The sequence below is a fragment of the Poecilia reticulata genome, chromosome 14 (assembly GCF_904066995.2).
Source record: "Poecilia reticulata chromosome 14, P_reticulata-male-v2, whole genome shotgun sequence".
Taxonomy (NCBI): domain Eukaryota; kingdom Metazoa; phylum Chordata; class Actinopteri; order Cyprinodontiformes; family Poeciliidae; genus Poecilia; species Poecilia reticulata.
Genome location: NC_088843.1, coordinates 16,912,395 through 17,144,231, shown reverse-complemented (window position 1 = coordinate 17,144,231; position 231,837 = coordinate 16,912,395). Strand labels below are relative to the sequence as shown.

General features: G+C 40.5%; 11 protein-coding genes and 2 long non-coding RNA genes across 20 annotated transcripts; 7 read left to right on the top strand and 6 right to left on the bottom strand.

Annotated features, from left to right (window-relative positions):
* Nucleotides 1-297: 297 nt before the first annotated feature.
* Nucleotides 298-20,326, bottom strand: LOC145554953 (uncharacterized). Its single transcript, XR_014091010.1, has 4 exons — nucleotides 20,208-20,326; nucleotides 17,268-18,376; nucleotides 16,902-17,183; nucleotides 298-6,167 (listed from the first exon to the last, which is right to left on the bottom strand). It is a non-coding gene; the product is annotated as an uncharacterized LOC145554953 (long non-coding RNA).
* rnft1 (ring finger protein, transmembrane 1) lies at nucleotides 19,738-24,366 on the top strand. The gene is made up of 9 exons (XM_008428195.3): nucleotides 19,738-19,942; nucleotides 20,270-20,742; nucleotides 20,822-20,898; nucleotides 20,995-21,095; nucleotides 22,057-22,210; nucleotides 22,292-22,450; nucleotides 22,559-22,624; nucleotides 22,721-22,822; nucleotides 23,590-24,366. Exons 1-9 carry the CDS (start codon nucleotides 19,917-19,919, stop codon nucleotides 23,722-23,724), a joined length of 1,293 nt encoding a protein of 430 aa, XP_008426417.2. The 5' UTR covers nucleotides 19,738-19,916; the 3' UTR covers nucleotides 23,725-24,366.
* Nucleotides 24,367-24,619: 253 nt separating this feature from the next.
* Nucleotides 24,620-39,281, bottom strand: rps6kb1a (ribosomal protein S6 kinase b, polypeptide 1a). The gene is made up of 15 exons (XM_008428193.3): nucleotides 39,022-39,281; nucleotides 38,101-38,144; nucleotides 35,495-35,615; nucleotides 32,599-32,667; nucleotides 32,312-32,459; nucleotides 32,135-32,192; nucleotides 31,757-31,857; nucleotides 30,746-30,836; nucleotides 30,540-30,630; nucleotides 30,350-30,457; nucleotides 29,607-29,669; nucleotides 29,447-29,524; nucleotides 29,107-29,214; nucleotides 27,153-27,265; nucleotides 24,620-26,549 (listed from the first exon to the last, which is right to left on the bottom strand). The coding sequence occupies exons 1-15, from the start codon at nucleotides 39,091-39,093 to the stop codon at nucleotides 26,285-26,287; spliced, it is 1,530 nt and encodes a 509-aa protein (XP_008426415.1). The 5' UTR covers nucleotides 39,094-39,281; the 3' UTR covers nucleotides 24,620-26,284.
* A 15,926-nt stretch (nucleotides 39,282-55,207) lies between these two features.
* LOC103476097 (vacuole membrane protein 1) lies at nucleotides 55,208-131,955 on the bottom strand. 5 transcript variants are annotated; one of them, XM_017308616.2, is made up of 12 exons: nucleotides 131,818-131,945; nucleotides 126,196-126,303; nucleotides 125,344-125,482; nucleotides 119,604-119,694; nucleotides 118,347-118,457; nucleotides 101,416-101,640; nucleotides 95,253-95,384; nucleotides 85,286-85,366; nucleotides 84,982-85,098; nucleotides 80,430-80,491; nucleotides 58,474-58,576; nucleotides 55,208-57,270 (listed from the first exon to the last, which is right to left on the bottom strand). In XM_017308616.2, exons 2-12 carry the CDS (start codon nucleotides 126,275-126,277, stop codon nucleotides 57,127-57,129), a joined length of 1,287 nt encoding a protein of 428 aa, XP_017164105.2. In that variant the 5' UTR covers nucleotides 126,278-126,303; nucleotides 131,818-131,945; the 3' UTR covers nucleotides 55,208-57,126. The 5 variants fall into 5 exon arrangements, with proteins under 5 accessions (XP_017164105.2, XP_017164104.2, XP_081472066.1 ...); XM_017308615.2 differs by having other exon boundaries at nucleotides 126,196-126,300; XM_008428189.3 differs by lacking the exons at nucleotides 55,208-57,270; nucleotides 58,474-58,576 and adding an exon at nucleotides 60,477-73,750 and having other exon boundaries at nucleotides 126,196-126,300; nucleotides 131,818-131,955.
* Nucleotides 131,956-135,775: 3,820 nt separating this feature from the next.
* Nucleotides 135,776-140,442, top strand: LOC103476098 (uncharacterized). Its single transcript, XM_008428192.3, has 11 exons — nucleotides 135,776-136,282; nucleotides 136,378-136,536; nucleotides 136,682-136,784; nucleotides 136,878-136,928; nucleotides 138,519-138,572; nucleotides 138,666-138,719; nucleotides 138,829-138,888; nucleotides 138,979-139,043; nucleotides 139,155-139,200; nucleotides 140,013-140,062; nucleotides 140,158-140,442. Exons 1-11 carry the CDS (start codon nucleotides 136,236-136,238, stop codon nucleotides 140,372-140,374), a joined length of 906 nt encoding a protein of 301 aa, XP_008426414.2. The 5' UTR covers nucleotides 135,776-136,235; the 3' UTR covers nucleotides 140,375-140,442.
* On the bottom strand, nucleotides 140,126-146,138 carry LOC108166851 (uncharacterized). Its single transcript, XR_001777249.2, has 5 exons — nucleotides 146,057-146,138; nucleotides 143,761-143,824; nucleotides 142,483-142,657; nucleotides 140,614-140,719; nucleotides 140,126-140,363 (listed from the first exon to the last, which is right to left on the bottom strand). It is a non-coding gene; the product is annotated as an uncharacterized LOC108166851 (long non-coding RNA).
* On the top strand, nucleotides 145,859-148,195 carry ptrh2 (peptidyl-tRNA hydrolase 2). The gene is made up of 2 exons (XM_008428180.3): nucleotides 145,859-146,019; nucleotides 147,396-148,195. Exon 2 carries the CDS (start codon nucleotides 147,403-147,405, stop codon nucleotides 147,913-147,915), a length of 513 nt encoding a protein of 170 aa, XP_008426402.2. The 5' UTR covers nucleotides 145,859-146,019; nucleotides 147,396-147,402; the 3' UTR covers nucleotides 147,916-148,195.
* Nucleotides 148,196-150,021: 1,826 nt separating this feature from the next.
* On the bottom strand, nucleotides 150,022-178,920 carry cltca (clathrin, heavy chain a (Hc)). 2 transcript variants are annotated; one of them, XM_008428177.3, is made up of 31 exons: nucleotides 178,585-178,920; nucleotides 168,938-169,145; nucleotides 165,175-165,443; nucleotides 164,097-164,258; nucleotides 163,885-163,998; nucleotides 163,574-163,747; nucleotides 161,757-161,954; nucleotides 161,442-161,642; nucleotides 160,969-161,121; nucleotides 160,738-160,860; nucleotides 159,683-159,820; nucleotides 159,419-159,583; nucleotides 159,144-159,324; nucleotides 158,679-158,842; nucleotides 157,952-158,077; nucleotides 157,731-157,873; nucleotides 157,246-157,480; nucleotides 157,027-157,149; nucleotides 156,798-156,943; nucleotides 156,102-156,285; nucleotides 155,824-156,016; nucleotides 155,523-155,680; nucleotides 155,165-155,437; nucleotides 154,718-155,035; nucleotides 154,501-154,632; nucleotides 154,307-154,417; nucleotides 154,059-154,229; nucleotides 153,359-153,580; nucleotides 152,967-152,987; nucleotides 151,715-151,790; nucleotides 150,022-151,284 (listed from the first exon to the last, which is right to left on the bottom strand). In XM_008428177.3, the coding sequence occupies exons 1-31, from the start codon at nucleotides 178,624-178,626 to the stop codon at nucleotides 151,151-151,153; spliced, it is 5,058 nt and encodes a 1,685-aa protein (XP_008426399.2). In that variant the 5' UTR covers nucleotides 178,627-178,920; the 3' UTR covers nucleotides 150,022-151,150. The 2 variants fall into 2 exon arrangements, with proteins under 2 accessions (XP_008426399.2, XP_008426401.2); XM_008428179.3 differs by lacking the exon at nucleotides 152,967-152,987 and having other exon boundaries at nucleotides 178,585-178,919.
* Nucleotides 178,921-183,727: 4,807 nt separating this feature from the next.
* Nucleotides 183,728-193,822, top strand: nherf4b (NHERF family PDZ scaffold protein 4b). The gene is made up of 11 exons (XM_008428174.2): nucleotides 183,728-184,609; nucleotides 188,100-188,115; nucleotides 189,882-189,946; nucleotides 190,039-190,250; nucleotides 190,324-190,528; nucleotides 190,624-190,760; nucleotides 190,847-191,051; nucleotides 191,135-191,331; nucleotides 192,512-192,706; nucleotides 192,796-193,011; nucleotides 193,094-193,822. Exons 1-11 carry the CDS (start codon nucleotides 184,594-184,596, stop codon nucleotides 193,124-193,126), a joined length of 1,497 nt encoding a protein of 498 aa, XP_008426396.2. The 5' UTR covers nucleotides 183,728-184,593; the 3' UTR covers nucleotides 193,127-193,822.
* Nucleotides 193,823-194,445: 623 nt separating this feature from the next.
* atp5l (ATP synthase, H+ transporting, mitochondrial F0 complex, subunit g) lies at nucleotides 194,446-196,264 on the top strand. The gene is made up of 3 exons (XM_008428173.3): nucleotides 194,446-194,602; nucleotides 194,969-195,120; nucleotides 195,955-196,264. Exons 1-3 carry the CDS (start codon nucleotides 194,551-194,553, stop codon nucleotides 196,051-196,053), a joined length of 303 nt encoding a protein of 100 aa, XP_008426395.1. The 5' UTR covers nucleotides 194,446-194,550; the 3' UTR covers nucleotides 196,054-196,264.
* Nucleotides 196,265-197,160: 896 nt separating this feature from the next.
* ftr82 (finTRIM family, member 82) lies at nucleotides 197,161-214,396 on the bottom strand. 2 transcript variants are annotated; one of them, XM_017308705.2, is made up of 8 exons: nucleotides 214,379-214,396; nucleotides 202,238-202,856; nucleotides 200,795-200,890; nucleotides 200,473-200,706; nucleotides 200,206-200,365; nucleotides 200,069-200,125; nucleotides 198,544-198,609; nucleotides 197,161-198,450 (listed from the first exon to the last, which is right to left on the bottom strand). In XM_017308705.2, exons 2-8 carry the CDS (start codon nucleotides 202,826-202,828, stop codon nucleotides 197,927-197,929), a joined length of 1,728 nt encoding a protein of 575 aa, XP_017164194.1. In that variant the 5' UTR covers nucleotides 202,829-202,856; nucleotides 214,379-214,396; the 3' UTR covers nucleotides 197,161-197,926. The 2 variants fall into 2 exon arrangements, with proteins under 2 accessions (XP_017164194.1, XP_008426391.1); XM_008428169.3 differs by lacking the exon at nucleotides 214,379-214,396 and adding an exon at nucleotides 204,175-204,297.
* On the top strand, nucleotides 208,654-212,584 carry ftr83 (finTRIM family, member 83). The gene is made up of 7 exons (XM_008428170.3): nucleotides 208,654-209,321; nucleotides 209,681-209,776; nucleotides 209,969-210,202; nucleotides 210,287-210,446; nucleotides 210,539-210,595; nucleotides 210,903-210,971; nucleotides 211,772-212,584. Exons 1-7 carry the CDS (start codon nucleotides 208,746-208,748, stop codon nucleotides 212,296-212,298), a joined length of 1,719 nt encoding a protein of 572 aa, XP_008426392.1. The 5' UTR covers nucleotides 208,654-208,745; the 3' UTR covers nucleotides 212,299-212,584.
* A 77-nt stretch (nucleotides 214,397-214,473) lies between the features above and the next one.
* On the top strand, nucleotides 214,474-219,959 carry ruvbl2 (RuvB-like AAA ATPase 2). 2 transcript variants are annotated; one of them, XM_008428171.3, is made up of 14 exons: nucleotides 214,474-214,581; nucleotides 215,724-215,778; nucleotides 215,870-215,925; nucleotides 216,620-216,761; nucleotides 216,896-217,025; nucleotides 217,107-217,173; nucleotides 217,581-217,687; nucleotides 217,794-217,887; nucleotides 218,322-218,540; nucleotides 218,617-218,735; nucleotides 218,834-218,953; nucleotides 219,041-219,170; nucleotides 219,259-219,373; nucleotides 219,640-219,959. In XM_008428171.3, exons 2-14 carry the CDS (start codon nucleotides 215,724-215,726, stop codon nucleotides 219,663-219,665), a joined length of 1,380 nt encoding a protein of 459 aa, XP_008426393.1. In that variant the 5' UTR covers nucleotides 214,474-214,581; the 3' UTR covers nucleotides 219,666-219,959. The 2 variants fall into 2 exon arrangements, with proteins under 2 accessions (XP_008426393.1, XP_008426394.1); XM_008428172.3 differs by lacking the exon at nucleotides 214,474-214,581 and adding an exon at nucleotides 215,014-215,126.
* Nucleotides 219,960-231,837: the final 11,878 nt, after the last annotated feature.

Below are 231,837 nucleotides of genomic sequence, written 5' to 3'. Positions count from 1 at the left end.
TTCAAATTGTTAGATAAATCTCAGAAATCATATATATATATATATATATATATATATATATATATATATATATATATATATATATATATATATATATATATATATGATATATATGACTAAAAATTTGCTCCCAGAAATTTTTAGATTAATCTCAGGGCAATATAAATAATTTCTTGGAAGAACACGGAAATTTTCAAGTTTCAAAATTGGAAATTCTGAAATTTCCTTTTTTTCTCTCTCTCCTTGGTTTCTTCTGTTTTCTTTTTTTTTTTTTTTTAAAAAATTTTTTCCTTTTTTTTTTTGCAAAAAAAAAAAAATCGCTCCTTCTGTTTTTTCTGTCTACAACGGCCCTGATACGTTTTCTCATCTCTCTTTTACCTCCGACTATTCATCAACATAGTTAAGCAGGAGAGTTTCGAAAGGATGATGAAAGGAAAAGTCAAACACTTTTTGACTGGATCTCAGACAGTTGAGACAAACTGGGGGTTAGAAACCGGACTAATATGGGTGAGGAAGGGCCAGGGTGGGTGGGGGTGATTGCATAGGCAGCAACACGAGCCCTTCCGGAGTGTTGGTTCTGCCAGATTATTTAACAGAAGCAAGTGGCAGTAGTTGACATGGTTTCACAGGCTGTGTGCTGTGCACACTCCTCAATTATAGATGGGAAAAGTGACACTGTGACAGCTGTAGCTCTCAGAGGGTTGGTGAGGGAGGCAAAGTGAGAGAAGAAGTATGCAAGGAGTAACTCCATCCTCCTCAAGCAGGAAGAAATTAGACTGTCTTCTACATATGTGTGACATGCACAAAAAGTATCACACACACACACACACACAGAAAAATGTTCTCCTTGTTCATGTTAAATGAAATATGGGGTGGAGGTAATGAGGAAATTATTCAAAATCCTTGACATGCTTTAAATCAGATTATGCTCTCCCCCTGCCACACCGGACTCAGTTTTAAGACACAGATTAAAGCATTTCTTGCTTAAGGCACACACACACACACACACACACACACACACACACGCACGCACACACGCAGACACATGAAGTGAGATATATAGGAAGCTCTTCTGCATCCATCTCAGTTAGAGACAGAGCAGAGAGGAGAGGCAAATTATCCACGGCTTTCCCTTCTGTCTGGATTCAAAGCAGGAAGTGGGATTAGATCTGCTGCCATCTTGGAGAATCGCTACATTCAGTCCTGAAAGAAACCATGGTGGGGATTGGAGGGGGGCGGGGGCGGGGGGTGAACCCAATCAGCATGGCTGTCTAATAATGGCTGTATTAACTAGTGATAGAAGGACAACGAGAAAGACATCACTGGCCTCATCCATCCCACTCCTCTTTTTTCGTGCCCTTACATACCTCCAGTGAGGGAACAGAGGGCCCATTGTTTAGCATTAGGGCTCTTAGTCTCACAGAGACGTCCTCGCTGGTGCACCCTGCAATTATGTGATAATAAGGCCCGTGCATTTCACATGTCATACCGTTAGCAGGATTTTGTCAACACACACAGTCAAATCTGAGTCGTTAAGGAAATGGGTGGTGAACGCTACAATGGATGTTGCGCCGCCATATCATACATGTTATCTTAATATGAGGAAATGCATCAAGCCGTGACCTTGTTGGCAGCCTTAACATGCGTGATCTATGGTAATGTATGTAAATTTTGGGAGCTTATTGCATAAATAAGAGCTTGATGTTAGAGATATGTGTGTGTGTGTGTGTGTGTGTGTGTGCGTGCGTGCGTGCGTGCGTGCGTGCGTGCGGGTGGGTGGGTGTGTGCGTGCGTGTGTGTGTGGGTGTGTGTGGATTTGACGCGGTGGGTCACACGTCTCACAGGAGCTTGTGGGTTAAAGCTCACAGCTGGAGGCGGCGGATAGGCCACGTCTCAGAGGCAACAACAGCAACAACAACAAAAAATCAGCTTACACAAACAAAATGAAAAAGTCAATCACACCCACAGAGGCTGTAGGTGGAGGCTGAAATGAGATGCACACACACACCCCTACACACACCCCCACACCCCTACACACACACACACACACACACACACACACACACACACGCACACACACACGCACACACACACATGTGTGGTTACTCATTTCGTGCTGCATATCAGTGTGTATGTTTGTCTCTTAATACACTTAATGCAGTTTGTATATGGTGTTAAACAAGTTAGCCACCTATTACAGAGATTGCATCCTGTATATTTTCAATGAATGTTGCCTTGTTGTAAACCACATGCCTATCAAGTTATCAGATCTGGAAACTGTTAGTCATTTTTGAATGGGTCTTCTACAAAAAAAATACGATCTTTTGATACAGTCCACTTCTACATTTGCAGCCACCTATTGTATGTTATGTCTTATATTGTTTCAAAAGTTTGATTGTAAATAGTGAGAGGAAGCCGGAGCACCCAGAGAGAACCCAGGAATGCAAACGCATTAAACCCAGGATCTCCTTGGTGAAAGGCAATTAGCCTAGCATTACAGCCTTTTTAAAGGGGCGGTATTATGTAAAATCTTTTTTTTTAAGCTTTATATCATGATATAATCAAAGCATACCTGGAGTGTTGCTTTGATTCTTTCATCCATGTTTACTTTAGTCTTCCACGGCAACCATTCAGCCTTGCAAAACGCTCGGGGGACTGAGCCCATCTGCCCGGACGAAGCTCCTCTTAAGAGCTGCAGTTTCCACCTCACAGAGGAGCCCTTTCCCAGGACTCCCCCACTCAGCTCCTTCAGACTAGCCAGCAGCAATTAGCAAGCACCTGGTGGAATTGCACATCTGCTGAGCTCTTCTTCTCACTGCAAAGCTGGTAAAAAAAAAAATTGTTAAACGGTTAATGGAGGAGCCATGTTGTGAGGATTTCCTGAAGGCGGAGTTTCAGAAAGAGCAGGAGTTTCTTAAAGAGACAGAGGCCTAATTTAAAGGCGTTAAATTACATAGTGAAATTTCTTTTAAGTCATATTTTATATATGCAGCATTTTTACAGTTTCAATGTTTTATGTCTTTATTATGCACCACATCAATCAAATGTGAATTACGTTTAATTACTTGCTTAAAGATTTACTTACTTTTCTTAACACTGAATCCTACTGTAGATGTTTAGGTCAATGTCCATGTGCTAGTATGGCTCAGTTAAAGTAAAGCTTTAAATGCAGTTGAGAACTTAAAGCCAAAGTTAAACATTTTCTATTCGGTTTGATTGAGGTTGAGCTATTTTGCAAAGACGAATTAGCAAAATTTCATTTTCATTATGGAGACAGATGGTTTTACTGCAATTACAGCTGTAATATACATTCACAGCATTTTTTTTTCCTTTAGGTTTTTATTGATGAAAGGTTTTGAAAATAAGAGTTTATGCGAACATCATTTCAGAAAGATGCTCGTAACACATGACTAAAATGGCAGCTCCAATCTAAAGTGTCCAATGTCTCGTTGGCTATGTTAGCAACAGATTGCAAAACATACCTACTGGCTGCTGATTATTACATCTTAAATTTGGAAATTGCCTCTGCAGCTCTGGCTTTTTATTTTATTCAGACATATTAACAAGCCAATTTCAACTTTAGCAAAGCATCAAGAAAATCTTTCCCAAAACCAACGCCTTAAATGACGTTTCTAAGTAAACACCTCTAGATATCCGGGACGATGCAAATAAAATGGCTCTTTTATGACAAGTTACGGAATTCATCACAAAACATATTCTGACCAATGAGCCTAATTTCAGTCGAAGCTGTTTAATGTCTACACCCACACCGAGGAATATGCAGATGCGGGGATTGTTTCACAGTATACAGCACACTGTATGTTTTAATAACCGGCATCTGCGAGGAAAACACCATTTTTCACCCGCAGCGTCCCTTTATCGAGTCATATTGTCGCGCTGCACCTGCACACACCACGAGCGGTTCGTTCATGATACCGACGCTGAAGTATTCCGTCTTTAACCTTCCGAGGAACGCAGGTCCTTCCCGAACCCGACTTATAAAAACGGAGGAAGGATGCAAGGTCAGCCGAGCCTGCGGCGTCGAGCAGCGGTAAATGAAATATATTTCCTATTTCTGTCGAACAAAGTCAGCAATATTCATGAGGATTATAAAGGAAGAGCGGAGAGGTGAACGGCTCCGCTAAAAGCTTGTCAGCTTTACCTGCACAGCTGTTTTATTGTATGCCGCACTGAAGATTCCAGCAGTGGCTAGTGTAATTAGCTTTTGGCAATCTCCATAAGATTATTTCCTTAATGACAGAGAAAAGCAAATGATATGCATCCTACTGGCAGAGGATCCTTAGAGCAATCAAGCACACAGCGTCATTAGGAGGCCTGCTTTGCGCTGGAAATTAGCATGAAAGAGCTCAAACATAATTAAGCTGAGGTGGAGGTTAGTCCTACTGGAGCCAGGAGATTTTGAACAAATAATTGGACTCTGTCATTAATGAGGCATAGACACTAACCATCACACATTTAAAATATTTTCCATATATTAAGACCCTTTAGTCATGCTAATCCTATCAAGGACGTCATTGGACAAAAGGAGTTAAGAGGCATAACTTTTACCCCTTGAAGGGACATTCAGGTTTCTAAACGTCTATCTAGTAATAAAATATCTCATTCGTTCATTCATTCATTCCTAGGGAATCATGAAAACTTTTAGACAAGGGAAAATTTTATGTAGCCGTTAAGAATGACACTTATATTCTTGTATTATTTTTGGTATCTGTCTCAAATGTATTAAGTCATTCTGAAGGAGGAGACTACTTTTCTTAATCTAATAAAGGACAACATTTAAAGTATAAAAACAGTTTCAATTCATACAGAATGGACTCGGCTTTCTAGAGTCCATTGTTGAAGTTTGCTGAAGTTTTAAATTATACCCAGTTGCCGGCGTTTGGCCGAACGAGGCGGCTGTCGACGTTGATTCAGAATTTGGAGCCGTAGCCAACATGAACTCAACAGCTTCGTCCACTTCCTCTGCTACCGTTGCTAAAACTACAATCAGCAGACTACAATCCTAAAACAGCGCAGAGAATCGACGTCGTCGTCGTTTGCAATTTCTTCTGTTTGCCGATTGGCCCGGTTGAAAATCTACCAGCGAAATCCACGTCAATGGGAGAAAGCCCAGATGGAGAACTGGAGGGAGATGAGAATCAAGCGGAAATGAGTAGGAAGGTAACAACTATGATGGCTCTACAGCAGACGCATCGCGGTGAAACAAAACAAAACTTGGTTTTACTCTAAAGATTAGACGGTGAGTAAAGGTGAATATGAACAATCACACAACCACATTTTAACCAAGTGGATGAGGATTAATAACTGCGTAGTTTGTGGCACCGTTACAAGGTTTACAAGTGAACCTGTTAATATTTCAACATGAGAGTTCAAGAACACTTAACAATCAGCGATGGAGTTTGGTTTTATCAAACATAGTGTAATAAAAGGATAAACAAAGGTATATGCAAAGAACATCTTTTGCTTGCTTTTAAAACAAAAGCAAGCAAAAGAAAAACAGTAGATAAGTATATTTACGTTCAAAGGAGTGGGTGGATGATAATTTTTAGCATGTTGAAATTCTTTCTGAATCATTATATCATAATGCAGTGCTAATTCACAAATTCACTGAATTATAACAATGGCATTGATAACAGTAATTATTTCTCATGTTGATATGGAACGATTTCAATATTTTCTGGTACGACAGCATAAACTGCGTTCAAGACGTGCAAACAGCATAAAGGGCAACGGAAACAATATAAAGGTTTCAGGAATCAATTCATTTCAAACGTTTACCAAGTTCGAACCTAGCAGAAAAACCTTAGAATATTGTGTGTTTCTGAGAGTCACGCAATCTGCTGATTTATTCCGTCTCGGTTGTGGAAGAAGATGTTCTGCACGGTCGTTGTCAAAATCACAAAGACCATCACATCGTTACACCAACTGAATTTTTTAATTTCTTCCCAGTACGGATGCAACGAAGCCAGTGTTCTCGGCGTGTCTGAAGGCAGAATTAGTGTCGGGCAATACTGAGAAAACTTTCCAGAGCGAACATTCATGAAGAACCGGGAGTGCAGAGCAAATCAACCTCTGCCCACCATCACGGCGTCCTGAGGGAGCTGCGGCCCGTTCCTGCCCTCCAAGGAGAGACACAAACACGATTCCTTTGAAAGATAAAGAGCACAGACGGATAGACAAATGAGAGACAGAGGGAGGATGGCTCTTGGTGTTTGTTATGCAGAGGACATGATCTCCTCAGATCCCCAGCTCTTATCCCAGGCAGTTTAGCATGTTGTTGTAATTTAGAGTTAGCGACTGTGGGAATTCCTCGTTGTTTGGGCGAGCGCTTCTGCTGCGCCAATCTACAAAGACAAGTAGCTCGTTTGAACAGTCAGAGTCGTCCTGGAAAGCAAGAAAACAAACACAGGTTTTATGAAATAATTATGTAGTGTTGACTTGCAAACAAAAAGACCTGGAAATACCAAGAAGCCTGTCATTTGTATCTTTTATTTGACCTTTGTTTATACCGGTTGTCTCATTGAGATTCAAGTGTTTTGGTGTGTGTCTCCACCGGCTTCTTACGTCAAGAGACTGAAATGGTTGCCTTCTCTTTTTTTAAGAGACCTTAGCCCGATCGGATAGAGAACACAATTTTTCAGCAAAATGGCTCATAAATATTGTCTAATCTGAAACAATCCATAGAACATCTTGTTGTATGTTCAGCGTCGCTGTCTTACTATGTGACTCACAGCCCCATCCTTAAGTCTTGGAGGCTGTCATGTTGGTATTAATCTTTCGAACCCACATGCAAGAACACGACCAGAAGAGACGAATAAAAGTACAATTATGGTTTATTGAAGTCAGGGGGAGAATGGAGAGAGGGAAGAATACTGGAGCGGAGGACCAGGTCGTCTTACTGCCGATGGGAGGCACAAGGTTAGAAACTGCGAGGAAATTTGTTGTCCAGAAATAATCAGAGAATGCTTACTTGAGAAGGAGGGAGTGATCGGCTTGGGTTTGTGTGAGTATGGCTCGTTTGAGAGCGGACAGTGATAATTAACGGCCGTAGGCTCCGGTTCTTGTAATCCCTTCTCTCCGGTGAGGTTCGGACATGGGTCTCCTGACCCGGAACGCTCCGAAGGGGAATCCACCGGAGAAGGATCCACGAAGAGGGGAAGACGAACACACGAGGGGTGGCGTCTGACCGGTAACACCGGTAGCGTCGGGGGAAGACACAGGAGGTAGGTGATCCACAGCGGGGAAATTGACTCACACAACACTCGGGATGAACTGGTCTCTTGGGAACAACGAGGAGACGGCTGGATAATCTGACGAGGGAGACAACAAGGAGTTAGAAACAGCGAAGATCACAGAGGGCCTTTCTCTGGAACGATCTGTTACCGAGGTAAGCAAACACTCAGGCGATGAGAAGGAGCGGAGCTGCTGCTTATATCCTGGATCCACGCCCTCTAAACGAGCTGCAGGTGTGCGCCCAGGTTGAACCCCGCCGCTTCCCAGGGGTAGCACATGGGTGACATCTCGTGGGTGTCCGAGGAATAGCGGCTCAGAGACCAGTGATAAAATAAAACTAAAACTAAAGAAAACAAACTAAGAAACAAAAAGGGGAAAAAACACAGACCCTGACAGTACCCCCCCTTAATGGACGCCACCTGGCGGCCTAGCAGAGGATGAGGGTTGAGAGTCCCAATAATCCCTAATGAGGGTGCTATCCACAATAAATAAAGAGTTCACTGTAGCGTACTGGTTTTATCTGGGACACATGGAAGGTCGGGTGGATGCGCAAGGACGGAGGGAGTCGTAATCGCACCGCTGCGGGGCCAGCGAGTGCCAGTATCTCGAATGGCCCGATGAACCTAGGAGACAACTTTCTGGACATAGACTTGAGGGGAACGTCGTGTGTGGACAGCCATACCTTCTGTCCCATGGAGTAAGTCGGTGCAGGAGTCCTTCGCCGGTCAGAGAGCCTTTTATTAGTAGCGGATGTGTTGTTGAGAGCGGTGATAGTATCCTTCCAGACCTTACGCACCTTGCGGATGTGATGTTGGACCGACGTGACCGAGGTGTCCGATTCGAGCAGTGGCGGCTGGTAGCCCAGGACTATTTCAAAAGGTGAGAAACCAGTGGCAGCGGAAATGTGACTGTTATGTGCGTACTCTGCCCAGTGAAGGTGTTGGTCCCAGTCATCGGGGTTGGAGGAGGTGAGACATCGCAGGGTGGTCTCAAGCTCCTGGATCATGCGTTCTGCCTGTCCATTGGTTTGGGGATGGTACCCGGAACTGAGGGCCACCTTAGCCCCCAAGGCGGAGCAGAACTGACGCCAGACCTGAGAAACAAACTGGGGCCCACGATCGGAAAGGATATCCTGTGGAATCCCATGGTGTTTGAAAACATGTTTAAAGAGAAGCTTAGCGGTCTGAGCAGCGGTGGGTAATTTTCTGAGTGGGATGAGATGACAAGCCTTGGAGAAACGGTCAATTATAGTGAAGATGGTGGTCATACCTTTAGAGATGGGGAGTCCAGTAACAAAATCAACTGCGACGTGGGACCACGGACGTTTGGGTATGGGTAAAGGCTGAAACAGGCCTCCAGGAGGTTGGTTAGATGACTTGTTACGTGCGCAGACAGACTCATTCTTTGACTTCCTTGTGGATGGACTCCCACCAGAATCTGCGATTTATCAGTCCTATAGTGCGACTGATGCCGGAATGAGCCGAGAACTTGGAGGCATGAATCCAATGTAGAAAGCAGGAGCGGACTGCGGAGGGAACATGCAATTTACCTGGTGGGCAGGACTCCGGAGGAGGTTCAGTACGCTGTGCTTGGCGGATTATATCCTCCATCTCCCAGGTGACCACGCCTATGGTGCAGCTGGGAGGAAGGATGGAAGCGGGGGCATCCTCCGAGTCGTCAGGGGAGTAGACTCGGGACAGCGTGTCAGGCTTGACATTCTTGGACCCTGGGCGATAGGAGATTGAGAGGTTAAACCTCGAGAAGAACAGGGACCAGCGTGACTGGCGCAGGTTGGATCTTTTGGCCGTCTGGAGGTAGGACAGGTTTTTGTGGTCGGTCCATACGATTATGGGGTGTTCTGCTCCCTCAAGCCAATGACGCCACTCCTCCAGCGCCAGCTTGATGGCGAGCAACTCTCTGTCCCCCACGTTATAGTTCTTCTCGGCGGGGGAAAGCCTGCGGGAGAAGAAGGCACAAGGATGCAGTTTATGGTCTTGGTCGGTCGTTTGGGATAGGACAGCACCAACCCCAGTATCAGAGGCATCAACCTCGACTACAAATTGCTTACTGGGGTCGGGCTGGATGAGAACAGGGGCTCTAGCGAACCAGGACTTGAGCTCCACAAAAGCTGCCTCGGCTTGTGGGGTCCAGCTAAAAACCCTTTTAGTGGAGGTAAGAGCTGTCAGGGGGGAAGCAGTCTGGCTGTAGTTCCGGATAAACCTTCGATAAAAGTTGGCGAAACCAAGGAAACGTTGGAGCTGTTTTCGGGTCTCAGGCTGGGGCCAGTCCAGAACTGCCTTAACCTTATCCTCCGCTGCTCTTACCTGCCCGCTCTCGAGGACATATCCCAGGAAGGTGACAGACGGAAGATGGAACTCGCACTTTTCTGCTTTAACATATAGTTTGTTCTCTAGTAGCCTTTGTAGCACCAGGCGGACATGCTTCTGGTGCTCAACGAGGGACTTGGAATAGATTAATATGTCGTCTAGATAGACGAACACAAAAACGTTGATGAAATCTCTGAGGACATCATTTACTAACGCTTGGAAAAAGGATGGTGAGTTGGATAACCCAAAGGGCATAACCAGATACTCGTAGTGGCCCATAGGAGTCTTAGACACGGTTTTCCATTCATCACCTTCTCTAATCCGGAGCAGATGATAAGCGTTCCTGAGGTCTAACTTAGAGAAAATGGTTGCTCCCTGGACGGGCTCGAAAGCTGAGGAGAGCAGAGGTAGCGGGTACTTATTTTTAATGGTGATCTGGTTGAGTCCTCTATAATCAATGCAAGGTCTTAGGGAACCGTCCTTCTTTCCAACGAAGAAGAAGCCGGCCCCCAGCGGGGAGGAAGAGGTGCATATGATGCCAGCAGCCAGAGACTGGTTGATGTAATCCTCCATAGTCTGTCGCTCGGCTCTGGAGATTTTATAAAGCCTACTGTTAGGTAGGGGAGCCCCAGGCAGGAGGTCGATGGCGCAGTCGTAGGGTCTGTGAGGTGGCAGAGAGAGAGCCTCGTCTTTACTGAAAATCATTATTAGGTCGTGGTACTCACTGGGTACGCCGGAGACATCTGGGGAATCTCCATCTGCAGGGGTTGGACTCGAGCTCTGCACAGGAACGGCGGAACGGAGACATGTGGAGTGGCACCTGGTGGACCAGGAACCAACCTTGCCCTCTACCCAATCAATTTGGGGGTTGTGAGTAAACAACCAGTCAAAGGCCTAAGACTATGGGTGAGCTGGATGTAGGGAAAACATAGAAAATTATCTCTTCAGTGTGATTACCAGAAATTAGAAGGCGCAGAGGTTTGGTCCGGTGGGTGACTTGGGGTAGGTTCCTCCCATCCAAGGCTGAGACTCGTAGAGGGAGAGGTAACAGTTCTACCTCGACAGAGAACTGATGAACTACGTCAGTGTTAATCAAATTCTGTTCACACCCAGAGTCAATGAGAGCCGATAAGGGCAGTGAGTCATGGTGGTGAAATAGGGTGACCGGTATGATGAGGCGGGGTGTAGTTGAAGTGGGTTCCGGCAGTTCCCCCGCTCTCACTGCCGGACCTGTGGGTTTAAACGAACGGGACAATTTGCGATAATGTGATTAGGTTCACCGCAGTAAAGGCAGAGCCTTGAGCGCATCCTCCTCTGGCGCTCCTCAGGTGTGAGTCTGGCGTTTCCCAGTTGCATGGGATCGGGCTCGTGAGCGGGAGGAGGAGGTAGCAACTGCTGGACGGTCGAGCGATTTCCGGCTCGGGAAACACGAGGAGGTGAGCCTTGGCGGATTCGTTCCCGTGCCCTGGCACTGATACGATTATCTAATCTTATGGCTAGGTTGATGAAATCGTTCAATAACTGTGGTTCGTCTAATGTGGCTAGCTCGTCCTTTATGTGCTCACTCAAACCGTGAAAAAAGGCACTTTTGAGTGCGGCGGCTTTGATCCTGAAATCTATAGCGAAGTCAGAAACACTTTTCCTACCCTGCTTGAGACCATGCAGTTCCCTGGAAGCTGTCGTCTTTACGGTTTCTTGACAGAAAACCTGCTTAAACTCTGCTAGGAACTCAGGGTATGTACATCCATAATTGGATGCCTCGGAGAATCGGGCTTCAGCCCACTCTAGGGCTCGGCACGTCAGCAGGGACAATAGATATGATATTTTAGCGTTATCGTGGGGAAAACTCTGTGGCGAATGGTTAAATACTATTGTGCATTGAAGAATAAATCCCTGAATCTTGCTTATGTCACCTGTAAACCTCTCGGGAGTTGCCGGGCGGATTTCTGAAAACCCGGAGTGGCCAGGTGGATCCGGAGTTGCTGGTGGAGCCGACGAGGAAGTGGAGGAATGATTAGAACCCTGTTGAGCTGAGTTCTGTAGAAAAGTAGAAAGTTCAGTTAATTGTCGGTTAGTTTCGGCTTGGCGGTTTCCCAGCTCTCTCAGAGCTGCGTCGTGGGACTGAATTAATGCATGTTGATCTGAAATCACCCTTCTGATTGTGGATTGTGTTCAAGGAGTTAGAAACAGTGAAGATAACAGAGGGCCTTTCTCTGGAACGATCTGTTACCGAGGTAAGCAAACACTCAGGCGATGAGAAGGAGCGGAGCTGCTGCTTATATCCAGGATCCACGCCCTCTAAACGAGCTTCAGGGGTGCGCCCAGGTTGAACCCCGCCGCTTCCCAGGGGTAGCACATGGGTGACATCTCGTGGGTGTCCGAGGAATAGCGGCTCAGAAACCAGTGATAAAATAAAACTAAAACTAAAGAAAACAAACTAAGAAACAAAAAGGGGAAAAAACACAGACCCTGACAGAGGCTTTCCTGTACCTATTGCATGATGCTGCCTTCACCGTGCTTTCCAGTGATAACGGTTTATTCCTGGTGATGCGCAGGGTTAGCCAAAATTCTCGCCTCATCTGAGAAAAACCGCGTCTTCCACATGTTTCCACTTACATAGCCTGTGGCGACCAGCAGATGGTTTGGTTTCAGCAATATACAGTAGCTTTCTCCTTGTTACGTTTTTATGAACACTGGATTTGTGGAGTGTGCAATTAATAGCTTTCCTGTCAATGGACGTCCGTGCCTTCGAAGGTTTACACTTGTATCACACTCTTTTCGGTGTCAGATGACGGATTGGACAGAACACTGAGCGATGTTCAAAGCTTGGTGTGTGGTTTTATCAACTTTCTCTCTGACCTGCCTGCTGTGTTCTTTGTTTCTTCATGATGCTGTTTGTCCACTAACGCTCTCTGACAAACAGCAGAGTCCTTCACAGAACAGTCGGATTTATACTTCACAGAATGGAATATGCCCTAAAGGAACCTGGTTGCGCTAGATTTTATTTCAGGGTGTTAGTATTAGTAATGGACAAGTGGAGTGCACGGATATTTTAGGGGGCGGGTGCTCAAGTATAAACGGACACTGTGTGTCACGTGGAATCACTGGCTGCCTTGGTAGTGAGAGATTCTTTTACAGGCTACACACTACACTGTAAAAATATATTTTTTTTTTAAATTGAGAAAGGCACTTTTTGTCCGAAGGAAAGAGTTCACATCTCTGTTAACGGGAACTTACTACAAATGAATTCCACGCTTTTGTGAATTCTATTTGAGAAATAAATTGAAAACCAAAAGTTAAAAAAAAAAAGTTCAGCTTCACTTTTATGCTCTCCTTTCCTTTAGTCTGTCATGTAACGTCTCCAAAATAGCACGCAGTTTGCGGTTTTAATGTGACACAAAGAGCGAGAAAGTTTAGGGGCCACAAATTCTCCTTTTAGCTGCGAGTCGCTTGTAAAGGGTTCGCCTCATAATTTCAAAGATTAATGGCATTAAAAGCTAAGGAAAACGTCAGATTCTTGCCCGTATTCAGGAAGGTACATTAAAGGTACATTAAGCCCTTCAGTGTGGGTGGAGGTGTCAGCGCTGGATCCTCCCATTCCTGCAGGTTCTTGCCGGGCCACACTGCATCCACCCACTGCAGTAATTAAGCTCAGCCCACATGAATACACCCTTACACACACACACACACACACGCAGACTTACACATGCACTCAGACGTACACATGCACTAATTGCAGGCAGGATGCCTCCTACTCATTACAGGCCAAATTAAAGCAATCAATTGAAACCAGAGACCAGGAGAGAGGGATTCATTCACGGGGGTCTGATCTCTGCTGTACAGAGTGCACCGGCTGTGTCAGCTGTATATCTCCACGTAACCCTGCTTATTGACCAGGGTCTCTCACCCATCAGCCTGTTAATGAGCCTCACAGTCAGCTAATGGGATGCACTTATAGGGATGGAAATAGATTTAAGGTGTCCCACACAGCGTAAGAAACCCTTAAAAGTCATTTATAAGACAGAACAGTTTCATAAGCAACAAAATCTCCTCGCTGACACAAGAGGCTACATTACTGCACACATCTGCAAGGCATTTCCTCTTTTCTTTTTTTTTTTCATCGTTTTGCTTTTTCCAACACAAACACACACACACACATACACACCAGAGGGGACAGAGCTGTCAAACATCATGGAAAAAAAAAAAATCCAGTGTGGCAGGTGGGGTAATGCTTTCTGATTGTCTCTGTGTTTAGCACAAGGCGCTGGAGAAAGCGAACACATCTGCCAAAATCAGCCTGTGAATCTTTTACACAAGCCCACTTAAGGGAGAGCAGGAGTCTGAGCGTGTCCAATTCCACCATTCCCGGTGTTTTTGCAAACGCATCACGCTCTTGTCGCTAAGGAATCCCCTCCTCTCCTCCGCTCCTCTCTTCTCCTCTCCTCTCCCATCGCCGCCAGCAAGGCCAACTGTTGCTCCAAACTCTGGGGCGGATTAAGGGAAGTGCTGGCTCCTGAAGAATGCAGGCTTGCTGCTGCCGCCGCCACTCTCAGCTGGGGATTTATTAGGACTGGCGTAGCAGCCCAGGCTTTTGGCCTCCAGCTACCAGAGGAGAGAGGAGGAGGAGGAGGACTTCTGCTGAGATATTACACGCCATCAATAGAAAGCATCATGCTGCTTCTTAAAGGAACGCAGAAGTTTTTTTTTTTTCTTCCTTCTTTTCCAAAGTAGTTTGAGGTCATTGTGATCGGTGCTTGAAGCTGCTGTCGTCTTTCGAAGCAGGGCCGGCCATTAATCGGATGAGGTCTTGGGCAGACGCTTATCGGGAAGCTTACGAGCTTTCATAGGACCACCTTTTTAAATTTTATTTTGCACATTATGTATATTAGAAATATACTTTTTAAACATTTATAATGCTTTTTGAGCATCTTAAATGCTTTTGATTTACAACAAATTTCTGATTCTTTTCAATGTTTTAAATGTATTTTATTTTTAAAATTAAACAAATAAGACATGTTTTTTTTACATTTGGAGTGAGTGTCAGCTTTGTTATTTCTGTGACGTCTTAATCGTTTGCTCTTGCCGTCACGTCCTGTGGGCCCACGTTTAACTACTTCTGTTCATGTTCAATGAGAGAAAACAAAACTATGTTGGTTACATTAAATTATAACTGATCACATCACTATAACGTTATGAAAATGTATCTTGTCTTCAACTGTTGGCATCTCCCCTCAGAGGTTTCCACCTGCTTCCAATCAGGTTGTCCTTAAAAAGTCTCACATTCCTGTATCTAAAATTAAGGCCTTAAAATGTCCTTAATCAATTTTGAAATAAATAAGTTGGCTACATATTCTATGTAACTGTTTTTCTTGCAGGACTTTTCTGTCAGGTAAAAGTTTGAGTCGTATCCAGACATCTTCACCGAGTTGTGACTCAAAGAAGTTGACACTACCGGAGACTGGCTGCTAACATAGCCTTGCTAGCTTGGGTAAGCTAGCCTTACCCAAGGCTAAGGGTAAGTGCAAATGCATTACCATTTGGCTTTGACAACATTCATACATTTTTGTGGAGACGCAGGTCTTAAATTCCATTCATAATGGTCTTAAAAAGGTCTTAATGTTCCCTAATGGATGTGATTTTCAATAAAATCTTAAAGCAGATCCTCTGGAACAGAATTTATACATTAAAACTTAAGACGACTTCCCTGCAAACTCCACGGACAAGTGTGTCTATTTCTAATCGGTCACTTTTGAAGGTACAACTTGAGAACATTTCACAACAGTTACACTCTGACACACGCGTGTCATTTCTTTAAAACTAAAATTACCACTGATGGCTTAAAACAGACTTCACCGATGTAAACTGTGTCACAGCCAAAAATTCACAGAAGATACAAGCTGCAGATGCGTTTCATTGGATAAAAATGATTTCTTAAAAATTTGTCAAGTCAAAATGCTTTCACTCTGACTTGTGAAATATCCACCTTATAGTTTAAGGTAAATGAAAAAGTGCTTCCTCCCTACATGGGTTCTTTTATTTGTTTTTGCTCATTTGTTTTTCTCTATTGGTTACAGCGGAAATAGATGGAGTTAAAAGATTCCTAAAAATCCGTCCTGCTACCTTTAAAGGGTTTCCTTCAATCAAGATGTGCCTTTAGTTTGCTTATGCTTTTGGCTCTGAGAGCCTTATTGAGTTACTGGAAGTTTAAAGGAGATGGGTTCCATAAAGCAGACATGCATACGTTAGAGTAGAAGTTAATGAACCATTTTAATAAGTTGGGTCATGTTGTTTATGGTCAGATGTTCCACAGTGTCCCTACTAGTCGTAGTGACACTAAACAAACCTACCAGGTCATGCACATTAAGCTGTCTGCGCAATGCGAACATTTAAATGGACTCGGTCTGAGCTGCAATAACAAAACAATTACACCGCAGAGGCAACAAGATGCGAGCAGTGATGTGTATCCACGGTGAGCGGTTAAGAGCCTCCACGACTAATGCAGTGGCCTAGATCCAGGCTGCACACATCGATCACACTGACAATTGAGGGACTGTGTCGCCGCCAATAAGTTCTTTTTTTCCCCATCCCTCACGGAGACGGAAGTAAAAGCCGCGTCTGAAGATGAAAGGGAAAAGCAGTGGCAGAAATTTGTGTCAGAGCGAGGATGATGGGATATGTTTTGAACAAGCAGCGATGCACAAAGGTCACCGCGGAATGATTTTCCTTCTTCTCCTTCGGTGTTCACCGGTTGTGCTGTGGGGACAGCAGTCGTCTGCTCTCTCTTGAGTTTATGGCTGCGTGTGTTTCAGCTGCATAGCAAGCTGTAAATCTCCATGTTTAGTGATGACTGGCTGCAGATACCTATAATTATATAAAAGGAAGCACCGGTGTTTGCATCCAGCATTTACAGCCTGTCATCTTAGGTCTAAATCACTCCAGTTATTGTTGAGTTTTAATTAGCTGAGTTAAATTATCTGCTGTAGTGCCTCTCTGCTGCCAAGGAACTGATTAGTAAGCACATTACTTATCAAACAGCACCACCTACTGGAAATTGAAGGAACAAGTAAATATGAGCAACAATGAGCCATCAGTTCAGTTCTGGTGCAGGAATATATATATATAACTTACTGAAGTTGGTGACTTCAGTAAGAGGTTTCTTCAGATTTTTTGCAACACTGACTGCTACTGGAGAGCCTTTCTGCCCACAACATCACCAACCACAGCAACCCTTGGAATATAGTTGGATGATATAAGCTGCAACATTTAACTTCCCTTGCATATAAATAATGTATTTTGAACTGAACTGAAATGAATTCTCACCCTCTGACATTTATGTGCTGACTGCACCTCCATGACTGTCTGGCAGGACCAGAACGGCAGAAGGAGGCAGCTGGCACCGTGAAGAAGGAGAGGAGCAGAGAAAGATGTTGCTGGGGATGCACAGAATCTGTCAGAAACGATGTCAGGTCACTGCTCTCCTCATCTGCTCTCTGGTGAGCTCCAATTCATCTTGGCAGATAGCAATTTCTGTGTCAGGTTAACCTCCCTCCGCAGACTCGCCTGAGATGTCTTGACTGGGTCAGCGCAGATCCACCGACAATCCTGTCGGGCAATAACACAATTACTGAGAGGAGAACAAAGCAGGGGAACGGCTCACACAGCCACAGTACATTAACCTCGTTTTACCTCCGTGATGGATATCCAGATCCGACTCTGTCCAGGTGAAGGAAAGGTAGAAGAAGAACAATCTCTGAAACTGAAAGTTGCCTTAAAGGGTCACGGTTATTCAGTGGAAGGTAAATCAGTTAATCTTGCTTATTGCCACAACAAATCGTTTGACTAAAACATAAAGTGTCATCTTAAAATATTATGGAGATTTACACAACGGTGGTGCAAGGGTAAAGTGCGTGACCCATGAACAGGTTTGAGTGCCGACCCGTTGACCTTTGCCCCTCTCTAACCTACTTTCCTGTTGACCGACTGTCAAATAAATGCCGCTAGAGTAAAAAAAAACTTTTAAAAATTATGGAGATTATTTGTGTTGCTCATTATCTAGCCAAATCATGCACCAGTCTTATTGTCTAGTCAACACAAATTACTTGATTGATGTCTAAAATAAAGAGGTAGCAAACACTTTTTCTGGCAATAATACATATAGCTGGAAGTGTTTGCAGTTAAATACTGCAGATAAACTGAAACTGTGCATATAATGCCTGTTTATCTTTATTTTAGCAGCTCAGTTTGGTCTTTATCGACTTATTTACTGCCCTTCTACCTGTCTGCGTGCTACTTTTGGATCCTTCCACCACAATCTACACCTAACCACAATAAGCGAGTTATGTCCAACTTACTGTACAATAAGGGGCCCCAAAGCTATGACATCACGCAGTGTCAGTACAATGTGTTCACAGCGGAAAATCTTTTTCTTATGTAAAGACTTCAAAGTAAGACCATTCAGAGACGGGCTGTCATTTTCTTCTAGCTGACGAACTTGGAATGTGAAATGATCGCTTTTAGGACAAGTTGGACAAATAATACGGTGTTTTATAGCAATGTTCTATTTGTGATTATGAGCTGAATGATTTTAAATCCTCGTGACATGATAGTTTTTGTTGATTACTGGTTGGTTGGCTCTTCCTCATGTGATATGGTCTTCCAAGAGAAGCAGATCTCATTGTGCCTGGCAAGAAAGACAAACATCATTTGTCAAGACGTCAACAGGACACGTGCCATCTGTTGAACTTGTAACCTGCAAGGTTGTGTGCCGGTCTTGACTGCTTTCCAATTTTGCCACCCTGAAGAGAAAGAGAGAGATTTTTCTGAGCTTTCCTCTCCTGATGTGAGATTTTTTTCCAAAAACAGTCACTCCTTTCACCGACAGCCGCAATAAACCAAATTAATCAAATGAAATGCAGGATTTTGGTTAATTTAATCACTGAATGAATTATTTCTGGGGTAATTATCTGAGTCAGAGAAATGCTGTATGGAGAGTCCAAGGAGCGGCACGTACTAGATTCAAAGGGAATCTGGTTCTCGCATCTAATTCACCGCAGAGGTTGGAATTAAACTTCTACTTTTGATATTTGGCAACTTTGGGCTACTTTTGACTCATTATAACAGCAAAACACATTTTTTTCCTTGCATAAGAGTTATACTTACAAATTCCAGTCACATAAATGTCTTTAACTTCTGTAAAATAATTATAATAATTCTGTATTCAGACAAGCCATGATAAAACAACATGCTTTTGATATAGACATTTCATAAACTCCTTAAGCCAAATGTTTAATACTTAACATAAAATGCAAAAAATAACTTCTACTGTGCCTTAATAATTCATACTCTTCAAACATTGCATCATATAACTTTGTGTTTTTCCCTTTAAGATAAATATATATATATATATTTTTTTAAGTACTGCACTCTCTGAGATACTTCTGGCATTAAATTGTTCCTTATATTTTTTGACATTTTCAAAGTGTTTCGCTCAAAAACATCTAGGTCTACTGGGGGAAAAGTTTGCGAAACCATGAACAATAAATCTGAGGCTGAGTGCTCAGGTACACCTGTTGTGTTATCAAAGGTGGTTGTGTGTAATAGCAGAACTCTGATCACTTATTTGGCTGTCAGCTGACAATTCCAACGTTGCCGTTTGTCTGTCGGACGATGTGGAATAGCAAAGATGAGTCTGTGTTGGGAAATGCAGAGGAGGCTGGAGCTCACTGACCAGTTCTGCTGAAGTAAAATTAGACTGGAATGTTGACGATTCATTTTTATCTTTTTAGATATGAGTTGAAGTTGTTTGCCTTGCGACGTGCCAGTGTGGCAGCATTTGTTGTGGACTGGTGCTACATAAACAGCCGAAGTGATTTGTTTTCAAGCAAGAACATCAAAACTAAAATGATGTCTAATCAAAAGAATTGACAGATAATCAGCGTTCGTTTGTTAAACATAACAGAGAATTATATTCTCCAGCAGAACCATGCAGTGGTTTCCAGTAGCGTCAGAAATGTATGGCTGTGGCGTAAAACAAATCTGTAATTCATAAAAGCAACGCCACTCTTAACTCGGTGGTAAGACTGATGCACTTCGGTTGTTACAAAGTTGGAGGTGTAGTTAGAAAACATTTCCGGTAGGTGGCGGTATGGCTACATTTCACACTCACGGAGACGGGAGAGAAAAGAAGTCAGTGACGCTTTCGACGTCAAAATGTCTTGCATGAACCACTTAGCTTAGAAGCTAGCAGCTCAGCGTTACTTTTCATTTTCGTTTAGTTTTGCGTTTCTTTCGCTTGGAAACCCGGGTTTTGTACTAAATGGCGGCCAGAAGGTTATCATGAAGCTGCGGGTTCAGAATGACAGGTGAGCTGGAGCTTTATGAACTGATAGGAAACAGCTGTTAGCTGCTAACAGCTAGCTGTGGTAAGGAAAGTGTTAGCTGTGTTATCTGTCGAGCTGCTAAAGTGAAGAGTATCTGAATTAGTTTCTAGCGTTAATAGAAATCACTCCTGAAAACATTATGTGGGCATTTGCAGGGTCAGTGTTTGTTAATTAGTCTTATTAAATATGGCGAAACAGTTGAGAAAATAAGTTAAATAAATAAATAAATAAATAAATACTGACGTACCTAATTTCCTGCTGCAGAATCATGAACATCACACACTGTCTGATGGTCTGTTTTCTTTCTAGGCGTGATTCCAAAAGAGCACTGAAACTGAGGGAGTCTCCTACTGTAATGCAGCCTAATCCAAGTGAACGGGGTGTTCATGCAGGGAATGGTTTATCCTTAAATCTGCAACCAGAGCTTCTCACTGGGACACCAGTTACTGCTGCTGCTGCTGCTGCTTCCTCCAACGCTGACAGCAGCGAGGTCAGGGTGTCCATGAACGGGGCTTCTGGAGACTCAAATGGAGGCGCATCGTCCAGGAGGTCCAGGGTCAACTCCCACACTCACTCCCACGCCCACTCTCACTCGCACGGACACAGTCGGGCGCAGCTCCACTCTAACTCAGAGCCTGAGCTCGACCCATCCGACCCCGATGGGGACTCTGGCGAGCCCTGCGCCTCGCTGACCGAGCTTCGCTGCTTGTTCCGTTGGATCCAAAAAAGTCTTCCCTTCCTCGTCATACTGTGCGCTAAGCTGGTCGTCCAGCATGTTCTGGGTGAGGATGAGTTATGATAACGGTATCAGTGTGAATTGTGAGCATGGGTCAACCGGTACGCTTTCTCTTCTTCTCCCAGGTTTAGCAGTTGGGGTGGGCCTCCTAACAACTTTTTTATATGTGAATACAAACATTCAAACTCAAGTCTTTCTTCAGGTAAGCTCCAGTGTTGCTTTCCAAGCTGCAGAAGGATGCATTCATCAATGTTGTCTTCAAAATCCCAGAACATTTTTCTCCTTTGCACACCTACAGGATCGTCACTCAAAGCTGCGCTGCATATGGCTGCTTGTCTTCCTCATCTCCTCCACGCTCCTGCTGTACTACACTTTTCTCTCAGAGACACTTTACTTCTCGTAAGGCTTACTCACTCACTACATGATTTCTTTTTTGTTTGTGGACGAGACACTTGGTTAAAACCTGAACAGCTGACTCAGTGGCTTGCAGAAGTATTCATATTCTTTGAACTTGGTTCTGTATTTTATTAACACTAAATTAGAAAATGATTTGCCTGCAGTGGCGCCCCCAAAGGGGGGATTAGGAGGGCATGGGCCCTTCTGGTTGTACCACTGACTTTGTGATAAACACAAAGTCAGTGGTACAACCAGAAAATCTTTGCAGACCAGGTCAGTGAAGATTTTAGGGAGGACAAAGTGAAAAAAAAATCTCTCTTTATACATAACGGCACTGAAACAAATCTGATTAATTGTGATTATTGAAATAGTTGTCAACTAATTTAGTAATTGTTAACTGGAGCATACAGACTCATAAAAGACCATTTGCTGAAAGAACATTCTCAGCACTAGCTAAGCTGAAAATGTGCTCCTCCTGTGTATATATTGCTATGCGGTTATTAATTAGTTAATCTGAAAAAAAATATACAGATCAGCCCTACACTGCATTAATGTAAAGTCAGGCAGAAAGAGCTTTTCACATATAGGAGTATTTTTTTTTTCTTCACTGCAGGCGAATCATTTTCTACAAATGATCCAAACTAAAGGAATCCTGTGTTTATATCCAATATTGTATAGAAAAAAGGCTTTAATGTAAAATTTGCAGAATGTGCAATTTTTGTTTTCATTTCATTAATCAGAATAACCGATAGATTAATTGATCGACTGGACAGTGGGCTGGCCAACATTTTTCAAGAAGGGCCCATACCCTCCTAATCCCCCCTTTGGGGGTGCCACTGCATAAAGTAACGCATAAATGTGAGGAAAAACGTAACAGGATTCTTGTTTGTACTTGTGCAAGCCTTTAGAAGTCTGAACTATAAGAGCGTTACGTTGTGCAACTCGAATATCAACTTCCTTCCAGCCTCATCTTCTTAAGTCCAACCATCGAGCCGCTGGGTTTCTGGGAGATCCTTTGGGCCGTCGGGATCACCAACTTCATTATAAAGTTCCTGTTTATGGGAATAAAGTGCCTTATCCTGCTGGTTCCCTCAGCACTCGTTACCTACAGAACCCAGGTATGACCAGGCAGGTTTAAGAGAAGGAAAAAGCTGATTCATGTTGAGCGGTTGTGTCTGAGGGGTTGTTTCCGTCTGCAGGGCCGGTGGCTGATGCTGACTGAGGAACTGGGTCAAGTGCACCAAGCTACAGCGCCTGTTCCACTGTGGTTCCGCTACCTGGTTAGCTACCAGGAGTCTGACGGGGTCTCTGGGCTCACAACTGGGGTCCTGTTGGCTTTATTCTACCTCATACTGAAGGTGGGGCTCTAGATTTATGCTGCATATAGTAACTATTTTCCTCTCTCTCTTTTTTTTTTAATTGAAGCAAAGTCTAGATTTCTGACATCAAACATTTCCCATTTTCAGCTTTTAGGATTGTACAACCAGCGGACGTCTTTACTGAAAACTGTGAGGATATTTCTAGCAGGCGAGGTCAGTGCTAAACGCCTTCTCTCTTCATCGAAGCGGTAACAACCAGGGCTTCCGAACAGATGTGAGTGTGTGTTTGTATTTTTAATGCTGCTCCAGCATACAGGCTCTGCAGCAACACGAGCTCAGTGCAGTGAGGCAGGAGACGTGTGTCCCATCTGCCAAGGAGAATACAGAGACCCTCGGGTTCTCATCTGCCAGGTAAAGGAAAACAACACAAGCTGGCTTAATGCAGACAGGATCAGCAGCTGTCAGGTCATTCAGACGTATAAAAACTAGAGATGCTCCAATTCGATATTTATATCTGGTCCTGATATCGGGAAACATTCTAGATCGGGTATTGGTAACGATGCATCCGATCCATAAGAGCAGATCTGTTTAGTCTAGTTCTGTGCTTTGTGCTCTGAGTGATGTCATGCTATATTTATTTTACATTAAATTTAGAATTCCTAATTGCACTTTCTGAAGAATTTGAAAGGTTTGTTCCAGTTTATTTTTACATGTTTTACCAGGCTTGTGAAGCTATTGGTGTATCTAAGTGTGTTGTACTGGTGCAGAGATAACAAATAAATTAATAACTCATTTACATCTGTGCTTAAAAAAAAGTTTTAAGTCAATTCAGTGATACTGAACCTCAGATATCGGTATCAGAAGTTAAAAAAGTGGATCGGTGCATCCCTAAGTAGAATTGGGTATTTGTTTCATTCTGCATCAGAAGAAAGTTTTTAAATGCTTTTTAAGACTTGGATCACTCAATATTGGTGTATTTAAATTATATCATGAAATAGCATTAGAACTAGATAGTTATTATTTATTTAGTTCTCAAAACTAAAACAATGCAAGAATCTGACAATTATTCAAAAACAAACCATCACACATTTAGTAGTTTTTAATGCGGCAAAACGCATGGGGCTGGAGTGCTGCAAATGTACAAGTTGCTAACCTGCTTTTCTTCTTCTCCTGCGCAGCACGTGTTCTGTGACAAGTGCATCGCTCTGTGGTTCACCCGGGAGAAGAGCTGCCCGCTCTGCCGCATTGTCATGACAGACAAGGTGTACAAGTGGAGGGATGGAGCGACTTCTCCTCACCTGCAGATTTATTGATTCACCAGACCAGTGTGTGTGCGTGCGGGACGGCAGTATTCGTTTTTCCGTAATCTGGGTTTTTCTGTCCTTTTCGAACCTCACCAGCGTTAGTTGTTGTACGCACGTTTTTCAGTAGTTCAGAATGACAGGTAGTAGGGCGAGGCTTCCTGAAGGTGGCGTGGTTTTCTACCCGTTCATCTCTTCTTCCAGAGAAATTTGACGTGTCCCCTAAAGTATTTTTTGTTTTTATATTTGTTTCCTTTTGAGCGGTGGTCACTTTTTTCACCTTGTATGGCAATATAAACCTTCCAGGTGTCAGAATTGATTCTGCTGGAATAGTTTGACATGGGATACTAAAAGAATCACATCAAGTATTTAAAACTTGGAACAAATACACAATTTTATTTTATTTTTTATCATCCAGCACTGGTGAACTGATGCATGTAAAACAAGGCAAACCTCTACTCTGGGCAAAAATCTTGGTGTGCTTTTTTCATGTCTGATTTAAACTAAAGCTTTGAGATTGATTTTCACATAAATTATTTTTCTATAGGGGTGACTTCACTGTCTTTTTGTAAAGACCAAAGATTGGGCTCTATTTTATGTATTAAAAAACTTCACTTTTATTCATCAATTATCTGAATAAAGATTTACATTTGATTTTTTTGACGTGTCAATTTGTTGGAAGATTTCCGCTGATCAACAGCTTTTGCTCCGTTTGCTTGAAAAATGTGACGTTCTGATGAAGAAAACGTAACCAACACATCCAACCACATTCAGTTTAGCTTATTTTCCCCCTCAAAAATGTTTTCTCAATTTGAACAAATTTCCACACTAAAAAAAAAAAAAGTGGAAAACTTTATTGCCGTCTCCCTCCGCCGTGCATGCCAAGCAATCCACCGCGCCGCCAGGATTTACAAACCATTGTTTTTATTATGATTCCGTTATGTACATGATGCACGTCATCATTCCTAGATTTGCCCCTTCTAGCGGGGGAGGGAATAATGAAACCGGAAAGAAAGTGGGACGAGATGTGGAAGGTGCTTTAGAGTCGTCCCGGTCAGAACGTCCCACACCGGTGTTGAAAAGCAAAGAAGTGCACAACTGTTGAAAGAGTGAAAGTTGGGGATCAATCCCAGCCTAATCCAGAAGCTAATCCCATTTACAGCTAACTGTACATCAATCGTGTACACTGCAACTTAAAGGCACAATGCCACTCCCATTGGTTTATATCTGCAATAAAACAGTCTTTAAAAAAATCTATTTTTCTTTAAATATCCCCTATGGATGTAATAATGTTTCACTAAATAAATACTGCCAATATTAAATAAAAACTAGCTCCATCAGAGGTTAAAAGATGAGTTGAGTGGAAAAAGAAAAATTACACTGTACATCATTACTGTGAGAAAAAGACCCCAACATTCTGTAGCTCTTAATACATTATAAATACATCATTTTGCATAGAGTGCATAATGCAGTGGAAGCAAAATGGCACTAGAAATAAATTAAAAATAAACTAAGAGGAGTGACTGATTGGAGTACAGGAATCATAAAAAAAAAAGTTCAGTCAAACACTAATCTATTGTTACAGCCTTGATCACTGCTTACAAAAACACCAATGATGCAAATAATAAAAAATAAGTACAACAGTGTCAGTATGATAAAAAATATACATATAAAATATGGACAGAAACATTCAATGTTGATAACTCGGTGATTCTTCGGTTGTTTTCCAAACGTTCCCAGAAACAACAGCAGCAGGCTAATTGGAACAGTGCGTTTAGTTTAGGAAATTCCCAAGTGTTTGGACTGCGAGAGACGGGGAATCTGCCACCCACCACGCGGTCAGTTTTATATAAGAAGGGGGTCAAATGGCTTAGCTCCACAGTTTGTACAACACAGCTTCCAAAAATAATAATAATAAAAAAAATAAAAATTAAATTCTCCCTTTAACACTGAAAACCTGTCTGCACAAAACGCCGCCGCCGCACTGGATTACAGTATCGGGAGTCATTACATGGAGGAGACACATTTCTGGATCACTTACATTCAAAACAAAGCCGCCTCTGCAGAGAAGCCCGGCGGCAGACATTCCAGCTACATGGCAAGAAGCAGCGCCAGCGTTTGGTCATGACTGGGAATGGAAATCTTCTTTATATAGATGCTTTTTCTCTTTACCGTCAGGCACCTACCTACCCACTCCGACCCAAAAACAACAGGGATTTGATGATTGGTCCATCTGATGGGTTTAACGACTAAATACGTGATCAAAAAGCATGTTTTTAAATCGCCTGAAAACGGCGTATTAAAGTAGCAATAAACTCTCTGTCCTAGAAAAAGAACACCGTAGGAAAAAAACAGCACAGACCCGCAGTTAAAAGAGCACCAGTGAAATCATATAATGCCGGCCGAGTTCGACCGAGACCACTGCCGGTGGAGAAGGCGCTGCTGGAAGAGCTGGTGATCCGCGTCAACGTGGTCAGTCAAAAAGTTTCAGAAACTATCTAAAATAAAATAACATAATAATAAAAAAATAAAAAAAAGCAAAGAGGAGAGGAGTTCACAGGTAAGCCGAGTGTCATAGGTTCATTCGCAGGTGCTCTGGCCGCCGGGAGTTCAAGGGGTACGCCTGCTTTTTGTAGGACCCCGCGTGGAAGCCGGAGGGATGCCTGATGGGAAGGGGAGCGGAGGTCTCTGTGATGAAGCCGCTGCTCGTGTCCATTTGCTCCGGCGTGGAGACCTCCATGGGTTGGTCCATAGCGCTGCTGAGGGAGAGCAGGGCCGGCGCGTCGGTCAGCGGGGGCCCGCGGGGCCAGCAGTCCCCTCTGGCAAACTTCACCGGACTGTGGAGCCACAGGAGAGGTGTCAAATGTGACTGTAAAAAAGTTACTGTGAAATGGTTATTTTTAAAAAGCAAATAAATTCTTAGTCCGGCCTTAATACTTTGTTGTGGAAACACATTGTTATTAGCATAATTAGCATGTAAACAATCTGAGGAGGACAGCAGATGCTTTCATTAACAGAACAAAAGCCTAAAATGAAGGAAACGCTGCGGGGTGTAAGCTCCGCCCCCTTTGGTTCTGCTATCTCAACAGTCTGCTCTGAAAGCAAACAGAAAGGGCAGTGATTCATATCGAGGGTTTTGCAGAGCTACGATTCGAATGGGGCAATCGACTGTTTACGTAATGAACGCAGTTCAGCAACAGAAACCAGAATCAGCTAATTGAGCAGCTTCAGAAAAGCCAATGATTGGAAATCGGAGTATCTACAGACTCAGAGCAGACGTACTACTGAACTATGCTCTGACCGCAGCTCCAGCGAGGCCCAGCGAGCTACATTTACAAGGTCAGCAAATGAGTCATCGACGAGGGGGAGACTTGTTTTGGAAAAACTTGTCAAAGACCGAGGCAATTCAACAAAACCCGAGACAAAAACAGCACGGTTACCTCACAGGTGTCTTTGGGCTTCCAGGGAACTTCCGCGGGGAGCGGACCTTTGGCTCGAAGGAGAATTTCTCCTTCAGGTTCTCGAGCACAGACGGGGCTACGTATGTGAAACCCTGCAGCCGAGGAGGAGAGGGACAAAACACAAGAGAGGCATCGGAGTCCCACCTCTTCAAAGACCAGATTTCCAAAAACAACCCACAGCTGATGATGAGCAATGAAACTGAGTAAACCATAACATGCAATGTGGTGGAAGAGGGCGAGAAGCTTCCAGGAAAACTGGGGAGGAAAGGTGGGGGTGTGTGTCTGTGTGTAAAACACATGGGAGGCATTAACTGGTTCTCGTAAGACAATGATCGGTGAAAAAGAAACAGAAGAAACATTACGGCCAGAGCTGCTCTCTTTTTTTTTTCTTTTCTAAGTTTACTTGCAGAATGCCTGCAAAAAAAAAAAAATCGCAGACAGTTTGGGATTTATACTGGAAATCAGGGACATTAAGTTCAAGATTTGGGAATGGAACAGGATTTTTTTAAAACGTGGGAGATTGGTCAACAGCATCCAGCAAATCTCCGTGTGTGACGGTGCCGTCAGGGAGCTGGAAGGGTCAGGAGGCGTCGTGTTGGGTTCGTTTCTTCTTCTGTAGTCTTCGCCAAAGACATCCCATCAATAAAGTATAAGCCATTTGGCATTTAACTGGCAATGTTTGTTTTGTTTTGCGAGAGATCCACCAAGGAGGTTACTGTTGACATGAGTCAGACAGTTTAAATCTTGATCTGTCCTGACAGGGGAACCGATCGGTCTCATTCCTACATGTTATAATAGCTGTGTGCTTTTCTTTGGAGGAAACCATTTCTCTGCCCAAGTGCAGTTTTCTGGCCATTCGATGATCTTTAAAAAGCTTGACCTACCAATTCAGATTATTTTTGTCTTAAAAGGTTGCTCAATGCGTAAGTTAATAAGCTGGCAACAGTGGGGTGACCAGTGTTTCTCTAAATCGAATTTAAGACGTTTTAAGACCAGTATGATTGGAATTTAAGACCTGTATCTCAACAGAAATGTACAAACATTGTCTATCTAGCCAACTCGTGATAAATTTGCACTAATCCGTGATAGATGCAAAAAGAAAAGAAAAGCTAGCTAGCTAGCAAGGGTATGTTAGCAAACGCAGCGAAGATGTCTGAGTGTGACTTAAACTTTTTAAACAGAAAGGTCCTGCGCAAAAAAACTAAATAAAACAGAATATTCGGTTTTAAAAAGCCATGCCAAGACAAAATTTAATACCTTTGATTAAGGCATTGAAGGTCGACCAATGTTTTAAAATTAATTTAAGACATTTCAAAGCCTTAACTTTTGCTACATAGATATAAGACCTTAAGGATGTGCAGGCACACAGGGCTATTGTTTTCTGCACACATCCAGAAGTGAGAGGTTGTGCTGGTCTGTCGGTTCTCTCTCACAGCAAAACAAAAGAGGAGAGTGGATAATTTTCAGACCTTGGCAGAGGTGGAGAAGATCAGTGAAGATCAGCTTCATACACAACAGAGATTGGCTGATCACCGTTCTCCCAAACTTAAGGAAGATTGGGGCCGACTTATTGGTGCTACTACAAGTTGTACCACAGAGGGGCCAGGCCGCAAAAAGTTTAGTTTAATTACCAGAATATAGTCATAATGACAGCAGAATAAATATGCAATTTTACCAGAAGAACATCTTAAAATGATGAAAAAGTCATTTTAGTGAGAAAAAAGATAAGATTGCCAAAAAATTACTCTGAGCTAAGAAATTTTAAAAAGAGAAAAAAATTCCTGATTTTCCAAAGATGAAATCTTCAAAAACCAAAAATCAGATTAACAAATGAGACCTATTCATCGCCCAGCACTTCTCTAACCGACGACGCACATCGTGATGTCAGTGTGAGGCTGACGGTGCGCCGCTCCGTCTGGCACTTCAAACTCACCAGGAAGACTTGATTAGCGCTTTCGCTGAGCGTGGAGTCGTCGGGGCTGTCCACTGGAGTCTGGCTGGTGAACTTGGAGTCAAACTGGCTGACGTCGTCAGCTGATTGCTGCCAAGAGAAGCCAAACTGTTAATCACCGCGCAGTTAAAAGGGGTCATCATTGACTTCTACGAAACAGCGAGTGAACGCTGGAGAGAAATGAAAGCCTGTGAGAGCCGGGGCGATCTTGCGGTGTCACAAAACGGGGATATTATTTGTAGAAATGTCTGTTAAAGCTTCCATTAGCAAAACTGTCATCAGTAAAATGGAGAGGAAATTTAAAAAAAAAAAAAAGTCTCACCAGAAACGGTTTGAAGGGAGGTTCTACTTTGCGAGCGAGGAGATCGTCCCAGTTTATAAACCGGAAGAACGAGTGAGCCTGGAAAGAAACATCATTTCTCCTTTCAGATACACCACAGGCCAAGTATGTCACCCTTCAGGGTGCAGATGGATGCGTTTACCTGGACCTCGGCGGAGTCGCCGGATCCACCGCCGAGTCGTGATGAGGCACTTCGTCTCAGCAGCTGGGGAGAAAACAGGTTGAAGAGGGAATTTTCCAACTTCGATTGACATTTTTTATGTCTTTATTTCCAGTTTCCCTACAATTAAACTTTTCCCCCTCCCCCCATATCATTGATACATTTGCCAGGTATGGATAATCAAATACAGTCTTTTCCAGACCTGTGGTGGAGTTTCATCCCCACCAGGGTGAAGCATTCTGGTTGGGATTAAACGATTAATCGTGATTAATCGTTTCATCCCAACCAGATTAATCGCGATAAATCTGATTAATTGTGATTAATCTGCTGTTGAAATAATTGTCAAGTAATTTAGTAATCAATTAGTCATTAACTGGAGTATACAGAGTCAAAAAAGACAATTCAAAACAGAAAACCAAAACTGTACAAAAATGAATATATTTTGCTTTTAAACATCTTTGTTTTGCCTCCACTCACATCAGATTTACTTAATGAATACTTTGTTATAGCATTTTAGGCAATGAATTATTCATTTTCTTATGTAGAAAATAGAATTCTTTATTTGCATCTTTTTATGTATTTCTAACATTGTATTAAAAAGGCTCCAGTGGTTAAATGAAAAATCTGTAGAATTTTTTTTTTATCCGATTAATCGACAGAATAATAAATAGATCAATCGATTGCTAAGATAATCGTTTGCTCTAGCGAGGCTTCGACCAGCTCACCTTTTTCAGGAGGTCCCTGGCTTCTTGTGTGAGGTAAGGTGGAAGGCTGAGTTTGCATTTCAGGATTTTGTCAATCGTCTTCTTCCTGTTTTCACCTGTAAACGGTGGCTGACGGAGAAAAGTTGGTCAGAAACGAATCCTTTCTTAAAAAAACAAACGCACACAAAAAAGGAGATCGGTACGGACTTACTGCTCCAGTCAGCATGTCGTACATGAGCGCTCCGAGACTCCACCAGTCCACCGCGCGGTTGTGCCCACTCCTCATGAGGATCTCCGGAGCCCTGAGGGAGGAAGGGAGGAAGAAAGGAAGGAAGGAAGGAAGGACATTGTTCACATGCCTTAACATCTGCAGCTCAAATGAATCCACAGGGACTGCAGGACAACAGACTGCCGTACATGTACTCGATGGTTCCACAGAAAGTGTGGGTGTACGTTCCGTCGTGGATGGACTCTTTGCACAGACCAAAGTCTGTCAGCTTCACATGTCCTGCAAAGCAGAAGAAGAACCGCTTCAGAAGCCACCTAGACGCCACGTGATCAATATATCGCTAAACTACGGAGGCCTCGGAGTTCAGTGCACTCACAGCGGTTTCAAATCAGGTTCCACACGTGATACAAATATCAACGTCAAAAGGTTTTTGGCAGAGGCGCAAATGCCGTGTTTTGCTAACTTGCGCCGTGAGCTTTTCTGGGGATAACGCACAATGTTTTCAATCTAATAGCAAACCGGACCAGATGTGTTTTGGAATCATTGTTTTCTTGTGTTAGGAATGGTTTTCCTCTGGAGAAACGCACGCACCAAATGTAAACGCCAAAAATTTAGGACACCAGGCTTCCATTTAGTCGTGAAGAGGACTTTGGGATCTTCTCTAAATGAGAGGGAATGCTGTTGCCGCCAGCGCAGAGCTTACCCAAAGCTGGCAGCAGGTGGAGATGAGCAATTCTGTTCCTGAACACTGGGAAAACATTCAATCTTACCATGTATTTTTGCCTGATTTCAAGTGCAAATATCTTAGTATCGTCAATGTCTTCCAGTAACATAATTAGCCAGGAATATTTTCACATTTCCTGTTTAACATTATATATATATATATATATATATATATATATATATATATATATATATAAAAACATGACCAGTGGGCTCAGCAGATTTTTCAGGCAAAACTCTGTATCGTAATAAAACCTTACGTCCATATCGCCCACGGCAACTGACACGGCATGGTTAAGTCACAATCAGTGACCCGAAGTCGGTATCCAACGGTATCCAACATTTTGAGGCACTTTGATAAATATTTCCACGCTTCTAATTTCAAACCCCGTAAAAAAGTCTTCAGGACAACGTAGAAATGTTTTAAAAGTGTGTGACCGTGACTGCACTCCTCAGTCCAGGGAAGCTGTCTGTACCGTTGTTGTTGAGCATAATGTTCTCAGGCTTCAGGTCTCTATAGATGATCCCTTTCTGGTGCAGGTGACCCAACGCCATGGAGATCTCTGCCAGATAGAAACTGTCAACGGCAAAAAAAAACACTTTAGCGACGGCGGAAACAGCTAATTTTAGCAACTGGTTACAAAAACAGAGACGGCGTAAATCAGCGGAGTACCAAAATCCCTTTGCCGATTTTCAACATCAAACATGAAAATGCCTTTCAAATGATTTCTCTTGGTCTGACTTTTTAAAAATGACAAAAACCAGGATTTTTAACAGGACTGCGGAGACCTTTGCATGTCCCCCCCCTCCTAATTAATGTGTTTTCAGTGTGTGTAGCCGGAGATTTTTCTCACCACGCCGTGTCTTCCATGAAGATCCCCTCTCTTTCTAGCTGCATAAAGAGCTCTCCACCTGCAGTCACCACAATCTGTTTCAAGATCTATTACACGAATAAACCTACGCAGCGTTTGAGACGCATGTCACGTCCTGTGTTTATAGAAACGATGGCTGAACATGAGCTATAATCGTACCGCTCAGATACTCCAGGATCAGGTAGAGCTTCCCTCCAGTCTGGAAGGCATAGATGAGGTCCACGATGAAGGGATGCTTCACCTCCTCCAAAATGTTCCTCTCTGCTTTGGTGTGTGCTGTGTCTTTTGCATTACGCACAATCATGGCCTGGGAAGGAAGAGAAACAAGAGTTCGACTGTGCGTAGAACAATCATCCACTGGTTGTTCCCCACCGAGTACATTTGCTTTGCACATGCAGATTAGAGGTTTTGCCTCTGATGTACGAGAGGAAATTAGATCCACTGACCTTCTTCAAAACTTTCATGGCGAAGATTTTCCCAGAGGCAGCGCCTGTCACTTTGCGAACCTGGAAGACCTGGAAAAAGGATTCAACGGCGATAAGAATCAGTCGGTCTGAAGCTGAAAACACACCGGCAATGCAGCACTATCAGCTCATCAGTGTGTGAAGCTTTAAAATGGTTTTCTATCCTGATATGCTGTTATAAAGGAGACTATCTACATGTAAAATCTCTTTAGCTTCAAATAAAAAGTGCAAAAAAACCCAGCATGTTTACACTAGGGACAGATAAAACCGAGACAACAATAATAATAACGATGATAATAAAATAAAAAGGTTAAAAAAAAACATAAAACAACCAACTAAAAAGACGTTGTAGAAAATAGAAAAACAAAACACATCATGTCAAAAGCCATTTATCAATAAACAATCATGTTGTCATTTTGAGACCATTTTCAAGCAAGACATCGATAATGGCATGATTATCCAAATTTGCACCTTTAAGTACCAATGAGCTTTCATTTAGTAAAAAACATTTAACCCTGAAACTGGAAGATATCATAAATATCCAAAACAACAACAAAAAACAATAAGTAGCGTCAGAAACCACACACAACTGAAACCGTGAATCGAATGAATTGTCTCTACAAACAAAATTTCCCTTGAAAAGAAAAATAAATATATATAAATCATAACAATGCTCACTTTAATCTATCGATTACTTTTGGCAACAGGCTTAACTTGAACATCAAAGACCTGCAGGAGCTGATCTATGTCAGCAGGTGGCAGAGTTGCACCACTTGGAACGACGACATGCTCGTCAAATGCAAACCAAAATTACTTGTCAAATTAAAATCACGCCATAAAAGAACAAAAAAGCATTAATATCAAACAGAGCTGCATAACTTCAGTCATACTGAAAGTTTAAACTTCGCTCTTCGGAGGAAACTGGAACTGCAGCGTCGCGCGTGGAGCGAGCAGGACTTAAAACACTGAAGGATTAAAGCACGTTCTGCTCCTTGGAGGAACACAATGGAGTGTCGCAGAGGTTACAGCTGCGGCGCGTGTTGTGCGGCGGCGTTTCGCCCTGGAGGCATCTGCACCAGATTCACCACAATTATTTAAAAACACAACCAGCAATCACATACCAGGTATTTCTAGGTCCTGCCAGCTGCAAAACAATGTTTCCTGCAGACGTAATAGCTGCGGCTGATGCGAGCTGCGGTCAATAATGAGCCACGTCCCTGTAATAAACTATGCAGTCATCGCAATGAGAACACGGGTAGTTTATTTAATGCATCTGGCTGGTATCTGCGCTCGCTGTTGGGGCCGCCGACAACAACAACAACAACAACAACAACAGCAGCAGCAGCAGCAACGCTTCCAGAAACAGCAATAACTTCAAGTTCATTTCCCAGAAGTAGACACGGCGATTAGATACTAATCCGAGGTTAGAGCGTAATCAGACATATTCCAGACAAACTGGGGGGGATTTCCACTTGAAATGACGTCGGAATCTGCCGTTAAACAGAACGATTCGTCGAAGTCAGCAACAAGTAACGGCTCTGACTTTCACGCTTTTTTTTCCCCACTTCCTGTGATGATTAAGACCCATCCCTGCCATTACAAAAACAAACCAATGAGGTCACGGCTCACCGCCTCCAGGACTGCCGTAGCAACAGGGCGCCGTCGCTACGCCAAAAGCTTTTACAGCAGCAGAGGAGCCTTCCAGTAACTTCCATGTGTATTCCTGCTACTTCGACTTTCTCACATGTTATGTTGCAACCGCAAGATATTTTGTGATGTTCAACAACAACAACAAAAAGAGAGCACATCAATGTGCAATGTAATTTGATTTATTTTTTTCACCACAAATATCTGAAATGTGTGGCAGCACTCGGGTTTCTGTGCCCCACATATCTGGAACAAACTGCCAGAAAACTGCTAGACTGCCGAAACATTGACGTTCTTTAAATCAAGTCTAAAAAAACCCAAAAAAACCACCGGTTTAGAGCTGTATTTGATTCATAATAACTGGATTTGCTGATGACATCTGACAAAATGTATTATTTACTGCTTGTTTCATAATCGGTTAATGTATGTTTTTAATGGAGTAAAACACTTTGAACTGCCTTGTTGCTGAAATATATTACACCAAAAAAAAAAAAAAAAAAGTTGAAATGTTCGCAGACTATTCTAAACAAATAGAAAAAAATACCTATGTTCTGGACTTTGACTGGTCCGTTCTATTTAAACCAATTAGCTGTAGCTCTAGTTGTACGTTTACGTTTATTAACGTGGTAGGAGGATATTCTCCGCTCCAATCTCAGGTCTTCTGCAGCCTCCATCACTTTTCTTCCAGTTGTCCTGTCTCTAGCTCAAACCATTTAATAGTACCCCCACAGCATGATGCTGCCGCCACCGTGCTTTTTGAAGTAGGGATGGTGTTTTTCATGGCGAGATGCGAGTAAAGGGGGCTAAAAAATTTCAATTCAGAATTAGCAAAAAACGAAACAAGTTTGTGGTTTTAACATGACAAAATGTGTAAAAATTCAGAAGCTATGAATACTTTTGCAAAGTAATGAGTATGAGATCTGACGGTTCAAGGTCCAAACATTTTGTTTTTTCTTTTAACCACAAACACAAATATTGACGTAGCGGAACTGCAGAGTTGATAAACAACAATGACAATGTAAAACTGTGCTGACATTTCCTGTAACAAACCCCTTTGGCGTAAAAATCCCCCACCGGCTCGGATCACTCTGGACTACTGTCGTAGCAAAAGCTTGAAAACGAGAGGAAAACAAGCGAACCTCACTGTGATCGACTCAAAAGTGTAAAATGAAAAGCAGCCCGTCAAAAGGAAAAGATGGGGGCACGAGAACAGAAAGACACGAAGCCTCACCTTTCCGTAGCCACCTTTTCCCAAAACCTTCAGCAGCTCAAAGCATTCCGGTCCGATCTGCTCCGTTCCCTTGTTTACGCTGTTCTCCGAGATCTCAAACTTTTCACACCCGTCCATGTTGCTGGAAAACAAAAATTGAAAACAAGTTACCAGGCAGTAGTTACAAAGAATTAAACATGAGCAAAATCTTTCTAATTTGCAAAAAAAAAAAAGAAGAAGAAGCTGACTAAATGAGGTGAGTGGGTAAGGCTAAAATTTTCACTCAAACATGTTGTTTTTTCTTTAATTTTTGTTTTGGAGTGAAAAACAACAAAATGACTTGTGTGTGCGTTTTCTTTTATATGCTTAACCAGAACCGTTGCTAGCCTACTGAACGGTCCGAAAAGCATTTCAAGACATGGAAACAATATTAAAGCATTAAGCTGTTGATCAGTCTGTTAAAGTAAGAGTGGTTAATGTTCCTCACTGCTTTATTCAGACATGTCCGTAAAAAGCATCAGAAAACCCCAAGAGGTGCAAAATTTTTTTTTTTTTTAAAGTTTTTTAAAATGCTTGACCTTATTAAACAGTTGGTGTTTAATTAGGATGTTTTAATAGTTGTGAAAGGAACAGTTTTACTGCTTTTAACTCATAAAAGCCAGCAACGTTTTCTTCTCTGAAGGATAATTTGTTTTAGCATTCCTGCTGCTTGATGAGATGAGGAGATTAAGCCCAGTGGAAAACGGAAAAGCTTCAACATGCGTTTCTAGAAAGCATATATCAGCACTAGGGATGCAAACAATTAATCGACTTACAATTAACTGTCAATAAATGGTTTACGAGATTAAAATTAGTTCCAATCAAACTAATAACTTCTGATTAGAATTTCTTTTAGTGTTGTAGTTTGGCCGCCATCCAGCAGAGGGCGCCGCTGGTCATCCTTGAGCGGAGCCAGAATTGGGTCTTACCAGAACCGTAAGGAGAAACGGCCCAAACAGAGTTCGGGGCGAGATAAAAAATACACTTTATCCGGTTCTGTTTTGAAATATTTTTTGTATATTTATTTCAAAACTCGACAAGTTCCTTAAGTTTCGCTTTAATGACGCTCATTCTGTCGTGCTGCATGGCGGAGCAGCATCAACTTCTTAATGTGCCTCGAAGACGATAAAGTCTGGGGTGTTTAGTGTTTCACATATTTCTTTTTTTTTCATATTCTATTTTTAGCTTCAGCAAACTTATGACTTCCTGTGTTATATTTTATAAATATGTATAAATTTCATCCAGTGAGAAAACCGCCATTTTTTTTGTTTATTCAGTCAGCGTTTGACACAAATCACATTAAAAAAAGGGTCAAATATGATTTCCCTTTTTTCTATTTAGTGTCATTAAATTTTCTTCCTTCATGCCAAAGAGAAGGACAATTGACCTTCTCGATTCAAGAGAAAGCCCAGGTTTTTGACCTAACAATTAATTGTTAGGTCAGTCAATTAGATTAATCAACTTTAGGTTAACTCTTTAATCGATAACTTGCCTCCATAGTACTGATATGTAATCAGTAATCATTTAACTTTTATTTATGCAGGCAAGTCTCACTGAGACACCGGGTTTCAATGTTCTGAGCTAGTAGGATATATGGAGAATTGAATATATCAGTATGTTTGTGGGTAATATTCCACTTAACAGCACATGATTTAGAGCAGTGCTTCTCAATTCCGGTCCTCAATCCCCCCTGCCCTGCATGTTTTAGGTGTTTCCCTTCTGCCACACTCCTGGATTGAATCTGTGGGTGATTAACAGGCTTCTGCAGTACTTGATGGCTGCGGAAGAGGTAATGCAGTCATTTGAATCAGCTGTTCTGGAACAGAGGCACGCCTAAAACATGCAGAGCAGGGGGGCGTGAGGACTGGAGTTGAGAAGCACTGATTTAGAGAGCCATCTTGAAAGTTTTGTATGGCTTTATGCTTTACAAAATAATTTTTAAAAAACTTGGCACCATTTTTTACTTTTTGCTCTATCGCATCCCACAATGCAACAGCCCATTCGCTGGGATCTTTCAGTTTGACAGTGAGAGACAGCAGAAAATTAAAGAGTTTTCTTCAAAGAGTTTTCTTATGACTGCATAAAAATTGCAGATGTTTGTAAAGTGCCTTGAGAGGACATCTGGAGTAATCCGCTGCAATATAAATAATCTGAATTGAATCCAACTGAATTTGATTCTATTAAATTGAAAGAGAACAGGAGCTTCAGCTGCAGCTAAGACAACTATATGATGCTTTCTATCAGGGTTGCGCACAGATCATTACAGAAAACCACAAAGCTGAAGTTTTCCTGTCCTGCTAGTTAATTATTCAATAACATGATCCAAGAAATTCTTCTGAACAGCAATGCGAAAGAACCCTCTGATGGTGTTTTAACCGTTAATGTTACTGCTGGAAATGTTCCAGTCTTTCTCAGCAGCATTTAGTGCCTTCAGCCATTGCATGAATTTACAAAATAAAGTCATTTGAGCTGATAATCATCAGTATGAAAAATCATATTAAAAAAACTGAGCTTAACTCAGTGTTAAAAGTGTAGCTATTACGTTCCAGGCAGCTGACCAAATCAGGAAGCAGAGAATCATTACTTACAATTCAAAGCTGCTGCATTGGTCCATGTATTCACCATGCTGGGTCTAAAAGCAAAAGCGACAACAGAACACAACAATGTAAACAAACATTAAAGCCAGTATACATGCTAACTTGAAGCTAATGTTTAACAATATGAATACAAAGTCATTTCCAAGCAAGTAAAAAAAAAAAAAACCGCGATTCGTATTCATAACAAATAAAATCGACACATAATTAGTTAAATTTAAAACCAAAACAAAAAAGGGGGTTTCTAACATGACGCTGAAGTAAAAAGTGGAAGGGAAACTAGCTAACACTGCAGAGATTTTGGACAGACTTGTTAGCATAACATACTGTTACTCAGTATAGTAATAATTAATTTCGTAAAATTATTTACAAAATAAACTATACTTCGAGGTAAATACGTCAAAGCATTTGAACTTTAACATGTTAATATACGTAGGTGTCAGACGCCAATATAAAGCGTCAAACCGCAGGTACCTCTATTGTCGGACAAGTATTCATGTTTTATGAGTAACACTCATGCTGATTTTCAATATCACGAACTTGAAATTCAGCTTATTTGATCTAGAATAAGCTCCTTATTAGCAATTTACTGAAAATTTGTGTACAACTTTACTGTACATTTTACTGAGCTAAACTAACCGTAGTGTTCGGCTCATATCTAGTACCTACATTCAATATCGATGAAAACTTTAACCTTTCAGACACAGGAAGCGGTTCGAATATGCGTGTAATTTTGTCACAGCAATATGTTATAAAAGTCTAAAATAATCATAACTTAAGAGTCAAAGGGCGGCATTATCGGTAATAAAATGTCCGATAATGGAAGCCGTGGAATTGAGATTAGCAATACAGGCCGCAAAGCTGCCAAGTGCTAGTTAGTTAGCTAGCAAACGGCGGGCTCAGCAATAAACTCACCCCATCCTCAAGTTCGTCGTCAGAGACATTCTCATCCGGTTGATCCAAGTCGATGTCGAAAACCCCGGCCATGTCAGCGACACTTGAGTCAATGTTTAATCAGAGAAAAAGCAGTCCCGCTCTCCCACCTCATGGGAGAGCCATCACCGCAACAACCGGCTACAGCGAAAAGCATGAAGCTAAGCGAAGCTAACCAAAACAACACAGAGCGGCGGCGCTACGCTACTGTGCTCCGCACTGATCAAAATTCATTCACTTCGCAAAATGAAATTGAGCTAATATTCTAACCTTAATATTCTAACCTCATGTCAAAAAGTAATTATTCTGTCATAAAACAAAATATGCATATATATCTTTAGATATCCAATTAGTTGTTTTCATTTCAAAGTCGTAAACAATTAAACGTTTCTTTTTTTTTATCAGTGCTTAACAATATTTATTTATTTATTTTTTTAAATTTTTTTTAAAAAACCATAAAGTGTATCATATCACATTGGTTCTACCAGGAGATGGCAGCAGCGAAAGATTTTCTTTTCTGTTGCTTTCATTATTTTTATGCGCAAAATGCCTGGACATGTCTACAGCACTTTTTTCTTGAGCCTCCTACATTACTGAGTAATCCAAATAACCCTTTTACATGCCAATTTGTCCCCGAACTTGCTAGAATTTCCAGAGAACCAATGTTGGTTGCTCCCTCTAGTGGTCAAGAACGTTATTGGAAATGTAAGAGTCCTCAAGAAACAGACAATCTTGAGATAAAGGAGATACAGTTCAACCAAGTCTTTTTTACAAATACAATACAATATTACAATTTTAGTTTAGCATTTAATTCTGTATTAGGCAACCAGATCAACGTGATTTAAATACATTGTTTAAAAAAAATGTGTTATTGTTACATGTTACATATTGCTTGAATAATCTCTATTTAAACAGCACCTGTTCTCTCACAGCTTAATAAACACAATGTAAAATGTCCCTTTATGTTTATAGCTTAGAAACTGGAATGTTTTGTTTTTTTGGAGGCTGAGAAAGAAGCCCACCTGCTACTTTTAAGATAAATCTTTCATCCTGATGTGTCAAAAGTCAAAGCTCAGTCCTAAATTGTGCTTCATGAGTCTCTGGAACCAAAGAGCCTCTTAGAGTAATAACTGAAGACACAAAAACAAAGGGAAACACTTGATTGATAGTTTTCCACATTCTAAAACTATACCACTAATTTACATTTTCTTTCCCCCTTCAGTTTCATGAAGAATTTTTTCGATTTAACCTAAAAAAAACCCAACTAAATACTTTCCAACGATGACAGAATTAACAGGATAACCAGTTAGGTGCATGTATGACTGAAGGCTCTAGCATCTGGCCTGCATCTGCTGCTTCTCTTCACTACACTTGATGTAATGTGGAGGCGGTAGAGAACGCTGACTGATAAGGATTTGTTTACAAAGCAACTTATTTACACTGCATCTGACCTGATATCACAGTGAAAAAAAATAAAACCATTTTCACATGAAATCCCCTCCTTGTCCACAGTTTTGAATCTGGAAGGCCAGTCCTCACCGCAGCTTCTTTTACTGTGGGTTTGTGTGGTTAGGTAGAGAGGTGGGGTTCACCTAAAGTTTTTTTTTTTTTTTTTTTTTCCTTCTGCCTGAGGAAAGCCCCCTACATCCCCTGCTGGGCAGCTTCACTTTGACCACTGGCTTCAATCCCATCCACAGGGTTTGTTTACTTCTGTTGCCTCGTGATGAAGACCAGCTCCGGTGGATGACAAAAATCTGTTTTCTGCGTGTGTTCTCGGTTCTGTTTATGCTGAGAAAAGCAGCAGACTAGACACCAGTAGACGGTGGAGGTTCCGTGTGATGACTTGAGGTCGGGTTTGTGTTTTCTTTCACCCTCCACCCCCCAATCATTCTGCCTATCAACAACACTGTTTTGTGTTCCTGTGCTCAGTACGAGGAGTCAGTCGCTTTGGGCTGATGACTGACGGAGTCGGCGATTTCAGTTTACTTTTGTTTCGTCTGAATGCACGTGTGGGCTGCAGGTCTGGGGTCTTTCTGCATAGAGTTTGAATGTTCTTCCTGTGCATGTGCAAGCGTGTGACTCTGTGTTGCCATGCACTGGACTGGCAACGTGTCCAGGAATTATCCCGCCACTATGTCGCGACAGATCGAGACAGAAAACCTGTGAAAGAAAATCGAGCTCCTCTACCTCCTCCCTGTGGTCCTACTGCCATCTGCAGAAATGCACCACTCACAGAAACAACCAATCAGAGCCAGGAGGAAGGTCTTAGCAAAGTCAATCATTCTCTTGTGCACCCTGCTCACGCTGTGCCCCTACACAGTGCGAGCAGGCTAATGGTTGAGAAACAACCTAACGTTACAAGACATCTGGCATGTTTTCTACCTCACACATTCACAGCAGGCTCCTCTGGAAGGCAAGGAGCTGTAGCAAAAGGGAGGGTGCAAGCAGCACCTATACAAGAGGGATTGACAGCACAAAAACCCTCCTCCTGGCTCTCACTGAATCTCAGCTTCTGACTGTATGGATTTCTGCAGATAGCAGTGGGACCACAGGAAGAAGGCATTAGAGCTTCTAATATTACTGTCACGACATAGCAGCGGTTTTAAAAAATATGTAAAAAATATATTTGCATATTTTTAAAAAGACACCTACTGCAGCTCGAATGCAAATCATGTTGCTGTGAGCACATCCTTGCAAATTAGATTTTAAACCCCAAGGCTCGCTGGGTCTTTTCTGGTTAAATACAGTAGTAATAAGTAAATAAATAAACGTGACTCCACACGGATTAGCGGTGAAACATGCGCGCCATATGCTGAGGCTTCCGTCTGTAATGCGGTTGTCCCTGGTTCGACTCCCAGCCACAGGTCATAAGCTGCATGTCCTCTCCAGCTATTAGCGAATAAAGTCAAAGCGTACGCTTTTTAAACACATGGTTAAATAGAGCCAAAAACATCCTCCGGGCGAAATAGACGCCAACTTTGAAAATCACATGACCAACTACATTTTGTAGCGCCCATCCATTAAGTTAGCAGCAGTTTACGCATTAAAAGCCCAGATTTCCCTCTTCCCAGCCCTACCAGCTCCTCTGGAGGAATCCCAAGGCGTTCCCAGGCCTGAGAGAAACAGTCCCTCCAGAGTGGGTCTTCCTCTGGGTGGGACGTGCCCGGAACACCTCACCAGGGAGGCGTCCAGGAGGCATCCTATAACCAGATGCCCGATTGTTTTTTTGTTTTCCTTTACATTTAGTCGTCTTTTATAATCTTCACGAAGCACTTCCATCTCCTTGTTGAAGAAAAATACGTGAAATTACACACAGGTGGAGTCCTTTTATTAAGCAGGTGAGGGTCTGGAGGCAATTTGTGGCGATGAATTTTATTTGGATGTATCAAAGTTGTGGCAACTGTTTTAATGCGTGGCCGACTTTTCAGAGTTTTATTTATTTAAAAAAATTAATTAATTAATTAAAAAAATACAAATTTTGCATCCCTTTCCATCCACATCAACGGTATCTGCTACTCGATACAGAAATATCACGTAAAATCCCACCTCCGCAAGGAGAAAAAAATTAATAAATGGATATCAGTTTGTGACTGTTTGGATTTGCTGGCCGGAGAGCCTCGATGTGCCGATGATAATGGATGCTGCTCGACATCAAAGCTGCAGTAAAGAACAGGGGGTATGAAGCACTGGGGAGGGTCAGGTGAGGTTGTTAAAGCAGTAAAAGTCCTCTGGTGAAGTAGCACTGCAGGAAAGCCTTTCCAGATGATCTGCATGGGAGCACAGCATGTTCGCTGTGGAGTCTGGTTTTGTTTGCTCTTTGTGGTTGTTTGCAGCATGTTGATGGGCACGTAGGATGCAAACAGACTGTGCACAGTAAACAAGTTTCATGCACAGTATGCGCAGAGCCCTGAAATTAAACCTGATGCCACAGAGGCTGAGAGCTTAAGGTGGTAAGAGTAATGTCATATGGGGCTTTGATGTGAGCGCACAAGGCACGGGAACACTTCTGACAGAATCCTGGCTGTAATTTGTTTGACATACAATAATAATAAAAAAAAACACAACAACACTGAGTTCAGAAGGTTGTTGTTTTTTTTCACATTGTTCAGCAAGGGTTTATGATCACTTCAACAAGTTGTCAGTTTTCTTTTGTCTCCGTTAGCACCGCAGTTGGGTGTTTCCAGCATCATCTCAATTTACTGAGTTCTTCATTGGCAAGCTCTGCTCTTTGGAGCCACAGTACACCCTGGTTTAACATAATAATCACAACAATGGGAGCCATGCTGTGTTAGCTTTCCACAAAAAGAACCCAGATCAGAGCTTCAGACACTGACACACACACACACACAGAAACAGAAAAAATTCACCCCTCGTGTCACGCTTCTACAGGGTTGGTCTTTAGGTGCACGACGAACATAGGGGACATCCTGTACTCAACCACGCTCTAGAACATTTTGTTCCTGCCTTGACAACAGATTCTGTGCACTACCCATAGTGTTCTGTGAGGAAGTATGTATGGGGCTCAAAGAAGAACATGTGCATGTCAGCAAATACAAGCATGTACATAGTTTGGTTCAACTAGTTTTACTTAAGTAATTCGGTTCCCTTCAACTCACACATTATGTAGATTTATCAGAGAGTGACATATTTCAAGTGTTGGTTTATGCTACTTTTGATGAATATGGTTTACAGCTGATGATCGGTGGCTGTTTCTGAAATGGGGTGGACATGGGCAACTGCCCAGGATGGCATCTTGTCAGGGACGGCACCTCTTTGCTTAGACTAGTAAAGCAAATTTTGAAAAAAAAAAATTAAAGAAAAAGAGATTTTCTTTTGTTTGTTTGTTTGTTTTGATAGTAGTAGCAGGTGTATAGTGGTTACTGAAGAAGGTACACATATCTCCTTGGAGGTGTGATTGTCTGGTTTTATGTAAGAGTAGAAACATTTTGGGAGCTGCAACCCATAATCAAAAAATTAACAGTAATAAACCGATAATATAATAGATTTTAAAATATTGGACCTTTTCATCCATTTACAGAGGGCACAACCTAAAGACTCTCCCATACTTCACCTGAAGCGCAGAAGTAGTCTCTCATTGACGTAGTCGTGTGACGAAGATTGCGTCATCTTGTTCTGAAGGAGGAATCCTCCTCCGCTTCTCGACTGCAGGCCCAGGTCATTTCGCACAGAGCTCTGTGCTATGTGCTGTCTGATAAGACAGGCGTCTGTGGGTGTGTTTTATCTGAAAATGTGCTCAGACTTCAGTGTTGTCTGCTGCCTCTATCCGGTTTTTGTATCTGCAGCCCACAGGAATCATTGTTTGCTTACTAGAAGCGATGAGGAATTACATACATGTGAACGATTCTTCACAAAATCCTTACAAAGATTGCCAATGGCTAAAAACTCCTGGATGGAAACTGCAAAGTCATTTTCCGTAGAGGAGGTTCTCTGCAGAAAGATGTGGGGCTCTGTCCTTGACCGTTTTCTTACGCCTATAGGATTAGGGCGTGATGTATACTGAAGCAGACGGGGTGTCCCCAGGTGGTCTGCGCCATGTGTGTGTGCAAATATGAACGTCTTGTAACGAGGGGACCGACTGTTGACTGTTCAGATGAAGTATGCCAGGCTTTCCTCTCATCAGTCACTTAGGGCAGCTCCTCAGGGAATCCCAAGGTGCTACCAAACCAATGTGAGAAACATGATCCATCCAGCTCTTGGGTCTTCCTCTGGATCTCCTCCCAAAGGAATGTGCAAGGAACACATTCCTTTTGGAGGACTAGGGAAGTATCCAAATGGCCGAGCCACCTCAACTGACTCCTCTCGACGTGGAGGAGCAGAGGCTAGTTGAACGAACCTCTCACCTAAGGAAGAGCCCATACACGAAGAGAAGAAAACTTATCTTGGCTCCTTGTATCCATGATCTCGTTCTTTCGGTCACTACCCAAATCTCGCGACCAGAGATAAGGGAAAGAACAGCTGTTTGTTTTGGATTTAAGGTGCTGCTTCATACTCCAGTGAAGGCTGTAAATTACGGTCTGACGTAGCTAGCAGAACCGCATCATCTGCAAAAAGCAGAGACCCTTATGCTGAGGCCACCAAAAAGAGAACCGAAAAAAACTTTGACATCGATCGTACAGGGAAATAAGACCCGTATCAAGGGACCTGGTAACCCATACTCCTTAAGTATCCACCACAGCTAGAGCATATAAAACTCATGCAAACTGGTTGTATGAACTCCCATAAACTTCCATGAATCATCTAAGGCCCCGTTTACACGAAAACGGATTCGGGGGAAAACGGAAGAGTTTTGTTGCGTTTGCAGTGTGCATTTACACGAAACCACCGAATGTTTTCTCTAACAACGGCACAGATTGAAAACGGGTTCCAGAGTGCGATGTTTCTGAAACGTACCGTTTTCCGTTGTCGTGTAAACCTAGAAAACGGATCTTTTCTTCCAGAGAATCCCCAGCTCATGCATAGTATGACGCAAAACATAGCTGCTTCCTACAATCCGCAGAAGAAGAAGAAACTACTCACAATGCTGGTGTTACTGTTTCCCCATCAGATTCGGTTCCCTCAGCGTCTCTTCACCGCTCCGCACCGCCCAGGTGGCAAAATACACGGCTGCTTGTTCAGCGCTGTTATCTAGAGAACTACGGACCAGCCCCAGCTCCAGTCGAGTTTAACAGGAGGGGCACCGACTTATTTTGGGGGACAAAATGAATCTACGTAGCTGAACATAGACAACATCAGTAGCATACAGGCTACTTGTTAACAAGCTTAACGTGCTGTATTGATATTAGCTAGTCATCTTTTAGCTATCATCCCCTGCATCCAACAGCTTTACTCAACTCAGTCGGTTAGTTCGGGGAAAAACTGTGCCAAGTTATTTACGTTTTGCTGGTTTGCTGCCATGATTCTAACACACACCTGCGCAGCAGCAGCAGGTCTCCTTCGCTGCCTCACAGGTGTAAACCCAGTGCGAGCGTCTCAGCGTTCATGTTGCGTTTGAAGGCGGCTCGGAAAAACAAGTTACGACTTGTTAGCAACGGATTAAACTGTTTTAACTGCTGAAAAAGGTAACAGAGGACACGGATATGGGACGTGCGGGAACTCCTATTTTATCAAATTGATATAAGAATAACAGACTGTTGGCCATTCCAAGGTAAAAACAATAAACAGCTTCCAGTCCGGGGCCGCTACAGACACCGTGAAAGCTCAAACAAGGTGTTTCAGCAAAGTTATCCCACTTTTTCCAACTGCATGCGCCCTAATCAGACGCACACAATGCGTGTTTTCTCACGCAAATCCACATGCCTTCAAGTACAACCTTTTTTTTTAAACACATGCGCACTTTCAAAGTTTCAAAGAACCTGGGACCAATTAGGCGCAGCAAGAGCATTACACGTGTTCGATGTGCACCGTTACTGTGTAAACACAGATCGTAATTAGAACGTTATCGTGTAAACGATCCAACAAAAACGGAACAAAAGTGCCGTTTTTGTTGGATCGTTATCGTGTAAACGCCCCCTAAGACTGTGAATGTGTACAAAGAAAACACTAGGTGGTGCTAGAGCACCTGTTCTTTTTCCTCTAGACAAAAAGTGCCCTTTTGAAATACATGTGTATATATATATTAGAGTGTAGTATGTGGCCTGTAATAAATCTCACCCTACTAAAGCAGCTAGCTGTTCCAACTGCCACATAAGGAGCCCCTTTTTTATACTTGAGCACCTGTCCCCCTCTTCAAAACTGTCCAAGACCCTGATGAAGATGTAGAGCTGGTAACGTGCCACACGGCTAGGTGGAAAAGCACACTGTTCCTTTTGAATCTGAGACTTGACTATCCGGTGGACAGGAACCCCAGAATAGACCGAATCCAGGAGCCTAATGTGACCTTTTCAATTATATTCTAATTTATTGAGATGTACTTGTGTCACCTGCCAGCATCCAGTTGCACAGATTTATTTTTGGTTTAATCGTGGGCCAATCTTTCAGGTTCCTTAGTGGAAGTAATCTAAAATATATACTTTAATAAATTCAGAATGGGTTTTAACATTTTGGCAATGGATTGGTACATGAGGAGAAAGTGTTGGCCTGAGATGAAACGGCAGCAAACAAAGGTGAGTTGATCTAAAGCCATAAAAAACTAACTTTTGAATTTGTATTTATTACATTTTACTGTAAGGTTCAAAATAACAAAAATACTTTTTTTTTTTTTACATCATGTTAAAAACACAGAAACAAAATATTTGTTAAAAGCAGCAAAGACATATCACAATTTGTTTTTCATTTGGTGAACAAGATTTAAACTTATTCAGAGGAAAATGTCCAGTTTAGTTTCACATCTAACGGAAAAGAAAAAGGTCTTCTCCACGTTGACATCCAGGCGCTAAAATGGAAGAATCTGGTTAGATGTGCAAAGTTTGAGTTTAATCATCTGCTCTTCCCTTCCAAAAAAGAGGGCGGTTGTTTAATCTTTTCACATTTAGTTTTACTTTGGTAGGCAGGGGACGTGTTGTGCTCACCTTTAAGTAATGTTCTATCCTGCTGCTGCAAGAAAATGTAGCTTTATGACTCTGTTAAATATCTGCCTGTTTGAGGTCAGTCACAGTTATTCTGGTTCAATCAGGGATCATAATCGGTCCTATTTCAGAGTCAAATGGCCCAAACCATGAATGGGAACCCACAACCAATTAAAATAGGGTATAGAATAATATTTTTAAAGCGGAAAAGACAATTAAGGTAACATGGACATAAAATAGTACTGCTTAAGAGTGTGAAATAGAAGGAAATGGAGGAAATAAAATTGAAATGCTTTGGTATGAAATGGAGGTATGACTTGGTGAAGGGTCTTATCAACTCAGAACTGCCCAAAAAAAGTTAGTACGAAACTTTTAAATTGCTACTAACTGGATTGTCATGAGAAAGAAAAAACTATTTTAGTTTTAAGGGGCAGTAATATGTCATTTTCCAGGCACACAGTGCCACTTTATAGTACAGTCAAGTAACTTTGTTACCTTCAGTTGTTATAAAAATGCAATATTTAACTTCCTAACTTAACACCTTGGAATTTGAAATAAAGGCCACTGTCTCTTTAAAAACTATTGCTCTTTCTGAAACTCCGCCTTCAGGAAGTCATCACAACATCCTGATGACATCACGCGAACTCAGCAGGTTCCACCAGGCATTGGCTAATTGCAGCTGGCTAGTTTGAAGGAGCTGAGCAGGAATCGGTGCTCTGTGAGGCGGAAGCTTGGAAAATGCTGTGCTGAGGAGGAGCTTTGTCCATAAAGGCGGCGCTTGGTTCCCCACAATCGTTTTGCACAGCTGAACGGTTGCCACGGGCGATTAAAAGATTTCTCAAACATGCATAAAAAAATCAAAGCAATGGCATTATAACATGATGTGTAGCTCGAAAAAGTTGATTTTACACAACAGTGCCCTTAAAATCAGACTTCCTGTTTTGCTTTTTGACCCTTCTTTGCAGACTGACGCTTGCCTTAACGTTGACAATTAACATAACGTTTCCCAAACCCGCCATAAATCAAGGTGCTTCTCATGTTCGCGATGCAGCTGCCGGCGGTTTTTCCACTTCCTTCCGGCGTTGCCTAATTTGCGTAGGAAAGCCGAGAAAGAACACACACTGCCATGGCCGGTATACTTGGAAGGTGGTGTGCTGCATTCCTGAGTAATATTTTGAAGATGGCATCATGTCATGACACAGAACCCCGAGATGGTGTGCAAAGCTGTGCGTAAGCAAAACCTGAGGAGAAGCTGCTGCAGAGGTGGATCGCTGCTGTCAGATAGCACGCATTCCACGGGCTTACTCAGAGCTTCTCACGTCCAAGAGCCGTGTTATTCCTAGGCAAATACCTACAATTTTACACCCACCCTGCTCCCAGGCGTGCTGTACCTTGTCGAGCTTGCTGAGCACCAGTCACGTTCCCTCTGAGTGTTTGACACACCCGAATGACATCAACACATAAAAGATAAGCTGGCAGTAAAAAGAAAAAAGAAAAAAAGAAAATGAAAGAAAAGAAGTAAATGACAAAGATTTACGCAAATTTTTTCACCACTCCTCTCAGCCTTGTTGTGACATGTCGGTTTACGAGCTCAGAAGCTTCTTTTTAATGACTTTTATCCATCGTTTTTAATGCCGCACAGAACCTGAGGGGGGTACTGTAAGTGCACACACCTTTGTAAAAAAAAAAAGAAAAAGAAAAAGAAGGTTGTCGTACCTCTCAGGTCTTCTGGTTCTGGTTCTGCTCTGCATCACCAGAACCAAACGCGAAGAAGCAGCATTCAGCTTCTACGCTCCTCAAAACTGCAAAACAGCTGAAACACTGAGCTCCTTTAAATCAAGGCTTAAAGCGCGCCTGTTTAGAGTTGCTATCGAACCTCAATAAATGTAACATTGATCAACGTATTTAATGTTTATTTTAACGATGGCATGTCTGTTACTGGTTTACACAGTTGTTGACTGTATGATGTGATCTTTTTATGTTTTCTTGGTGTAAAGCACTTTATATGGCGTTGTTATTGAAATGTGCTGTACAAATAAACGTGATTGGTTGAAATCTGTTATGAGTGGAAATGTAAAGAATAAAAAAAAAAAAAACTTCGATTAGTGAGAGTAAGTAAAACAAATACTTTCTGACTCGGTTCCAGCATTCAGCCTTCTTGAATTCAAAATCGGTTGTAGTAAAGCTGATTAAACTCAAACCCACATTTTGGTTCTAGCCATGGTTTGTAGAGAAGATTCAAAGGGTCAGAAGGAGCTCACAGTACAAATAAATCAGTGACGGTTTAATCAAAAAACTAAGTTTAACAGAAAATCTGTGGTTTCACATGAAGTCGGGGTTGTGGACAAGAGAAGTCATGAGGATCTGATGAGGAATGTTTGCTGGACAGATGAGGTGTATATTAGTGGGATGCTGACTCCAGCTAAACTGAACCAAAAGGTGCTTCAAACTAAGTGTTAGCTTCAGGGCGTGCAACCTGCAGGCCAATACATCTTTTTTAATTCTTCCTTTTCTCTGACAGATTGATTAATTTGTCGACTGAGTTGTATGGGATAACCTCCCTGCTATAAGTAGAAAGGGGGGGAAACAAAGAGAAAAAAGGTTGAAATGGTTTATTGTCGCCTCATTTATTTCCCATCAAAGAAAAAAACAGTCATTTTGCCTATTTTTATCTCTCGAAGTAATTATTACTGTCATGTTTCTTTAAATCTGCCCTGTGGTTCCATGGTTTTCTTTTTCTTTTTTTTTTTTTTCCAACGTCAGCTGCAACTGCAGTTGTTCTCAAGTTTTGAAAGACCTGCATAAAATACCCCAGCAGCGCCTCTTGGCACCAGGCATTAAATCGTCTGCCATACTGGTTTCGTGTGGACAGGAAGAGCAGAGGGTTCTGCCAAACTATGCTGTTAAAATACCCACACATCATGGGTTATTTCTGCTCAACACACGGACGGATGTGTTTTCATGTGTCCAACTAGATCCAACACACGGATCGTCATATCGCAGATATGCTTTGAATGGCTGCGTTTAGATAATTGTAAATCTTCAACAGGGGGGGTCAAAGTGGCTGCTGGTATGTTCAGTAGTCAAATCTATCACTGTGAGGAGGCCTTGTGATCTGATTAAAAGAAGCTCTCCTCTCCCAGATGAAGTGAATCACGATGGGTATGAAGCCGCTGATAAGCCTGTTTGATCTTGCCATGCCAAAGCCACAAGAAAGGAAGCAAAGGCCTTTGGAGCCTGGTCTCCGCGCTAACCACAGTTATGATGAACGAGTGCTTACAGGCATGTGTTTAACACAGGGGAACAGATAAGTCAGGCACTTCTTAATCCCAGCGATGAGACGCCTCATGGTTTAAGATGGGTGGTTTTTTTTACTGATTTTTTAAAAAATTTTTTTTAATAAACCCGATTCCCCATTTAAACACAAACGCGTGAAATGTTCCTCTGATACAAATACAGTGCATTTCAGACTCGTGCTGTTTAAAAATTGGGTCACATTTTGTTTAAGTAAGGGAGAGGGGGGAGTATTTGCGTTGTGTTTGTATTCAGTACCAACATATAAATTATGGATAATTACGAAGCGAGACAAAAAAAAAAAAAAAAAAGTTTCATTTTTGGTTTTTCTACAAATAAAAATCAAAACAGTCGGCGGCGTGCGTTGGTTTTCAGCTACCCTGACTAAATGCCTCTTAATGCTATTACAGCTGCAAGTCGTTGGTGTCTCTCCACCAGCTTTGCATACCTGGAGATGAAAATGTTCGCTCATTCTTCTTCAGTAAATATCTCGATCTCAGTCGGGTGGATGGAGAACATCTGGTGACACCAGCTTTCGTTCGGGTTTGGACCGACCGGGGCCTCGATCTAACGCCTGGACGTGTCTCGGTCTAAACCAGCGGCGTCGAACTCATTTTCATTTTGGGCCGTATCGAAAATCTGAATGTTCTCAAAGGGCCGGTTGTTCAAGAATATATTGATAAAAACCATTAAATTGTTAAAATATTAATAAATAGATGTTTCATCCAATAAGTGTTTCTTAAAGTGAAATTATATTGATAATTCACATTATCAATATAATGTGAATTGGTGATTGTTTTTGTGTTTTTTTTGCAATCAAAATCGTAGATTTTGTAGTGATAATATAGGAATATTTGTCAGGAATTTTTACGATATTTGCGCTAATATATGATGTTAAATGTGACTTCTTGTTAATTGCTGTATCAGTCACATATATAACTTGACATCAAGTGAGGTTAAATTAATGTTTTTGGCCAGTTTTGAGAAAAAATGTCAGTAAAATCATAAAAAAATTGTGGGGATCTGTTGATTTTGTGTGAATTTTGCGTATTTGTGAAAAACTGGAGGTACTTATTGATGTAATCTGGAGTCTGGAGGGCCACATAAAAAGCTACGGCGGGCCAGATTTGGCCCCCGGGCCTTGAGTTTGACGCATGTGGTCTAAACCGTTGCATCATTCTACGGCTGAAGGTTTCTGCGCTCCAGGCTCAATCATTAGCCTCCCAAGATTCCACCGGTTGTTTTTTTTTAAGCTAACACCTTTCAATACATTTTCTTCTTCTCCACTTTACAATTGTGTCATGTTTTGTGTTGGTCCATCGCATCAAATTCAAACAAAGACACACGGAGTTATGTGACTGGAACGTGACAAAATGTCCAAAGGTTTGTCTTCACTGCGAAAATGCAACATTTTACCACGTAGTTTTTGTCTAGTTTTTAGTGCAAATAGTTTTATGTGACACACTTACACGAGAAATTAAACTTTCGATAACTTTTCAGTAAGATACAGGAGCATGTTTTACATAAATAACAAATTAACTAAGTCTTTAATCTCGTTGTACATGTGTGACAAACAATAAATTCATTCATCACAATTCCGTAATGTAAAAAAGTACTAGTTTCACTGGCAGATTTTTTTCACTGATAGGTTTTCACTTTTTATGAGTGAAAAATCTGGAACTGATACTTTATTATTATTATGATTATTAGGGAAGTACTGACAAGCTCCTGTACCCTGCTAAGAAAAGTTAGCAGGATACAGGATATGTGAGTTAGTTTTGTCTTATTTCAAGTTTGGACGATATTTGCCCTTAAAACAATAGAAAAACAATACTTTGTAAGTTTTATGTTTTGTTTCCATGTTACGTTCGTCTTGTAGCTTTTGAGCATTTCTGAGTGATTATTCCTCTTTTCAAACGGTGTTGTCAGTACTAATTTCTGTTAATTAATGTTAACATTCTTTATTTATCCCAAAGGGGACCGGCATATGGTCTTACCATAACTCTTAACATCTAAGTATCTTGAAAAAGGTTGTGATGCTGTGGGCTCAAAGAATTTCCAGTAGCAGCCAATGTTACATCAAATCTAAGGAAGCCTCTGACTCAACGAGTGTTAGAAACTCAATTTCTGGGCCACAGAGACGATATTCCAAAGTGTCCTGGATGAAACCATCTGTTGTTGGCAAGCACTGCTAATCCACCTGGTTTTCCTCTGCTGCTCCTCTTTAAATGTGTTTATCTGCATAGAAAGTCAGGCAGAGAGATGTTGCTAATCCTCGCCCATCGTGACTGATGTGATAATATGAACTTTCTCCTTCTCTTGCTGCTCTTTTAACTCTTTACTCTGATTGACAGTCCTAAAAAATCAGGCTGTGCTGGTTGGAATATATGGATAAAGAAATAAAGTGTATACACTTACAAAATTGATACTCCAAAAGCTAAAAGCCTTCCACACATCTCAGCAGAACATTAGACCATAACCAGATCAGATTACCAAATTTTAACAGTTTACTTTGAAATGAAAACTAAAACTTTTTTGATTTCTACATCTGAATTTTTTATTTATTTTTTATCTCCATGAACTGGATCTGTTCAGTGGGAAAGCATCTCACTGCTACTCACAAAAACAAAGAAGCTTTAATGTGATTTTTTTTTTATAAAAAAAAAAAAAAAAAGACGACGGAAATCCACCCGGTCAGCATAATTTAATGAGACAGAGTGTGAAAGGAACTAAGTGGATAACCAAATGCAGAGTGGGCTCGTGGGTGGGCGGTGGATGAAGTCAGTGATATTTCAGCATCCCCCGGTGGTTAGCCTGCCGACAGGGAGGAGGAGGAGGAGGAGGAGGTGGGAGACAGTGATTCTGGAGGTGGGGTCGTTATTACATTATTAGAGTCTCAGTCCAGCCGCCTGTTTGAACAGGTACAATCTGAACGCTGGAGGGAGGGAAAGGGGAGCTCCAAGCTGGGCCCCCAGAGGCAGGGCGAGGATGGGAACGGGTCCATCTTGCCGGTGCTCTGGGTGTGGCCGATCTGGGAGCGGCGCAGATCGACCCCAGAACAGGTTCCACACATTGGACCGCAGGATACCGGATGATGCTGCGCGGTACCTGAACAAGTCTGGTCTGAAGTCAGGCGTAGCCGCAGCATGCACCATCAAGATAAGGAAGTTTCCCTCATGCAAATGGAAATACCCGAGAAGAGGCTTCCAGTTTTACACGTACAACTTCTCTAATTGTGTTTAGAAATGTGTACAGATTTTATCTAAGTTTTTGTCATTATTTTTAAAATAGTATTTTGTGTAAGAGGTTTCAATTAATTTCCTAAATTTACCCCATTGTCAGACAATAAGGAATATTTAAAAAATATTTGAATAAATCTGATTTTTTTTTTTTGCTACATAACAGAAAATAGTGTAAAATGTCACAGACTTCCTTTTTTTTAAAGTATGAAATAAATGCAGTACTGCCATAATTCAGAACTAACAGCGAAGCTCTGGCTTGGATTCTGAAATGGAGATGATGTCAGCGCGGCAGGCGCAAATTGGTAACGTGATAACCGTTTGGACGTGAAACACTAGATGTGGAAACTGGAGTTGTGAGGGACTCACTATCCTCCCTATCCCTCTTTCTTGGCTGACATGTGAGATTCTTCAGAGGCTCCAGGGTCAGCGTGGACCCAGCAGTGTTGTCAAGACTCATCACATAAGAAACACAACACCACTCTTCTTTTCTTTCTTTTTTAATTTCAGCTTTATTAAAGATAAAAACGACAGCAAAACACAATACACACAAGTTTAAATTATTATTATTATTATTTTTTACAGACATTCATCATAAACAGGAACTCACCCTGGAACATATGAACTGAGTTTCTATACAAACACATTCAGGTTAGTTGTGCCAAAAGGGGCTCCCTCTTGGAACAGGACATCCTGAAACAGGCCAAGCAAAACATTCCTTATGACAGCAAGGCATTCCAGCTTAACTCAGTGATTTTACTTTTACAACCTAAAGAAAGTTCAATTTGTTTGCTCAAAAATGGGGGGCGAAGGAGGAGGGGGGGGTCAGACTAATTTCAGATTTGTATGTTTACTTACTTGTGGGAAAAATAAATAAATACAATAAAATAAATCAACAGGGTCGTTCCAATAAAGTGCTACCTCGTACAAAAATGAGTATTGAGCAACAGAAGAAAGTTTTCATTGCAACAGAAGAGGGAAGTGTTAAAAAAAAAAAGGGGAAGGAGGAGGCCGGTTGAGCACTGCGTGTACTATACCTAAGGCTGGGTGTCACAATGTGATGTTTTGCAATGAGGTGTGTACTGTCTGGATTCTCTGGAAATTTTAAAAAAAAAAGCCAGTCAGCTCACACACACGTACGCACACAGACACACAAGCATCTGCATTCTCAAACACAGTTCCTCACATAAAGCCACATAAAAACCCTCACGGACGTCAGCGTGGAGGAAATAAACAATAGAGTCACATCTCCGACGTTTCGCAAGCGGTTGGGAGAAAGGGGAAGTGACATCGCGGGGCACACACCTCTGAATGGGAACTGATGCTAACTGAAACAATGATAATACCAACGAGGACGAGGAGGGAGGAGGACACAACAGGATGCTGGTCAGATGAAAGAGCCCGAAATGTCAGACAGCCTACAGACTGTTGTCGCCTTGCAATCTTAACAGCCAACACCAGTCTGATAAGCTATCTGACAGGCCGAGAGAGTGACGGACATGCCTGAAGACGTATGCATGGACACACACACAGAACAATGAATTTTAAAGAGAGAGCGAGAGAGAGAGAGAGAGAGAGAGAGAGAGAATTCTAATCCGACTTACCGTGATGGGAGGAAAGAGAAAGAAAAAAAAGAAAAAAGAAAAAGGAGGACATGTGAATGTTCTCGACTAGAGCCGGTGCGGAGCACAGGGTTCAGCTCACCCAACAGTACCCCTCTGTTTTGAATCTACTCAAGTGATTCGTCTCCTGGCTCCGTGACTGAGGGGAGTGCAACGAGTTCATTCGAGGGTTCAGCTGAGGTAACGGCACAGACGCTTTTCACTGTGAGCTGGAGGGCTTTTTTTCTCTCTCTTCTCCTCCCTCCCTCCCTCCCGCTGCTTGTGCCTGCGCTAGCGTCCCCGCTGCTCTCAGTCCAGTGTAGCACGGAGAGAGAGGGAGAGGGAAAACGGCACATTTCATTGGCGATTAAAATAATAAGAGAGAGAGAAAAAAAAAAAAAAAAAAAAAAACAGGAAAAAGGCAGTGGGGTAATTGTCGAGCCAGCTGACGTTATCCGACAAAGAAAGAAAAGCCCGGTGTCCTCCTTTTCGAACAAAAAGCTCCAAAGGACAAGAGGAGACAAAAAGAAGGAAGATTTCTCTTAACGGCTCTGAGCTAGCACGTCAGGTAGTAGCCTGCATGCGCTCACGAGCGGCTTTAATCCACAAAAAGACGAGGCGGCTCGCGCTAACGCGAACCGCTATCTGCGTGTGACGCACAGACACGCGCGCTCAGTTGTAGATCTGATTGAATATATATATACACACACGGCTGCATCTGGTAAAGTAGCCCCCCGGGCTGACTCATGCGCTCTCTTCCTGGAAGCAGAACAATGAACGCAGACAAAGGGACCAGCAGGGGGTGATTCAAGACTGATTTATCATTACTTATCTAGAAGTACTACAGCCCACACAAAAGAAGAAGTCACCTATCTCACCATGTGTATCCTAAAATATTCACTGACATCCCCACAGCTGCTAGACAAGAAGTGGAAATGATGCAGTTCCAAAGAAAACCTCATTCACTAGTTTCTGATCTAATCAGCCAGAGCAGAGCAACTTACAAAGCTGAAAGAGTATTCTAACAACTAGACAGCAAACACAGTTGGTATTTAAAACAATTCTACTGTTGTGATAAACTTGGGCGAGACTTAGGAATAGTTAAAAGCATGGATGCCTACATAGAGTCACGCAAATCCCAAGCAAGCACCTACCTTTGAGGGGAAAAGACACATAAATCACAAAATAGCTACCAAATTGCAAAGCCTTCATAAACTAGCGAATGGAAGTCCAAGTTCAAGATAAACATGTTGTTACAGATGCAAGAGAGAAACCAGATGGGTCGGACTTTTTTTTTTTTTTTTTTTGATTGTTGCCTGGGATAATGACCGGGTATTAGCCAAAAGGGAGAGTAGATATGAAGGAAGGAGGGTTTGGAGGTTGGTGGTCCGACGCAATCTTTCCCCCCCGTTTGCCAATGACTGGTCCTCACTCCGTCTTGCTGTCCGAGGACTTGTCGTGCCGCTTGCGCTTGGCGTAGCTCTGCGCCATGGAGTTGACAATGGAGCAGACAAAGAAGCATACCATGATGACCACAACCTTCTCGAAGAGCCACGAGAGCCAGTTCTCCTCCTGCCAGGAGCCACAGAGAAAGAGAGAGAGAGAGGAGAAGAGCTCGGTCAGTAAAAAGGAGGGCCACCCCCTTCTTCCTCCCACCAACACCACCACACGCAGCAGAAGCACCCCCCCTCCACTCCGCTCTTCCCCTCCGCTCCTGATGCTGTAGGCTAGGTGGGGATCCAGCTCCATGTGCAGGACAGATAGAGATCAGGGGTAATAAAACACGCGGCAGCCCCCGCCGTCCTCCCTCCTGTAACGCCCCCGGTGACCCCAGCCTGCAGCCTGCCTCCACCGAGTTAAATTGCCTCGCTCCTCTCCCCCGTAACTGCTGGAGGCTCGGGTTACAAGAAAAAAGGAACATTGTTCTAGAAAATGCCTTAATCTGTCCTTGTGCAACTCAAAGTCTACCCTCTTTATTCCTTCTCCTTCCTTGTACGCACTTAAAAAAAAAAAAAAAAAAGAAGAAGAAAAAAAAATCGTTCTCAATGAATCACTAAGTGTACAAGCGAGAGGGGGAGGGGGGGAAGGACCGAAAAGAGGGAAAACGGCTTTAAAAAAAGAAATAGGCTTCAGCTACAACTGGCTCTTTTTGTTCTAGACAAGGTGGAGGGGGGGGAGAGTTTGATGGATTGTCACAAGGGTGGGGGTGTTGTGGGGGGGGCGGCTTGGTCTACAGTTAATGCTGGGTTCAGGCGGGGCACCGAGTGCAAGTGTGTGTGACACATAGGGGAGTGACTACACTTGCACACACTCTTCCCTATTGGTAAGACGGAGCATGAGTCAGCACACCCCATGCTACAGTAGTACAGTTCGGGTGAAGCGGGACCCCACGCTACCCCCGACCCCCCCACCGCCACCACCACCCCTCTCCTCCTTCCGTCTCTCCCCCACCCGCCCGCCCGAGGCGGCGCGATATTCACTCTGTCATTCTGGGACCCGAACACGTCTCTGTAATTTACTCTATCGCTAACAGGTTCAACGGAAAGCAACAAAATCTAAAGAAGTTACCTCCCTGGGTCTGTTTTCTATTTATTATTTTTTTAAATTATGACACATCTAATAACTAACAAAATAATACAAAGTGTGTTCAAGGCTGAAAATAGGGCAGTTATGTAAATACAAAAAGCAAAGGGGTTGAGCTTTCTTTTCTCCGAACGCACGTGTGGATGAGTAGAAAGTGAGATTGGCGTGGGGGCCCGAGGCCCCTATACTTACAGCTGGGGTCCCCTCTCCGGTGACATGGTGCAGCTTGGCCTTCTGGGCCTCCAAGTACTCCCTGAAGGGCTTCTGCAGTGCCGCACCCAGCAGAGGAACAGCGCTGTTTCCACCGACAAGAGGAGGATGAGAGGGTTGGGTGGAGGAAGAGGAGAAACAGAAAGAGAGGGAAGAGGTGGCGGGGTGGGGGGCAAAGAGACAGAGAAGGGGAGGATGGTGGTGGTGGGGTGATGGAGGGGGGGGCACAAATCACGTCACATCATTGTTACTCACCAGCCCAAGGGCAGCAACAAAGGGAGGCATGCCGTCCTGTCTCCGGTACTGTACAGAGCCGGCCCCGCTTCCTCTCTCCGAGGAGAGAGAAAGACGGGGCAGAGAGCAACGAGTGCAACCCCCGTCACCGCTCATCATCCCCACACACACACACACACGCACACACACACCATAAAACACTCACTCAGATTTACGAAAAAAAAAAAAAAAAAAAGAACAAAACTTCAGCAGGCAATAACACTCAAAAACAAACCAGAAACCTGACAAAAAAAAGGGGGTTAAAAATAAAAGTTGGCCTCATGGTCCTCATGCGGCAGCTGCGGCACCAGTAGTCAGTCACATTTTCCTGCTCAGCTCGCCTCTACACACACACACTCTCTCTCTCGGCTTCCTCTCCCGCTCTACGCTCTCTCTCACTCGCTCACATCGGTGAACTCGTTCACCTCCCCTGCAGTGCCTCCTCTGCCGCTGCAGCGAGGAGAAATGAATGACTTCTCAGAACTCTCACATTTATCATAGGCGGTTCCTGTAAGAACTGGTTTCAGCCAATTAATGAGGAAGTGAGTCGTACCCGAGCCGCGACGCCACTGGCTGAGACCCGCGGGGGCCGGCCCACTGGGGGAGGGCCGCTGCTGTAAGACAGCCCATATTAGGAAACCCTTTACAAAATGCAGTCATCGACTACAAGCATTCTACTTTGGCCCCCTCCCTCAACCCCTCCACCCCTTTCCTTACCCTCTTACACACGCTTAAGGAAAAAGAAAAAAAAATGATGTGAGAGACTACAGAGAATGGCCTAGAATAGCGAATCAGTGGCCCATCCCTGAGTTAAAGTTAGTGATTAATCTCTAAACAAATACACACTAAAGACCTCCACTAATTTTCTTTTATGGATGCAACACTTCTTCCCCCCCCCAGGGTTTCAGATCAACGCATTCCTCCTTTTCCACGTATGCATCTCTTTTTTTTTCTTTTTTTTTTTTTGTTCGCATGGGGCAGCCACCATCAAAGCTCCGAGGCACATCAAAGATTTTAGGGCAGCTCTTTGCGTGGGCAGTCATGTCACATACGGTTGGGTTTATGGCTGATAACTTTCTCTCGAGGAGGCAAGTCATTTCCGTTCCTCCCCATCCCACACACAGACACACTCATACGTGTACACACCTCTATCTTACGGTGAGAAAAGAAACACTTTGTGTTAAATGATTGTGTTTACGACGAGGAGTTCCCTTAATGATTAACTTTATTACAGGTAGTTCACATCCGACTTGTAGAGAGGAACATGAAACAGATCTCTTTGGATTGGACTCTGGTGTATTTTATGTTAAGAACCTCATGGCACAAAAAAAAAAAAAAGTTTGTTTTTTTTGGAGGGAAAAAACTAGCCTTCAAATTCCCCATCCCCCCAATTTGAGCAAATTCCCAACATATACACACATAACTTAAAATAAAGAATTTGGATCTGAAGAAAACCCAAATATCAGTGTGACTAAATGGAAAGTTTTAGAAAGCTCTGAAGATATACATTCACTCGGCGTGTTAAAGCACAGAGGTAAGAACACGGAGAGAAGAAGAGTTTTCAGAAATGGCGGGCGAATCATCTCCTACACGATGAGCAACACTGAGTCATGAGCCGAGCAAATCCACCAACAAAGAAGCTCAAAGCTTACAGTCTGCTGCAGAAAACACAACCACACAGTCCACGGGTCTCTGCTTTATATGTCTGGTCATTTTTCTATTTTTGGGAATATACACTTCTTTTTTCCTGACAGGGTTTGTGGACAAAGCTGGATTCAGGAATTCCTCTTGTAGGTGTGTTGAGAATATATCTGTGAGTACATGTGCTGCACATCTTTCTGTGACAAAGGAGATCTTAATGGTGCAAGACAAAGTTATTTTTCTGTTAGCTGGGATTAAAACACTGTTTCTTTTTGTAACCTGGAAGTGGATTTAAAAAAAAAAACATTGAGAAAGTACAGAGCAAAAACTGTAAAGACAGTTGTTTTTTTCCATGTTCAGTAAATTGTTGGAAAATGTAACAATAATTATTCTCAGGACATTTTTTTTTTAAGTGGAAGAGTGGAGTCATGTTTATTTAAAAACGTAAAACAGCAACAAAATGTCCTACATGTCAAGCAAAAACCAAATCAGTACAACTTATCAACTGATTTGAATAGAGGAAATTCTGCACAGGTAAAAAGAGGAATAAGGAAATTCATGCTGAAAATTTCTGAAAAACTATAAATCCTCCTTTTAGAACTGAAACTGTTTCAATTCTGTGTCGAGTAAAATGTGATGCTTTCAGTATTCTTTTAATTTAGTACCTATTGTAAATGTCATGAAATTCAAAGTTGTCCGACTGAAAATAAAGATCACACTCATAACTTTAAGTGTATTTAATAAGGTGGGACAAAATTGTTCTGCATGTGCCACAAAGGTGTGCCACACTTCTGGGTCCGTCACTCACAAAATAAGTCGACTATTTTGTGATTTTGTCAAGTATATTAATAACATAAATAAATGACGCATGTTGGTGTTTGGTGCACATGATAATCCTTTGAGTGCTTGAGATAATTTAAAAATTATTGACTTTTTTTAATCAATCAAAAACAAAATAATAAAAAACTAAAATAATTTGGAGTGTGTGTGTGGGTGTGTGTGTGTGTGTTACTCTCTTCAGAAAGCTGCAGATAAGGAATGAGGAAAAGCAGAAATAATAACAGCAAGGAAAATTTAAAGAGGCTGTAAATGTTTTATTGAAAAACTGTAACACTTCCCACATGTGGATCCTCTGAAACATTTAACAAGTAAAATTATTTTAACTACCCAGAAATATATATATATATATATGTGTGTGTGTGTGTGTGTGTGTAAAGTCTATTTTAGATTTTACATTTTTCATGTCACAAAATCACATTGTACATTTTCTTTTACAAATAATTTTTGTAAAAAGCCAAAAGTTGTTTGAAGAGTTGCTGCTAAAATTTAAAAATAGCATTTATTGTAAAAAGTAATGTATGTTCTTTTTCTGCCTGAAGCTGATTTTGTACGTTAAATTATTTCACCAGAGGAATTTGAATACACGTCTTTGCAAACTGAAAGGTGACATAATGAAATAAATCTGATACTCAAACTTAATGTCTTTGTTGTTGTTTCTTTTCATGCATAGATGCAAACATAGAGTTTTTAAAAAAGTGTTAAATTAGATTTTAATGTATTTAACCACAGAGATTTACAGGGAACCAGAACGTACATCACTTACGATGCGCTCACACCCTATTTTCTTTCTTTGCTTTCCTCTAAACAAGGTAATACCGCCTCATTTTGAGAGTACAGTCAGATGAACCCTGCTCAGTTTGATCAACACTTTTTGAACATGAACTGATCTCATCCTGAGATGCAGGAGAAACCAAAGCTCTGCCACCTCCCTATAATACCACCAACACAATCCCTTCTTCTGCTTTCCCTCCCTGCGCTCACACAGCACATCTCTGCAGCTCATCCCAAAGCAACAATTATTAAACTGTTTGTCAGGTGGAATCAAGTGTATTCTGTGAAATATGACAGCTCTGTCTCAGAAGTAAAAAATACTGCACCACGTTTAAATCCTTGAGCACATACACCCACACACATGATTTGCATAGCTGTTAAAGAGTAAAAAAAAAAAAAAAAAAAAAAAAACTCCAGCAAAAATAATAAACTGAAAAATAAAAAGGAAAAGAAGTAATCAACTGGATAAAATTATGAAGCGCTTGGAGGAAATCACGCAACAAACACATTCATTTCTCCAGGTTTCTGATAAAAACTTGTGGTAGATTGAGTTCACTTAGAAATTAAAAAAATTAATCTCTGTTGGCATTTTCTGAAATATGTGTTCAATAATCTGGAAGGATGTGGAGGGGAAAAAATCTCATGTGAAGTAAGAAAGGAGGGAAAATCCCCCTGCTGTCTGCTTCCTGATTATTGTTCTGAAGGGTTAATTTGTGAGCAGCGTTTCAGTCATCTCGTTTCTTTTTCCCCCCCCCTTTTTTTAATGAACTATCATTTCCTGCTTCTGTTCATGGAGAATGGAGCATGTCTGGATGTCCTGTGTTCGTTCTGAGAACGCTAAATTCCAAAGGCTTCGAGTCAGACGTGACCTTTGACTTGTCTGTGTGCCACCTTTAGGGTTCCCGGCTTCTTGTTCCTCATGTTCATGAAATTCCGACACACACACACACACACACACACACAGGCACAGTCACAGGACGACACATGCGGGCTCACGCACACACACACACACGTACGTACACACACACCCCTATACATACACACAGGCAGTCATGTGTGCCCTGACGTCCTGGGCAGAGGAAGATGGAGAACAACGGCTCCCATGACAGCCAAACGCTGGCCAGGTCCAACGGGTTACGACATCATCACAACAACAGGGTTAGGCAATCACTACTGTTACCCAATGCTCCACAGGGCCATAGTTCACACCTAACATAACAGGAGCAACGCTGCGAGAACACACACACGCAGGGTGGTGAGGCGGTGGTACAGAAACTCTGACCTCCTCACCATCTCTGTGCGCAAAAACAAAACGCTCTGAGCGTCTCTTTACGAGCCGGCTGCGGGGAGTAAACCTGCAAATCTGATCAGACGATGGAAGCCTGAGGAGCGGGTCATTCGGCTAACGCGGGGGGAAAATTGTGACTCGCGTGAGAACTGTTTGCAGGTAATATCTGTCTGCGTGTTTGAGTGAGCGTGTGTTTGTTCCTCCTCCAGTCCGACCAGGCTTTTTTCCCCAATGACTTCACCGCTAAAACATGGAGCCCACTCCTGGACGGAGATCCCCCTGCCCAGGGTGTTTATCACATCCTCGCTTCAGAGCCATCTGTGTCAGCCAACACTCACACACACACACACACACACACCCACATATGGACACATCCTCTTCGGGTACCCAGAAACACAGCCACACTAAAAGTCACCTTTAACCCCCATCTTGCCCACACAGAGCCTGCTGACCGGGGCGTGGAGAGGCCGGGTCACTGGGCGACCACACCTGGACCCTTCAGCTGGTGGAAAAGCGTTTCTTCAGTGACTCAGAGGTGACTGGAGACAAATCCAGACAAGAGAACGGCAGCAACGGGCAGGTCAGAAATAGCAGAGAGGCCAGATGGTGACATATAAGGAAGGCACATCTGATTTTCCTAAAGTTATATTAGAAGGGACACTTGCTCTATGTGCGACATTTACTGTACTTTAGGTTGCATTTACACAGTATTAGTCCTACGTAACTAAGCCACAAGGTCACAGTGTGGATTATGGAATAAACAAAAACTAAAGTATAAAACCCTGGAAAACAATTTAACTTGTTTATCTTTCCTCATGTTATAACTGGAAACATCGGTTTAATTTATCTGGGATTTTTTTTATATAGACCAAGATTCTTACTTGTGGCTCCAGGCCCGCAAGAGGCTCTTTGGACCTTCCACAATGGCTCCTAATAACTTTGGCAAAACTAATAAAGAACCAACTAATGTATTTAAAAATCTATATATATAATAAAACTTCCGGTTTTAGCCGCTTTTCATATTTTTCTGATGGAATAATTGGATTAAATATACACATAAAAAGGACTCCAATAAACCCGTAATATTTTTCAGGTCTTTTTTTGTCATTAGGTTGGAAGCTGCTTTTTCACATTCAGCTTCATAGGCCAAGCGCTCACAGCGCACAGAGATACACAGAGACTCGGTATAAATACATAAATATTTTTCTACAAGTCCCAAAGAAAGAAAATGTGTCCACTCACTTTACTGCAAAACATGTGGCATCTTTCTTTCATTTAAAACCTAAAAATAGAAATGAAATGATGGTCCTGTAAACACGAGAATACAAAGTATTTTTTATGTTTTTCAAAAGATCATGTAACCAGTTTTCCTTCGCTGGACTGAAGGCAAAAATGGCTCTTTAGATTACAAAGGTTGCACAGCCCTGATATGAAGAGGAACAGAAAAGATGTTCTGTTTTCTTGTTTTGCAAATTAAAATCTCAAAAGTGTGGCATGCCTCTGTGTCAGCTAAAACTAAAAATCCTCTTTGCAGAGGTAGCTCAAACTCAGTCAGATTGGCTGGAAAGCATCTGTGAACTGGATTTTTCAAGTCTTGCTGCAGATTTTGTCGGAATCTGCACTTAACGTGCCATAATGTGAAAAAAAAAAAAGCAGAAAAAAAAGACTAAGGGTTGTGAATATTTTGTTGTGCCGAGCACAAACGTGAACCTGTGGAGCTGCTTCTGCATACAGTACACTGCGGCTCTGTATTGTTCCTATGAGGCATGTCACATACACTACTGTATGCTGCTCGAATAACCACATGGGTTACAGTACAATGTACCTGGCAAAAGCCACAACATGCTCCACATCTTCTGCCCTCACAACTGCTCCTGCTGCTGCTTCACACGTCAGACGACAACAGATGGGTAACAAGATCAGGCACCCATTATTTTGCGAAGACGGTTGGAGCGAGACACAACCAAAACCCAGTTAAAATACGGGAACGCGAGCATCTGCTGATTTCCTTTCGCATCTGCTCAACGTAAAGTGAAGCTGCAGTCTTGAGTTTACGTGCCGCAGACGTTGTGGTTAGAAAGTCAGCAAGCAAAAGCAAAGTGAAAGTGCTTGGTGTCTGCGTGTCGGTGTGCACTCAGAACAGCCAGATTTAAACAAGATTATATTTGAAAAATACAGCTAAATATTCAGACGCAGGAGCCACGCCTCTACTCGTTGCATCTGGACCATTGCGTTACTGTAAGAGGAAGATGTCTCAGCTTTCAGACCGGAGCCGAGTCCTTCCCTCCCCACGTCTTCACAATGCAGCTCACACTTACTGCTCCCTCAGAGCGACTTGTTCCTTCAGAGCAAAAGATGCTGATGGGGAACAATGTGCCCGTTTTCACCGAGGTATGACTGATACAAAGCTGGGGCCCGGATGTCTGCCCAGCTGCTTTCTGAGTCAGGTCCTGTCTGGGGTGACTCGCCTCCAAAACACACACAAACACACAAACAACATCAGGGAGAGACGTTATGGAGGATCTTGGGTCTTTCTGTTGGACACTGCTGGTTAAGAGTCTGAGGTCACGTTGTGTTTCCCCTGACAAATTAGCCGTTCTAAAAAGGAATCAGTGTCACACTGTTACCTAAAAACGACATGTAGGTCATTTGTCATCCGCTCATCATTTGCTGGAAACTTGGCCTGAACGTTCGCAGGACTAATCTGATGAGGGAGCAGCTTGTGTGTACAAAAAAAAAAAGAGAGAGAGATACAAGGATAGGTATGGATCATTATGAGATTCTCAGCGTAGAATAATATGGAGTCAAAATACTGCAATTACTCAGAAAATTAACATGAATGTTTGACAAGAGCTGGATGCTTTCACTTATAATGTATAAGAATTCCTCTTATTCCTGCTGAAACAACATATTAGTTTCTGCACCTATAATAATTGTACGTTTACGTTTATTTAAAATGTGCCTGGTCACATAATAGCAAAACTTATATGTTTCACTAAGCAGCACAACCTAATTCAGAGACGGCAGACGTATACATTTAATTCCTTTTATATGTTCAAAAAGGCGTGCAGTGAAGCAGCCACTCATTAAATTTCACCCCTTCAAGTTAAACTGTAGTTGTATCTGTATAATATAAAATAATGTAACAATTTTAGTTCTAACAGAAGAAATGAAAATGAAGCCATGTCACAAAAACAAAAGTATAAATTAAAACAAAAACTCTTAACTACCATTACAGCTCCTCCAATCTGAAGGTTTTGCTCGTCATCTTTGCTTTTTACTGACACACCACATGTTGCAGTGCAATTCTGAGATTATAGCGAGTCATTTTCAGGCTGTTTTTTTGTATTAAAAAATCACAAACTTTTAAAAATAAAAAGCCAAGTAGCTTTGACATAAATCCGCTTTTCACCTAGCGGCTAAACCATGCGGTATTTTCTGGCACTTTGATTTTTTTTTTGGGTCACAGATTCTAGTTATTGGTCACAAAGATTCAAACACAATAATTCACAGCTTTTTACACAAATTGTTGCTGCTTGCATAATATATTGCACAATTTAAATAAGAAGTGCACTATATAAGGTCTGTATCTGATTAAAATGCATATTTTAAAATGTTCTTGAATTAAATCATACTGATAACCGGGACAACCAACCCGCTTAGAGCATTTGATTTTTACTTACTGTTTGCTACAACTAAAATGAAAATCGCACCAAATTATAAGCTTTAATTTAATTGTACTGCAGACATGCTTTGACATCAGTTTAACCCATTTGTCAGCAGAAACCTCCTTCTAGTTGTTCTCACTTAAAAATCCCTCAGAGTGTACGGCCCCTCTGGATCACAGAATAACATCTTGAACAACTGAACTACATAAAAGTGACCCTCATCATAAAATGTCAGCCATCTAGGAACCAAGATTTCTGAATTATTTGTCATGGAGATGTTCACTTTCTTTTTTTTTCTTTTTTTTTTTTTTGCTGTAACAAGCTTTTAATAAAGATCAAACTCCTTGCACAAGTTCCACTAGTGACATTAGGCACAATCTTAATATCTGTTAATTGTATTTTTTTTCCCTCTTTTATGTTTTGAATAAAATTTCTCTTCAGAGATGTTTGCTTGTGTGATACACACACTTGTACAAACATGTCTTGTCCCTGATGTTGCTCACTAATTCCTTTGTGATTCTTGTGCTTCCTGTGATTCCAACACTCCAAATGCACACAAAGCACAATTACCTTTTCATTTTTTCAGCACACTTAAAAAAAAAATGTAGAAAAAAAATATATATATCCTGCAGCAGATATAAACAGTTTGTCACTCAGTTGAGTTTTTATTACAGGAAATATATCCCATGCAATATCATCTTTAATGGCTGCCGTTCGACCTTTCGGCCCGCAGGTAAACCTCCCACTGCTTCCCTGTGTCAGAGACTCAAAGGTCTGAGGCAGGGGTCTGCAGCCTGCGGCTCCAGAGCCGCCAGTGATTCTTTGAACTTTCCACTATGGCTCTTAATAACTTTGAAATTTTTCTGTTCTTCTTTTTAAATCAGCGATTAGATTAGAAGCCATGTCTTTCTTTTAGTATTTTGTCACATCATTTTGGATAAACATCAATATTCCACGGAAGAAAATGCAAACATTCTTTTTTGCTTTGTTTTTGCTAAAGTTTCTACTAAAATAAAGTATTATTTTAAAACCTAATATTTACAAGCAATTGTAAGTTGTTGTGTTTTTTTTGTTTTCTCAAAATGCCATGTAACATTTGTGGGTCTGAGCAAATTTCATTTAGCAGGACAGACGTCTGATCAGAAGCTGAAGTGGACACGACGGGAAAATGGACGCCCCTGCTGATCCCTGCATTAAACGTAACGACGGCGTAACAGAGTCTGTTGGCCTTCCGACGCTGCGACCGTGGTGTCCATCATCTTATTGGCGGTGGTTTTTGTTAGCGGTGGAAGGACTGATCAACGCCATCTTTGTCAGGGCGCTTTTCAGTGACAAAATTTCTCCCTTTCTGCAGATGTAACGAGCAGGAAGACTTTACTCGTGAAAACAGGAGCGTAAGTGCAAATACACAATTTTCAGTTATAAGTTTTTCTATTCTATAAAAGAAACTGACTGATTAAGACGACTAATAGCCCCAGGTTAATGTGGGGAAGGAGAGAAAGCCAAAAAAAAAAATCCCTTCATGGTAGGTGATTTTTAGATCTCTGAGTTGCTTCTATTGAAGACAGTCACACATTCACTTTGAAACTATACGAACCTTGTTTCTATATGAGCTAGGAGTGTGTGTGTGTGTGTTTAAGATGGGTGAATATGTCAGTGGAAACAAGTTGTAACAGACGTTTTCTTTCTCCCCTCACACACCACCAGTTCAGTACGTGTACACAAATAATAGAACCAGTGTGAATACCCAGAACAGTGTGATTTGCATGGCCCTCTGCAATTTCAGTTCTCTACTTATACATTAATACATGAGCATAATGGGAAACAGGAAATGAGAGGCAAGATCAAAAGAAGATATAATTATCCACAAACGTCTTCTACAGCTTGTGTGATTAAAACTGTATTCTCCTCTTTAGATTTAAGTTGCTTTCTGCTGGTTTAACCTCTAGACATACCAATTTCAGTTGCAAAAATATTTTTTTGCATGATAAATAAAAAAAAAAAATTCTTATCCTTTTGCAGAACAACAAAAAGATAAGGAGAATGAGTGAGCCTTATAGTGTGTGTAGGAGCTTACACTGTTTGTCAAATCTTAATGGATCTTTTCATTTAGATTTCAGCAGTTTTCGCTTTAAGCAGCACAGATCATTTTCTAATTGAAGACAAGAAAAAAAAATAATAATAAGTTGAAATGATCCACTCATTACTTTCCTTGAACTTTGGTCTCTGACCTCAACATTTAAATTGCACATAATGTAAAAACTGCAATGATTCAGTTCTAGTGCTAAATCAAAGAGTCTACACCTACTCCCAGCAGGGTCCCTTCTAAAAACAAGACCAGAACGAGGTCATGTCCCACTGCTGATCAAAAGCCGCACCAAAGATAAGAAAAATAACTGAAATCACCTACAACAACTTTTTTTTATCAAACACTTTCTGCAACTGTACCCCACTATCATCGCACGTCATGTTAGTTTGGCTCCTCAGGATCGGATGAAACAGCTGCACGACAATGTGAGACTTCAGCTTTTGTTATCCGTTCAAAATGAATCATTGTAACCGTTAAAAAAGTCCCAAAAAAAAAAAAGAAAGAAAAGGTTTTTTTCTCCTGCGTCAGTCTGCATCAGGCACAGAAAAATACGTGAGCTGTTGGAGATAATTGTCTGACTTGATGACGGCAATTCAAATTATTGATGAATGTTTTCTTTTCATGCGTAATTTTCTACACTTACTATTAAAATCCCCCCCCCCCGGGACCACTATGCATTCAGAAGGGTTGCATCAAGTGATTATTTTAGTTATTACTCTATTGATTAATCGAATAAGAAATTGGCACACCTTGCATATTTTTAATTTAACCCTTTTCATACACAAATAATTTAATTCCTTTTATAGATAATAAAATGCACATTTTATTGCCCAACATGCCGCGACGTCGCGTTTCTTTAGTGTGCTTGATCATTTGTAGCAAAGGATGCATCTGTGGAAAGCTGAGCCTTTCTGTTTGACTAAACATCAACAGTGCAGGAATAATCTGTTGATTCATTTTTGTATTAATAACCAACTGGAGATTAATAATAGGAGAATTTCTTTAACAGAAATCAAATCAGGTGAAGCTAAAACTGCCACTTGAGTTCTGGGTAAAACATATTTAACCTTTTTATCTTAAAAGTATTGTGTATAGTTTTGGCCTGATTACCGCTTTGAGTATATTATTCCTTCAGCAAATGGCCTTCTTCATAGTCTGTATAACCCAGTTAACAATTAATTGATTACTAAATTAGTTGGCGATTATTTCAACAATCGTTTAATCCGATTTGCGTTTCAGCTAAAGTGTTCAGTACAGTCCACAGGTGTAAATGTGCTGCATGGTGTCATGCTTTGGTTATGAACCGTAAACATTGACTTTAGTAACAAATTAGGCAGGTTCTAAAAGTTTTTCAATGATTTCAAAAGCAGAGGTGGTTTAACCAATGGGATTACTGAAAGCTATGTGAAGTATTCCCTGAATTCACTCTATAAAGTCAGACAGATTGTCTGTCTGCTACATTTTCCTCTGAATGAACAGATAAAACTTTTAGATCAGCATTTGGGCCGCCTAATTGAATATTTGTCCAGCCTGTTTTAGAGACGTTAAGCTGCATAGATAATGCTAAACATTTTAAACAAGACAAACTCTGTAATAATATATACGGGTATTAAATCTAATTTTCACGCCGTGTTACATGGAAACTCTATTTAAAACACTCTAAATAAATAGTGTGAACTGAAACGGACCTAATTTCTTCTGTACTGATGATTAAAATGAGATCTTTTATTCCTTTACAGCTCATTATACATCAGAAACACTCTGAATATTATATTGCTAAATGCATACAAATAAAAGAGCTTCATTTGACTTATTTTTGTTATACATTAATTTTCCACTTGCTTAAATTTTTAGCATTTTATAAACTGACATCTCCCTCAGATTTAGGTTGAAAGAAATCATTGAACTAGCAAAATATTTCTTCAAATTGGAAGAAACATTTTTGAGTGACTCTGTTGGAAACTAATGGAGAATCTGTGGAGGTAGTTAAGATTAGGGTGATGGAAAGGAGGCTTTCCAACATCAGAGACATATCACCAAAATAGAAGTGGAAGAAAAAAAGCTGAAGGTTTGATTGTTGTAACACCAAGTAACATTTTTCTTCCACAATCTTGCTTAAAGTGTATAGATATTTTTTCCACATGTTGTTTTTAAATAATGTGTAAATTCACATGGATAAATCTTTCTTTTTTCTTTTCAAAACTATTTTCACTCAGTTCTTTCTAAATGTAAATAGATTTGTCCTTTTTTCACCCACCTCTGGGTTGATAATTTGAAATCTAAATTATCCAAATTTCTGGCCTCCTAGGGGATCTTCACATCCCTCCACAGGATCTCCACCAGATTCAAGTCAGAAATCTGTCTGGGTCACTCAAAATAGTTATTATTCCTTCCAATCAGAAGAAACGTGTTTGTAAAATTAAAGGATTATGCTGGATCTAAATCTGTCGGTGGTAACAGAAAAATGAAGTCCTTTTATTTGCACGCATTTAGAAATTGAATATTCAGAAGGTTTGCGAAGTCAGTAATGAGAATAAGAAGGAAAATAATCTGTTTCTGTTGGTGCAATTTCTTGAAAGTGTTTTTTATTATAAATGTGACATGGATATCAATTGTATTTAACTGTAAATGTAGGAAAATCAAACTTTTAGATTAATTAAGTAATAGAAAGATGTTTTAAAATTTAGTGAGTTTCTACGCGTTTAGGCCTCAGGTTGTAAGATTACTCACTTTTAAAGCTCTTGTTACACTGAAGGTGATAGGAACTAAACGTCTCCGAAAGATTAAAGTTTTTGTGTGGATGTTTTTGTCAATGCATAAATGTTTTAACTTTGCATTTTTATAGATTTTAATTTGCACAGTTGTGACAGTGTGTGAAACATGATGTACATACAGATTTCCTTGATTTATTTTTTAATTCTGACAGATTTCTAACAAAGAAACTAAAGAAGTAATAGAAAAGCAACATTTGCATTAAAAACTACTTCAGTAAAGCATTGAGCTGTTACTTCTTGGAGGAGAAAAAAAAGTCTTAGAATTCTGTTATAGATTGCTTTAATAAAACAAAACAATGTTCCAGGTAAATGGTGTTTTTTTTTTGGTGCTGAATGAAGACGATGGAAACTCAAAGCAGCTCTTTTGGGATCCAAAAGGCAGAAAAGACGACTTGTTTTAACTTGTTTAAACTTATAATTAAAGACGTGGATTTGGCCTCGACTTGGAACTGCCGTGCAAAGATTTGCAGCTCATCACTGGTACCCACCTCTGGCATGGCAGTTCACACCAGCGCACCTCCTCACGCCCCAGTAACGAGAGCGGCCCGCTGGGACCCCCTGAAGCGGACGGCCTCCCTCGTGCTGCAGGAGCAGCGGCCCAGTGCGCCGGTAACGGACTCCTGCCTTGGAGACACACTCACATGGCAATAGGACCATCCTGGCTCAACACATCAGTCTGTGCTGGTTAAGCTTTTGAGGTTTGGATTCTCCCTGTCTGCTTTCACCACCAGAGCATGACAGAGAGACGCCATGCAACATGTGGAGATGGGCCGACTCAATCAATTAGATGGATTTAAAGCGAGGGTCACTGTGAAGATGAAACCATTGCTGTGATTAGTTATACGATTTCAGTTCGTTTTTTTTCCCTCTCTGTGACATTTGTAGGAACTCGCATCAGTCCCTGATTTTATCGATGAATCAAAATGTTTGGATTTTGACAATTTAATTATTGGAAAGTTGTGATTCTCCAAAACAAATCCTGATTTTGGCACTTCTTGGGTTTTCATAGTTCCGAGTGATGTCACAACGCCCACGGCGGCCATGTTGTTTGACAACTGTGCGTAACTGTTTATTTGGACTTTGAATTAAGGTCAGCTCTGCGACCAAGAAGTAGGGCCAGACTAAGATTGTTTTGTATTGTTTTCTCACTACGTGAATAAAGTCCTATTTTTAAATTCAAGTGTGGAATGTTGAAAATCTCATGAAGTTATACTTTCTAGACAATACTTACCCGTTATAGAAAAATTTCATCTTTTTACACATCGGAAACAAATCATCAGTAAAAAGACTCAGAAATGTTTGCGCAAAGAACTGAGCTGGTCACGTCAGATAAGTCTCTCGAAGCTTTTTTCTCATTAAAACAAATGTTTTCTTGTAACTCTTAAGATGTCTTTTCTGGTAAAATTGCATCTTTAATCTGCTAATATTAAACTGTATTCTCATAACCAAATAAACATTCTCGTAACACTTCGCCGTGCAACTCAAAGAAAGGTGATGGAAATAAAAGCCACTTTTTGAAAATATTTTCTGTCTAAATTTCCATTTTAGAAAAGAAAGCAAGAAAAACGTTGATTTAAATCAGCTGTGTTATAAAAGAGAAATACCCAAAAAACGTTATTTTATTTTTAAGCCGTATCCTCCAACAGTTAGTGAGCTGATGTAAACAAGTCTGAATCCCAAACACTTCCGTCCGACGGCCCTCACCGCTGCAGCTTTCCTCAAAGTGAAGGCTGGAAAAACCGGCACAAACATACGAGCGAGCAGCTCAGCCTCGACGCAGCGTCTCGCTCCAGATCAAACGAGAGGACTGAGGCGGCATGCCAAGCACCGGAAAGCTCCCTGATCCAGTCCTGCATGCGCTGGATGAGTTTGAGTCTTTCCTGCTTTATGTCATCAACTTGCTGGCTGACGAAGCCTGAGCCGAAAGAAGAGAAAGGAGGACAGAGAGGAGTAGGCACAGAGAGAAAAAGATAAATCTGTTGCTCTTGTGTTGCGTGAAGCGTGGCCGTGAGCCACTGCCAACTCTCTGAAGTGCATTCGGAGTGGTCAGCTTCACAAGAGCTTCAGAATGTCCTCGGTTATTTAATTAGAAAACCCCAAAAAAACTCTGAAGTTGAACTTTAAGGCTGCATTTCGCAGCGATAATTTATGAGCAAATCACTTCATCCCCTAAGGAGAACCAACCATACCCAACGGTTACTGTTGCAGTGGCAGCATCATGCAATGGGGTTAGTTTTCTTTTTTTTTGTATGGGTGCATGGTTAAAATACAGCGTCGGGTAAAAAGCTCAAGATGAAAATGGATTTTATTTGTCAGTAAAAGCAAAAAAAGCTTTGCCAAAAGGGAACTAAACCAAAGATGAAGAAGTTTCTAAAGCATCTTCTAAAATGTTCTCACTTTATCATTAAATATGTGTAAAAAAAACAAAAAAAGCGGATTCTGCTGACTGCTTTCCAAAAAGTACGATTGGTTGCAAAACAACATGAACAAAAGAAAACCATCCACATGTTGAAACATTGGGGACGGCAGCATCATGCTGTGGGGTCACAGCCTCCTGCACAAGATGCCTCGTTTTAAGATAAACATTTTTGACCTGTACTGTTTTATCTTTCACCAGGTTTTATTTAGAAATTATAATTACAAAGTTTTATTGCCCTATTTTATCCTATTTTTTCGTTTCCTATCTATTTTCCCATTCAATATTTACTCAATCTGTTCATAGAATACTTTTTATTATTCAATTATGAAATGTTATTGGCACCTGAACGACTTTTATTTCTCAAGTCAAGATTTTTACCTGCCTTACCAAACTTGGTAGAGTTATGAGAGGGCTGTGGACAAGAGATGTCCTCACAATCTAATAGCTTTGCAGAACAACTCCTAATGTATTGTTTGTCTTGTTTTATAACAACGATGTTAAAGTTAATTCATGAGATGAAAGTGTTTTGTTTTTTTTTTTCATTTTTTGCTAAGGTGGTTGGAATTATAAACAGCTTTGATATCATTTTTGTTTTACCCAAAACCTTCAAAATTTAATTGGAAAGCTGAAGATAAAATCAGATTTAATTTGAAGCAAAGCACACAAAGCCTTTTGAAGCATTTCTGGATTGATCAGTTTCATAATCCTCTTCACAAATATTTAAATGTAAAACTTAAACTTTTTTTTTTTTAAATAAAGTTAAACTTTTGAGTTGCAGTTTCAAACAGTGAGCTGAGTGCAGGAGGCTTACACTCCTCTGCCTGAGAGGACTTTTGTTCAACTATCTTTTTTTTTGGGTCACATAGTTTTATGATTCTCAGAATGCTCTTTAAACATTGTAAGCAATATTTGTTATGTGCACAAATTTATCCTGTGCAACTTTTGTTTCTCAAGTCAAGATTTTTACCTGCCTTACCAAACTTGGTAGAGTTATGAGAGGGCTGTGGACAAGAGATGTCCTCACAATCTAATAGCTTTGCAGAAGTTTTGTAAGGCAGTGTGAGCAAATATTGCCCAGTCAAGATGTAACATGTTGAAAAGCCATGTGAAAGCACACTGATTGCTGTAATTAAACCAAAAGATGATTTTAGGAAAGTTATACTTTGAGGGTGTGAGCAGCAATCATGCAAAATGGCTATTACCGCTTTCTGTTTTTCCACTCAAATTCATTTGTTTTTAAGACAAATAATCCACATTGTGGACCAAAAAAAAAAGAAAAAAAAAAAGCGATGAAATTGTTTTATTATTTGATCACGAAAGCAACAAGCGTACACATCGTTTCAGCCTCCTAGCATTTTCACAAGCTTTGGTCAGTCGTAGCTCGCAGAGTCCGGTCCTGAATTAAACATCGACTGGACATGCTCAAACAGGAGACGTCTGCACGTTTGTCCCAGGATGTTAGCAAGTCTGATCAGACGCCACGCCGCATCCCGACCTCAATATCAGCTTTAGCAATCAGCCCAAAAGGCAATTGAGGGGGGTGGGAGGGAGGTTATTGTGTCTCTGTAAGAGTTCAAAGTCGTCCTTGCGTTCTCATCATCCTGCTGCTGCTTAAACACCAACATATTTCGCTTTAAGTGCTTTGCATGTCGAAGGGGACGGTGAGCTGTCTGCCTGAGAGGCACAAGCCTCTCCAAAGTATTTACGAACTAAGAACTCGTAGTTCCCAAGAAAAAGCAGAGCAGTTTATTTAATTGAGTAATTGTCAAGGTATGTGACTTACTTTTTGGTGTTATCTCCTTCTGACTGAACATCGAAACAGTCAGAATTGCATAGCGGTAAACGTGAGTCATTACATTTTAGATGAACAATAAAAGTAGAGAGCAAATAGCTAAGCTTCATGTCAAAAAAAAAAAAAAATCAGGTGTTCCTCAAGTGGCAATGAATAAAATAAATGCATTTATTTTTGTTTTTGCGGCTATTTGGAACATTTTTAACAAACCTGAAATTTAGCGGCATCATTTCAGACAATAAAAATGTTATCTTCTATTTAAAAGTATTTGCTAATGACAGAAAACTTTCACAGATGAAAATCAGGCTGTGAAAATAAGTCAGAGGACATTACCGACATGAGGAACTGTTTAGAAATATTGTGTGTTGCCAAAACAAATCAAAGCGAAAAGACGAAATAATGCTTGGCGGCATTCAACAACAATCGAGCAAAAAAAGGGAAGAAAACTACGCTGATATTTCTGCGCAGCTAATCTACCTTTACTTCTGAGGAATCACATTATTAATCCAATTTGATTACAACTTTCACATTCACGCAAAGAAATACAAGACTAATCAAACAAAGCAGTTCCAAACACTCATAAGTCTAGCAAAAGGAGAAAACAAACCGTGAGAAACCAAATTAGAATGAATGAAATCGCTCAGTTTGAGGGGAATCACCTAAAAGGTTTAATTCAACAAAATTCTCACTTAGACCGAAACTTGCTGGACCCTGAAAAAGTCACTGAGTACAATACATTAGTCAAGGACACAAAAAAAAGAGAATCATAAAAAATTAATAATAATGTGTGCAGAAAATAATTATACTGTGTTGAGAATGTTTTCAGTTTGTGCTAAAAACGTTTTAAATCATTTTTCAGTCCAATCTTGTCTAACACCGTCAGAATTTACAGCTCTGAACTCTGTGTTCTCTGAGGGTGTGTGTGTGTGTGTGTGTGTGTGTGTGTGTGTGTGTGCGTGTGTGTGCGTGTGTGCGTGTGTGCGTGTGTGTGCGTGTGTGTGCGTGTGTGTGCCAGGGAGTTCACCTAAAAAGCAAAGAGAAAAGAAGGACTTTTATTTATAAAGTGTAGTATTGCTCCGTGTCATGTGAGAATGAGATCACCAGAACCAAAGTCCAAGCAAAGCGACTTCAGGAACTGACAAACCCTGAAGAGACTGAACACAAAACCACCAAAAAATAAAAATAATAAATAAAAATATTAATAGAAATTTTACATTCAAAGAAAAAAAAAAGTTCTTAATTTTTTGCACAATTTAACTCGAGTCTCAGTGTGTTATTCTTATTCTATCTCAGTCTCTGCTGCGTCCCCACATTTACTTACAACGTGAAACAATGAAGGGTAAAACCCATTTGTGGCTGAGGTGAGAAGGAAAGAGGATACAAGAATTTGCACTTTTATCAACAACGGAGAGGTGACACATCCACACACCGAGTGTGCGGTGTGTGTCCTCTGCACACGCGCACGTGCGTGTGTGCAAGGAGCGCGGAGGGGGGGAGGACAAGTGCAGGTGCTTTCTGTGACCATCAAGGTGACTTCAAGCATCTTTACGGTTATGACTGTGGTATGCCAGCTCAAAAAAAAAACAAAAAAAAAAAAAAAAGTTATCAAGCGGTGAGGCTGTCACTCATTCATAATGAAATATGACTGAAAGCGAGAGTGTCGCATAGAGAAGCAGGGGTGAAGGCGGAAAGAGACGTTCTCGGGGAAGGAAGACGACGGTTGACAGGTTGTAGAAAAGGGGGAAACTTCCAGCAGGGTGAGTAAGAGTGAAACCTGTCAATAACCAATCATCTGCTGCACACGCTCTGCAGCTCACTGAACAGTGACAGCCAGAGAGCACAGCACAGAAACACTCTGTCCATCCAGCAGCTTTTCCTCTTTAGGCTTGGGCGAACCGATCTTCAGCGATCAATAGGACCAAGTAGAAGTTGGCAGAAGCAACAATTTCCTTCAACTCAAAGTAAATGAATAAAAAATATACTTAAATCCCTGCAAACATATTCAGTAAAGCAGAACACGTCTTTCTATGTGGCTCGTTTTTCAGATTGAATGTAGCTTCTGAAAATAAATACCTTTCAGCAGTTATTAGACATACTTTTCATTGAGTCCACATTTCTGAATCTTTTCTTATTAGCATTTTATACATCCAGTTAATTTTATTTATCTAATGTAATATTATAATCTTAAAAGTTTATTAGCTGTAGGCAGGGGAAAAAAATCATCATAATCAACAGAAACAAAGAATGAAGCTTAATTTCTGAGAGAAATTAATATTTCACTTGGTAAACTGAGATTAAATAATATGCTTAAATAAAATTAGATATTATTTAATAGAGCTTTATATATTCTTTTCAAAAATATTTCATTTTACTGTCTTCAAATGTGCAAAAGAAACCCCAACGTGGGAAAAAATAAAACAAAAACTGATGCAATCTTCTCGCCTGATTTCAACACTGCGGGGTTGTGAATAGGACTAAGTGTGTGTAAGACGGAGAGATTGTAAGAGTGTAAAAGTGCTTGAATTTCTATAATTGTCTGTGTGTAATAAGCGGCACTCCCACTAGCAGCAGGTGTGTCCAGGGTAGTTTCCCCTGACATCTCTGCATGGACAAAAATGGTGTCCATCTGCCAGGACGCCCAGCAACAAGTCCGCTTCAGCTTCTGCTGCACACCAACTCTGTTGGGAGGTGATGCTGTTTCCAGCTGCATCATCCTGCCAAATCACCTATGACCTGTGCTGTGTGCTGTTGGTTATCATCGTCTGCTTTTCCACGTCTCATAGCAGCTTGGAAAAGATCCAACTGGTCAAACGAATTTAAACAGCCCCACTTCACTGAAAACAGACATTGTTCAGCTGAGAAAACAGTGACAAACAAAACCGTCTGGGCTCCATGAGTCATCAGATTATGAGTCTACTTCACAAGGCCATAATTAACTAAAATACAGAGACGGATCAATATTTATTCCTTTCCCCCCCTTTTTTTTCAACCATAAATAAGTAACAGTGGGACTCATTTCAGAGAGACAGGCAGACTGAATTTCCCGGCAGACTTTGTGACATTTTATATTTTAAATGTTTACATTTTTCCCTATGTTCACTTTCAAGTTTTAATAAAGTGTAATACATATTTTATTTATTCATATTTGATCATTCCTGTGGGTTTTGGGAATATTATGCTGAAAAATTAGATGAAAGTGAAAGATTAACTATCAGGTGTTTAAGGTGAAATTATGTTGACAAAAATTATTGGCAAAACTAAAAGCAGTCAGAAAATAGACTTGAACTATAGAGCTAATGGTCTCTTCTGGAGGAATAGATAAACAATACCCACTAATATTGCGTATCCTACTGGTGTATCGTTTATCATTTATCATGATACATTTTTTATCACAATGAGATTTACATTTTTTATTGCTGTGATAAATTCCCATTAATGCTTAAAACCCCCCAAAACTCTCTATATTGCTGGGATTGTTAGTTTTACTTTTTGCCCCACTGCTTTTTAAATGAGAGAAAATATGAGAACCAAAAAACTTGAAAATAGGATTACATGCATTTATTGTGTGAAGACTGGTGATGTAAATGTCCATTATTTAAATGACTGGTGTCCTAAAGAATCGTATTACAAGTAGGAAGATTTGTGCACAATTTGTGTTTGTGTGGTTTTGATTGCTGGGCCATTCACTGACAGTCTAAAAGAAGAAGTAATAATAGCCTCAATAAAGCCAAAAACACAATAGTACCACAAAATATTGTGATAAAATATTAAGTCCATATCTCCCTCCCCAAGCACTCCCTATGGATAGACATATTTAGTTTCACTGCAGGTTTTTTTTTTAAACTCACAAGCTTCACCCTACACTGCTGCAGAAACACTCCACACCTCTCACCTGGATGCTCTCCACACCTCTTGATCTGATCTGCCTGACCTACGACACGTGACGGCAGTACGTTGCACAAGAGCGGTGCAGTGTGAGTGATAAAGAAGACGACGTGTATTTAGTGATAGACAAGAGGCCATCTTGTCCTGCGAAGGAGCCGGGACATGTTCATGCTCATAGTCATCCAGTGGAAAAATCCAAGCCATTAATCATCCAACTGAGAGGAGCAAGCACTCAAAAGGGGAAGAAAATGTGACAAATCTCTTGTTTTAAGCACTCCACAAAGTCTTTGAAGCAGATTAAAGCTACATACAACCTACTGTCAGAATCCCTTCTGACTGTAAAAGACCAAGAAGAGTTCATGAAACAACCAACGACCAACCAGGGGGCACCTGAACTTTCTCCAACACTTTGATTTGACATTGCCGCCCATCGCATGGGATGCTTCTGCTTTGCAAACACACACACACGCACACATACACTAGACCAGGCTTACTCACCCAATGAGAGAGACCATCTGCTCCACAATGTGCTTGCTGAAGGTGATGATCACAAACAGTTTCTGTATGACAAAGAAGCACACAGAGAAGGAACGAGTCAGTGCCTGAGCCATAAGGGTCGCCGCTGGGGTGTTGAACAAGGCACTGTGTGTGTGCATCATAGTTTGACCGGTAATAACACCCCCCCCGCTCTCCCACCCCCAATCACTCCTCAACCACCACCATGAGACGCTTCATCATGCCCAAACCCATGCCTTGTTAGGCTGAAGTGGTTTTGGTGAAAGCCGGCAAGAAATTTGGTCACGCAGGGCGAGAAATGAAAGGCCTCGACTGCGTGACACATCGCCAACACAACGCTCCGGGTCAGCGTTTCAAAGAGGCCGTCAGCAGAACTTCAAGAGTGTGTGTGTGTGTGTGCGCGCGTGTGTGCGTGCATGCGTGCGTGTGTGTGTGGGTGTGTAAGGAACACGAGGACAGAGGAGTGGAGGAATCAAAGGTGATGTGTCACCGCTTCAGAGGGGGGTCTGGATTCGGTTCCTGTCCGGCTTGATTGCTGCTTAGTCACAAAGGCAGCAGGGGAGAAGAGCCAACTGGAGACTGTAGCGGCCATCTTGGCTCGTACGCGCTGCACTTGGTGGCATGTCGGTGGATCAGGGTGTCTAGAGCAGGCACACAGTAACTGGCCTCATTTTGGAGAGACTATTGTGTGAGAAAACCAAGAATTATTCTAGCTTTTGCTCATTTATGGACATTTTGTTTTAGAACATGGTGCCAGAAAATAAAATAACTTTTATATTAATACCCAAGCTAAGAAATGTTCAACTTTGGTGTGGTAATTTTTAGAGAAAGTGAAAACCTTCATAGTGATCGTCCCCCAACATATCAAAAAAAAAAAAAGCTTGCACTCTGTGAAATCCTTCAGTGTCAGCAATATCACCATTATTCTTCTTTATTTTCAGGGAAATTAGAAAATATGCATTTGTAAAGGAGACTAAAAGTGTTTTCACAGAATTTCTGCTTTATTTGCCTCTTTATATGAACCACATTGAATAACATGTTGGGTTGATGTTTTTTGGAACAACTCTTTTAAGAAATTTATTTTAAAAAATTCGAATCACTCTTGTCAAGTTCAAGGAAAATACAATGTTGCCCAAACAGGACATATCAGATAAATACTTCAGCTGCCATCACTTTAAGTTATCTTACATGCTGACTAGCCAGAGGCTATAAAAACTGCTTATATGAACCACAGCTCTTGTATTTCTCACAACTTGTGTGCAACTCAACACAGCGGAAGATCAATGGTAATTATAGGCAAACACATTTTGAGTGACATGACTACGTTTAATAACTCTAAAAATTGTTTTAATAACTCCCAATGAAGCAGAACAATAAGTATGTCGAATTCAAAATTGCTGAGCTCAGATAAAGCCAAGACAGTGCGATGCAGGTGAATAAACAGCAGTACGGTAACCGTGGCAGCGAGCTCAGTGCCAACGATCACGCACCGCATCACTCAGCGGCGGCTTGCTGGGGTGGCAATTTTAATTTCATGTGACAGGGCGCTTTGATCAGTTCTTTGTTACGGTGTTCGCTCCCCGCTTACGTAACATGTAATCCAGGTCATCCATGTATTGTCGTATGCGTGTCCCGCTCTTTGTGTGGCTGTTAAGCTTCTGTGTGTGGCCGTGGGTTAAACAGAACCGAGGAGAACACGTTTTCTACATAAAACAATACGGTCACTGTTACTCGTTGTCACTTATTGGGCTTCCTCGCACTGTAAGAAGTAATTTTAGGGGTGTGAAAAATTGGCAGGTAATTTTATTTTGTTTAAATCAAACTAAATTTGACTAGGATTTAACTGACGGTGTTTGGTCAACTGTTAATTACATCTTTGCTGTGAAAAGGGAAATGTTTACGTGTTTAGGACTATTTACTGTCTGTTTTTTCTTAGACATGGAGGACAAGACAGATGACTACAGGGTAGAAATAAAGAGGGTGTTCATAATTTTGCTAGGGCTGCAACAAACGATTATTCTACTAATCAATTAATCTGACAATTAATCAACGTACATTCTGTTGATTTTTTTATTTGACCACTTAAGCCTATTTTATAGAACATTAGAAATTCATTAAGACACGCAAATGACATTTAAATTCATTTTTAAGTAAGAAAATAAACATTTTATTGCCTATAATTCAGTAACATCACTCTTTTAGTTTCTCTTGATTATTTGTAGCAGAGGATGCATCTGCAGCTCAAAATATATTTCTAACAACATGTGAAAAGCAGAAAACCTTTCTGCTTGACTTAACAATAATTAATTAATTCTTAATAAATACAGTGCATTTGATGTCATGATTCATTTTTGGATTAACCTATTAGTGATTAGACAGCAAAGGGACAATTTTACAGACAAGGAAGGTTTGTTTTAAATGCAAAACGCTCGTCTTGACTAACTTACTGATATTTGTTCTTTCACCAAATGTCCTCTTTTGAGTTTGCATTCTCCAGTTTGCAGTTAATTGATTACTAATTAATTAATCACAGTTAACTCGTTTGCTAGAGCATTTAAATCATGTGACGCACGATTCTAAAACTTTCAGCTGCTGAACTCACACTATCTCTACTTAAAACTCCTGATCAAATTCATCTGAATTAAATACACTTTTTTGTTTTTTTAAACAAAGTCAACTGACTAATTTCTAACTGGTTGTTTTCACAGTGTAGAAACGCAGTAATTCACTTGATTAAAGGAACTGATTTTGGTTTTCCTTGAAGTGCACCAGCGGCTCCAACGAGCACTGACACATGATCCATCATCTGAGACAAAAGGAAGGAGGAAGAGACAGCAAGATGGCAGGAAAGCTGACTAAGATCCCCAGAATTGGTCTGCCCGGAAAGTGATGACATTGTCTTGACTCGCTACATTCTGCTAACTGATAATGTCAACAAAAGACACACACACACACACACACACACACACACACACACACACACACACACACACACACACACACACACACACACACACACACACACACACACACACACACACACACACGCACACACACGCACACACACACACGCACGCACACACACGCACACAGATGCACACACACACACCATCTAACCAGGTGATATCAACTCCTGGCTGTTTTCGACATGTTCCAGCAGCTCTGACCACACATGTATACACAACAAAGAAAGAACAGTGGAAGTGTAGCATCTTTTCCTTTTGTCTCTGCCACACCTCGCAGTTTGTGCTCTCAGGAACAACCACCTGTCCCAGGGGTCCAAAGTGTGCACTTCAGTGACATCACCACTAATCCTCAGGTGACCCCCCCCCCCCCCCGCGTCACGAAGCTGGTGACGTTGGCCACTCAGCAGCATGCATTCAGAGCAACAAAAGACGGAAGTAGTGCCAAATAAAAAAAGAAAAGCAAAGCAAAAAAAAAAAACCCTCAGACCTTGGAGACGGGTGAGGACACACCTGAAGCACAGGTACAAAGATCAAACGTACGCTTTGGAGTGTACAGAAACACACACACACACACACGCACACACACACACAAAAAGTCTCAAAATCCCCTTTTGTTTCCTCTTGGCCTAGAAGTGAGCGCGTCACCTGCTCTGCTGTAGGCTTTTTTTTTGTCTGCCCACACTGTAAATGACTGAACAGTTCTCATTGGAAGCAAAAGTTGAGTTTGAAGTAAATTAGACCGAGCAGCTACAGGACAGACCGGGCCCCCAGGCATGCCGGAGAGCCGGGACAAGTCTTTCTTTCCGAGACACAGAGAAGGACACACCTCTACCAGTGGGGGGGCCCCAGGGACCCCTGGGTGAAATCTGGTCCTGTATGTGTGATTGTGCTTGCCCCACACGCATCCCCCCCCTTCCCTTCACCCCATCTGTCCCTCTCTCCCTCTCTTTCTCCATCACCTCCCACTGGCAGGCCACGTTTATCTGCCGTAACGTGTGCTTGCTGCAAATTTGCGCCTCTTTTTTATTGTTTTTTTTTTTGTTAAACTAAATTTGGTGAGGGACGACGCTGCGTGCCTGTGCTTAACCCCTCCTGTGCGTCACCACGAGCACATTCCCCGAGTCTGCTTAGAAAACAAAACGCTAAGCTCCTGACGCTAATCACGGACATACTGCAAATTCCTGGACGCAAATTGAGGATTTTCCAGGATTAGATGAAACATTAGTAATGCCAAAATTTCCCAACTGTAGTTTCTTAGTCAGCTTTGGGAGACTTTCCTGCGAGCTCCCTGCTGTACAGTACGCAGGGTCTGCTGCTGCTGCTGCTGAAGCTACAAAATGGTCGACAGCCCTGCCTCTGCTTCACAAAATGGCCTCCCTATGAGCAGCTGCTAGTGCAAAGATGCTGGAGCCTGACAGTGAGTCATTGCATAACACAGCTGTCTGTTACGACCGTATGAAGGACATATGTTTAAATACTAATAAAAGACAGAAAGCAGGAAACGGTCCAGAAGAAGACATGCCAGAAGCTTCTTTTAGAGGAGTTACAGGAGAGACGGAGCAGCTCACCTGAATGTGCATTTTGATCACAGCCTTTCCAATCAGCGTCGCACCAAAAAACGTCCAGAAGGGGACCAAAAAATGCCCGCACGTTAATCCGGCCAGGTCGAACAACGGGTTCGGAATCTGAGGGAGGAGAAGGTGTGATTTTAGACCGATTGTTTCGGTTCTGCATGGGAAATAAAGCAACTGAGAGTGAAGTGTTTCTGTTTGCTAGATCTGCTTCGTTTCTGTGTTCCTCTGATTAAAACGGAGCTGCACTGTCAGAGAAAGGTGATTTTTAACATTTTTATTTTACTTTTTTAAAACTCACAGAGGCGCAGGCTAAGATCCCAAAGAAGCCGACCTTCTGGATGAGCTTCTGGACGGCTACTTTCACTCGGGATCCAAAATCCTGAAAAATAAAAAAAAGGTGAAAATAAAAAACTGAGAAAGGTGTGTTTGGATTTTACATCACATCATTTGTTCAATTTATAAAACGGAGAGCTTTTTCTTCAGGGAATAGGTTAGAAAAAATCTTGCTTTTTGTTTCGCAATTTGATCCACATCAGCCTGAGATTAAAGACAAAAAAAAGCGTAATTTTTCAAACCGTTTATATGTTTGATGCAATATCCACAAAAAAAAAAACATTCTGTTCATCAGAAAATAAGTTTGAACCAGTGTTGTTCTTCCAGCTGCTGAGAGCCTCATTAACCAAACAGTTATGTTGTTTCATCATTTTTTTTCTCAATCTGTCGCCCAGAAAGTTGGAATGAAATATTTCTTCCTCTCCCCCTGAAATGATGCGGCAAGGTGTTTTATTCTTGTCAAATAAAACATCGTCTCAGAGTTTTATTACTCTAGCAATTCCAAACGTATCAGAGTGAAAATAGAACCAAACAAAAAACAGAAATTTGTCCTACTTACAGGGCTATCCAGGTATAAAGTGTGTAAAGAATAAATTATGTGGCAGAGCAATAAACAGATTTATGTGAGAGGAGGGTGTGAACAAGTCTGCTTTTTAATTCCTGTTTTTGCAGAATGATTGGAAGTAATGATTTCTGCCTTTTAAAAAAATGCACTTTTAGAAATTAGGGGGATATAAAAATAAACTTTTAGGGTTTTTCCATCATCCCTCAGTGTGAGCGTTTCACGGCATTAAGTTGTTTTTAGTTTTATTTGCACACTGGCGTCTTGTTTTGGAATCTAAAAACCCTTTACTATCAAAATCAATTGGAACCTGACAGAAATATTAACACTTTAAATCCTTCCAGTAAAACTACGTGCGAAGGAAAAGCAGCAACAACAGGAGATTCTTTTGGTCCTCCTGTGAACAGGTTTGCAACAAATTACTTAATTTGAGCACCAAAAAAAGGAGGAAAAAAAAAAAAAAGAAATATTACAAATTTGACATTTAGCAGAAAATATTATTTAGGACTTTAACTTTAAATATGCTTTGAAGAGATTCTGCAACACCAAATCTGAGCCTCAGGGTTTCTCTTCACTCTTAAAGTTTTAGGATCTTATTTTACAAAATAGAAAATCTTCTTAATAATTAGCATTCAAATGTGGATTTAAAATATATATATAAATCTAAACCTGTCTAGATAGGTTTAGACTTTTGCACTTTTATACAAATACAAGCAAAGAACAGAAGAGTGTGTGTTGCAGAGAAAGTATTGATGCTGCAAAACCAACTCTTTTGATGTTAAATAATTATATCTACCATAAACATTTATCAAAAAGAGAATTTTAAGACAAAACTTGTTTCTGATCTAAAGTTAGAGCCTTCCTGCAGCTTTAAAAGTGTTAAAAGTTTGCACTAAAATGCTTTGATTCACCTGTCTCCTTCTCTAAATAAATCACAGAAAAAATATTTCTCAACATGTTTCATAGCCTGCAGAAACATTTAGCTGGTTTTTGCATGTCTGCAACTCAATGTTAGTGCCTTATTAATTGTTTTAAGTTGCAATGTGAGAGAAAGACAGCAGTCTTGTGTCATTCCTGTGACTCAGAAATCCAGGACTTTTCCGCTGCTGTTGCTCTATCGCTCCTGACAGAATAACAAAGGCCTCTTTTTCACTCCAATGACAAAGATTTATCCAGAATATTCCAGAGAGAGAAGATACAACCTGTTTGGATTTAAATTGTTGTTTTTTTTTTCTGGGAAGACTGTGAGTGCCAGGCAGAGCTGCATGTACGGAATCTCAGATTTTTGGATGTTTCTTTCAATATGAAGGTAAAGAGAAAAACAATTACTTCAGGGCAGAATTTATTTCCTATTGTTAAACTGAAGATTTTTTTTCCCCCACTGAAATGCAAATTTTGCTGATTAATAAAATACTTTTGCTAAATGCAGTTTGAAAAATGCTGTTTTCGAAAATGTTTAAAACAAATCTTCCGATTGTTTAGACCTGAATGTGATGTGAAAAATTTTTTTTGTTTGTTTTTGAACAAGCAAAAATCAGAGATTTAACAGTAAAGAAAAAAGGTGCAGTAGATTAAACTTTTTATTAAGATTTTGGTTTTTTTTTTAAGAGATATCAAACTAATTATTTTGCTCATTATATCAATTTTTTTAAATAAACCATTTTATTTAGAAACATATTTTAATTTACCTTATAAAAGATGAAAATGCCTTTCTTTTTCTTCTTAATTTTCTTGATTTGACCTAGACAAGTTCTGGAATGTAAAAAAAACATAAAAGTTTTAAAGCTTTATGTCTATTTTGTTCTTAGAGAATAAGAAAAATAAACTGGAAAATGAAGAAATTTGAATGATTTAATTTAGATTTTCTACAATAATGTACATTTAAAGAACTGATTTAATCCTTTCAAATCTGTGAAGGATATTTTCCATCTGTACAAAGTAAAAGACTTTTGTGCAAAAATGGACACTGCAAATGCATTTATTAATTATACCAATAAGAAGGCCTTAGTTTGTATTAAGATTGATACAGGTATATGTGAATGATTGTTTTAATTTTTTTTTTGATAGAATAAGCCTAATTATTTGCTGTACTTCATGTTTAGTTTTCCATAGAATAAAGATTTATTCTTGACTCAAAGAGTCAAAATTTAAATTAAATACTGTTTTATGTCATTTTAATAAAAGACAAAGCAAGGCCTCTCTGATTTTCTTGTGGATTTTTCTTTTTTTTAACTTTCTTAGCTTCATGATGTCCAGACAGGAGGTTCGCAACATTATCATGCCTTATATGGTCAATAAAACCAATTCGGTGCTGATGACATTCTTTGCGGGGTGCAACCCAGCAGACAAGAAATTTGAGAGACGCAGGAGGCGGCCTAATAAGGTGGTGGTGGGGGGAGCAAAGAGACACAGCATCTGATTGGTTCTCGATTTGAATTTCTGCCTCTACTGTTGTCCAATCGTGAAAGTTTCTCCTCAGACAACCCAGTAGTTTTAATTTCACCCGGTCCCCATGTGCATGTGTACATCAGTCTCTGTGTGTGTGTGTGCGTGTGTGTGTGTGTGTGTGTGTGTGTGCGTGAGCGTGTGTGTGTGTGTGTGTGTGTGTGTGTGTGTGTGTGTGTGTGCGTGAGCGTGTGTGTGTGTGTGTGTGTGTGTGTGTGTGTGTGAGCAGCTCAGCTGGTGGGATGCAGGGAGGGAAGGAATGTGCGTGGCTGCTTTACAGCCGAACCACTGAGGACAGAGTCTGGGACACCTGACAACGATGACTCCTGCAGAGCCAATCACAGAGCGTTTCTTTTGTTTTCAGACATCATGACAGTTTGGTTATTTAGGTGCTGCAAGTTGAACTTTTGGCTCGTGCAGCGAGAGGCCGTAAAAATAGTCAGAGAGCATGAAAATGTCATTGCAGTCTGAACAAAGGGTCCCAGAGGAGATAAGAGGAGGGGGCCACAGAGCGTTAGTGAGTGTATGTGTCAACTTGTGACACTGTGATTAACTGCAGTTGAACTGCACACTTGGATCCTCTCTCCTTTGTGCATTTCTGGGCCGTGGAGGCATCTATCTAGGATGGCTAGGATTCAGACATCCTGGCTCTGCCGCTGGCGGCTGAAGGGAAAATCACGGTTTTTTTCCCTGGCGCCCGGCCAGAAACGTGTCCTCCCAAACGCTAGCCCAGTTCTCCATCCCTGTTAGCAGCAGCCTGATGATCCTGATGATCAGGAGGAATTACATTTCGTAAAATCACTGTGAACCTATGATCCTGTGTAACAGGAAAGATTTGATCCCACCTTTAGCTGTTTAGCACAGATCAGGAGCTATTTCTGTATTCTGATAAATTAACCCTTAGTAGGCAAAATTGAGATTGTAATTTGGTAAGTAATGTCCCGCATCGGTTTTCTTTTGATTCAAGTGCATATATTGATAGATTGGGAGTCATGGAAAAGCTGGAAACAGGGGCGGCTCCAGAAAGTTTCAAAAAGGGGGACAAACGGGGACCAAATGGGGGCCCAGTGAGAATTAGAGGAGGACAAAAAAGAAAAGACATTAGGATATCATTAATATACAAGTAATGTTGCACCTCATGTTTTTATTCCCTTTGGTGCACTGAGAGGGTCCAGTAAATAGGCAGGTGGCCAGGTTTTTCACCAGAACTGATTCAGGATAGGCATTTCAAATTATGAACAACCAGAGGAAAAACAAAACAGGCACAACAGAGTTTTTTTCAGTTTATTCAGGAATCCTGAAAGAATGGGAATTTCCTCATGTAAATATAACATAGCAATGTAAATATATTATGGCTATGTTATGCTCTATATGTTAATAGGCTCAGATCCAGAAATCTCCAAATAAACTTTCTCAAACTGTTCTTTTGTCTGGAGATGCACAAATCAACCAGAGCTCAGAATGGGCTGACAATTCAAGGATAAATAAAGAAATTTAGAAATCTGTTTTTTAAGAGTGTCTCAGGCCACCAAGCGATCGGCAAGTCAAATATTTTTCTGTTCATTAAATGCATCTGAAAAATGTATTTTCTGAAGCATTTTCTTGAATGATGCATGTATCAGTCAGGAAATTTCTACATACAGTCATTAAACTCTGAAGAATCAATGTTGTAATTTAGAAACTAATAATTAGTAGCTCAAAGTTCTCCATTGTCTTCAAATGTCTGAAGACAATGGAGAACTTTGAGCTATTTTCGGATAACAAAAGCATCAAATAACAGCGTGCACTTTAATAGACATTGTAAAATTATAATAAAAAAAAAAATCAGTTCAATGTCATGTTATGACGAATAAACGGGGATAATCGTGTAATATCCTTTTTACGTCAGCCGCTAAAAATCGGAAACCGCTAGCCAGGAAGTGACTGATCGGCGAATCTCCATGTTGGTCTTTGTCTTTTATGTTTTTATTTTTTTACACTTTAAAACCATGATGTGATTTATTAAAGTCCAGCCATCGACAAAAAGCAGGGCAGTGACAACACTCTGCGCTCTATTTGGAAAAGTAAGCATGAGACAGGGAAAAATCTATGCACAGCCAATACACAAGTCAACACCCACGCACTTTCCCCCCGCCCCCTCCACACACTGTGTTTTTTTTCTCAATGAAAATCTTTCACACACACACACACACGCACACACACACACACACGCACGCACACACGCACGCACGCACATACACACACACACAACGTTTAAAGTTCATCTCATTCCTGACTCCTGACAAGCCTGCGCCTGCTCCGTCCTCTACAGGAAGTGGACTGATTAAGAACTCGTGACGCAACCGACGTTACGGTCCCCCTTTCAAGAATTAAGAAAAAGGAAGAAGAGCACAATCAAGTCTGTCCACACTCACACACACACATACAGAGAGAGAGAGAGAGAAATGCACCCCTGAGTCCACGTTGACAAATTCTTTAACAAGCTGTGGTTAAAGGGAAGCTGGTTTTAGTGTGAGTCACCCCCCTCCTTTCAAACAGTTTACTGGAAATAAAGAGGGAGGTGGAGGGAGGGGGCACTTTCAGAGAAGTCACGTGACGGGGCTGGGCAAACCACAGCACAGAGCGGCTTTGAGTGTAGTAGGCCAGGGGGGAAAGGAGGCATACGCCCAGCGCAGATGGCCCTGATTTGAGTTACAGGAGATACGATCCTGGGAGTTGGCAATCAAGAATTCACAGCCTGTTAACCCCTTCCGTTCCAGATGAAAGAAACATCCTAAAGAAAAAAAAAAAAGTTGCTAAGTCAAATAAATAACTGTAGCTCAGATGGAGGCTGGGAGAACAGAATCTGAAACACCATGTGTCAGTTCGGAGGATTTCATGCCCTCTTGTACTGTGTGAGCAAAAAAACAAAAAAAAAACTTTAAGAGGAGCCTGACATTCATGACATCAGCGTCTGGAACCATTAGAAAAGGCATGACTTCATTATTTTTGAATAGGTCTGTTGAATGAGAGAGAGAGTTGGAGAGAGAAAATACTTTGAGAGGTTTGCTGCTGTGCATCACGTGAACTTGTGGCAGGAAGTTGGCTCGAGCGGGCTTGGAGAAAAAATAAAAATAAAATAAATAAACAGGCTTAAGTCAACCTGCTTGGCACTGACGGACCGTAGCGACCGGAGCGGCGACAAAGTCAGACAAAGCTGGGGTGAAGAGTGTGTGGGCTGAGAGTGTGTGAGTGGGAGGGAAGTTGAAAGGGGGGAGTCGGGGCCATCATGGATGTGGAGCCACGGTGGGTTGAAGCGGGGTCACATCCTTGACAAAAAGAATTAACCGCTTCCTGTCTGATGCACAGTGATCCGGACATGTCCTCGTTTTCCTCCCCGTTCCAGTCCCCCAGCGGATTCACTTTGCTCTGCTAACCAAACCTCAAGCATTATAAACGGCGCAGGTGATGAAGACCTCAGTCCACTGCGAAGATGAAAGCGGACTTAAAGACTGGCGTTACCGGAACATCCGAACATCAGAGCAGCTGTAAAAGCTTCACGGTTCCGCATGTCTTAAGTCCTTGGTAGTGCAAAAAAAAAAAAAAAAACTTGCGTCCGGATGCTGTTCAAACACACAAGCCCTCGTCACATACTTTCACACACAGCTGCGTAAAGAAAGAGAGAGAGAGGCAGAAAGAGAGAGAGAGCGAGAGAAAGAGGATAAGAGACAGAGCTTAGAGAGAGCAACACACAGTGGAGGACAGAGGAGTTGAGAGAATAGCAACTGAGGGACAGTCAGACTAAGTCAGGAAGAGAGCGAGGCTGAGGTTGCGGTAGCTTCGTCACTTCCAATCAGTCTCTCCATGGATGCAAGAGCAAAAGGTGGTGCTCCTCCTGCGTCCCACCGTCGCCGGTTTGCTCGCGGACGAGGTCTTGGGCGCTCGGATGACGATTTGAGACAATGTGCACGACAACATCGCCCATTTTGCCTCGCTCCTCTACGGTCTCCTCCGCCTCACTGGCCGACTGTCGGCAGGGAAGCTCCCCTATATCAGCGAGTGATGTCAGAGCAAACCCCTCTCGCACATGTGGTCCGAACTCCGGGGCTGATGTCGATTGCCAGCCTGCACAGCTGTCCGCTGTGATTTCAGCAGGTGCAGCATCCCCGTGCCTCGATCGGCTGCGGGACGGGATTCCTTATGCCACTTTTTTTTCTTTTTTCTTGTGCGGGAAATATGTGGAGCACACATTAACTCAAATTCTAACCAGAAGTTTACATACACATGTCCTTAATATGAATGTCATCAGTTTTGTTTGGCGTATTCTTTTTCTATACGACTTGGAAATTTTAAAAAAGAGCTGAGTGTTTATTGCTGATGTTTTCTCATCCACACATGATCATAATTATGCATACAGACTCAAATATGTTTTAATTTGACTTCTCAGTAGTTACTAGAGCTGGGCGATAAAATCTCAGATTTTTTCATACCAAATCAGATTTTAATTGATTCGTTTCCTTAAGGAAAATAATTATATTTTTACCCCTAAATACATTTTGTACTGTGTAGTGCTGTGTAGATAACTTTATATTCTGTTTCGGTCATATTTTTCTCGGTCTATTCCCCATTACGTTTTCTGAACCTTTGTGCTACAGTATTTGTTGCAGAACTGCTAAACAGGGTCATGGACGTCCGGCTGGTTTTCGCAAATACGCCATTTTTATTCCTCAAAGATTTTGTAGTCCAAGTTCAATGATACTAAAGCTACAAAAGCTACAATGCTCTGTTGCTACGTGAATTAACACACACAATTTATTACACCGTTGTCCGGCATCAGGTGGCTGAAGCACTTGTCGTTGATGGATGGAGGGGTCGGTTCCTTCTGTCTGCGGAAACGACGAACACAGCGAGCTACAGAAGCCCGAGTAATATGTTGGTAAAAAAGAAAAAAATTCTTGCTTTTCCAGAAATTAAATCTTCATAAACAGGAAATTTGATTAATCAATAAAACCAATTTATCATCCAGCCTTACTAGTTTCCAAAACTGTTTGCAGCAGACGATTAATCTAAAGTATCTCTAACAGAATTCAGTATTTCTCAAGAAAGATAAGAAATGAACTAAGTTCCAGGAAATTTGGCGATGAAAGAAAAGCACTGTGGTAAACATTTTTGGAGACCTTTCAAAACTGCAGATTTTTTAAAGATTATCGCTACTGTACACAAGGCTCAACTTATTCAGATGTGTCACTAATTTGCCACGGTCAAATGAAACGAAGCAGATCAGAACAGTTAGGATAGTTAGAAGAATAAGAACCCTACTCAAACACCAGCGTCATCGTTGACGGTGACGTCGCCTGGCAACCAGGAACAAAGTATCTGCTGCTAAATGAGCACCATTAAGTCGAACTATTATCTCCCCTACATACCGTCTGGGGAAACTTTTACGGTCAGATAAATGAAATGATAAACTGACAAAAATGATTTTAAAAAGAATTATGTTTGGAGACGTAAACCACAAAACCTATGGAAACTGCCAAGCATGGCAGTGGCAGCATCATGCTATGGGGGTGTGTCTCTGACAGTGGTATTGGTATTGCACTAAGAATCACAATTGACTTTATTCACCAGATTTGTGCACACAAACAAGGAACCTGACTTTGTTTTCACTTTGCTCTTATATTTATTTGAAAAATAAACATGTAAAAAAAAAAGTTTGAGGAAGAAATAAATGTATTGCAAATATTATTGAAATTAAATAGGCTGTTCACCAGTTCATTAAAAGTTTGAACTCTAAGGAAAAAAAATCCTAATAATATGGTATTACTGTGACTCCCAATCACAGAAACTAAGATAGCAAATATAGCAGCTCTTTCTAGTAATCACTAAAAAAAATCACACTTGGCAGTTAAACATTTCATATTGTTACTGAACCCTCTGTTCTTTGTTTCTTCTGCTATCTTGATTATCTATTGTTGGTGATGAGTCTTTGAGGTTGGAACACCTCTTTGCCATAACACTAATTAGTGACCGCCACAGATTCTTTATAAGATTCTCCATCACTCGTTGAGCAACTCTAAAATGTCACTTACATTTAGAAGAAACACTTTTGAATAGATAACTTCAAACTTATGAAGTGGGGTATGAAAAAAAAAAAAAATATATATATATATTTTCTTTTTGCTTAACTGTATTTTTTACAGAAAATATTATTTTTGTCATATTTGTGAATCAAAAAGTGTTCTGATTTGAAATGTTACTAACCTCATATATGTACTGAAAAGTAAAACACGTACAGTCAACAGAAAGACTCACTCGCATGTCAAATATGTTAAATGGTTCAGTTGGGGAAAATAAAGAGTCAATGACTCAGTTGTTCACAAGTTCTCAAGCATATATGGATGCAGATGTTTGGTTTCTCTTGCTCTGTCTGGATGTTTGAACCACATGAGAAAAAAAAGAAAAAACTTTCCTAAGTCTGGACACACGACAGGCAAATCTTATAAAATGGTTTTTCTGCATGCGTGCTTTTGCTTTCATTCTTCTTGCATTATTCATAATAATAGGAGGAGAAAAAAACACACAAATATTTACAAATAGCCGTGAGGCATTGTTGAAATATGTGAAATGGTGGCATGCTGAGCATATTTTTAAGGAGGATCTCTTAATGAAAGCCTGAAACGGAAGCAGCGTTTTACTCAAGCGCATCATTTGATGTTCTCAGAGTCATAATGTTGTGCAAGAGTGCGATTGCGACCGCCTCATTGAGAAACGACGGTGTGGTTATTTCAACAGCTAAGGTGTGTGGTAAATCCCCAACTCTGGAGTTAGGATGAAAAGAAAGTGAGAACTACCTTCATGAAATGAGTAATAGGGCCAGACAGAGGAGAAAGTAACGACGGTAACTATGACGATGAGGGAGGAGAAGGTGCGAGGAGCAATGTGTCACCTGTGCGGACTCGGTCTGGTCCAGCATTTCCTCAAACTTCTGGTAATCTTCATCATCTGGATCAGCGCCGGACAGGCGGGCAGCCCGCGCCATGAAGTAAGGAGGGAGCTCCCCTATAGCGGTACCGGCGCCCTGTTCGGCAAAACACAAACAACAACACACAGAGACAACGGCGTAAAGTTTATACGTCAGTATAAAATAATATTGAGGGAGATTAGATGATGTATAGAAACGCATTTTCCTCTTTCATAAATGTATTATAAAAACCCATTTTCAAAGTATACTTTTAATCTTTAACACAAGGTATTCTACCCCTTGGATGTTTTACCCTTTTTTATTGATTTTACAAATCAATAATGAGCAGTGACGTTTGGCTTTTTTGACAAAAATAATTACCAAAATTCAATAAAATCTTAAATGTTAAATGTAACCTGATTTCTACAAAACAATGACAGTTGTATAAATATTCACCCTCTGTAAAGTGACTGACCTAATTTAACAGAGGTCCAGACAATTGGTGCCAATAGTCTCACAGTAAGTGAGGTCACCAGACTGCAGTCTCCAGTGATTGTGCTATTAAGATACTTCACATCTTACATCGGCATTCATACTGCTACAGCATGAAGACAAAGGAATGGTGGTGGCAGAATCATGCTGTGGGGATGCTCCTCAGCAACAGGACAATTAAAATCTCTAAAACATTCAGGCATTTTACGAAAACAATATTTTATGAATCTTTAATCCATTGTCACTTTTGGACTTGGTTGATGTTTATTTGACAAATCATTTCCACTAAATAAGCACCACATAGAAACTAAGGTAGAATGATTTATTTTTAAAATAGCGTTCTTTCAAAAGGCTAAGATAATTTTGGTTCTATTTATAAACACCTCATATGACTTTTCAAATACATATTCATCAGCTTTTGAATAAAAACCTCCTCGTCCTTGTTCTGTATATGTTCTCGTATTCAATATAAAGAAGTTCTCCAAAGTTATCGAGTATAATTTGTGAACAGTTTTGCTAGCATGGTCGCTCAGAACCAAACAACTAAATGACGCGCGTCCCTTTGAAGATGCAACTTTCTCCTCGCCTAGAAAAGGTTAGCTGCACTGAAAAGAGCACCAAATAAAGGGGTAGAGTAGAGTCCTATGGTACTTTATCATTTTGACTAAAGGAAGTCAGACATTTCACTGAAACCTAATGCGACTACTGTCACTATGCCGATTGTGTTACCCTACAGACTAGCAAGCAACAACAGAACACAAAAAATATTTGAACAGCCATAATCTGACCAAGCTTTCGTTGCTTGATGACTGAGATTGTGTAACAGAAGCAATTAACAGGACTAAAAGAAAAAGGATTTACAAGAGTAAAAATCCCACAGATTTTCAAACAACTGTGGATCCATTACAAACAGGGCCAACGCAGGGGGAAAGCCATACGCTAACTCTGCATAATACAGCTGCCAAAAGGAGCTTGTAGCTATAAAGTGCTAGAGCGTGTGTGAATGAAAAAGGCTTAACAAGAAGAAAGACGAAGTGATTTGAGGGAAATAAATCATAAGTATTTCGGTGGGTTCACCAGGTTCGTGAAACAAAACACGACAATTTAGGGAGGAGGGAGGGAGCGGTTTGAGGAAAACAGATTTAATAAACAAAATAAAACGGCAAACTCCAAAAAAAAAATTAAACATTTAAACTGTTTCAATCTTTGCCACAACTTCCTGTGCTTTATTTTTGGGCATTTACAGCATCTTTTACAAATCATTCAAGTCTTTGACCCGCAAAGACAAACCTAGAGCAGGCAGAGCTCACAAGTAGAAGCAAAGCAGTGAGCTTTTGGAAACACAGCGTCACAGCAGGTGTGTGCAGCACTGACGACAGCACTACACATAAAACATGTCATAAAAATCCCTATACCTTTACTTTCAACACAATAACAATGGTAGCAATGTTGTTGGCCAAGGAAGTTCTTCAGAAGTAAATTATATGTCTCACCTTATTGTGTTTCTTTTCAGAAATGATTTCTGAGCTGGTTTTTGCAAATAGCACTCTGTAGGTAAAACTCTAAACAGTTTGTGTCCAGGATATGTGGGACTATTTCTAACCCTAACCCTGTACAAGTTGGACAGAAGGCCAACTTTGGTGATGATTTTGTGATTTGACCCAAAGTAAAAAGAGACTAAATATGAATGAAGGCCACATTTTCAGGGTTTTGTGACTAAAAAATTAATTTAGTCCAACTTAACAACTGCTTTGTGTCAGTTTGGTAAAAACCAGCCCCTTGTTCTACGCTTTGCTTCGTGCAGAGGGCCTGGAAACTCAACTATTAAGAAACAATTCATTCCTGGAAGCGTGGACTGTGCTGAAGTCTTAAATATTGCCTAATCACTAATGTTTGGCTGTGACCTATGTAATGCACCAGTTTGATGCCATCAAGCTTAATGAAAACAACCATTCTCCACAGCAAAGTGCCGAGCTGAACGAGACGGTTGATAATTCAATACTTGGACGCGTGGTCCACCTGGACTGAATGGCTTTGTTCACATCCTCTGCTGCCATTGCCACAACTACAGGCAGACTACAATTCTAAAACGGCGCAGAAAATCGATGTCACCGTTCAAAACTTCTCCAATTTGCTGATTGGCTCGGTTGATATTCTACTGGAGAAATCTAAGTGAATGAGAGAAAGTCCAGACAGAACAGTGAGCGGAGATGAGAGCGGAGCAACGACCAGGCTGGCTTTGAGTTGGCCTGCTGCACAAAATCCAAACAAAATTCCCTTAATGTTTTGGTTTTAATCTGATGAAATGTGAAATAGTTCAAGAGGTATGAATACTTCCAGCTCTGCAGATAAATTAAGTTCCAATTAGAAAACACATTTGTGTGATTACAAGGTCTTATTAATGTTAAGCATTAAAGCAGAGTGAAAAAAAAACAAAAAAACTTTGCTGAATGTGCTGTTCTGGCTGTACACGCAAATCCCACCATCATCATCAAAGAGGCGTATAACTAACTAATCACAGGAGCGTTACTTATATGTTGCTGACGGGCTGAGCCAGAAGATGATTAGTGGGTAGTTAGCAACCATGGCAGCAACAACAAGCCCAAACAATCACTGTCAGGAGGCGGTGCTATCCCCCAAAAATCTGGCACGGTGAATCTGTAATCTGGACACCCTGTTCTCGAGTTAACACGGCCGTCTTTAATGAAATCTTCTACTTTGTTTTTTTATATATAATGGCGACGTGCTTTAATCTCCCTGGCAGCTGCTCCATTCAACAGCTCCGCTTCTGTTCGCGAGCGCGCAGCTCGGGGTGTTTGTGAAAGCAGGGCAATGAAATTTGTCCACCTGCGCCGCGCCGCTGTTTGAAGTGGGGCACTTAACGCATCTACTGTCATGGACTACAAGAGCAAAGAGGGAGAAGGACAAAGAAAGAGGAGGAAAGAGAAAGTTGGAAGGGGAGGAGGAGGAGGAAGAGAAGCAGTTGCGAAGAGGAGAAGGAGAAGGAGGAGGGTTGGGTGATGTTTCATGTCTCATCACCAGCATAAGCAGCAGGCTGGCAGGAGACAGGGTGGTAAAAGGGGCGGGGCTTTGTCACTGAGGCTTTGAAAACTTGCGTGCAACAGGTGCCTCCAAACTGTAGAGCTGACAAGCCTCGTGGGTGGGGGGGGATTGAAGCCAGAGGGGGATTTGGTGACAGAAACACAACAACAAACAAGAGAGTTTGGTAATCCTTTGAAAGAAGGAAGAGTTTGTATGTGTGTGTGTGTGTGTGTGTGTGTGGTTAATATTTTACAGCTCTGCTGAAGCCTGGGGGCCAATTACAGCAGAGAGCAGAAGGGCCGGTTCCCGTAAAGGCGCCAGCAGTGAAGAAGTAACTGAAGAGGTTTATTTCCCCCTCAGCACTTACATCTTCCACATTACTAGGAAGAGGGAAGCAGATGATCGTAAAACAATGAATAATCTACCGAGTTCAGCTTTTTAATTCCCCTTCAGTTCTCCGCTTCTGGGTCAGAAAGAAACAAAAAAAAAAGAAAAGTGAACTGTTGATAAAAGCGAACTTGAAAAGGCTAAACAGAAATCTGTAACAGAGCGTAACTTTTTAACCGGTCTGGCTCATGTCTTGTTTTCTTTTTTTTATGCATGTGTGAGTTACTGATAAACCAGCAGAGTCAGAAAAAAAGCTGCACTTTCTCTTTCATAAACAGTTTGTGAGTCTATTTTAATGTATTTTTTGCCTACGAAGTAGAGGAAATGCTTCTGTTCAGGCTCTGAGAAGAAATGGCCCGACAGACTGAAAACATTTTTGTCTTTCTTGGTAGTCACCAAACCAAATTGGGTAGATGTGTGAAACCATTGACGTTGCTTAGTGGAAATTCACTGTAGTCAAAAGGGGTTTTCCAAGAATATGAGTTATTAATATGCACATTTTCGCCCCATGTAAATTTGTGGCATTTCTAACCTGTTACAAGAAACATAAAAATGAAGAAGCATGTCTAAAATGAGAGAAAGAAGAGTTAAAGCAGCGGCTAAAAGATATTTTAAATGTACAGTAGGGTCAAAACAAGTTAAATATTTATAATGATGTTTGTATAGCTATAAATACTCACGTCTGGGTTTTATGTAAAAGCACAATCTCTCCTTATTGTCTAATCAGTTCTGGTTACTTTATTCTCTTTCCTATGTGAAACTTACAGTCCCTTGTAATATAATTCATAAGTCCTGAACTTTTAAACATTAAATCAATGTTTAATTTTATATAGGTTTATAAAAGTAAAACTTTTATGCAATTCATAAAGTGGTGCAAAAATGATGCACAGTTTTCAGCAAGTCTTTCAAGTAAAAATCTAAGGTTTGGGATTCTTTTGGATTCAGCTTGTTGAATATCCTTGCAACTCCCTGCATGGCTTAATCTGCATGTGACTGAATTGAAATTACGTTTTTGTAGACGGCATTTGTTGTGAATTGTTTACAATGTTATATAATTATAACACAGCATTATAAATAAACTGGGCTGAATTACAAACCGTTCTGTAGCGGCCTCTGAGGTGTGTTAGAGAATGTAAGTGAACAAAGAGCATCATGAAGAGAAAGGAAAACAGCAGACAGGTGAGGGGAAAACGTTCTCAGAGATCTGCTCAAGCCATGATTGTGGCACAACTGCAAACTTTCCCAGACATGGCCGTCCAGTTATACCACAGGAGAGCCTTAAACAGAGGAGAAGTCAAGAGGCCCATGGTAACTCTGGAGGTGCTGCAGGGATCCGCAGTTCAGGAGAATCTGTTGATGTCCGCCGTCAGCTGTGAGCTCTAAAAATCTGACCTTCATGGAAGAGAGTCGAAAGAAAGCCGTGACAAGCCATGGCTGCAGTTTTCCACGGGTCACAGAAAATACCAGAGTGTTCCGTTTTAGATGACACTAAAACAGAACTTATCAGTAGGTGGTGGCAGCATCATGCTGTGGGGAGGTTTTTATTGAGCAGGGACAGGAAAGGAGTCAATAATACAAATAAACACAATGTATATATTATGTGCATTTAATAAATTTTTTTACTCAGTTGCACATCTCTAGGATCAGAGTACACCATGTCTATTTCTGATAACTGAGCAGTATTTTTGTCATAATGTTGTACAGTATTTTATTATTATTGCTAATTATATATATATTTATGGTTTTTTTCATCTTTTATGTGAACCTACATGCCATGACGCTGCTGTTACACCTACATTTCTCCAGTGTTGGACAGTAAAGGATATATTTCTATAAATATAAGCAAATGTTAGATGATTTAGGCGTGGAATTAAATGGAGACACACCCCAGGCATTGCAACTGGGTTTGCTGTGAAAGGCCACTCTACAAAGCATTGACAAAAGACAGTCGCAACTTTTAGGCAGGAGAAAGTCAAAAACAATCCATTCTTGTTCTTCCACTGCATAACTACTTTGTGTTGGTGTATCTCATAGCTTCCAAAGAAATAAATTGAAGTTTGTTATTGTAGCAAAGCAACACAAAAGTGAAAGGGGCATGAATACTTTGGTGAGGCACTGTAGTTTCACTGTTACTGTAAAATACCCCAGCGAAATCTGGTTCCGATCACTGCAAAGTGACTCAGTCAAGGCAAGTACCCTCAGTTGGTGCAATCCTAATCAGACTCACCCACATACAAGCTTCCAGACGAACTTTTGAGATGATGGTCCAGAGGGAGATGCTTCCCTGGAGGCCCACCATCCCGTCTGCCCCCGCATCCACCTGCTCGGCACCAGGGCCGGATGTCAGTACTTCCTGTTGGGGACAGACAATTTGGTCCGGATAGGGAGGTTCAGGGAATTCCACCGAACCACATTCATAGGCTGCCAGGGTCACCGCTGCGATGTGAGGTCCCTGAATACCAGACAGCAGACACAGACAAGTGAGAAAGAAGGAGAAAATGCTAATTAGTTCAAAGCAAGAGCAAGTGAAAACTATTAACTCAAACAGAGTGGGAGCAGAGCTACCTGCTGGTATTTTGAGTCAGTGGAAGACCCCTCTAATATTAGCCTGGGTGAAAAGTTGCAGCAGTGAGTCAAATATTAACTGATAACATAATGACAGTTTTATGTGGGCCAGAATCAAACTGTGCTACAAGTTGCACAGACACACGTTTGCAGGTTAAATAGCTTTGGTGCAAAGCTATTAAAGCACCAACAGCTAAAGAGAGGAGTTGTTTTACTGGAGACGTGCAGCAGAGAAAATCTCAGGAACGTGAAGTATGAACTGAACAATGAACCAGAAACAAGTGGCAACTACACTGTATATGCTTTGTTTCATTTATCTACGACGTCAGCCAAATGTTGCTCGGGTTCCACATGGAAAACACCAAAACAACAACTTGATTTTCAGCTCATGTGACTCGGTAGCGTTAGCCGTCCAAGGTGATGACATTAGCCAACAATATCAAAGGTAACAACATGTTTGCCATTTATGGTTGTTTGGTACCGTCAGTTGTAAATTCCCCCTCTGTAATGACCTTATCGGTATTGAACACTAAATCAGATAAGAAAGGAGTGATCTAAAACTTTAAAGGTTGTGGTGGATGACACAAAACAAAACCCAGAAGTGGTTTTAGTGCTTTGTAATTTGGACGAGGAAAGCTCAGGGTTAGATATTCAAAAGAACTGCAGCTATTAATTTGCCTAACATCATTTCATTAAATCTGACTGAAACATGGTCGCTACTCCACCTCCTCACCCGGCACTTCCAGGAATGCGGAAATTTAAATAATTAGGAGGAGTTGACTCGTTCACACAAAGATAATCCTCTTGCTGCAGTTTTCTGAGGCAAATTAAATTAATTTGATTATCACAAATCAAGCTGTTAAGCCAACAAACCACCATTTTAATTATTTTCATTTTCTGTTCAGTTTGATTCATACTTATTTTTATGAGATTTTCATAATTTGCTTCTTTTAGATTAGTTTCTAACGTACTTGATTTTGGCCGTGACAGCATGTCTTTGGGGAAATGGATGGTAACCGTACAGAAGCTGCAGAGAAGTGACTTAAACTAAGACCTAGTTCTCAGGTAGCTGGACATCTGGAAAAACAAAAACACTTTCAAACAATAATTTAGCTTCCCGGTTAGATGAAGTCAGAGAACTCTATGATTGCAGTAACTGACTGCTAAGTAGCGAATAAAAACAAATAATCTCTTACAATGCTGCTTCCACTCCTGTAATTTAGTTATCATCGTAGGCTTCTTGAAAAGGAATAACAGCTCTGTAAGCATGATGCTTCATGGTCATTCAAGTCTGACTCACTTTGACAATAAGCACGATAACATCTTGTCTCAGAGTTCAAAGTTTGATTAGGTTTTATAACAAGCAGAAGCCATCATCATGTGACCAGATCTCTCCCCCCAAAAAAAACACAAGCCATTCAGCGCAAACCTGTAAACGGATATATAACAATCAGACAATTCTCTGGTATGATCCCTGTAAATAAAGGCACGACTGTGGCGTGGGCTGATGTAAGAAGACACTTTGTACTGTTTCTTCCATGTGTTTACACTCATGGACGTGCGTGTAGGAAGGGTGCTCCCTATGACGCACAGAGGCAGCTTGGCATTACACAATGCAGCACCATTTGCCTTCTGGCAAAAACCTGGGGCTGGGCTGGAACTTCCGCACCAGCACAAGACGAGGCCGGACGGGATGTGGGAGCACGGTTAGGCAACAGAAACTGCCAAGTCATCTCTAAAGGAAATGTGCTTCTGCTTTTAAATATGTATGGTACGCATAACATCCAATCAAGCTTCCGGCTCAGAGCTGACAAGCACTCGGCAAGGGTGTGAATATCAGGTCAATTCAGGGCATTTAATGATTCATCTGTGATCATTTAATGTTGTTTTAAGGATTTTGAAAACAATCATTGGGTTTGCGTTTAAGAACGCTTGCATTCAAGTGAGGATATTCTCTGATCTGCCTTGCATCAGAATTATACAGGCTTAAATAAAAACATATTCTCCCACTGATAATTGGTTCAATGTTCCAGGAAAAACTGTATTTTGACCACATTTCTTTGGAGCCATCAACAAGCTTTTGACATAATTTCAGCCAGGTTTTAGACAGAATTTCTGAAATTAGCTTCGTTTCCTGGGACACAAGTGGCTTTTAATCAAAATCCACAAGTTTTCAATAGAAGCTGTTTGACTGCGGTAGCTATTTTTTTTCCAAGCCAATTTATTTATTTTATTGGAGCACCCAACAGTTTCCATCTGTGACAGTTGGTGAGATATTCCTCATTTTAAAAGGCGCATCTTCACTCCTCCAAACATGCATCTTATTATGACTAAATAACTTTGTCTCTTATTAAAAAACCTTTTTTCAGTGGGCATTTTAGTTGGTAAATGTGGGCAGAACCAACTTTGCTGTGGACAGTGAAGATGGTGTTCCAACTGTTTCCTTGCAGGTTGATCCCATCCAGTTTTTCTGACGTTGAAGGTTGGGATTTTCTTCCAGACCATGTCAAAAAGCTTACATAATTTCTGAATAATTTAGAGATAAAATTGCTTAGTAGTTTTAAAAAAAACTTATGTAGATTGATGACATCTATTAGCTGCAATCAGTCCTAATCATCAATTAGAAAATAACAGATTTGTATCACAAAAAATAAATGCATCTACAATCAGTTTGCATTGAGACGCCGCAATTAAACATGACATTTATGCCGCTGATGGATGTAAAACCTCTGTATGCATAAGTGCCTGCATAAACACTAAGCCGCTCCAGATTTTAGAACAAAAAAATCCGGTTGCTAACACTGTTGTTACCAAACACAAACCGGGATGTCTTAGTGACCCAGATGGAAAAATAAAGAAACTCCCAGCATTGACCCAGTCAGAGTTGTAACTCCTCAAGCACATGTCCTCCCATCTGAATATGAAGAGGGGGCCACTTTCACATCGACGCACACAGATCCTTCAATAACACAAACTCGTCAAGCAGACGGTTGTATGAACAAGAAAAACTATCCTCCTCACAACTCCTGGTGTGTTTACCCAACACACACACACACTTACTTGGAGCTCAACAATAGAGCGTGTTGCGTGACTAAGAGTACCTGCTCACACTCGCTCTCTTTCTTCCCCCCCCCTCCCTCTCTATGTTTAATGCTGTGTCACTGCTTCTCTCCTTCCGGAAAAATCCAGCCCTCTCATGTTGTCCGGCCAACTTAACATCCAGGTAGCTGCCTCCGTCTGTCTCGGTATGCTTCTCGCTTGATGACAGACGTGTGCAAGTAGGAACTTAAAAAGCAGTTCCCTTAGTTCCAGAGTAAAGCGGTAAATGATTAACAACAAAACACACACACACACAAGCAGTTACACACATACACAGAGTTTACTGTAAACAGAATCCAGGTGAGATTTGATGCGTACTGAACTCATATCTGTCTGATGATGACAGGCTTTCATGCCACAAAATAGTGCTTAGATCCACACGGATCCTGTAACAAAGAAATTGTGAGCACTGCTGTCAGTGTGTGTAGTGATATCACCGTGAGATGTGTGTGTGTGTTGGAACACAAGGCCGAACCAGAGCAGCTTTTAGAACAAAACGAGACTAATAAGATTGTAGGATTAACCCCTTAAAGCTTTTCTGAAATATAACTGGAGGGCGTGGAGTTTTTTTTCTTTTCTTCCCAATCCAACTTAACACGCAACTGGGGAACTTTTTGTTTCATTTTCTTTGCTAGCTAACCCTTCTGTGATTTCAGTGTCGCATTTGCAGGGACAGGACATTTTTTGTTCATTGTGAAACTTTTCTGCTGACTGAGGGTGTAGATTTAAGTCTGAGTTTGTTTTTTGTTTGTTTTGAAGCATGTTTTAAATTCAACTGACTGATGATTCACAACTGCAAGTTAAAATTAAACTGGTGCTGCTCACTGTTGGCAAAAAAAAAATGGGGAAAAAGTTACACTAGTAACATAATTCTGTAATCATTCATATCATTTTAGAAGACAAAGCTTAAGCAGCTGCCTGCACTATCTGGAAAACCTCAATTTTATGATCACAGAATCTCATTACATGATTTATAGGATTTCATAATCAAATTTATGTTTGCATTGTGGCATGTTTCTTTTCATGCATTGGTTTCAGATCTCATTTTAAGCAAATCATAAAGGTTTTTGTCATTTTATTGTCTTCCCTTTAAATTCCAGTCAAGCAATTTGTATCGTCTTGTGTGTGGATAGTAACTTGTTTTGTCTGCCATCTTTCAGTTAAATTAAATTCAGATGAACAGAAGAGAATGCACTGAATTAATGTCAAGTCAGTTCAACAGAGTTTCACTCGGTGAAGTTCAGCTAAGTTTAATTCATTATGGTGTAAGTCAGTACAACTCAAGTTTATGTTAGCTCTAGTAATATCAATTCAGTTGGTTCATTTAAATTGATGAGAGTTAAATTTATAACTCAGCTCAGTTTTCTTACAGTTCAGTTCAACTCCAGGTCAAGTTAGCAAAATTCAGTTCAGTTCAATTTATAGTATATGTGACTTGTTCATTTTTCCCCATGGCCAACCAAAAACGTTTCATCTCAAGGCCCTATTTAGATCCAACTGTATAAAATTCAATGTAGTTCAAGCTTTATTCCATACAGTGCAATCTGAATTAGACCTAAGTATTTATACGAGATCAACTCGATTATGATGCAGTACTATTTGATTCAACTAATCATAAAATGTAAAAAAATAAAAAATAAAAAACAGCAATTCACATTTAGTCTTCACTTCCAGCATCCTGAGAAAGGCACACGGTGATAGAAGAAAGGATCGATTTTATAACAAGAAATGTCCTGACAAATACTTCTATCTTCTTATTTTGTATTTCAGCCTTTTTATTCTCCTCACACAAATTCATAAAAGCATACACAAGTTCCTCTGTGATCAAGTTCCTCTGTGATCTCAGACTAGTAGATATTTTAAAACTGTAGTAAAACAGTTTTTATCTATTAACACTGCATGACTGTTTGAAGCATGTGGCTCAACTATATGATCGCAGAAGTTAGGATTTCCATTTGTTAAGTTGGAACGATGACAAAAACAGGCTCACTGAAGTCAGACATGTCAGGGTTGAAATCTAAGTTGGAGTTTTCTTACAAACCCCAAACCCTCACGGAACCCACGGAAGATGTATGTTGTCTTGTCAAATAAAAGGTGAAATCAAAAAAATTATAAAAGTTACTAAAAGCAGCAATAAATGAAAATGTTTTTTTTTCTTACTTTGTTTCTGATTATTGTATTTATTCAATCAAATCTTGTGCAACTGTACAACCTCCTTTAGTGAATGTAGGGTTAAAAAGTTATGAATGGTATTAAATTGTATTGTTAACAGTAGTTAACCTGGTGGCTGGGAAAATAAATTCATAAATCACATTGGTTTTAGAACTAGGAACTGGTATACTGTTGAGTTTGAATCTGGATGGTTTTAACTTGAGAAGTAAAATTGTGTATAATCTTTACAAACACTGAAGCAATTTACATCCAAATTTCTTCTGAAAACGTCCAAAAACAGCACAAGTACCAACAGTATCACAAGTTAAGAGTCACGGACATAGAAATGTTACAGACGGAAGCCTGTTAAGTGGCTATTAAAGTCTAGTTTCGTTATTTATCAAAACCATAAAGGTTTTTGCTTGACCGTACCGTTTTTCAAATTAAATATCGCCCAGCGCACACTAGCAGCCAATCAGAAGCAGACACGGCTTGTGAACGCTTCGTCTCAGTCTCCAGCTGCTTCCGGAGCCCCGCGCGGGCATTAATGGCCGTCCAGAAACTGACCGGTCCTCAGCGGCCGCAGCCACAGGACGGTCCCATCATTAACAGGTCGCTGTGGTTGTCGAGGGTCATTTAGGCACATCAGACACGGTCCAGCAAGCACAACCTGCTAACCACTTCATACAGTGGGAGACTGCTGGAGGCAAAGGACAACAAACATTAGAGGTTAGTTCGTTATGAAGAAGTCCCGGTCTGGATCCGAGAGGGAGGTAAGGGAACTCTGGACTCGGGCCATGGATGGAGCCGAGACACAGAGAGGAGGGGCAGGGGTGTTTAGAAGTGGGTGGTTAAGTACACACCATGAAGAGGTTGCAGGGGCTGGTCCTGGTGATTTATCCGTGCGGTTTCACCATATGACTTGGTGTTCTGAAACCACTCCCCAGCAGACACACAGATTCATTCTGTCCTCAAACGTTCAGCAGAAAAAACTTTGAACAAGAAAAAAAAAAAAAACTTTCATTTCAGTTTAAAGGATTCTGAAGTAATTTTATGTTAGACACGGAAGATGAAGTATTAAAATAAAGCTGATATTTTTACATTACTTGAAATAAATGGGTAATTCATTATAAACTATAATTTGATAAAAAGAAAAAAACTGACTTGAATTTTTAAGGTTTTTGAAAAATCATCTTGCTGTGAATTACGCAATTTGATCAACTCTGTTCAGATAAAAATTATACAGACCTGGACTAGATTTATTTTAATGGCTGAAAAAATGTATTCAACAATATTCAATGCCTAAATGCTCCCAGCAGTTTTTTTTTGAATATTTAGTATCAGAAACAATTAGAAATAATTATGCCACTTGATTTAAATAATAAAAAACACTGGCAAAAAAAAATAGAAAAAGGTTAAAAAAAGATTGTTTGTACATATGTAATGTGAATTAATATTGCTTTTCAATTACTAGAGCTCTATTTTAGGCACTTTTTGCCTCACAAAAGTAAGGTAAGGTAAGGTAATTTTATTTATATAGCACATTTTCAGCAACAAGGCAATTCAAAGTGCTTCACATGAGTTAAAAGGAAATACAAACAAAATAAACTAAAGGAAAGAAAAAAGAGGAAAGAAAACTAATCTAATGTTGTTCTAAAGTATGTAAACTAAGTGCTCCTGTCCAGGGTTGCTAAGTATCTAATTCCATTTCTAAATACTGAGAACTCTACAGTTTCTGATAAAATAATCTAAAGAGTGACTGATCTAATTCCTTTTCTGGGTTAAAGTGAGTACTCCACAATTCTAAGTTTGTTCTAGTACATTTCTTAAAAATTACTCCCATAGCAGTGAACGGTAAAATTATTTTGTTTTGTTTTATTCTTTCTTCTGACAAAAGGTAAAAAACTGAAGTGATCAGCCTTTATTATATTAAAACAGCCTGAATATGATTTTGTTTTACCTCATTTTTACAGAAAATAAAAGCAACGTTGATCATTCCTCAAAAACTCCTGCCTCAAGTTTTATTACGTAAATGTTATTTTCCCAACTGTCTTCGTAATACTCACAAAAAAGTCAAGTCGAGCTTTTTGAATTCCAAATTAACGAATTGCTGCTATCTGGAAGGACAATGGAGCTACGACACAGAAGCACCTGGTTGCATCTAGAAAGCACTGAGTAATCTTATGCCGTAGAAAGTCATAAGATAGCTATGCTTAAAATCTTACATGTACACAGGGAGCCAGCAGCGCTCGGCTTTGGTCCGGTCATGTTTGGCTTGTTCTAGGGCGCGTGTTGGTCCAATTTTAAACACTAAACCCACTTTGGCCCAAGACCTGCTTCCTTTGGCCCGTTAGTGAGTGTGTGTGTGTGTGTGTGTGTGTAGCATTAAAGCTGAATAGAAATTGTACTTGGTATTGACAGGACTCCTGGGGTTTCTAACTAACTGAGCGCCAAATGCCTCAAAACCCTGAGGTGAGACAGTTGAGATTGAGAATCCATTAAACACACACACACACACACACACACACACACACACACACACAAGGGTTTCAGTGAAATATCCTGCTGGTGTTTGTTTTTGAAAGACTTTTAATGAAGAGTGACTCACAAGATGTTCAGGGGTATCGGTGTCTCCAGTCTTATAGGTGAAAAAATAAAGTAATAAAATTTGAACTCCTATTTAATCACTGTCTCCTCATAACTGGAGCTCTAAAAGGAGGAATATCCACAAACAATGCATCTTTACAGAACGTAATTAATACTGCCTTTTTTGGAGTGACGGGATCAAATCCATGTGACAAAGCTCCGACACACTATCTAGATTTAGTTAAAAATTAATGCCGCCAAATGGAACTTAAGGAGGTGTCGAAGTTAAGGTGAGAGATCCATTACGGCCAGGTACCGGTGAGTCAAGAGGCGCTTTTCAGCTTTTTCAAAGACCAACTGAACTTGATCCCGATGTGTCACTCCTTTTCTGGGTAACATGCATGCAGTGTATCAATTGTCATTTTGGTGTAAAAAAAAGAAAAAAAAAGAGACGATCGTGCCATGCTGAGTCATTCTCAGTTGAGGTTCAAGAAGATAAGAAAAACCTGGAAGAGTCATGACAGTGACAGCAACAATTTCAAGACTTGTCTCAAAGAGTAAAAGCAGAATTATTAAATATAAATACTCATCCACATAGTAAGAAATTGTTTAAAAGAAAAAGGTAGGTAAAAAAAAAATCAAAATATCTGTGAAATAGATGCATTTAAAACTCATTTTAAAAATAAAACACATCAAGTCTCATAAAAAATAGTTTAACTTATTGTAAGTAAGAAATATAATAAAAAAGTCTGAAAGCATCAAGCAGCACAAATTGTATGTGAAAATGTAAATTATTCCAATTATGAATTTTCCTGCAAAATACGTACAAGTACACCAGGTAGGAGAACAGCTGTATTTTTAATAACAAATTTGTTTCTATCGGTGTTCATAAAATAATACACACTTGTATAAAAATGTTAAAATATTTACGAGCCAGTTTATTTTCCTTCTTTTATCCTGTAAATAAATGTTTTCATGGAACAATATGCCCCAAACTGACAAAAAGTAACGAGCAAGAAAATGGCGATCCCTACAGTCACAATCTAAATTTACAGTCTCAGAAAACTAGAAGGAAAAACCTCTTCCCTGGGTTGATATTTTTCACTGTGAGTGAAGACATTTTGATGGCGCCCTCTCACACCCCCTCTGTGAACTCAACCTGCATCCGGAGCAGGTGAGTTTTCCCAGGATGGATGCAGTCAGCAGTAAACCATCATGACACTGAATACCTGGGCTGAACCCAAAGTTGCCTCACAAGCCACTAATCCTGCTCAGCAGTGCAGCCCCCGGGTCACAAAGGTTGTGAGTCACAACTCAAACAAAGCGGCCGAGTTTCTGTCTGAGTGAACGTCTATTTGCCCTGGAATAAAACAGAGGCTTGTCGCTGCAAAAGAGTGAGGCAGAGGGCATCACTCGCATACCAGTCCTTTGTCCAGCTCCCTGCCGTGACGTAAATGAGTTTTCCCTCGCCCACACGTTCTTGTCAGACAGTAGATGTGTGGGCAAACCGTGCTTTACGCTGAAACTGTCGCCTTGCTTCAAAGTAACTGGATCACTGAGGCAGAGGTGTAAGTGCAACAATGCAGGAATAGCCTCCAAAAGCCGCATTCCACGACCTGCTCATCGCTTAGTGTGATAGCTGGCTGTAATTAAAGCTCAGCTTCTGGTAATTGCCAACAGTCCAAGCTTAATTTCAGGGGGGCTGCAGTGGAAAATCTGTATATTCTGCACGAGCCTCCCTTTGCAACCTATAATCTAGAAATCCTAAATGAAACCCAATACAAAAAATACAGAATGTTCCTTTATTTAGATAAGCCACTGTTGGTTTTTCTTTTTTTTTTTATTTTTATGGAAAAGTGGCTGTAAATCACAAGTCACATACACACAGTCAAATTCTTTCAATTCCCCTTTTACTGCCATCATCAACTGCCAACACCTACAGTCCCTTGCAAAATAAAAAATCATCTGTCACATTACATTTATAGGTGTCAAATTGCACAATTGTTAAGCAGTAAGAGCAAGAGATACGGATTTTAGAAGATTTGCCGGGCATATATTTGCACAGAGTTTCTTTTAATTTGATTCCCCTAAATAAAATCCAATGTAATCAGCATCTAAAGTCACAGAGTCAGACCACGAGTGTATCATTTAATCTCTGTAAATCCAGTTGTTCTGTCAAAGCCTCAAAGGTTTGTTAGACAAGATCAGAAAACAAACAGCATCGTGAAGTCTGAGGAACTCAGCAGACATGTCAGGAAGAAAGTTGAGGAGAGGTTTAACCCAGAGTCAGACGAGAGAACAACATCCAAATGATAAAAAATCAGATGTCCATTCCACAAATTCTCCATGACAAGATTTGGAAAGTGAAAAAAAACAAAAAACATTGTTTATAGAAAGTCATTCAAAGTCTATTAAACATTGCTGGCCAAGCGACATTTAAACTTTCTGACCTACAAGGTGAAAAAAGAACATTATCCTCAACAGTGAAACATGTTGGTGGCTGCATCATGCTGTGGGAATGCTTTCCTTCAGCTCAGACAGGGATGGATGGAGCTGAATGAAGAACAATCCAAATATAAAATCTGATAAGAGATCATTGAAGACTTGATACTGGTGCAAAAGTGATTTCTGTTTGGAAAACCTAACAGAAGTCTGCAGCAAAAGTTGACTGTTTTAAATATCATCATCTTGTAATTATTCTCCCTCCATTTCACAACAATGCACTAATCTGCATTTTTGTGTCTACTAAAATCCCAGTAAAACACATTGACGTTTGTCGCTCCAGTAAATGGGAAGAACGTCATACTTCTGCAAACCACTGTTCAGAGAAACACACTTTGGGCACTTCTGTTTACTTATATAACAAAAAAGAGAAAAAAAAACTTCTTGTTGCTATTTTGTAAACAGTAAAATGCACCATTTTTAATTTTATTGACTAACTTTCATGCCGCCATAATGACTTAATAGCAACAACCATTACTGAAAGTAATTTAATGTTGTATGACTCAGATGAGCTCTCTTCTAAAATATTTACAACATTCCCAAGCTTTTAGGAATCACACACACTACGAATGTCTTTTCAATTAAAAAGAGGAACCGACAGAAAAGAGATGAGATGAAAGCTGATCGCCATATGTGAACCCGACAGTCACTGTGGCACAAACCCACACAGGTGAGGGGCGACCGGCATGAGAACATGCTCACAAACGCACACGTATGGACAACGATCTTTCTCCCCACAGTTCCTAATGAAATGAGATCTCTCCAGCTTTCCTGTGCCATTTTATTGTTTTCATGCTCTGTAATGAGAGCAGCCACCCACTACCTCCTACTCCCAAAGCAGCTGGATAAAATATACTTGATGATGTGCCAAGTTTGTCCTTTTTTTCTCTCTCCTGCTTCATACGCCTGAGCGGCAGCGTTTTGTCTTTCTCCATTAACCGGCCCTGAACCATGTACAATGATCTCCCGCCGTCTCAGCGGGATGAAAACACAGAGAGGAGACACAGAGCAGCAATTGCCAATGTCAGGGAACAGGAGAGCTGCCACTTGTGCTCTGCTTTCATCGAGTGGGATGGGTTACGCCTCCTCATTCGGCCCTTTAGCTCCCCTGCTGGTCACTTTGCAGATTTGCCAGAGTGCAAATGTTCGCCGCTTCCCGCCAATTTCTAAGAGTGTTTACTATTTAGAAATGTGATGTGCTCATTTTTTTCTAGTAAAATGAATTTTTGAGCTGACTGGTCAGTTTTACAAAGTTTAATAAAAATTTTAAAAAACAAGGTCTTTATGAAAATGTTATCTTAAGATCAGAAATGAGAGTTGCTTTAATTTCTATTAATAATAATAATGATGAACATAATCCAGAATGAAGGCGAGAAAGTCAAATTAACTCAAGGTCAATAAATCTATGAAGATATTCAAAAATAAGTCAAAAGTAGCAGTGGTTGATTTAATCCATTTCTTAAAAGTTTTAGAAAAGTAATGAAAACTGTTTTCATTATTCATGTCAGTATATCTGCAACAAGAAAATGTCAGATATTCTTTACTTTTTTTAATAAAAAAAAACCAATCTGTCAAATGAATACTCAGGAATAAACTTCATCCTCAAACAATATTTCCATGTGATATCGTTGTAACAGTTTAACTGCATCTTTTGACCACTGGCACCCTCTGCTGACTGACTAAACTGGGTTAGTCGAGAATCTTGATGTCAGATTGAAACTATTTATGCAAATGTTGCTAGAAAAGGGTTTTCTATACGTAAACAAACAGCCGGTTTGTCCCTGAATCTATGCGTGATATGCTGCTATGAGGCCATCTCATGTCCTCAATATTAGTTCTTTTTTTAAGAAGGCAGAAGAGACATCTTGGTGCAAGTTCTGAACATGGTCGACCTAATTACAATCACCGACTCTATCCTACTTACTAAAAACAGTGCGAAACGTCCACAGGCATTCTGCAGGATGCCATTTTTAATTCCCAAAATTTTCATCTTAATCATTGATATCTTGTCGGGGTTTAGAAATGTACAACCTCATAGAGGACATGCTTGGATGCGTCAGTTCAGACAAAACAGACAAAGTCAAATGCAAACAACTAAAACCATTTAAATTCAGAGAAATAAATAATCTTCACTGAGGTTTTGTGACATGTGGAAGGTGTAAAATCAACAGTCTGGCCACAGGGTCTTCTTTTTATTTGTTGGAATCTGCTCCAATTAGGTTTACTGAAGAATTTAATTAGTGTTTAACAGTCATTTAAAGAACAAAAGCCAAGGCCTGGATACAACACTCAACATATGTACCGTATTTTCCGAACTATAAAGCGCACCTTACTATAAGCCGCACCTACAAATCTTTTGAACAAAACTGGAAACATACATATATATATATATATATATATATATATATATATATATATATATAAGCCGCACCGGGCTATAAGCCACTGGTATCTCCGCTGCTCTCGGTTTTCTACAAGGAAGCAGCAGAGGGCAGCAGAGGGCTGCATACTTGATAAATCTGCTATTAAGGACGCAGCCCTGCGTCTCCAACGCCAAACCATGGATTCGTTCACGCTGAGTTTACATACAGCGGCTCTATTTCCCTCCTGTACTGCCAGATCGATAGTCTTCAACTTAAAAGCGGGATCTTTTTCTTCGTGTTGTTTTCCATGATGAGGTGGAGTTTGAAGAAATTTCTCCGTTGTGCCTGCTGCTAGCATGTGCTTGTTCTAAATGAAAATTAGCACTTTCTTCTTTTATTTCCAATTTTGACCTCCAATGATTCACTTCCTGCTAAAGAGCCCCCTGGTGGTTGAAGAAAAATCCACAGAAAAGCTGCAGCATGGTTCAAAGTGTGGGAAAAAAGTAGCAGCTTATAGTCTGAAAATTTTTTTGGCAAGTTTTCAATCTGTTTTTGTAAAGTTTTGACTTCCTGTTTCCGATTTATTTCAGATCTAGAATCTTGAGCCACATCGGACTCCATTCTCTATCTGCTAAGAATTAGTAGAAACAGATGAATCCCATTTCACTTTGAGTGCATGTTCAATACAGAAAAGCACAACAAGAACAATTGCTTTTTAAGGGATGCATCTGTAAGAAAATTGAATTAAACTGTAAGCTGATTATTTCTAACGCAGCTCTTACACATGATTGTCCATCAAAACAAACCACATTACTGCAACTTCTGGCTTCAGAGGTTGCGCCCACTATCAATCGTGGAAAAGGTGGGTAATATCAGATGGCATAAAAAGAGCATGATAAATAGTTTTTACTGGACTTTTTGCGGTAAGCGCACAGTAATTACCGTATTTTCCGCACTATAAAGCGCACCTTAAAAACCTTCAATATCCTCAAAAGCCGACAGTGCACCTTATAATCTGGTGCGCCTCATATGTGGACCAATACTGAGCCACAACAGGTCTAGCAACTACGGTAAGCAGCCGCCGACTTCATTTTCGCCCATAGAAGAAGAAGTGCTCGGTGCATGCTGGGATAGTTGTCAGAATGCTGGTTTGTTAATAAAGTTTGACTGAACTATCTACCTACCGTCCGTCCGTCTAGAATCAGGTCGTCTGCAGGTCATTTAGCGCCACGTTCTCCACGAACATGCTGTGCGCGAATAGAGAAGGGTGACCATCGTCTGGCCACGCCCCGGCCCAGTCGCGAAAGGCTCTCCTCACTGACTGGAGTCGGACTGTTTTGTTGACATTCCTGTTAGTGCAGCTCCATCTAGTGGATGCATAACGTAACTCCAGCCTCTACTGTAGTGTCTATTCTATGCGCCTTATAATCCGCTGCGCCTTATAATGCGGAAAATAAAGTATTTAAATTGGGCAAATAGCCAATGTCACACTGTGTGAGACAGCGTTCGCAGAACAGATTTCACAACAAAATCCAACAGAAATATTTCAATGGTTGACATTTTAAACTGATATTTAATCAGTTTGCATCGTAAGCATTACTAAAACAGTAGCTTGTTTATCATGTAGAGATTATAGCTCCTTATTTTAACTCTGAAATTTACCAAAAGGCTGCAAACATGTTCAAATCCAGCACGTTCCAGATAGTGACTTTACTCTGCTGAGCCTTCCTGTGATCTACTGAAAGTCTTGCTCTCACACAGCCTGACTGAACTGCAGACATGTCTCAACATGTTGTGGAAAATATAATTTCTACAAAATAGTCTGCCATTGCTGTACTTCTCCTGGTTTCATTTCTAAACACTTAAATGATTCTTAAAATAGCAAAATTCAAGTCTTTGCTCGGCAACAGCCTCCACACTGAAGAGTGTTGTCAGCACAAGCTGCTAAATATGGTGCATTCATTGATCAGAAAATAAGAAAATCCAATTATTTAGGTATTAATTCATATCTGATGGAAATCTAAATTAGAAGCGTGGAGAGCATTTATATTGAACTTCTTCAGCCAGTACTGAACTACAACTTGGTACCATTACAGCTGCAAGTTTTATTAACTTTAGCTCCTAAAGTTAATAAAACTTCAAATTGCCCAATCAAAGCCTGCTGCTATGATCCTTGGTGCATGGACAGAATCTACATCAGTTTGAAGACAACTAAACATAAATACTACAATAACATGAAACAGTATCACCACACATTAGACATTTTTTTAATTCAACAACCGTTTTTCCCGTTTTCTGTTTCAAACCTATGTCTTCTGCACAAATGTTCTCTCGTTTGTATTCACTTCCCTGTTCTAAAGCTTCCTCCCGACACCCAGGTCTGTCTCTGCATGCACAATGTGTTTCCTTCAATTAGACCCCAAAAAAATGTGAGTTTTGAAGGAGTTCAAACTCCTTTTGTTATCAAGCAAGTCATTTGAGAGTGAAAACAAAAATAAGAACATTTAAGTCTTACACTAAAATGTTCTCTTGATAAAATTAATTTACATTCTTCCATAGAACGACCTGAAATAATCTAAGTTGAATTTTCTGGACATGTCTGTCTGTGTTTGAAAAAATTTGTTAACTACCATTTAAATTTTCAGCTAAAATCAATGCTGAAAATTTCTTACCTTTACTGAGTAACAAGTCTGCCTACACTTTAGTTTTTCCTGATGGAGCCTTTAAATAAAACAAAACAAAACAAATATTGATCTAGAAAAAGTGCCTGTATTCTCCTGAAAACTCTATATTTTTTCTGGAAAACTAACAGTTTATTCCCACTGTGCTATGGGATTAAAAAAGACATATTTTTAGATGGCACTCTACATCAGCAGAGCTAATAACAGTGTTTAACATGCTGTATCTTCCAGGCTGGAGACAGAATGTACAGCAGCAGCCGCAGGAAGGAGCATCAGGTTCTGTCATGAACTCAGTGACACCACAACCTGCAGTAACAACAACTCCAACTAGATGGCGATGCAACACTTTGAAACCTTCCACTGAAAAGAGCTGGGAGTCAAGGGAGATTAGAGGGGGGAAAAAAACAACAACTCTCGTGTTACATTTTGGAGCGTCACAGTTTTTGGCTTTTAAAAACAACAGAACAGAGGACACACACTTCAAAGTTTCCAGTTCGGCTCCACTGGGCACGTGCGCCCGAGTGTGACAGCGAAGTCCCCTGATGACAGATGGACTAGAAGCAGTAAGGACCAGCAGATGTTCTGGTATCAGAAGTGCAGAAACAACACCCGCTGCCCTCCCTCTTCCCAACATCCTCACTGCCCTGAACTGAGGCACTCAGAGATTAGGACTCTTGGAGGAAAACATATGGAAAAAAAAAAAAAGGAAAAGGGAAGGGGTGAGTAAAACTGAGAACGTAAACAGAGAAGAGGCATAAAAAGAGAGGGAGTGACAAAAGAGAGAGTGAGCGAAACAGTGGGGAGTAGGAAAGAAGAAAAAGAACTAGACAAGGGGAGGGAGAGTGTTTTTATCCTCATGTGCACTCAAAGGGGTCAGTGAGTGCAACTGTTTTTAGCCTGCCTGTCAAAACCAGTGCGTCTATCATAATGCCTATTCACACCCATCACATGCACACGAATGCATACAAAGTTCAAATGCATAAAACGACTCCAGAAAGCTTTTTTCACCCTCGTCAAAACTCTGCAGCAGCGCAACAACGTCGTCAACAGTGCCTTTAAAAACCTGCGTCACTGGTTGCACCACCATCATTCTCATCATCATCACCACCCGCTCTGTTTGGGTTTGAGCCGAGGCACAAACCAGCATGGGGAAGTGAAGAGCTGCAGCGTGGGGGAGCCAGGCAACTCTCCCTGAAGAAATTCTGTCTTACCAGGTAGAGCAGGAAGGTGTGCAAGCCGGTGCCAAGACCCACAGAGGAGAGGATACCCAGGCCGACCCAATAGGCGCACCACAGCGTCTTCTTCTCCATGTAGCGCACGTACTGCAGAGGCCAGGGAGAGGGACAGTCCACCACATGGCAGAGGCACATGCATGAGTGCAAGGAAAGAGCGTGGGGGGGTGGGGGGACGTGAAGCGGGAGGGGGGGGGGAGCGAGAAAGGGAGGGACAGGCACAGAGAGAGAGAGAGAGAAGGTACGTGAGTAAAACTGAAAAAAAAAGAAAACGTAGGGTACTTTGAAGGGTGGGAGAGGGCAAGTGAGCAGGAGAGGAAGAGAGAAAGAAACCTTTGGAGATAGAGGTTGCTGAGTTTCGAGCGCAGAGCCGTAGGGTAGGAGTGTTCAGCACTCAGAGAAGAACAGCACCATTCTTCTTTTTTTTTTTTTTTTTAGTGGCAACTAGCTCTTACACAACAAGTACAGTAAGACAAGCCAAGATCCATCCGTCTGTCTCCCACTCTGTCTCCTTCTCTCTCTGCTGCTACTGCTGTACTACTATCACTCCATCGCTCCGTTTACACCTCCTCCCTTGAGTCAGGGCAGGTTGTTTCCAGGAGGAAGCATCAAGACCCCAGATTACGGGAAAAGAGGAGGGAACTTTAAAGGGTTTGAAGGGAATGTGTGCAGGGAAGCGGGGGGGGGGGGACTTACCAAAGACTCAATTTCCCAGGAACCCCAGCAAAACAAAAAACAGCACATACTGTCTCTCTGTTTTCTGGCAGAGTGCTGGGAAGTGAGGGGCCAGCCATGAGGAATTGTTACGTGCAGTTACTGAGAAGTGATTACACAACTCCGAGGTCTTTGCGTACAATGTTGAAAAAAAAGAAAAAATGCCAATGGGATGTGAAAAATATCGCAACTAAAGCAGAGTTGGTGGAAAAAATAAACTCAGTGGAAGGGTTGTGTGCGGATCGACAGAACAACCTGCTGAGTTTTTAGGGGAGTTATAAGGAAAGAAAGCAAACATGATGCTAGTGCATTCACTCATAAATACCTATTTATAAGTGCAGAGAAAATGTGTTTACCAAGACTAAAACAACAAAAACTCTAATTCTCACAAAGTATGTACCTTTTAAAACTCGATTACAATAACTTGTCATGCATCCCCTCTGCAGCTTAAGCAAGCTGGTTACATCACAGACAGTTGCTATGGTATTTTTTACATTCACAACACATGAGGAGGTCAGTCACCTTCTGATGTGGTCCCTCAATATGGTAAGCAATAGAGAGAAGGATAAGCAGCATCACAAGTCCAAACACTGTCTGTCTTTGATGCCAAAGCCTGGGTAGAGGAAAAAAAAAAAAAAAAGGAAAATGAACAGAAAATGTCAAACAAGAAGAGTTGTGTTTATATGCAGAAAACAAACCAAAGACTCATGGTGACTCTTGAAGTATGAGTGAGTAACAGAGAAGGATTTCATCTGTGGAAAAGAGACATGGCTGTTTGAAAGTAGTCAAGCCTCAACAAGTTTTACTCAGTTCTGCTCTTAGATGGATTTTCATCATCATTCATTAAGTACTTTATGAGGAACGCCCTTTAATTTAATACAACCCAACTCTACCCTGAATTACGCTTAAATGCTAACTTCACTAGCAGAGCGGAGAAAAGAATGCTGGCCTTGCCTTTTTTTCCCCTCCTGTCTCGGTCATATTGAACAATGGCGGCCGAAATATTGAGAGTGTCTTAGCTTCGTTTACTGACAGCAAGATAATGTGTTTGTCGGGAGCCACTGCATCAAATAGTTATTTGGTGAATCATTTGAATTCACCAACTAATTCAGAGGTGTTGTGCATTTGGTGAATTTCACAACCTAGCTGCAGAAACTGCAATAGCTACGCGCAACGCTAACTGAACTGCTAGCATTTGTAAAACAGGTAATCCAGGAATGCCGTTTAATTTCCTTGGCACTGATTGGTTGCAATTCCAAAAGTGGAAATAAGGAAAGCCATAGGTTAGCTGCTGTGGTAGTGCTGTGATGTTCAATCTGTGTGCATTAGTGCATATTGGGGTATATTTGGTGTGTGAACTATTTCTAAAAAATGCAGTTATAAGCGTTTTTAGACAAGGTTTCAATTATTTATAAACTTTAGCTGTTTGCCACCGCTCGTGTTGTTCCTAAACCCTGCGGATATCGGGGTCTTTACTTAATCTGTAAACAAATCAATATTTTGCTGATTTTTGTGTGTGTATGCGCGAGCGCTTGTTTCATTAAGTGCTATTCGGAACAGCGTAAACTGTCAGAGTTGGATCCACTTATCTCTAGATGAAGTTAGAAAGCAAAAAAGTTGAAGGCAAAAACCCCAATATTCAAATTATTGGAAGATAAAAGGGGGGGCTCGCTTGACAAGTTTTCATGACAAGAAAACCGATATTAGAGCTGAAGAGGGCTTAAGGATTTTAATATGTCCGATGGGAAGCCATGTATTCAAAGGTTTTGGGGTCAGAGAGGTCACTCGGAGTGCTCTCTGAACAGGGTGTTGATTTATTATTCCTCCCCCACTGAGGTTTCTAGTTCTATTTTGAGCTACAACTAGGACATATGTCCAAGATTTTAGACCAATAAACATGACTGTAGATTTGGAGACTATAAATATAAAAGTTGAATTTTACAGAACAGTCATGCCTTCACCTCCGTTCAAAATTTACATGATCATACTTTAAAAATTAAGGCTTGATGCAAAAGGATAGATAAGCTTACTATAGCGATGCTACCAGCAGTAGTTTACCAAGCTACCATTTATTTTTTTTAAAGTTCAGAATGTTTTTTCTTGGCAGTCCAGACACCAACTACCTCAACATATCAAGTTCTGTAGAGACCTGGTTACGAGTAATTTCAATCTGGTGTGTTAGAACAGGAAATGATGGAGAAGTCCAAAAGACTATAGCCCTCTATTGCTTACCAAATATAATAATTTAGATTTTAAGGCAATGCAGGTACAAAAGGAAGGATATACATCTAAGTGCAGCCGTTTACTTGTAAAATGACAATGACCAAGACATGAAAGACAAAGTTAATTTTGAGAAAATCACATTTATTTTAAGTTGAGGAATGTATAAAGATTTCTAGTTAACAGCTTGTCCAATGACTAAGATATTTGAACATGGTCAGACAAATCTGTGACGTTTTAAAGCTTGTGGCAGTCAGTGTAATGCGTTTACTGATCATATTTATTCCACATTTCCCCAATTTTATTCTTTAATTCGCACATTTCAATTGTCAGTTCACCACTTCCAAACTCACCCCGTCACAGAACAGCAATTTAATAAGATATACACCTTAAAACAATGAGACTGTGCAGAGTAAAGCTACGGCAAACCCCCGGTTGTTCCGACTTTCATGCGGACATGGGTGAGTTCAGCAATTCCTAAATGCCAGTTCTGAAATCCGAGGCAAGTGAAACACACGAATCATCCAGAAGAACGGCAAGAGCGCTGTCAATAACTGTAAACTCAATTTAAAAACACAAAATTATATAAGAATACATAAATGTACTGGCAGAGTACGTTGCCTGAAAGTAATGTTAGCTAGCTAGCCTTAGCTAGTAAGAAAGTGAGTAAAAGGCAATAACGTCTGAACCTTTCTAATCACTGGGAGATAGCTAAAGCAACATCAGCCCGTGTTTTTGCGATTTTCCTTGATAAAGAACCTTAATGCAGAAAAAAACTGTTTCTGATAGGTTTAATAAAATTAGAAAGCTTACAGAAAAAGCCGCTGAGGGAACTCACGTAGCAAATGGACGATGTAATGTAAGAAACCAGTCAGCTTTTATAGTGAGGCAGGAGCGGAAAATGAGGCAGGCTAGTGCCAGATTAGCTAATCACATGCCACGAGGAACAGCTGTGGCCGAATACAAGCATCGGAAAGAGAGTAATCAACACAGAAAAGAAAGAAACTAGAGAACTAAATCTAATTCCGTAAAGAATATAACACAAAAATAAACTAAGGAACTAAACACAAAATAATTAACAAATAGGGAAAACACCATTCTAACAATAATGAACAGAGGGAAATAAACTAAATGTCGCAAGACCAAAATGATAATACACAATGATGAGATTAGCAAAAACCCAAATAAAACCAAAACCCAAACACTAATTCTGATTCTGACAGTTTTAAAAATAAATACATTTATGCCTGTTTCTTACTAATTTGTAGCTGCCGCCAGCAAAGAAAGTCATAGTATCTTCCTTTATTGCTTTTATTTCGTAATTCTACTTCCAGTTAACTCACCAAGTAAATGCTACCAAACCCCATCAATGCTTCAGCTATTTATGGCTCTCATATTAGGCAATACAAGTATGGAAGAACCTGTAATTGCAACCAAAGTTGCTTTGTAGACAAAAAAGTCATTTAAAATCTCTCCAAAGATAGGTATTCTTGTATACACCGCAAAGCGGACAGCAAAGAAGTATGACCATTTGCTGGTGGATTCTTATGTGTTGTGTTTAATTCTGAAGATGGAACTTGGATGTGGCAACAATGTCCAAGCTATCTTCTCCGTTTTTGAGTTCCAAGTTGGAAAACCAGAGGCACTTCCCCAGTTTACCAATGTTAGTAATACATGCTAATAATAGTGTGTTTTTCTGCCTTTTGTACTTTTTAAACTGAAAGGTTGCTCAAAGTTGAATTGCACATCACTAAGCTCATGCAGGTCCAGTTCAGGGATTCTGGAGAGGAGGGTGTGCCGGACAGTCGAGTCCTCTTCAGAGGGGGACAAGTCTTATTCAAAATGAGACAAAAAGGCAGATAAAATTTTCTGAGGACAGAAATGATCAAAGTGTAAAATTGGCAAGGAAAATAGATAAATAAAACAAGTTAACCTAAATGTTCTTCTTACTATAGAAATTAGTTTAAAAAGAAGGGTTTGTGTTAGGATTCCTTACCAATCCCTCCCCCACACAACCCATTCACTGGTTGAAAAACCCTTTTTATACCTAAAGAAACGTAAAGGCACAGCAACAGACAGCCTGATGCCCCATGGATAATCTGCTTTTATGTTTTATATTATGCACCACTCCTAAAAACACTCACAATAAACTTCTCTGCACCCTTGTAGCCCGTAACGCTCTCATTTACATGCCAGCATAGGCAGTCAGAACACCACGTGTCTGGAGCGTTGGGTAAATAGCAGCTTCTCTAAGGCAGAACGCTGCTTGTGGTGCTTGTGGTGAGCCACATCCTCTTGTAGTTTTAACATAAACACGTTGTCCTGACGCAGTTAACCACAGGGGCCCCCCCGAGAGTACACTCTGACCTTCTTTTGGGACCTCGGTGTCAACAAAGATTATTTAGCAAGTTGAAGACATTCTGTACTCTACGTGTAACGTGCATCAAGGCAACGGCTGACGTAGTTTGGTGTGATGTTGCTGCTCGGCAAGTACGAAAACAGTAGTTTGCAAAGCGGAGTTATCCTTTCCAGCCTTTAAGTAGGGTAATTATGAGGAGTAATAGAGACAGATAATGATAAGAAAACCATACAGTGTCTCCGTTGAAGCGTTAAAGGCGTTTGGCTGAGTCTAAACTATGAGACCTGGGCTGATAGCTCTGAGACGGTCAAGGTCAGCAGCAGTCTGGTGTCTGGATGTGTTGTGTGAAAAAGCGTCTGAGTAATGTCAGATGGTCGTTCTTTCACAGTTGCTATTTCCTCTGCGAGAACAACTGTAGCAACTTTAGTGCCTCTTTGTGAAAAAGAAACTCATGTATTGGCCGCAACCTCTAGATGTTATCAGCAACATGGCAACATTAGAACTAAGACAAAAAGGCTTGTTTTCTAGGAGTTGCTTTCTTGGTCATTTGGCATTGTACTTTACAGTCGCTTTTAAAGGCTGAATTTACACATCATTTATTGAATTATTACATTGTTTATTAATTATTAATGATGTTTGCATTAAAGTATAGGTTATGAGAATTATCCTAAGCTTTTTAACTGTGACACAACTGCAAACCTGCTAAGTCACGGCTGTTCACCTAAATTGAGAGACCTGCCAACCACACCATTAATCAGATAATCAGCCAAGAATGCAGCGGTAACTCTGGATGAGTTGCAGAGATCTAGAGCTCAAGTGGAAACAAAAAAGTTGGCAAAATTCAGACTTTTATTTGCAAAAAAAAAAGAAAAACAGAAAGAGTATTTTGCTTCCACTTTGTAATTATGTACTACTTTGTGGTCACGTAAATAGCCCCAGGCACGAGGCATGGACAGTGACAGTATTAACCTGTTGAGACAAATGATACCTATGTTTTTGGCAACCCTATCGACAAGGCAGCACCAAGGCACCAACATAGTTCATTCGAAGCCGAACAGTCGACGTGTCGCCATGTGGTGTCGGCACGTTCGTATTCGCACACGTTTCACATAACAGGTGCAGACCACCTGCATCCTCTGTTTTGCTTTAAAGAAGTGGTACCAGCGAACACCACACTTTTCCACAGAGTGATTTGCACAGTTCTCTGTCGACATAGTTCCAACCGGGCCTGGTGTCGAGCTCGGCAGGCGGGATGCCTCTCTCCGGAAAAAAAATTACTAAGACATTTCATGCTCCCAACAAGAACTTGGGTGATCTGCACAAACTTGGAACACCTGTCAGAGGAATTGGAGCTGAGAAAGACCTTTTCATCCAACATCAGTGTCTGACCTTGAAAATGTGCTTCTTTGGGAATGGTTAAAAACTTTGATGACTCTCCGTAACGTTGTGGAAAGCCTTCTTAGCTATCATTGCGACAAATGGTGGAAAATGTTATCATAATAGGCCTTATACAGATGAAAAATGGGGGGTCACTGAAGCTGACAAGGTGAATAAAAATGCTCACTTATTGTGTTAGCCTGTGAAACGGAAAAGGACAGCATCAGTCGTCTGGAGGAGATTTCAGGTTTTCTGAAACAGGGACATGTTTTAAGAGGAGGTTGCATCTCTCCTTTTGCTCCTCACCTCCACATCCATCCTTTAAGAGTGATGAACAGCTCCAGGGAGAAGTAGTAAAGTGTGAGCAAAGGCCTCTTCCATAACACCAGGCTTTCATGGTCTTCCCTGTCTCTCTGCTTCTTCTCCTCTTCTGGAAGATCTGAGTCTAGACCACAAAAGACACACACAAATAAGAAGAGCGTCTCACACATTAAAATAAAAAGTTTAAACGATGTACAACTCATACGGATACGTTTTAGCACCAATGGACAAACAAAGGTATCGTAAACCCATTAAGACCTTAGATGTGTCCAAGCATCTCTTTTGCTCTTTCTGTAGATCAGGTGGATTTTGAAACAAGTTTCAAAAAAATTTGATGGTATAAATTTTTATTCATAAACTTTTCAGTGCCGTGAAAAAGTATTCTCTTTTCATTAGGATCTTGGATGGTTTTGAGTTTTAAGTTGGCTTAAACAATGCAGGGTGCAGGTCATTTGAGGTTCCAGTGTCAACCAAGTTAATATTATGATGATTTTTAGTTTTCTGGCAGTGTGAGTTTTGTATTTGTTAAATAAGCTTTCATTTTGCATCATCTGACCAGAGAACTTTAACCAACATGTATTTTTGAAGGCAACTGGCTCCACTGGATTTTATTTTTAGGTTTCAGAGTTAGGGAGGCATGTCACACTTTCCTAGCACATCAAATCTGAACAAAACTCTCGCCGTGACATGAGGAACTATAATCAGATGGCATGTGAACACTTTTGCAGGGCACTGTATCCTGTAAAGCTCCCTGCACTCAGATTTTAAACATTTGTGTTCAGTCTTCATGGGTTTAACAGTCGTGTTAGCTGTTGCCCCGCTGTAAATCAGCGTTACCTGTGAGTTCTCCGTTTTTATGCTTCTTGTCACCAAGACGCCTCTGAGGTTGCTCGCTTTCGGCCCCGCACTCTGCCATCATTCTCCTTCCGCTGACAGGGAGTCCTGCTGAGGCAAGAGTACAGGGCTCAGCATCACGCAGGCTGCTCGCCAATCTGACACGGGTCCTAAACAAACACAGACTCACACGCAACCACGCATCGGCCCAAAACCTTCTGAGAGAACCTCTGCCGCTCTCCGGCCGAGCAGCCACTGTTTTCCTGCTGTTACGTCCTGCGTTTTACTGGTAACTCTATCTGGAATGTGTGTGATTTAATGACTGCTTTGAGTGGCATATGGTACTGACACTGAGAGCACATGAAAGAGAGAATCCTTGTGTTTTCCGTGCCTTCACCATCTTGCAATAGATATATATATATTTTTATTTTTTTTTTTTCTTTTTAACACGGTCTCTCCGAAATGAAAGAAATTTTAATATTCTCTCAATAAACTGAAAGCACACTCAGAGGCCGTCCTGTTGTAGTCAAAACCATATCTTCAGAGTCAGAAGTTCATATTCTTGTCTTTTGCATTGAGTGGAACCATCTTTAAACTGTCAGACCTTCAGGGTATCCTTCTAGTATGTTTTTGTTCTAGTTTCCAGTGCAAATATTTTTGGTACACTTGAATGAAGACAAAACTAACTTTTTAGTGAAGTCACTTTTTAGCAAGATAGCTTGCTTTAAGACACTAATCCCTTAAGATTGATAGAAAAAAACACTAGTTTCACTGGCAGAACATTTCACTTATGAGATTGGGGAGAAATGTCTCTGTTAAAAATGTAATAATCTACCAGAGGAACTAGTACATTTTCATGCTAAAAAGTTACTTTTCAGCAAGTTAGTTTCATCTCATTTCAAGTTTACTATGATATTTGTACTAGAAAGTAGACCAAAAGTATTTGCTGAGACTTTGTGTTTTTGCAGTGAAGCTTCTCACAATAATTTGCTGGTTTTTGGGATGCACCGATAAATTGGCCCCAATTTCTTTAATTTTGTGAGATCAGTGATCGGTCAATACTTACGTGAAGCTGATTGTTTTTCCACTGATCATATCAAAAAAGGTTAAAAATCCACCACTGTCCCCCTTTGCTCTGCCGTGAGAGAGGTTTGACAGAGATCCACCCACCAGGTCATGTCTGCACATTTGCAGTTAACAACAGTCACCCCACTGTTGCCAAATCAGCCACTTTCCTTGTATATTTAGCAACATCTCAGACACAAAAAAAAATCTGTATCAGCCAAAATCGGAATCAACAGGTCAGGCTTTTTAAGTATCAGTGACCGGCCAGAAAACTGCAATCAGTGCATCCCTGTTTGCTGGTATTTTGACCCATTCCTCCTGACAGATCTGGTGGAACTGGAGTCAGGTTTCTATGCCACCTCGTTCCCACACACCTTTTCAGCGAGGTACACCAATATTCTTTGCATCTGAGATCAAAACTTTGCAACGGCAGCACCAAAACAGTTGCTTTGTTGTCCTTAAATCCTTAGACTCCCCTTCCACTTGGAAGACCCACTTGCACCCAACCTTGAAATCCGGCCTCAAGATTTCCAAGTAATATTCCTTCCTCATGATATCATCTATTTGGTGAAGTGCACCAGACCCTTCCTCAACAAAGCGCACACTCCACATGATGTTTCCACCCCCATACTTCCCAGCCTGGACGATGTCCTCCCCCCTTTATCTCTGAAATGCATGAATGATCATTACGCTGCAGTAGCTTAGGCACCAAAAACACTAATTTCTGGAACAAGAGAACCCATTTCCTTCCTGCACAGTACGATAGTTTGACATTCTTGTGCTGTTGTTACTTGCACATCATTGTTTGAACAGAGACACTCTCAGGTAACTGGAAATCTTACCCAGGATTGAAGCAGACTTGTGGAGATCCATAATTCTCCTGATATTTTGGCTGATTTCCTGATGATGTCATACAAGGAAGGAGTGTGTTTGCGGTGCAATACACCCATATATGTGCCTCTCTTTAACACAAAATGTTAATTAACTCATTCATTCTCAGAAGCTTACAAAGTCATGATATCATCAAGGGTTTCCCAAGTTGTTTAAAGCTTTGGTAATCTTAATGTGTGGGAATTTCATTTTTGTTTTTCCCCCTTATTATTATTGTGGTATTTAGGGAATAGAGATAACGTTGGTAATCCAGTGATCAAAAGATCTGGACAAACGTTTGTCAGATTTAATTTCAGAAAGGACAAAAAAAAGTCTTTTCATCCAGTAAATGTAAACAGATGCTTTCAGTTGTAAGTACAGTGCCAGAAATATGCATTTTCTGGGCCTTGGTCTTTGAATTTTCATGATATATTAGATGGACTTTAGCATGTCAGTGAATACCATAACATGATAAAAAATATTCTACATTTCGTTTCTGATTTTAGGGAAGTCTTTTTCAGGCGTTTGGGTTTCCCACTCTGGAGTCTCTTTTACCTCAGGAATCTGTCAGCGCGCAGCGAGTCGGGGAATTCTGACTCTGAGGTATGCAGCTCACCATATGGTGGAATTGTCAGTTCCTCTAGCAAACACTCAGACTCATACGCGGGACTAAAGTTCCCGTCCTGTGCTCTAGGATTGGGCCTCTTTCAGTACTCTTTCACACAAAGCGCATCAAGCGTGCAGGACGCGACGTTAAGACTCCTCAGGCTTCTGGGGCCGAAGCTCCGGATGTTTTGGGGTTTTTTTAACAGATCTTACAAGATGGGGGAAAATCTATTAAAGCCTGCAAGAAGCTCCTGGAAGATTTGCTTGCCTTCTATGCAGTATGTTAGCAAAACTTGTTACTATTATCTTAAAGAAAAACAAAATAAAAATCAAGTAATTTTCCTAAATGAAGTTGACTTCTGGTCAACAAAACATGAAGAAGCAGCATTCAGCTTCTCCATGTTTCATCATATTTGATGTGTATGGATAATTTTTTATGATGGCACTTGACAAGATGTAGTGTTTATTGCTTGTTTCACATCTTTTGACGGGGGGATGTTTTTATGACACAATTTGAACTGCCTTCTTGCAGAAATGTGCAATCCAAGTAGGTAAACTTGAGCTTAGGCTTGACTTAGCAGAGTCTGAAAAGTTTCTGTCAGTATTTATAGAAACTGAGAAATTTTAGTAATAGCTTATGGGCTTTAAAAAAGAGCTAATTTGTAGACAAAATAGCTATAAAAAATTCTCAAAGAAAAAGTCTGTTCCTTTTAGAACATACTGAATTACTTTATTATCCTCTCCCAAAGATACAGACTTTCTTACTAATATTTATCGTCATCGTCTTGTGAAGTTTTTCTTTGATCTTTCATATTGCGCCTGCAGCTCCTGTTCTATATTTCTGATCCACTTCAAATCTTGGATCAGATTTATTAATTTGTGTTCAATCTGTCTCGTAAAGGTCCCTGAACCGATGTCTTTAGTAAATAGAATAACATTAACTGAATAATTAGACTTGTACATAAACAATACTAGGCTGTGTGTGTCGGGGACAAGAAAAAACATCAAGTTGAATGAAAAGATTTCTGAAAATATTAGAAAATGACGTAAATTAATTGAGCAATTCAATTTCTTGATAAACTGGTAATACCTGATACATGTTTAAATGCACTTTATAAAAAAACAAAATATATTTATATATACAGTAGAACGTTTAATCAACTCAATCCAATCACATTTTTTTCTCAACATCTTTTTAAAGAAACCCAGCCAGCTCCATAAAGTCTCTGATTTTGCAGCCGTCCTCCATGCTTGGAAAGCATGTGGCGACAGTGGAAGGATCGACTCCCTTTCAACAGGGAGAAACCTCCAGCAGAACTTGTCTCAGTGCGAGTGGTCATCTGCTTTGACTAACTCTGGGTTTGATAAGACAGAGCAGACACACACAAAAATATGGAGAAACACTGACCCAGGTGTACTTTAAAGAGTTTAACAGCAGCAGCAGCTTCTTTAACTAAACAGATAAATTTTGAATCACTGGGATGAAAATGATGCTTACGTATAGTTAATGGAATCAAAGATCAGTCAATGGATAACAGATTTAACATAGAAAGACAAAGTCAAGGTGTCACAACTTAAAGCAACAGGCAAGATGTTGCTTGTGTGAAGAGAAAAAAAAAAGACAGAGGGGCCATAAAGTTAATTACAGCAATAACTGCAGGTTAACGCATGTCGGGAGAGCAGTAGGAAAAATCATCAGAGCGAGAAAACAGTCATCAGGAGCCTAAGCCTGTAGCAGCATAAGCCTAAGTCGCTGTAACTATGAGCTTTACCAGAAAAGGAAAGTTTTAAGCCTAAATTTTTAGCCTTACAGACAGAAACTAGGAGCTGCTTCTATAGCAGCATGATAACTAAAAGATCCATTTTACGTTTAGAAACTGTAAAAACCACCAATAAAGTCTGAGAGCGAAGTGCTCTGTTGGAAACATCTGGACCAATTGGATCTCTGATGTTTGACGGGGCTGGAAAATAAAGGGCTTCATGTGTAAGATGGAAAATTTTTAAATCTACAATATTTTGAATTTAACAGGGAGCCAGTGAAGAAGAGCTAATATTGGTTCAACTTTTCCATGAAATCATCCCAAATCTTGGGTAAGCTGAAGTGTTTTCAATGAATTTTTGGACTTCCAGATAGTGAGGAATTTCAACAGTCCAACCTTGAAGCAACAAACTTATGAACCAGCTTTTTTGCATCACTCTGGGCCACAATATCTCTCATTCTTGGCAATATTGTGAAGGTGAAAGGAGGAAGTTCTAAGATATGGAATTCAAATGAAATAAAAAAAAGAAAAATGTATAGATAGATATGTGTTATATGTGTTTTGGAGTGAGCAGAGATTGATTCTTATTTGAAATTGTTTGTAGATCCATTCTGAGATTTTTTTCTTGAGGTTTGATTTTAGACTATTTCACCTTGCAGTCATGTGAATACCATTATAACACAGGTGAAAATAATAATTTTAAAAACATATGACGTATTTCAGGACCCTGGGCTTTTGAAAGGAACTGCAAACAAAGGCTTTTCATCAGCTTTTAAGTCTTCGGTGCACACCACACCTTAATAGCTGTTCTCGAGAAACCCTGTAATTTGTTTTTTAAGGCTGCGGAGCAAAGCAGGTGTTAAGGAAAATGGCTTAACAGTGTGCTTTAGTGCAAAATATCCTGGTTGCAACTTCAGTCGTGAGAACAGTCCACGCAAAAACATGGCCCTGTTTACGCGGCACATTATCTGTGATACAGAACAGCTACTTCACCAAAAGCGATGCCTAGTAAATCGTTTCATAACACCACTCCTGGCTGTGAGAGGCACAGTAGCACAGCCCTGCTCCAGAGATTGCGCAATCCCTCTCCTTCCAAAACAACCCGGACCTGTTGAGTAACTCCGGCATGGGAGACAATACCAACCTCAACGCAGGACACATACAAAGTCCAGGATGAGAAATTCAATAAGCTGCAATCACGTTGCAAGCAGCAGCAAACACTGAAGGGAGTTTATAAATTCACCAGAGTGTAAAGCAAAGACAGGCCTTGCATAGAACAGTGTTGTGTGTTAAAGCGTTGCATCGTGCAAGAGAGGAAACTCACCGTTACAGCTGGTGTTTCTTCCTCAAGGACCTCTGAGCTCAAATAAAGCCACTGTGTTGGAGCTGCACTGGTAATATGGGGCAACAGTATGTTACCATGAACTGCATCATAACTTGAGTACAGGGTGTGGTGATGAAGGGGGCCAGCGAGGGATAGAGTACTGATACAGGGTGGCTGAGGGAGGAAGGGGGGGCTGATAGAAAAGAGACACAAAAAGAGGGGGAGATCTCATCATTTGCCCGGTCCAGCCCCAAGAGAGCCGGTCTAATTAAAGGTCTATAAATAAGTGGATAACTTTCCTGGAGCACACTTCAAACATGCACCAGTTCTCTGCTGGGCTTCTCGCAGCAAGGGAGCGAGCGGCAACTGGGCAAAGAGAGAGCAGCTAACTCCCAGACTGACCACAGGACTTCACAGTTTTCAGGTCAAAGCTGTAGTCCTCAGATGTATTTCAGTACGCCTGTCGCACTGCCATATATTCATTTCCTGACATGCGAAGACGTCCAGCTTGAACCTCATGCTCCGGCATCGCCTTTCCGGGTAACTGATACAGTAGGACATGCAATTTGATCTCCGGCGAAGTCGGTCTGTCATGGATTTTTTTGGACATGTTGACAAATTGCTTGGCGTGATGAACTTTGATCCATCAAACCTACAGGACATATATGGCTCCAGGGAAATAGAGCTAGTTCTTTTACATGAAAGAAAAGTTATGCTAATTAACCTGGCCCTTGTAGAAAATCAATACTGAATCATAAATCAACTATAATGCGAATGCTGCAAGCTGAATATTTAGCTTACCAGCTAAACATTTAGCACCTACGGAAGCCCGTTTCTGCCACTCGGATATAAAAAAAAAAAATCATAATTATGACTTAGCTATCACTTTAATATGAGATAATCTCTCATAAGACACTATTACCAAAACAGCTAACTACTAAGTCATTATTATGAGATTATATCTCATTATTATGGGATACAATCTCATAACAATGAGAAAACTAAGTAATAATTATGAGATTTTTTTTAATCAGAGTGGCAGAAATGGGCTTCCATAAGCTACAAACTTAATATTTAGTAAGCAACCTAAATATTTATCTCCAAAATATTTGGTTAGAAAGTTAGCTAAATATTTAGCCTCAAACTAAATTTATAGCACCAAATTTGCTAGCAAGCTAAATATTTAGCTGCAAAGCTAAATATTCATAAATGGACGAATAATTTTGTGAATGTATGACTTTGAAAAATTTACCACCATTTTATTTCTCTTCTGACCAGTTAAATAACCCAAATTATGAAGCAGGTTAAATCCTCTCAGAAGTTGCATTGTGCCTAGAAAAAATAAAAAAAGATCAAGTCCAAATGAGACTTTCAGTCCAGAAAGGGTTACAAAGACATTTCTTAGACTCCTGGACTCCACCAAAACACAGTGAGAGCCATTACCCACTAATGGAGAGAACATGAAACAGTAGTGAATCTTCCCAGGACTGGCTGGGCTATAAAAATGAGCACATTAACAGCTCATCCAGAACCACATCTAAAGTACTCCAGTCCTTGCTGCAATAGTCAGTGTCAGGGTTCATGAAATGAATCAACAATAAGGAGGAAGAGACTGGGCAAAGATGGCTTCCATGGGAGAGTTGTGAGGACAAAACCACCGATGGCCATAAAGAACATGAAGAGCTGTCTCACGTCAGTCAAAAACAGCTTGATGTCCACAAGACATTTTGCAGAATATTGAGTTGATTGAGTGGACAAGGGGTGTGTCCCATTTAACCCGACACGAAACTAAGACCGACATCATGAACTCTGTTTCCAAAGCAAAATCCTGAGGGAGAATGTCTAGCCAAAACAAAGAAATTTGAAAAGACAAATAACCAATAAAACATAACTATGCCAATAATTTCGGCACTCAAGAACATTCTTTCACCTCGGCATGCTGAATGCTTGAAGTGGTTTCACCAGCAGATCTTTGCAACCAATTTTCTGATCAATTTCGACGACATGTTTGACCTGATTAACAGAGCACTGGATTTCCTTACCAGTTGATCGTTTGCTCTTTAAGTATGGGGGGTAAGAAATAAAAATTACACCATGATGTTACTGCATAACCAACCTAGTCTCCTGGCAACGTAGAACACATGCACGAAACAAAAAAAGTGGCACAATATACCAATCACAGGAAAACAAAAAATACTGCTTTAGTTCTTCATGCTAGACTCAAGAGAGACAGTTTTTCAGACAGCTCCACATATGTGGTTGAATAAGAGCGACAACAGCTTTACGGCACTGGATTTATCCACAGTTTCTGCAGTGCAGCGGGCCACACCTGGGTTTCATTAAACAAGATCTCAATTCTGATTTTCAAACTTATGGAAAGACGAAAACAGTGACGAAGGCACTGACTCCCTTTATAAGTTTTACCCCATGTGTGCAGAGCGTGCATAATGGGGTCAGCAGAAATGAATATCGTTAACTGTTTGGAAACAAGAGGAGGCTGATGCGTGGAGCAAGTGTAGCCTCTGCTGGCTGCCTTGAATCAGCGCCACTCAAATCAGATCCAGTTTCCATTTCCTTAGAAACTCCCTGTTATGTGCTCCGAGGCGAAGTTACTGTAAGGTTGCAGAGTGCGTCTGAAATTAGCGTTGGATTTAAAAGGGGGTGACTCAGAGCAGAGATCATATCAGCGAAAGCCTCGATTCACCCGTATTTTCTTTAGAGTTGGCTTTAAATAGGCCGGACTTTCTGGGGGTGGCAATTTGTTGCATGTGTTTTGGATTGTTCCCCTACTTTAGAGGTCAGGTTTGAAAATGAACATTATTACATAACAGTCATAAGACAATGAAAGCAAATTGGCCTAAAAAAATGTGCTCCTTTACTGTCACATGTGGAAGCTTACTGGTTTGTTTTAGATATGGGAATTAATCTCTCGGTTCACTAAAAACATCAAGCTTTTGGCTCCTGGATGATCGTTCCAACATTTTGTGCTGCATAAAATATAAAGCTAGATTTGGAAAAACAAGCACCGATAACAAAACATCCACACAGTGACAGAGAGGCTACACAAATACATTTAATTTAATGTAAAAGAAAAAAAATGAAATGAGAGATTTTCACTACGATGCGATCACTTTTTTGTTTTGTTTTTTGAAATATTTGTGTCCCTTAAAATTGTACAAGATCTGTGTACAAATTCACCATGAAACTTAAAAGAATTGAGATGTCTAAATTGCAATGTCCACATTACAATTACATTCTGAATTATAAATACTAGGGCTGCACAGTGGCGCAGTTGGTAGAGCTGTTGCCTTGCAGCAAGAAGGTTCTGGGTTCAATTCCTGGTCTTTCTGCATGGACTTTGCATGTTCTCCCTGTGCATGCGTGGGTTTTCTCCAGGTACTCCAGTTTCCTCCCACAGTCCAAAAACATGACTGTCAGGTTAATTGGCCTCTCCAAATTGCCCCTAGGTATGAGTGTGTGTGTGCATGGTTGTGTGTCTCTGTGTTGCCCTACGACAGACTGGCGACCTGTCCAGGGTGTTCCCTGCCTCTTGCCCAAAACATTAGCTGGAGATGGGCACCAGCAACCCTCCTGACCCCATTAAGGGACAAGGGTGCAAGTAAATGGATGGATGGATTATAAATACTACCATTTTGTTTATCTAAACCAGTCCAAAAGTAATGTCGCCGTGTGTTTGAGAGAGCAACGCAGCTTTAATGTTGGAAGAAGAAAAAGAAAAAAACTAAAATTTGTTGCTAAATTCACAAACATTTTAAATAAAACTACATACATGACCAAATACTCTCAATGTGAGTATAAAAACAACTTAGTCAACATTTCATTTGAGAAATTCTGCGCTGCTTCTACTACTGCCACCTACTGGTGTGTTTGTGCTTTACAGTTTCACCATAAAGTATGGAACATATTTCATTTGACATCAAATCAGTCTTTGTGTCTTGTTTCACTCTGATAATTACAGATAATCCTCACTTCCCTCAACAGATGGCAGCGCGAGCCCAACACTTGACTCCTTCGACGTAGCTCAACTCAAAGGCGTTTAATGCTCGTTAGTTTTCATAAGTGACAAAGTTTTTAATATCGTGCTCATCAACTGTGCAGCCACCCTGCTGCTGCTCTGCCTGAGCAATTTATGAAAAACACCGGATGTGAGGAGTTATTTTCCAGCGTATGAAAAATAGAAAACGAGTCCATGTTTGGATTGTAACCCAGGGAGATTCATTTGGATTTCTCAGCCATGTTTAAAAATCCCAACGCAGCTGTGAGGTCACGGGGAACCGAACCGGGATCGGTGAAGTCACAGCGCCGCGTCAGAGCGGACTGCAATTCAGAGAGGTGAGCATCGGTCAAGAGCAGGACGGTTCGGTGCACTTTGGACAAACGCAAATCGGAGAAACAACATGGAGGAAGCTTACGTCGTCGGTGATGAAGAGGCTCCCGCCGCTGTGTGAGTGCCCGGTGAAACGGCACGCTTGTTTTGTTTTGTTTTGTTTTTTAACTGAATGATGATCAACTTACAATATATTCTGGTGTTCTATGCAGAGAAATCAAAGACCTTGGTAAACGATACGATCTGGCTTTAAAACAACACAGGCTGACAAAGGAGCTCTATGAAAAACTAGTCGATCAAGGCCAAATCACAGAGGAGCTGATGGGAGAAATGGAGCAAGAAAATACCAGCCTGACCAACAAAATCAAAGAGTAAACTCAATTAAACTTTTTTGTTTGCTTGTTTTTTTTTTGTTTTTTTTTTTTTACAGAAACCGTGTCATTAAAATGACATAAGAAATCTAGTTTCTATAGTGAGCGTGATGTTTCTCTTATAGAGCTGTGTTATCGTATTCAGGTTAAAAGAGCAGATAGAAAATGAGAAGATATCAATTGAAAGGAATAAAGAACTCATGCGGCAGAAAGATTTAGAAGAGAAAAAAGTTCAGATTATAGAAATGGTGAGTGATTAGCCTTAAGCGTGTTTGTTACAGTTCTGGCAGACACCAGATTTACTTGCACTGATGCCGGTTGTTTGACGTTGTTCTGTGTAGGAAGATTATCTGGAGAGGATGAAGGAGGAAAATCAACAGCTGGCTGTTGAGGTACGGGAAGATTTCTCACAAACAAAGTGTTCACTGACATCTGCTAAAGGGCTTGGTAAATGCTGACACAGCATTAAAAACTGCAGGGAACAACGTTCGTATAAACGTGTAACCAGGGCTGACCCACGACTCAGCTCCTCTAGACTAGCCAGCAGCAATTAGCAAACACCTGATGGAACTGTGTTGATGTCGTTATACTTAGTGCAACACTGGCAAAAATGTTATGAAAGGGTTAATAGAGGAGTGAGGTGATGACTTCCTAAAGGCAGAGTTTCCTGAAACTCTGAGTTTTCTGAGCCTCTCCTTTTTAAGGGAGAGGCTCCTTAAAAGGGGCCTCTCCCTTTTAAGGAGGGAGAGGCCCCATTTTAAGGCGCAAATTTTTTTAAACTGTTTTAAATATAGTATTTTATGACTGAAGGTAACATAGTTACGTGATTGTGCTATAAAATGACACTATGTGCCTAGATAATAATAATAATAATAATAATAATAATAATAATAATAATAATACTGCCACTTTAGCAATAACCATGCAGGAAAGATTATTTTGTGCACTTTTACCAACTCATCAACTAATTTAAATCTTACATTTTGAACCATTTAAAACAATTCACGGAAACTGTCAAATTAAATTTAACAGTATTCTCATTCTCAAACATCCATCCATTTTCTTGCACCCTTTTTCCCTCAGTGGGGTCAGGAGGGTTGCTGGTGCCCATCTCCAGCCAACGTTTCGGGCGAGAGGCAGGGTACACCCTGGACAGGTCGCCAGTCTGTCACAGGGCAACACAGAGACACACAGGACAAACAACCATGCACACACACACTCATACCTAGGGGCAATTTAGAGAGACCAATTAACCTGACAGTCATGTTTTTTGGACTGTGGGAGGAAACCGGAGTACCCGGAGAAAACCCACGCATGCACAGGGAGAACATGCAAACTCCATGCAGAAAGACCGGGGCCGGGAATCGAACCCAGAACCTTCTTGCTGCAAGGCAACAGCTCTACCAACTGCGCCACTGTGCAGCCCCATTCTCAAACAACAAATATAAAAACCTTAGATCTGTCATCTGTGTCAAATTCAACCGTTTAGCATTTCAACTCATTTTCATTTCGTGCCACGGTCACGACAGAATCTATTAATAAAATGACCTATAAAACTGTTCAAATATTATAGCTTTCTCTGTATTCAATAAGTACTTGTTAAAATTAAATGATGCTCAACATATTTTCACATTTACTTCATTTAGCATCATCCAAATCAAAGTTGATTTGGTAAAATACGTAAACAGCTCTTATTTTGAAGTTCTAGGCCACATAAATAATCATGGCGGGACCAAATTTGGCCTGTGGGTCCTGAGTTTATCCTGAGTTTAACAAATTTCATTTATTTATATATAAATAAATGAAATTTATATATATATATATATATATATATATATATATATATATATATATATATATATATATTCATATATATATATATTATATATATATATGAATATGCCTTGGGCTGAGCCTGCATGTAACCGATGTGAAGTAATTTCCATTCTCTTCTGAAATGCTCTCACTCTGATCTGCTTCAGCTGGAGGAGCTTTCAAAGCACCATCAGGAGGAAACAGCTGAGAATATAATCAAGGTGAACTTTTACTTCATTTCAGTTCATGTTTGATGTATTATTTTGGCCTCTTGGATGGGTCACTTTTGTTCTTTGTTTCACTGAACAATAAAGGAAAACCAGAAGATCCTGGCAGCCCTACATAACAAAGACACCCAAATAGAGAGAGTAAGAATACTGCCATCAATAATTCTAGCTATGAAGAGTTAATGAGCTTCACTTTTAACATGACCGAGTTGATTTCACGAAAACGTTCATCTGAGCATCTTTCCATCAGCTGTCTGAGATGGAGTGTGACAAGAAAAAGAAGATAGAAAGACTTGCCGACATCATTGAGGTACCGAGGACAAGTACGACTCTGTGACAGAATCTTTAAACGCTGGATCTGATCGTCCCCGTGACGTTTCGATGTTTGATCTTTCTGCAGGAACTCAGAGATGAAATTCACTTCCTGGAGAAAAATCTGACAGACATTCAGGAGGAACAGATCCTGTGAGTACCGACTGGTCAACTCATAATGGGAGAATGAGTTTCTGAAGCTTTGCATTCTGCAATCAGCTGAATTCGTCTCGTCTTCCATCCTGTTTTTCTTTGGTTTTACAGAACGGTGGTGAAATATGAACCAGGCCCAGAGGTCCTACATTCAGTGGTAAAGATAATATACGACTACGAAATCTACATGCACCAAGAAAATGCCTCCTTACTGAGATAATTTCTCTTGAATGGCCGTTTAGTATCGTAACCATGTATCCCACTAAAAAATTTCAAAGCTTCTTCTATTAGTAGGCTGCTGTAATTCCTTCTTGTACTTTAGTACTGCATGTGATCACTGTTTATAAATATATTTTTACCTGAGAATTAGAACATTTTTAATGAGATTTGTAGAAACGTTACAGCTTTGCATCAGTGCAAGTCAATTAAAATAAATGTAAAAAATTAACACAGCTCTTACGGTCTTAATCTGGAATTTTCGGGATAATTGGATTTTTGTAAATGAGTTCCACTTCATTTGGTTTCACAATTTGACTAACATTTTAGCAATTATTGAACCTCTGGAGATTTTCACCATCCTCTTCATGGCTGTCATGGGAAAAATAAGAAGCATCTTAAGTCAGATGCTTCTTCAAATTCACTGTAATACAGACTGCTAGAGGAGGTCCTTCCTGCCATCAGCATCTACAATATCTGAATGAGTTGCATTTAATTTCCCTGTGGGATCAATTAAGTATTTTTGAATTAAATTAGTTAGTTTTTTATTTTCTAAGACTGACAATCACACAAAAACCTGAAGATGGCAATGTCACTGCTATTTGGCCTGTAACTCACTTCGAGTGTTACAGGCCAAATCAGGTGCCCCTCTGACGCCCATCAGGTGCTTTGACCTGATGGGCGTCCACATGTCAAAGCACCGACACCGCTAACATGTGAGGATAATGCTCCAATCTGCTGTTGTCTTTGCAGGAAGAAGATGATTACAAGGATGACTTCATCTCTGTAACCTCAAGAGAATGGTGCTTATATCCTACAATATAGACAAAAAACCCTCCAAAAAACAACAAAAAAAACAAATCTAATTAAAATGACTAATATTAATTTATTTTTTTAGTCCGTTCAGCTGGCCGAAGTATGGTGTCAGGATCCTGCAGAGAGGAGTCAAGGCACTAGGATACATGATCCTCTTTTTCATCCTTTTTGTAGTCATTTTGTTATTCCTGGCGTCGAGCTGCAGTGTTTCTGATTCGAACTGCAACTTGTGGTTGGTAGCATTTGAGTTTCTGGAGCCCTATGGAGAACTGAGGCACAGTGTTGCTCCTGTTTTTTGATCCACAGACATGGTGCAGGCCATGGAAAAAAAAAAAAAAGATTAAAATAAAACCGTAGTAAAATTACAGCTTCAGTTGTCTGAGTGCTTTATTTGGTAGTAGAAGATTAATACACACAAAGAACGTGAGATACAGTGAACCAGGACTGATGCCATTAAATGATGTAAGAAAAACCACTGCGATTTTTCCTGATATTTTTCCCACAGTGTGCTCAAAAGTCTGGTCTCTCTTCCACTTACTGTGTTTGGCCCCTCCTCCCTTCTTCCTTTCTCCTGCCTTTTCTTGAAACCTGACACTGGTTAAGTGCCTCCTGACTTCTGGGCTTTGTCTGCTGTTCAGCTCGTGCTGTGGATACAACACAGATGTTACCTACTTTGATGCTCTTCAATCTTGAAAAGACTTAACTCATGTTACAGCCTTAATGCAAATTGTATTAACATTCTTTCTCAAAATTGTTCACACAAATACCGCATTATGACAATGTGGTTTTCTCCTCTTTTAAAAAAAAATTTTTTTAATGATAATTTAATAAAAATAGAAAACCAAAACATCAAATTTACATATTGTTTACAAATTGCCAGTGGTGTGATTGCTCCGCGCTCCCAGCTTTTTATAAAAACATGAACAAACCCTGTTATTTAGTTGCTGCTGAAATACTGCTATAATAACAAATTGGTAAACCTCCTTCCATTCATTATCTAAACATGTTTATTCCTGCAGGATCGTGAGGGGAGCTGGTGCCTGTCTCCAGCTGTCATCGGGCAAAAGGCGGGGTTGCCATTCCACCGCAGGGCTACTAACAAACAATAGCAATGAAGTAATAACAATAGCTATTGGGGTTACAAATAACCAGTGTGGTAAAAATGTATATCTTCAGAAGTGTCATTCGGTAAATAATGACACTTTTCATACAAAGTTGCTCTAAAAGTTGCATTGAAAGTCCATTAGAAACGCCAACTTTGTATTAAAGTGTCGTTATTTACAGAATCATGCAAAGTTGGCACTTTCAATGGACTTTTAATGGAACCTTTAGAGCAACTTTGTATGAAAAGTGTCATTATTTACCAAATGACACGTCATGACAACTGTCATAAACATTCATAAAGACTCGTTCATGTTCATGACAGGTGTTATGTCATGTTTATGACAGTGTCATGTCAAGACTTATGCACACCCCTTCAAATAAAGTATTACCATTTGTTTATGAACGCTACAAAAATATCACCAGTTGTTTTGTGCTGCTGATGTGGTCACTGTGAAAAATGATCACAGTGACCTAATATAATATAAATATAAATGATCACAGTGACAGTGACTAGTATAACATGCTCCTAATAGAGCATGTTATATAAGGATGTCATAAATATGAAAAGGAGAGAAGATATATGAGGAGAGAGTTTGAAAGTATTAAGGAAAAGGTTAGTTTATTTGATATTTTGGGGAAGAATTTGGGGAGTAAACATATACAAATGTTTATTTGATTTTTAAAGAAAACAAAATTATTTCATAGAATTTGATTATAGCAGGTGTGTTTGTGAATGAGTGTATGATATAGATGGGTGGAATACAAAGTTGTGTATAAGTATGTGAATATGTGTGTGTGTATTTATATGTGCATGCGTGGGTTTTCTCCGGGTACTCCGGTTTCCTCCCACAGTCCACAAACATGACTGTCAGGTTAATTGGTCTGTCTAAATTGCCCCTAGGTGTGAGTGTGTGTGTGTGCATGGTTGTGTGTCCTGTGTGTCTCTGTGTTGCCCTGCGACAGACTGGCGACCTGTCTAGGGTGACCCCGCCTCTCGCCCGGAACGTTAGCTGGAGATAGGCACCAGCAACCCTCCTGACCCCACTGAGCAGGCCCATGCAGAGACCACTAAAGGGGCAGGTGCTCAACAACACCTCAACAAAAGCACATTGATAAATATGATAAACCCTACAAAAGAGGGTAATTTGGTTAAATAAATAACAGATGTTATTGATATATTGATGCTCTATTGGCTTAGCAAAAAAGAAAAAGCTTCAAGGAGCAGCCTTTAAAAAAAAGAAGAACATGTTTACTAATCAGGTGATGCACAATCTTAAAGAATCTTCCTTGCTCTCCTCATCACCTGTGGATGCTGCTGTGTTCCCTGCCTGAGGTCCTTGGCTGTTCAGTGCATCCCTTCCAACACAGAGAAGGGCAGTGGTACCAACAGAACCCCACCTGTCCATCAGATGGTTTCCCAGAACCAAAAGACGATCGTTGAACTCTGACTTTCTAGAGTATAAGGGCAGTACTAGTATCTAGGATTAAAAAAGAATATTTTTCCTTTAGTATTCATTATATAAATCCATTAATTGTGCTTTTGTTGTTTTTGTGTCGCAGAATAAAGTCCAATCCTTTCTGGGTGTGACAGGATGTGAGACTGTGGCGCCTTCCACGATTGGTGGACCAATTTAAAGCTGAAACGTCACTGAAGCCTCGCGGACGCTGTCGGGGTTTCCTATCTAGCTGCACCGCCTCAACATCTGGACACACGCAGAAACTGATCTGACGTTGATAGGTCTTACTATAACAAAGACTGAACTGATTTGATTTTATTAATCTCATTATATTTCTATCAGACTGCATGTAATGCTTATTTACTCTGTTGGTTTGAAATTTTAGCACTGTATTCGTTTTGTATTCTATACCCTTAAATACTCATTAACTCTAAGATTATCTTAACATTTCATTTCTTAACATTGCATCCTTTCTATTGTTTATTAATTTTTAAATATTATCTTAACATTTTATTCATTTTATTCACTTTTTAAATATTACTGTAACACTTTATTAATTTTACATTTTATTAACTTAAAATATTGTCCTAAAATTTTATCTGTTTTACATTTTATTAACTTTTAATTATTCTTTTAATATTTTACTCTTTTATAGCTCATTAACTTTCACATATCATCTTAATATTTTATTCTTTTTAACATGTAACTATTTTTTAACACTTTAACATCTATTAACATTTTATTTCCTTATACTCTTCATTAGATTGTAAGGGGGACATCGTGATTTGGATCCACCACCTCGGAGGCGTGGGGTGCCCCATCTGTTTTTACCTCCACCAAATGCAAGTGAAATGAAATGAAAGACAACATGAATGATGAAGTGGAAGAGAACATCAATGATCAAATACATGTGAACATCTGTAATAGCCTCGGGGGATGTTTCCGGATAGGGACAGTGTCTGCTCAAGGGTTTGTCTCCCCCTTTTGTTTTTGGGTTTCTTCGGTGGAAACTGAAATCCTGGGTACGCCTCGCTGGAGGAGAAAGGTTACTACTTATCTGACAAAATGAATACAAACACAACAGAAGAAAAGACTAAATAGATTCCTCAAAGTGAGGTCCTTACCTGGGTCCTTGGGACTTTCTGTTTGGAAGCCACGTCGTTTACTGGGTCTTTTGGACCTTCTTTCCTGGCATGAAGAGAAAACGACGTTACTCACCTTTAATGTATTGATTCTTTTTGTAATGGACAACCAGGTTGTTTACCTGTAATTTTGGGTTTTGTTTGGTTACCTGCAGCATCCCCTGAATTGGGTGGTTCATTTGGAGGTACTGGTTCTAAAAAGTTTTAGATACTTTGATGGTAATATAGGCTGCACAGTGGCGCAGTTGGTAGAGCTGTTGCCTTGCAGGTAGAAGGTTCTGGGTTCAATTCCTGGACCCGGTCTTTCTGCATGGAGTTTGCATGTTCTCCCTGTGCATGCGTGGGTTTTCTCCGGGTACTCCGGTTTCCTCCCACAGTCCAATAACATGACTGTCAGGTTAATTGGTCTCTCTAAATTGTCCCTAGGTGTGAGTGTGCCTGGTTGTTTGTCCTGTCTGTCTCCTTGTTGCCTTGCGACAGACTGGTGACCTGTCCAGGGTGACCCTGCCTCTCGCCAGCAAGGACAAGGGTGTACAGAAAATGGATCTCCCTGTGTATGATGGGTTTTCTCCGGGTACTCCGGCTTCCTCCCATAGTCCAAAAGCATGACTGTCAGGTTAATTGGTCTCTCTAAATTGTCCCTAGGTGTGTGTGTGTGTGTGTGTGTGTGTGTGTGTGTGTGTGTGTGTGTGTGTGTGTGTGTGTGTGTGTGTGTGTGTGGTTGTTTGTCCCGTCTGTCTCCGTGTTGCCCTGTGACAGACTGTCGACCTGTCCAGGGTGACCCTGCCTCTCACCCGGAAAGTTAGCTGGAGATAGGCACCAGCAGGGGTGAAAGTAGTTTTAAATAAATTATATATATATATAAAATTATATATATATTATATATATAATTATATATATATGTATATATAATTATATATCATATTATATATAATATATATACATATATATATATATTATATATAATATAAAATTATTTATATATATATAAATATATATGACATATATATATATATATATATATATATATATATATATATATATATATATATATATATATATATATATATATATATATATGAAAATAATAGTCAATAGATTAGGATATGTTCTTGAGCATAAGAAACTAATAGATGGATACCAGTGCGGCTTTAGAACAGGGAGATCAACAATGGATGCTCTAACCAGAGTATGTAATGATATAGAGAAAGCTTTAAAAATGAAGGAGATAATGATTATAGTATTTATTTTTTGATATAGAAAAAGCATATGATTCACCTTGGAGAGAAGGACTACTTATAAAAATCAGTCAGATGGGGATTAGTGGAAAAATGTATAATTGTTTAGCAAATTTTTTGCTGGATAGAAAAATAAGAGTGAAAATTGGGAACGATTATTCAAAAGAGTTTAATGTGGAGAATGGGGTACCTCAAGGTAGTGCAATTAGTCCAATATTATTTAATATAATGATTAATTATATTTTTTCTGATACTGATAAAAGTATAAACTCTGCATTGTATGAAGATGATGGGGGCCATATGGATGAGGGGAAAAATGTAAAACATGTATAGGAAAAAATTTAAAAAGCAATTAATAAAGTGGAAAAATGGTCGTATGAATGGGGTTTTAAATTATCAGCAAGCAAGTCTTGTTTTATGGTTGTTACAAATAAAAGAAATATCGATACAGGAACAATAACATTATACGGACAGCCTTTAGAAAAGGTTAAAGAATTTAAATATCTAGGACTATATCTTGGATAGTTCTTATACATGGAAAACACATATAGAAAACTTAGAAACTAAATGTAAGAAAGTTAAAAATGTACTAAAGGCTGTGACTGGAAATAACTGGGGTGCAGATAAAGAGTCATTACTAAACATATATAGGGCTCTTATGAGATCAATAATTGATTATGGCAGTTTTATATATGGAGCAGCAGCTAAAACAACACTACAAAAGATTGCAGGTACTGAGTACCCCCACGAAATCTTTTAGGGGTACGCAGTACCCTGCCGTACCCCCTTACCTTCACCCCTGATATAGAGAGATAAATAGCAGTAAGTGACGGTAATGCTAACAGTTTGTTACCAACCGCCAGTAAAACCAAGAAGAAGAAGAAGAAGAAGCTATGAGCAGAAGGGGGCAGCATGGGGGAAGTCAGCTCCTGCTAAACTCCAGAAGAAGAATCCGCACGATGCAACTTCTTCCATGCTTTCAGTTCCGCTCATAGAGTTTCAGGTATGAAACATTTTCTATGTAAATAAGTTCGACTTACAGTTAACGTTTTGAATCTTTGTAAAGACGAAATACGTCAGAGGCGTTCCGGTGTATGTAGTCTGGAAGCTAACTAGTTGGCTAACTAGCACGGCTAGTTTCTGTTTCAGCCTCCAGATCAGGAGGTGCTTGTTCATTCATGGACTAATCCAGTCCTTAATAAGTGGGCTGCTCTGTGTTATCAAGTCTGAAATGAACCGAATCGACGAGAGCTGTAGTTATCTAACTGCGACGAACCCCATTCATTAACAGAGTCTGCAAGTGGAAATAATAAACCACGAAAAATCACTCAATACATTTCACCTTCAGTCATGATAGTTTGGCAGCGTTTACCCCGAGCTGTTTAGTTTTCTGTTGGTGTAGAACAAACTAGTTCAGGTTTGAAGAAACAAAGTATTCTAGTTTATGACCTGGAACATGTTGAGAAACGAGATATTTTCTACCTGCTGCTCGTTGTTATGCAGCTCCGTTAATGTCGTCTGTAAAAGTGAAACCTTAAAGACCACAGTCACTGTTCAACTTCACAATCGACCAGAGTTTTATTCGAACAATCAAGTGCATAACATCTCACCAACAGCTCATCATAATCAACAGAAATCAAAGCCACAAAGAAGAAATAAATTACCTTAGAAAAACACAAAAATACAGAAGACCCTAAAACAGCTGATCTGAGCTGTTTTAGCTCAGTTACTTTCACGTTAAGGCGCGTTTCTACTGCCTGATGTGTTCTGACGTTCTAACGTACCGTTTAGAGGTGGACTCAATTTCAAACAGCCCGTAATGACGTGTTGCTGTTTGCAGCTAGAGACCATGCAGGTATTTACCAAGACCAAGGGATGAATCTGTCCACTGTCTGAGATGTCCTCCCTGCACTCTTTCCCAGGGTACGAACAATAGATGTGTTCATTTTTCATACTGAAACATTTTACTCAAGGAAGCAGGACCAAAGTTTATCAGCTATCTGTTTTTCATCCCTTCAAACTGGTTCCTGAACCTCACAGAGCTCTCCTGACCTCTGACCCAAGGCATCCAACAGCACATTTTGATTAGAAAAATTAGCACACGCTTCATATGATGTCTTCAAACTCTTACAAAACAGACATGAGCAGTCTCGATGCCAAAACGATTTTCTTTATACATGATTATTAAGGAATGTAGTATCTGGAGTAGAATTGAAGCATTTAATTTTATCAGATAAATAAAGGATTGATTTATTTACTGTCCAACAGGAAACGGGAGACTTGTCCAGGTCACACAGTGTGACCTGGAACCCCTGGAGCGGAGCTGTTAGGGCCCTGAATGCAACGTAAACCTGAGCGCGTTTCTGTAACTGTCTGCAGGCTGAACATGGATGCGCTCTACGGTCCCCTGGGCGTCGCCGCCGCCGGTCTGGGCTGCGGACTCTTCCTGGGCTGGCACCTGCGGACCCGCCTCGGCCCCGCGTCCAAGAGCCTGGCGAAGTCGGAGGAGAACGGCGCCGACAAGGACAGCGTGATGGGAGAAGGCGGGGAGTTCAAGATGGTGCTGGTGGTCCGGAACGACCTGAAGATGGGCAAAGGGAAGGTGGCGGCCCAGTGCTCCCACGCCGCAGTGAGCGCCTACAAGCAGGTTCAGCGCAGGAGCCCCGAGCTGCTCAGGCAGTGGGAGTACTGCGGCCAGCCGAAGGTGGTGGTGAAGGCGCCAGACGAGGACACCCTGATAAACCTGCTGGGCCGGGCCAGGGAGGTGGGACTCACCGTCAGCCTCATCCAAGACGCAGGAAGGACTCAAATCGCACCCGGTTCTCGCACCGTGCTGGGCATCGGCCCCGGGCCGGCCACGCTGGTGGACAGCGTCACCGGAGACTTGAAGCTCTACTAAAGTTTTGTGCATATATATAAATATTCATTTTTAGGACAAGATTTCATCAAAACTGTTATGAATTCAAATAATGATCTGTGCTGAAGATACTTTTTACGCAGCACTTCTCTGAGTAAAGCAGAAAGTGTAAGAATCGATTAGTTTTGTTTCTGATCATAGTTTTCGACGTTTGAGTCGTTCTGAATGTAGACGGTGAAGTCAGTACTGGCATTGAATGTCGTTTCTACAACAGGATGTGATTACAGATGTTTGTTAAATAAACAAAATAATGGGCTCAGCATACAGTCATTTGTCTTGCCAAAGTCGTACCGATGCAGATCAGATACCAATGCAGACATGAGGCTGAGGATATTTTTCAAAGATTATAAATTGTCTTTTTTTTCTGTCATGTAACATTTGTGGCTTATAATGAGTTTTAACAGGGTAGAATTAGGGCAAGAATGGCTATTTGGATAATGGTTGCACAACATTGGTTGAGTCTTACTACTGAAAATAAAATAAGAAACCTCTATAAACTATCGGAGATTATTTGGGCCACCGGGAAAAGAATCTGATCAACTCCAAGCAAAAATCCAGAGGAGATATAAATGGCTTTACCTAAACAATTTATTCATTTTGCCTACAGTGACATGAAATCAAAGCTTTGAGATTAAGGTGACAGCCTATTTTTTACTTCCAGTACATTCCCAAATGTACCAGCAGAGGGCACCAGATCCCTATATATTTTTATGGAGGTAGATGGAGGAAATTTTTTGTGCGCCATCCTAGGATTAGCGTTATTACCGTAATTTCTAAAGTTAAACTCATTAAGCGGTGATACATATCAAGCGTTTCTGTTAATTTTTAAGAATGTCTTGGAGATGAAAACTCATTCATCAGAAAATGATACAAGAGCAATACGAAAATGATCTAAAAATATCAGGAAAATTGCTAGCTTCCATAGAAACGGCGAACCACAAAAAGGTCAATTATGAAGAAGCTGGTTATTCATGATACACTGTAACCATGCACGATTATTGGAGTTAAGTATTATCTTAGTTGTGGTAACACAACTAAGATAATATAAATACCTTAAAGTGGTTCCAGTTTCTCTCCATGGCCAACCTGTTGAAACTGGCAGATTTTAAATACCTTGGGTCGTTCCTAGACAGTCAGCTCAACTTTGCTGAAAACACTATTTTGAAAAACTGTTCTCAGAGACTCTACCTTTTAAGATTTGGTGATCAAACTTAGACATGTAAATATTAATTTCGTGCTGTGCTTAACAGCAAAGGGAGAAACCGTTAAAGTAGCCTACAACTCAAAACACATGCAGTTTTTATTTTAATTATGTAAAGCACTTTGAAATGCCTTGCTGCTGAAATGTGCTATACAAATAATATTTGATTGATTGGGGTGACCCAGCTAGCCTCTAGGTCACCCCTATGACTTGAATTTGGGGGCGGGGGGGATCATATTCATCATTGCAGAAGGGTTCAGTGAACGCACATATGAAACTGGTGGGTTCAGTACCTCAAAAAAGGTTAAGAACCACTGATCTAGACATTTTAGAGCACTTCCCGCTTCTTCCTACCGATTAGCTTTATCACAATGATCATTTTCCAGCAAGACTTGGCACCTGTCCACACTATCAAGGCACCAAAAACTACGAGTGACCATGAAAATGTCCTCCATTGGTCACTATAACGGTTTGACCAGAACCTTAAGGAGAACCTATAGTGTACTGGGGCGGGGGATCTAAAATATAAAATGCAACACCAAACCCAACAACGCCGCTATCAAAGCAACGTGGACTTCCTGCACACGCCAGGCTGATTTCCTCCATGCCACATCAATGAAGTAATTCATGCAAGCTTTGAATAAAAATACTGAACAAAGTTTCCAGTAGCTCAACAATGCACAATGATTTTTAGGTTTTTATAAACTGCAAGCCAGAGTCATCTATATTTGAAACTCATAGTAAACCAAGAGTATTATAAGGCAATAATCAGATAACAAGTAATCCCTAGTTTGGGTTCATGAGCACATTGCTAGAATCACACCAAATATTAGCTACGAAAGGAAACACACTGGTTAGAAAAACTAAAAAAGAAAGCAGGACACCTCTTTTGACAAACAAAGCCTTTTATTTTTTTTAAGTGGAAACAAAACTGCTGTTTCATTCATTATGATCCTGATTATGCACAATCAAGTATCGTAAGTGCACAATTTAAATCTAAGGTAATTTAGATAAGAATATAAGGAGTTAATGATTGATTTTTCTGTATACAAGCAAGCCTTTAGTAAAAATGTCAAACCCCCCCAACGTTTTGACAGTTTCAGATTTGGATGAGTAGGTCAACTGAAAACATTAAATGCAACACCACAAAGGGACACAAGAAAGTGTGGAGCAAAAGAAAAAAAAAAAAAAAAAAAGTCTCCTGCACGATCGGCAACAGTGACCAAACTGATGCAAAGCAGAGTAGGACAGGGGCATGTTAGTCACACACACAGGTCTGCAGAATGGTCCCGTGTTAAAGCACATGGAAATGTTTTCTGAGAAGAACTGAGTTTAGAGACTTCTGCATAGGCTTTTTCTGGAAAGAATCAAACTTTCCTGTACATCGTATGTAAAATAGTCTTAGATTTTCTTCAACCAAACAGCCCTGGAGAGAGAGCATGGGGGACCAGTAAAACGTAGTGTTTCAGGATTATGGTCGTGAAAGCAGCAGTCTGATGTTGCAAGGAAAAAACAAACAAAAAAAACAAACAAACACAAAGCAAGTTTTGGTGTCTGAATATACTACAATTCAACGCATTGTACAGTGGGACAAAAACGAAGCTGCTCACACGACAGGAAAAAGGTTCTACATTATCTTCTCACTATAGAGTGCAAAAATCAGACGCTTCACAACAGACCATAAATCTGAGAGAAGAGAAATGGCTCTCCTCACAAGCCCACCCATTGTACATTAACCATGTCCCCATTCAAATAAAATACAAGAAAATTAATCTAGTCAATACGGAATGTGAGGAAATTAATCTGATTTAATCTTTGACAAACTGAAAAAAAAAAAAAAAACTTGAGTCCTTCATGACAGTTTCAAAGAAAAAAAAAAAAAAAAAAAGTAATAGTTTGTCAGCATCATCTCCCCGCTCCTACTAGAGGGCAGAGAGGCGATAATAAAGGTGTGGTGAAGGACTGTTGGGAGCTGGATGGAGCCTGGACGTGGACAGGCGGGGGTGGGGGGGGTCTTCACATGCCGTAGCCGAAGCCTGGCTGAGCTGCTGGCTGAGTGTAGCCTGCAGGGGCCTGGTAGCCGTAGCCGTAAGCTTGCTGTGGGGCCACGGGGACGCTGGGGCCTGCTGTCAGCATCAGCTGAGGTGTTCCTGGAAAACAAAACAAATCTCTTATCTAAACCAGTTCAATTTACTACATACTATCCATCTTTTTTTTTTACTCTAACTTGTTTTATTTTAAATTTCAGGGTTTCCCCCCAATGTATTAAAAGCCTGGCAGGCCACCAGGCTTTACTTGCCCCACCAGGCCAAGTGTCATTTGTTGACTTTAAACAGCGTTTTTAATTCACCAGTAACAATAAGGACATATTAAGCTAGGTTTAAATCATGATGCCTGCTCGTGCATCTCTGAATTTTTGTATCTTAATATTTCTAAAACAAACACAGTGGGCTGCTGGGAGACCACCAGTCTTTCTAGGTTTCCTGGGGAAAAGCCTGAATTTTAATTGAAAATCCTGGATAACAAAGACTAGCAGGAGTTGAGTAAGGCGCTCGCGTCGACAGGGGTCACAGCCGTTACCGTAGACGATGGGTTGCGTCTCTGTTGCCTGCTCCTCCTCTTTTCTTAGGGATTCTGAAGTTTCAAGCTTGTCGACCTGCATTGCAGAGAAATAAACATTTAGTGCCAAGTCTAAATGCTTTGCATATTCATAAAAAAAAAGCCGACATGCTAGAAATGGGAAAATGAGTCAATACAAAGCAAATATTTTAGATAATTTGTATTGTCCTCCAGGCTGTCTCAATTTTTAGATTGGTTCTCAGATTCGGTGTTAAATACCGATAAGCTCATAGTGAAGGATTCTAACAGTCATGTAGACACAAAGTGTAACCTTCAATATTACGTTATGACTCAAATGACTTTGCTTAAAATATCCACAGACTTTTTGTCTGCAGAAATATAGCACAGAGTGTGAACAGTTTTCCCATTATTACGCAATGTAACAAAGAAATTGGTATACAATAGTTCAAACTCTTGGTGAAATGGGGGAGAAATTGGTGAAGTAGAGCCTATTGTCATGCATTTTTGTTCAACTTTAACAGCAAAGCTTCTAAGAGTCTGTGCCAGTCTCCTTTTCTGGTGGATAAAACACCAAGTACAGATGTCCAACCACCACCACAGTCAAAATATTTTCCAAACTGCTTCACACACACAGGAACAAATTTGTCAGAAAAAAAAAAAAAATAATAAAAAAAAAATCTTCAAGCAGCAAGTCAGATGCAGCAAAAAGCAAAACGTGTCCTAAGAGGACGAGCAGCAGCAGCACAAGCAGTACGATCCACTAAACATCTTCACATCCACATTCAGTTGGTCCATGCCCATTAACAGATGCTGGCCGTCACTGGAGGCAGTACCATGCTGGGTGAGACACACTGCTGCTCATATCAATGCTGCAGTGTGGCGAGGCCAGCTGTCCAGGTGCTTCCAACTGTCTACTGCTACGTTTCAACAAGACATGCGTCCTAGTTAGCAGTAGACCCATGTTAAAACCTCCCACTAGCTCACTGGGAGAAAAACTCTTTTTAGGCTTTCTAGAGTTAAAAAACACACCTTAAATAGATAAACTGTTAAAGTGAATTTTCAAGAAAGCAGAATTACATCCTGCCCTTTTTCTTATGCACTCCACTACAGCTCTGAGGTTTTCTTCTGCGACCGAAACATTTCTTCAAACACTGCAGTGACTAACCCTAGGCGATGATGTAACATGTTAAAGCTAAAACCATGCACACTAAGGGCTGCAATCTCCCGAGCAAAAACCGTGTTCAGCTTTCACCTTTTCCTTAACCGCTTCAACCTGTGAGGGGAAAAGGCGTGGCACAGGAGAGCAGGATTAAGTATTGCCTTTCATTCAAAGACAGCGGTTCTGACATGTTAAAGAGATGCACCAGTCAGGATTTTATTTTTTATGGCCTCATCTGCTAATTCTAACCTTTAGACAGATTTAGCAAATTTTAATCAAATAAAATTTAGCAACAAAAAAAAACAAAAAAAAAACATGGGAGTTTTGTCTTAATGCATTTTAGAAAAAAACAAATTTGTTCTTGACCTACCAGTACTGGATCAGAGCGCATCAAAGTTAAATTGCCCCACTCTGAGCACCTGATCCAATTGGTGCATCTTTTTTTTTAAACTGCATTAGATAAATGCACAGGTCTTCCCTCATACCTTGGAGAGGTACTCCCTCATGACCTGAATGAAGTATGGCATAGAAAAGTCCATGATGTTGTGCCTCCAGGAGGTCTCCAGCACCACGTCGGGCCGCAGCAGGTCGTAGCAGGAGAAAAGGCAGGCGGCGAAACACTCCCTCTTGTTTTCCTGCAGGAACCAGGCCAGCAGCTCCTCCGCCAGCTCCACGTCTTTGGACTCCGACGCATACTGCATGGCGTCCTATCAGAGAGACGACGTGGAAAAGCTCACTAAGTTTATTTGTATCATCATCGTCCCAGTTATGAATCAAAGGCAACTCTAAACGGGTGGGTTTTTAGCCTCGGCTTGTAGAAACTCCGTGTTTTGGTTACGCAGTTTTCTGGAAGTTCGTTCCAGATTAAAGGAGCATCAAAACTAAACGGCTCTTTATGTTTGGTTCTGGAGATGCAGACCAGAACACCCAAGTGGTCTGGAGGGTTGATATGACAGCAGATCTTCATCAAGTCATTCAGTGATTTATAAACTAGCAACAGTATTTTAAAGTCTATTCTTTGAGCTACAGAGAGGCAGTGTAGGGACCTTAAATGTGGGATAACGTGCTTCATCTTCCTGGTTTTAGTCAGAACGTAAGCAGCAGCGTTCTAGATCAGCTGCAGCCGTTTTTTTTTAAACCAACAGTCAGTATAAGGGTTCCAGGAAGAAAGAGCAGAAGCAGCACCTTGTAGAGCTTGTCCTTCTTGCACAGCTCCACGCTCTGCTTCCAGCGGTTGTTGCCTTTGAAGAGGTAGGCGGCGATTCTTCTGAACTCAATCAGCTCGTGTTTCTCCAGGCGCTGGGCCAGCGAGATGTTGTCAAAGTTGTCATAGGCATCTATTGACGTCCTCAGAGCCTGAAACGAGCAGCAAGTAGAGTTTAAGAGTCAAATAAAAAAAACAGAAATCACAGGGTGATGTCAGTTGAACTCACCTGATAGTCCTCCTCTGTGATGAAGAGGTTGTTAAGTGCTTCGTTGACAGATTTGTTGTTGTGGTTCTGTACTGAGCGGAGGTAAGGTTTCACCAGAGGCAGCTGTTTCACCTGAAAACACACACGTGTTCAATATTGATGGCAAATATAACTCAAACAGCTGGACCTTTGAGTGTTTATCAGCGTCAGAGTACCTTAGTGAAGTAGTTTACAGCACGAGAGTGATCCAGTCTAGGGGAGAGCACCATCAGCAAATCATTCAGTAACAAAGGCTTGAACTCCAGGTAGAACTGGACGGCTTTGTAGTACAGCTCTACGTTGGCCACCTACACATGATGATTGAAAGGATTTTAGAAAATCCACTCCAAGACGACTAAAATGTAGACATTTCTCAATCCGACTAAGCCGTACTTTGGTGATGATGTCTTTGAACTGGCCCTCCTTCCAGGCGTCTGTTGGGTGATTCATCATGGTGATGATGGCGTTGTCGAACTCCTCGTACTTGTCGTACAGGAAGACCAGCTCGGCCCAAAGGTGCGCCTGCTCTGCCGCTCTCAGCACCTTTGGGATGTTAACTCGGGACCAGAACAGCTCCAGGTGCTCCCTCATCTTCTGGGGTTTGAACTTTGAGTACAGGATGGCCAGCTCTGTGAACATGCCCATGTGAGCGCGCTCCAGGCCCAGCGCCGCCTCCAACATGGTGATCAACTCCTCAAAGTAGCCGCGATCCTGAGGGAGATGTGACAAAAAGATAGGTTGACTACTTTGGTCAAACATGGCTGATGATAATATCGTATCAGTGCATCTCTAATAAGGACACTTTCATAATAAAGATTAAATAAGTGTGATGTCACCCACCTGGTAGTAGTTGATGAGCTCCTCCAGCTCGTCAGCATGCACCACTATGTGGAGGCCGCACATCTGGGCCAGTCTGAACTCCTGGCCGTCCACGCAGGCGAAGCACACCTCCTTCCAGGTGCGGGTGCTGTTGGCCTTGCGGGCTCCGTCCACGGCAGCTTGATACTCTCCCAGGTGCACCAGAGTGGAAGCCAGGCGGCCGAAGTTGGAGACATTGTTGTAAAGCAGTTTGGCCGCTTCGTACATTTTCTCGTCGTAGCAGCGGTCGCCGACCTGAAAGACAAAGGTGTAAAGATGCGGGGTTTAAATGTGGATCGGGCAAAGAAGGGAGACTGCCATGCGTCGGAGCGAGGGCGACCTGCTGGATGTGAGCGTTGTTGGGTCCGTTGATGAACTCCTCGAGTTCAGCCAGGCGGTTGGTTTTGGCCAAGGCGAAGATCAGCTCGGTCTCCACGTAGGACTCACGGGCCTTCTTGCGAGCCATCTGGAGGAACTTGACGAGATCCTCCCAGTTACCTGGAAACATTAATATTTACATAGGCCAAGTTAATCCCAAAAAAAAAAAAAAAAAAAAAGGCTTATTGTCCTGCTGGAAAGTGAACGGTTGTTCTAACATGGCTGCTTCTGTGAGACTACTTATTCTAGATGATCTTCCTTACCGCTCTTATCAGCTGCCTGGACCACCTCCATGTACGCAGACGGGTCGTCGGCTTTGATGTAGGAATCAATGGCTTCTTTAACCAGCTCCTTCTGGAGCTGAGCCTTGGCCAACTGGCTCCACACAGCAGGCTCGTTGCAGCGTTCTGCAAACTCATAGGCCCGGTCCAGGTTGCCGATGTGCTCAATGAGCACCTGAGGAGGAGGGGAACAAAGAAAAAGAAATTAAGCCTCCCTTGGTTAATAAGGCAAACATTTATGCGATTTCAAGAACACGGACCTGCACGGCTGAGGTGTTAACGTCAAACTTCTTAAAGATGGCAAACGCCTCCTCGAAAAGCTCATTGCTGATGGCGATGTTTGCGATATCAGGAGCGTCGTAGTTGTCCAGCCTGCTAATGTATTCCATCACACGCGTGTGGTCGGCTTTGATTGCGGTCAGGATCAGCAGGTTCTGCAGATTCCTGAACAGAGAGAGGGAAAAAAAAACAATTAGTACTTTTTTGGGTCAAGTAAATCTGAAAGCAGTGAGATCACAGGGTTTCTGCAGGTTTCACCAACTCAAATTTAAGACCACTATGAGGAAATTTAAGACTTTTATTGTGACAACTGCACAAAGTATGAAATTGGTGCTAAACTTGCCCTTATCCACTACGGACATAAAAATCTATTTAGCTATCAAGGGTGTATTAGCAGCTAGTCACTCGTAGCCTCAAATGCTTTGAGTTAAATAACCCAATAAAGACATCAACTCAAACTTGCCTGAAGGAAAAGCCCTGCGAGAAAAAAAACTGCATTGAATATGAGATTAAAAGGTTCCACCATAACAAAATTTAGGACCTGTAGTTAGTGTATTTAAGGCCAAATTGCATTTTATTAATTAATTTAAGACATCTTAAGACCTTAATTTTATATACATGAATTTCTAAGGATGTGTGGACATCCTGGCTAACAGTTGAGGTGTAGAACATCCTACCTGTGTTCACTGAAGACAGAGTTGTCCAACACGATTTTCTCCAGCAGCTCAATGAGCTCGTTGGGCAGGTCAGCAGTCATGAAGGCTTTGACAGTGACCGAAACCTCCTCAGGGTCCTGGGTTTCTGACAGAGCCGTCTGGACCACCTGAGGATAGAAACAAGGCAGTCTGAGAGAAGCACCAGGAGAAGGTAGGAAGGAAGTTTTACAGTCAGGTCTTCAGACTCTACCTGGTCGATGAGTGGCCGTCTGTAGGGGTTGCTCTCCAGCAACACGCTGGCCCACAGCTCAGCGTCTTTGCGTCTCACTAGGTAGCGAGACAGGCTCTTGAACAGAGAGTTCTCATTGCAAACCTGATGGGAGAAAAGAAAATTAACATTTATGTCCGATGTAAAAAAAAAAAAGAAAAGTGTGGATACAGGATAAGAATGAATGAAATGAATCCTCACGTTGATGAGCTCCTGGTCGCACTGTCCCCGCTCATAGGCCACGCAGGCTAGGTGAGGGTCTCTCTTCTCGCAGTACTTTCCCACCACACGGCTGTCGTAGAACGGGTTTTCACGCAGGAAGCGTTCCGGGTTGTTGTTGCTGTCGATGTAGATCTTTGCCAGAGCGTTGTGGGTAGCAGGCTCTTCACAGCCTTCATGGATGCGGGACTCCAGCCAGGGCAGCAGCAGCTTCAGTCTGGGACAAATAGAACAACATCAAGAGTATAATATGGAATATATACATTTTACATTAAAGATAAAAACACCGTTGTTTGTATACATGTTCTACCCAAAACTCAAGTGCGATAGTTTTTGCTTTACCTGGTTTAAAAAAAAAACAAAAAAAACAAAAAAAAAAAGTGAACCACTTCTAATAACTTCATGGAATTCCTTTAATCATCTTTAGAGTCAAGTAAAGAAAACTAATGTGTGCATCGTTAGAGCACCTGTTCCTCTTCTCCACCTCTGCAACCAGCTCATCTGTGGAGAACTGTCCTCTGACGACCAGGATCAGACTCTTGATGACGTCCTCAGAGCAGTCCACGTCCAGGAGGCCGCCGACGACGACTGGGAGACGGCTGGGGTTCACCTGCCACACAAACCCCACAGTAAGCATCTCAAACAAGGATTGTGGCTGCTGGTAAAACGTCGCTGCCGTGGTTCTCACCTTCTGGACATAAATTTCGATGTATTTCTGCAAGTTGTTTCTGTACAGGTAGAGGACGAGGTCGTGGACAAAGTCAAAGCGATCACAGACGATGATGAGCGGCAGCTGGTCGGTGAGTTTGGCTTCCTGTGCGTCACAAATTGAAAGGGGAGATTTTAGTAAGGTTGTAACATGAACAACAACTTCTATAACTCCATTCACTCCAACCTGATAGCACAGGGTTTATCCTTTCGTGCTAGTTTTCTTAAAACGTGTTAGATTTCAAAAACTCAAAAGCACAGGTTGCTAGCTAGCTACAAGCGACTGCAATTACAGCACAACCGACTGACTAGCACTACATAACTTATACTGCATTTATATAGTGTATGGAATGTGGCGTATACAAATATACGCCTCCATACAAAGGCAGGTTTCATTTCCATGTTTCAAGAGAAGAGGCACAAGGAGAAAGGAAAACAAATCAGGATCCTGTACGGTGGAGAAGGGTGAAAGGAAGGTTTACCTGATACATGTCCTGCCATTTCAAAGCAGAAAAGCAGAGAAAGAAAATTCACCACCATCAGGATTTAGAAGAAATGCTAGCAAACTGCTTAGAGCCAGTTCGTTCACACTGATCATTAACCTGTGGAGCTATAATGTATGTGTGCAGGACTGTTTAACGCACAATTTAAAATAAAAAATGGATGCAAATAAAACATGTAAAAAAAAAAAAAAAAAAAAACTTCACCTTGAGGAAGTTCTTGACGCGCTCCGGGTCGTAGCAGTTGCTCTCTCTGCAGATCCTCTCCACCTCTTTAATTTGGCCCGTCTTGCAGGCAGCTTGGATGTACTTGAAGTGGACTTCGGCATCCTGACTGAAGTTTACAATGGAGCCCAGGAAGTAGAACAAACCTGAGGGACACAAAGGCAATTTAAGTCCATAAACGGCATCCATGACTACAAGCACTAAATACATCGGACACCAGCATAAAAATGAGCAACCATGATCTCATCTGGTGTGACTGAGTCTATTGTCCAACTCATGCCGATTACAGGTGATGGAGGCAGGTTTTAAAGATTTGCATGAAACAGAGGAACTACTACTCACTAAAATAGGTTAAGATCTGAAAGTGAAAGAAATTGAATGTTTTACTAAGTGAATCACGGCGTGCAGATGGTAACGGTACAGGATGCCATCAGCCCGGGTTCTCACCTTCGAAGCTCTTGAAGGACTCAAAGAGCTCAGTGAGAGACTGAGTGGAGAGCTGTTCATGGTACTTGGACGCCACCTGGACGCAGATCTGCAGGTTCTGGCGGATGTTAGCTGAGAGCATGGCCCTGAGGCACTCCATTGAATCTTCCACTGACAGGGAGCCAAAGAAGTTCACCAGCCACTGGAGTAGTAGAGGATTTGTTTGTTTTGTTCATACAAAGATAAAAAAACAAAACAAAAAAACAACACCAACAGACGGAAAGAAAGAATTCTACCTCAGGGTTGAGGAGGTGTGTGTGCACCACAGCACGCTTTATGTCATACAGGTCTGTGTAGTGCTCCAGAGCCCTTTGAAGAAGACCAGCCTTCTCGCACAGCTGGGCGATGTGAGCGCGGTCATAGTGTGTGAACATCTGGTTACCCAGGATAGCATCAGCAACCTGCAGGCACAACAGAAAAGTTAGAACAAAAACATTTTTGTATGGTGTCCTAGCATTTTTTATTTATTTTTTTTTTACAAAGTATAAACACCGGTCCACCTGTGGGGCGTGCATGAGGTTCATCTCCAACAGGCGAGTCTGCAGCGGCCCTTCTGACGGTCTGTTGTTCTTTAAAGCGTCAAGGAGGAAAGAGGTGCACTGCTGGATCAGGTTGTACTCCATGAAAACGTCCACAATCTGAGCAGAAAGACACAAGGTGAGATCTTATTAAAAAAAAAAAAAGAACAGATGGATAAAAATATGTAACTACCACTAATTAAACAAGGTAATGCATTTTTATCCATTTAAATATTGAGAACATTTCAACAGATATTGTAAAGTAGTGTGTGCCTCTGGGTTTAGTAGGACAAACTGCTGGAAGTCCTTTGAAATGTTTTAAATGCATGCCAACCTCAGTCACCAAACTCTGGGCTGCAAGACGATCAACTTCAGGGAACATTCCTATTGCATTTCTAACAATAAATCTTAAAAAAAAAAAAAATCAACTTCAGTCAACCTTCAAGCACCTTACCATCACATTTTATGAATATTTGTTGAATGAACTCTGCTAAGAACTCTTAATTTTTTCCACGACAATATTGGAGCCTATTTCAGAACATTTCATATCTCACCAAGCAAGGAGATTCAGAAACTAAAAAAAAAAAATCCTGCTCTGCATAAAGGATTTTAAAGAGAACATAAGACAAAATAGTTTACCCAAGATTTTATTGTAGCAGCAGATTTAGAACCAAAAATAATTTTGTGTTCATCTGGAAAATATTTTGCATGTGTCCAAAGAATAGGTAGACAAACATACTATGACAGGATATAAAACACTGTAAAGTGTCCATGACCAAGTTATTTCTAAACTCTTCATCTGCCTGCACAGCACTTCAGGGAACGCAGAACGCCAAGTCAGCAGTTTGTGTTTGCGTTGCAGAGATTCTGCAGAGGTAGGAAGTAAAGGAAGTAGTGCATTTCCTTTATACTACAGGATAGCCGAATTCTACTGCTGCACTGTTACTCGATTACATGGTACACTCTACTTCAAAGTCAAGTTAAGATTAAAGATCAGATATGTTCATGTGCAAATGGCAAAACTAGTTCCATCTGACCTGTGTGATATCTGCTAATGGCTCTTCATCCTGGACCAGCATCTGTGCAAACTGCAGGCCTTGCTCTGGGTTGATGCGCATCACGTTCCTGAGCAGGAAGATCCAGTCCGGGGTGTAGCCCACCTTCAAAACGAAAAACAAATACTCATCAAATCAAACCTTAAATACAATGAGAATAAAACCTTACTTTGATCCATCAGGTTTAATTAGACTCCAAGGTAGATTTCGTACCTTTTTGGCATACAGGACGATTTTGGGGAACTGACCAGTCTCTGCAAAGCACTGAATGACCTTGTTGGGGACATTCGCCCGCAGATACACGCTGAGGGCCAAGGTCGGATCCACCGCCTTCACCAGATCGCCCAGTTCCTCTGAACACTCCAACTGAAATGAACAGTGACATACCAAGTTAGATTGGATTTCTATAGAACATTGTAATGCAACGGAGGAAATGTGGAGAAATATAAAACCATTAAGATATTAAATTTAAAGATAAACCATTTCAATTCCAAAGCAGTCATTTATTTACTGTTGAGGAATCCAGGATGGAGCCCGTTTTAAAGGGAAGTACATGAATTCCTTAAATATCAGATGATCTCATGCATTTGCAAACAAGCTAGCCGTTTGTGTAAACAGAACAAGTCAGGAAGTGGCAGGAAACGCCTGTGTGTGTGAGAGCAGGCTGAGCTAAACGCTTAAAGTACCTTGTCTTCCTTCAGCCACTTCTCCAGAAGCTGCTTTCGTCCCTGTTGGAGGACGGGTCTGCAAAGCTCCAGGGACTCAAACTTGTTGAGCTGGCCCTGGTCCAACAGGATACCAAAGTACTGCAGCAACGGGGAGGTCTGGCCCGGCTGAGTGGGAACGCTCTGGAAGCGGCGGATGGTGTCCGGTGTGCGAAGGATTCCCTGAGAGAGGAAAATAAATAAAGGAATCGGACAGGAACTCAAGATGAAAACAGCGGGCTAGCACAAGAAACGTTGGAATAATTGCAGTCAAATTTAAGAACAAATAAAAAATACCTTTGGTGCATTAGCAGCAACTTTGGCAGCTTCAGAGTAGTTGCCAGCAGCAAACAGATTGTTGAACTTGCGTGCAAAGAGCTCCTCAGCTCCAGCCAGGTTGTTGCGGACAGCCAGGCGGAGGGCGAGATCTGGATTCTGCAGCACGTTGTTGATGTATGGAATAATGTTTTCTTCTTCCACGCAGACAGACAGCACCTGGGTCAAAAGATTTTTTTAAGTCCACTGAAATGCACAACTAAAAAAGAAAACTGTTTTGGAGTTATTAGCATAGGTCATACCTCTACCATAAAGAAAACCAAAAATGAAACTTCAGACAAAAAAGAAAAAAAGTGAAATGTGAATAACTTTGTTTAGCTTAAAACCTCAGTGTCCTTCCCTTTATAAGCGGTGTTGTAAATCATCACCAGGAACAATTGGCTAATCTAAATTTGTTTTTTTGGAAGTGGCCAAGCAACTGAAAGAAAATGTCAAATTAAAGGAGCAGGAACAAAGGGGTAGAGAGGATTGAACAGGAGCTAATGTTTGTGTGGGAACAGTCGGACAAGAATAAAATACCCCACTGATTAAGTATTTTACTCATCAGAGAGGAAAAAATACAGATACTAGAGTGAACATACACAACAGAGCAGCAAGTATCAAATGTAACGAGCAGTAGTATCAAGTGCACAAGACGTTCACTGACAGTAAAGCAGAAATATATTGAAAGCAAAGAGGGGCAGAAAAACAGGAGATTCTGAGGTGGAAAATCAGTAAGGAGTCTGAAGGAAAGGCTGAGGGCACTCGATGCCGAACATTATTAAGCTTATTCATGATTTCATAGGATTTCAAATGTTCTCACTACTCACTGCATTTTTATTGCTTTTCACCACAATTCTTTTTCACATTATTTTATAGTCGTCTGGGATTTATCTGGGTTTCTGCTGCTTAGATTACCAGTTTTCTCTTAAGGGTAGAGCTCAAAAACACCGGTTACTCCAGAGCAGGCTAAACATTTTGAACTCTGTCAAATACAGGAAAGAAAAACAGCAATAAAGATTTCCAACTTCAATTGGCAAAACAATTTCTCATAATCCATTATTCATTCTTTTCCCAGCAGTACTAAAATCTTTGACGTAATGCGTAAAATAAAAAAGCATGAGGAATGAGTAAGACACTTAAATGTAAAAGAGCCTTGTAGATTGAATGTAGCACTGCAGCGTTGCATTAAAGATGTCAGATTACCAGATTTTGTTGCTAAGCTAACCAATGCATCTGTTAGCACTAGAGGCCAAAGCAGTGGCCTATTTCCTATCAGATCACTGCCTCCGTGCATCATGTCCACGTGACTGGAGTGCACACACAGATACACGACTGCCCCTACATGCAGGCATGTCTGCCACGACTCAGATCAACTTTCCTCCCTCTGCTCAATTATTCATGTGGTGTGTGGCCTGAATGGAACATTATTAATCAGCTGGCAGGATCCAGTTCTCCTCGCTGGTTCTGCTTTACACACACGGCAACATCCAACCCTCTCCACTCCCTGTGTGTGAAACACTAGCTCATGGATTATTTAGAGCGCCTCCTGGCAGCGTCTGAGCTTGCCTCATGATGGCAAACAAAACAAGAGCTTCTTTCAGAGGCCCATGCCACAACACAACGTTTCAAACATTCGTTTACGTCGCCGCAAATTAAATGAAGGGTGTATAATATATTGTTTGATATATTATAATGAACGGTAGATAGTCAGCAAAAATATACAGTCACATTAATATGACTGAGAGCCCGTGTTCTGGGTCAACATCAATACGACAGTCACCGGTGGGTAAGTTTACCTGTCCCTTTCGGTTGACCCCAATAATGCCCGAGGTGGCATCATGTGGCGCCGTGACGAAGATGGTCTCCCCACTGATGCGGTTCATGTAGATGCAAGTTCCAGTCTCCAGGTCGTACAGGTGGATGTAGCCGTATTTGGTAATGAGGAAAACCACATTGTGCTTTGCACTTATCTGCATAAGAAAGCAAAATTAAACCATCTCCCTTCAAATGAAACAAAACAGCAGGGGGAAAAAAAAAAAAAAAAGAATTTGTACCAGAAACTGGCATGTCAAGTAATGCTCGTTTCGCTGTTCTTAATGAAACACACCTGCATGGCGACGGGAAAGTCATTCTGTGCTTCAGGAGGAAAGAAGACATCCACTGCTTTCTTTGGAAATGGCTGATTACCAGTTGGTGGGGTTCCCACCTCAATGATGTGCAGCTAGGACAAGCAGGGGGAAAAAAAATAAAAAGCTTAATGAGATTTATCGTTTCATTGTTTATTTCTCGCACATATGACTACGGTGAGCAAATGATCACCTTTCCTCCAGCTTGGCCCCTCACAGCAAAGCAGAACAAAGTTGACTCTTCCGCGTTTCCTTCAATCTTGAACTGGGCGAAGCTGGCAGCGTGGCCTTCGATAGGCTGAGAAACTTTTCTTTCAACGGAGTACAGCTGCATGGCTCCCACCACTCTGTTTTGCTGCAGAACAAAACGAGTGCAATCACAAACACATTTAGGTAAACATCTAATGTGATCAACAAAAAAAAGCAAAATGGACATGGCTTGTTTAGATTTCTAAATTTTATTTTTTGCACATATTGTACAAATGGCATCAAATTGGAAAAGGTGAGTTTTACAGGAGTTTATTTTTTCTTCAGATTACAACTTTAATTCAATTGAGCAATTTTTGTGCCTTTAACATCCATTCAAATGTATTTTGACTGGGCATGCACCAATCAGATGTTCTGTAATATCTGTATTGGTCCCGATATTGATTGGGTACTGTGACAATGTGCCTGGACTACAAGGTCAGATCTGTTCAGTCTAAATCTATGCTTTGTGCTCTAAATGATGTCATGCCATGTTATTTTACATTATATTTAGAAATCCTAATTGCAGAAAGTGTTGCAGTTTATTTTTACGTTTGAAACTGACAAAAATAGATTTACTATATTGTCAGTTTTTCACATTTGCTGTTATACTCCAAATTGAACTGACTGAATTAAAGCCGTGTTGTTATCCGTTTGACCAGGCTTGTGAAGCTATTGGTGTATTTACATAAATTTGTAAGTCAGTACATTTATGTCTGTTCAAAAAAAAAAAAAAAATGCTTCAAGTCAATTCAGAACCGTTTTTCTGTATCAGTATTGGCTGATACTAAACCTCATGTCAACATCGGAAGTGAAAAAAGAAAAGTGGATCAGTGCATTCATAATTTTGAGTAAAGCTCTTTTGTAAGTTTTAGTATTTTTGGCTAAAAGTATTTTATGTACTGTAAATCTACCAAACTGCATATATGGGAGGAAGATTTTAAATTGTTTGACTCTACTCTCGTTATTGCCAGGATTAACCAATACACCCTCCACCCAAAAAGAAAGAAAAAAACCCTTATTACCTGAGCTGAGATACCAATGAGGAGGAGCCATTTCTGCTTGTCGTCGGTGCGGTAGTTGATGATCTGGCAGCCTGCCAGGCTGGAGTGGCGATCAAAAACTTTGACAGGCTGAGAGTCGCCCTCCATGCTCCAGTGGTAAACAGCGGTGTCAGTCACAAGAGCAACCGTGTTCAGAGAGATCCACTTCCAGAAAGTCACGTCGTCCGTCATGGTGTGTGCCTTCATCTTGCTCTTCATCTCGATGTTAAAGATCTGAAGGGTTTTGGCCGCTATGGAGAAGAGGATAAAAGCAGGAGCCAGGTCCAAAGAGAACGGTTAGAGTTTCTGATGCATTCCCACCGTCATTCCACACACGCGTTGGATTTATTGCAAAAGGAACACCAAATTTTTATCTTAAGCATCATTGAGTAAGGATGGCAGGAGGAGTGATAGACAGGGGGATACCAAACATGCTGCAGTAGGAAACCGCCTAATCAAGCAAGACGAGCATTGACGAGCAGGAAAAAAAAAAGGAAATGGGGAGGGGGGGAACAAAAAGAAAGATTCAACTTCTTCCAAAAGAAGCTACACCAACAGCAAATATGCAAATCAAATTTATACTGAAAGAAAATGCATGCTTCAGTTCTAATTAAGGAATGTCTACTACAAGATGTCAGAAAATAAATTACATTTTACCTAAATTTACCACATTTCATACTTTTCAAAAGTTTAAGATGCACTGCTGGCTGACAAAGTTCTGATATTAAGAAATCAACTAATCAATAAACTGGCCAGAAGTGCGACTCATTCTCAGTAAGTGAAGTAATTGTGATTATGTGAAAAAGCCGTCACCAAGAAAAATATACAACAAGAGAAAAACCAAAGAAGCTTTTTAAAAGAGTTTTGTACCTGAAGACAAAAACTGATAAAGGTACGCAACGCCGAATCATTTTTTATGAAACCGGGAACTAGACATTAAAATGTTATATACAAAAGGTTCACTCACCTGAATTCTGTGTGTTATATTAGTTGGGATTAATTTAGTGAGCTTAAGCTTAATTTTTTTAAAAAGCAGTGCAACATTTGTTTGCTTATTAAATACTCAAATGCATTTTCACAGCCATCGAGATCACCTTGTCATCACAAAGCCATAGAATCAGAATAAATGTTCTGTCGAATGGACCGCTTGATTAGGCAGCCGCATTTTAGAGAGCAAGCATCAACGGGATCATAAGTTGCCCCTGTGCACACGCATTGTGTTAATCCGTCAAGTGTAGTTAAATGAACAGGTTAGGGCTCACACTGCATCGCATGAAAATGATGCACTGAAGAGAAGGCAACAGACAGAAAGAAAGAAGGGTCTTTACTAGATTGACGCTAGAATGTATAAACAGCGAGGGGCTTAGAAACTGATCCTCTGTACTGCGTGTATTGTTTAGTGTTAATTTACTTGATTATCCCCTATATTTTCAGTAAGCTTCAGATAATGTGTCAGAGTCCTCCCCCTAAATGGTACACAACGGTTTGACTTTTTTTTTTTTTTTTTTAACTATATGACAAAAGTAATTTGTTATCCATTGTAAATTTGAAAATGTCATGGTAGGGTTTGTGCATAAAATTATACAAATAAATGACATGCAACACATTTCAGTTAAAAGACAAATAAGCCAAGTAAGGATGTGTAAAGTTTCCCTACATACCTAGGCTACCCAACCTTTCTATAGAAAGTATTCGGATTCATTTCCTGTATTGATGACTGCTTTAAGCCATCTACTGAAATCCCTGTTATTAAAAGGTCAACCACTAAGGGAACTGGTGGTGAATAATAAAGCAGAAACATTCAGATTTTAATCATCTTAATTTGCCGGTTTATGAAGCACAGCTCTGAAGGTTTGCCTAGAAGGCTGGATGTCTGGGCTAAATGTTAACAGGGCCCTATTGGTTTCCTGTTTTGTGCTCTGTAGTTTTGAGTTATTTTTTATAAAACTCAAATTAGAAGTACAAGTCATGAAATAAATTAACCACAAAACAGTCATCAATAAAAGAGTTTAAATGAAAGCCCTAAAAATTTAGGACCTAATATTGAAAATGTAGGTGTATACAAGCATTTAAGGTCTGAAATTGAAATTCAAGGTTTCCCCCAGAAAACTTGCTAAGCCTGGTGGTTGGGCACCAGAGCAGTCATTCATCCGTTGTGCTTGAGTTAAAAAAAACATTTAAAGTCAACAGGAAATTTGAAATGATCACTTGATAATTGTGTTATTGAAAGATTAATCCCTGAACACCAACTACAAAGTCTTAAAAAATGCAAACATTTTAAAAAGACTTAACAAAAAAAAAAGCAATGTTAGCTTGGTGGGGCACAAGTAAAGCCTGGTGGCCCACCAGGCTTATAAAGCACTGGGGGGAACCTGGAATTAAGGACTTTAATTCTATTTAAAAAATGTCAGATCCTCATTTTTATTTTGAAATTCTTACATTTTACCAAATTAAACACTAGGTACAATTAGAAATGCAGTATTTGGGCTTGTCCAGGTTGATGCCAATTTCCAGTTTTCTTTGTGGTTTGATCTCTTAAGTCAGACTTAAATTTATTTTCCCCCTCTTCTAAAAACTAAAACCACACAAATTTTTATATTTTTTAAAAAAAGGTCTCAAGCCTGGTCCTCGGGCCCGCTGTGCTTTAGTGTCTACACAACGTTTACCACCACAAAACTACAGATCAGGTTTTTCTGGTTTGAATATTGCAATTTAAATTGCTTTATAAAGAAAAAGTGTAGATCTGAACACAGAATCATAATTTTTTTTAAATAAATTGAATCAAATGTTATAGGACAGCTTCACTGTTCATAACTGCCATCAAAAATCAACTTGGCAAGATATGGCAGTCCAAGAATCCAACATCTAAATTCTGTTAAACTTAAAAGCAAGTTTGAGTCGATATATTAGAATAATTATAAAAGGAATAGACAAAAGCATCTGAACTCAGTTAAAAACATACATTAAGCACAGCTGGAATACGAGTGAAAACAAGTATGTGTCATTTCAATTTCAAATGGATAAGCACGCAGATTTCAAACGGAAACGCGGATTAAAATGAAATTCTTACCCATAATACCACATGAACATGTTCTAAATCATTTTGAATATAAAAATGATGGAATGCCAGCAAGCTGTAAGGCTGTGAAAGCTAAATCCTGTTTACGAATAATTTTTGCTGAAGGTGATAAGACAATGAGCAAACCTGGGTTAAAGGTTTAAAAATTGACAGAAATGTCCTCCAATGGCATTTGTGCTTTAATATTTATAAAATATATATATTAGATAGGTTTAGTTTGCTCAGAATTACTCGTCTTCAAACAGGATTTCTCTTCCACAGTAAGTATTGAAATTTCAACTCACCGTCTGCAAACATAAGAAAGCAGTAAGAAAAAAAATGAACATACAAAAAGACAAAACAAAAAAAGTCAAAGCAATCATAGCAGCTGGACAAAAACAAAAATATGCTATTTTAGTCTTCATGAGAAATGTTTAGTGTTTAAAAAACAAAAACAATGGCCAATAAACCATATTTAAAGACATAAAACTAAAGTAGCTTCATGTATATAGACCTTAATGAATAAACTGAACATGCTCTGAAAACATAAAACAAATAACTTCACATTGAACATAAACTTTAATGCAGTTTTAAAAAACAAAAAAAACATTAGAAAGCTATCCTTAAATCCTGGCAAAACATGTCTCTCTAAAGCAGCAGAGATCTGCATATTTACAAGCGCCGTACCTTTAAGTGCGATGACCTTGCTGGCGGGGTTCATGATGGCGCTGTCGGCCGAGATGGGCCTCCGGATCGGAGTATTGGGGTCGGCCATGTCAATGATCACAACCTGGGCCTGCTCCCCCACTTTTTCCCGGATGCAGATGAATTTGTCAGACTCCATGGTCAGGGTGCTGAAGCCGATGTTGGCTGGATTGATTCCCAAATTTTGGAGCTGGGGCAGAAAGGGAGAAGACACAAGACATGTCAGTCTGAACAAAAATGCTTGACAGTGGATTAGAAAATTTCTCTAGACAACTCAGCTCCACACTCAATATGCTTCTGCAAAATATTACAGATGTTATGACCTGTGGCATTCAAGTCACTATAATAGAGGACCCCCCCCAAAAAAATGACCTATAGCTGAAGGCTTGAGTAAAACTCGTCAGGACTTTATTTTTGACTTCCTGATTCAGAGACATAATTTAGAGGATAGATAACCAATCTATTGCCAAGGTTTTTTGTGTGTGTGTTTTTTTTTTAAAGTAGCTGCAACCAATTATTTTAGTAGGTGCTTCAGTACATTTTTCATTTAAAAACTTAAGCCCTTTTTTATACAAGAACATTAAAAGATGCAAATAAATCTTTTAAATAAAAATATAGCCCAAAATGTAACATGGCACTCCTTTAGTGAATTTGAATCAGGTAAAGCTAAAATTATGCCAGCTGAGGAGTTTTGGGTAAAACAAAGACAATGGAATGTAACAATGCATTTATATTGTACAGTTTTGGCTTAATTACTGCACTGAAAAAAGGCTTTTTTTCCCCAGCAAATTTCTTTTTTTGGAGTCTGCACACACCAGTTAATGATTGATTAATTAGCTGACAATTATTTCAATTAATCGTTTCAGCCCTAGTGTTTATTATATTGCAAAGCTATTCCAAATCCTTGTCGCTTTCTTGATCTCTGCTATAAAAAAAAATTTATCTGAATGTTTGAGGATTTCTGTCTGCCTCACAAAAACACTGAAACAGCAGTACCTGTGAGGCAGAACAGAACAAAAAGGTGTGCACTAAATGATAAAACAAGTATGCCCAAATGCTAATAGATTAATGTGTGGTTTGCGATTTTACTGCGAAATATTGCAATAGCACTAGCGTTTGCGACAAACACATTTTTCACCGTCTCATCTCATTGCAATGCTTTCCATTTTTCCATCTGTTGCTTTCATCACCATCGGCTATGAACATCTGAACCAAGTCTTCATCGAACACACAAAGAATATTAGGCAGGAAACTTTTAATTCAACGATCATAAATACTGCATTGCAAACAGTTCTTTCCCATTAAGGATGTTGCAACATTAAGGACTAACATGAGGATGTTGCAACAAGTCTACTGTGCAGCCCTACGATGCACCACAAAACCATGCACAAGTTCAGCCACTACTCATGCCTTCTTCCTTTTCCAATGAACTGACTGTTGATGACATCGATATTATGATTTAAAATCGAGAGGAAATGAAACCACCAGAACACACTTCTCATATAGCAGGTTGTGTTGTTGCAACTTCCTCTCGTTGTGCAACCAATGAGTAACACCGCATTCGTACAACTTCTGAGTACCCAACGGATGTTTGGAAAAGAATTACAGGAATGGTTCATTCTTTGCAGCATTTGGGGAAAAAAAGTATAATTTATGTTAATAGTATTTATAAAGGCCACAGGAATCCTTTTTTGGGGGTGGTGAGGGGAACTTCTGGGGCTGAAGGCATTTAACTCCAATTTGCCAAATTGAAATGGGTGTTTGTATTACAGTTGGCAAACTGCTTTCATTCAAAGCTAGTCAGCAGGCAGGCACTTTTCCAGGAACTGCTCAACAAAATGGTGACAACGTTCATCAATGACGGGATACACCCTTCACACAGCCCTGCCACACCCACATTCTTTCAGAGTGCAACCTGGTTCTCTCAGTGACGCTGCAGTTCAGCAACCCACAGCGGTACAAGCAGATATGAACAGAAATATTCTGAAGCACAGCCCCCCCCCCTCCTCTTTCTAAACCAAATGAAGCATCTAGTTGAAATACATGCAACACCAATCTGATCAAAGTCCAGACTGCTACAAAAAATAAAATAAATAAAATCTAGTTTTCTTGCTAGTTTGAGTTTAGCAGGAAGTCCTTTCATTCACAAAGAGAAGCACTTGTAAAACAGGAAAGGCCAGGACGGTACCATCACAATGAATGGGAAAATAATGCAGATGGGAATCTGACAAGACCAAGATTTAGTCTAGTGGGCTGGCTTCCTACGAAAACATTTGGTGAACCACTGTGGTCAAAAACAGCCATGACATCAACCAAGAGGAATTGGGGTGAAAGCAGGTCAAACCTGTGGCGCTTCAGCTAATGTGGAAAACCATTTAGTCAGCCAGTCTGGCCTGTCTCTGCCTTTCCACAGTCGTTTTTAGCTCAGGTGCGGCGACTCAAGACGATAATTGAAGCAGAGTTGCTCAATAAACTGATTAAAACAAGAGCAACTGGGAAACTAGCCTTGCACAAATGTTGACGAGAAGCTGGTAATTACCCTAGAAATGTCTGAAAATTAACTTGGGATTCATATCTTCAAAATACGTTTTTAAACACCACGAGACAAAAATAACTCCACCAAGTACCACCACCTTGACTGAGTCAGTTTGTTGCTACATATTTGCTAGAGGTGTGCCAATCGATCACCGATCATAATTGGCCGATTTTCGTGAAAAAGTGCATGATCGGTGAACGGCGATCATTGGCTCTTGTTGCCGATACTGATCACCTGCATCTCATTTTGCAGCCTGCCTGTGCAGCTGGCCTCCTCTTTCCTTCACTCTGCGCAAATGCGCAGCAACAAATCCTAAGCGATGTAGAACTATAACGCACTGAGTGAAAGGGGAAGTTTGCGTGTTGCAGCGGAAAATTGAAGTACGTCAAAATGCATCAACACAACGAAGCTAATATGACATAAAAACAATGCCATACTTGACGGAGTTTGGCTACATCGAGGCTCACTGCAGTAAAGAAATCATTTTAACTTCCATTTGATTTACGTTTCATCAACGTTCAGAAATTCTACGTATGCTCCCAATTTATTTACATTTGTGATTCAAGAAACTGAAATGAGATGCTTTAGAAAACAAGCTGGTTCAACAACATCTAGCAAAACAAAAGAAAATGTGCATACAATCTGTGCAGCAGCTTGGGGCACGTTTACAAGTAGCCAAGTGTGCAAATCACTGGGGAAGACGAGACAGAAAAAGGAGAACCTGAGGTTAATGAGTAATACACAAGTAGTGTAGGATCAGGGATGTGGATAAAGACGAACAACAAACTTCATAAAGAGGACCTGATGCCTCTCTGCTTACAGGGGCAAGAGATTTAAGGCCATTTCTGGGCTTTCTGGTAAATCTAGATTATTTCTTGCACTATTCAGTTTCACAGCAGAATGACTCGAAGCATTTATCGTAGGTGAACAGAGCATCCTGATGACTCCCAAGACTTACTTCTGCATTGACAGTCTCACCATGTGTACAGGGTCATAGATTTGACTACTGCATCTGCTAATGAGAAGAATTTCCTTTCAAAACAATAGTATTTTTGTTAAAAAAATAAAAAAACATTCCACAATAAGATTTCATATTTCAGTAAAGTGACCAAGCTATCATATTATAGACAAAAGCCAATTACCTTCTTGTGTCAAAAGTTGTTTTAATAACTTAAAACTTGTGAAACCTTCCATCCATCCATCACACCCAGGCTTCATAAAGGAACAGGTTTTTATTAAAAGTTTAGGCTGTTTTACAGATTCATTTTATTCCACTCAAAGTTTTGAATGAACCCATTCGCTTCCGCTGGTGTTTTCACGTGGAAGAGTTTGCAGAGGTGATAGCATTAGCTCACTTCCATTCCATTTAGTGTAGACAAGTTCAAACCTTACATTTGTTTGCAGTCAACCAGGTTAGACTAAATTTTAAAAGGTTGTTCCCAACTGAAGAACTGGCTTGATGCTTTAAAAAACAAAACAAAAAAAAAAAAAAAACTTAAGTGTTACATTTGAAATTTTTATTTTTTTCCAGGAGCCAATAAACCATGTAGAATCCTGTCAACAGGGTCAGAGAGAGTTCAAGTTCCAACTTTCAGTTTTCAGCTGGGACTTTCAAAGGTCCCAACTGATCACTTTAAGCAGAAATATGTCGATATTTAAGAAAAAGAAAAAAAAAGAAAAGTTATATAATTTTTAAACATCTATGATCCAGCAATATAAATCAGTTTAAGAAAGCTTCTGGATAAGGAAATGAAAACAGTCTGTGCACTTCCTCCTGTTATCAGGGAAAATTTACAGAGGCTAACTATTCAAACATTCCTACCCTCCATGTTGGATACACTGTAAAAGAAAAAAAGAAAACCTTGTGTACCACAACAAGATGGGAGCTGAAATAAAATGGTGAAATAATGGCAATAGAACTCATTTTCTCCTGCAGTCATGCATCACCAGACTACTTCAAGTTCATAGAAAGTATCACACTTTCATCAGGCAATAAGAGCATCTGGAAAATCAGTCATTACGGGACAGCAACAACTAATTTTAGTGAAAGTTCTAAACACCAAAAACTAAAATTGCACCATTTGCAAAGCCTGACCTGCTGATTCCTATTTTAGTTGACACTTTTTTTAATAGCCAACACCATCAAAGGAGTCTGAATTTATAGCAACAAAGTCACTCCACTGTAGCCAACTCGGAGGCTTTCTTGCTATATTTAGCAACATTTCAGATCCCCTAAAAATAAATAAAAATCAGCCAAAATCAGAATCGGCAGATCTGGCTTTTGCAAGGGTAACAATTAGCATTCAGCCAGAGAACTGCAACTGGTGCACCCCTAGTGACTACTGTTAACGAGGGGTGCACCGATTTATCGGCCAGCCAATTTATATGTGTCAATCTCCTTAATTTTGGGAGATCGGTGATTGGCCGATTTTTACATACGAAGCTGATCTTATCCAGTTTGGCAAAGGTCTAAGATTCAAAGACAAGACCCAAGTGTAAAATGATGCGAGAAGTTTGCATGTTCTACAGCAGGGGTGCTCAAGTCCAGTCCTCAAGAGCTACCGTCCTGCAACTTTCAGATGCTTCCCTGCTCCAACACACCTGGATCAAATGAAAGGCTCGTTACCAGGCCTGTTTAGAGATGATCCCGGTCTGTTGGAGTAAGGATATTTCTAAAAGTTGCAGGATGGTAGCTCTCGAGGACCGGACTTGTGCACCGCTGTTCTACAGAGACGTGTCAGCTGTTCATTCAGATCTTGGACGATGTGATGTAGGCCATTTCATTTCTTTGATATTTTATATTTTGTTTTAGGAAGAGATATTGCCCTTCTGCTGAATGTAATGATTGCAATGTCTTACAGAATATGATTAAAGAGCAAATGTTGGCAGCAAAAGGAAATAGCCAAATGAAGGTAATTATCTACTTACTCTACAAGGAATACTCATTAAGAGTTTAAAATGTCAACTGTAACAAGATGAAATATCAGCCACTACTGAAGATCTCTTTGAAACTGGAGTTGAGATTCTGTATGACTTAATTCAGATACTTATGACAGTACAGTACTGCTCAGCATAAAAAAAGATCGGTTAATGTTTCAAACATGTAAAGTTCAAGGAAGGGCAGGAAAGGATACGCTATGCGGCTTACAGCAGTTCAGTGCAATTTACTACAACAGGAAGCTAGGGACCCCACTGTGTACAGAAGCTGGAAAAAAAAAAGAAAAAGCTGCATAGTAATGCCTTCTCTACGGTGAGCTGCTGAGGGGACGTGACCAGCCAGACAAGAGTAAAGAGCTGCCTTTAGTGTCAGACGAAGTCAGGTGACAAGTAGGAAGGAAAACGCGTGCTTTAAACTCCACTTCAGGTCAGTTTTTAGAGGCGGCTTGAAAAGAGCCATTTCCTTTATCTCAACATTTAGGCAAGTCCTGAAGAATTTCAAGTGTTCAGCAAATCAGCATCCTCACCAGCCCGTCACGAGTTATCAGCTGGTCATTTACAAGCATTGTTCAAAGTGCAACGCTGACATTTGTAATGGGACATTATAAACGCCTGGTACAACAAACTAGCAGATCTCCCAGTGGCTTAAATATAAAGAAGTTCAAGCAGCAGGTTAGATTTTCAGAAACACTTATACTTGTGAACTCATGTTGTCTCCTTGTGTTGTGTGAAAATAAAAAACAACTTTTGTAAACAACAAATTACTGTGTATACTTATAAACTGATTTAAGCACAGAAAAGTAATGTTAATGCAACTTGTAATTATAGGCTTTTTTAATGTGGGAACTGGACAGATTCGTCTCTTCCCGACACAAACCAACATATTGTTGTTTACCCTTGAATAGGAAACCCAACTTTTCAAATCCTGGCGAGTAAATGCTTGGAATATGGGAATTTTGCAATGGCCATTTTGTTCTCATGAGGAAACAAACTACTGTTTGTAGAGATTTAAGAGAACAAAACAGAGGGAACGACACTTAAAAACCAGTCCTAACTTCATACAGACTCCATGCTGTCCTCGGTGGCTGTAAACACTCATTGAACATTTCTCTTAATTTTCCTAATGTTAACCATCTTTCTATCCCAACCTTTTACCTACAAATAATCCTATGTCCTGCACAACCTTGTAAAAAAATAAATTAAACACTTCTCAATGAAAGATCCAACATGTGCAACATTAAAAGGTCACTTTTCTTACCACCAGGATAACAATGGGGGGCGGCCGGGGGGGGGTAGTCTTGTGAGCAGCATAAAGCTACAAGATACAACCAATTAAAACGACATTCCGCCAATTAAACGTCTTTAACTTCAATCTGGCATATCGTATATAAAAATGGATGATTTATAAAAGTGCAAGCTATGCATGTTGACCGGATGACAATAGGCACATGCTTGCTGAGTTTGAAGGAGAGTAACAGACGACAGGAAACGGGAGATAGAGAGTAGCCAAAGAACAACAGTTTTTGCTGACTGAGACTTTCTGTGCTAAAGCTAAGAAATCAGCATTTGTCTCAATATACCAGTGAGCTGCAAACACCCTGAAATGTTAACATAAGGTGCCAATTATTTCTCATTAAATCTCTTCAGGTAAAGATGATTTCTTTCTCCAGGACTTCACCAATAAGGATGCAGAAATTTCTTCAAGTTTCAAAGTGATATTTAGTTCAAACTCGCTTCTCAATTTGTTCTTTTTAAAAAGAAACTTAAACTCCACAGTGTAGTTCATATTCGGTGCCTTGAAATCAGATGCAAGAAAATTAGTAATATTCTCTTTTAATAGATTTAGCAGATTACAACAAGTATCACCGCATTTTAAATCCACAAACTTAAAAATAAGTTACCAGAAATATTCCGGTCTGCATACTGTGCATTTACATACATTATTAAGAGGATTAAACAGCTACTTTCAAGTGAGATTACTCAGTTTCAATACATATCCTTATTTTTAAAGACCATTAAACATGCCATTTGACAAAAAAGTATTTAATTGTTTTGCAGAATGAATGTATTCTGCAAAACAGTTTTTTGGTCCTCTCCCTTTTTCAGCGTTTTAACATTTTCAGACAATTGCTAAGTTTTTTGCCCGGTGAAATAAAGGGTTAACCAGCTATATCTCCTAACAAACCAACATTCAAAAATACTTAAAATAATGAGAACTCACTTTAACATTACTAAAAATTCAGACAAAAAAAGGTAGTGGACATTTGAGGACATTTTCTTTCACAGCAACCACAGTTAAAATGAAAGTTTTGAAACATGTATGAAATAGCATATGCATATCATGCATTAGTGATGACTACCAATGATCTCCTGGGAGCCGATTTGTCACGAGAAAATGCTTTGAGGCCCACAAAACATGATAATCAGGGAAAGTAAGCAAATCAAAAAACTGGGAAGTAACAAAAAGGAATGAATGAACTATTTACGGTTCAAATCGGGAGGAAAAATATAACAAAGCAACTTTCAGTTTCATGAGAAAGTATTGGTTATCTTAATCTGAAAGGAAATCAAAATTGATGGTTTGCAAAACAGAACAATTCAAGAAGAAGGCAGCAACAGAGCAGTGCTGCAGATTAATCTGTAAAGTAGTTTTGTGTTCAACTCTCCTCCTGCAAGCAAAGTGCTTTAAACAAGTGAAAAATTATTCTAGAATTTTTTCCCCCCCATTGTAACTGAACACAAAAGCTCTGCACAGCTTTGTGAAGCCCAGCCTCCATATAGCCTCCTGTGACAGGCCCACATATTAACTCATCAAAAGCTGTGATAATAGCCAAGATGAATACTTTACACTTCACTTGTTTTTAGCAAGACATTTAGTTACTTTTTAAGCAAGCTCAAACACATGTAACATACAAATGCATTGAAAAGCAACAGTAATTTATCCTAAACTTCCCATGGGAACCGTCACCTGCATCAGTTTTTTGTGGAAAGAAGGGATATGACAGAAATGTTTTTTTAAAGGGGGGCTGTGCCTAACCTTGACCTCTTCTCAGGGGTCAATGTCTGATGTACATACAGTGAAGGGGGTTGCAGTGCCTATATAACCTTTGTGTAGTTTCAAGTTCATACTTCAGCCGACAGCTCCCCATTCTGATTGTTGTATAGCTATAAAGCTGAAATGTAATTAAAACAAGTTGAACAAGTAGATGCGGTATCCATTAACCTTGATTGAAAAACTTTAATGCCTAAAGTTTTAAATCTAGAAAAACAGCATATTGCTGCCTTATTTTGATACCTTTACCAACAACTGGCTTTAATCAGGTGATAGTAAAGGTGTGGCCTTTTAAAACAGGAGGTATGAGTAACCTCACAAGAAACACTTCAGAACCACAAAAAAAGTAATGTAGCTTCTTTTTACTTTAAGTAAAATCTACATGTTTCTTTCACTGATTTTTTGTTTTAAGCGGTTTGACTCAAAAAGCTCGGTGGGTCCACCGGCCTAAGTCAACATGGACAATACCACCTGACTTGAATAGTCTGATACCACATGACCCATTCTACAACTGGCCATGATAATATGCTTCTGAGCCTCTTTCGAATAAAAATACTCGAGTAAAAATGAGTTCACTTAGATTTTACCTTCTCCCCCTTCACCGTGTTTAATGCAATAAGCAAACGTGCAGCTAATTATGGTAATTAAGATAAGAATTATGAAACACCTAGGTCTATAACTGGAAAAGATTTATGATTGACAGCTAAAAATTACATCTGTATGTACTCCAACCATTGCTGCCATCCAATAATGCCGTCAAGGACGGATAAGTTGTCGGAAAAAAAAAAAAAAAAAACTTAAGAAAAGTTTGAAACTGTCACAATTACATTTTGTAGGAGTTATGCCGTTATATCAGACTATTGGTTGAATTGAGAGCAAGTGCGTCTACTCGGTGTGTTAGCAAGCTTGCTAGATGCTAGTTCAGATAAACGTCATCCACCCTGTCAAGCTAGTTAGCATAGCTCCCGAAAGCTAACTTAGCCTGCTAGCAATCTCAAACTTCAGTTCAGAAAGACTCTGAAACCACAGTTTATCACGTTATAGGGGGTAAAGAAAGACAAACTTCGTTAAACAAGTATGTCATTCATTCGTTTCTACACGTACCTGTAGATGCTCCTGAAAGCGAATAGGAAGGATCTGAGCCATGGCGGTTCCCCTGTCACCCTCCTCCGATTTCTTCTAATGCTAACAAACTAAGGCTGCTGCTTCTCACAGGTCCTAGCCGGACAGCCAGGGAGGCTCTACTCCAAAACCCACTTCTCAAATGATTCAAAACCTTCCGCAGAGCGTGTTGCCGGTGTGAGGATACTTTTCATTCGTCCCGTCAGCTTTCGGTTGAGGTGTTTCCCCGGCTAATTACCGACTGCCACTACACCGACTCCCTGGACCTGCAATGGCGATGGAGGTTGGTCAGCAGAGAAAAGATCCCGGAAATGAAAGTGCAGTCGACGAGGCGGATGAATACTGTGTCACAATTCTTTAAAAAGTGCATTATGCTCTAACTAAATAATATTTTAAATTGTATTTTTACTTATCCACAGTAAACATCGTTGTGTTAAAATCTAAAAGCAGAAAGGTTGGACTTTATTGCTTTAGTATGCGATTATAGATGTAAAAGTGGAACTACTTTTTTCTATTCGCCCTTTGATTTTTGCCACATCATTCGTCTTTGTAAATTAACGTCATTACTACGCGGTGTGTAGGGATTGCAGCCAATCAAATCAGTCAAACCCAAACAAGACGTGCAACTTTTTTGAACCAGGTGTTGGGCATTTTCTTATCTACGCAGATGCATTATGAGCTTAAAAACAACAAAGTGGTTCACTTTGAAGAAATGCTTAATGTGCAAAATATTACCTCACACTGTTCAATTATTAAATATAAATAAATCCATGTACAAGTGCAGTCTACAAGTCTACATAGATGGATCTCACCTTCACTAAAAATGTTTGCTACTACTTTAAATGTTTGAACACAAGCATGCTATATCTGTAAAGTGGAGTGAGACTTGGTAGAATTCGTTTCCCTTTTTTACATCCACAATTTCTCTTGGCAGAGGATGTGACATTATTACACAATGTATAACTGACTGCTGAGACCCATTCGTAGAGATCTTATTTTGATGACCCAGCAGTCATGACTTCTGAAAAAGTAGAGTTTGCAGGAAAGTGAGTACATGGTATTTGTCATCTGTGTGTGGTTGACAACTACATTTGTAGTAGCTATTTCAACATTGGCATCAACAGAGGTCAGAAAGGTCAGCAAGCATTTTAGTGCAAAAATCAACGAAAAACAAACTCTGCAGATTTTATGATAAGAATTTAATAAAGTATCTTATGTGTGCTTAAAACCAGAGAAAGATCGAGGAACAAAGGAACATGCCACTGGAAAGGTTATGCAAACAATAACAGAGAGGATTCATCAGTTCTGCAATTCGACAAAAATGCTTACTCTTCCTCGTGGGACATGGTCTCTACAGGAAAGAGCAGAAGGCCCTTTCACATGACGTCCAGACCACCTGAACTGAATCCTTTTGATGTGAAACAGCAGTGGCTCTACTATGAGCTCCTCCCAGATAACAGACTTTTCTTAAAATCTTATTTCTAAAACTAAATCAAGCCACTATGTGGAAGAAAATGATTTCAGTAGTTTGCACCCAGAATCTTGGATGTATTTGGGACCCTAAATTTACCAAACCAGACAAGCTTCATGTCAAGACCATGAGCACCTTAAACAGTGCAGTTTACAAGAAGTAGCCTGCAGAGTCCGTCACAAAGTATTTCAACTTGCACAGTAGTAAGCGTTCTCCAGATCTAGAAAGTACAAGGAAAAAAACAACAAAACTCATCAGGGTAAAGAGCTGCTCTACTTTCTATGCCAAGTTGGAACATACTCTCCAACCCCAAAGTTGCAGTCCCCTACTTAAAACGGGGACTGCAACTTTGATCTGCCACTCCATACACTAGGTGGTGTTCCAATTCTTCGTTTGACGTCAAAGAGACTTATGAGCCATGACAACACTGGCAATAATACCTTAAATTAAAAATCACTTATTAGTGGACGTAAAAATATCTACATCATCTAAATATATGTCCTCTGATCTTTTTGCATCTTCTAGCCAAGGGACTGAAATCCTGAAATAAAAACATTAGTCATGACTCATCTTTCCCCCCCTGCAACCCAAGCCTTATAAAGTAATTCACCTTATCATCACCTGTGCATAAGCTTTTTATTCAATCCGTTAAATGAGTGTGATTCAGATGCAGCTTCCAGTGAAGGCTGCCCCAAATGGCCCATTCATGCTGCTGTTGCCATGGATTCACAGGCCAAGGAAACTGGCAGACACAGACACTCACTGAGAACCAATGTGTGTCACCTTCGGTCTCTACGGGAAAACTGCACTAGCTTCCTTTGACAGGTTTTAACTTCAAGTTTAATAAAAACGAGAGGTGCAGTTGAAGTTTTATAGTGTCTATCCTTAAGGTCAATGGCTTAGATCTGATAGATGGGCAGCAAATCCTGTGAATTACATCCAGTAGTAGCTATACAGACTTTTGGCTGCCACAGTACTCCACTGTGCTTTGGCCAGGATTAGAGCACAGATGGGAGCTCTGCATCTTCCTTTGGCTGAGAGGATACCACCAAGGATGACTGAGTGGGACTGACACTTGGATCCTGAGCCAAGAATGAAAAAAGCCGTAATGGGTCCTCTGTTCTCTGTTTTCTCCCCTTACTCTCTTTTTCACATCTATTTGTTTCCTGTTAAGAAGGTTCAGATTAAGCAAAAAGGCCAACCTTTTTTCGAGTTCTTTTTTGTCTGTCATCTTACAGATTCAAGTTAATTGGGGAAGATCTATCATCTCTTCCAATGTGAGAATGCTAGAAACGTATTGTGCAGTCGCTACAAGTCACTCTACACTTCTTAATATTGTATTTTTCATTGAGCTGGACTTACTTGTAGTATTTTAAAATTATTGTGATTAGTTTGCTTGGCTTTCAGGCTGGATTTGGAAAGTTGGCTGTTTTTCCACTGACCATGTTTAGAGGAATGTTGATTGTTTAGTCACTAAAATTGTCTGTAAATCTATACATTCACCCTGATACTTTTTCACTTTTGTCATTTTTGTTAAGTACACACTAGCCTACATGCTGTCATTGCCAGGCACAATGACCTAGCTAAGTGAAAAAGCATGCTCCAGAGGAGGGAGTGTGATGGGGAGCATGGCCCTCTTTTGTTCCTGGGAGCTTGTGCCATGTTGAAGCATAGGTGGTTCCTGGCTTGAGGCCTGTGGCTATTGGGCATGTTCAGAGTTGGCTGTGAGCTGGCATGGTGAGGTTACTGGTCTGTAGACCTCCCTGGGGCTGGCCGATCATGTAGGATGGCACGGTGACTTTCCTTCCTTGATCTCTCTGAGTACTGGCTGTTGTGGATTGCCAGAGATGGTTATGGGGGATTTAGTACCCAGGGTTTCTCTCTGTGCCTCTCAGGCCCTGGGGGTGTGCTTTGTTGCCCACCTGCCTCTGTGTCATATGGCTACTCTGTAGGGTGGTGGTCTGGTGTCTGTCTACCTGGGGTTGCTGCTGACTACTTTGATTCCAGATACAGCCGTGATTAGGAATAAAGTCAACTAAGCATTAGGAGACATTCTGTGGATATCTTAGTGCAAAACTGGGCTACCACATGTGGGCAATAGGCTTCTCCGTATGATTTGCCATGGCTGGACAAATAAACAATACTTGCTATAGCATTGTGTTGATACTCAACAGCGACAGTATCTGTAAGCACATTGAGTCAGAGACTTTTAGACTACCGTCTCGTGACAAGATGGATAGTAAAGGACTCACTTTTGTCCAATAAAACCTCAAGGACAGACTGAAATTCTGCAGAGTTCAAGGATGAGCAGCAGAAGACTGGTCTCTGATAAATCCTCAATTTTACTGTAGATTATACTTTGATTCTTGCATTCTACCAACACTGAAGCACCTGTCTGCAATGCATGTCTGGGGTGCCCAGAAACAATACTATGAAGAAGTACTGGGACCAAAATGTCCTCAAACATCAGTTTTTCAATTCATATGGTTATAATGTGTATTTTGAAGCATGATGGAGCGCTGTGTCACAAGGGAAAAGCACAAAGGTGGTGTCTCAAGAAAAAACACAGGGTCATTTCTCTAAAAGCAGATGGAGACAGAAGCCAAGAAATAACTCGTACCAATAAGACCAGAATGGATGGGGCTACAAATAAAAGTCTTTAAATCTTACGTAACATTTTCATTATTCTTCTGTATAGAAACATGGTAACATCAAAATGATCAAGTCTACAAAACACAACACTTTTGTCATTGCCAAAACATATTGAGGCTAGGAACACACTATCAATCTTTTATAACTTCCAGTATTTCACCTATATTTGTACCATTTCTCTTCAGTCGTATGCAGCCCAATATAGCTTAACCTTTGAACCCTGGCTGAAGGGAAGTTACTAATTGACTGTGTGTGTGTGTGTGTGTATGTGTGGCCCTGTTCAACTCTGAAGCATACAGAAGTACAGTTTGGCAAAGGGGATTAATGTCAGAGATGAGAAGGTCCAATATAAACATGAAATTTTGATGTAAAATCTAAAACTAGTCAATCTGAAACTACCGACGAACAGAAGCAGCCTAGAAAATCATTAGCATGTGGCTACAGCTGCGTATTCAGGTAAAATGAATATTTTATGAGTTAGCAGCTTGCCGTTAATAAGCATACACTTTAGCCAACAAATAGAAAACATAGTAGTTTAATCAACTTCAAATATAGTCAAGAGAGATACAGTCATACAGAGAGAAACACAATCTGTCACTGATGACCAGACTTAGTTTGAAGTTTGGTGCCATCTTGTGGCGAGATGAATTAATCAACCTTAAATGAATAATTTTCAACAAAAATACTAACTTCTAATTCTACAGTATAAAGCACACTTCCCAATTTAAATTAGACCATATCATTGTCTGTACTGTGTTGTTGACCATCAAAGACCCATCTCTGTGATCTTGTAACCTTTATTACTATTTTTAAAGACAATGATTTTTATATAATTTGTGAAATAATGTGAAATAATTTGGTGAAGTTTACAAAAGTGACATTGTCGCTGATGCTTTTCATTTTAAAAAATCAATTGAAATAAATTTTGTTTAAGTTAATTTTTATACATTTTCATAAACTCTTGAACAAAAAAATTATGAATTTTGGGTTTTAAAGATGACATCTTCATGGGGTAATAATCAGAATAAAATTTTTACAGCTTGTATTTATACATTCATTAACATTTGGCTTAGTATCACTTTGCAAGCTGCAGACAAAACATATTTTCTTTTCTTTTCTTTTTGTAGCCATTAACATTTTCTGTCGCTGTGCTTCTGTTGGTTACATGTTTGATTGTCTGATCAGCAAAGGAATGAATCCACTAGGAAACAACACGTGTTCAGTGAAATGAGGAGGCTGTTTGTGCCGGCTGTATCCCTCTCTCACAAAGAATGTGTTTTCTTTGACCTCAAAATGTTCCAGGGAAAGTTTGATGTTTCTGGGCCAAGTTTTGTCCCACTTAAGCTGATAATAAACCAACATATTGTTTATTGTTTTCTTTCTGTGTCAGTGTCTTTTTTCACGCTTCAACGGTTCTAGGCTTACGTTGCGTTTTATCCTTCTCCCGTGTCGACGCAAAAATTTGATTTGAGACAGTTTAGATCATTTCCTGTACATATCTTGACGCAAAACCAGAAGCAGATACTATAATCCCCTTTTTTTGTAATTTAATCCTAGACTAAATTGAACAGTTCCAGGCCTATTCAAGGCCTCAGATGTTTGCTAGAGAACGTTTGTGAAAAATCAACATCATGAAGACAGCAGACAGGCCCTGACCCTGACAGCCACTCTGGGTTGTAATTCTGTAACCGCAATGATCTGTAACTTTTCCTGAAGCGTCTACAGAACAATGTGACACTGACATCTGTGCTCAAAATGTCCCAGTCTGATTAAACAGTAACCCTCAGAGGGAGGAGTCTCTGCGCATACAACCACAAAGGTCCATCCCTCCGTGAGGGTTTGCTGACCTGACGTGACAGAAGCACAGCATGAGCTCAGGTGAAGGTAAGGCATGAGTTTATTTGGTTGATTTACATGCTTGTCCTGTGGCTTTACTGTATCAATAATTAAATTCATGTCTATCCGGTTTGTTAATTTTTTTATACTCCCCGTATGTTCACCAGGCAGCGCTCTGGCTTGTTTTTCCATTATTCTGAGAGTGCTGCACAGGAATAATGCCTTGAAAAAAAACATAGTTTCACTTGATTTACTCTGATTACATTCACGGTTGCCGAAAAAATATTTTTACATGTTGCTAATTGGACTTTTGTTTTTTTTTTTGTTGTTGTTTTTTTTAAGTAATATATATTTAAAGTGCAAACTCCCCAGCTGTACACAATATTAGCTACCATTGTATTTGGGCTTCCCCCTTACATAAGAATTGAAAAGGAGGTTTATGAGAGGAAAAGCAAACAGTGACCCATTAGCTGTCCAGAGGTGCCTGAGTGGAGTGACACTGATCTGCTGAAAGAGCCAAACATTGTTTAGCATTCGTAACTCTTAGCTCTGTCAGGAAGGCAGAAATTTTGTTTCAACACCATATTGGACTGACAGATAAGGCCACAGTGACAGCTCAGTGTGACACTGCTGGCATTTTCATATCATCTCCTTTCATGTGGAAGACAAATACAAATGTCTGCAGCACCTCGCAACAGTATTCGAACCAACTGTTACCAATTTTGTCACAATGCAGCAACAAGCTTTAATGCTCTTTACGGGAATTTTTATGTGACAAACAAAACAACCGAAAAGCATGGTGGATTACCTAAGATTAATATACTTCTAGTCTGGATACCCCTAAATTGAATGTCAGGCTATCAACCGTCTTAAAAAGTCAATTAATTAGTGAATGTGAGTAGTTTCATCTCAGTGTAAATTCCAGCTATTCCATGAAAGCCTCAAAAGGATCAAGGAGCAACTGTAAAATGTCAAAAGAGCAATCCAAGTCTGGATGACAGAGCATACACGTTCTGTATGTTCTGTTCAGAAACGATTTTCAAACATTTTGGCCAACGTACAAAACTTTGTGTGTGGTGGAAAAATAACACCGTACATTCCCTGAACATATCATCCTCATCACAAACCAAACAGCTTGGTCCAGAACGCTGCTGCTCGTGTTCTCACTAAAATTAGGCAGATAACAAACATCACTCCTTTCAAAAATCTTGGTTCCCTGTAGCTCAGAGGATAGATTTTAAAATACTGTTGTTAGTTTATACATAACTGAATGGTTTAGCACCACTATTCAGCAAAGATGTTCTGTTGTATCAACCCTCCAGACCACTCAGGTCTTCTGGGTCTGGTCTGCTCTGCATCCCCTGAACCAGAACCAAATGTGGAGAAGCAGCTTCTATGCACCACAATACCGAGCAGAAATACCGAGTTCCTTTAAATTAAGGCACCCACCTTTTGAGCCATAATAAATTGAATATTGTCTAATGTATTTGACGTGTACGATTCAGATGATGGTACTTGTCAAAATGTACAATTTAATTGATTGCAATTAAATTGCAAGTTTTATGACTTTTTATTCGTATTTTTATGATGGAAAGTACTTTGAACTACCTTGCTGCTGAAGTGTGCTAACCAATTAAACTTGACTGATTGATACAGCCTTATTCCAAATTATATTAAATGAATTTTTTCATTAAGATTCTATACACAAGTACTCCATTGTGTGACAATGTGGAGCAAAGTTTTTGAAGTTTTTTGCAAATGTATTAAAAAGAGAAAACTAATATTAGGCTGAAGAAATGCACCACTCCTGGTGAAAAACATCCAATCAGATCGTTTTAGTGCTGTCAATCAATGTTTCTCATTGTGTTAATGGTGGAGAAGCAACTTACCGGTCCAGGAAAACAGTCATCATTGATGGCCATGTACCTAGCCTTAGCATTCATGGCAAGCTATGTTGTGTTGAACCAGCTGTAGCGCAGCAGAGAGCAAGGGAAGACTGTGAGCACTGCAGTGATTGGCAGCGATAAGACCTTCCCCCTGGTTCTGACTGGTTGTTTCTGACTAAGTGGTGTATTCTGGAATTAATAATGGGAGCACTGAGAGAAGGCAGAGAAGCTTGATTTTTCACAGATTATCTGACTTACTCTCATGAAATGATGTTAATTTTATCAAATATATATATATATATATATATATATATATATATAAACATGTTTTATAAGTTACATACTGCAGCTTTAATCTAATTGATAATCTGCAGGAAGACTTTGAAATCGATGCTCACAGATGGTCTCTGTGTAATCTGACTGAACTTGAGCTGTTTTGCAAAGAATGGGAGGGGACAAACATAAAGATATGCAGGGACATATCCAGAAAGACTTCCAACTGTATATATATATATATTTTTTACAAAGTACAAACTCAGGCGGCTGCTGCAAATGCATTTTGCACTTTTCATATTTTAATTTGTGTAAAAAGAAAAAAACCATTAAAATCTTGTATCAATTTCCACTGATTTTAATATTACGCAGTGTCATGTTGGTGTGTCATAGAAAATCCTGATGGCATTCGTAGAAGTTTGTGGTTCCACAGTAAAATGACCTTGCTCAGAGCACAATGGCTCAGATGTTGTTAAGCAGAAAACGCCCTTCATGAGCCAGTGCTGACACCTGTCTGAATGAATTAGTTCTGGTGGTGTTTAATCCCACCATATGAAGAGCGTAGCTCCAATCTGAATCCAGATATTTCCTAGTATATTTTAGGATGTTGCTACTCCAACAGAGTTTATAATTTGCAATCTTTCCAGGTGTTTAGAAGGGACAAAGACCAAAGATAACGAAATAAAGTCAATCCCAGTTTTGTTGAGTTACACTTGTTAGTCAAAGTCAGCATGAAAGCTTAGATATGACAAGTCGTGTAAGAATGAGGCTTTGCTATTAGGTAGACCAGAACCTTAAGGTCCAGCAGTTACATCAGCATTATCATATCATGATACGTTGATACGTAATGAATGTGTATGTGTGTGTGCGCGCGCGTTTGTTTGTAATACCTTGTGGGGACGATTTTCCTGACACATAAACGTTGTGGGGACCCACTGCTCCTTGTGGGGACTGAAATCTGGTCCCCACAAGATGAAACGCTGTTTTTGGGTCAGGGGTTAGATTTAGGACTAAGGTGTGAATTGAGTTTTGGTTAGGATTAGGTATGTAATGGATAGGGTTAAGATAGGGGTAAGGTTTAGGCTGTAGAAATGAATGGAAGTCAATGGAAAGTCCCCACAAAGATAGCCACGCAAACGTGTGTGTGTGTGTGTGTGTGTGTGTGTGTGTGTGTGTGTGTGTGTGTGTGTGTGTGTTTAGTGTTGCAAGCTGTTATATTTTGAAAGTGCTGGTTAAAAATTTAAAAGGTAAACTGTATTATGTAAACCCCCTTATCTTTTCATCAAGAGATGTGCAGATAAGGAGTTTTATAATGTGAGTTTCATGCAGCCAAAGTCATTCATCTCATGTGTTCTTTGTTTTTCATGGTGTGCTGGAAGTCGTCATGTTGACAGAGTAAGTCACTTTTCTTGATTGTTCCATTTGTTATAATATATTCTGAACACTAATTTACTGCCCAGCTCTTATTTAAGATTTTTTGGGTTATTATTAATTGAAAGGGAAATGGCTTAGTTAGACAATTTGACTAGTTTTTTTCACAGAATGCAACAACCAGAAAAAGGATTGAACAGAAAGAAGACTTTTTGCATCCTATTACGATATCTGTAAGCAGAGTATTACTTGGTTTAGCACAGTGTTTTTCAACCTTTTTTGAGCCAAGGTACATTGTTTTAATTGAAAACATCACGAGGCACACCACCAACCAAAAATGGAAACAAAGATACTCTGTAGCCGCCTATGTTACATATATAGTCAATCTTATCAAAGTCTCTTGAATATAAATCAAATAAACACAAAAATGTATTTTTATCACATTTTACATTTTTTATTTCAAATTGCACTTAACGTGTCCACTTCAAAAATACACCTGAACAGCCACAACACTGTGGTGTTAAATTTAAAGAAGTTGTAGAAAACTTCAACGTGTTTTACAAACTAATCCACAAGCATCTTATAGCCGGAATACAGAAAATAATTCTTAGTCTGAAAGAAGCAATAATATTTGGGAAAGATTTCACTTCATATTCACTGTTACAATATGAAGAGTTGCATGTACAAAATGTCAATATCTGTATATTTTACCCACCTAGTGTGAAACCTATGCATGTTTGGATGAAAACGGAGCTGATTTCCTGGCAGAAATGGAAGAAAGACAAAGCTCTTCCTCAACAGCTCTCAGTTTCTGTTTTTAGTTTTTATAGTAGCCAGGCTTGAGAAGCTCACTTCACACAGATATGTTGGGGGAAATGGACTCATGTTCTTTCCAACTACTGCTGAGCTTCACTGTCTTTTCCATCACTGTCATCACAGTCTCTCTAGATTCAGTGCTCTCACCGCTACCTGTAACATTCATGCATCACTAATTCTCGTTTTAATGTAAAATGCTCTGTACCTACTGCCATCTAGTGGTAAGAACATTACATGATTACGCCGCTACTACTACAGCAGACACTCGAATATGGCATTATTTGCAGATAACTCATTTTCAAAAAATCTTTTAAAACCAATTACCGTATTTTTCGGACTACAGAGCGCACCATACTAGCACCTTCAATTAAAAAAACAAAAAAACAAACAAACTGGAAGCTGCTCTCGGTTTTCCATTAGGACCCAGCAGAGGGCTGCGTCCTAATAAATCTGCTGTAAGGACGCAGCACTCCGTCTCCAAAGCCGAACCATGGTTTCGTTCACACCGAGCTTAAGTGCAGCGGCTCTATTTCCCTCCTGTAGTGCCAGATCGACAGCCCTCAACTTAAAAGCTGCATGATATGAGTTTGAAAACATTTATCCGTCGTGCCTGCTGCTAGCATGTGGTTGTTCTAAATTAAAATTAGCGCGTTCTTCTTTGATTTACAATTTTGACTTCTAATGATTCACTTCCTGCTAGAGAGCCCTTTGGTGGTTCAAGAAAAATCCACAGAAAAGCCACATCGGGCTACAATCCGCATGGTTCAAAGCTTAGGAAAAAAGTAGCAGCTTATGGTCCGGAAAATACGGTACCGTAGGTGAAATTGAATAATTTTCACGGCACACCTGACGATCACTCACGGTGCCGCGGAACAGTGGTTGAAAAACACTGGTTTAGCATGAACATTTCAGGGTTGCCGTAAACGGGAAGACTTTGACATTTCATTTACATTTCGTTCATTCTTGTCCTAAAGAAAATTTACATTTGATCCAAAAGAGGGAATTGATAACCCTGCCATGATCATCACAGACTGCACAGGTATGCAGGTTTTTTTTTTCAAACTGCTGTACAACATACCATAAAGAAGACTTACCCTTTTAAACTGAACATTTTTTCCTCTTTTAAATTAGACTCTGTGTGGATTCCCAGGCCACGCATGTGTGTTCTTAAAAGAGAAGAAGGGGAGAGCTATGGTTTCAACTTGCGGGTGGAAAGAGATCGCCATGGACACGTGATTAGAAACGTGGTGCTAGGGGGCATCGGAGCACGCGGTGGCCTTCGAGATGGAGACAGACTTCTAGAGGTCAACAACTGCTACGTTGATGATGTTCCCCATGCTGAGGTAAGACCATATTCTCCTGAGGTCACTCACTCTTGACTTGAGGCAAATCGTACTTTCTATCTTGATCTATTAGGTTGCTAGGAAGATTAAGCTTAGTGGACAGCTGTTATGCATGTTGGTGCTGGACGGCGAGGAGTATGAGCAGGCTGTGGCAGGAGGTCAGGACCTCAGATTGTTGTCAAGGACCCTCAACGAAGAACCCTGCAAGCCACCCAGACTCTGCCACATCACCAAGGAGCCTGGCTCAGGTCTAGGTATCAGCTTTACTGCCTTGGAAGGTAACTCATCTCCTGGCAATCACCACCGGTCCAATGTTCAAGATCAGATAGCTGTTATGTTGAGGTTGGCTGATTCGCCTGTGTCTGCATCGAAGGAGAGAAAGGTCGCTTCTCAGTGAACCTGGTGAAAGGTGGCGCGGCTGAAAAGGCGGGAGTCCGCACGGGAGATCACCTGGTGTGGATGAACGGAGTAATGGTGTCCCACCTTACACACTCTGCCCTCAGTCGAATGGTTTGTGCTACGTGAGATAATGTTTAAAGACTGTATTGTAGTATAATACTATAAATTCAAAAATGATCGTTTCCGTTTTGTCATAGATGAAAAAATGCGGAAATTGCATCACAATCCTGGTGATAGACAGTGAGAGTGAGAAGATCTACATGCAGAGGAAGATGCCCATTTTGCCCGCCATGGCTGTGCCCAACAAACTGCCCTTCGGAGCCAGAAAGCTCCGCCTGATCTCTGGGCCAGAAGGATATGGATTTCTTCTCCGGCTGGAGAAGACACCATCGGGAAACACTTGTGAGAGGAAGAAAATGGTGCAAGCTGAACTTTAAAGGAACATTGCTTGCCTTTCTGAGGTTTAGGTTTGTTTTATTCAACAGTTCATGTTCTGCGTGAGGTGGACAGCGGCAGTCCAGCAGAGAGGGCAGGTGTGCAGGATGGAGAGATCCTGCTGGAGGTCAATGGAGAGTCAGTGGATTCGCTCAGACACGATGAGATTGTGGAAAGAGTGAGACTAAGTGGAAAGCAGGTCTTCATTACCACAATCAGCCAGTCTGGGTTAGGATTTTACAACCAGGTGAGAGTCCCTTATCTCATCCTCGACAGGGTCTAGAAGTCTTGGGTAATCCTGAAATTACAGAGCCAGATTTTCTTGCAATTTCTCAAACTGACCTAAAGGAATAGTGCAAAGGGCTTTATGGATTTTATTTAAAATGTTATCTTCTGTTTAAGAAAAGATTATAACAAGGCCATTTAACATTTGTAACAAACTGCCAACAACAAAGTGCCTGAAGATCGATTTATATTCTAGACCTGCTTTACCTTGTTAGGTGGCTGCTGCCTCTCCAGTAGCCAGGATCTACCGTGAAAAGATCACCAGTTCAAATACATATTGGGTTACCAATTTTATGGTTGAATGATTCAACCATAATCATTCAACCATATTATCAAACAAGATGATGGTGGTGAGGGTGGATGCGGCAGAACCCAGGCAGTAGTGCAAAAATGATTGTTTTAATGGTGATCTCAAAGGGTACAAAAGGTTCAGGCAGCACAGGTGAGCAATAAGGCAAGGAACTGAAACACTGGTAGCAACTGGAGCAGAACTAGACAATGGGGACAGAGACACGACATATGACAAAAAAGAACAAGGATCCAACAGGGAGCCGGGGACACAGCTGGGAACAATCAAGGGCAAAACACACAGCCACGGGACTAAATTAACTAAAAAACAACACAGAAACCTAAATCCTCACACAAACAGCCAACTGACCAATCCACCAACAAACGAGCAATAACAAATCAGGAAAATGGACTACAAACTAACCCACGTAGCGCTACCCTTCTTGTTTATTTTTGGCACGATGAAGACAATTTCAAGATTAACCAACCAAATAAAAATGACTGACCAACTACCAGAATAATAGAGCAACCAGCCAACAGCCCAGCATATTAACCAACCAGCTAACCAACCATCCAAACAATTAATAAATTTTTAAATAGGCTGCACAGAAAACTTGTAAAAAGTTGCCAAACCTCAAACAGAAACTTTGTGAAACTGACAAAAGTTACTCAGACACTGAATAACTATTACTGGTGATCACTTTATAACTTTGCAGAAGAGTGTGTTTCCCATAAATTAAAATGAGACAATTGGCAAATGAAGGGATCGGCACAGAGTTCAACAACAGATTTCCCAGCACCATAACTTATGTTCACACCACATTTACTTCCCATTCTTCGTTTTCTTCCTATAGCTGGGCTTGTCTCCTCTTCTGTTCTGTGACAGCGAAACAGCTGAGAAAAAAATGGAGGAAATAAATGTTGAGCTATCTCCAAAGGGATACAACAGCTTGAGCGGTTCTAGACTCTGCACACTTGAAAAAGATCCGCTTGGATTCGGCTTTCGTCTGGACTCTCTCCCACAGAGACGTGGGACTTTCATCAGTGAGGTGGGAAGCAGCACTTTTGTACCTCTCAAGCACTTGGGCTCACAAGCGCAGACGAGTTTTGTAAGATTGACAATTCCCTTCTGCTGCAGGTGGGTTCTGGAGGTTCTGGACAGAGAGCAGGACTGGCTGTGGGAGATGTTGTGTTGGAAGTTAATGGCAAAAATGTAGAAGACAATTATCTGGCTGATGTGATTGCTCTGGTGAAAAATGGAGGGAGCTGTATTTCTTTATTAGTTATTGACCGAACAAGCTATGACAAACAGAAAGAGGAAGAGAGACCAGCATCTAATGTCTCCGACAGCGAGGTGAGGGAATCATAAATCCAACAATGATCAATTCACAGTCATTATTGAGCGCTACACTTACTATATTGTTTTATTTTGGCAGGAGGAAGACGATTTTGAGATTTCATTTTTGTGAGCATGAACAATTTTGGAGACTTTCCCCAGCACTATACTTCTGTTTGAAGACTTTATAAAGAGAGCTGAAGATGACAAAAATGTTTGGTGTTGTCATGGCAAAGGGACCTCTATCGCACCCCACGGATTCAATGCAAATCCAAACAAAACTGACAAGATAAGCTAAAAATGAATCAGTTTTAACAACATGGTATTTGTGATGGCATGGGAATGCCATCGTGTTCAGTATTATAGGTTAAGGAGAGTTTTGGTCTGATAAATTACCTCGATTTAATATAGCACAAGAATTGCTTCGCAGGAACCATCTGAGGAAGCAAACACTTCACACGTTGGACAACAATTTATTAAAAGCGATTACAAAAGTAGTAAATATTTGAAAGAACTCTGGGAAAGTTATATATCAGTATTTTCTGAGATTGTAGCAAATAAGGTGGTGGTGAGCACTATAGTGTTTGTTTTTACTCTGTTATTAAATGCATATATCTTCATCTTAGCTTGTGTTACGTTAACTGATATTACAGATGCTGTTGTGTAAATTTACAATAAATAATTACATACCTTCACCAAAGGTTCAACTATTTCAAAAACTATATTATTCTGATATTACATGTATTATCGACAATTTTTTTCCCCCAACGTTTAACTACTTCCATCTTTTCAAAGTCATCATTTGACTTTGGATCTGGTCAAATAATCTCTTCTCAACTGAAGCTAAAAGTGCTAGTGCTTAATTTTTTAATGTATTGTCAGCATAGAATCGGGAAGGTCAGAGATAGTTTCCAGCATTAGAAACTGATTTGGTGTTAGCTTTTCAGCACAGAGACTGTAACAGGGGTCGTACCAGTTTTGCAGGACCAATGTGGGCCCCTGATTAGAGATGCTCACAGATGTACGCAATTTACTTTCAAGGTTATTGGTGCGCTGTTATTTTTGTGTATCAATTTTATCCTTTTTTTGTTTAAAACTTTTATGTGCAAATTAAACCATGATTACATTTTTTTTGTGTATTGTTGAATTAGATACTCAATTTAAATAGATTCAGAACGTACATATTTCCCGACTTGCGCAAAATGTTCAAGAATCACAAAGACAATTTTGTTTGTTTGTTTGTTTGTTTTTCACGTTGTGAATAATAGTGGAGACGTTATCAAAAGTAAATAAACGCTTCAGCAAGTCTTAAAAAGTTAAACTGAGCAATAAAACGTGTTACTACAGTTTTTTTTAAACAAGCCACCAATACTGGAAATGGAAAGAGGACAAACACTGTAGGAACATTTTACGTCCAGAAGATGGCAGCAATGAGAGGTAAATGGTTTCTCTACAGGCGGCAGCGTGGTCAGCTGGAGTCAGTGGCGTTTCAACTGGAGGTGACATTCAGTGGCCTAGCTGAAACGGGGGATACTTAACGTCTGCAAACGCTCCAACATGTCACAGATTGTGCAGAAACTGGTCGCTAAAGTTCCTATTCTTGTTGATGGTGAGTTATTTTTCTTTCTACAATTTAAATTTATTATAGGACAGATATAAGTTGTTCAATCTTCCTTAACAAGCCTTCAACGGATCAACGAGGGTGACGCTATGTTGACCTAGCCTTCAGATGAATGAAGTGGATGTCAGATTAAGTGTTTCTATCTTATAATACAGTTATTGGATACTAATTTATCATTGCACTTGTTGTTTTAACCGTTAAATTGTGGTTTATCTGCATAACAAGTCCAGTTGTTTCCGTTTATTGAACAGAAGACAGTAAGCTGAACCGTTATTGTTGCCTAGCAACGCCGCGATTCAAACTACATCACCGTTAGAGGCCTGAACTGACCGGGACGTATGTCTCTCCCTACAGCCGCTGTCACCTTTTCCAAACCTCATCTAGAAACCTTCTGGTATTATGCTCGGATTGAACTGGTACCCCCGACCCCTCTCGAGCTCCCCAGAGCCGTTTTGGGAGCTGCAAACCTGCTCAACATTTTCCGCCTCAGTCGGATCACTGCCGGGGTGCGTAAGAACCATGGCAACAAACTTATTTAGGTGTCTTCATCTAGGCCGTAGCAAAATCTGCAAGGGACGTCCATGTCGAAGCAATTTCTTTTGAAGGAACGATACAACAGCTTTATTTTAGAATCTGATCAATCAAACGACAACTTCTTTGTCTGCTTTTTCGTTGTTGTTGGGTTTTTTTTTTTACGCTGTTGCTCTTTAGTTTCTGTACATTCTTTACATTAATATTTTTAAGCCCAGCCAGTTCGGCACAGAAAAAATACCCACGGCTGAAATCAGTTCATTCTTTTTCCCCCCTTCTTTTAGAGCTCAGTCCTTATTGACATGTATAAAATGACAGCTGAAGTCCCAGAATATGTTAATTAATGAACATTTTAATGTCCTGAATTGGCACATGGGTCTGCAGTGGCTGGATTTTAGGATTTCATGCATTGTATTAAGAAGGAGAGCTAATTTACTGTCAATAACACTGAGAGATAATGGAGAGTGCACTGTTTCCACAAGTTATTGTACATAAAAGATAGAAAACAACATTTAGCTGGTTCTTTACAATGTTTTTAAACTTCTTTTTTTTTTTACTGTCATTTCTAACTTTTACATTTTCCAAAAATACAAAAGTTAAGTTGTGGTTACTTTTTGGAAAAAGTGAAAATATTCAAGTGGAGTATCTCTGTATTTTCTCCTTCCCCTCAACCCCCCCAGTCATTTCATCCTAAATAACACAGCAAAACACCTCCGAGCCATAATCATGTATAGTTGAACCTTAACTGCATGGCTGCCTTGTTTAACTGCATGGCTGCCTTGTTTATTAATACAACTTTTGTGTTTCAGGAAGTTATGAGGAATGGAGTGGTGGCCACTGAAATTATGCTGTGGTTCTACATCGGAGAGTGCTTTGGCAAACGTGGTCTGATTGGCTACAAAGTCTGATATTTTTGGACTGATGTTTATTAATTTTTTTCCCCTTTTGAGCGTTGTATGCTAAACTTACTGTTCTAGGAACTAATAATTTGTTATCTATTGTTTGTTTCAAACTTGTTGCCTCTTGTGTTTATGGACACGCTTTAATGTAATTTGCTCACCAATTTACCTGTTCTACTATAAAGTCTTTGTTCCAAAATTAAAGAATATAAGAGTAAGAGTATGTTGTTTTTGTTTTGTTTTTTTCCCCTTTTGAGCGTTCTATGCTCAACTTACTGTTCTAGGAACTAATAAATTATCTGTTGTTGCCTATGCTTTCATGCAATCTGCACACCAATTTACCTGTTGTTCTACTATAAAATCTTTGTTCCAAAATTAAAGAATATAAGAGTAGGAACTGTTTTAATTTATTTACAATTGTGATAATTCATAAAATTCTGTGTCAGATGTAAATACTGTTATGGATGTATTTATCATACAAGTTACTTTTGAAAATATAGTTATATGGAATAAAAATATAGCTTTGTCCCAAACTGGGCCATAAAACTGGACAATGATCACAGAAACATCAACTCTAAAGTATTTTATCTTTTTAACTCTTTATTAAATTTAAGTATTTGTAAAACCTGATAAAGAGTTATTTTTATTAGATCCTCATAAGATCCAACAGTTAACAGTTTATTTTACTTTTACAGTTACTAGAGCCTATAGTTTGTTCTTTTTGCACAAAACTAAGCAGTATAGAGAAACTTCTAAAACTTTGAAATGTGATGCTATGATCAGATCCGTTACCGACTAAGCTTTACTTAAAATATTTTAGTGCGCTTTCTTCTTTCAGGCAGCAGGGGGCGTTCGAAGTATTGCCAGCCTTCATGGGTCAGCCTTTAAAAGCGATTCAGTTTTTACGTCTTCACCGACTGCTAATAAAGTAATAAAACTAATTTGGTCAGATTAGAAAAATTGGACAAAAACAAAAAACTTCTAAGCATATTTAAGTAAAAATACAAATTTTGACATATTTCAAAATTCTAGAAGATACTCATTGTACTTGAGTCCATTTAATTTCTAGCATTGTATATATATAGTATTTGATCTGGAATCACCAATAACACATCATGTATTTAGTTCTTCATTGAGAACCATCAATGCCTTTTATTAATTTTTTTTTTACAAAAAGTTTTCTTCATATCAATTATATAATTATGCTGTAAAACTTACATAAAATTAAATAGGAGTTAGTTCAAGTGAAAATAAACTTTCAGGGCTCTGAATCGATGCAAACGTTATCAAATAACAGGGAACAAAACAATGAAATGACGATGAAGCACTCTTCTGAATGTACTAAAAGCATAAAACCACAGCAACTTTTACTGTAGAACTCATACGTTTGAAAAGAGTGATCAACATATATATTAAAAAAAAAATCACAAAATTTAAAATATGACAGGTCTCACATACGTTTCGATTAAACAGCTGTAGCTGATTACGGTGTAAATTGTGCGTAATAGATGTGAGGGAGAAACTTTGCGGATTGTGTGTAATATATGTCACCTTCCTGGTTATGTTTACTTCACACTAGCACATTGTAAAATTATATATATAAGCTGCTCCACATGTTGATTTTGCATTTCAATATTGATTCAGTAAGCCATGTTTAAAATGTGATTTAACAGCCCAGTGTCAAATCTAATACACTAAGTGATGGTGTTGAGTAAAAAAAAAAAAGAAAAAACACATCCTCCTTTAAACATAACTAGTAGAGCTCCATTAATATGGTTTTGCTATAATTATACATTCCTTTAAAAAATCCACACTTTGATGCTGTATGCTAGATAAAACACAACATGTGGATTTGTTCAGAGGGACACTCAGACATCAGAGTTCACTTGACGTTGCAGATCTTCACAGATGTTCCGACTCCGAAGCCCGGATAGACGGGTTCCACAAACGTGGTCTGAAACCTGTGCAGGAGCGTCATGGAGCTGCTGCCTATGCTGTAAAATGCCAGCACCCCCGCCGTGTGGTCCAGGTACACGCCTATCCTGGGTGAGTGCGGCCCGTTGACGGATTTGTCCACCCGGTTGTGCCAGGCGGAGTATCCCGTGTCGGAGCAGAGGAGGCTCCAGGACTTGTCGTTGTATCCCAGCAGGCACAGTGAGCCCTTGCCCTTCCGGCTGATGCTCCGGTAGGCCACGCCGATGGAGAACTCCCCGCTCCACTCGATTTCCCAGTAGAAGCGACTGCCGGACAGCGCCTCGCGGCACAGCACCTGGGCGAAGCTGTCGAACCTCTCTGGGCTGTCGCTGTAGGGCTGCAGGTCTCTGGTGCGGATGACCTTCCTGCTGCCCTCGGAGATGTAGAGCTCTTTGTAGGCGGTGATGGGGTCCAGCTTCAGCTGGCAGAAGTCTGAATGAGGAAAGCCAACGTTTTCAACAGATTCCTCATTAGGATCAGACTGGCAGCAAGATTCAGACAAAAAAAAATGTAGGAGGTTCTTACATTTGATAAAATCAGCTCTGGTCTTTGGCTCTGGAGGAGGAGTATTGTCCACCGTCATTTCTTTACCTGAGGACCAAAAAACACTGGTGAGTCACTCTGAGCATCACACACCCACTCAAATGCCTCTGATGCTTTGCTGACGTGCTTTGATATTGATATCAACACTGAAGGTACCTTCATTTTATGCCATAGAGTGAAGTGCCTGTATCCACCCCTTAGTCATTACTTGTTGAACTATTGTTTGCTCTCAATACAATCTGACTGAATTTCAGTCAGATTGGATGGATAACATCTGTAAGCATTTTCATGCTTGGTAACAGATTATAAATTAGTTTTAAACCTCAATTTTGACTGGGTTTTCTGAAACGTATTTGATCCAGGGGTGCAACGATGAATTGACCCAGATTTCCTTAATTTTGGAAGCTCAGCAGTTGGCTGATATTCACATGACAAACATGTAATCTGTCACGGAAGATCTGAAAATCAGCCACTATCCCCATTTGCTCTGACTAGCTCAGTCAGAGCAAATGACTTTTAAATCTGCAGTATGCAACTCTTGTAAACATTTCTGGTTTTTTTTTAACATATTTGATAAAACTGTTACTATGTCGTGACATTATATGATTAGATTAGATGATCTGTGAAAAAAATTGAGCTCCTCTGCCTTCTCCCAGTGCTCTTTACAGAAATATACAGCTTGGTTAGAAACAACCAATCAGAGCCTTAGTGCTGTAAACTATGTTTGTGAACGCGCTGCTCACATCCTCCTTTTTTGTTCTCTGCCATGCTTCCGACAGCAGAGTCTAGTGAATTCTCAGGTTAGTCAGCATAGCCACCACTGACAGCAGAGAAACAGTTTTCCTGAAATAGTAGGTCATTGCTCCACCATTAGCACATGTAGCAGCACATACACAAGGATGACTGACAGCGCTAAGACACTCCTCCTAACTGTGATTGGTTGTTTTTCACCAGGAGCGGTTTATTTCTTCAGACAGCAATCGTAGCTCTGGGAGGAGGTGGAGGAGTTACATTTTTTTTTTTTTTTTTTACAGATTATCATATTACAGTTTTCCTGGACAATTAAGTAGTTCCCAGGATGACGCTGCCACCACCATGTTTCATAAGCAGGAAGATTGTTTTGAGGCCATCTTAGCCCTGTCTGAAAAGAGCACCTTCCTTTGCATACTGGCTGCCTCCTTGGCATGGCTTGTGGCAAATTGCAAAGACAACTTCTTACTGCTTTTCTTCAACAAAGGCTTTCTTTTGTCGGAAGACCTGATTTGTGCATGACTAATGGTTGCCATGGCGATAAATGCTCCAACATGAGCTGTGGATCTCTGCATTGCAAATTGAAACATAAAATCCGAGTGGATTTGCGATGTGCGAAGTAGCTCAAAGGGAGTGAATATTTTTTTCCAAAGCCTGTATGTTCATTTATGGAGCACCAGTTGTGCAGTTTACGTGCTATAGCTCACAGACATGATAACATCAAACTAAATAATAATTAACCTATGACAGTCCTCACCTCTGCTTCTTCTGTCCAATGTCCGGCTCTCCGTCGTGTAAACTGGGACCTCATTTACTGTAAAAACAGTGCACTGGGTCTAAAAACACAGCTGTTTTCGGGTCTTTGTGTAAATGTTTCAGTCACCGAGATCCGACCTGTTTTGGAAATCTTGAGCAGCTCCTCCCTGCCGAATTCCTCGAGGCGCTCCTTGATCTCCGCCACAGCCTTCCTGACGGAGGCAAAGGAGAAGTCGGGGTTGACGGTCACCTTGGGAATGAAGCCGTCATCGGTCGGCGTGCACAGGTAGTTAAAGTTCTGGTGGGAGGAGGAGGCAAGCGAGAACGTCTCAACCAATTCGCTCAGAGATCTCGGTCAAAATCTGGGAAAAATAAATAAATAAATAAATGAAAAGCGCGTCGCACCTGCAGAAAATGGATGTGGTCTTCGGTGCTGTAGAGCTGCTTGAGGCCGGTCTCCTTCTTCTTGAGCTCGTCGATCTCCTGCTCCAGTCGCTCGATCAAAGCTTCGGCCTGGTTGAAAGCCGCCTTCTCGTTGATGCCGATCAGCTTGGTCACCTCCGACCTCATCCTCTCGATGGAGCGAATCATGTCCTCAAACATCTTCTGGCTCTCCACCATGGCTCTCTGGGCTGAGTTCTGCGAGGAAAAATAGTTTGCAGGTGAGATTTGGTCCAAACTGTAAAATTATTGTGCAAAAATGAAAGAAGAAGAAGTACAACTCTACCTTAAGTGAATCCACAGCAGTCTTGAGTTCCTCCAGCTCTTTTACCCTTTCCTGACATTTTTGCTTAATCTCAGCTTGGGAAACTCCCAACAGTTTCTAGAAAATAAAGGAGGATTACAAATTTATCCTCTTTGCTACAGTTTTTTTTAGGCACTCTCTCCCACCCTGAAACTGTACACTATTATCCTCCTTTATTGCATCATGAAATGTTGCAGTAAAGAACTCAAAACAAGCAATATTAACTCAGATTGGGACAGATATCAGGAGTTCTTGCAGTGCGGGGGATAAAGGCTGGATCAAGACTGGCATTCTTTCTCATCAGAGAATATATCTGGGGAGGCCCTTTGGGAGGCCGGACAAAACCTCGCTCAAAGAAGCTTCTTAGCGCGGCCCGCTTTTATCTCAGAGGGAAGAGAAAAAAAAAAGGTCTGTGGAGGAATTTCGGTCATGTCAGGAATGCGAAACTACGACTAAGGAGACGTTTCAAGGTGCACAGTAGTAGAATAGGAGGTTTCTAATTCAGCTTTTACTCAAACCCGCCGGCCCCATTCTCTCCAAGATAAGCTTGAGGAATGTGGGGAATCTAGGAAGGGAGGGGGATAACATAAGAAGACGGGTGGGGGGGGTGAGGATAAGGTTGTAAATCTTTGCATGAGAGAAGCCAGGCAGCCTGTGGTTGTAGATGTTGCAATTACTTCACCGTGGGCTAAATATATATATATTCCCCGCCTGCTATTAAACCTCTCCCACTGTGTATCAGTCACACAGTGGAACATCTTCCCACTGCAGTATCTGCTGACAACTCTTATCTGCCCCACATTGTTTTACAGGCCGTGTCATCCTGTGAGTCATTGCGCTACTCAAAGCCAAAGTGAGATTGAAGCGAGGTGTTGTCTGCCTTCACTCCCTGACATTCCAGTCCCGTCGCAGGCCCCACTCCCACAGGTGGGAACCGACTGCGCGAAAGGCAAGGCTGTGGTTTCTGTGTGTTTATCCCTAGTTTTTAGGAAGGTGAGTGAGTGAGTGAGTGAGTGAGTGAGTGAGTGAGTGAGTGAGTGAGTGAGTGAGTGAGTGAGTGAGTGAGTGAGTGAGTGAGTGAGTGAGTGAGTGAGTGAGTGAGTGAGTGAGTGAGTGAGTGAGTGAGTGAGTGAGTGAGTGAGTGAGTGAGTACGTGGGATTGTGGTGAGAAGTTTAAGACACACCCCCCGGGCTAATCAGAGAACTGGGTTTGTTTTGGCGGCCCTGAATGCCGGCCAGGGAAGCTGATAGCATTGGTGAAATGGGTCAAAGTCCAAGCAGCAATCCCAGGAGGCTGGGGTGAAAACGGAAAACATAATACCCTGCTTGCTTTCACTCAAGTGAACACACAAAGTTTGACTTCATCAATCACCATGGAGCCGAACAAGACCACATCGAGCTTTCTACCCAAGCAGAACGTCCTACCTGCTTCTCGCCCCTCTCTGCCTCGGCGGACACGATGTCGTGGCCTCTGTGTTCGCTGACGGTGCAGATGGCACAGATGCACATCTGGTCCGTCCGGCAGAAGAGCTCCAGGGACTTCTGGTGCTGCGGGCAGATCTTCCTGTCCAGGTTCCCCAGCTCGTCCACCAGCTTGTGCCTCTTGAACGTGGCTGACTCGTAGTGCGGTCTCAGGTGCTTCTCGCAGTACGACGCCAGGCAATTCAGGCACGACTTGACTGCCTTGAGTTTCTTCCCCGTGCAGAAGTCGCAGGGCACGTCGTTGGTCCCCGCGTAGACATTTGCCTGCGACGCGCTCAGGTTGACGTTCAGGCCGCTCTTCTTGATCTTCTCGGCCACCATGGTGAGGGTGGCATTGGGTCGCAGCACGGGCCTCTGGGTGAACGTGATCTTGCACTGGGGACAGATGTAGATCCCGGTGTAGTCCGCTTCGTTCCAGTAGCCATCGATGCAGTCCATGCAGAAGCTGTGGCCGCACGGGATGGCCACAGGGTCCCTGAGGAGACTCTGACACAGGGAGCAGCTGAAATAATCAGGAGACGTGTGGTCGGCCATAGTGACGGTGCTCCAAAGCCGGTCAGACCTGTAGAAAACAGACGGAGAGAGTGCCAGAAGTGGATAGAGAGTTTGCTGAGTGTGCGAGAGAGCCCGCCCTCAACGGTGTGGTACAGCCTGCCAGGGACAGGATCTACTTGTATTTCTAAATTCCAGAGGTTATTGATTGAAAGCAGGCGAGGCCCCTCCCCCCCTCTGCCGTGAGTACATGGAGCCCTGCCCAGCTCAGATAAGAAAGTTGAGCAAGAAGCGCGCGAGAGGGGAAAAAAAAATACAAAGTGGAGATGAGCAATGGAAGGAGAATGAATGAAATGCAAAAAACAAAATCTGCCACATTTAGTCGGGGAGGGGAAGGAAAATGTTTCCTTTCTCCCAGCAGCTTCCTCTCTTCCTGAATTCCTCATGAGGCTCATATGTGGCTGGGTTGCGCACACACGTCCCGGCAGCTGCATTTCCACCTATTGTTGTCACACAGAATCGCCATTGTCTTACACCGGGTATAGTTCGACAAACATTAAAGCAGGCTGAGGTACTGTAGAAATTTCAGGGAAGATGGTGGCCGGGGGGGAACCACCCAATAAACAAACACAGACACTCTGAGCTCAAACGAACCAACAAGAATCTTTCAGAAAAATAATTGCTACTCTTGTTTTTTTTTTGCTACAAGAGTAGCAATTATAAAAAATAAAATAAAAAAAAATGTCATGTAACTTGCTATGAAATTCAGAGTTGGAATATTTACACTGCGACCAGTCTGACTTGTCTGGTTGCTCCGTATGACAAGTATGACTGTAGAGGTGTGTGTGTATGCGTGTGTGTGTGTGTGTGTGTGTGTGGTATATGCTGGGCAGCAGAAAGAGAAACAGTTATGCTTGACGTGGACAATGGAAACACACAGGTATGATTACACGCACACAATTACACAACACAAACAACATTCCTGTCGCATCCAGGTGTGTTGCAATGGATGGTTTCTGTTACGCTGCAAGTTTCATTCAGGTTATGTCACATGTTCTGCAGTAAAAAAAAAATGTTCCTGTCACCCTGACTCACATTTTATTATTTAACACAAGATGGTGGTAAAAATCCACCTGGAGACCCTGATTTTGAGCGAGAGGTGTCTGATGACATTTCCTTAGTATTTCACAAAAAGTCTAATCTATTAGCCTTCCCCTCATGCTGACATGCTATTCAGTGTTTACTCTCACACCATTAATGCACAATAGAAACAGATTCAATTAGTTTTAGTTTTTTTTTTTTTTTAAAGGTGCATTAAATTTTCTCACTGACTCGGAGCGATCCAAAACTCTAACGTGGGTTCAACCGAGTAAAAATCGCCTCCTCACCATTCAAATGTTGCTTTATGTCATCCACTTGGCAGTTTCACCTCTCCATATTTGGCCAGGTTTCTGATAAGCCAGTTTTCCTTCCTTCCTCACAAACAGTCTGTGCTCACAGATTGAACAGCCTGTCTGTGGAGGGAACCGCCTCAGGTCCGCAGCGTGTGTAAAGAAATGCAGTCTCTTTAAGAACATGCAGCTGAAACAAGATGATTATGAAAAATGCACAACTTTTTGACACTAGATGTGTCATGTTTTAGGTCACAAAGACTTATTTCTATTGATTAAATGATATGCCAGAATGGTAAGATACATTTTTTAAGAGAATATTTAAAACATTTATTTAAATTCAGAAGTTTGCATTTTTTTCTCCTTACTACATGTCAGAAATACCTTTGCATTGCATTACTTCTATCAAACAGTTTTGGTTTCCTTTCACAAGATCCTCACAATAGATTGCAGGAATTTTTTTGGCCCAATCTTTCTGACAGAACCGGTGGAACTGGGTGAGGTTTGTAGTCCACCTCGCTCACGGACGCACCTTTTCAGCTCTTTCCACAAATTTTCTAAGGGTCTGTAAGGGCTGAGTATACTTGCACATAATTTTATGATCAGATGAACAGCCCTTTCAATGTGCCAGACTTGTGGACATCCACAATTCTTGTTTTAATATCTTTGTAGATTTATCTCTCAAGTATGCTTAGTGTTTGAGCCGTTGCCTAAAAATACATTCAAAAGTGATCCTCTAACTCGTATTAGGACCTCGCCTGAAACCTTTTCATCCTTTACACGTGTATCGAAAACCAAAAAGGGTGCCATCTGTTTTCAGTTTTTCATCCCCCGTAAATTGTATCTCTTTTCTTCCCCTTTGATCAAACACCATTTGTCCTCCCCTGCACTCGCTCTGCTGCAGAAGACGTACACCCAGGCCGCCACTGACCTTGGACTGAACTCAAGTTAACTGGAAACTTTCTGCTTCCTTCAACAAAAAAGCATGAGTATGCTACTTTTGTCAAAGAGCGACTACATCCTTTATATTGTATATTTATTACAAGAATTGTATTAATTAGTAAATAGCAAAACAATGAGACAAGTTCGGAAGTTTAAACAGTTTGGAACTGCTTGGAACGGGATTTTATGGCTTATTTTGGCTAATTCACAACATTTAATTGAGTGAGGAAACTGGACCAAACCCAAAACACCACTTCCATATTCCCAAATTCAAGATTGATGTCTAATACTGTACGTAGAAGCAAAGACGTGGAGTAAGTGAAAAATACTTAGTGTTGGTCTTTCTGCATCTGAAATGGGTTACGACATGATATATGGATTCTGATTTGGTCAGATATTGAGCGGCCAGAGTGAAAACTTCAAAGGAAGGCCACCTCCGAGCTTTTGTCCGAAAACAACTGAAGGGAAGGGTGTTCTGGGACACACCCATGTCAGCACAGAGAAGACCTTATGTAAGGAAGTCGTTTGCTTCTTTTTATCTCATAAAAACATTTTTCTTGTCTCAAAATATTTCTGTTTGATACGACTGAGACAAAATGTCCAAAAGATGAGATAAAATACTTCGCATGGCTAAGATATCTCTCATGAAGAAAGCGCAGCGAGGCTTTTTTTCCCCTCCCTACTCTGTAAAAATTTATTATTATTATTATTTTTTTTTTTTTATGAGAAAGGGTCAAAGTCCACATTTTGGTTGAAAATTGCTGAGCGGAGGACAAAACCGAAAACATATTAGGTGTGAATATTTGGATCAGGGAGTGTCTCGGTGAGAAAAAAAACAACATTTTGCTCAGAAACTCAGGGTCATCCAAACCAAATAACGCTGCAGAACAATAACATCCTCCACTCCTACTGGCACTCCCTGACTGAGTGCAGCTGATCCGTGTGAGATGTCAGAGCTAACTTGTGTTAATGTCATGCATTGAAAGTTAATTTGCAATTAGCAGATGTAGCTCAACTAATTTACACATGAAATGTATGCAATCACAACAGACTACTAACTGCTGCCATGAAGCCATTCAGCCTAAATTGTGCTACCAAACCGCCTTACAAAGCTAATATTTATCAGGGGTTTGTTATGTAAAACATAATCAGGTCAAACAAATAAACATTTACAAATTACAGAATTGAATTTCATGAAAAAACAAATTAATGTTCACCATTAATCCCAATTACAGAGATGAATTCTCAGTGAAATAATCGGCTTCGTTTGGTTTTAGATGTCAGCTGCGGTTCCTGTTGTTTGACACACAACAGACCCTATATAATGCTTGGCACTCTGCTCAGGCCCCGCTGGCCCAAACACAATGGAATCTTTTAAGCAAGCTTTCCTGGCCCTCCTGTTATCTGGGCTATCAAGTGTAGTTGCATTCCTTGCTCCATCTCAACGGCACTGAAACTCCATCTTGGCTCGGAGGTGTGCTCACTCTGTGAGATGAATTATATACACAGGAGTTTTTTTACTTGCAGAAGCAGGGCTTTATTTTTATTTTTTTAATTTTCTGATTTACAAGGCACTTATCTTGGATTTTATTTGCTTCAAGCTAAAAGAAAAATCAAGCTTAAGAGGTGAATAGTAGAAACCAGGGGGCTTCCTGTCAAAGGGAAATCAGTACAGAAAGAGTTGATGATTAACTGGCTTCAGGCGGGTTGAAGGTCAGCATCACACTGACTGAAGAAGACAACAGTATATTCTAAAGGTATTCAGCTGTTACTAAAAGCTTGAATACATTTTGTCTTGGTTTTATGTGACAGATGAACATAGAGTAACGCATGTATGTTCCATAGGTTTTAAGTGTTTTTGTAAATCAAAATCGGACTAGCTTGGCTTGCCAGGAATCCTGTGTTATCTTCCATTCACTTCACAGATATGCACTGCTTTGTGGCAATCCATCACTCAAAATCCCCCCAAAATACATAGAAGTTCAATGATAAAACATGACGAAATGTGCAGAAGTTCTCGCTTTAGTAATATACATACTAGTTGTGATTGTGCTAACGGCTAGTATTGCTAACAGTTACATGAAACCCAACGTAACCATGCTCCAGTCCTAAAACAAACTGGGATTTTCTATTCGATGTCCTTATTAGCCACGCAAATTGGAATTACCGTATTTTTCGGACTATGAGCTGCTACTTTTTCCTCACGCTTTGAACCATGCGGTTTGTAGCCCGGTGCGGCTTTTCTGTGGATTTTTCTTCAACTACCAGGGGGCGCTTTAGCAGGAAGTGAATAATTGGAAGTCAACATTGGAAAGCAAAGAAGAAAGCGTTAATTTTAATTTGGAACAAGCACATGGTAGGAGCAGGCGCGACGGAGAAATATTTTCAAACTTATACCCCCTCATCATGGAAACAACACAAAGAAGTTCATATGATGCAGCAGTTGAACAGATTGATAGCCGGTGCACGAAAACTCGGCGTGAATGAGTCCATGGTTTGGCGTTGGAGAAGCAGGGCTGCGTCCTTGTGGAAAACCGAGAGCGGCGGAGATACCAGCGGCTTATAGCCCAGTGCGGCTTATATATGTACGTTTCCAGTTTTTTAAAAAAACTTTGTGGGTGCGGCTTATAGTGAGGTGTGCTTTATAGTCCGGAAAATACAGTAACAATACCTTCAAACACTGGAGCAACACCTTCACTAAATGATGTTAATGCTTTACTGAGACACAGATTGCCAGAAGTGGAAATGAACTGTTTATCACTAACTTTCATCCATATTGGTTTGGATTTCAAGGCCAAGGTTGGAGAGAAATCTCACTCGGGTTTCTGACATCAGGGGACAAGTAATTTTCCAAATAAACTTACAAATCTAAATATTATTGTACTGTCAAATTTAAAATGGTACTAAATTGGTTGAGAAACAATGAGAAACAATTGATATAGAGGTTATTTATTTAAATTAGTTATGTCATTACAAGGAGCAAATAGTTCAGAGTAGTTTGTTTCTACTGTTGTCATTGAGTTGTAAAATCATCCATCAAAGAGCAGAAAATAGGCTCATAAAGAGTTCATGTTGTTTGCACTCTGATTCCAGTAAATATCAGTGCATGACATGATGGCATTCATTCCAGGTACTAACCCACTGAAGTCCACTTCAGCTTAGACACACCTCTGGTTTTCTTAGCACTTTATCTCAGTTACGTATAAATGTTTGTTTTCATCCTTTTGCTGATCTTTTTGTAACAAGGAAATTTTATTAAATTTAATCAAGTTCCAAATTTCTTACTTTGTTAAAAATACCCTAACCTAAGGTGGTCTTATTTTTGTAATAGTAAATCATTGAAAGACTCAATTTTTTGTGGTCCATCACTCAGGAACAACATTTATCTTTTGATCACACATTTCATTCATTCTCTCTGCACTGTGTAAGAGTTGGACACATTCACTTGTTCCTGTTTCTTACCCCGCCCATGTTTTACTGGTTTCGGCTTAACCAGTTTAGCCTTCCTCTGTTTACTCTATAAAACTTGTGCTTGCACTACCTGTGGGATCACTTTGCCACTGTGCTGACACAAGTCGGCTTCTCTCTCCGTAGCATCTTCTCGGCATACGAAAGTTTCCTTCGCCATGTCTTCCGATCAGGACAGCTGTTACCTCTGTAAGGAATATCTCAGGGATCCCGTGTCCATCCCGTGCGGCCACATCTTCTGCTCCATCTGCCTAAAGACCTACTGGGACCATGCAGACCACACTGGCTCATACCTCTGCCCTGAGTGCAGGGTGAGTTACAACAAGAGGCCCACTCCGAGGCGCATGGGAGGCTCCCGGCACTCCACCATCCAACGCAACTCTGAGGCCTATCCACCACCCCCTCCGTCCCCGGATTACAACTACGCCGGACCCCAGGATGTCGGCTGCGACATCTGCGTCGGCAAAAAGAACAAAGCCATCAAGACCTGCCTGATGTGCCTGGCCTCCTACTGCGAGAAGCACCTTAAGCCCCACTTTGAGTCAGCCACTTTCAAAAGGCACAAACTGGTTGACGAAATTGGCCACCTAGACAGGCAGATCTGCCCACAGCATCAGAAAGGCTTGGAGCTGTTCTGCCGCACCGATCAGATGTGTATCTGTGTGCTGTGTACGGTGAAAGAGCATAAGGGTCATGACATGGTGTCAGCAGAGCAGGAAAGAGCTGAAGAGCAGGTATGTAGACTATAAGTACAACTAATAAACATGCCAGACTGGTTGGAGACTGACTTTTTGATATCTTGATAATCCAACAACATACTCTGCTTAAAGACAAAGCATTTAATAATGTAGACTTGTGCAAATTTGGACAATAGTTCACTGTGCAATGCAAGGTTGAGCAGGATATGAATCAGATTTAACAGTCAGAAAAAACAGCAAGACTCATGTATTGAAAATATCTATTGATCACAAAGACAGTTTCCAGAATCAGCTGAGCCGTACCCTGCAACAGCAAGTCTAGCATTTGTGACTTAGCAGCTCATTTGTGCACTGTGCTCATAATTATTTCCAATTTCTCTCGTTTCAATTTTTAGCAACGTCTGGGCTCCACCCAAGCTGAGATCCAGGAAAGGATTCATGACCGTCTCAAGCAGATGGAGGAGCTGAAACAAGCTGTAGACTCGCTCAAGGTTCGTAACCCCCATCAAGGGTGAATCAGGGGTGGCTGATTCAATGACAGAAACATTGAATCAGCCACCCCTGACAGCATTCCATCTGAATAGAGTGATGACAGCGTCTTTAAGCTTACTGTGGGGAAAAAAACAAATGATGTGGCAACCGCTTGATTTATATGACAAAACCCCACCTGTCTCCCGCTGTAGAACTCGGCCCAGAGAGCGCTCCAAGAATGCGAGAAGATGTTTAGTGACATGATGCGCTCCATAGAGAGGATGCAGCAGGAGATGGCCAAGCTGATATCGTCAAACAAGAGAGCTGCACTCAACAATGCAGAGGGCCACATGGAGCGTTTGAATCACGAGATCGCCGACTTGAAGAAGAGAGACGCTCATATCACCCAGCTGTCCCGCACTGAGGACCACATCCACTTCATCCAGGTAGAAAACAAGAACACCAAAGAAGTACTTAAACCACCCCTAACCCTATTTTATGTCAAAAGTGATGCCGATTTTGGTTTGTAGAGTTACCACATGCTGATAGCCCAGACAGAGGCTGAGGAGTTGCCTTCAGTCTCCGTAAATCCCTACTTCACCTTCGGCTCTGTGACCAAGGCGGTCTCCGAGATGAAGCAGCACCTGAATGAATTCAGCAATGACGAGCTGGTGAAGGTCGCCACAACAGGTGAGACAGAGTCAAGTCCTCTAAGTTTCACTCAACAGTCCTGCTGCCTAATTCAACCATATGTGTAACTTCTTATTCTTTTCATTTTGCAGTGAACAAAATGACCTTCTGTCAGCTGGATGAGCCCAAAAAGAAACGGGCAATTAAAAGTGAGTCAACAAAATGTTAAACCCGATGTAGCGCGTTGATAAAAATGTTCTGGATGACCCATTAACCAGACAATATACTACGAACCGAACTGACCCTATTAGAAAGTCAGACCTTCCTGGCAATTTTCTGTCCTGTTTGTTTGCACATCATTTTAATCAGAGGTCGTTCTTGGGCCACTCAGTTGCAGCCTGGTTAAATGTTTAACCCTGCTGAGGACTGTCGAGCCATTGGTGCTGAACCAGAGACAGAAATGACCTCAGCTAAGTGAGATGTTTTCTGTTCCTTTTTCCACATGTGCTTCAACAGGTGAAGAGGCCGTGATGTACAAGGCCGTACCCGTCCAGGAACCTCAGTACAGGGACGACTTCTTGAGATGTGAGTCTGTTTCTGCTGTGACACGCTTCGCTGCTTCCTCTCCTTCTGCTCAGCCCAGTGCATGAGGCAAATCAGATGCTAATAGTGTCTCACTGTCAGACCCTGTGGCTGACCACAAAATCTGATTATCAGAAAGTCCAACAGAGGTGACAGACTGGGGCAGATTCCTTGCAAATATTTTTTTGCATGCTGGTACTGTAGGAGGTGTGTGATTTTCACCTGAGTTTCAGTTTCAGAGCCCCTCCCTGTTCCACTTTGATTCTTTTGATTGAAGTTAGAAGCATGGCATTCAGAAGCTTGGGTAAACCAGCTCTTTTAAGACCGACTTGGAGACTCGCAAGCCCTTAGTCTGTGATCTCTTAGATGGTCTTTGTTTAGTGAATCTCTGTTTGTGATCAATCTCACAAACGGTATCATTACTTCTGGCATTCCAGATCAAAGGCCGGACCGATCTAGGCGAGGCCACCGGGTGTCCCACCAACTGTGACCTGCACAGGTGGAGGTACACAGCAGGCAGGTGACATCTTACCACTGGGATTTTTCTGTTTCTGTGTGTGTCCAGCCAGAGGGTCTCCTGCTTTTTTCCCCCTGCAAAGCATGCTCTTGCAGAAGTTAGTTAAACATCTAACAGAGGTGGAAATGGTAATTAGATTCTACTAACCTCTGGGACATTACAGTTAGCGGTGCACTGGTGAGGGCTTCCTCAAGCTTATTTTGGTTTGCTCATTTATATTTAACCCCAAGCAATTTAAGTTAAATGATTTCACTTACTGAGTGAATGTTTGTTTTTAATCACTTAGATGCTTGCCAGCTCACTCTGGACCCAAACACAGCCTACAGACAGCTCTACTTGTCTCGAGGGAATAAAAAGGCCGCCCTCAAGAGAGACCCCCAAGATTACGGAGACAACCCCTCCAGGTTCGACTCCTTGCCCCAGGTCCTCTGTAAGGAGAACCTCGCCGAAGGCGCCTACTACTGGGAGGTAGACTGGAGCGGTGAGGGCGTCGCCCTCGGAGTCACCTACAAAGGCATCAAGAGGGCGGGCTATGGAGACAGCTGCCGCATCGGCTACAACCGCAAGTCATGGAGCCTGTTCTGCTCCGACTCCAGCTACTCGGCCCGCCACAGCAAGGACCAGACAGAGATCAACGCGCCTTACTCCTCCCGCATCGGGGTCTTCCTGGACTACGACGGGGGCATGCTCTCGTTCTACACTGTCGGGGACACCATGTCCCTCCTCCACCGCTTCAAGACCTCCTTCAGCGAGCCTGTCTATCCAGGGTTTTGGGTTTGGTACGATTCTGCAGTCACCCTCGCTCAGCTGTGATTTAATAACATCCGTCCAACAATCACTGAATAATCATCTGTTGTTACTTTTTATACACATGTGTGTGTTTTACAAATATATATTTCCTTTTTTTTTTTTACATTGAGAAATGTGTGTTGATCAAAGGGAAGCTGTTATGATGGATGTGATTTTTTTTTTACTTAATATGAACAAATGTTAGAGGGAAAGCACTTATACAGTAACTCCAAATATATACAGTCCTTGACTGATGTATGTTATACTTTATTATTAAACTTATTTTTATCAATAAACATTTAACACAAAAGGTGTGATGTCATTGTCTCAATTTTAAATTCTTGTCACTTTGTTAGGATAACTACTGCCAAAGCTGTAGGTCCTCAGCTTCTGAAGGCTGCTTTCTTCAAACCATACACAACATGTCTTAACATTAAATATTTACTTGCAACCATAATCCCAAACAAAAACTTTATCATCTACTTTATTGTTAAGAAGGTTAACGATAAAACAAACACTTTTGTAGACTCACTGAATGTGTATAACAATTTTCTGCATGGATGGCAGTGTTGGTTTTGTTTCCCTTTAAGAGGTTTGTTGGGAACTGTACAGAAACAGGTGATGAGTAACAGAAAGGCTCTAAAAGAAACGCATGACTTACTCGTCCTGCTTTTTAAGATAGTGATTGTGAAATCTCTTGTTAAATTAGTATTTCACAGCTATTTTTCATGTAAAGTTCTGCATCCTCTTGGCATCATGCTAAAAACAAGTAATTGTGGAATCCTGCAACCTGAGCCTTGAGAGGCTGACTTTGAAAACATAGGAAGGAAATGAAAACCTTTCTCTAGATTTTAGTCAGGATATGGAATTTGCTTTAATGTTGCATTCTCAATTTATCCGCTTCCTTAAATTAAGGTTTTCCACATTTTTGTGAGGGATGAAATGTTGGCTTAAATGTTACACAACAGAGATATGTGCAGATAAAAAACATTGAGGACTTCTGAACCCCAGTTGACATATTTTGTAAGATTTGTAGTTGTACCATAGTTGTTTAATTTTTTATGTGAAGGACTGAACATGCTGCAGCGATCCATGACATACTTAAAGCATTAGACATTATTTAAACACCTACTCCCACTTCAAACTCTCCCACAATCGTATTCCTGACCAGTGTGCTGTGCTTGGAGGCATACAGGTGGATTCTGTTTAGCAGTTAAGAGACTTCTGAAAGCAATCGGCAGCACACAATGCCACATTTTTCCGATTTTTTGTGGCAAAATAATTTGCAAAACAATATATCTTTTCTTTTCACTACAAAAGTTGTGTTAATTATTCCCCCAAAAACTTTAAGTATGTGGATGATGTACTATCTTTGAGAGGCAGGTTCCATTCATATGCATTTAACCCTTGAGTGTTGCATCCTCTGGTGGAGACATGTGTACAGCACTGCATGCAGAGTTTTATTTTTCCATCAGATTGTTGGGATCCATTCAAGATTCTCTGGACAAAAGTAAAACACTGCAAATGTGCCTTTTAGAAACATGCAGACCTTCAGTGGGATTAGCTGCGACAGATTTCCTTCCTTCCTGTACCATGCAATCACCCCACCCGCCTGGTCTCCACACAGAAATATTTGTTTTCTAATATCCATGGCTGGGTGGTAGAGGGGAACGTGTAATCTCCATTACATAATCAGATTAAAAACAAATAACTTTAACCACTCCGGATAATAACATAGAAAATGTGGAATTATATTGTAGCTACATTGTATGGCGAAACAAAACTAAAATCTAGTTAGATTTGAAAGGAAAAGCAACATTAACTGTTTGATATGGGTTTGACACTTTTATGTGTGTGGCGTTATACAAAGAATTGTCAAACAAATCAAAAATAAATTAACGCAACCGGCATCGAGCGGTAGGAAACTGATGCTTAAAAGCTTAATACATTATGAGCAGTAGAGTTTTTTTTTGTGGTTTTTTTAATAAGTCTCGAGGTGAAGATAAATATTTGAAATATGGAATTCCTGTTATAATGGTCCGAGTCCAATTCATATTTCACGGAGTTATTCATACATATGAATACAAATTTGTAGAGCGCCTACCTTAAAAAGAAGTTTTTGGGAGAATAAGTGCGTTGTTCTCAGTTTCCCTTCTAGTATTTCTCACCACGTCCGTCTGTAGAGAGGGCAACTCTGTAAAACGTATAGGAACTGAAAATGAAAATTTGTTTCCCTCCGGACACATTAAGGCGGTGCACCTTCTGAAAAAGCGCCGCTGCATTCTCACGTTTAGTGTGGTTGCGGAGGTGAGTCCACACGTTTTACTGTAAACCGGTAGAATAGTTTGTCTTATTATTTTACTTTTTTATACACGAATATAGTTGCATGTGTACAAAAAGTGAAAGATTTGTTACGAGGGCCTGTGAGGGGTCCTTATTTTACTACGTTGTGGCGTTTTACTTTTATAGAAAGCTATGAATGGAGTAAGCTAATTCGCTAGCATAACATTAGCTACGTTAGCATCGAGTGTATTTATTCCAGACCCAAATACCCATCTGAAGAGTGAACGCAGCTCTTTAGCACGTCTTTAGAATTTAACCAATTATAATTCTCCGCCAACTTTCAGTTGTTTATCTCTCAAAACTAAAAAGATTAAATTAAATGTTTCATGTTTGCTTACGGGTTGAGACTCTTGCAGCATGAGTTACAACTGTCTCTATGACAACCAACAGAACACAACAAACCTTTCTAACGTATTCTTGAATATTTGACAGCTTACTCTGTTTTTTGTTGATAATTTAGTATTTATATTGTGACGTGTTGTGATTTTAATTATCATTGTGGCTTCCTGGTGAGTAAGAAAGCTTACAATTTGAATAGCAATCTTTGTCTCTTCTATTCCATTAGACTTTGAAAAATAACAACCCTTACCATAAAGCCAGAACTACAATTAATTTCAAATTCAAAAATACTTTATTCATCTCAAAGAGCAATTAAATGTTGCAACTGGTACCATCCAAGTATCTTTAAAGAGTTGTGGGTGGTGAAGGAAGGATCTCCTGTAGCAGTCAGTCTTGCAGTGAATCTGAAGAAGCCTCTGACTGAAGACTCTTGCTATGGGACAGTCTGGAGAGCTAAATCCAATGGATAATCTGTGACAAAACTTTAAAATTGATGTCCAGATATTGGTAACAATCTTTTTTGGAAAGTAACTGTAATTTATTAAATCCTATATAACTAATTACTGTAAGCTGTGATTATAATTGGCTCTCTGGCTGGTAAAGATTACTCTGTAAGGTAAATGGTATATAAAATATCAACCATCCCCTCTAAATGGGTTCATATTTAGAACAATGAAAACTCTACATTTGGACTCTACAGGTCTAAATGTGATTATTTTTAAACTTTGCTATATTTAATCTCTTTCCCGATTTTTCCGCTGTTGCAGATGGCGGCTACAAAGGTTCCAGAGGTTCGTGACATCACACGGATTGAGAGAATCGGTAGGACTCCAGATTTACTTTGCACTCTTAATCTAATCTACCCTGTAGTTAGTGTAGCTGACATCGTCTTTCTCGTCACCATGTGTTCTAGGGGCTCATTCTCACATCCGCGGCCTGGGACTGGATGATGCTTTGGAGCCAAGACAAGTAGGATAGAGTTTTGAGTTTTGGATTTGTTGGACTTTCTCTTTAAACTCTGAACGGAGGAGCTGTTTTTTTTTCTTCTTTTTTTTTTTTACGAGATCTTTAGCAAAACCATTTTCATATATAGCCTATGTGTTGCTTTTCATATTCTCTGATTGGTTAAGATTGTTTTCTGCCGTTCAGGCAGCTGCTCCTAATTAAATTCTCGACTTTAAGCTGTTTTGATCGTTTTGTTTTTTGTAGTAAAGTTAGGTGAATTTTTTTGCCTGTGGTCCCTTAGGTATTGTATTTGTACATATAACATATAATCACTAATTACTTTAAGGGTTCCTGTGGATCCTTAAAATGTCTTAATAGGCATTGAGTTCATGGATCTAAAAATATATAAAAGTGTTATTTGGTATTAAAATGTCTTAAATCTGTCTTTTAAAATTTTTAAATTTGTTTCAAAATTTGAAACATTAACAATGGAGCAAAACAAAACAAACACGAAATTGTTGCTAACTTGAGTTTTTTTTGCGTGTGTTTTAATGTGAAGTTGGTTTTAAAATTTTCTTCAAGTGACATTATAAAAAGTCTAAAGTCTTGTATTTAACTTTCCTTAAGCTGTAGGAACCCTGACTTTGCCAGTGGCGCAGGAGTGTATTGAAATGTGCTGAGTTTGTGCTGAAGGTGACCCGCTAGTGTCCACCTGCAGGTGTCTCAGGGACTGGTCGGCCAGCTGGCCGCCCGTCGTGCAGCAGGGGTCATCCTGGAGATGATTAAAGACGGCCACATTGCTGGCAGGGCGGTACTGATCGCCGGCCAACCTGGCACAGGAAAAACTGCCATCGCTATGGGTAAGAAGTCCACTGGCGGCTTTCCAGCACGCAGCACCTTCCTTTAGAGAAAGTGGTATTTTCCACTTACATTGATGTAATTTGCTCAGGTTGCATTTTCGTTCCATATCGACTGTATTTGTCCTCCTTTGTAGGAATAGCACAGTCGCTGGGGCCCGACACGCCCTTCACGGCTCTGGCCGGGAGTGAGATCTTCTCCCTGGAAATGAGCAAGACGGAGGCACTGAGCCAAGCTTTTCGAAAGGCAATCGGAGTGAGAATCAAGTGAGGGAATCGCTACAGTAACAGATCTGTGAGCAGTATTGTTTCTGAATGAAATGAATAAGCACAGATGTTTATCGCCAGGGAGGAGACAGAGATCATTGAGGGAGAGGTGGTGGAGATCCAGATTGATAGACCTGCCACTGGAACGGTGAGCTGCTTTTTCATTACTTCCTAAATCCACGCACTGTATTTTATTATGGAATTCATAATAAAATATGGAATTAGTTGATATTGGCGAGAAGAAAAGAATATTCAGTTGTTTCTGAAGTATTTGCAGCTCCAGTACCTGCTGTTACCTGGTTTTTCAGGGCTCCCCTCTGCCTGTCAAAGACAGAGTAGACTGGTTAGCAGTGAAATAATATGATTAAAACTGAAAAAACGGAATAAAAAAAAAATGGAAAAAGTAGAATTTTATTAAAAACAAAACCTAAATTTGTAAACGAATAGAACGTATTTTATAGTGCCCTATGTATTTGTGACGTTAGAAGGTGTGCATGATGTGTTTAAGGATGATTAAAAACCAAAAATGACTGAAGGTTGACATGTTTTGATCAGGGTGCAAAAGTGGGCAAGCTGACGCTAAAGACTACTGAAATGGAGACTATATATGATTTGGGCAACAAGATGATTGAAAGTCTAAGCAAAGAGAAAGTACAAGCTGGGTAAGTTTCTATTTTATATTTTTTGTTGTCCAAGATTCTAATATAACACATACTCAGCTAAAACACACAAATGTTCTGTGTTTCTGTTCTCTTCCTCTTTTCCTAGAGATGTCATCACCATTGACAAAGCCACTGGGAAAATCACCAAGTTGGGACGCTCTTTCACTAGAGCCAGAGATTACGATGCTATGGGAGCTCAGGTATGCTCCGCTAAAGTTTCCGTAAGGCAAGAGTTTGGTGCATGAAAACATTTTCATTGCGTTGTTTGACTGGAGGAGGTCGGCACTTAGCTGTTTAGATAACCTTGATTAGCTAGCTAGCTTTTTTTTTTTCGTCTTTGCGTCTCTCTTGGGTAAGTCGGTGCAAATCTATCGCCAGTCGTTGGGACAACGTTCGTTTTTGCCACTAACTCACTTCTGTTGCCAAGCCACACAAAGTTGGCAGGATCCTCCAACTTTCCCCTACATTTATAGCTTTTTCGGTCTTAAATTTCATTCAAGCTGGCATTAAAAATAGTCTGAAAAGTCTTAAATTTGGCCTTGTGTGCAGATACCCTGATAAGGGTGGTAAAGACACCTAATAAATTATTAGTTCCATAAATGTTGGGATATAAAAGTCAGTTTTCTTCTCGCAGACAAAGTTTGTCCAGTGTCCCGAGGGAGAGCTGCAGAAGAGGAAGGAGGTGGTGCACACGGTGTCGCTCCACGAGATCGACGTCATCAACAGCCGCACGCAAGGCTTCCTGGCTCTCTTCTCCGGAGACACGGGAGAGATCAAGTCGGAGGTCCGCGAGCAGATTAACGCCAAAGTGTGTGAGTGGAGGGAAGAGGGAAAGGCGGAGATTATTCCCGGGGTAAGTGTGTCCCTCGACTGTTCTTCCTCTGCTTGCGCTAAACGCTGTTAAGCTAAACGTCCCCCCGTCTGTTCAGGTGTTGTTTATCGACGAGGTCCACATGCTGGACATGGAGTGCTTCTCCTTCCTGAACCGCGCACTGGAGAGCGACCTGTCCCCAGTTCTCATCATGGCGACCAACAGGGGCATCACTAGGTACTGTTAACACAAACCCAAGGGGAAAAAAAAGAAAAAAAAAAACGCTTAAAGTTTACAAAAAAGTGAATCTACACTCACTTTCAACCTTCACGCAGAATCCGTGGAACAAACTACCAGAGCCCTCATGGCATCCCCATCGACCTCCTGGACCGGCTGCTCATCATCGCCACCTCACCTTACACAGAAAAAGAGACAAGGCAGATCCTAAAGATCCGGTGAGGGTTCTTCACCCGGCCATCCGCTCGCAGAGATCGTTTCGATAAGAATCCGACGTGAAACCCGAGTGTTTTTCCTGTTTTCAGGTGCGAAGAAGAGGACGTGGAGCTGAGCGAGGAGGCCCACACGGTCCTCACTCGGATCGGCATGGAGACGTCGCTGCGCTACGCCATCCAGCTGATCAGCACGGCCGGGCTGGTGTGTCGCAAACGCAAGGTAGGCTCGGCGGAAGCAAGAGGAAATGATCCTCATTTGTTTGTTACACGTGAGGTCTTTGGTTATGATCACCTCTTGTTTTCCTCAGGGGACGGAGGTCCAGGTGGAGGACATCAAGAGGGTTTACTCGCTCTTCCTGGATGAGGCCAGGTCCTCCCAGTACATGAAGGAGTACCAGGATTCCTTCCTCTTCAATGAAACGCGTGAGTTTGTTTGTGCAGAAGCTCCATCGGTACACCACACCTTCAGATTAAAGCTTTGATACATCAGGCATTTTCACACTATAAGATATCGATGGATTAGCCGTTACCTTCTTGAAGAAATTTGAATCATCTTTATTATGAGTCAAAAGAACTCCGATGAAGCGATTCCAGCAGAGTTCAGCCCATTCGCTCTGCTAATAATGTCTTGTTGCAAGTTCAACTTTGACAGATGATTTTGTGATGTTCTTTTTGTTTTCTCATTTCAGAAACGGCTGCCATGGATACGTCATAATGGAGACTAGCCCGAAGTGTTTTCTCGTTATCCACAGTTAGTCTGGTTGAATTCTATTGTTTTCTACAAAAACAGGAAATTAATCTGTGAATTTTCCTCAATTTTGCTTAAATGTTGCAGCTGTCGGAGGTGGAATTCATGTGAAAATTTGGCTCAAAAATTTGGCCTTATTTTGAGTGACTTGCGTAATTAATGCCTTGTTCCTCTGATATTCATTCATTTTGTGTTTGTTCTGTGAATCCTGTCTTTGGATTTTGTTTTTTGACAAAAAATTAAAACAAGTTTTATAATCAATGTTTCTCATTTCTGTCTTAAAAGCTAGAAAACAGAGATTGCACCAATATTTGATATATCAAATATATTTTTTGGGTTTGTAAATAAACAATTGTGGGATATTGAAATCCTTTTTAAGAAAAACTATAAATGCTTTGAATTTTAGAAGTTAAAAAAGTACTTAAAAGTAGCATATTGTGCGATAACACTGCCATTACACACCCGTTTGTTTTTTGTGTCTGGAAAAAAAAGGGTAATAACCGATTTATATACTATGGAACAAATACACCTTACCTTCAAACTACAACATTGCTGTTAATCTATCTAACTGAAAGTATTAACTAATATTTCAGAAATTATATATCTTTTTCGGTCGCATATTTTCTATGTATTTAGAATTAAAACATTTTAAATTTTGTGGCAGTAGAAAAAGAAACTACCACAAGAGGGAGCTCTAAGCTCACTTATAACCATTCCACTAAACGGGTAAAACGGCAAACTGATTGGTTCCATTATATTTTAATGAGCCAGTTAAAATAAATTACAAGCACGCTGAATTATTTTAATCATCTAATCGCATCGTGTCTACACATCCGTAAAAACAATCTTAAATTCATGTACTAAAATTAAATTGCATGAAATTCATTTAAATAATGCAAGCTGGCTTTAAATACATTAATCATTTGATTTAAATCTTGTCATAGCGGCACTATTCTTTTTTCTCGCGAGACTTTATTGTCAGGCAAAAGTTTGAGTCGCGCGCAGACATCTTTGCGTTCTGTGTTGCTAGCTAGGGAGCTAGCGTCCGTTATGGGGAAAGTGCAAATTTAGCGCTAGTCGGGTGGCCGAGGATTGTTTTCACTACTGGCTCACTTCTGTTGCCAGCCAATAGTAGGCTAAGCACATCCTGTATCCTTATACAAATGTTATGCTTGAACAACAAGGTGCACAACGAAGTCAGAAATTCTAACCTTCTTTGTCCCCTAGTCTCAAGTTCTGTATCGTGTCAGTGTGTACTGTAATAGCCCCCATCCTAGCTATAGAAAAAGGGACCTCACATTCTTTCAGAACAAAAAAATAGCAACATTTTATATAAAAATACATAAATGAATTTTTTTTTATATCTCATGGAAAATGATATTTTTAATAAACTGCTTTATCATAGAACTGGAGTTTAATAAAAGAGGCTGATTTCCCCCCTCGCCCAGCAGCAGTTAGCTTTGACTTCATAAGATTTAGGAGCTCTGTCACGATTATCTCACACATGATGATGAATATTTAATATTTAGTGAATAATCCCACTCCCTGCATCCCATAAACCTCCATCTTTTTTCCCCCCCTTACCCCCTCAAGACTTCACTCGGCTGCTGGTTCCTGTCCCATCTGATGGATTCAGTGCTCGTACTTCCCGCGGGCTCAGTTGGTTTAATGTGATGAGGATGGATTCACTGTGGTTTTCAGCCGTTACCAGTTTCTCTCGCTGGAAACTCTCAATTTATAAATTGTTAAATGTTCCGCTAAACGTCAGACATCTTAATCAGAATTTAATAAGGGTTGCATCATTTCCCTCTGCGGTCTTAACAGACATGAGCTATTCTGTTTTTTTTGGTTTTGATTTTTTTTTTTTTTTAATTGTCAGTGTGAATCCAGATCATTATTTACAGATCACACTCCGCTCTGCCCCTCGGGGTCTTCTTGGATGAGCTCCCACAGTTTGTCTGCGCTCAGACTGTAAGGCTGCACAGCATACAGACACTCTGTGCCATTTTGCCTGCTGTCCAACTCCGGCTGAAAAAGACACGCTGCGGCACTTCAGCCAACAGAAATTGGTTGTCAACAGCGGATGTTCTGCAGATAAGAGAACCCAGAAGAGGGACACGGCTGCCCTGACGGTCGTTTTTAATCACAAACAAGCAGCCAGGTTCTCCACACAGCGCGTAGAGAGCCTCTCTCTATGAATGTCATCAGCTAAATGGGCCCATTCACATCTAATACCGCCACTCAGGAAGTGAATCGACTTGGTGGGGATCGATGTTATTGATCAGAGTTATTGTCAGGAAAAGCTAGGATAAGCAGATTGATTCAGCCTTCAACCTGGATTTGGGCGCGGTGAGATTACAGCGGCCTCCAGGACAGATTTTATGTGACAGATAAACAAAAAGTAACAGATCATTTTGAAACAAAGAAAACAGTAACAGCAACAATATGCTTTCAAAGGCATTTTGTATGTATTTTAAAATGTAGGCTCAAAATAGAATTAAAAAAAAAAATTCACTAAACACTTACTTGAAAAGTAAACCACTAAATATGCTGAAATTTTATAAACATTTGGTATGCTTTAAATGACGTGTATTTACAACAGATGGCTCTAGCCAATAGACTGCGTTGAGAACTGCAGCCTCTGAATCTCATTTTTGTCACATTTTGAATCCGTGTATCGTTTTCCTCCCATTTCACAACGTGAAATATGCTTTGGTTTTGTCTTTTTTAAGGTACAGTACTGAGAGTGACAAACCTGCTGTTAAAGCAGTTCATATTCTGGTTTTTGCTGGAATCATGTCTAATGCTCAATCAATAGTAGCATTGAAGCACAAGATGCCAGTCAGCTCTTGTGTTAGTTAGCATTAATCCCTTTTAAAGCCAGCGTCACTCTGATTTTCCATTTGACCCCGATCACATTGATATGACCTTTCAGTTTGGAGAGAGGGAACAAAAACTCGGAGCTCACTCGGTTTCCTCTCACAGCACAAAAAAAAAAAAAAGAACAAGGATTCCTCGTAGCAGGATTCATCTCTCACTTTCGCATATGTTCGTTCTACTCGGCCCATGTTTATTTATGCGTCTGCCTTGCCACATTTTCTGCTGTGATGTCATTATCTTTAAAAAGGGCTTTAGGGTTTAAACTCCATATGGAGTGTGGCGTGTATCTCCTCTATCTGGGAGAAAAAATAAACCTTTGTTAAGGTTTTTTTTTTTTTTTTCTTCTATCTGCCATATGTGCAAAGGTGTGGTCAAATCAGAGGTGAATGAAAGTGCATCAGGCCTCCATGTTATTCTGAATAACAGCTCCTTGTTCATAGCAGGCAGATTTTTCTGAATTGGTAACCCATGATGTGTGATTGTGATATCCGCCTTCTTGTGGTAAGATGTTTATATCTGTTGTTCCTCTGTTGGGTTTAGGGAAGCGAGAACAGAGAGCACAGCGTGAAAGAAAGGCCTACGTTACCCACATACTCTGCTTTTAGATTAAGCTTTTGTTACAAGAAAATCAATCAAAAAACTCAAGTCATAAAGGAGTCATTTGACCAATTATATCATTTAATCAGTCGTAACACATTTGACACTTTAAAGGTTTTAAAAGGAGCAACCAGCCACCAAGAGGAAGCAAGCTTCACAACCGTCTAAATATAAGAGCAAAAGACGCCTTTTTTTTTTTTTTTACAGGAACTATTAAAAAGGACGAAACATCCAATAAATTTAGAAAATAATAATAATTTAAAAAAACCTGGCATATAATTTTTTTTCAAAAAAATCTGAATTATGCGTAAAAATAAGTTGTCCACGTTGCTGCGGAAGTCCAAGTCAAGTACAAAGATTTTTTGTGATTTTTCTCAAGTCAAATCTAAAGTCATTAAATTTGGGATTCAAGTCTGATTATTCAGTTTTAGCTTCTCGAGACCACTTCTCGTGTCCTCAAAAACCAAGATCTTCATCTCTCACCTTCAGGCATCAGCAGGTTGTACACAAGAATTATCCGGACTTATGAAAGTTCACAGCCCATCTGATATTTTGAGTGTGTTTTTCATGGTTATTTTCCATTTTTCACAAAATAAAGCAATGTGTTTGACGTGTTGCCTTGGAATACATTCATGGATTTGCATTAAATCAGCCAAAGTAACAATGTGAGTGATCAGAACTTCACAAAGCCTCCACATCATGACACAAACCAGTTTGCACCTTGTAACCACCGTCAAGAGTAGAGGTTGGACTGCTGGACTCACAGAAACAAAAGAAAAGCAGCAGGGCTGTCATGTTTTAGGCTTAGGGTTTAAAATTCAAAGAATGCTAGAGTTTTATTCAGTGTTTTAAAGTGTCCTAAACCTTGGTAGGGATGATTCAATGAGGCATATGATTTTTTTTTTTTTTGTTCTAAGCTGTAAAGTGTCCAAATGGTGGTAATAGAGTCGGAAGAAAAGCTTTTCTTGCTGATAGTACTGCTGAATACTTTCAGGAACAAAATATCTCTTCAGAAGCAGAAACGAGTTCAGTCTCTGCTGTAGAAAGTGGTTGGAGTTGCTGCAGTGTTGTTTTCCTGGGCGTGGGTTCTGGTTCACTTTGAAAAAGACAAACATACGTAGTGAACATACTGTATGTATACATCTACTCGCCTTTGTGGCTCCATTCATAAAAGCTCTATCTTTACGCCCCAGTCATTCACGAAGACGCTTTTGTCCCTCTGTGCCTAGAGCTGCTTTACGTGTGGGACCCACGGACGTTAACCGTCACGCACGCGGAGACACGCTCGGCTAACCTTTTGGAGCGTTCTCCGAGTCACTTTACGCCGCAGTGGGAACAGCGGTGCTAAAAATGGAAACGTTTGAGCTAAACATAGCAGCTGAGACCAAGCAGCATCATTCAGTCTTTGCTAACTCGGGCGTTCGCTCATGGTTAATTCAGAAAACGATGCTATTCGTAGCGCTAACGGGCTCCGTTCAGGGCCCTGAATCCACCGAGGCACACAACACGAACCACTGCAGTCACTTCAGATTAAATGCTCTGAGTTAGTCAGGATGCGAAATCAAATGAATGGCATTGTGGATTCTCGGCTCATTATTATAACATCCAGCGTCCAGAAAAAGGACACTTACTAATTTCTAAGCCATATTTTAAAAAATGAAATGAAAGTGATGATGCTTCAAGAAAAGATTCTCAGAAACCAGAAGAGCAACATCTAATAAGAGTCTGTTGCCTCTTATTGTATTGTTTTGTTGTTTGAGTTGCCCAAGTTATTATTATTATTATAATATATTTCTTGCTTTGGTTTTAGTTTTCAGTAAAGTTTTATTAGCTAAAAAAAAGAATTACATTTTTCTTTCTTTTTCCTTTTACATGGGCCTCATGCTGTCTCTGCATGTTTCATTTAGGGATGCCAGTTCTTAAATACAGCGCCTAAACAAAGTATTTATCCCATTGGATGTTTTACTGTTTTTATTTAGTTATTTATTTATTTTTTTCAAATCAATAGAGACCAACAAAATGTAGCATTTTGTTCAAATGAAAATCCCCAAAAATCTATTTCCTACAGGACAAATATGTGAATGCAGTGAGTGCGTCTCCAGTGATTGTATTATGAAGACGTGTGTCTATGGAAAGTCCATTCACTGGACAATCAGTTTTTCAGCAGGAAGACAAAAATAAAGCACTTCCAGCAAATCAGAGGAACTATTATTTCTATTGAAAAGTAGAATTCAGGAAAAGAACATACCATGTGGTTATTAATTTTCAAACTCTGCTGGTACCGATTCCATCCATCCAATCCATCCAAAATGGCAGCTCATGACCAAAGCATCCTGCAGTGTTTTAACAGGCAAGCTGATCGTATTCCTTCCTCTCCTGATGACAGCTGTGTCTGATTTGTTGTGTTTATGTTGACCTCTTCCAATGGCAGTGGCTGAATGGTTCGGCATGGGGACGGTGCACCTCATTCTACACTATAAACTCTGTTTGCTTCCACCACCCTCTTCTCTCCCCAACCCTCAAATGCACTGGCAGCCTTGAGTGTGAGATTTAATATCAGTTTTTAAATTTTCTTCCCGAGCCTAATGCACTCAAGTTCAACCCTGTTGGTTAAAAACAAACTGTGATATGCGACAACAGCAGGGCTGGTATGTCAGCTCACATCCTCAGTTGCTCACGCTGCAGTGTGGACCGACTCTGCATACACGGAGAATGGGCTCAGAAATGTTCATTGAAATAAAAACCTGAAATTTTTACCTGTTTCTTGAAAATGTGCATATAATTACGTTCTGTCAACAGGAAGTTGTTCTTAAACAAACTATAACCAGTTTAACCCTAAAACCGGCAGCTGCGAGTTGCAGATCGACTCCTCGGGTTTGGGCTGTTTGATGGGGCAGTGCCACCAGGTTTGAGCTAATTGTTGCAACTGCTAGTCTGAAGGAACTGGGGTTTTTTTGCATGCAGAAACATGCAAAAGAAATAAGAAAAAAGACCAAAAAAACACTTTTTGCATGTTTCTGCTGATATTTTGACATTACTTGTGATGAGCCAAACGTCTTTGAGATTCAACGGCTATCTTGCCATCACCCTAATCTTTAGATGCATCCACAGATTCGCCAAACAGGCTGGGACCGCCTGTGCCTATAGAAGTATGGTCGCAAATTAACAAACTAATGTATATTTTAATTCATTTTGAATTTTTCCTCTTTAAATTGAGTTTGGTGTTGCTAATAAGATGAGAAAAAGCTGTAAAAGATAGTTTACTTTTCTTTACTTTGTAACCCATCAACTACAAAGTAAGCTAATGCTAATTTGGTTTATAGACCAAATGCTACAAATGTTAGCACCTTATGAAAAAACCTCACAAAATGCTACTGTTAATTAATTTAATCCAGAAAAATTTTCAGTACACGTTAGATGTTATTTATTTATTTTTTGGTGGCGTCTTAACAGCTCCTCCTATAACTGCTATGGTAAAGGTAGCAGCGGTTCTGCAGTGTGAGGTGGGCTGGAAGGTGAGAGATGAACACTGGAGGTGTGCTGTCATGTGTTCTTCTTTCGTCTCTCCGTTGTCCTCCATTTCTATTCAGACGGGTCGGGTTGCACTGCTTTCTCTCTTTGAACATCTTGAACGAAGATCTCTGAGCGGCATTGATTTATGCCTGCTGACAGACTGCTATTATGAAGCCCGAAAAGTTCGTTTTGTACGTGTTGCCACAACATAAATTTACGGTGTCATAAAAATCCTAATGAGCTCATGTTGACAGCACTGTCAGAGTGTGTGTTAGGCAGGAACCAGCTTAATTTAAGCCTTCACGAGCCTTCTCGGGTTTTAATCGGTCACCACTCGCTGCTATATATGGTCGCTTATAAAGTTACAGTGAACATTTACTGGGTGGGGAGGGGGTAAAATGTTAAAAGTGTGCAAGATGTTTAAACATTGTTCACATTTTTACAATTTACAAATTAGTACATTTTACTTCCAGATGTGTTTATAGAGCTACCTATGTCTAAAACCTCAAGTGTTTTCGGGTAGGTCTCTACCAGCTATGACCAAATGCTGAAAATGATGCCTCTCCTTTATTGCAAACAGTTCAGTCAGATAGAGAATACACAGAGAATAGAGAATTATCAGACATCATTTATAAAAAAAGGTTCTGCCCTCCCCCACTCAAGGAGCCAGCAGTCTTAAGGAGCTGCTGGCTCCTTAAGACTAGCCAGCAGCAATTAGCAAACACCTGGTGAAACTGCTGAGCTCATGTTGGGAGCTACATCTCAGTGCAGCGCTGGTACAAAGTCGTTAAAGGGTTAACAGAGGAGCCATGTTGTGGCGACTTGCTGAAGGCAGTTTCAAAAAGAGCAGGAGTTTTTAAAGAGACAGAGGTGCAATTTCAAGGCATTAAATTACATTAAATTAATTCAATCATATTTGATATGTACAGCATTTTTTTTACATAACAGTGACTTGATTGTGCTATAAAATGGCACTGTGTACCTGGAAAACACATACTGCCCCTTTAAGTGTAGCAGTTTAAGCTACGCTGCAGTGAATAAATCAAGAGTGTTAAATGAGGTCAAAGAGGTATTTTTCCTCCATCAGCTCAATAAGTGGGACCGCAGCAGGGCAGGCGTGCCTGAACATGTGCGCCGACATTAAAGACGCCTAAACAATACACCATTGAAACTTTAAAACCGACTGACATTTCCAAGCTTCACGTCCTCCAGCAGGTATTTTTTTATTTTTTCCCACGTCTCCATAATTTAGCCTGCGTGTTCTACAGAGTTTGTCCTCTGTGATTTCAAAGTGGCAAAGTGCACATGGAAACTCCAGTTCCTGCTAGAACGGCTCCCCTTTTCCCGTCTACGCCCCTGCGTTTCCTGCCTGCCGCATAAGTAAGTGTTGCTGATTGGAGCATCTGACAGCTGCGGGACATTTTGGCCTGTTTATGGGGAAAGAGGTGTTGGTCTCTCTGGGTCGTACTTTCTTCTTCATCTGACTCGTATAATCTTCTTCTTCCCCTTAAAGATGAGCACAGGGCTCAGGTAAATGAAAGGCCTGCTCGCCAACTCGTTGAACCTTTTGGCACAAACGCAGTGTGTGCTTACAATTTGTGTTTGCGCAGCCTAGTCATAGACGCATCCATTAGCGGTTATTAGCCGTAAATGCACGTCAATGCGCTCTCTAATGAGCGTCGGAACAAAAAGGCCCTTTTGTCGGAGGACTTCCAAACTTCCTGTGAAGGTAAATATTAGCTCTTTTGACTGCGTCTTCAGCATGGATGGAGCCCTGTGTCTGTGTTGTGTCCTGTAAGCCGCTCGGGGGGCTTTATGGTGGCTTTATAAACCGAGCTCAACATAGGCTTGCCTGACTAAACCTCAATAATACTGTAGCTCATTCAGGGATAAACTCCCGACTTTCTCTCGCTGCGATAATAAAAAAAAAGGGTCTTTGTAAACCTCTGAAGAAAAAGATGAGTCCGGGAAGAAGTAAATGGGATTCAGTTCTCAAAAAGTGGCGTTTATTTGAAATAAAATAGTTGGAACGGCTTTGAACTGACTCGCCTCGACTCAAAGCATGTAACTCTGAGGGTGAATTACTACACGAGGTCGGTGTTTGACCCCTTTAGATTTACTTTACGTCATGTTTGAGGTGATAAAACACGTGATGGTTGCGTCAACCTGCCGGGCCACTCAGGTCTTCTGGTTCTGCTCTGCATCCCCAGAATCAAAACCAAACATGGGGAAGAAGCATTCAGCTTCTATGCAGCACAAATCTAGAACAAACTTCCAGAAAACAAATCAATGCTAAACCCCACTTGTTTAGAGTTTCCTTTGATTCATCATAACTGGAATATTGATTGATATTATGTAGATGATTTTGCTTGTTTCACTTTTAGTGACTGCCTTATTCTTTTTATGGTGTAAAGCACTTTGAGTTGCCTTGTGGCTGAAATGTGATATACAAATACACTTAATGTCTGAAAAAACTTACACCCAGAGTCAATTTAAAAAGCAGTTTTCAAAATGTTTTCTTTAGGCAGCCTCAGAACAACCCGACCAAGAACGGGACCAACAAGCATAGATGGATGTAATTGTGATACCAGTACAAAAAGTTCCAACCTTTATTATCACTGTTAGTCATGGACGTTAAAGGCAGCTGGTCAAATCCAGAGCACGTATACTTGAAATATAGTATCCTACCAAATATCACGTCCAAGCAACTATGATATATCGTATCGCTTTAAATAAGGTGTAATGAAGGGCATTTTGAGGCTTTTATTTTTCTACTTTGATTCTTCTTTCATTTAACTAGCTTGTCATGTTCAAAAGCTTGCTAAGGTTCGGGTGATGGGAATGCTGGCGTAACATCAGGTTCTCATCGATGGGAAAAAAAAAACAAAAAAAAAAATTAAAGTCCCTTTAATCAGATAATTATAATCTTTTCTTTTCTGGGACCGTGCAAGGATTAAGCAGGCATAGAAAACAGAGGAACTAATGGATCCCCTCCTTGTAAAAGCAGTAAACAAACACATACCACACGTTGAATTTAAGTGATTAAATAAGTTTATTTGATTTACACTTTTTTTTTATCCCTTTTTTTTTTTTCTTACAATGTTTGTCTTTTAAATCAACAAGTCCCCAAACACGCCCCTCCTGACGGGGGAGGTGGGAAGAGCATCACAGTTCATTTTCTAAAGTTAAATCCTCTGATTTCTCCAACATGTAGCTCTACTGACTAAAAACAAAAATAAAATCTGTTTTCTGCTCAAGATCAGAAATAAGTCGCTTTGTACAGAATTCTTGTATAACAAGAAACAGCACACACTTAATACATCACCTCAGTGATTATTAACGTAGCATAAGTCAATGCAACAGGCTATAAAAAAAAAAAGAAGAGAAAGAACAAAATCAACTGGGTTTTTTGGCAAAGTGAAACTCGGTTCGTGAGCCATCCTCTTCTCTGTAGTATGACAGCTCAAAAAAAAAAAAAAAAAAAATTAAATAAATCAGCACTTGCTGGGGATTTGGTGAGGGCATGGGAGGCATGAAGCGGCATACTTCTGTGACAGAGGTTGTGAAGACGATGCCAGGATGTTTTTGCAAATGATTCCCTGAACATTAAAGTGTGCAAAATGGTTCGATCGGTTATTCTGACAGAAAAAACAAAAACTAACAAATACCATGGCATCCTTCAACTGAGGCTGCTTTAAAAACCATCACATTGCATTTTGTTCTGTTTATCTATATATACTTATATATATGAGATGTCTGAATATTGATCACAGTTTACAGGATGATTTCTTAGTGACGTGTAAAGGTATTGTGTTGATTAATAGTGATACGTACAAAGTGAACTACTTGGCGTTTAAAAACCAAATGACACAGAAAAAAATAAAAAACTAAGTGTTGTATATTCAAACCATAAAACTTCCCTTTATAGAATATTCTTCATTGTGGTAACAAAACAAATAAATACATTGCATTCAAGCCATCATTTATACAATATATTAAAGTTACTGCATGATATAGCTCTCTCTTCCTCTCTCTCTCTCTATATATATATATATTTATCTGTAGTAGTTGTTAAAAAAACATTTGGTAACATCAAAAAAAGACAAGAAAATGTGAAAACGTAAGGTAAGAAGCTTAGTTCATTAAGAAGTTGATGTGTAAACACGGCCGGCTGGACACAATCACATTCAGAGAGCTCCATGCAGCCGGAGGGAAGCTAAAGCTAATGATCCAGCCGCATGGAGAGTCGCTCGTCGCCACGGGAACCCCAGGCCCGTCCGTTTCCCGTGTTCTCTTAGAGGTCGGAAAAGTGCTTTCTTTCCCTTTCAGTAAAGACATGCTCAAAACTGAACGTGTCTTGGAGCACTGGATCTAAAAAATATAAAAAGGTATTTTCCTCACTGATGAAATTCAGGTAAAATTAAGCAACAGGAAGTGTTTAAGTCAGAGATGCCTGATGCTAAAGGTTTTCTGTTCCCGTCTCGGATTCTTTTTGATTTCGATCACTAATTAGCTGATGACTGTCTCTCCAGCTCTGTGTTTTTTCCTGCAAATATGGTTTTGGAGGGGATCAGATATCTTCAGCTGCATGGGGGGGAGAGGTCTCTCTTCACAGTGCCTGTCATTGTATCACCACCCAGGACCGGAACGCAACCCTTCATTAAAAGCAACTCCGTCCATGTGTGGCCGGTTTTTTTTGTGTCCAGAAACTCATAACCAACCATCAGAAAGTCAGCCGTCTAAAGGGAAAGCAGCTCGCTGATAAGGCAGTAAAGGATAACAAAACAGTTGGTTTTCTCTAAAGAAAAAACATTTTTTTTCCCCTTTTGCTCCTCATATATATATAAAGATTATATATATATTATCTTGGTCTTTCTTCCAAGTCCAACGAGTAGCATTCCATTTCTCTTTTGGGAAAAGCATATGTAAGCATATAAGCATATGTATATAATAAATAACAAAAAACAAAACAAGAATCCAGTGTTCGCCTCAGATCACGCAAACAGCATCATGATCCTTCTGAAACAATCATTGGCAGCAACTTCCAGTATTAAACTTCAACATTACACACACACACACTCACACGCACACACACACAAACAAAAAAAGAAAAAAGTAATAATGTGCAGAAAGTTCTCACATCTGTCAC

Bases quoted from the DNA above. Each gene is read 5' to 3' on its own strand.
- rnft1 (XM_008428195.3), top strand. From the start codon at position 19,917: ATGAAGCTGCGGGTTCAGAATGACAG. The intron at 20,899-20,994 runs GTAAGCTCCAGT...GCACACCTACAG, and splicing joins AAACTCAAGTCTTTCTTCAG to GATCGTCACTCAAAGCTGCG. The intron at 22,625-22,720 runs GTCAGTGCTAAA...ATGCTGCTCCAG, and splicing joins GGATATTTCTAGCAGGCGAG to CATACAGGCTCTGCAGCAAC.
- rps6kb1a (XM_008428193.3), bottom strand. From the start codon at position 39,093: ATGGCCGGGGTTTTCGACATCGACTTGGATCAACCGGATGAGAATGTC. The intron at 32,460-32,598 runs GTCAGTGGATCT...CTTCCTTCCCAG, and splicing joins CCATGAAAGTTTTGAAGAAG to GCCATGATTGTGCGTAATGC. The intron at 29,670-30,349 runs GTGAGCTGGTCG...TTTTCTCCCCAG, and splicing joins CCAGGGACCTCCTGAAAAAG to CTGCTGAGACGAAGTGCCTC.
- LOC103476097 (XM_017308616.2), bottom strand. From the start codon at position 126,277: ATGATGGCAGAGTGCGGGGCCGAAAGCGAGCAACCTCAGAGGCGTCTT. The intron at 101,641-118,346 runs GTAAGACAGAAT...TCTGGTATTCAG, and splicing joins ACACCTTCCTGCTCTACCTG to GGACCTCACATCGCAGCGGT. The intron at 57,271-58,473 runs GTAAGTATAGGG...GGCTCCTGGCAG, and splicing joins CCGGAGAGGGGACCCCAGCT to GAGGAGAACTGGCTCTCGTG.
- LOC103476098 (XM_008428192.3), top strand. From the start codon at position 136,236: ATGGAGGAAGCTTACGTCGTCGGTGATGAAGAGGCTCCCGCCGCTGT. The intron at 136,785-136,877 runs GTGAGTGATTAG...TGTTCTGTGTAG, and splicing joins AAGTTCAGATTATAGAAATG to GAAGATTATCTGGAGAGGAT. The intron at 136,929-138,518 runs GTACGGGAAGAT...GATCTGCTTCAG, and splicing joins ATCAACAGCTGGCTGTTGAG to CTGGAGGAGCTTTCAAAGCA.
- ptrh2 (XM_008428180.3), top strand. From the start codon at position 147,403: ATGGATGCGCTCTACGGTCCCCTGGGCGTCGCCGCCGCCGGTCTGGGC.
- cltca (XM_008428177.3), bottom strand. From the start codon at position 178,626: ATGGCTCAGATCCTTCCTATTCGCTTTCAGGAGCATCTACAG. The intron at 155,681-155,823 runs GTAAGGAAGATC...TAATGTTTCCAG, and splicing joins CCAGGCAGCTGATAAGAGCG to GTAACTGGGAGGATCTCGTC. The intron at 151,285-151,714 runs GTAACGGCTGTG...TTTGTTTTCCAG, and splicing joins GACGCAACCCATCGTCTACG to GAACACCTCAGCTGATGCTG.
- nherf4b (XM_008428174.2), top strand. The intron at 189,947-190,038 runs GTATGCAGGTTT...CTTTTAAATTAG, and splicing joins GATCATCACAGACTGCACAG to ACTCTGTGTGGATTCCCAGG. The intron at 191,052-191,134 runs GTGAGAGGAAGA...TTTATTCAACAG, and splicing joins GACACCATCGGGAAACACTT to TTCATGTTCTGCGTGAGGTG.
- atp5l (XM_008428173.3), top strand. From the start codon at position 194,551: ATGTCACAGATTGTGCAGAAACTGGTCGCTAAAGTTCCTATTCTTGTT. The intron at 194,603-194,968 runs GTGAGTTATTTT...CTCTCCCTACAG, and splicing joins AGTTCCTATTCTTGTTGATG to CCGCTGTCACCTTTTCCAAA. The intron at 195,121-195,954 runs GTGCGTAAGAAC...TTTGTGTTTCAG, and splicing joins TCAGTCGGATCACTGCCGGG to GAAGTTATGAGGAATGGAGT.
- ftr82 (XM_017308705.2), bottom strand. From the start codon at position 202,828: ATGGCCGACCACACGTCTCCTGATTATTTCAGCTGCTCCCTGTGTCAG. The intron at 200,707-200,794 runs GTAGAGTTGTAC...TTTTCCTCGCAG, and splicing joins CTGCTGTGGATTCACTTAAG to AACTCAGCCCAGAGAGCCAT. The intron at 200,126-200,205 runs GTCGGATCTCGG...CTGTTTTTACAG, and splicing joins GCTCAAGATTTCCAAAACAG to TAAATGAGGTCCCAGTTTAC.
- ftr83 (XM_008428170.3), top strand. From the start codon at position 208,746: ATGTCTTCCGATCAGGACAGCTGTTACCTCTGTAAGGAATATCTCAGG. The intron at 210,447-210,538 runs GTGAGACAGAGT...TTCATTTTGCAG, and splicing joins GGTGAAGGTCGCCACAACAG to TGAACAAAATGACCTTCTGT. The intron at 210,596-210,902 runs GTGAGTCAACAA...GTGCTTCAACAG, and splicing joins AAAGAAACGGGCAATTAAAA to GTGAAGAGGCCGTGATGTAC.
- ruvbl2 (XM_008428171.3), top strand. From the start codon at position 215,724: ATGGCGGCTACAAAGGTTCCAGAGGTTCGTGACATCACACGGATTGAG. The intron at 216,762-216,895 runs GTAAGAAGTCCA...CCTCCTTTGTAG, and splicing joins AAAAACTGCCATCGCTATGG to GAATAGCACAGTCGCTGGGG. The intron at 219,374-219,639 runs GTGAGTTTGTTT...TTCTCATTTCAG, and splicing joins CTTCCTCTTCAATGAAACGC to AAACGGCTGCCATGGATACG.